General features: G+C 40.4%; 13 protein-coding genes and 1 non-coding gene across 21 annotated transcripts in view; 6 read left to right on the top strand and 8 right to left on the bottom strand.

The window, feature by feature from the left end:
• Window positions 1-4,298: 4,298 nt before the first annotated feature.
• kti12 (KTI12 chromatin associated homolog) lies at window positions 4,299-9,289 on the bottom strand. Of its 2 annotated transcripts, none has more exons than XM_058645836.1 (9): window positions 9,099-9,289; window positions 7,316-7,367; window positions 7,157-7,209; window positions 7,005-7,060; window positions 6,343-6,422; window positions 5,996-6,155; window positions 5,800-5,862; window positions 4,796-4,866; window positions 4,299-4,479 (listed from the first exon to the last, which is right to left on the bottom strand). In XM_058645836.1, the coding sequence occupies exons 1-9, from the start codon at window positions 9,247-9,249 to the stop codon at window positions 4,338-4,340; spliced, it is 828 nt and encodes a 275-aa protein (XP_058501819.1). In that variant the 5' UTR covers window positions 9,250-9,289; the 3' UTR covers window positions 4,299-4,337. The 2 variants fall into 2 exon arrangements, with proteins under 2 accessions (XP_058501819.1, XP_058501818.1); XM_058645835.1 differs by having other exon boundaries at window positions 7,005-7,078.
• A 568-nt stretch (window positions 9,290-9,857) lies between these two features.
• On the bottom strand, window positions 9,858-10,733 carry nmba (neuromedin Ba). Its single transcript, XM_058646586.1, has 2 exons — window positions 10,341-10,733; window positions 9,858-10,260 (listed from the first exon to the last, which is right to left on the bottom strand). Exons 1-2 carry the CDS (start codon window positions 10,435-10,437, stop codon window positions 10,094-10,096), a joined length of 264 nt encoding a protein of 87 aa, XP_058502569.1. The 5' UTR covers window positions 10,438-10,733; the 3' UTR covers window positions 9,858-10,093.
• A 633-nt stretch (window positions 10,734-11,366) lies between these two features.
• On the bottom strand, window positions 11,367-20,594 carry znf592 (zinc finger protein 592). The gene is made up of 9 exons (XM_058646157.1): window positions 20,445-20,594; window positions 17,785-20,009; window positions 17,509-17,687; window positions 16,731-16,904; window positions 16,469-16,628; window positions 15,374-15,640; window positions 14,568-14,680; window positions 14,329-14,470; window positions 11,367-13,822 (listed from the first exon to the last, which is right to left on the bottom strand). Exons 2-9 carry the CDS (start codon window positions 19,987-19,989, stop codon window positions 13,328-13,330), a joined length of 3,735 nt encoding a protein of 1,244 aa, XP_058502140.1. The 5' UTR covers window positions 19,990-20,009; window positions 20,445-20,594; the 3' UTR covers window positions 11,367-13,327.
• Window positions 20,595-26,067: 5,473 nt separating this feature from the next.
• slc28a1 (solute carrier family 28 member 1) lies at window positions 26,068-33,806 on the top strand. Its single transcript, XM_058645217.1, has 18 exons — window positions 26,068-26,179; window positions 26,374-26,453; window positions 26,562-26,638; window positions 26,895-26,986; window positions 28,107-28,296; window positions 28,390-28,531; window positions 28,746-28,859; window positions 29,265-29,339; window positions 29,432-29,512; window positions 29,632-29,712; window positions 29,810-29,935; window positions 31,029-31,159; window positions 31,255-31,423; window positions 31,510-31,707; window positions 31,796-31,877; window positions 31,977-32,075; window positions 32,159-32,267; window positions 33,374-33,806. The coding sequence occupies exons 1-18, from the start codon at window positions 26,176-26,178 to the stop codon at window positions 33,492-33,494; spliced, it is 1,971 nt and encodes a 656-aa protein (XP_058501200.1). The 5' UTR covers window positions 26,068-26,175; the 3' UTR covers window positions 33,495-33,806.
• Window positions 33,807-33,818: 12 nt separating this feature from the next.
• Window positions 33,819-49,394, bottom strand: alpk3a (alpha-kinase 3a). Of its 3 annotated transcripts, XM_058645214.1 has the most exons (15): window positions 49,135-49,394; window positions 48,554-48,809; window positions 48,031-48,063; window positions 47,527-47,648; window positions 47,025-47,142; window positions 45,241-46,558; window positions 39,771-42,183; window positions 38,895-39,042; window positions 37,507-37,634; window positions 37,383-37,418; window positions 37,014-37,288; window positions 36,393-36,481; window positions 36,095-36,312; window positions 35,947-35,995; window positions 33,819-35,849 (listed from the first exon to the last, which is right to left on the bottom strand). In XM_058645214.1, exons 2-15 carry the CDS (start codon window positions 48,658-48,660, stop codon window positions 35,516-35,518), a joined length of 5,388 nt encoding a protein of 1,795 aa, XP_058501197.1. In that variant the 5' UTR covers window positions 48,661-48,809; window positions 49,135-49,394; the 3' UTR covers window positions 33,819-35,515. The 3 variants fall into 3 exon arrangements, with proteins under 3 accessions (XP_058501197.1, XP_058501199.1, XP_058501198.1); XM_058645216.1 differs by lacking the exon at window positions 48,031-48,063 and having other exon boundaries at window positions 49,135-49,392; XM_058645215.1 differs by lacking the exon at window positions 49,135-49,394 and having other exon boundaries at window positions 48,554-48,940.
• A 1,277-nt stretch (window positions 49,395-50,671) lies between these two features.
• Window positions 50,672-61,060, top strand: malt3 (MALT paracaspase 3). The gene is made up of 15 exons (XM_058646526.1): window positions 50,672-50,791; window positions 51,334-51,403; window positions 51,495-51,616; window positions 51,954-52,092; window positions 52,225-52,400; window positions 52,601-52,697; window positions 53,108-53,143; window positions 53,276-53,479; window positions 56,324-56,501; window positions 56,592-56,666; window positions 56,769-56,896; window positions 58,358-58,507; window positions 59,256-59,410; window positions 59,955-60,071; window positions 60,168-61,060. Exons 2-15 carry the CDS (start codon window positions 51,394-51,396, stop codon window positions 60,501-60,503), a joined length of 1,923 nt encoding a protein of 640 aa, XP_058502509.1. The 5' UTR covers window positions 50,672-50,791; window positions 51,334-51,393; the 3' UTR covers window positions 60,504-61,060.
• An 879-nt stretch (window positions 61,061-61,939) lies between these two features.
• trnah-gug (transfer RNA histidin (anticodon GUG)) lies at window positions 61,940-62,011 on the top strand. Its single transcript has one exon. It is a non-coding gene; the product is annotated as a tRNA-His (tRNA).
• A 1,267-nt stretch (window positions 62,012-63,278) lies between these two features.
• Window positions 63,279-131,273, top strand: LOC131469656 (FERM domain-containing protein 5). 3 transcript variants are annotated; one of them, XM_058644874.1, is made up of 14 exons: window positions 63,279-63,669; window positions 109,818-109,922; window positions 110,975-111,017; window positions 111,344-111,422; window positions 113,672-113,769; window positions 114,525-114,648; window positions 115,500-115,587; window positions 115,732-115,820; window positions 116,693-116,756; window positions 117,401-117,492; window positions 119,135-119,209; window positions 120,346-120,414; window positions 120,599-120,705; window positions 126,725-131,273. In XM_058644874.1, exons 1-14 carry the CDS (start codon window positions 63,568-63,570, stop codon window positions 127,303-127,305), a joined length of 1,716 nt encoding a protein of 571 aa, XP_058500857.1. In that variant the 5' UTR covers window positions 63,279-63,567; the 3' UTR covers window positions 127,306-131,273. The 3 variants fall into 3 exon arrangements, with proteins under 3 accessions (XP_058500857.1, XP_058500858.1, XP_058500859.1); XM_058644876.1 differs by lacking the exon at window positions 63,279-63,669 and adding an exon at window positions 100,721-100,807; XM_058644875.1 differs by lacking the exon at window positions 120,346-120,414.
• A 74-nt stretch (window positions 131,274-131,347) lies between these two features.
• Window positions 131,348-140,304, bottom strand: blm (BLM RecQ like helicase). 2 transcript variants are annotated; one of them, XM_058644873.1, is made up of 22 exons: window positions 140,002-140,304; window positions 138,589-138,649; window positions 137,883-138,498; window positions 137,638-137,767; window positions 137,291-137,409; window positions 137,058-137,172; window positions 136,314-136,966; window positions 136,045-136,221; window positions 135,842-135,960; window positions 135,610-135,723; window positions 135,391-135,489; window positions 135,160-135,308; window positions 134,967-135,073; window positions 134,593-134,753; window positions 134,108-134,303; window positions 133,836-134,026; window positions 133,600-133,744; window positions 133,306-133,505; window positions 133,024-133,219; window positions 132,815-132,937; window positions 131,795-131,972; window positions 131,348-131,703 (listed from the first exon to the last, which is right to left on the bottom strand). In XM_058644873.1, exons 1-22 carry the CDS (start codon window positions 140,094-140,096, stop codon window positions 131,487-131,489), a joined length of 4,161 nt encoding a protein of 1,386 aa, XP_058500856.1. In that variant the 5' UTR covers window positions 140,097-140,304; the 3' UTR covers window positions 131,348-131,486. The 2 variants fall into 2 exon arrangements, with proteins under 2 accessions (XP_058500856.1, XP_058500855.1); XM_058644872.1 differs by having other exon boundaries at window positions 137,883-138,649.
• Window positions 140,305-140,867: 563 nt separating this feature from the next.
• On the bottom strand, window positions 140,868-144,645 carry ctsh (cathepsin H). Its single transcript, XM_058645926.1, has 12 exons — window positions 144,463-144,645; window positions 144,279-144,310; window positions 143,396-143,501; window positions 143,233-143,303; window positions 143,050-143,154; window positions 142,675-142,761; window positions 142,506-142,561; window positions 142,309-142,390; window positions 141,711-141,779; window positions 141,528-141,634; window positions 141,243-141,368; window positions 140,868-141,140 (listed from the first exon to the last, which is right to left on the bottom strand). The coding sequence occupies exons 1-12, from the start codon at window positions 144,545-144,547 to the stop codon at window positions 141,071-141,073; spliced, it is 996 nt and encodes a 331-aa protein (XP_058501909.1). The 5' UTR covers window positions 144,548-144,645; the 3' UTR covers window positions 140,868-141,070.
• Window positions 144,646-147,098: 2,453 nt separating this feature from the next.
• rasgrf1 (Ras protein specific guanine nucleotide releasing factor 1) lies at window positions 147,099-185,022 on the bottom strand. The gene is made up of 27 exons (XM_058645735.1): window positions 184,251-185,022; window positions 176,907-177,013; window positions 176,451-176,598; window positions 174,928-175,020; window positions 174,588-174,841; window positions 172,496-172,575; window positions 172,198-172,391; window positions 171,319-171,428; window positions 170,419-170,537; window positions 168,871-169,031; window positions 159,956-160,019; window positions 158,992-159,134; window positions 158,814-158,896; window positions 158,475-158,723; window positions 156,421-156,791; window positions 156,209-156,328; window positions 154,882-155,052; window positions 154,652-154,758; window positions 153,349-153,461; window positions 153,182-153,242; window positions 152,389-152,492; window positions 152,217-152,301; window positions 151,930-152,127; window positions 151,170-151,249; window positions 150,957-151,074; window positions 150,789-150,857; window positions 147,099-150,226 (listed from the first exon to the last, which is right to left on the bottom strand). The coding sequence occupies exons 1-27, from the start codon at window positions 184,524-184,526 to the stop codon at window positions 150,134-150,136; spliced, it is 3,771 nt and encodes a 1,256-aa protein (XP_058501718.1). The 5' UTR covers window positions 184,527-185,022; the 3' UTR covers window positions 147,099-150,133.
• Window positions 185,023-239,211: 54,189 nt separating this feature from the next.
• On the top strand, window positions 239,212-242,600 carry ankrd34c (ankyrin repeat domain 34C). Its single transcript, XM_058645981.1, has 2 exons — window positions 239,212-239,445; window positions 240,324-242,600. Exon 2 carries the CDS (start codon window positions 240,374-240,376, stop codon window positions 241,973-241,975), a length of 1,602 nt encoding a protein of 533 aa, XP_058501964.1. The 5' UTR covers window positions 239,212-239,445; window positions 240,324-240,373; the 3' UTR covers window positions 241,976-242,600.
• A 9,094-nt stretch (window positions 242,601-251,694) lies between these two features.
• Window positions 251,695-263,843, top strand: idh2 (isocitrate dehydrogenase (NADP(+)) 2). Its single transcript, XM_058644856.1, has 11 exons — window positions 251,695-251,885; window positions 257,800-257,891; window positions 258,254-258,419; window positions 258,913-259,073; window positions 259,150-259,293; window positions 259,969-260,105; window positions 260,194-260,345; window positions 260,483-260,595; window positions 260,874-260,971; window positions 261,066-261,158; window positions 263,391-263,843. Exons 1-11 carry the CDS (start codon window positions 251,768-251,770, stop codon window positions 263,473-263,475), a joined length of 1,359 nt encoding a protein of 452 aa, XP_058500839.1. The 5' UTR covers window positions 251,695-251,767; the 3' UTR covers window positions 263,476-263,843.
• A 55-nt stretch (window positions 263,844-263,898) lies between these two features.
• Window positions 263,899-270,995, bottom strand: part of znf710a (zinc finger protein 710a) — an 8,242-nt gene continuing 1,145 nt past the window's right edge. The window contains exons 2-5 of one of the 2 annotated variants that reach the window (XM_058644855.1): window positions 268,400-269,893; window positions 267,507-267,698; window positions 267,226-267,400; window positions 263,899-265,677 (exon numbers count right to left, since the gene is read on the bottom strand). In XM_058644855.1, coding sequence (XP_058500838.1) covers window positions 265,511-265,677; window positions 267,226-267,400; window positions 267,507-267,698; window positions 268,400-269,893 — 2,028 coding nt within the window. In that variant the 3' untranslated portion in view covers window positions 263,899-265,510. Of the gene's footprint in view, window positions 265,681-267,225; window positions 267,401-267,506; window positions 267,699-268,399; window positions 269,894-270,995 lie in introns of both variants that reach the window. The other variant, XM_058644853.1, reaches the window with a different exon arrangement.

Below are 270,995 nucleotides of genomic sequence, written 5' to 3' on the forward strand. Positions count from 1 at the left end.
CGACATAATAAACTATGACTTTTTTGTCACATTTTGAACGACATACTAAACTATGACTTTTTTGTCACATTTTGGAAGACATACTATACTATGACTTTTTTGTCACATTTTGGACGACATACTAAACTATGACTTTTTGTCACATTTTGGATGACATATTAAACTATGACTTTTTGGTCACATTTTGGACGACATACTAAACTATGACTTTTTTGTCTCATTTTGGACGACATACTAACCTATGACTTTTTTGTCACATTTTGGACGACATACAATACTATGACTTTTTTGTCACATTTTGGACGACATACTAAACTATGACTTTTTTGTCACATTTTGGACGACATACTATACTATGACTTTTTTGTCACATTTTGGACGACATACAATACTATGACTTTTTTGTCACATTTTGGACGACATACTAACCTATGACTTTTTTTACTATACTATGACTTTTTTGTCTCATTTTGGACGACATACAATACTATGACTTTTTTGTCACATTTTGGACGACATACTAACCTATGACTTTTTTGTCACATTTTGAACGACATACTATACTACGACATTCTAAACTATGGCTTTTTTGTCACATTTTGAACGACATACTATACTATGACTTTTTTGTCACATTTTGGACGACATACTAAACTATGACTTTTTTGTCACATTTTGGACGACACACTATGCTATGACTTTTTTGTCACATTTTGGACAACATACTATACTATGACTTTTTTGTCACATTTTGGACGACATACTATACTATGACTTTTTTGTCACATTTGGACGACATACTAACCTATGACTTTTTTGTCACATATTGGACGACATACTAAACTATGACTTTTTTGTCACATTTTGGACGACATACAATACTATGACTTTTTGTCTCATTTTGGACGACATACTAACCTATGACTTTTTTGTCACATTTTGGACGACATACAATACTATGACTTTTTTGTCACATTTTGGACGACATACTAAACTATGACTTTTTTGTCACATTTTGGACGACATACTATACTATGACTTTTTTGTCACATTTTGGACGACATACAATACTATGACTTTTTTGTCACATTTTGGACGACATACTAACCTATGACTTTTTTGTCACATTTTGGACGACATACTATACTGTGACTTTTTTGTCACATTTTGGACGACATACTATACTATGACTTTTTTGTCTCATTTTGGACGACATACTGACCTATGACTTTTTTGTCACATTTTGGACAACATACTAAACTATGACTTTTTTGTCACATTTTGGACGACATACTATACTGTGACTTTTTTGTCACATTTTGGACGACATACTATACTATGACTTTTTTGTCTCATTTTGGACGACATACTAACCTATGACTTTTTTGTCACATTTTGGACGACATACTAACCTATGACTTTTTTGTCACATTTTGGACGACATACTAAACTATGACTTTTTTGTCACATTTTGGACGACATACAATACTATGACTGTTTTGTCACATTTTGGACGACATACTAAACTATGACTTTTTTGTCACATTTTGGACGACACACTATACTATGACTTTTTTGTCACATTTTGGACAACATACTATACTATGACTTTTTTGTCACATTTTGGACGACATACTATACTATGACTTTTTTGTCACATTTTGGACGACATACTAACCTATGACTTTTTTGTCACATTTTGGACGACATACTAACCTATGACTTTTTTGTCACATATTGGACGACATACTAAACTATGACTTTTTTGTCACATTTTGGACGACATACTATACTATGACTTTTTTGTCACATTTTGGACGACATACAATACTATGACTTTTTTGTCACATTTTGGACGACATACTAACCTTTGACTTTTTTGTCACATTTTGGACGACATACTATACTGTGACTTTTTTGTCACATTTTGGACGACATACTATACTATGACTTTTTTGTCTCATTTTGGACGACATACTAACCTATGACTTTTTTGTCACATTTTGGACGACATACTAACCTATGACTTTTTTGTCACATTTTGGACGACATACAATACTATGACTTTTTTGTCACATTTTGGACGACATACTAACCTATGACTTTTTTGTCACATTTTGGACGACATACTATACTGTGACTTTTTTGTCACATTTTGGAGGACATACTATACTATGACTTTTTTGTCTCATTTTGGACGACATACTAACCTATGACTTTTTTGTCACATTTTGGACGACATACTAACCTATGACTTTTTTGTCACATTTTGGACGACATACAATACTATGACTTTTTTGTCACATTTTGGACGACATACTATACTATGACTTTTTTGTCACATTTTGGACGACATACTAACCTATGACTTTTTTGTCACATTTTGGAAGACATACTATACTATGACTTTTTTGTCACATTTTGGACGACATACTAAACTATGACTTTTTTGTCACATTTTGGAAGACATACTATACTATGACTTTTTTGTCACATTTTGGACGACATACTAAACTATGACTTTTTGTCACATTTTGGATGACATATTAAACTATGACTTTTTGGTCACATTTTGGACGACATACTATACTATGACTTTTTTGTCACATTTTGGACGACATACTATACTATGACTTTTTTGTCACATTTTGGACAACATATTAAACTATGACTTTTTTGTCACATTTTGGACGACATACTATACGATGACTTTTTTTTCACATTTTGGACGACATACTATACTATGACATTTTTGTGACTTTTTGGACGACATACTAAACTATGAATTTTTTGTCACATTTTGGACGACATACTATACTGTGACTTTTTTTTCACATTTTGGACGACATACTATACTATGACATTTTTGTGACTTTTTGGACGATATACTATACTATGACATTTTTGTGACTTTTTGGCGACATACTAAACTATGACTTTTTTGTCTCATTTTGGACGACATACTAACCTATGACTTTTTTGTCACATTTTGGACGACATACTATACTATGACTTTTTTGTCACATTTTGGACGACATACTAACCTATGACTTTTTTGTCTCATTTTGGACGACATACTATACTATGACTTTTTTGTCTCATTTTGGACGACATACTAAACTATGACTTTTTGTCACATTTTGAACGACATACTAAACTATGACTTTTTTGTCACATTTTGGAAGACATACTATTCTATGACGTTTTTGTCACATTTTGGACGACATACTAAACTATGACTTTTTGTCACATTTTGGATGACATATTAAACTATGACTTTTTGGTCACATTTTGGACGACATACCAAACTATGACTTTTTTGTCTCATTTTGGACGACATACTAACCTATGACTTTTTTGTCACATTTTGGACGACATACAATACTATGACTTTTTTGTCACATTTTGGACGACATACTATACTATGACTTTTTTGTCACATTTTGGACAACATATTAAACTATGACTTTTTTGTCACAATTCGGGCGACTTACTAAACTATGACTTTTTTGTCACATTTTGGACGACATACTATACTGTGACTTTTTTTTCACATTTTGGACGACATACTATACTATGACATTTTTGTGACTTTTTGGACGACATACTAAACTATGACTTTTTTGTCACATTTTGGACGACATACTATACTGTGACTTTTTTTTCACATTTTGGACGACATACTATACTATGACATTTTTGTGACTTTTTGGACGATATACTATACTATGACATTTTTGTGACTTTTTGGCGACATACTAAACCATGACTTTTGACTCATTTTGGACGACATACTAAACTATGACTTTTTTGTCACATTTTGGACGACATACTATACTATGAGTTTTCTGTCACATTTTGAACGACATACTAAACCATGACTTTTTTGACTCATTTTGGACGACATACTATACTATGACTTTTTTGACTAATTTTGGACGACATACTAACCTATGACTTTTTTGACTCTTATGGACGACATACTAAACTAACTTTTTTGTCACAATTCGGGCGACATAATAACCTATGACTTTTTTGATTATTTTTGTCTAATAATCTCTACTTTTTAACTTATAATTTCAACTTTTCCTCATAATTTGCTTTTTCTTATAATTACAACTTTTTATTTCATAGTTTCGATTATTTGTCTCACAATTATGACTATTATCTCATAATTTCGACTTTTTATCTTATATTAACATTTTATCTCATAAAAAACAATTGTCAGAAGCTTTGATTTTGCCCAAAATAAAAAGGTTGATAAATCTCAACTTGGCAAAGACACAATAACAGGAAAGAAATATTCAAATATTTTATTTGTAACAAAAAAATTTAAATTAGTGAAGGCTCTTATTTAAATATTGCACAAACATGTTGAAAATCTGTCCTGTGTTTTCCGTTGGGTGCATCTTTGTGTAGCTGATGAACTGGCGCCGCAGTTTCCGCAGCTCTGCCATGTTGATGCCTCTGGTCAGCTCAATGTTTGATGCAAGGTTAAGGACATTTAATGCCTCAAAAAAGGAGAAAATCAAAGTGTTTGCATTTTTGAGAAACTGCGACAAACCACAGCTGCCAAAGCTGCAAAAAAAAAAAAAGAAACAGCATTTGACGCCTCTGCCTTTCTTTAAAGTCCTTTAACGCAGGCGCATTCATCAACCTTCACCTAACAAGTCATTTGATATTGAGTGTGTCGCCTCCCACCAGTTGACGGAGTGATTCAGACGAGTAAAACGCATCTCCATTAACTGAGGTTCAACAGTGAACACAGATCAACAGAAACTTGTAAAAAAAGGATATCTTTTCTGTCGCTCCTGGGACAGAAATGAGATCCCCAGGAACGCTCGTCTTCTGTGCGTTGAAAATCGCCTAGAAAACAAATGCAACGTCCACTGATGAATCAAAACATTCATTTACAGGCTGCATGACAAGTCTGTTTAGTCTTTAGAGTAAAGAAAAAGATTCTGTTTCAGGTTATTGACGACTAAACACAATAGACAAATCAGGGGAACAGAGCAGGTAATTTCCTATTGGTTGAAAATACTTAGCTGCCATTTGACATCACAGTCACATCGTTTAACAGATAATCACAGCGAGAACAAAATAACAAGGGTTCCCATGCATTGGTTGATGTCAAATTCTATGAAATATTGTAAATATTATTATTTGATATCTTTTTTCTCAAAAAGTATGACTTTTTTTCCACTTATTGACCAAACTAGACACTCAGTGGCCCCCAGGTCGTTTGAGTTTGTGACCCCCGTGCTTTACACAGTTCTCACAGGCAAAGTCAGGATCATGAGGAGCAGTGTGGAGTTGAGTTTAAGTTAATACAGACACACGAGTGTTCATTGCTTTCTACATGTAACCGAAAAAAGGTGGATTACTGCTCTGCACAAATTAAATCAGGTGACTTGCATTTGGTAAAAAATTAACTTCAATCTGCTCTTTCTCATACAAATTAACCCTCGGACCACATTTCATCTATTTTGATAGTTTTCTTCGATAATTAAATCAAGCTTTCAGATATTTCAGCTTCTGTGATCGGACTGGAGCTGAGGACTTTTGCAGAGTGCATAGAAAATGTGAAACAAATATTAACTAGGACTGCTCAACTGAATCAATGTTGTTTGGAATCAATAAGAGCAACAAGTATACGAAGTTTGGTTCAAATCGGACCAACTATGTGCGACTTAGACAGAAAAGAGGAAATCAAAAATTTTGCATTTAACGCAATTTCGACCAATTCCCCAAAAAATCCTCAGTCAAAAGCACCAGAAAAAAAAACTGACACAAACGTACCATCAAGACATCTTGTGTGATCTTGTCCAACTCGTGCAGGAAGTTTGCAGATGACAGTGGTTGCTGTGAAGAAACACAACAATCAACTGACTGAAAGAAGACAACGGAACCAGACGGACTGGAAAAAATTAATAAAAATGTTACATTAATAACCAAATACTGCATGTGTGTGTGTGTGTGTGTGTGTGTCACTTACGCTCTGCGTGGACTGGTTCGGTGGTGGTGCTTTTCTTTTTAAAAGTGCGTCAGAAATGGCTTCAAGCGGGAGCGTGTTGTCTTTCAGGACAGTGAAGAGTGGACTGTCCCATCTGTTCCTGGAGTCTGGAGCTTCAAATCTAAGAACTAACGCGTCAAAGCTGCCAAAGAGGAAGTGGACACATTGTTAACTATGATAAGATTAAATATATACTTTAGAAAATCAAAATAAAATGGTAAGTGAAAGGTGGAGACTTGAAATTAAACAGAAAAATGGTGTTGCACAGATTTTGGTGCAATATCTCAGTTATAATGGGATTATTTTTAATATTTCCAAGTTTTACTCACATGTCTTGGGTGTACTGTTCAGCAGCTTCTCTACTGGTGTTCCACAACGAGCTCTCTTCATGTGAAGTCAAACAGTATACCTTAATTAAAACATAAGAGAGAAACTTACCTGAGTTACAAGTAATTTAAGATATATTCAGATTAGAGGTTGAACGATACGTGTTATTCTATGACTGATGTTTGAAGCTGAGGTTTTTTTGGCCCATATATTAAGCATTTTATTTCCTTCATTTGAGAATACATACATATATATATATATATATATATATATATATATATATATATATATATATATATATATATATATATATATAATACATTTATTTATTTATTTATTTAAAGAGAACTAACAAAAAAAAAATTGCTTTTGCTCTAATCTTCATTGCAGTGCAATTACACTCAACATTTTTCATAAAAAATAACCTATTAACTAAATATTAAATGCGTGAAACCGGTCATTAAAAACATTTTTCAGTCACTTAGCAACATTTATTCAACTTCATTAGAGCATAAATGTGTCATCTATAATTACTGGTGGGTTAATAAATATAATAGAGCAATGCCGATTATTAAAAAATGACAGATTAATCTACTCGTAATTTAGATACTGAATTGTAATAGTAACAGTAACTATAAATAAACCATTTATCTGCTCCACTTACCAGACAGAGTGGTGTCTGTGTATGTTTGATGAGACAGAAGAGTTCGTAACGGTATCCTGGAAGATATTTGAATACTATTATTTTAATGAAGGTAAGAGCAAAATCAGATCACACATGATTTAAATGCCTCACATTAAATGTATAAAATTTACCTTTAATGTAATTTAATGAATCCAGAATAACAATGTCATCCTTGTTGACTTTCCTAAACAAATAAATCAGATGTAGAAGGAGATCAGAGACAGCAGAACATGAGGGATGGGATGTGATGATGATGATGATGATGATGATGATGATGATGATGATCTTACCTCTCAACCTCAGCTTTCAGAGATGCTCTCACATTTTTCTCTTTTTGGGAATCTGCAACATATTGAACAGTGTTAGGTTAAGTTAACATCAAAGTTTACAAGGTGTTGTTTGACCACTGAACAAGTAAGTAGGAAGGAACAATATCACTTTTGTGTACGAAACCTTGAGCATCTACTAATATCAGTCTGACTCAGTCTGTCATTTCAAATATTTCAACAAAGTTAACTAACAGAGATAGAATTCTCCAACTGTGTAACAAATATTCTTGCTCTTATCAACATGACTTAGCTAAAATACTGCCGCTTCATTTTTATGAACATGTTTGCAGTCTGTGCATGCAATATATAGGATGTTTGGATCGTATCGGATTTTGCTTTTCCCCCTAAATTCCCCGATCTCCAAAACAGAGATTTGGTATCTCGTATCATATCACAAACCTCTTCAGCTCAGCCTGTTATAATTTATGTTTCCCAAACTTTATATATATATATATAGATAGATATATAGATAGATAGATAGATAGATATAGATACATAGATAGATAGATAGACATATATATATATATTATATATACATGGATCCACTTTTCAACGATGGCAAACTTTTGTGACAAAAGTCACAATTTAGTCGTGACAACAGCAAATTTGTAGCATAAAGTAGTGAGACTATTTGACAGCCATATCTGTAACACATAATATTATTTTGAAATGGAAATTACCACTTCATTTTAAGCACATTGTTTAAAACATATAAACATAAATCTTTGCTAAAAGTTTGGAAAAATGCTGCTAATTTGTTTGGGAACCCAAAAAGTCGAATGAATGAGGGCTGCATTTCTACTGTGGGAACTTGTTATGTTGTGGGTTATTTGTTTAATCTGTCGATTATTTTTTCAATTAATCAAGTGCTTGTTTGCTCTGTAAAATGTCAGAAAATGTTGATCAGTGTTTTTCAAACCTGGAAATGACGATGTTCTCAAATGTCTTGTTTTGTTCACAAACCAAAATTAGTCAATTTTAGTGACTTATTATATAGAGCAAAGAAAGCTGACGATATTCACTTTTAAGAAGCTCAATATATCAGACAGCTTGTTTTAACCCTTATCGATTACCTAAATAGTAATAGACAATAAATTTAGCAATAATTTCATACTTGAATAACTGCTGCATCCCTAATGTATTTTATTCTTGTTTTTGTTAGTATCATGTCTAATGCATATTTTGGTTTCATTTATATTATCATCATAATTAATCTGTAAGATTACAGATGTGCTTTAATGTTATGGGCAGATGTATGTGGTTAGATGTGAATAAACTGCTGTGACAACTCTAGTTTCCTGTAAAGGATTAATCAAGTATCTTTCTATCAACTGTCTAATAATATTTGTAACCCCAGTTGGAGTACTATGATTTTGAAAAGGCTGGTTATCTTTATGTGGGGGAAATGTGACACAGCAGTTTAAAAGTTGTATTAAAATGGATTTTAAAAGACTGTATCAGACTGATATTTGTATCAGCACGCCAAATTCCATTCAAAATATTAAAAATTCAACGCTGTTTTCTTCCCTGGTAATTATAAGTGCAAACGTTGAACAGAAGTTTAAAGTGTCATATTTTTCTTAAAATTCGGCATTAATTACAAACACGACGGAGTGTTTAAAACTAACTGGTGCCAGTGTTTATAAGCACATTAGCTTCGCTTCACGTAGAGAGGAACGTTTTGTTAGCTTGATAAGAGACACCGACTGAAGTTAGTCACGGTTAGCATGTTAGCTCAACTTACCTCCGTAAACACTGTTTTTATCCACACCCAGAGCTTCATCTCCTACAATGTGAACCTTTAGTTTGGAGCTCTGTTCAAAGTAATCCTTCAGCTCTTTAGCTCGTCGCGTTTTCCCACTGCAGGGAAAACCGCTCATGACAATCAGAGGCATCACAACAGAACTGTCATCAACTCACACGCGACTGAGTAAGTTTGACCTTTCACCCGGATACAAATTACTAAAACATTCTGAAGATGGCCAGTAGAGGGCGTCACTCAACTGACATAATACTGTAATATGACGTTTATTTCTCATAAATTGCTCATGTACTGTGGGAAAATACTTTGAAATAGATAATATAATTTCGTTATATTCACTTATAATTAAGGTTAATGTTATTTCAATTAATCATACTATACTACAATACGAATAAAATGTGTGTCTATGAAAACACACACACACACACACACACGAAGGCCAGAATAGAGCATTAAGAATATAAATACACTACATATAGACATCATAATAATTAGTAAACATAATAATAATATGTATCATTTCAAATGCACAGTTAAAAGTGAAATGGAGAGAAAAATAATTAAATGTTGAAAGAAAGGTGTTACATGATGAGCTCTCTTTCAAAACAGAAGAGCAAAAACAACAAAAACATCTTTGTCTGTGTTTAATTACTAGTTTATTAACAGATTTCAACATTAACATTACTGACCAAAAACAGTGGTCAATAACCTGGAGCTAATTTTCCACTTCATCAGTCGGACGTTACACTGACAGCAGGGGAAATGTTCCTCAGGCAGGATCACTTCCTCCTCTAAACGAAAGAAAACACAAGAATATAATCACTTTTACAGTTGATTAATAATCATTATCTCAGCTTCTCCGTGACTGTAAAACTGTGTATCTTTGAGGAAGGAACAAAAATATCTGGGGAAGTTTAGGAAACAACAATCACTTTCGATCAATCATTAGTTGCAACAGTAATATGGAACTAACATGTCTAATGGTGCATTTCCTCGTATTTGCAGGGCAGCTTGTGAGTGAGTCGTGTCTGCAGGTCTTTGACTCGCAGCAGAACGGCTCTGAATTCAGCAGGAACATTAACGTCTTCAAAGTCAAACTCCATCGAGGAACCCTCCACGACGCTCTTCTCTCCCATGAAATGTCCTTAGTGATCATAAAAAAACACAAGTCAATTTCAAGAATAATAAATAAAATAAAAACATGATGTTACAGGATTCTCTTACCTGTCGCCCACAGTTTTGTCCTCTGATTCATCTTGATCTTTGAAACTTTGCTCCTCAGCCCCCTCAGATTGAGAGTCATTGAAGATGCCTCTGCCATGATGGAGATGGGGAGGAAAGAGCACAGGAGTCCTCAGGACGGGCAGTTATCAAAGGCCATGGTTTTACTACTATCTTCCTCTGGGGGTACTTGGAGGAAATCATCAGAAATACTGTTCTACTGTGAATACCAGTGTGAAGAAAATTAAACATATAACCAACAACATAATAGTAATACATTAACCCTTCTGGGTCCCTGGACACTTTTTGGTGTTTTTGGATTTTCCGGTGTGGACATCTTTGGCTGTGCTGATGCAAATCACTTCACATTCAGCAACGTTGTATGTTTTGGGACAAATTTTGATAATAAATTAGATTAATTTCAAGTTTTTAATACACATGAAAAAATGCTTTTTTTTGATACACTGCCATCACAATTTGATTCCTATTCCTATTACTTGGTGTTGAAATCCCATGCATTATTGATTTCCACTAGGTGAAGTTTTAATGTAAAGAAAAAAATCTGTTATGTATGGTAAGGACTAAAGTTAAGGGACACAGGTGGAAACATTTTTTTAAGGGACCACCAAGACTTAAATAATAATAATTAATCACCTTATCTCTCGCTCCATCTTAATCTTATTTTACTATACCAGTGTGTGAAGTACATGTGCGGTAGAGGATGAGAGAGCAAATCCTCTTAGTGGGAATAAATCTCCTGTGAAAGTAAAAGTCTGTAGCTGATTATTGTCGGTCTATTTACCCCACTGTATTTTAAAGTTGGTGATAATGGTGTTACGTCAAGAGCTCAATTCTTTCTCAGGTGGTATAAAAAAGTCTGAAAACCACTGGACTAGATTTTACCTTTGGGTCCATAAATGGACTCACAATGAGACCCCCTGTTCCTAAGTATGTTCCCCCCGCCCCCACAGCTCAATACTGAGAACCTTCTCCCAACAACAAGACATCAGATCACGTGTAAGACGTATATAATTAAATGCACCGATTTATTGGTAAGTACTTTACGTAAACATAACAGCAAGGCACATGGGCCACTGCATGCCAAACAGATGTAATGGCTTAAGAAATGCTGTGAGTCGAGGGGTCGAGGGGTCGTGGTGGCTACTGTATGTACACGGTTTGCGTCGCTGTACACAGTATCAAAAGTACAAATTTTTTTTTTGACGAGCGTTGAAAAAAACAAAAAAAAACATTCTTCAGCCTTGTGGTGATTTAAAGGATTACAGAGGTACAAGGGGAGGGGAAAAAAGAGCTCACACAGCACTTACATACAAACGTTCACTTGCCAGTTGAGTCAATATGACCGCATAGCCTCACAATCTCTCTCAAAATAATTTATAAAAATCTAATCATGTGGAATAATACACATCTTATAAGGTTTTTTTCTTCTACTTTACATTGCACTGAGATTACCTGCAACTCTTCATCATTTAACAATCACTGCCATTTACCATGGAGGTAGAAGCTGTCGTATACAAAACATCAGAAAATGCTGCTTTACAAATTAAGACCAGGAAGAAAAAGATTTTTTTCCTCCTCTAAAGTCCTGATTTCTAAAACATCCTCTCTAATATGCCACCGCGCTTCACTTTCAAACCTGCTCTGGATAACCAAAAACAATGTACCCTGACGATGTGACGTTACATTGATCGGTCGCTTGCCTGAAAATACTCTTCTGGCAAATTTTGAGGTATTTTCAAATCCTGCTGCATCTCACATCTAATACCTCTCCATATTTACTCTCTGGAAAGAAAAACATCTCATAAAGAGTAAATGTAAAAAAAAAAAAAAAAAAAAAGGCCAGATCTGGGACAAACAAAGACAAAAGCAATGTTTAAAATGTCAAAATGTAGCGTCATTTCAGGAGGATTTGCTTTTTAAAACAATCCCACACCTGTAACTGACCTTACAGGATAGAAAATAAAATAACTGTTTACCATAAATGCACAAATACGGCTTTTTAAACAAATACTGAATAATGAGTTAAATAATAATTGTATGGTAGGGCTGCAAGTAGCGTTATTTTGATAATCGATTAATTTCATCAATTAATCAATCAGCTGTTTGGTCCATAAAACGTCGGAAAATGTATAAAATATGTTAACCGTTGTTTCCAAAATACCTTGAAATGATGAAACAATGTTCTTAAAATACCTTTCTTTTGCTCACAAAGCAAAATTAATGCATTCCAATGATTTCTTTGAAGAAACCAGAAAATATTCACATTTAGGAAGCTGAAAAATCAAAGAACTTGATTAATTATTGAAGAAAAAAACACAATCCAATCAATTATTAATCGATTGTCAAAATAATTGACGATTCATTCAGAAACCAATAATAACTGATTAAATGTTGCAGCCCCTTAATAAATGGCGACTAAAATTCAAGCTTTTGTGCTGCAAAAAAATAATCGCAACAGAGTCCAACGTTCAACCTGAAACCGTTCATAGGTCATAGTGTGTCGCATTAAATACTTCAGAAGAACTTTAAGCCATTTAAATTTACGGCCGGTTACAAAGGCGAAGAGTCCGACCCCCGTCGCGTCAATCAATCAATACACGAGACTGAAAACAACTCACAGACGTTTCCCGAGTCTCCTGTCAGGGCGGACGGAAAACAGAAAGAAAAGATAAAGAAAAGGCTTGAGCTGTAATATGAGTGCACTTACTGTATGTTTGGAAGGCAAGATGAATATATTATCAACATGCAAAGTTAAATAAAATTTTAAAATATGACTACTCCTTTGTCCTCGCAATTTATGAAAAATACTGCTCTGTCTGAATACTGAGACTGAATGTCTCTCGGAATAAAAATGGTCAAAAGGAAAACTCTCCGTATCTCCTGATACTTTTACGTGAAAAGCACATTACACGTGGAGGTGTGGAGTGAAGAAGAGGCGGCTGTTGTTGTTGTTGTTGTTGTTGTTGTTGTTACCGCAGTGACACGGGTTGTGTGTGAGAGTGAGCGCTCACTTTTAAATCACAGTCCGCGATGTTTTCGCGGCGTGGACTCGCCGGCTCTTCCGTCTGCGGCGCCTCCGCTTTGCTTCGCCCCGGTGACAAATGATTGACCTCGTCAGTCTCGGCAGATTTAACCGTGTGATTATCCAGCCCCTTTGCCTCCAGCTTGGCTTCTTCCATCTCCTCTTCCTCGGGCTCTTTGACTTTGTGTACAATGAAAAGGTGTCTGTTGAGGGACAGCACCGACGTGAAGCACAGGCCGCAGTGGAGGCACTGTGGAGTGTTCCCGTCGGTTTTATGCTGAGGTATATGTTGCTGGAACTGCGCGCTGTCGTCGGTGGCGAAGCCGCACTTGGAACAGCGGAACTGGGTTTTCGGACGCTTCGCCGAGGGAGCCTCGACACTCACACTGCGATCCCGCCCTTCCTTCTGCGAGCCACCTGAGGGCTTCTCTGGTACACGTCCCTGCAAATGACAGACATTAAATGAATGACTCATTAACTCTATTACATCTGTGTTTATGCTTTAAAGCTGCAGAGCGTAACTCTGGCCAATTTTTGCTGTTGTTGATGTTTTTATTTTGCTTCTGTCTGGTCTTTGTGAACAGAAATTATCATGAACATTGTTTAAATGCAGCGTCCTTCATCAGAAAACAGGCTCTGTCAAGTAAAACTATCAGACCTGACTGAGGGAGCATTTGCGTGTATACAGCAGCAGTACAGGGGCAGGCGGGGACAAGAAATATTTATCCTATCATCTGAACAACTGTTTCATGGATGCTTCTTTGTTTTCAGTCATACTTCGATCTGTTTCCAGTCTAGTTCTAGCTTGACTAGCAAAATATTGCTCTAAATCTGATTTTTTTTTTTTATTTGAATCTAACAAAGTGTCTAAAAGTTACTCACTACAGCTTTAAAGCTGTTTCTGTTGTTGTTTCAACAAATAATAATAGTTAATAGATAATAACATACCTTCCCCAAAGCCTTTTTTGACTGCTGTGTGGCTGTTTTCGGCATTTGGTCGAGATCAGGATTTTTAATTCCATGCATTAGACTGATGTGGTTCTTCAGCTTCAAACTGGTTGTAAATACTGTCTTTGTGTCCGTGCAATACCTCAAGGAGAAAAAAAAAAAAGGAGAAATGGAAATGAATAATTTGATAGATTAGTTAGTCAACAGTTAAATAAGTTTGCTTTCAAACACAAGCTTACCAACAAGTGTAGGTTTTCTTTTTTCCGTGGTGGTCGTTGCGAAGGTGTCTTCTCAAACTGGTGGTAGAGTTGAAAGATTGCTCACAATGTTGACATGGATACTTCTTCACGGACTGTTGGGATTAAACACAAAAACAATGTCAGCATCTAAACATCTAATTAGAGGTGGGTCAAAATATCAATTTGGTGATATATCGTCGTCCTTATACGATAATCAATACGCCAGGGCAAATATCGATACTGGAAAGCATTTCTCAAAATTCTAAATGAATTACGTTCTATGATGTTTTACATTGTGTTTACATTGTGTTCATAGATTTTGGTTTTCATCTAGGACCAGTGCTCCGGATGAAAAAGTTAGTCTGGAGCCCTGAAGTCAGTGAATGGAGAAACATACTCAGGACAATAAAAACAATAGTTTTATAGTTAGAATTATGAATGAAAGAGTTCAAAACTTTCTTTAAAAGGTCAAATTTGTAACATTTGTGCAGAATTTTAATATACGATTCTACAACAATCGCTTCAAAATAAATAATTTGTTTATCTTAGAATAACCCTTTCATCAACAATGCCTTGCAGCACTATGTTTATACATTATAAACTTGTTGCTTCAATCCATGACAAAGGAAACAGTCAAGAGATTGGGAGACTTGTTTACATTCATGCAAAGGTCACTGTAGTTCTCTGATTGTCTTGGAAAAAGAAGAGGTGAGATGAGTTTTGACATCTTACCATTAGATGTCACTAATCCTCACACACTGGACCTTTACATTTTAAAACAAATGACAAACTGCATGGTCCTTTACCTTCCCGTGTTTGCTCTTCACGTGAGAAACATATGAGTCTCTTTCGGGGAACCACTGGAGACACTTGCCACATGTCCAGCCAGTGGGCTTCACGCGCGGCCTGCCGTCCTGCTCAGCCTTTTTTCTGGGACTATCTGTGTGTTTCACAGGACCGTGACTCGTCTTCTGCTGTGGGACGGGATGAGAGGCCTGATGGCACTCAGCGTTGTCAGATTGCTGTCTGCTGTTCTTCTCCGCCTCTGCCGTCAGGTTTCCTACATGCACAGACTGCAAAACACAAGGTCACAATGTAATAATGCATAATGCAGAACGACACACGTGATTTACAATGTTGCATCTTGTGCAAGGGTTTACACAGCAAACACTGAAACAATGACAAGGCAGGAACTGAGCTTTGCTAAGGAAAAGGGATTGTTTGTTTGTTTCCTCCTACAACATAGGTATCATTTTAGAGCTGCAACTACTAATTGTTTTCATAATCAATTAATATATACATTATTTTCTCCTCTACTCAAGTAGTTGTTTGGTCCATAAAGTGTTGATCAATGTTTCCTAAACCTCGAACGGATTTCTTTGTTAGATGGAGCAAAGAAACTAGAAAATATTCTCATTTAAGAAATTGAAAAATGTAATTGACTATTCATTTAGTAATTGATTAATTATCTAAACCATTTACATGACTATTTCCCAAACTTTATACGTGGGATCCAAATTAAAAGATGATTGATGTTTATTGTGACCCAACTCACAATATAAATCTTGACAGGCCTAAATTTGTGCATAATTTAGTGACTAATTTACAGCCGTATCTGTTAAAACTAATTTTTCAATTGGCATCCAAATCATTTCCAAGAGAGGTTCACTATAACTTGATTGTGTGCATTTTGGGACCCAAAAAATACTGTATCTCCTGTGACCCTTCTGTGTGTCCCTACCCAGTGTCTTAAGGAATCACTGATTTAAATAAAGGTACATGCATGATTAAACTCCTGCAACACAAATTAAAAGAACAGGTAAACTGATTACAAATAGGGAAATTATTCTGAATTGAGAGATGAACACAAGATCTGTAAAGTATAAAAAATACAAACAAACCTTGAAGTGCTGCATTAATAAGTGCTTTTGTGGAAAGACGGAGTTGCACTCTGGACACTTGAATACACAGGTGACGTGCTTATGGGCGTTCTGATGGAAATGCTGAAACAGCAGCTGCTTCTTCTTGAAAATGGTCTCACAGGAACACTTAAAGATTAACCTGCAAAATAAGGAAAGAAACGTTGAAAACGACCTGTGTTGATCTGTAAAAAAAAGAAGAAGAGGAAAGTGCTGTGGTGCTGGTCATGAGGCTTTGACTCACTGAGGGGTTGTTTTGCTTGCACCGTGTTTATTTTTCAAATGCATTTCACAGCTCTCACTGGTCTTTAAGGCCACTGGACACATGGAGCACTTGTAAAAGACCTCACAGTGTTTCTCTTCAATGTGAGCCTTTTGTCCTTGAAGGGTCTTGAAAACCATATCACAGTGAAGACATCTGGGAGGGGGAAACAAAGAAATGTGATGTAATGACTCTGTATTTTATATGGTACACTTATTTGTGCTACTTCATTTGGTACAGGATGTTCACTGTGTTCTCAGTTCCGTTTTCATTATGATTTGAACGTGAACTTCTTTTACTGTTAATCATAATCTATTGAGATCAGAAGAATTAAACCAAACATGCAACAACATACGTTAATAAAAAAATAAAAACAAGTACACACTTAAGGCCTGGCTTTGCTTTTATGGAGGCTGCCATCATACACTGTGTTCCTTCAGAAGCTCAAATGAAATAAATGAGAAACAACATGTAGGCCTGCACGTTATCTTCATAATCGTTTATTCTGTTGATTACTTTCTCAATTAATCGAGTAATTGTTTGGTCCAGAAAATGGCAGAAGACAAATGTTGACCAGTGTTTTACAAACCTGGAAATGATGATGTTATGTCTTGTTTTGTCCACAAATCAAAATTATTAAAAAAAAAAAAATCACTTTTACGAAGCTGTAAAATCAGAGAACTAATTTGAATCATTACAAAAAAAAACATTTATTATAAAAATTGTTTTGTGGCGGTTGGAGCGGGCGGCCAGAACTTACTTGTACCAAGCCTTGCGAGCGTAGTGCAGACAGTTTTCCTTGACGTGCTTCTGTACGTCTGCAGACCGACTCAGGCCGCCACACTCGGGACAAACATAAGGAGACTTGTGTGTGTGAATGCGATGATGAGCTCTGAAGCTGCACTTGTTGGGTAGCAACATTGAGCACATCTTACATATCTGTGTCATAAGAGGAAAATAGAAAAGTGTCAGTTTAGCAAAACACATGAAAACATCTCACTAAAGTCTTCAATATTAGAATTAAACATCTACTTACAAGTCCTTCCACATCCTCTGACGTCCTCTGGTAATGGCCCGCCAGTGCTTTGAAGTCAGGTAACTGTTTGTTACACTCCAAGCACCGGATTTTATGGCGAATGATACTGTCTGGATATAATGGCAGGACGGGTGGGTTTTTAGGTGAGGGTGAGGGTGAGGGCGAGGGCGAAGTGTAAGAGTCCGCGTTCACAGGTTCAACGTTCAGCGGTACAAACATATGCTCTGCAGCGATGGGTTTCATGTGGAGCTGTGTGCACTGCATCACCATGCCGTTGCTCTTGTGCTCACGGGCATGTGCCAACAGGGCACACTTGTTAAAGAACACCATGGTCTTCGCACAGTGTGTACATCCTACTTCAATGTGAACACTCCTCCTATTGTAATGAAATGCAAGGCTCCTCTCAACCCCAAAGGAGTCCCCACACTCGAGGCAGCAGTAGCCGCGTGGTGGAAGGTTGATGTTGCTCAATGGAGGGGGGTTCAGGTTGGGCACATATGTAGGCACAGGGTTAGTGTTGTTCAACAGTCTATTCAAGGTTCCTGCAGCTGTGTTAGGAATGTATGAACGAGGAGAAGGGCTGGCTGTTTTGACCTGATGTACCAATGGGACAGTACTGCACACCGTAGAGGAGAGTGCGTGTTGGCTTTGTTGACTACAGGTGGATCGTGCAGCTACTGAGGCAGCAACACTGTGAGGGACAAGGTTCAAACTTGCTAAGTGCATTGCTTTAGGGAGGAAGTTTGTGTTTGTTGTCGGAGGTCCTGTTGCGGCTGACACTCTCTTTGGTCTCTGCACCTGAACATGTCTTTTGACAGATCCACTGGTGTTATGAACTACTGGTGCAGACTGTGATGTGCCTGACTTCCTGGAGTTAGCTTCTGATTTTTTAAGTAATACTTTGGGTGACAATGCACTAGCTGATGTGACTTTACTCTGTACATCAACATCATCGGCCACACTTTGAGACAGATGTGGAGACATATTACAGTAAGAGTCTTCACTCATCATACTCTGAGATGGAGAGGATTCATAGGTAGAGTGAACTTCATCCGTCTCGGAGTCAGGCAGAACACTGGTGACTGTGCGCTTGATCTGTCCAGATGTGGTTTTGATGGTTTTAATTCTGACCCGGGGTATAACAGGGGGTGACCCGGATGCCACGGCAGGGGACGCTTTACCGCTACTATCACTACAGATGCTTACGGGGCTATCAGAGGGCTTCATTAAACGTTTTACAACTTCAAGTGGACTTCGAGGACTTCTTGGGGATATCGGGACCTTGGAGCTTGCTTTCATGCAATCGTTGTGAAATGCTGATGGCTCAGTGGGATCTTTTCTGGCATTCAGTGCTGCCAAAGCCTCAAGGCAAGATGATAATTTAGATGTCGGGGCTTTGACAAAAGGAAAAGGGATGTGAACCTCCTTTGTAGTTCCTGAATTGCAGTTGGACTCAAAGTTCTGGTTACTGATTGGCGAGTGAACTGCACTGCGTACTTTAGGTGTTAAATCCATTTCGTTACCATCAGAGGGCACGTCAATTTGACTGTTTTCTGTTCTGCTACTTTGAGTGTTCTTGGGAACATCAGAGTCCTCAGGACAGTCATCGAAAAGGCAGAGGTCCACTTTTGGGGGATTCTCTGGTACTGAAGCCTCCACCAAATCTGGGGCTTCTGGGAAACAGGGTTTTTCTTGTGTTGGGTGCGCTTCATCTCTATTACATTGAGTGTCTTCCGACTCAGGACTTGAGATGGGACTAAAATGAGACATCGACTGGGAAAATATTGCTCCATCAGGTTTGTGCTGAATAGGTGCCTTTCCAAACTCCCTTGAACTCTCACCATTCAAAGCAGAGGCAAACGATTTGGAGAAGTCAGGATCAGTTATCTCAGAGTCAATGGAGGACTCTTGTCCCCTGAATCCATTTTGTAACACCAAGTCTGTGTGAAGCCTATCTTCAAAATCCCCCAGTGACTCCTGACGACTTGTGTTTTTCACAATAACACTTACAGCAGGTATATCTGATGCTGTAACTGCTTGGTTGCTCAATAAGCTGTCATCCAGACATATCCCCGAGTGCTTCAGCTGACTCTCAGCCTCCTCATGACCCCCTTGGATAGGCTCTTTAGCATCCAACCCTGTGGCATCAGGGATGTCAAACGCAGCCAGCAGATCATCAAAATCTGGGGTTTTCATGTCACCCATGACTGCACAGACTCATAAACCTACAAAACACATGATACATTAGCTATGGCGGCACAGAGTTGACACGTCAGAGGGAAAAAAAGTTAAATTGAGAATGTTTTCAAAAATATGACGTTTATCAGCTGGGCAGTCCTGTCGCTAGCTCCGGGCTAAACGCTGCGCACATTTGCTTCATTTTCATATATACAGCTAATATCTTTTGACACAAACATATAATCCCACGGTTACAAATACGTTTACATCTAACCAGAACCCCAACTCCTCCATATATTGAACGGCACTGGAGTTGTTATGGTGTTAGCCTAGCTAACACCCTACTAGCGGAGGAACTACAATACTAACTGAACTAGCCAATAAGTTAGCGAGCTAGCTTAGCAACACGATAGCCAGCAAATAATGAGTCCACGCGTATGGGCGAACCAAATTAAACCCTGTCGTTGCACGGCTTCGCTTACCATTTGATCCGGTTATCTTTAACCGTCCCTGTAAATTAGTCAGATGGGTCGTTAGCTATATGCGTAGTATGCGTACTCGATAGCGAGGTTTGGTTGTTACAGGGTTTCATAGCTAGGCTACAAGCTAGCAGCGCTAACTTCGTTTTTCCTTTTCCGCTGAGGTGTGAACCCTCGGCGCTGTCTTACAGGCGGCAGACCCAGTTTTCAAACTACATCACGCAAACCTCTGATTCTTCTGTGAAACTCAATCACATCACAGCAACAGCAGTCAAAATAAAAACACTTGCATTCGACACTAAATTATACAAAAGATAATCAGAGAAAAAGCCTGAAAAAGTGTAATCATTTTTGAGACAACTAGTTCAATAAGCAATGTCCATTCCATGTCGAATCCTCAATTGTATACAAGATACGAGATGAATAGCAATGATTCGGAACACTATGATTCAACACTTGCTATAAAAGGGTGTCAATGTGCCCTTAAACAAGAAGAAAAAGGTGAGGGATAAGGGTTTCATAATATGATCATAAGCAGAGAGATAATGGCTAATGTCAACATCACACTTAGTCCAAAATCAAATGCAAAACATGTGCAGACCAGATGGACCACTGAGCATGAAAGGGCCTTGAATTAATACCACACCACACATTGTACTTCTAATCACTGCTCAATATTGTTCATATTATATACATTTCTTGAATGGATACTTAAGCAATGTGTTTTTAATGTGGCTCTCAAAATACAATGAGGTAGAACCTGCCGAAATTAAAAAAATAAAAATAAAAAACTGGGTCCAAATCAAGGGCCAGATTAGGTCAGAACAAAGCAAGTTTATGGATTAAATAAAGAAATCAGAGATCAGATTTGTACCAAGATATTAGTGAAAACCAATTGATTGACCCATGCTAAATATCAACACTAGATGATTGTTTCAAAGTTGGAGTACTCACAAATGAACATATAAAGAGAGGTAACTCATTTTTAAAATGCATGAATGGTTTTCCACTGAAATCAGCTGTATATAATAATGTCTCACCGGATTTCCTCTGCTGTATTCCAGTAAAACAGCACACGGGCCACATGTATCTTAGCCAATAATTTGCTATACTGAATATGTTTTGCTCGACGTAAAATGCTCAAGGAGAGTGCGCAAAATACTCTGGCCCTGTGTTTTCAAAGTCCAAGTTTATTTCCTTTATTGGCATGGTAACATGATGTGTGGTAGCTACTAATGTGGTACCGGATGTGGCCCACAGGCCTTAACCCTTTGACACCTAAACCTCAAAAGGTCCATCTGGACCTCGAGGACCATTTTCGAGGACCATTTTTCCAGAATAACTTCCAATATCTGTGTTAAATTTGACATTTTTTCAGTCTCTGAATGTTTCTTTGTCTCTCAATGTGGATCAAACAAATGGAAACCATGTACAGGTGTTCCTCCCACTCTCTCCTCTCTGGTGACAAATATGCTGATTCTCTGGCTTCCTGAAACAGCACGAGTGAAATTACTCACCACATGTGTATTTTTACGTACAACTTCTCAGCTTTCAGATATCGTTGGAATTTTGCCTTTAGCACAAACTGTTGCGTAACTACGGCAGTGCAAAGTGCGCTTGCGCAAATGTATCATCAGCGATACACTTGGTGTTAAAGGGTTAAGTATGAGCTAAACTCCAAAAACACAGGGACTTCAGAGGTAGTAGTGTTGTTTCCATTAAGTCTTGAGTCCAAAATACATAAATTGTTAAGATTATCAGTTGCAATAAAACATTTATATCGCCTATAAAAAAATTTCATCAATTATTATTGTGAATTAAATAAATCCCAGTAACATCCAGCAACATTCAAACAACCTGTGTTATTGTTTTGTGCTTTTCAAGCTTTTTATGTCTTTTTATGTGAGAGTAAACAAATACTGTATGTGTGTTAACGTAATTGGCTCATAAAACCAGACTGTAACTGATAATTATAATTACTTGTTGTCCAAACAGGAAGACGTGGTCAGGTTTCCTTGGATCCACCGTGTCCTGTTGTGCATCATATAAAAACAACTGTGGCAGAATTATATCAATATTGCAGTCACAATAAAAACTTGGATAATTATCTTATCAGCCAATAATTGTGATTGTAATTATTGTTTTTTCTTACGCTCTCTGTCCTGTGACTGACACAATGTGTTGTCCATCTACAACCGGGAGGTGAAATAAAGGAAACCTGGAGTCAGCTCTTGACTGTTTGCTCGTCTTTATACTCTGGTTCAGGAAATTACTAATGAGAGATAAGTTATTGTTTTACTATTTGTTCTGCTAATGTACATACCCACGACTTCCTGACAAGCGGTGTTGATATTGTTGTTCTGGTCAAATAATGTGAAACTGAATGTAGATTAAGAATGAAACTGTAATATTGCGAAAATTATAGTTGTGGGGCATTCAAGGGCAATACGAAAACAATATATTTCTGTCTTTTACTTCAAGCAAACTTGGCAAACATAAAGAGAATGCTTATTTGAAGTGGAGGTTTTTGTCTAATTCATTATTTTAGGAGCCTTGGATGTGGGACAGAGTATGTTTCTGTGTGGCCGTCAGGTTTTTTGTATCCTGCAAGACAGAGATGAGGGAGTAAATGCTCATTTCACCTCCCTTCCCGCTTGTCAGGCAGCACAGCAGTGACACTAATTCCTATGAAGTTCAGTGACACACAGGCCTGAAAAGGAAGAAGAAACACTGTTATTATTAACTTCACAAACACAAAGAACAACTTTGTGGCTTATCAGTGGCCATGTGTAGTCTAAATACAGTCTGTGATAAGAGTGATTAAACACGTCAGCCTGCAAAGCAAAGCACTGACAATGAATCATTTTAGTGTCAAACTGTGGTACGTGTACCACCAGTGATACGCGAGATTCCTCTAGTGGTACTCTGGAGGAAAATCAGAAATACTGTTCTACTGTATATACCAGGGTATGTGATTATAATATTACAGTCATCTTATCTCTCGCTCCATCTCAGACAACTGATTCATAGTGAAAAGTTGACTAAAACGAATCAAAACTCTGATTTCAGCTTCTTGATTGTGCATACTTTATGGTTTCTTTGCTCCTTTATTATAGTAAACTGAATATTGGAAAAGAATAAGTGACCTATGAATAAATGGAGAGATGTTTCCAATGTTTTGTTTAATATTGCATGTCTTACATGTGTGTAAACATCCCTTAACAGTTACACTTCTCAAGCTATGAAGCTGTGTAGAGCCATGTCTCAACTGTCAAATGTGTCTGTTTTGTTGTCCAGTAAGTTGTGTGATGGTGTGTAATGTGAGTAATGTCTCACCGTTAGTGATCAGAGGCTTTCAGGGCCTTTAAGGATCTCTGAATACCGAGTAAACAAAGCAAGAATTCATGTTTTGCAGGGGTTTGAGTTTTCTGTCTGTGTGCTTGTATTTGTTACCATTCTTAGGACCTTAAACACTGACCTTGTCAGGACCAGTAGTCCTCATGGAGACCAAAACCTGGACCTAATGAGGTGGAACCTCATTACGGAGGAGCCAGTGAAGTTTAGGGCCAAGATCTGAATCTGTGTGCGTGTGTGTGTGCGACAAGATTGCATTTTAACTGTGAGCAGTGAGTTGAACAAAGAGCTGCAATTGTGTCATTAAAATGAGATTAAACACACTGTTATATATTTAATGGACCAGATAATGACCAGCACTGATTCCAAGGCTTTCTACATAATCAGCATTTAAAAAATATATAGATATAATAGACATTTATTTACTTTGATTTGACTTTGAGTTATGTCAGTTACTTGTTATTTGTGCAATTACAGGACAAGCGGTTCCGTTTTAGAATGGTTTAATTTTATGTTTATACTTTAACCTTTCTGCTTCTTATTTCAGCGTTTGCAGTCTAATGTGACTGGTGTCCTTTAACCTCTCATCTCCATGTAGTGGTTAACATATGCAACTGCAAGGGACAAAGGAAGCTTTGTGTATTGGGGTGTAGATAAGAAAATGTGATACTAAATGTTTAATCTTGAGCAAAGGCGTCAAATAGGTGGCCGGCGGGCCATATACGGCCCTCCAATCGCTTACATGTGGCCCTCGAAAAACATGGCCGAACCACAGCTGCAGGTTAGGTGACAGAATATAATACTAAATATGTTTTAGAATAGTAATAATAGGACACCCGGTTATTTACCTATTTTTTTCATTTATTTCTGTTTATTTAGTATTATAAATATGTTGACATTGTGAGGTAGACGCCATTCCATATCAAAACAAACACTTTTACTTTGAAATTCTGTGAACTATCATCATGAATATCCTGACTGTGATATCCCCAGGTCATTTGAGTTTGACACCTCTGATCTAGAGGATGTGGTTCACATGTGGGAGGTGTGGACGTGTGGGTGAGTGTTTCCCATCTGCTAAATTAACATAATATAGTCTATTAATATCCTATGGGGCTCATCTTTCAATGGAAGAAAAATGACGTGACTAAGATGAATAATAAGCTTTATTTTTCCTTTGCGTGTGTGTTTGTATTTGTCAGCTCTTTAGGACCTTTTCTGCAGAGGTGGAAAGTAATGAATTACATACTCGCATTAATGTCATTAATGATGTTGTTTTGGAAGTTCTGTACTTTGCTGTGTTTTAAATCAAGTCAGTTACTGAGTAAATAAAAATGCCTGAATTTAAAAGAAAATAAAGATAAATGATGAGGACATGATGTGTTTACATATTTTATTTTGTTAGCACTTTAATTTGCAAAGGTTTGCCTTTAATTAAAAACAATGAATGTGAGACTTGTGTTCCCTTGTCCTTATTGCACGACACAAGAAAGAACCCCAACCTCGTTACAAAAGTAACTAAGTAACTTTTACTCTGAGTACATTTTAAACAAGCTGCTTTTTTTTTACTTCAGTGCTCTTTCCACCTCTGCTTCTCAAGTGACCTCGCCAGGACCTGTCGTCCTCATGGAGACCAGAAACTGGTCCTAATGAGGCAGAATTTCATTTCTGAGGAAGATCTGAATTGAATTTAGGTTCAGGTTAAGCTTTAACAAGGTCATATGTTGACCGTAACGATCATGTTTTGCATCTAATCTAAATACGTTCTCGGTGGGGAGACTTTGTTACCTCGTTCCTCCCTCGGCGTCACAGCAGCTTCCACAATACGGATGACATCATGATCCATGATCCATAAAAAATAGCATTTATTCATTTTGTGTCATCAGTGTTTTTGCTTCCATTGCACATGCACACAGGTCAATAAATGACCTTGCCCCAGGTTGTTTCTCCATCAATATTTATCTCTATAATCTATAACTAAACCTTTATATGTATTTTTGGGGCGACAAAACCTTGCTGACCACACAAAATGGATTATGTTAATAATGTTTTTGTTATCACTTATCAGGCTGATGTGTGTATTATCATTTCCAGTGAATCCTGTGGTCATGGGAGTCAACGCCCATATTTATCAACTGCCGCGTCATGGACGTGGCAAAATGTCAGAATCCACATCGTTGCGTCACAAGGCCAATTAAATGATTTCACTTGCATTGTGTCACTTGTGCTGTGCACTTCCTGAAGCAGATCACAGCCGTATATACGCAACACGTCTGTTAATTAATGATAAGATGTTTCATAGAGGGCAGAGTATATTTTTTCCTGCAGTGCAGCTTTTCCAGCCACAGGTGTTTGACAGCCGGGTTTAGGAGGACGCACAATGAGTAAGCCATTAGCTCTGCTTCTCCTTGAATTAATCAGTTTGCTTTGCTCTTTTCCTCACCACGATAAGCCTCCGGGAGAACTGTGTGGACTTATTTGAAGTGCAGAGATATATATATAACGTGTAACCTGTCGCCTGCGTTGGTGCGTTGTTGTACAAGACTTTGCCTAAAACAGTTCTTCTCTTTTTTCCCAGCTGAACGCAACAGTGTCCACCTCAAAAAAGTAGCCCACGGCAACGGAAATGGCGTGGACAACCAGGCTTTTGAAATTGAGGTATGTGTCATCTTTCTTATTTTTTCTTTTTTTTTTGAAGAGAATATTATACAGAATAGTGATTTTCTACAAAATAAATCAATAAATAAAATGCCTTTATTTTCTTAGGAGGACAATATTACTGACACTAACAGCTTCACAGAGAAAACAAAAAAGACAAAAAAGGGATTGGGATCATACATAAGGTCTGTCAGTTCATGTACAAGTACCTGTGTTTACAGTATACAGTATTATTACTGGGTAATATTGATCATTTTGACACCTTTTCGCACTTGTATTGTGATGTTTTGTGTGTGTACCTGTGATGTTACTCTGAGGTTTATTTCCTCCTTCTTTGACATTTTATTTCATGCACAAATATTACACTCTTTTAAGAAGAGCAGGATATTTGAAGTACAACAAAACTGGACCTCACTTCTGATTTGCTCATCTGTGCTTCAGCAAAGTCTCAATGCCGATCAATGCCACAGAGGACTACATCAAGTCTCACTCACGAACCTTCAAATATATCCTGCTGGGAATTCTCGGAGCAGGTAATGTTCAGACAAATCTGACCACTGAGGTTAAAGGAACAGTGTGTACATTTATTTTTATTTTATTTTTGTTTGTTTTAAACAAACATTTATTGGTGAAGTTGCATGTGGAATATTCCTCACTTCAAGCTTCTCTTCCAAGTGTGTTGGAGAAGTTCTGTAGCCTTTAGTTTTAGCATTAATCCTCTTTTTTTCCATTACCACAGCATTAATATGTGAAGTCAGTGTTGTTATGCAATGAAGTACAAATACTTTGTGATTGTACTTAAGTGCAAAATCCGAGGATTTGCAACTTTAACTCCTACTTAACTTCATTATACAGAAGAAGAGTTGGTAAATAACTCTTTTCTAGTCTTGACGACCACTCACACACACACACATTCACTCACTCACTCACACATTCACTCACTCACTCACTCACTCTTTCATAACAACACTCACACTCACACTCCCAGCTATACTAGTTTACATGGGCATGTAAACTAGTATAGCTGGGAATCAAACCCACAACCTTCCAGTCGAAAGACAACTCGCTGTACCACTGATCCACCCTGACTCAAACTCCTCACTTTTTTTTAATACATTTGCTTCTAAAACTCTGGTACATTTTATATCAGAAAATGACTTTTGATACTTAAGTGCAGTAAAGACTTTTACTTAAGTAATATTAAAAGGAACATTGTACATGACTAGTTTGTCCATTGCGGGCTCCTGTAAAAACATGGCTGTACAAATTGGCGGCCTCCGTCCGATCCATTACAGAAAAACCTGATTTGTTCTGATTTGAAACAGTTTACTTCATTTTAATAGGTATACTTATACTATACATATGTGTATGCGTACACGGACTTAGAGTAAGGGTTTCTGCTTTTGTTCTATAAAGGGTGGCAACCTCAACTGTCATAAAAAAAAGCAGAAGGAAATAGTTGCAATTTCATCTATGAGTAAATCAACATGGGTTTACAGTATTAATCGGGTTGTTGGAGAAAGCTGTCATTACCCAACATGGGTTCATTCCAGGGCGATGAAAAACAGTGATTCATACAGTCAGGAGGTGATTGTACACTTTATTTTGTCTTCACTTTCTGCACTGGATCTTTAAAGTCTGTTTGCTCTGCAGGTTATGTGGCGTACTTCATCGCCGCCTGTGTGTTGGACTTCCAGAGGGCAATCGCTCTCATCGTCCTCACCTCTTTGGCTGTCGTTATTCAATCATATGAGCTTTTGAAGAAGCACAAGGGGGAGCGCATCGTCGAGTTTTTCCGGCCTGCGGGCAGATGCTTTAAGTCAAACCTGAGATGGATAAAATGGTGAGTGGATAATCTCGGCTTCTTCTCACAGTGGAACCAGTTGTGTGTTGAGTGTCGGGTGTGTTATTGTGCTGTTATTGTTTTATTGTGCAGGCTCTTCATCTTGGCTGTCATCGCCCTGCTCGTGGTCTGGCTCGTCTTAGACACAAGCAAACGTCCCGAGCAGCTCATATCGTTCGCAGGTGTGTGCGTGTTCATCCTGCTCGTGTTCACCTTCTCGGCGCACAGGACAGCGGTGAGGGTTTTTTTTTTTTTACACTCGAGTGACTCATCATGAGCTGCTGCTTGGAAACGTGTGCAGGGGGCGTTCCCTCTGAGTTATCATAGACTTTGGATATCAGTTGACCTTGTGTCTGTATCATCTTAGGGTTTAGCAGAAGTGCTACCTTGCAAAAACAACACCAGACTGTATCGAGGCTCCATGATTCACCACTTATTAATATTTTTAGGTATCATGGAGGCCTGTGTTCTGGGGTCTCGGGCTGGAGTTCGTCATGGGCCTTTTTATTATCAGGACACAACCTGGATTCCTGGCTTTCGAATGGCTCGGAAATCAAGTGAAGGTATATATGCACATTAATAATCGACATACTATAATCACAAGCATATGCATATGTAAGACAATAAAAAGTAGACAGTGACATGTGTTACCTTGTCCCATCCTGTGTGCTCTCTTCACACACAGCGCTCCTTATCTACCAAACGACAATGTTCTTTATCTCCACATACATTCTCATGCTTATCTTTAGAGCTATTTTAATGGGCTGTTTACCCCTTTTCCCGGTCATACAAAGGCTCAATAATGTGCAGAGTCAGCCATGTGCTCAGCCACTATCTTTACTAAGTTTAGTAAACTATAAATGAACATCACGACGATCATAATTATTGAACCGGCTGCTTGAGTAAATGATTTATTACTATTTGATTGCGAATACAACTTGTGTTTCCTCTTCGTGCTCTAATTACAGATATTCCTTGAATACACCAAAGTGGGGTCTTCGTTTGTTTTTGGAGATCTGATCACAAACATTTTTGCATTTCAAGTAAGAAGATGAGATAGTTATATTATAGTTACCTCACTATTTCATCACCAAGTTATGAGGGAACCAGAAATGATTTGTCATTTCATCCTCAGGCGTTGCCCATCGTGGTGTTCTTCAGCAGCATCATGTCCATCCTTTACTTTTTGGGGATAATGCAGTGGCTCATATTGAAGGTAAAGTGTCAGGTCAAACACAGCGGCGCACACGTTGCTGTACATGTGGGTCTCGTGTGTGTTGATTACTCGTGCAGTGATATGCTGTGACCGAAAGTCATGTGTTTTTGTCCACGCAGATCTCATGGGTAATGCAGATAACATTGGGAACCTCTCCCACAGAGACCTTGAGTGTGGCAGGCAATATATTTGTTGGACAGGTATGCTGAGCAACTCTTCTCTGACTCAACGTTTTTGTTTGTGTGATTACATTAGCAGTTATAAATGTCAATAACTGGAGTGATTTATTTTCTTTAGACAGAAGCGCCACTGCTGATCCGTCCCTATCTGAAGGACATGACCAAATCTGAGATCCACGCTGTTATGGTCGGTGGATTTGCCACAATCGCAGGATCTGTCATGGGGACGTTCATGCTGTTTGGAGTGAGATAAGCACATATATATACATACGTTCATACATACGTACACACACCTACATACATACTAAAATCATTTAAAATAAAATAACTTAATTAAACTATTTCCTCCGGGATAATAAAAGTATTCTGATTCTGGATATACCTACTGTGTAGAGCTGAAACAATGAATCGATGAATCGATTATTAATCGATTACTAAATTAATCGACAACTATTTTGATAATGGATTAATCGGCTTGAGGCCTTTTTTCATGATTAAAACAAGATTTCCGATTGTTTAAACTTCTTAAATGTAAATATTTTCTTAATTTCTTTGCTCTGGATAACAAAGAAATCATTAAAAGTGAATCATTTTGGTTTGTGGACAAAACAAGACATTTGAGAACATCGTCATTTCCTGGTTTGACGAACGCAATCAACATTTTTTAAGATTATCTGACATTTTATGGACCAATCGATGAATCGATGAATCGAGAAAATAATCGACAGATGAATCGATTATGAAAATAATCGTTAGTTTACAAAGTACCTACCTACCTGCCTGCCTAGCTACCTACATACAAACATACATACATACATTATTTAGGAGTTAGTAGTAAGGCAATATTCTTGTCTATATTACATCCTTTTCCATTTCCCATTAGCATTTGTCTTTTTCACTACTGACTACTTTCTGTAATCCTTACTCGACCAGAATTTCTGTGTTATCTTGGACATGAGAAACCATTTTAGATGACCCAGTATGGAACCTTGGGGCACACCCCCAATGAAAACAAAATAGTTGTTTGGTAAACTGCATCAGCCCCTTCAACTGCAGCAAGTAAAGTCTGATCATCTGAAATGTATTTTTTAAAAATAATGAATGTTACTGGCATTAGGAGCATTTTTGCTTAGAACAGCCTGTACCAGTATCAGGTTTGGTACAGCCCGTGTCAAAGCTCAGGTCTTTGGGAAGACGCCAGTCTGTGGGGAGAGGTTAAAATTGTTCAGCTTAGCTGATAAGACCTTCAAGATAAATCAAACACACACGTTTGTGCAAAACATGTACAGCAGACATCAAATACTCCCTGAATTTAAAGACATGACTGTATTTTTCAGATTGACCCAGCCTCCTTGATATCAGCCTCCGTCATGGCCGCCCCTTGTGCCTTGGCCATCTCCAAGCTCTCTTTTCCAGAGACAGAGAAGAGTGCGTTCAAGACAGATCAGAGTATTAAGATCGCCGTTGGGTGTGTACACGTGACCCTGTTATTTCTTTTCAGTCTTTTTTTTTTTTTTTTTACCTGCTTTTCGGAGTTGAACGTCTTTTTCTTATAATCCGTAGAGATGAGCGGAACATCCTGGAAGCTGCTAGCAGTGGTGCGTCCGCTTCTATAAGTCTTGTTGCTAACATTGCGGCAAACCTGATCGCCTTCCTCGCCATCCTGGCATTTATCAACGCGGCTCTGAGTTGGTTTGGGGGCATGGTGGGATACCCTGAAATCACATTCCAGGTATGTCCTGGCCATTAAACGGATCCTTGAAATATCTGTGTTGACTGTAAAATTGTAAAACACTAACTTTTGTCCTGTTTTCCCAGTTAATGTGCTCGTATGTGTTCATGCCTCTGGCCTTCATGATGGGGGTCCCTTACGAGGAGAGTTTCACTGTAGCTGAACTCATCGGCATCAAGCTCTTCATAAATGAGTTTGTGGCTTATGAGAAATTAGCCGAGCTGAAGCAAAACAGACTCAACGGGCTTGATGAAGTTATTGGAGGGGAAAGGCAATATATATCCGTGAGTATATGTTTGTGGTCACAAGTAAGGCACAAAGTATGTTAAGGTAAGGGCTTTTTGCTATTGATTGTTCTCTTTCTTGTCGCAGGTCCGATCGGAAATAATCACCACTTACGCTCTTTGTGGGTTCGCCAACTTTAGCTCACTGGGAATTACGATTGGCGGCCTATGTGGGTATTTTTATCATCCCATGTCAATGTTGTTTGGAGTTACTATGGTTACAGTGTCAGTCTTGATTTTGACTCACTGTGTTTTTATTTTTACAAAAGCCTCCATATGTCCACCAAGAAGAAGTGACATCTCCTCTCTAGTGTTCCGAGCTATGATCACCGGGACAGTTGTGTCTCTTGTCAATGCCTGCATTGCAGGTGAGTTTTATTTTTTTTACATTATTTGAAGTATTTTTCATCTGAGGAGCGTCCTGCAGTAAAATTTGACTTTTGTTTCCCAGGGATCCTCTTTGTTCCTGCAACAACGGACTGTGTGGGGCTGTTCCAAGCGTCCGTGTTCAATGCCACAAATGTGAATAGTCGAAACTGCTGCCAAGATCTCTTTCAAAGGTACGAACTGACACTTTCTACACAAAAATTATTCATTTGGGAGATTTTAAAAACTCAATGCAACATTTATTCCCTTAAAACAACAGTTTCAAGATAATTTTGATGGGTTACTGACTTCACACTAACTAGCATTTAAAAATAATTAGAATACTGTCGAATAATCTGTTGAGTAGTGTACTTACATAAACCAAACTGTTTGTTTTCAACACTATTTAAATCCGTAGAAATCCATATTTCTACTTAAGGCAGAGGTCTCAAACTGCACACCACTTAATATAATTTTAAAATGAGTTGTTTTTGCTCTATAATTATATATACTGTAGTTCCATATTTAAATAACACTTTTAGTTTGAAATTCTGAGAAATATTTTGATACTCGCTTTTAAAACATTCTATAATTCTAAGCTCATATCGCCCACCTCCACTTAACACTTGACCGCCCCCTACTGACCAGACTAGATGCTCAGTGAGTCATTTGAGTTTGAGACCCCTGATTTAAGGTAATAATCTGTTTCATTGGGTTCATTCAATCGGTCACCTTGTCTTAACTTGTCTCTGCTATATCTTCCAGGAAAAACCTGCTAGGAAACAGTAGAGTGAGGAAAGAAATATTCAGTTCTACTAGTTAGCCACTTAGCATTTGCAGCATGTATTGCTGCCGAAGTTATTAAAAATTCTAAAGAAATTAATCTATCTTTTGTTATTGCTTTGATTGGTTTTCCTGTGTGTTTAAATGTTGCAAGATTACATGCAAAATCAATTTAAAGTCAGTGTCTAGTTTGGTCAGTAGTGTGGCGGTCAAGTGAAATATTCTACAATATGGACTTAACTTTATCATGCAAAATGACTATTAATAAAAAAAAAAACATACAGAAATAAGTAATTACAACTTGATATTAAGTGAACTTGAGCAAAAAACGTGTGTGACACGATGTCATTTAAAGATTGGAACAGAAATGATGAGAGATGAGAATAAACCCCTCTTCTCTCTTCTGTAAAAATCTGCTTTCATCATGGTTTCAGCCCTTCCAGCAAAACTTACATAGTGTTGCTTTAACTTGACTGCGCGTGACAACCACTCACGTCCAAACTGTATTGTTTTGCAGCACTGTGAACAACGGGACCATCTCATTTGACGGCTTTTGGAGCACAGTAACAAATGCCACCTTGTACTTCTCTCAGTGCTGTCAGTGTTGTAATGTTTCTAACTTAGAACTTTGTACCTAGAGAAGAACTACGTACGACATACCTGTATGTGTATTTTTCTATTACAGATCGGTGACGCCTGTTTACGCACGTGTTTGTGTCACAGCTAATGTAAAAATGTAAAGACTACACGCAAATCTTAACTGTATTATATTTGAAAATTAATTTAGACTTTTTAGGCTTTTATTTAAAGCAGAGGATTAAAGGGCCGTTCACCTCAGAGTACCTTAGTTGGATGAATGTAAATATTTCAAATTCATCACTTGAAAATTATGGAATGATACTTTTTTGCGTGTAAAATGTTATATATGTATAATAAAAAAGTGAATCCTGCTTTGCCACAAATGTTTTTCACATTTATTTATTTAAAAAAAAAGAAAAAACATTAGCTGACATGGTGCGCCAAACCAACGGCAGCACACATGTATTCATTCACTCACTCACATACTCACACATTTGTTAGTTTTCTTCAAGCCACTCAGTCCTCTGACTTTCTGTACACATTAACACAATACGACAGTATGTTCACACCGTCACATCACCGTGTTTTCCCCATCGCCACCTGCTCTGGGCTTTTCTCCACTAATAAGGCTTCATGCAAATTAGCTGGTTTGAAAGCTTCAGGAATTGATTGCAGAAATCTTACAAATCAAAGACTGGGGACGTCTCTTCCTGTTGTCAGGAACTGGTATCTGTTGGAATTTAACCATGCGCATCCCTGTTGTGAGATAACTTTCTCTCCTATCTTTGATATGATCACGTGACCATGCTGGCATTGCCAGCAATAAGAAAAGTCTGGTAATTGTTAACCAACTGCACCTGAAGAAAGAACTTAAAGCACATAAAGGTTCAGTGTGTACAATTTAGCAACATTTATTGGTAAGGTTTTATATTGAAACTGAATAACCTCACCTTACCCTTCCCTTCCAAGAGTGTTGAAGAGCCTATGTAGCATCCAGTTAGCATTAAAACTCACAAGATGTTTAGATTGTTCATGATGGGCTTCTGTAAAAACATGGTGGTCCAATGTGGTGACCTCCATAGAGGTGGAAAACTAATTGAAAATAATTCATGCAATCAGGTGATTGTACACTTAACTTAACTTAAATGTTACACACTGGACCTTTAAGTGAGTTTTCTGTTTTCCTCATAGTGCTTTTATCACACAGTCCATAGTACAATTCAAACAGAAGAAACAAACATAAGCATGCTGTAGTTAAGGAGTTCACTTGGTAAGCCCCTTCTCCAGCATTGTCACCCACTGCCATGCACATTATAAATGTTTCCTCTGCTCCAACACACCTGAATCAAATGGTCGCTTTAGCCTGATAACGACCCATTAATTTGAATCAGGTGTGTTGGAGCAGGGAAACATCTAAAACACGGACAGGGTCAGTGGGTTACCGAGGATCAGGATTGAGAAACTTCTGTTATAAAGTCCTGGATACAGATGACCTCTACGACAAACGTTCTAAAAATGAATGCCAAATACAAAGTGCACACAAACATCTTTGACCTAAAAAAAATGGTGGTGTTGTTCCTGCAGCATGAGCTCAACTTTGCTGGGCTAAACGCTAATGATAAATAACATCTCCTCCTCTCACATAAACATTCTACCCTGCACATTATGTACATCGTAGACGTGACACGAAGCATCTCATACCTGAATCAACCCTCTGGTTGCAGCTGTTTTTCCTTATTTATAGTCTTTATGATGAAAACACTTAAAAAAAAAACACCGACTGCACATCATTTCAAGCTAGCAACATTTGGAAGGAGATGTGTTTGTCCGTTCATAGACATGATAAGACAAAAACTTTAGAGCTTTAAAGGTCAAAAACCTTGAGCTCATCACTTCAGACACTCATAAACCTTTTTAACTAGAGGTTAACATGGGAAAAGGGTCGTTTCATGGGTCGCAATGTTGACTTTCACAGTAATGACTCAACACTTTTACTCCTCACGTCCGTGCTGGCTTTGGTAAGTGGAAGGACACAGGTAATACTTAACCACGAGAAGCAATTACGCAACCTTCTTCCTAACTAACTTGTTTGCAGAGCATCAACAGTTTCTGAAGGCTGTAGTTTGGCATCTGGTTTATTGTCCTCAGTCTCCAGGACCTTTCGGGCCACTTTTGGGCTAGAATTTGCCTTTCTGGACAACTGAGGGCTTTTATCTTTGCGATGCGTCTGCGGGCTGCTGGAGCCGATCTTGCGGTTGAGGAGGGGGCTCCTCGAGCCCTTTATCTTGCTCGGCTGCGAGTCCATAGACTTCAGAGGGCGCAGGCCAAGAAGTCCACAGTAGTAGTTGCACTGATGCTGAGTCTGGAACTGTTCGAATACTTCCGGAGAACCAGTCTCTGTTAATCCTTGGTATCTGCAATACAGACGACAACTTTATTCTAGCTTGTGTTGCCAAAGACACCAATAAAATGAGCATGTTTTGCTAATCACGTGTAATAAAAATTACAAACCCTTTTGACTTGGTCACAACTCCAATATTAGTAAGCTTGTTTTCAACACCTGCAATTCAAAATCATAGAGATGATTCAAGTTTTATTGACGTTTTCATTCCCACAAACAGATTACTGGTCACTTCTGTTTCCAACTTGTGTGGCTCACCTTCCAGACGAGTGACAAATAAATTGCCATGTGTCCACTGATGGATCCAGTGCTGGAAGGTGCTGCATTTCTGCTCCACTTCAGAAACAGTCTGTGTAATCAATGTGCCTTTAGGGTCCATCATACAATACTGAAGGAAGACACCTTCAAGAGCTGCCTCCACTGTGGCGTACGGCACTGAGTTTGCAGGTCGGTACATCAGGTACCGAGGGATCACTCTGAAGGAACACAAACAAAACACTGTGGAGTGGACTGATCACATCAACAGAATTTGCAGTATCATTCACCTGCTACTTACTCAAGTGAAAAGCCAAAGTTCTCATTGACTCTCGCTTCTGCCGCAAAGATTTTGCAGTATTCCCGAATCGTGTTTTGAACTTTGCATTCCTGGCAACACAAAGAGCTCATTCAATTCAAAAATGTGGCCTGCAAATACACCCACACATGAGTCACTTCGTCAGGTACGACTATTCAACTTCTCCTTAACGCAAATATCTAACCAGCTGATTACGAGGCTGCAAGTCGACCTGGTCAAGACGACTTGCTGACGTTAAAACTAAGCATTATAATGATGAGGAAAAGTGATTTAAGTGATCTGGAACACCATCTCTAGTGTTTACAGGTCAGAATAGAAAGAAATATCCAGTGGGATCCAGAAGAAAATGTCTTGTTGATAATAGAAACCTAACATAAATCATCTGTCATTTTATTAAGTACACATATGACCATATAAAGTTTATAATCAGTGGGAATGAGGGGAAATGATCAAATTCTCTGTGTAATAGATATGAAACAAGATGGAGCACATGACAATGAAAATATTAAACTCTGTATTCTAATGCAAGGTGATGACATAAAGATATGAAGTATTTCCTTTATCAGAGCAAATTGACAAAAGTCTTGTAGGAAATTCACTCACTTGCTTGGTGATTTCTTGGCTTCTCTCTACAAGGCTGCTCTCTGGTTTAGTTCCATAAGCAATTGGGTTTTGAACTTTGATGATGCAGCTGCTTCCAGAGTCAAAGACAGGATCGAGGCCATAAATAACCTTGACTCTGCTGGCCTTGTGAGCACAGCCCTTCCCGACGTGCACCGTCTCGATCATGATGCGGCCAAAGTACTTCTCGCCCCAGGTCCCACTGTCGACCAGGCCTTTGGGGAACAGCATTGGCGTCATCTCGATCTCTTCCCCCACTAAAGAAAAAGTAAAAGAATGTGAAATGCATTGAAACGGAGAGCAGTGATTTATAAAACATGGGAAAAAAACTCTGTATGGTATATCCCCTACCTTCCAAATCCTCTCTTAGTAGTATTTCAGAGAGAACTGTGAAGCAGAAAACACAGTAACGACACATAAATGCATATTTGACATTGTCAGAACCAGATTGCAAGTTCAATTCTCTCCATCTTACTGTCTTCGCTGAGCAGGAAGTCAGTGGTGTCTGTGCCGTATTCGTTATTGATAGTGCAGCCATAAACTCCGCAGTCTTTGCTGGATGCCAGCACGATAGCCAGTGCTATTTGGCTTTCGTCACCTCCACTTGGGAAACAAACAAGGGGGACAAACACGCATTAAATGTGTACGGGAGACCAGGGACAGTTGTAACACTTTTTGCAATTTTCAGCAATACATCAAAAACCATTTACACTGGAATAACCAATTTGTTTTATTATAAACTTCAATCTGTCAACTGTTGAAATAATGTATTCATGTGGTTTTATGAACTATGTACATGTTGCAAAATTGATTTTAATACAGTCTCTCCACTGTTACAGCATGTGTTACATGTTACACTGTTGTAACACATGTCAGGGACGGTTGTAACATGTAAAATATACATGATGAATCAATCATATAGTCAAAATGTATAAATATTATTTATCAGTCATGTTATTGTGACTCTTAATTTAATGTTTTTAAGTAATGTTTACCTTTTTCTCATATACATGACAAAAAAGAAGTGAAGCCGTCAAATTATAATGCAAGAAAATGATTATAATAAATTTTATTTGATGGCACCTTTCATGGCACTCAACAAGTAAAAAACAATCAATAAACAATAATTATTAATAATTATTATTAGTTTTTAAAACAGGGTTACAACCATGTTTTCTATTTCAAGCTTACAAAACAGTGATTCTAATAATACTTGTTTGAATTCCTAGACATTTGAGCGTCCAAAAAAGTACATCAGACAAGAAAGTAATTTTTTTACCTAAAAAACAAGCTTCTGTAGATAACACCATCAGGAAGTTTCAAATGTGGCTCTTAACAGGAATGGAGAAACACTCACTGAGCATGCGCACAGTGAGTGTCATCACTCTAAGTTGTTTCTGATTGGAGGAATTCAAGGTGTTACAAGTGTCCCCTGTTACAACTGTCCCTGGTCTCCCCTACCTAGCTTTGTCAGTTCACGTAAAGCCCACACGGTGTCACTGAGAGACAAAGCCCCGCAAGGGGAGTAGTGTGCTGACACAGCAACCAGTCGCCCATATATAGACTTTTAATGCGTCCTGGAGATGAGAAAAATATTGTGTCAGGTTACAGTTCCTGTGTCTGGCCAGAGATTCACCTCTCTGTGTCACAGCTGTGGTGCTCACAGTCACATGAGCTGGACGTCTCTGCAGTGAGAACACGAGAAAAGACCGAAGGCCACGAGGACATACACTCAAATTAATCCTGCTCATCCATGGGTGGCATTATTGTTTCCTATTTGGAACCCAAACTGCTCAGTTTTACTGGTTATGTTGGCTGCAAGTCCTCGACTGAGTTAGTAATGTAAACACTGTGGTGCTTTACCTTCTCTTAATCTCAAGTATTTCCTCTTCGTCTCTGTACCACTTGATGGTGGAGTCACTGAGGACATTGAAGAACTGGCACCACAGCTTCAGGTGTCCAGAGGCGTCTGGGAACGGCTCTCCCCTGATTTTACGGATGACCTGCGGAGCTGGCGGTGCGAGAGACAGAGACAGGGTTGGAGTGTGGACACTCGAAAGGGCCCCATGTTAAATATACACTGTACTGAAGTGAGAGGGGACACATTCTAATGTTACCGTTTCCTCAAGAGCCGATCAGATGTTTACTTTAAATGAATATGCAAAGAATTTTAAGAAACTTCATCTACCGTGTTACCAGGAGATTATGATTCTGTCTTTTATTAGTTTTTATATTATGTCATCAAATGATTAAATCATCAGTCTTTTCATAATAATAATTGTATAATGTGTGATATTCTGATTGGTATACACATTAAGTAGTCTGAATAACACACTACCATTATCTGGTGGCCTTAACATGAATAAAGTCATTCTTAGAATTAGCTAAATTCAGATTAAGAAGTGGAATATATATAAATGCCAGTGTTAATGTGTTGATCAGATTATGGGATTCTCTTGGGAGTTTTCACAGCAGTGGGTGTACAGATGTGAGTCATAGTCAGACTAAGTAAAATGTAAATGTGACTGCAAACGGAACATCCTATTAAAGGTCCGGTGTGTAGGCAAGCGTGACACCTCACGGTGAGACTGCAGACTGTAACAAACCTATGACTCCTAAGCGTGTGAGGAAACTACGGTGGCCTTGCGTAGTAACGTTCTGCTTCAAAACGTAAAACACCTGCTCGGGCTTGGTTTGGCTCCTGTAGCAACAAAATGTCAGACTCTGTAAAACAATTACCTCTCAGAGGGTCTGGCTTCTTTTCAGCTGGCTTCTCTTCTCTCTTGCCGACGGCTTCTTCTTTGGGAGTGTCATCCACCACTTTTGGCACCTCTAAGGTGGCCTTCCTGCGGTTCATCAGTGGGGAGCGCCTCTCCATAGGTGGGGTGTTCTGTCCTTTGGGGGCTTGCAGCAGTGATGCTCTCCGGGACTGGCTGGGTGACATGTAGGGTGACTCCTTCTTGCCTCCAGCGTCCAGGACGCCGCTCACTACTCCATCTCCATCCTCTTTAGGTTTCGGGATGAAGATTTTGCGGCGAGCTCCGGAGGCCAACTCCTCGGGCGTGGCGGAGCGTATGAGTGTCAGACTGTCTCTGCGTTTCAGCCGAGGACTGTTTTCACAGGAGAGGGACGTGGGCGTTGAACCTCCGCTTAGGTCCTCATCTATCTTGTCAGAGACACTCGTCGCTGTCTCGATGTCTGTGTCTGGAGCAGTTTTAGACATAAACCTGCGAAGACTGGCTGGACTCAGTGATGGATGTGCTGGGGGTTTAGAGCTGAGCCTGTCAACAGGACACCTGTTTCTTTGGAGGTCCTCAATAGACACAAACATCTCTGTTTTGGCCTCTTTAAGAGATTTTGTCTTCATGATTTCAGGAACAATACTGTCTTCTGTTGTCTTACTAAAGGACAGCACATTATCAGTAGCCTTTGGTATTAGAGTTTCGCAGACCAAAGAGGGAGTGATCTCTTTTCTGCTCCTTTCGGCCACTTCTTCAATGTCCTGCTGTCTACTTTTTTCAGTCTTCGTGGTCACATTATTATCAGCGTCATGCTTTGTTCCTGTTTGCGTGGCAGCCGAAGTTTCAGTTTCTGTCCAATGACTTTGAGTGGGCAGCTTCAGTCCAGGATCACTTTCATGGCAAGTGACAGAAATGGGAGGCACCACAAACAAAGGCACCGTCTGGGTTTCTAAAGGCTGCAGTGCATGTGGAACATTGGCATTGACCACTTCGTCATTATCATCTGTGCATGAAACATTTATAACAGGAACTGAAGTATGGTTCGTCTGAGGTAGCCGTTTGCCACTCTTCATTGCCACCTCATTGGTTAATTGTGCAACTTCCTCGTCTTTCTCTGTGGGTGAGAGGTTGCCGTCCTGCTGCTTATCTCGCTCTGTGGGCGGCAAGCCTGGGGAATCAGTCATGTTCTTGTCTTTAATCACCTTCTCTGACATATGTGTTACATCATGGTCTTGCAAAATAGCCAGCTCTGATTCCATATTGTCTGATTCTTTGAACTCAGGCTGCATGATTTCAATCTTTGGGATTACAAAGTGTTCATTGTGCTTTACATTCACTGGCACTGCCAGAACAATATCCGGGCTATCTTCAATAACAGATATGTGAACTTGTGGAATATTCTCGGAGGGTCGTCTCTCGCCACCATCCCCATGTGCAGTTTCGCTCTGTTCTTCCAAAACATTCTTCTCCTCACTTTGTGGAACTGGAAGTGTTTTTGAATCATCCAACATTTCCACTCCACTCTCTACTTCCTCTCTCTTTTCTCTCTCCATTTCAAACTTTAAATGCTCATTTCTTGCCTCACTCTTTTCACCGGCTAATACTATGTGCTCTTGTGCTTTGACACTGTCGCACGTGATGACTTCTAAACTCCTCTCTAAAGCCAAATTCAGGTCATTTCTCGCATCTTCACTCACAAAACCTGAGCTTGAACTCTGCTCAGGACTGAGGTTGTGGCCTTGTGCCCTTTCTCCACTTTCATGCTGCGTTTTTAGGTCAACCGACTCTAAACTTTCTGCAGTAGGCGGAAATCCTACATGTATTTCCTGAATCAGTGAAGTACACTCGGCTTCCTCTTTTGCACCGCTGCTCTCTGCAGCGTGTTCAGCGACGGCCAACGGCGTTGAGAGCACCTGATCTAGTGCTTTATATTCGCAGGGCTCGATTCTCTCTTCCAGGGAAGATGTTGCTAATTCTGTAATCTCAGATCTGTTTACACATAGGAGAGGCTGCTCACTTGATTTCACTTCAGCTTTCTCTTCCTCACGCAGCTCAGTGGAGGAGCAGCCTTTCTCTGGGGCAGGTTTACCTTCTTCATCTGTTTTATTCAGCTGCTCCTCTTGTGGTGTTTCAGTCTGTGCCTGTCCGAGGTGTTGACTGTCTGACACTGAGATAAGACTCTGGGGGGGAATCCAGCTTTCTTCCAGGATAGTGATTGTGGGCGTAGTTGGACGTTCTTCTCCACTAAGATCTTTGATTTGTGATAAGACAGATAAATCTTCCATGGGTGAAGACTCATCTCGTCGGGGTAACCCTAACCCCTGTGGTGAAACTACCAGGGCATCTGGCTCTTGTTGTTTAACAGCATCCTCTTTGGTAACTGACGTCACCTGAGAATCTTTGTCCTTTATCTGAAAATTTAAATATATAAACAAACATTAGTACTGCAAATCTTACAGTTACCGCCATAGCGTCTATGTGTTTTTCACAAACAATGGCTGGTATTGCCTCGCCATGCAAAACTTAATTAAAAGATATAATATGCAACATTTCTATATCAAAATATCCCAAAACGATGAGACTAATGTTATCTATTTTGTTGATTAGTGTAATTACATGAGCTAAACTGTGGGGGGCTGACATAGGTACACCCTGGACAGGTCGCCAGTCCATCACATAGTCCATCGCCAGGCCAACATACAGACACAAATAACCATTCACTCACACAGTCAATTTATAGTGTCCAGTTAACCTGCATGTTTTTGGACTGTGGGAAGATGCTGGCGTACCCGGAGAGAACCCACACATGGGAGAACATGCACCGGGTGAACCGGCCTCAAATAGACAAAAAGTTCAGAGGCCCCATGGCAGAAATTACATATGGTACATTTAATGGGGTACAAAATTTCACTCAATGCCACGTTGAGGATTTAAAAATGACACTTTGCGAGCTTGTTATAGCAGAGTTACTGCCGTGACCTTTGTGACACCGCCAAGCTGAACCATGTTTTTCCTGCCATAAATCAACTGAAGCGTGGGCTGCAACACATTCCCACACGTGACACTCGATAGCAGCGATAAAATCCCCTATAGAAAAGAAGTAAACAGGTTCAACAATGATGTAATCTTTATCTACAATATGACAATTATGTGATGTGTAAACACTGTGGATAAATTAAATGTGTTCTTGTGTTTTATGACCTGTCAGCTGATTTTCAGGACACTAAGATATTTACTGTCACGTGCAACAAGACAGCTGTAAGTGTTTACACATTTAAGGGTCAAATTAAATGTTTGGATTTTTCTCTAACACTCCTTCAATACTAACTTTTATGTCCAAAACAAACTACCACTGAATTTGCTTGTGTATTCAGAGTCTTATTATACGTTGAAACAGTGGGGAATTCCCAGGTTCTACACGTGTGGTAGAACCTGGGACAGACTTAGCTGTAGTCTTTAAGTGAATCTGTTGCACATGCTTAATCTTAAACCACTACGTAAAACATATCACGGCTTTGATCTGAAATAACTAAGTTCTAAATTACTATTCCTCCAAAAAAGGAAAAAGAAATTTGATTTGCAAAGGATTAAAGAGGCAACAGTATTTTCTGTGGGTGTGTTTTTTTTTGTTTTTTTTAAACTAAAATATTGAAGAACATCTCATTACAACTTGTGATGAGCATTAATGAAAATAAAGAAGTTGTGGCTTTTCAGGGGAAGGGAACTGGTGTCACATTTATTCTAAAAACCGAAGCTGCATTCATCTCTACATGTCCCCTAGTAAATAATAGATCTCGTGTCCAACTCATGAGAAAACATTGTCAAGATAAAAGCTTTGACTTCCTCAAATTAGTCACTCATTAAGTCTCACATTAGATTGGCAAAGTCGTAGTTCCACATCGAGGACACACGACTGCATCGCATCTGAATAATGCTCTTAAGTCGCTTCCCTTATTTTTTCACATGCCATTGTCCAGCACACGGCTAAACATATCAGTCACGAAGGGGAGCAAATAAATAAAGACATTGAACAAATAGAGCAATTTGGACCTGGTTTGTTTTAAATATTACTTATTCTAAATAATAAATAAACTGTAGAATAATATATGTTGTATTTCTTCAGTTGCCTTTTTCCTTCTAAGATTAAGAAAACAATATAAATTTACTTAAAAAAAATGGTACATTGCCAAGTATTTCTGTCACCTTTTTTATTACATGGGTGTAAAGTGCGCAGTGCATGAGTGCCATAGCGTGATAATCCAAATCGCCCACATGTGACAGACATGAAACAACTTCGACAAGCTGGACACTGCGGAGGCAGAAGTGCTGCCTTCCTCCCTCTTCTCCACAGGAGGAAGAGGTTTATTTTAAGATATAGCGGACAGGCAGAGGAATGTGTCCAATGTGACTGGGTCCTCCTTTCATGCCGAGACCTGCTGCAGAACTCGCTCTACTACCGCTCATCTAAAAACATCACGCAGCCGTCTGTCATGCAAAGCCCTGCTTGCAACAAGATCTATCACGGACATTCAGGTTTCATCATGATCTCTGAAGCGTCTCACTTAGCGCAGCCAACCACTGAGATGTGCCTATCACACCACCACCACCACCACCTACACAATATATAATTTTAGAACAAGTTGCTCCATTACTTATGGTTATATATGTTTCCTACACTCTCATGTTTGGCCTGTCTCTCTCGAGTGATGTTGATGCTGTAAAAACCACAGTCTCACACATGCAGGCTGACTCACTTGCAGAACCTGTTCAATATATTTTTTACGTTTGAAGCCTGATTTGACAGATTCTGTGATTAACAGACAGATATCACTTGCATTATCTATCTATCTGAACCACGTCAAAGTTGGCTATCCACACACAACCCACGCAACAATGGTTGCATGGGTTTTGTCCAGGTTCTCCGGTTTCCTCCCACAGTCCAGAGACATGCAGATTTGGGGATTAGGTAAATTGGACACTCTAAATCGGCCGTAGGTGTGAGAGTGAGAGTGAATGGTTATTTGGCTCTTTGTGGCCCTGTGATGGACTTGCGACCTATCCAGGGTGTACCTGATCTTTCGCCCTATGTCAACTGCGATTGGCACCAGCCCCTGTGACCAGCATGTGGAGGGTTAAAGTGGCAGAAGATGGATGGATGTTGCCATTTACAGGAAAATGAAGATAAAACACAACACATCTCAGTGGACACCAGTATAACTGACTGTCCAATAGTTGCCTGACTGCAGATGATGTCTGTAAACTCTCATAGCACTGGTCGAGGTTTCACATTGATAGTTTTGGAAATGGAAGACTACATCCAGTTTATGTTGATATACTGAGTTGATCTGTTTGGTGGTGGGTGCCAAATCCTTATCTCTCACACTTCAAGCCTTGGCCCTGAAGTAGCATATTTCCCAAATCAGATGCAGTCTAAATATAACTGTCAGCCCTAAGACCATTGTACATACCTCAGTGAGAACCTGAAGCTTAGACAATGACAAGTCTTCTCCTGGACTGCTGCTCCCTGCCCCCACACACACGTCCATGGCCTGCACAGGATCATCAGCCTCCTTGACCTTCTGCCCTGTGGACTCCTCTGCATGCTCAGGTGGCTTTTTATGAGCTGCTGGCAAGTCTGTGAGTGGAAAACCGTCCTCATGCTTATGATTGTGTGTTTCCAAGGACACTGGCTGTTGCGTTAGCTCCTCACTGTCTAAAGGCACCTTGGGCTCATCTGTTTCCATGGGCACAATGTCCTCAGAGAGAGACCTGTGCACATCTGTGGTATATTGTGATTGCAACTGGAATGAAGGTGGCATTTCCGGTTGAAGAGGCTGAACTGAGTCGTGGTCAAACTCTCGGCCCTTGTTGTCCTTGTGATCATGAAAGTCCTTCTTACTTTTACCAAAGAAGAAGTCTTTAACTGTGTGGAGCACCGACGTGAGGGAAGACTGGATGTTGTGGTGCTCGTGATCCTTGTAAGCCTTGCTGTGGTGTTTGCCTTCTGAACCACGTTTACTGTGAGCTGTCGTATGCAACACCTCCACTGGCTTTTCTCGTTCATTCTCACTTTCTTTTGCAAAATCCTCTTCTCGGCTTTTCTTTCTCTTATGTTCCTCCACTAGAGTTTTTACTTGTTCTTCTGTCTCTGTCTCTTTAGTGTTATTTAAATGTTTCTCCAGTGGCGGCAAGTTCTGTTTCTCCTCAGTAGCCTGAGTTTGGAGAGTCTCTGCAAGAAAATGTGCCAAACCCATTCCTCCATCGTAACCATTTTCACCTCCAATCCCCATCATATTGGTTATGCTACTGCCCTTGCTACTGCTTCCGTTAACTCCATCATCTACTCCATTTGAGATCTTTATTTTCTTTGTAGCCAAAGAGTCCATAGACACAGGTGTCTCCTTCTCCAGGCCACTGTCTATGGATGTGACAGAGGCCACTTCCATGGTAACTCCATTAGGCTCTGCAGCAGCTCCCAGTTGTTCCCTAACATCAGGCTTCTTGACCACCTGCGTATCCTGTGGTGGCGGTATGTGGCGCTTTCTCGGTGGACGTTCGGGACTAGTCTGCGGTTTATCTTTCTGGATGTTCTCCTTATCCTTCGTCTTGGTTTGGCCCTCCAACTCTTTCTTCTTCTTCTCTGCTTTCTGTTTCAGTTTTGAAAAGAATCGCTGGTGTATCTGGAATTCGTTCATGGTGCCAACCTCCAGAACTCCTGAGCAGGAGACGATGCCTTTACTGTTGCTGGCCGAGACCTGATAGATGGCTGCGTCGTCCAATGTGCAGCTGAAAACAGAAACACACTTGTGTTATAGGTGTGTAACAATTACGAGGGTTTATAAGCAGAAATTCAATATACTACCCAACATTGTGGTTTTGTAGGTGAATAATGACTTTTAAATAAAATATTGTTTGGACTGACAATCTGTCCAGGATGTTTGTTTTTATAGTAGTATAAGCCTTTACTATGTACTTTAGGCAATGGGCTTCATAAAAGCCACCATTATGTGCCTCTATGTTTGTAGACATTGCATTGTGAAATAGTGACAATGAAGAGCAGCTGTGTCCACATAAACACAGTGGGAAAGTGTAAAAGAGTGTACATCCTTTCTGGTCTTTGAAGGCCACCATAATTCTCTGTTGCACTTGGGAACGGGCCAGGAGAGCAGTCTCACCAGTAGATGTCACTAATTCTTACACATTGGACCTTAAAAACAAGCAGCATTCTTGCAAATCTGATTATCTTACATACTTGTAAATATGGAGGGTGTGAGTTTTTCCATTTCTGTGAATTTCATATTTTGGAAGTCCACAGTACCGGTCCATCTCAGTATCATCTTTATACCATTTCAGTTCCGGAGCTGGGTAACCTGTGGACATGGATAGACTATAATGAATCTCATGGAAATATGACCTTCTTCATGCTACAATGTTGACTAATAGTTAAGACACATATATCCATGTTGGTAAGCAAGCAGTCGGATGGATTATACAGTAAACAAAATAGAGTAGAGGCTTGGCATGGATGTGTTGCATCATGTCTGGGCTGTGTCACACAGGAGCAGCTGCAATTGGATGTGTCTGCCCATTCAATCTGCCTTGAAAAAACAGCTTGAGTGTTACATTGTCTATTGTGCAGCACGAGATGAATCGTTTGGTTCCGTCAGACCTCACACCAGAAAAAGACTTAAAAAACCCAATTACTCCAACAAATATCCAGCAAATGCAGGAGAAATAAGCCAAACCAGGCCTACCTGACACCACACAGGTGAACTTCACATTACAGGTCTCCGACACTGCTTTTGATTTGAGCGTGGTCTCGAAGGACGGCTGTACATCCTCGGTCAGCTGAGCCATGACGCTGCACAGCGTGCTCCTGGAAGAAAGCACTGAATTAATACGAGGGTCAACTTCTTTCAACCACGGGACACTTTTACACTTTCGTAACATTTAGTGACATCTCCGACTCTGTGCAGCACATTCTCAGGAAGGGATGTTAATGGAAGATTCTGGTAGTGAATAAAGTTTGGAGGGGGGATGTGGGGGAGAAAAAGGTGACACAGAGACATGTGAAATGTCAGGCAAAACAGGGTCGTCAATCCAACAACAAAACCGAAGTTTATCCATAAAATCGAATGCAACATTGGACAATTACATTATAGTTAAGACGTGTAGTGTTTTTTTGTCTCATTCTTGGGGGAAAAACTGTTTTTGCAGTTAAAATGTTAGTTGGGAGGAATGTTTTTAAAAGTGATTACCTCGTTGGCCTGTAGTGAGAATACCTTGAATAGCTATTCAGAGAGGAGGCAAATGATTAATTAAGATCTGCATATATGTATTAATATTCCCCACAGTGTAAATACACTGAATCTGCATCTGTATCCGGATCACCGCCGATGATCACCATAACCTACATCCTCACATACTTTCATTCAAATCAGTCCCACAGTTCTTGAGTAATCCTTCCCAGGAACAGATAAACATGTCCAAACCATAACTTTCTTGGTAAAGAAATAAAAGCAACATCTTATTTTCTTGTTGTTTATAGATTAGAAAAGGAAAAATTATGTGATAAACATGTAATAAATGTGTTTTTCAACCACCATTTTTGATGCACTAAACATTGTAAAAAGTCAATGGTGTCAATCCCCTCATCATCATAGCCTTTATCTGTCTTACCAGGAAGCTTTTTCTGCACCACCATATAATCTCAGAATGATATTTTCAAAAAACAAAGATATATGGCACAAACACATGGATTATATATGTGAGGCTGTCTACCTGTTTTCAGGCCTAACATTTGAGAGGTAACTGTTGCTTCTCTCCGTGCGGCCATTAGAAGAGCTGCCTTCAGAATAAGAGCGAATCATGGGCCTTCTGGAAGTCATTGTCCGCTAAAGCTGGATTCCCCAAGACACAAATAAGATCCAAGAAGACTGTGTCAGCCAGAGTATGGAACAACTGTCCCGTGGTCTGTCCACAGCTCGACAAAAAAACTCAAGGCTCAAACTTAGTGGTGTTATCCATGTAAAAATCCCTGGAGAGGAAAGAAGAAGAAGAAAGGTTTCAGAACGATAACCGAAGCAGTCGGAAGTTAACAGAAGACATTTTCACCCTTGGACTTTTGTTTTCAACAAGACTAAAGCACAGTCCAGACTCAAAGCTTGTCCTTTCTGATCAAGCAAAGCACTTGCCTTGGAGCAGGTTATAAATAGATCAGCTATCATGTTGTGGAAGGGCTGTCAGTGGTCAAACTCAAACCCCAAAACATTCCATTGGCTCGTATGTGTTAAGATTATAATTCAATGTTTCTTTGTCACCTTGTAACATGGGTAAAAAAAAAAAAAAATCAATCAACTTACCATTCAGATGTTGCCAATTTGCTTTGGACGTAGACTCTGTGAAGAAAATCTCTGTAACTGCCTATCATAGACATGCATGTGTTGCCAACAGGCTCCTATTTATAGAGGGCCCACAAATAGGCGCTAGAGCACATCATTTTCCGGAACTAGACCATAGACTTAGTAAAGACGTCTGGAAAGATAAATGTAATTTTTTTAAAAAACCACAAAAAATCCGCCATAACATATGAATTCTTCAGATTGTCATGAAAAATCGCTGCTATGTTTTCATACTTCTCAAAAAAAGTTTAACAAACATTGAAGGGTAGCTCGGTGAGGGTAGACGTTGTACGAAAACACGTGAATAGAATGTATAGAATGTGACTCGTGACTTCACTGATGTCAGCCAGTGGTCTATGCCCTGTGTTTTGCTCAAGAGCAGCTAAAGCACATTTCCCCTTACGTCGTTCGACACATGGTCAAAACATATTGGCCCACACGCTGCTCATGTTACACATCAATTAGACAAGAGCAAGCTGATCAGACATAGTAAAGAACGTGATTTAAAGGTGTCAGGGTATTTTGGAATATCAATGTGTTGTTGGCCATTTCTATTTTCAGGTTGTAGACAGCTTTTGAGTTGTTTCATGGTCTTATTTTGCTTGCAACAATGGTAGATGTGGTAAACAACTACCATTATTAGGAGTGTATAATAGTAAGTGGAGCTTTAAACTACAATTTTTATGAATATTTATCTTTTTTATTACTTTTTTACTGTTAAGTTACCAACATTTTCTGTAACTTCTTCTTATGCTTTCCAGGTCCATAAACGTTATAAAAATTAAATTAACTTACTAACTAACTTACTTGCTAACTAACCTCCACCAAGGTAGCTCAAGTTGGCATTATGTACAGTGTCAGTACACACCCCTATTTTGTTGTTTTTTAATCCTGTATATTTACACATATCTTGACCAAAATCTAATAATTGTGTCCTTTGTTCATAACCTGTGTCACTAAACATTTTTATCAAAGTCTGTCATGGGATTGTTGACTTAAGCAACAAATTAATTCTGGATAATACCTTTGTTTCAACCTGCTGTTTTTGTAAAAACAAATACAAATTTAAAAAAAGCCTCTCTTTTGAGCATTTGGGACAAAGTGGTTCAGCCAAAGAGAAAATACAGAAGATATAATGAATATAAGGTTATAAAATCTTGGCTATATCTTCAGTATTGCATAAGAGTCAGATTTAAAATCACATTACAACCTCATATTTAACCTGTGACAGTAACTGTCTTGAATATAGGCCAGATTGGTCATTACCATAATGTCAGGAAAGGAAGCTCAGCTTGATTCGCCTTTACGATATTTATATCCATCTAAGAGGCTCAGACTCACTAATTCTGCTTGAGTGTGCCTTCAAATATACAAATACTTGAAATTAGAACATTTAAATCAATATTCACTCTTTAATACACGTTTATTAACTATAACGTGCTTCTATATTATAGACTTTACGGTACATCGAGTATGCGAGTGTGTGTGTGCGCTGCCCCTTTCCGGGAAAGGGAAGAGTTTGTCCGATTCGGTTTATTTAAGGGAAAAAGTTACAGAGAAGGACGCCACACACAAAACACACATACTCTGTCCGGCTGAGGTGCGACACTGACGGCAGGTACGCAACTCAACATTTGTCTAAAATACGGATTATTCTACTTTGTTTACAGTGGTATTACTTTGTTACAAACAGCGTCTACACGCAGGACTGGTTTCACCAGAACTGAGAGGTTTGGGTCAGAAACATTAACCTGTATTACGCATAGAGTTTGGTTTCAACTCTTTTCTTTGGTTACTAAACAATACCTAATAATCATCCATATAACAAACTTTTTAACTGTCATATCATATTTTGCTCATGTTTTGCCTGGGACATAATCAATCACCTCCTTTATTGTTGTCTTTTAAATGACTTGACTATGTAATAATAATAATAATAATAATAATAATAATAATAGGTATTATGGCAGCCATTTTTTCCCCAGCTTGACAATTAGTTTGCGCATCATTAGAAGGAGAATTAGGGTTATGCTATTAAATATAAGAGCCTTTATGTATGTATTTTATATTTATATGGATTATATCTATTAAAAAGAAGGGGAAAAACACATTTCTACATACTTAAATTAACTAATAAACCATTGTCTGTACTTCTTCCAGTCTGGTGTAAGAATTGGGGATATAATGCACTGGTGACTAAATCCTGTACTAGGTTGAATAATGATCAGAGGTGAGTGAAGATTCGTCAACACAGCACTGTAGTGGCCACACGACTGTGATTTGTGATGACTGACATCCCCCTCCCTCGATTTGTTTTGCAGACATTGTTATCGTGCGGCAGCCTTTCTCTGTGTGTGTACCTGTGAACCACAAGGTGACTCTGAGCGTCCGAGCCGAGGGCACAGGCAAACTCAACTACCAGTGGTTTACTCATGATGAAAAGGTGGTCTGTGAATTTTCATATTCAAATGTCAGTCCACATTTTAAGGAAATACCCTCAATCGTTTTTGTGAAACTTATTTGTGGTGTTGTGGGTGAACGTGTGCCTGTGTGAGAAGTGCTTTGGTCTATGTGCAGGTGTCTGACAATTGACCTAGATTAAAACCTTAAATATCGACTTAAACTGTCACAATAGACAAGTGAAGTAAAGGGTTAGCATTGGGAAAAACAACATTGCTTTTGTTGCGGTTGTTTCTTAAGCCGAGTCCGGTGCTTTTGATTGTATTTGTACTCTTGTACTTGGTTATCATTATTTTGTGTATATTTCTCTGTCTGTTCAGGTGTGTGGTGGTACTCAGGCAGACCTGGCCATCAGAGCCACAAAAACCCAGCTGTATGTGTGTCGAGTCAATGACCGCTTCTGCAACTGTGTGTTCAGCGAATGGGTGAAAGTGAAGGTGATGGACATTGATAAATCAGGTAAACGCGGACGGAGCCACCCTGATGGTGCTTTACGTCACCGCTGTGTGATTTTTGTCAGGAATTTAAATACATTTTTGCCAGTTTATACGTGTTTTTGACTCTTCTTGATCTTGTCTGTCCAAATATCAGTCCTACCGGAACACTGGCAGGATACACTGCACATTGCTGTCAACCCTAAACCCCAGACAGTTCAACAAGGTGCAGACTTCTCACTGTGCTGCGTTGCTTTTGGCATTCCCACTCCACAGTATCAGTGGTACCGAAATGGACAGGCCCTGCTGGGTATGACTGCTGACACGCTGCAGGTATAGAATGATAACATGGCACTGTTTGCCAAACTCAGTGCTGATAGTGATTTGTTAACACTGTGGTATTTTTACTGTGTATTTTTCATGCGCCCCCTCACCAACGGAATGTAATCCACTTTGGTTAATATTTAAGTTTTGATTTACACTTGAGTGAAACTGGCAGAAAGGAAACCTATGATTTGTTGTGAAACGTGCAGGTTGACTGTGCAGCTGCTGAACACGCAGGGACGTACCTGTGTTCGGTTTCCAACGTGATACAGGAGAGATGGACTGAAGCAGTTGATGTTAAAGTTGGTGAGTTACAGATGAAAATAGTTCTTGTTTTTTAACTGACACTGCAAATCTGTCCTGTTCCCAGTTTTGTTGTTGCATTTCCTCACACATCCTCCACCTGCCACGAAGAAAAACTTTTTCTTTACATTCCTTTCATCCCACTGATTTCACACAGAGACATGTAGTTGTTTCCATTATGCTCTACGTACTTTCCCATTTCTACAGTGTAAAAAGGAAGTTGTCATACTCCAAGCAGCACTTGTCCGAAAGCTAAGACGAACAACAGGAAAGTGATGTAAAGTGAAACTAGCTCTTGCAGCATTTCTTTGTACAGACAAAAAAGAGAGAGAAAAATCACCGCAGTGTTAAAGGGAACTCCCTCTGGTCCCAAATCATCAAAATGTTTGTGATTCTCTTTTAATTTCCTCTAGTGCAAACTGCTCATCTTCCACCGGCAGCACCCACAGGTAAGGTTTCATGGAAAGAGTCACAGTGTCAATCCATGCTAATTTTGGTGCCCTACAAAAGAACAACGTCATTTTTATTTCTTGAGGTTGCCATAAATCACTATAAATCTCTTCTTTGATATTTCTGTTTAGCCACAGACAAAGTTGCCCTGCTCATTGGAAACCTGAATTACTCCCATCACCCCAGCTTAATGGCACCTATTATGGATGTACATGAGCTGGCTAACCTCTTGCGGCAGCTTGGCTTTAGAGTGGTTTCCCTGCTCGATCTGACCAGAGAGGAGATGCTCGCAGCCATCGAAAGGTTTACTCAGCTCCTTGACAGAGGAGTTTACGGTGAGTTCAAACCTGGTGTTAACATCAAATCTCACTCCAACTACAGTGTTTAATTAGACTTTTTTCCTTATCACAGTACACAGTTATGAGTAAAATGAATGAAGTTGGTCCACCTCTGCGATGCTTGTTGGAGATATGCCCCTTTAAACTTGTTAGTGTTAGGCAGTTTGTGATTTAGCTCCGGCTGAAAAGTGTAATTTCAAGTCTTCCTACCATCCATTAACTTGTAAATATTAATTTATTTGTATTGAGTGGTTTCTGACCTGGTGACTAGTTGCATGAAGAGTGTCATTTCATGTTTTACTACCATACGTGAACTTAAAAATATTTAATTCTTTGATTTGAGTGGTTTCTGATTTAGCTGGTGGCTAGTTGTTAGCAAGACAACTATCATTTCATGTTTTCCTAACTTACGTGAACTTAAAAATATTTAATTCTTTGATTTGAGTGGTTTCTGATTTAGCTGGTGGCTAGTTGTTAGCGAGACAAGTGTTATTTCATGTTTTCCTACCATATGTGAACTTAAAAATATTTAATTCTTTTAATTGAGTGGTTTCTGATTTAGCTGGTGGCTAGTTGTTAGCAAGACAGGTATCATTTCATGTTTTCCTACCATACTTGAACTTAAAAATATGAATTTCTTTGAGTTGAGTGGTTTCTGATTTAGCTGGTGGCTAGTTGTTAGCAAGACAGGTATCATTTCATGTTTTCCTACCATACTTGAACTTAAAAATATGAATTTCTTTGAGTTTAGTGGTTTCTGATTTAGCTGGTGGCTAGTTGTTAGCAAGACAAGTATCATTTTATGTTTTCCTACCATACGTGAACTAAAAAATATTTAATTTTTTGATTTGAGTGGTTTCTGATTTAGCTGATGGCTAGTTGTTAGCGAGACAAGTGTCATTCCGAGTCTTCCTACTATACAGGAACTTTAAAATTTGCGACTCTTTGAGCTGATACTCACCCTGTTTTTCTCACTGATGTCTTCTTCTGTGTACTGGCTCCTTCTACTATTTTTTGGTCGAAGCCTGCAGCAGGAACTGTGAACGTGGGCAGAGAGCCCAGGCCAGCTTGGACCTAACGAAACAAAGAGCAGTAATTACATTCTCAATCCCATTATCTGGGTGTTTTAGTCCCAAGTTTGAGATGTTTGATTTTGTACATTTCAGTCAGAATGTTATAGTTGTAAATATTTTTTTTAATAAGCTCACTGGTAGAGCGAGTCATCTTTCAACTCAAAGGTTGTGGGTTAGATTCCCCACAACCTTGCCATAATTTATGAATAGTGTAGTCTATGAGCCAATGTGTCCTTGTACAAGACAATTAAGTCAACATTGCTCCTGATGGTTGTAACGGCAGTGTGTGAATGATTTTGAAAGATTAGGGCTGCACATAGATTCGCTTTATGAAAGTGTGAGTGAAGGGGTGAATGGCAAAACTGAAGTGTAAAGCAGCTTTAAATGATCATCAAGACTAGAAAAGCGCTATAGTATATAAATACAGAGCATTTGTGTGTATGTGCAAGCGACACCTTGACTTTTGAGCTTTACTTGGATGTTAATACCAGGGCTGAACAGGGTCTATGTATATAAAAATAGCCACATTTTTTGTGAATTCAGCTTTTGTCCTCTCAGAAATTGTATTCAGTTATATCTGTTTCTTTCCACTCGTCATGGGTCACAGATCAGATGAGCGGTTTATAGTATCCTAATTTTCACATAGCATACGTAGAGAGTGGGCAGATAAGGAGTCAGAAGATGTGTAGGTGTCTTCTGCCTTCACAGGTTATTTATGACACTTCCTGAATGCCTGTGACACGTTTACATTATATATTTTTTATAAATAGTGTGTAACCGTCACACTGCATCAATATGACATTGAAGATAATGATGATCATGATATTAACGCCTACAAAATTCAACATCCTCTTTTGTCACTTTATTGCCGCAGACAACAACGCGAACAAGCTGAGAAACACCCAGAGACTAAGCACACACAGAGAGCATATAGATATTAGAGAATTCATTGACTAACTGATTAACTATAAAGTATAGAAATATAAAGGTATATAAAAAATACTGCATCATTCAGACATACAGTGTATGGAAAATGAACAAATGAGTTGTCAGCAGAATTATCAGCACCAGCGAGCATATGTAAATACACAACACACATGAGAGATTACACAATCAAGATTTCAGTCAGTGAAGGGTTGGTGTGTGTGTGTGTGTGTTTGTGTGATGTGTTGCACGTTTGTGTGTGGTTAGAAGGGTCAGGCAGTGTTCACCTATTTGGGTAAAAAACTGCTGAAAAGGCTTGTGAAGCACATAGGAAGTGAGGACATGTTGGCTGTTTCAACATATCAGTGTTAAGGGTTAGAATAAGGTTAAGGCATTTAGTTTTGATGGTAAGGGTAAGCAGCTAGGGAAATGAATGTGTGTAATTTTGTTACCTCTTTGGACCTTGCAAGAAGGAAGTTACATTGAAATGGAGGTAAAGGTCTCTCTTGTTACTAGTGGTGTTGTGGACACTGTCCACAGGAGAACAATGAGTGAGTAACATGATGTCTGGGAAATGAAAATTCCAAGATCTCTGAAAACGGACTTTGACCAAGCTTGTTCAGATGCAGAGTGTGCTGCAAATAAATAAAAGTGGACACAATGGGCACATGCGCTCCTTGAATTTGAGGAAATTGGTCCTGGAAAGTCCTCAAAACGTCCTTTTAATTTGATGTCAATCAAGGTGTGGGAACTCTGCTTATAGTATTGTAGGACTGAGCAGTATATTTAGTGTAAGCTGTGATGAATACAGTCCAGTGTTAAATCTGTTTATCACTGTTCACAGGACTTTTCTACTACGCTGGTCATGGGTATGAGTACGCTGGGAGAAATTACTTGGTAGCTGTTGATGCCCCACAACCATACCGGCGTGAAAACTGCGTGTGTGTGCAGAGGGTCATGCTCGGCATGCAGGAAAGACAGACCGCACTGAGTGTGATGCTGCTGGATACCTGCAGAAAATGGTGGGTGCAGTCACTGAATTCCTCACACAAATGTACTTTGTTATGACGTCCAAGTCAGAGGGTTACATTTTGACTTCTGCGCTCCTTTAGGTACAACCAGGATCACATACCTTCAACCATCATGCCACTGAAACCATGTGGGAATACTGTTTACGGTTATGCCACGTACGTATTGAATACTGACACCAACTCAGTGTTTCTAAAAATGCCTGTGATGTCAGATTGTGCAGTGAAATATCTTGTCATCTCTTCGTTAACTAACCCCAGATGTGAAGACGCTGAGGCGTTTGAGGTCCAGGACGGAGGAAAAAGTACTGGAATCTTCACCAAGTACTTGAACAAGCACATCCTTCGGTCCAACAAGGTCACGCATGTCTTAGAGAGAGTTTCTGAGGGTAAGTAGTTCAAAGGAGACTGTTGGTTTGGTTAAATGGTTAAATATAATAACCTTTTGTCACTCTAACAGTAGTAGGTGTGTTGACCCCAAAAGGGTATGCTTGTTTAACACCTTTATGGATGATACTTAAAGATATAGTATGTAACGTTTCTGCATTAGAATACTGTATCTAAAAAGAATAGAAATCTGTATTTCTGATACCGGAGCATTTCATTTTGGTCGTCTTTTAATGACGTCGTCTGCTTTAACCTTTCAGTGGAAAATACCCTAAGAAAACATCAGAATGAGACAAATATTCAGTCATACTATTCAGACAGTGTTTTGTCATTTTCCCTGCTTCGTCATCAAACTAGTTATTATTGTTCATGGCATACCATCTGAGGAAAGAATAAAACAATATGCATTTAAAATCATTCATGTGTGCGATAAAAGAGTGCAAACAAACTTTTTTTCATTTATTCACTCCATATTTTAAAAAAATTGCTTAATTCAGTAGGGCTTGTTATTGGTGCAGATCAGAGGGAGCTAATAGATTGTCCCGTATTGTCCTGGGTGGAACACAGGCACATTTTGTAATTGTTGGCAAGGCACTTTTGTGTTGTTTATGCAGGACTTGTAAGCATAGCTGTGTGTGAGCAGCCGTGGGGAGTTATCAAGTTGTCCCCCCATCTGTTAAATGGGTCTCTGGTGAAATGATTTCTCGAGGTACCGCTTGCATGTGACCTCGTTCTCTGGAAATTCACACTGCTGGAGCAAGAGCGAGAAACCTGAGAGCTGCAGAGCACAGGACAGCTGCTCTACCGTTTGGGCAACCCCTTCAAAACCCCCCCCCCCCCCCCCCCCTTTCTCTCATGGGTTCACTTACAAATGAGCAATATGGACACCCTGTGGTTGGTGTCTGTGTGTATGCATGGATGTAAACATATTTAAATAAGCAAAAGACACCATTCGGTTTAAGGCTTTGTTTACTTTTAGCTCTTTTGTCTTTTTAATTTAAAATTCCAGAGCCACAGTGTAAGTAGTAACTTTAAGAAATCCCCCCAAAGGTCTGGTTTTGGATTTATTTAGAGATGTCGTGAAGACAGCTGAATCAAAAATACTTCTGACAAGCAAATAGAAATAAACACTTAAACGTTTTACATCTGCAAAAAGGGGATTTTCCAAAACTCTGGTAACACAGTACACAACAATGCCAACTTTATTGTGTCTGAAAGTTTCAAGTTCCTCAAATTCCACCGCTTACTTGTTCCTTACTCACTGCTATTGCAAAACTTGGACAGTCCCGTGATCAAAAGAGTTGGAGCGGATGTGAAGGTTAAAACGTAAATATATTTAAAGAAAGTCATCTTTGTGAAAGTGGGTTCAAAGAAAAAGAAATAAAATTTGCATGTGAAGTTGACACACATTTATGTTCACCGGTCATGCATAAACCTGGATTTTCTCCCTCTCTCTATAACAGACCTTGGCGTCGACCCATTAATTACTGGCAGACAGGCAGTGGAGATCAAACACACCCTGAAGGAACCTCGATCTCTCACAGATCCTGTTCGCACCACCGGTCATACGCAAGAACTACGCCTACGAGATATCTGCTGGAGACAGGCAAATGGTTAGCTGGGAGAAATTTCCCCACACCCTTGTGTTTTTCCAGCTTTTTATTAAACTTAATGTCAAATTGGATTGGGGGGGCAGGGCATGTAAATACAACACTTGTACTTTAAACTCTATTGTCTACTTGACTGATGTAGAGAAATTACTTCCCACACCTCTGATACCTCAACATGTGACAAACCCAGTACACACATTGTGGTTTAAAGTGATATTTTAAGCGCCATTCAAAAAAAAAAGGACTGCTTCTCAGGGAACTGATTCATAGTCGTAATTTGGATGTCATAACTTCCTCAAATTCACTTTTTTAAGGTAAATCTTCTCCTTCTCCGCTTACTTGTTTCAAAAATAATTGAGCAGAACATGAATGACAAAAGTGCAGCCAATGAGGTCTGTCAGTGGATTTGCACTCAACTTTGTTTCCAGTGAATGCTTTATTGTCAAACAAGAACAATATCTATCAGGCAGGTGATCCGCTGTGGCAACACCTAAAGGGAGAAGTCGAAAGAAGAAGTAGTAGAAGAAGAATATCTATTATTAAAAGTGTGTAACAGGACACCAAATAAAATGGACACCTGTGCTTGAATTTTGAAACACAAGTCCAGTTTTTAGTTATGTTAATATAGACTGAATATTTAAATACATATATGTTGTGAACATTACTAACATCTTTTCATGTACTGATGCACAGTAAACATTCATTGTTTAGGAGCAATTATTAGGCTTAATTCAATCTTATCTTATTTCAGAGCTGCCACAGAAGAAGCGTCTGAAGTTTCCTTGTGGAGTAGAAGTGGAAGTCAGCTTCTCAGCTTTGTTCTCTAACGTCTTGGTGGCTTTTGCCACTGTGAAGAACGTCAGCCCCAGGACCCAGGACTGTACTGTCGTTCTAAGCAGCACACCTGTAAGTATATTACTTTTTTACTTTGACTTCAAATCATTCAGACATGATCATACGTAAGGCTGTATTATCATACACGTATAAACCACAACATATGTATGCATGCAAACTGTATCTACATCATCAATTCCACGCTGCTCAGCGTAACATTGTGTGTCACTTTCCATGAGCCAGCAAGAATTTGCTCGCCCCCTTGAGTCTCACGTTGGGAGGAAGTTCTTCCCAAATATAGACAGCCTCCTCTGACACCAACAGACAAAGACGTAGGAGGAAGTAGTTCTAAGAAATCTGCTCCACTCCTCTCAGCAACATAGCTTTACTGTAGACCACAGAACCATAGTGACATCTAGTGGCTAATTTGCAAAGACGGCTGTTATGTTGCCAATGGAAGACATTTTTTCATGACAAAATATGAAATGGAAAGAGGAAATACATATGAAATTTGGAAGGAGATAAATACTGTCACCGTCAATTAACCAAAACATGTTTATTTCTAATATATTGTGATAATTATACTAATAAAAATGTGCTTCTTCTCAATCCTCAGACGATGGAAGACATATTTTCTGGTCCTGACCGGTCACAGGGGATGGACTCTCTCTTATTTGAAAAATCTGTTAACCCAGACTGCACTATAAGGCTTTGTGCGCTTCAGAGGCTAAAGGTATGCAACATATTAAATATGTATTTATGTGTAATGTCGTTCCCTGTGGGAGAATCTGTAAAAACATAAATGTTAAACAAATTTCCCTTTCGTTAGGAATCACTGGTCATCAAAGTGGACCTACACTATACTCACACAGACAGTAAACTGCGCCTGACAGAGAGCCAACGCGTGGACACGGGAAAACCTCTGGTGGCGTCCTGTAAATTATACAGGAGTAAGAGTCACGCAGTGACAGACAGAAAGCACGAGGGTGCTTCCGCTCAAAGTATGGGCAACATTTCCAGCGGCAAACCACCGCTGCGTCAGACTGTGGCTGGTCCAGGCCGACCGTTCACCAGAAAGGCAGAGTGTGCTGCTAAAGTTCCAGCTACAAGGAGCAACGAACCTGAAGAGAACGACGAGGATGAACTACGAGACTCTGTTTATTAATCTTGATTTTATTATTGTAAATACTAACTACTTTGACATTTACTTTGCCACCTAATAGAGAAGTTACAGAATATGTATCTTAGCAGCAGGGGCCTTTCAAGAGTTGAGAAGCCCCAGGTAATAAGAACCTTAGGGCCCTTCTTTGAACTGAAATGAGGTGGCATTGGGCAAAGTTTGGGTTTTCCCACTATTGTGTCATCGAAGCCTGTAGCCTACAAAGATCATGAAATTTAAGGGCATCCTCACAAAATTTGTCATTGTTGATGACTAACTTATTCAGCTATACTCGAGGGCTTGCTTGCTTTGAAACTCCTGTTGATACACCCCTTCTTCTGTTGTTGACAGTGATGAATGAATGAGTGAATGAATGAATGAAACTTGGTGTTACTGTGTCTTAAACTTTATTTTTGATCTCAACACTGACGAAAACATTAACACTTTTGCTACCCACTAATTTCATCATAAATTCTTTAATATATTATATGTGTATGACACTTCTTCATCAGTGGCAAGCTGGCTAGCCTAATGTATCAAATAAAGATGATGACTGTTCATGATTCAGCCAAAGATTGTTTTCTTTATTAAAAAACATATCAGTAAAAAATAAGTCTTGGGATCAAATTCAATGAAAATGTTACTGGTTTAGTAAAAAAACGTAATTAGTCATAACTGAGAGATAAATAGGCTAATCCCCGTAATACATGGTTTTGCTAGTATCAAAGCAGGCTAATGTGTGGCAACAGGAGCCTGCAGTTATTATTTGATTAATAAATTGATTGTCAACTATTTCAATATATTAATCATTTGAGTGTTTTTTTCAGTTTTTAGATTTTTCAGCTTCTTAAATGTGAATAATTTCTGGTTTCTTTGCTCCATATAACAAAAAAAAACGGAATAATTTTGTACAATTGAGCACATAATCTTATAGAGGTTTATACAGGAAAAGGTTAGTTGAGTTTAACATGAGTTTTTATCATATTATGTCAGTTTAGATGAAAATATCTCATTTGTTAGAGGTTTTAGTTTTCGTGATAGAACATACATTTGCCTAGCAAACAATGTTGGAGCTAGCTAGTTTTCTGCTGTTTAGACACATAACACACTCGGTGACGAAATACAAACAAATATCATGTACAAATATTAAACATACTGAGTCATAGAATAAACAAAAAGGAACAAAAGGGCAGCAAACAAGTGCAGTGATACGAATTTAAACATAGTTAAAAAACGTTAGCTGAAGTTAGCTCAGTGGCTACCGCTACGCCGTTATGTAAACGTGTTAGCCTTGTGATTAATAACAGTCAGTTTCTGTGTCGTAAAGTGACATTTCTATTTTATATGTTTATATTAATAATACAACCACATCCTATCGCACCATCGGGGTTTAATTTCAAAACAGTAAATGTTGCCCCTGCGCCCCACATCCCCGATAGCTCGCCGTGATCGTATAGTGGTTAGTACTCTGCGTTGTGGCCGCAGCAACCCCGGTTCGAATCCGGGTCACGGCAGTCAACATGGGGACTTGTTTTGGCTCTGTATTTTAAAATCCTGTTATACATTAGCCATTTTATTTAAGACGTGTTAAGCTGTGGTACAAGCTGTAGTATTTGATAATATATCTAACCACCACCTATAATTGTTTCTGTATGAGTTAGTTAAAACAAATAAAGTAGACCCATTTTTCCCGGGGTTCTTTTAATAACAATATTCGATATACAATTGAACGCAACATTATCCAAGGTCCAAAGACTAGTAACGTTTATTCATTAATTCAGTCACTCATTCATTGTTTTTAAAATAGTACACTGAAGGTTGGCTGAGTGCATTTACGATTACTGGCCGACAGGTGGCAGTCAAATACATTCAATATTCACCAAATATGGCAGTAGGAAGTTTGAGGATGAATAATGCATTGTTTTCTCATCAGGGTGGCTTAAATAAATAAATAAATAAATAAAATAAATAGTTTTTTTTTTTTATTAAATTAAACAAATCGCCATACCAATGGCAGTGTGGTGACACCTGAGACAAGAGGTTCTTATTGGTTGGTCTGTGTCAGACACAACCTTAACCCTAACCCACATTTGGTTCATTTGCTGAGGTTTTCAATAACAAGAGGGAACATGTTATTGTTTGATTGCTGTTGACACATACACAGGTTTGTGTAAGATATACTTCTCGGGACACAGCATTGACAACCGCAGCATTATAACCTTAACCATATCCCGTTAATGCCTACCTTAACCTAAATTTAACCAGATCCAATCATGCTCTGCCTCATTTTTCCGAGAAAAGAGTCAGAATTTTGAGAAAAATCAATTTTGAGATTGATTAAAGTCAGAATTCAAGATTCAAGTCAGAATGAAAGTCTCAGAATTGAATTTAGTTTCTTAGAATTCAATCTCGGAATTTAGACTTCAATCTCAGAAATTCAGACTTTAATCTCAAAATTCATGTTGTTTTATTGAATTTTTTATACTATATTTAAAAAAACCAAAAAAAAAACTGTTTTACATATGGCCATAATAGGCTACTCTTCCATAAAAATGCAATCAATTTGGGAGAAATAAAAACAAGCAAATTCCAGTTATTACAATAGGTCCTTACACCACAATGTGAGTGATGGGTCCGGAAAAATAATCTGGTGGATTTTAAATGAGGGAGAAAATGCCCCACACTGCTGTTGGTTCACTTTGACGTCAGTTTCATTGGGACCCGCCCGCCTGCTCTGGTGGCAGCAGCAGCAGCAGTGAGAGATAATCCTCAGCTCGGCCACAGACTCACACACACACTCACTCACACACACTGCTGAGTTGGAGCTGCTGGAGCTGGATCTGGATCTGGATGCGGGCATCCTTGGATTCTGCCGCAAACAACGGGCCCACACACTGCACGCAAACTTAACGGGACGAGGATGGTGCACGGCGCCTCGGCGGTTGGATATGAGGCTGCTGGCCGCGCAGGGCAGCGGGGAATGCGGTCACTGTGACATTCACTTGCGCGCCCGTGTCTTGAGTTTTATTGTTCTGGTCCTGTGGACGCAGAGCAGCGACGCTCCGGGAAGATGTTGAGCCGATTCATGAGCGGCAGCATCAGGAATCTGGAGCGGGAGTACAGCTGCACCGTCAGGCTGCTGGATGATACGGAGTATACGTGCACCATTCAGGTTAGTCACCTGTTTATGCAGCCGCTCACTGCGATTGTGTCTGAGCTGAGGGAGACAGACGGTGGCTGCGTGTCCCACCACCACCACCACCGCCGCTGCTGCTGCTGTGGACCCACAGAACAACTGCTGACCCTGACCACTGACTCACTGACTGACTGATGTCCACAATCATCTGTGAGACATTTAACAATTAAATAATAATAATAAGACGCGTGGTAGAATCACAGGTTTCACCCACATATTTATTAGCAGATCATCTTCATCACTGTGTCCTGAATGTGGTGGTGGAGATTTTAGACGTCACACACAGACATGGCAATTCCCCCACAGCTCAGGAGATGGGATACACCAACACTTGACACATGCATGTCTGACAAATACAGACTTCTTTCTTTCTTTCTTTATCTCACAAAAAGGTCCATCAACAACATTAATGAATCAGTATAGGTTACTAATGAATACCTTACAATTAACTAATCATTAGTTTGGTACTAGTATTGTGATTGGTTAAACACCTTTCTTTCTTTCACAAACACATCACATCACCACATCAACAACATTAACACTAACCAATCAGTAGGTAACTTTAATGATTAACTAACAATTAACCTATCATTAGTTATCATTTGATACATCGTTACTAAACACTGTTCTTTCTTTACTAAATTGGGGAAAATGTAGTATTTTGTTTGTTCATTCTTTCTCTCCTTTCCATTGACAATTATAATATTATTATAGTACATATTTTATCATTTAAGGTAGAACCGCTAACAAAGAACAAAACAATCATAGAATTGCATTGCAACTACATTATCATATACATTTAAAGGACATGAATGTTAGACAGGCAGCACGTATGGAAAGCATGGCTTGGTGAAAAGTTAAAGTTTCAGGGTTTATTTGATTTGCTGTTAAAAGTTAGATTTTTGTCAAAGTAAAGAGAGAGTTCCACATTTCTGTGGATGGTCAGCCACTGGTACAGTAAAGCTCAGTGTCGTGTTGCTCGTCTGTTGCATTAATGGCCTTCATTTAGTGTTGCTGCTCACCCTGTTTACCTTGAATCTCTTTACATCAATAATGCACCCAGGCAGGCAGGCAGACAGGCAGCAGGGTATCCCATTGCTGCTCTGGAGGAAAATGCCGACTAAGTTACACACTGCAGCTCACGTACATCCCATAACATTAATGTTCCAGTCGATGCTCGTGTGGGATTCTATGTTTGCTGGTAACGGTAATAATAAGTGGAGAAAGCACTCAGAGAGTGCAAACCTTTAGGATCAGTTACACCACTGGATTCTTATCAGTAGCTGCATCACCACCAAAAATGTCATATCTGTAGAAAATGTGATCCAAATTTTTCTTTTAGTTTTTGAGTTGTGCTGCTCAAAATCAGACAAACAAGAGAAAAACACATAGCGTCCTCGGGAGAGATAATATCATCTAAGAGTGATAATAACTTTATTTATGAATAGCAAAGTTAAAATCTGTTGATCTTGGCTTCTAGGTTTCCCCCCATGTCTCAGTGGGATTACCTGTTTGAATAAAGGTTAAACAAAAACTAACAAAATAAATAACAATCAATCAGTATCTATCATATCCTAATACATTTTTTTCTTCAAGCAACTGTTGATAGGATCAGCTTTGATAGGTTTAAAAGGAAACCCAGGCCTTGATATCAAGATGTCTTCCTTTCACTTTTGTTTTTTAATCCCACTCTGCTTTGATGATTGTGCAGTTTTATGTTCATGCTCCGCTTGTATTAAAAGGAGTGATTAGAGTATGTGTTACTACTAGTCAGCACCACGTAGACTCACTATAAACCGCTCCGTAATAATAATAATACTAAAGAAACATGTTATATACAACGTGGAACAATGAAAACACTTGTGTTTCCTCCTCCGTACGACAAACGAGCGTGAAATAGATCCCTGCGATGGCTGCAGGACGGTGACTGTGTGTTCAGGGTTGTAAACAGACCCGCGCTCCTGCTCCATCACCGGTGAGCCGAGCTGCAGCTGGAGCCGAGCCAGGCGCTCGCCGAAGCCAGCAGGTGTGGTTGTTTGCAGCAGAGTCGTGCGGTCTGGAGCGGCTGACGTCAGCCGGGCCTAAAGCAGGGGAGTGGAGTGAAAGAGGAGAACACTCTGATGGCTCTGACTCTGCCTGTGACTGTCTGGCATCCTGACTATGTTTCTTGGGAGCAAACTAATCCACCTGACTGTGGCCACACACACACACACACACACACACAGCTGGGGTGTGTTCCTCCTCATTTTGTTCAAACTTTTCCCCCTTCCGTCCTCGCAGCCATCTGGCCTCCCCGAAAAACCAAAATCACCCTGGATACCAGGGCACTTAGACGAGGGAATGCAAAGTAAGCAGCACAACTAGGTCATATATTCTCAGTCTCTCTCTGTTGCTATTGCTCCACTCTTTTTGTTAATCTTGCTCTCTCTCTCTCTCTCTCTCTCTCTCTCTCTGTCTTACCTTTTCACCTTCCCAGCCTGTTTTTTAGCATTCTGGTGTTTTCTTCCCACCTGTTTCCATTACACTTTGGTCCTTTCCAAATTCGGATTTGCCTCAGGCTTCACTCGGCCTCCTTCTCTTTGACACTGAAACGTGCTGTTCCCCTTACACACACACACACATATATATATATCTATCTATATATATATATATCCAAATATATATAGATATTTATATCAAAGCCACCTTCAGAAGACTTTTAAAAACTGTGTAGTGTGTAACTTTTGAATGTCAACAGAGTTCCCACGGGTCCTTGAAATCCTTGAAAGTTATTGGAAATCGCTCTAAAGACATGGCTCATTGAATGTGCTTGAATTTTGTGCAAGAAAGAAGTTGATATTTTAGATAAATGTCTGCCTTGTTTGTTAGGACGCCACCTACTGTTTCATGCACTGCATTGCTTGATGTAGGATGACTATAGGCCTACACAGAACAGACGTTAAATCGTGATTACAAGCAGTGTCGTGGACACTGTCCACTGTCACTCTCTCTCTCTCCGCGCAGAACAATGAGCGAGTAAAGTTCAGCAAGAGAGAGCAAATGACGATGTGATGCCTGGAAAAATGACAATTCCAAGATCTCTGTCTCACCAAAAGGAAATAAACTTAGATTAAGATGCCAAGGACAAGCACTTGTCCAGATGCAGAGCGTGTGCTGCAGATCAATAAAAGTGGACACCATCATGGGTGAAGCGGCTCGTACATCTTGAGATGTGTCTGCACATTCAGTCCTCAAATTTGAGGCAATTGGTAATGGGAAGTCCTTGAAAAGTCCTTGAATTTGATGTCAACCAAGGTGTGGGAACCCTACAAATCTGTGTATTTCACTGTATATATAGTGTTTTGTCACCCAGCAACGTCACTGCGCTGCACACAGGAAGTGATTCGCTTTATGACAAGACAGATGTAGGCAAGACTGAAGCAAGATGGCTGCAAATAGTATATGTGGAAGACACAAATAATTGCCCACAGAAAGTTTGTTTTAGCAGTTTATTGATAGAATAAACTGTCCCCGCCCCCACCGCTGCAGACACTCCCTCGGAGTCCGGTCGTATCGTAACATCACAAAAAAAGTTACACACTGCAGCTTTAAGGACACAAACGTGCACTAAAGGAGAGAAATAACAGCGCTCTCACACAAACGCTTGATGGTGGGTTGTTCTGACACCTGGTGCTGGAGATAGCTGTCGCAGAGCAGTGTTGTGGCGTGATGTGATCGCCGCCATTGTCAGGTTCCTCTTTGGCAACAAACGGGGACAACAACCTCATCTGAGAGCTCTGTTTGGCCAAAAGTCACACGCAACGCAAGCAAAGAGAATGAAATGACCCTCAATTCACAGTGAATGAGATGCCTTTCAGCTGATGCCGCCTCCTCCTCCTCCTCCTCCTCCTCTGTGTACAGTATGTGTGAGTCAGCCGGACACAGAAAGGGCAGAGAGTGTGTGTCTGTGCAAAATCTCTTTAAAGCAACACACAAGTCGTTCTATCTTCATTATCATCACCATCACACAGCCCTGCTGTAGATCTGACACTCAGGTAGTTGCAGGTTGTTGGTGGAAGTGCCTGAAATCCTCGTGTGCCTTCATGCCTCTGGTCTGATTGCACTGCAGCGTTTCAGCAGAGAGCCAGACTGAGTGTGAGCACTGCTTTACGTGTTAGTCACGTCTGAATAACACGTCAAGTCAAATCAAAATACCAAACTGAAACTGCTCTAATTCAGCTGCCAGGTGCATAAGAGCAGGTCTATTTCTTATACATCTCCATTTTGATAATGTCCTCTACGCATGATGTCACGTTAAATGTTTTTGTAAAGATTGAAGCTGCTAAACCATGTTTTGATTCTTCAAATTCAATGTGTGATGTTGTGAGCTACAGTTGTGCCCTAATTCCAGCCCCAAAACCCACTGTTTTTGTTGTTATTCTTCAAATTACCTGTGGGTTCATTGAATGGGCTGGCAGCACAATGATCTGGCCCACTCTGTCTCAGATAATTACAGTTTACACCATGGGCAACCTGTGATTTCCCTTTCATTCTCTCTTAGTTAGAGCTCAGGGTGTAGTTAGTATCTTTTAATTCAGCTCCTAAATGTAATATGTTAAAAAATGGTGGTGTGTGTGTGTGTGTGTGTGTGTGTGTGCTGGAGTTTCCTCTGCTCTGTCTTTACTCCAGTGACAAAAATCAATGCTGTAGTGTACAAGGAGGCTCCTAGCTGATGTGTGTGTGTGTATTGAGGAGTTTCGGCTGTTGCTACGGCGACTCCACATTACCCTAACAAAACTCACTGGTCAGGCTTCCCCCTTTTTTAAAAGTCCCTGACAAAAGGCTTGACCATTAGCAGCCCCAGAGAGAGGTGGTTGATTTCCTGAATGACATCTGTTGCTGACTGATGTCATGACGGTGTCGTGAATATTCTGGACTTGGAACCAGCTGATCCCAGACATGCAATCAGTGCTGTAGCACTTGTTTTAGTGACTTTAATTGACATTACCACCATTGTTTCAGGGCCGGTTGGCATTTTAAATGCTTAGTATCCCTGCAAGGGTTATTTTGTGGTGGTTTTCTGTTCTCACTTCTTTATTAACGGTCACTTCTGGCCCTCGCATATCCCACGATCCTATGTGGAGAAACTTTATCTCCAAAAATAGTTAAGCCTACTGCATATACCCGGGTATGTGCATGAGTCGAGATGAGTCATTTTGAGTAGAGCTGCAACTAACGATTATTTTCATAATCGATCCATTATTTTCACGATTAATCAAGTAATTGTCTGGTTCATAAAATGTCAGAAAACTTTAAAAAAAACCATTGATCAGTGTTTGTCACATGGAAATGATGATGTTCTCAAATGTCTTGTTTTTGTCCCCAAACCTAAATGATTCCGTTTTTAATGATTTCTTTGTTTTATGGAGCAAAGAAATGAAGAATATCTTCACATTTAAGAAGCTAAAACAATAAGGAATCTCGTTTTAATTGTGAAAAAAGCTTCAAACTGATGAACTGATTATCAAAATGGTTGACGATTAATTTAGTAATCGATTAATCGAGTAATTGTTTCCGCTTCATCGAGAAACATAGTTAGTAGTTAGATCCATGGTTCTCAAACTGTGGTACGTGAGCTTCCTCTGGTGGAAATGATGTTCTACTATACAGTATATACCAGGGTATGTGAAAAAACCTTATCTCTCGCTCTATCTTAAACTAACTTCATGATACCAGTGTGTGAAGTTAAGTGTATGTGAGGAAGAGGAGGATGATGGGAGTGTGACTTTGCTCGGCCTATTGACACCACTGTATTTTAATACTGGTGCTAATGTTGTTATTTGGAGAGCTTTAGCCACTTCTTACAGCCTCTTCCCACCTGGAAACTGGAAGGTTGTGTTGTTTTGTGAGTCGCTTACTCCCCTGCACCAAAGTCCATAGAGAAAACTGGCAATTTTACATCACGGCACACAGGAGCTGTTGATCCGCTGTCAGCCTCCATCAGTAAGCTCTACCAAAAAATGCAGCAGTAGAATATCAGCTTCAGATTAGAATATCAGCTCCAGATTAGATTCAACCTTAAAAAAAATGCATATTTTTAAGTAAAGTAAGTAAGCTCTCCAGCTGTTACAGTTGTTTCCAGTTATTTGTTTTCCATGTGGAGCCAAAGACAGTTTTAGTACATTTTAGCCAAGAAACTAGCAGTTTTTAATGCTGTATGCTGTGCAGTGAATACAATGTGAAAGATGATCATTTTGACCCAAGGTCTTTCTTTGTGAATGGAGCTCTAAACTCCGCACAAAACACATCAATTCAGCATCCATATTCCTTGTGACTGTGTGTGTGTGTGTGTGCGTTCACGAGCTAACGGCGGCTGACACACTGTTGCTGATATGAATGATTAAAATGTGTGCTAAGTCTGAATGTTTCATGAGGATTAACCTCATGAGGACGAACCTCGCGAGGAACGTCACTCGCGTTCACCAGGACACGATTGGTTGGACGCGTGGCGTGTGCCTGGTTTGCGATTAAGGATTACATCACTGTAGCGTCCATCACCGGCACACCAGCCTCTCTCTCTCTCTCTCTCTCTCTCTTTAATCTCTTTTCCTATGTGGAAGCAGCCACTTGCCAGTTACACTCTTATCACTCATGTCTCGATGAAAATGAAAGCACTGATGTATAATATCATGGTCGAGAAGCGTTGCTTGTCTGTTGCATGAGGTCCTTAATCCTCGCTCTGGTGTTTCACCACCATCTCATACACAGGTCTTGATGCTCCAGTGGCTTATGACAGGGAAATTAAACTCTGCCTGACCTGCACTGGGCTTCATGACAGAGCTCAGCCGCAGACAAGATGAAAAATGAGTGTTGCTCTCAGTGATATATGAGGCTGCACTTGGGATGCATGATATCTGCCCCACTTAATTGTCCAATTTCGGAAAAAATACGTTATTTCACCAATATAATAGTAGATCTTGCAATTCTTAGCATTCTTTTGTTTGATACAAATTCTTCTACGTTGGTGCATGTGCTGAACGCCAACGCTGAACATCTATCTCCAGTCCAACTAAGGATATCTTGGCTATTCTTCGCTGACGAAGATTAATGGGTTAGTCCACTCTGGCTGCATGCCCTTGCTTGAGCAGTTAGCCAACAGTGTATAGTGTTTGTTTAAGGTGGAGTCCGATGTGCACGGAACCGGCCCCACCCTTTAGGCTCAAGGTTCGTCTACCATGGCCAAGCAAGCTGGGATCTCTGCAGTGAGGTCCCTCGGCTGTAGGTTTTATTACGGACTATCCTTATCCGGGGTGTGGAGCTTGGAGCCAAGACGTGAGAGTTTGGAGGATGGATGAGGGCCAGTGGTGCACGTTTACCCTACTGATGGACAGTTCAGACGCAGCAGACAGCAACTAAAGGACTACCCCCTCTATCCAGAGCCCCCCCACACCCCATGTATACAGACTAAGCGTGTACATGCAGTATAATCAGACTATGAACGGCATTATCCAGGTATGTTAGTCCAACTAAGACTAGCTCGATTTTAGTTGGACCAACTTGTTTACCTGACATTAGGAAAACTGAATTGTTGTCTTAGTCTTCTCAGCCTTTCTTGAACTCAGATGAGCTTAAACTAAAGGTCGTATGAAGAAGACCTCTGTTTTTAAATATACAAATGTGAATTCATCACTTACTGGTGCAGGTTTTTGCTGTGAGAATTAGCCAATTGTGGGTTATCGTGTTAAAAAAAAAGTCAATGGTTGCACATGTAAACACTTGTGTGTCATCAACACATGTCAGGATGTGAAGGCCACTCAGTGTGGGAGCATGGGCTCACCAAGTGACCCTCCCCTGTTCCCAACAGTCTCTTTGTGTGTGTTTGTATTCGGAGGATGGAGAGCAGGCAGGCAGGCAGTCTGTCAGTGTGCCGCTAGCAGTCTGCTGAGCCTCTATTGTGCTGTGTGGGATGTATTGTGTGAAAAGAAAAACGGAGGGGCCTGAGATGACGCTGCACCTGGAAGCATGAATATTAAACGTCCTACCAGAGCAATGTATTCCCATGGTGATTGGCCTGTGGTCACCATCAGCAGCCTTGTTGCTATTATACTTTTTCCTGCAAATCAGGAAGAAATGTTGGAACGTGACATTTTGTTTCATATTTATACTTCTAAACTTCTGTATTGTTAGACATCCATAAGATGTCCACTAAGCATCAGACCGTTGTTGAGAAGGAATTCAAGTCTAGAACGGACTAAAGTCCTAACCTGTTGCTTACTACAGCTTACTCATTGTCCCTAAACCTAACACTCACATGCGTAACAAGAAAATGGCCAACATCACCCTTTCCTCATTTCTAGCAGAAGCACCACACGCAGTCACAACACTGTCACGGTGATACATGCACGTCTGCAGACATGTAAATAAGTAATGTGGTTGTGGTTCAGACACATGAGCACACAGGTATCTGTGGTTTGCAGAAATGAAACAGCAGCAGCAGCAGCAGCAGCAGCAGCAGCAGCATATGATCCTGGTGACTGCTCTGTCACAATTCTGCTTTCTTCGCGACTAATCCAGCAAATCTGTGGACAAAAGCCATTGTGCAGTGCTGTCTCCCTGCTGTTTGAACACAGACTCCTTTAAGAATGTTTTAACTTGTGTTTAGCTTGGACCTTACGCAGGGTCTTGAATGTGCAGAGGACCAAGCGCTTTATCCTCTTGAGGGTTGTGGTGAACCTATCCCAGCTGTCATGGCAAAGGGTGGGGTAGTAAACCCTGGACAGGGCATTACGGGGCCAACACACAGAGACGGACAACCATTAACTCTCACACTCACACCTGGTTTTCCCCTCACACATAGGAAAAATATGCAAACTCTGCACAAAAAAGAAAGAAGCAGAATCCAAAAACTGGTGACCTTCTTGCTGTGGCACCACCATGTGGCCCAGCATGAGCATGTTTGCCCTGTTTAAAAGGATAATCGTTCAATACTGGCCACAATCTGGATTGGATGTCGCCCTTTAAACCCTAAACGTGGTTTAAAGACAGACTGAGAGCAGCAAATGTTTGCCACACATTATGTTTTTGAAATGGCTAAAGCTAGAGTCTAAATCACAGGTGGCAAACTCAAGGCCTGTGGGCCACATACGGCCCACCATGCATTTGTATTGGACCCACGAGACAATACGTTTTGTCTTTGCTGATTTTTTAGTACCACACTTTATCAAGTTATCTCACCAGTAAAATACATAAACAAATTAAATGTGGAATTATTATCTAAGATACATGTGACTACAGGCCGATATGTGCTGTTCTGTTGAAACAGAGCAGAGGAAATCAGGCAAGACAGATGGAAATGAACAATGGAAAATCATTTGTTCTGAACTTTTTAAATAATGTCTTATTTACAGATAAGTTGATTAAAGTTGGTTACTTGGTCTTTGTCACAACAGTTTTTAACATGTTACCATCACTACATTACATACAGTACCTCCATCAGTATGAGCGGGACACTGCCTAATCTCTCTGCTGCTGTCAGCAAACTCTAAGTGAGTCCCCGTGACCTTCCACTGCAGTAATTGGGGCTCTGCTAGATCGCGTAACGCACAAATCAGTCACTGGATTTGTTTATATCAAGTCACAGGTTCAGCGTAAAAGGAGATCGCCCGGAGCAGTAGTAAAGCAAACAGACTGCACAGCTTGTCGGTGATATTTAAACACTCGAGTGGTTTCAAAAACGAGGTAACGCGGCGCAGGGCGACTCTCGCCTCAGATAGCTTTGAAAGAGAGGAAAATAAAATCAGCTTTGATCACTGACAGCTGATTAACAGCGTTTGTAACTGGTGGTCTTGATGAACCACCTCGAGCCAGGAGGTAATCAGATTAGAGCCGTCTTCAAACACTGACCTTCAAAAAGGTTTGTGTGCTCATTACGGTATCAAACTGAATTTTAATTGTAGTGTTACGTCAGGCTCAGCATCCGCTGTAGGACGACAGTCTTTTTAATATTGCGTCCTGGATTATGTTTGATAATAATGGGTCTCCTTTTGTGCAGAGCTGTTGTTGTGTAGCATGTTTTTGTTTGGGATCGCAGCTTCAGAACACAAGAGTCGACTGTTGTGCCATAACTTATTCATTTTATGGGGTTTAAACAAAAATATCTGAGTTTAATGAAATTCTGGAGCTGATGTTAATATTATTTCATGGGTTTTATGCAGCACAGAATAAGTCATCGTGGCTAAAAGTCATCAGCCTTGTGATGAATGTGATGAATGTGAATGAGTCAGACTTTGGCTTTGTTTTAGGGTTGAAATGACTCAAATCCATTTTCAGAATCAGAATCCATGCTGGAGGCCACACGGTTGGTGTGCAGTGGTTAGCACTCTTGCCTTTGCAGCAAGGCCTTTCTGCATAGAGTTGGCATGTTCTCCCCATGTGATCGTGAGAGTGGATGGTTGTTTGTCTCTATGTGGCCCTGTGATGGACTGGTGACCTGTCCACGGTGTTTTACCCCACCGTATGCCCTGTGTCAGTGACCCTCATGTGGAGGATAAAGCAGTAGAAGATGAGTGAGTGCGGCAGCATAGCAACGTCAAACAACAATTGAGAAGAATACTGTGTTCTATAAAGCTAAAATCACCCACCAATTCACTGTCTGTCTCTCAGTTTCCTCTATGTGAGGTTCAATAAAGTTGCATTTTTATCTTATTTTACTCACTGCCTGCTTCAATATTCTATTAAATTCAATTTTATTTGTATACAACCCAACAATTCACACAAAGAGCGAGCACTTGGCATCAGTGGAGAGGGAAAAAAACAACTTCCTTTTAACAGGAAGAAATCTGACAGAACCAGACTCAAAGGTGTACGGCCATCTGCCTAGACAGGTTGGGGTGAAAGGAAAGAAACCAGGTGCAGAAATATAACTTCAATAATGAGTGGTCTCACAAATGTGATGTTTTCTTTTGTTTTTTTATGGAATGCAAAGACGTGCATGTGAGGACAGTTGCATTTACCTAAAAAGGTCAAATTCAAGACACATGGAGTTATGAATCTGAACGAATCAGAACTGAGTCAGTTTTGAACAACGTGGCGTTCAGAGTACTTCCTCTCCTCTTTTGTCGACCTTCTCCTCGACGCTCTGGTCCTGCTTGTTCCTTGTCTGGACCTCGTTGCTCTCTGATGGAGAAGAGAATCCAGCCTTTGTCCTGCTGTACTTCAAGGCCCTGTGCCTCTGCAGACTAATGAGCTAAACACAGGGAGAAAGCAGCTCATGGGAAAAACTGTAAACTGCACTTTGTTTAATTTAAGCTGCAGGTCAAAGACACAGAATGGTCTGCAGTTAATTAATATGCTTTCTGTTTAGTGAGTTAATCACATTTTTTAATAGAGCATATTTCATTGTTATTAAACAATATTCAGTAGGGGGGGGATGGGGTAATTTGTGTGGTGATATTATTACATTATTACATTACATGTCATTTAGCAGACGCTTTTATCCAAAGCGACTTACAATAAGTGCATTTAAACATTTGGGTACAAATATTATCACTTTTGAGACACCATGTATCGATTTTTGTAAATGCAAGGTATTTAAGGCGGAACCTGGCAAGTCTGGTCACTATTTCACCTTTTTCTCTTTTTCTCTAAAGAGCTCCCCCTACAGTTTCGAGGAGTACATGTTTTTATGACACCACCGTAAACATCCATCCATTGTCCACTGCTTTATCTTCCTTTACTCAGTCAGACAGACAGTTCTCTGCTTCTCTGCTCTGCCATGATGCCTTGATTTCATAGCCAGTACCTGGCAAGGGTGTGTGTGTGATCCAAGACTTTGCAAGACCTCCTGATTCTGAGGACTCATGTCAGCAGTCCTGATCTTGGAAGGCTGGATTTCAGCTAACAGACAGTCAGGGGCATGCACGCAGCCGCTTATCTCCCTACAACAAGACATTTGACCATCACAAGGACACAACAGCTTTCCACCATCTTCACCTTTTATGATTGCAGTGAAGAGGTGAAGAGACGGGTTCCCTGGCATATATATGCTGGCAGGTCTATGGATTCCTGCCAAAATGGCGTCGTTTTGATCCCGACTCTGAGATTGTGTCCACTGAAGGATTCATATAATCATCAAAACCCCAAGTCAGTCTTTACTGAGTATTCTCTCAGTTTCATGTTCAGCAAGGAAGCATTCTTTTTCGCCCCCTTTTTTCGTTTTCGTTCCCTTTTTGTCCTTGTGGCATTTCTCTCGTTTCATCCTGCCCTTGTCTTCTCCACGGGTCGCCCCTCTTTCCCTGCGTCTGTATCATTAGGCGTGTGGCTTTGCTGCTCGCAGCCTCACCGCAGGGTTTTTGTGAGCTAATGATTGCCGCTCCTCCCGTCCTCCTTTCTCCTCCGTCCGTGCCTCAGTGTTCTGCCTTTTGTTTGTCTCCTCAACAGATCTAACAACCCTGTGTGAATCTCGTGTCGAGTTATTTCTCGCTGTGCCATTAGGCCACACATGTTTCTGCTGTTTAGTGCATATTTACAGAACTGCTTAAGAGTACTTTTATGAAGAAAATTGAGGATAAAATCGAGGAACTGAATTGTTGGCATGATCTGAATCTAGTTACACCATGAGACCTGTGAAGATGCACAGCTCTAATAATACTACTACAGTAATATCGGAAATCAAGGACTGACAGCTATATTCCATTACTATTTTTTTTTTTTTTTTAACTAGGAGACATTTAAATGTCCAGTGTTTAAAGCTTAGGTGATTTATCGGGGGGCATGGTCTGCTCTAATTAAGCAGACCATTAAGTCCCGCTCACCACGCAGAAAAACCATTTCGACAACAGAAGTAGTCGCCAAGGATAGTAATCCGAGCCCTCGAACCGGCGGACACCCCAGCTCCCCTGCACGACGGACCTTTCAGCTGATGAGCCGCCCAAACCAGACGTGTCTGAGGGAGCTGTAGCATCGTTCTCTTCTTCCTTGGTAGGAATGCGTCATATTCCCTGCGTCCAGACTTGCAACACCACCCGATGGTGAAGTGGGATACTGCAGGAGCCTGACGCGTGAGTATAGCGGGGTCCGTGATATGTGCACGGAAGTATACCAGGGCCTTAAGGGTGGGGTGATGAATATTCAGCTTTCATCATCTTCTCTAAAGCAAATACAGTCACCAAAATGTGTATTTTTACTGATTGGTGCCGTTTACCATGTCCGCGGGCATCATATCGTAAAAAGTGGTAACTAAGGAAAACCATGAGAGTTCTTTCTAATGAACAAAAAGAGAAATGCAGGATCCATGTCATTCTCATGCAGATGTGACTGGGAGCCGGTGAGGAGAAGCTACTTGAGCTGAAGTGAGAGCACATTTCCTCTCCCCGTCGCTGTTCAAAAGAGCATCAGCGTGTGCTTTTTTTCTTCTTCCTCAGGTGTTGCCTCAGAACACAGCCGTATACAAATCACTTAGGGAAACGAGCGAGGCAGAGCGTGAGGGGGCTTGAAGAGAACCGTGTGTAATGATGCAAACAAAACAGTGATACAAGGAGAGCCGGTTGTCTTTGCTATGTTCATGCTTTCAGGTTTCTTTTTAGTTTGCTAAATGATATTTTGCTACCGGCACAGAACCCCCCTGACCACCCTCATGTGGAGGATAAAGCACTAGGAGATGGATGGATTGTTTGCTACCAGTTTTAGATACAGTTGTTTTCCTCCAGAGCGATAGAGCAGCTTTATGGGAGTCATTATTTGCATCTACTGTGTGCATATTGGTATCATTCACCGGTCAGTATTTCTATCAGGAAACCAAATGATTTTATTGTTCCACATGTGCCTGGACCTGCAGATTACACCAACAGCTATTCTCACATGCAGTCAGTCTTCTTTCCTGTCGTCTTTGCCTCCCTTTTCCTTTGTATGTGTGACAGTGCAGCAGTCAGAGCTGGATGAACACATGCTGAAAACAACAAGGCAGAGACACAAAGCCAGCTGTCCACTGCAGGCTCTCTCGGTCAATCCAGCAAATGTCTTTTGAAATTAGAAAAGGCAGATTTATATTCGTTATGATTAGAGATGCACCGAAAATTCAGCCACTAGAACATATCGGCCGAAAATTTTATGCAGATGATGAACTCCCGGAGGTATGGTATACGGAAAGTTCGGTTTCTATGTGGTTGGTTGTGTTTTGTTAAGAGGTGAGACACAATCTTATTTATTTAAAACATAGAGCCAAGTGAAAACCTTCGTCTGCCAGATCACCGAGCCTGGCTTTAAGTTTCAACGTTGGGTGATTTTCAAACTGCAGGTGCCCATGCACTGCAGGAATGATGTGATCTTGCAGGCTTGTATCCGCCGCCACTGCTACTGTGTTTTGGAATAAGTTGGGCAAGATAAGCATCAATATATTTTACCATCCGGTACATTATACTATAAAGGTTACATTTTGATTAAATATACATTCAATTTTAACATTAATATTGTTGTTTTTATAAAAAAAATTAAATTAATTTAGCAAGGAGTGAATGACTTTTCATTGTTGTTATCGCAGTGTTTGGACTTTTTCTGGGTCACTGTCATCAACACCACTGTTTTGTTGTGGTGCTGAAAACTGTTATTGTCAGCTGACGCGATGCTAGTGCTGCTAAGCTTGTTGTTGTTGATTCCACTTGAGGAGGATACATTCACTGCCACCAGATAAGAGCTGTGACCTGGTTAAAATGTCTTCATCTAGATTATGTTAATAGTTTTAACCAGAAATGCCAGTTTGCTATTTAAATGTGGTCCTTTTCTTTCTCCTTTTCCCTATATGTTAAGTCAAATGGTAGATATGAGATACAAAACGAACTCCAGATAACACCAAGCATCATTTATTTCAATTATTCTGATGGAACATGTTTCTGTGTCACCTGATTGGCTTCTGATTTACTGGATGAACTGGAAACTAGTCAGGTTCTAGGTAATACCTGCTCATTTAGCAGGGCTAAATCACAAAAGACTGCAGTTAAACCCATCTATTCTACAAATAAAACAAAGTGTAACTCATACATGGAGACAATATCTTTATATTTTCATCCCTACAACAGCATAGCAGAGTAGTTTATCACATTTTAAATCTATTACTGCGTGAATATTGAATTTAATCTCGATTTAAAGTGATTATGTCACAAATCAAATCGTCTCCGCAGCGGCTGGAAAAACAAATCTGATTATTCCTGATTCATTGCATCGAGAAGCACCAAGAAGCCAAGAGACTTGCTTGAATGTCTGATGCCTCCTCTCCACCAACACCACCGCTCACACATTTTCATTTGACGCAGAAAATGCCAATCCGTTCCATATGTTTTGTAACGTTATTCCCACGTCTACGTCAAAATAATCTGCTCGGGCAGAGCATGAGCACTACGTTGCTTTGCATTGATGTCTTGAGGAAAAATGGGTTTTCAGGCCAAGTTATGATGCAGGTTTAGGATTCTGGCAGGTGTGCATGTGATTATCATGTCTCACTCTCTCTCTGGCAGTGACACTGGGGAAACAGAGGCAGTGTGCAACCTGAGTCAGGTCACCAGGCTTTTCACAGGAACAACACACAGAGATAGACTGTGGGAGGAAGCTGCAGCACTGGGAATATAATCCATCCACAACCACACAGAGACACAGTTAATCCAGGATTCAAACCAAGAGGATTTTGCTGTGAGGTGTCTGACAATCATCGTACCATAAACTGATTTATTAGTGGTTCAATTTGTTAAGAAAATATAAACTTTAATCTGACCATCATGCCACAGCTCACCACGGTTTAGTTCTTTTTTTGTTATATTTTGTCATTTAAAATATTTTTTCTTATTCTCCTCTTTTTAATATTTCATAGCCACACACAGCACCTTACCTCCAGAGGTTTCATTTTAAGTTTAAGTTTAAGTTTACATTTTTAATGTTTGGGCTGACCAGGTTTTAGAGCGACTTAAATTTCATTCCCACCTCATGTCCTAATGTGTGTTGGAATGACAATAAAGAAATCTTGAATCTTGAATACAGGACAAGTATAAAACCCAAATGGAGGTAAAAAACTAAATAAAACAAATACAACAGCAGGGAGTGATAAGACAGACCAAAAACACATGCAACCAAAACAATTAAACCCAGCAAAGAGACTGGGGAGCCAGACAACTAAATACACCAGGGAGTAATTACACACAGGTGGAGCTCATAAGACACAGGTGAATCACAGAGGGGGGCGGGGCAAACAATCACAGTGGAGGGAAAACACACACACACACACACAGTAGAAAGAATTACCAAATTAAAACAACGTGACACTGAAAATATATAAAAAAAAACAGAACAAAAAATACAAGGTGAATGAAAACAAGTACAAGTACAAATTGAACAAATATCTACCAATATCTATATTTATTTACTAAATTACATGTATTTTTGTTTTTCTTCACCTTGTAACATTCTCAAATGACGATGAGACATGTTCTCTCTTTCGCCGTTCCCCCTGCATGCTCCGCGGAACCACCAACTGCCACGTCTCGCCTCCCCCCGGCGCCACCCAGGCCCGCTGCAGCAACCCCTGGCGCAACCTCAACTCCCTACTGCCCTGAACTCCTCCCTCTCTTCCTGCAATCCCTGCTCCCTGCCCTCTGCACGCTCACAAAAATTACACCCCACCTCTGCACAGGGCCGGCGAAAACAAGGCGTCTGTGTTGGCGTGCCGGGTCCCTGGTCGATGCTCGATCTCAAAATCATACGCCTGCAGTTCCTCCAACCACCTGGCGATCTGGCCTTCCGGTTTCCGGAACGACATCAGCCACTGTAGCGCAGCATGGTCGGTCCGGACCACGAAAGACAGCCCACACAGGTAGTACTTAAAATGTCAGTTTCAATGCCTCTTCGATGGAGGAAGGATGAGCCAACTGCACTGCGTAGCTCTGGAGGAGACAGAGCCCCTACAAAACGGTCCCGGGCCATCTGGCTCCGCACTCGTGGGGGCTTGTCAGCATATGCACGCTGCCTCAAAGTCTTGATGTCGCCATACAGTGTATTAAGCGACTCACCGGTGCGTCGGTGCCTCCCTAAGTGTACCCCTTCCATCCACAGCCCCATGTCCACTCCAAAATGCTGGCTCAAAGCGGCCACCAGCGTGCCATAATCTCCTCTCTCCTCCGGGCTCAACATAGTCATAAACTTAGCTACAATTTTTGGATCTTGTAGAATTTTATGTTTTCCTTTTTACGATATTAGATTCTGTGATTTTAAATCCTACCTTTAGCTATATCAGGGGTGCCCAGTACGTCGATCGTGATGGACCAGTCGATCTCAAAGGCAGTTTGAGTAGATCGCGTGGCATTGAAAAGAAAATCAACCTCTTGATCTAGGGTATCTTTATCTGCACCAGTCCATTATCAATTATCAATCCCAGTTAGGTGTTGATTCCAGATTGTGGACCACTGTGGTGGACAGATGATTCATCGTGCTGCTCCTTGAGCCACATTGCTAACATGTACAATAACAGGTTTGTTGTTGTTCCCACTTTCTGTAATTGAAAATAAATGAGAGAAGCTTAAGGGGCCACATGGAAATGTAATGAAGGAATGGCCTCTGCAAGAAAAATATGGCTGCAAACCGTCTACTAATATTTGTCCTCATCTCCTGGGCCGTTAATTTGAGCTGTGGTGGATGTCAGGAAATACTTTGGTGAGTGACTGCTCTTTGTTTTGGCAGAGCACACAGACAGAGGTTTACCATATGGTGGGAGAATAGCATTCTGGAGGGGATTGTTTCAACAGTGCTGGGTCTTTCTCTCCTCCTCCCCTCCATCTCTATCCCCAGGGTGGTGAGACAGGTGCCGGGGAAAGGAATAAAGAGCTGTTTGCACAGCCCGAGCACGTCCGTCTCCCAACTCATTTGAAAGGGACCAGTGATTATTTGCCCAAGGCCTCGTAATCTGCATATACAGTGTCAGTGTGAGTGGGAAAGCGGCACGGTTTTACATGGTGAGAACTGTTTAGCTTTAATTCCTCTTCTTACAGGGGGAATTGCTTTCTATTTCCGTGTCATTACACGAGTAAGGATGGGATGGGAGCCTACATCCAGAACCTTGTGATTTATCGCAATCTTACAATCACTTTGGGCTTGCAGCTATTATTCAATTATTAACAGATTACTATCTAACCAACAAGTTTTCTGATTTTCCAGCTTCTTAAATGTGAACGTTTTCTGGTTTCTTTGCTCCATATTAACAAAGAAATCATTAAAACTGGATCATTTTGGTTTGGTGAACCAAACAAGGCGATCACGAACTTCATCATTTCCAGGTTAGAGAAACACTGATCAACATTTTCTGACATTTTACAGTTAGTTGCAGCTAAAATTATGACAGTAAAATTGTGAATCAGCAGTAATTCTGACACAAACCATGTCTAAACAGGGACTCTAGATCCAGATTGGAGTGCAATTAAACAAGGGTCAGTTCACTCCCTGCAGAGATCAATAGTTATCCTGCAGGGCCATGGAGATACTGATGATAGTGATGATGTTGATGATGTTGATGATGTTGCTGTAGCTATTTTTAGCCTCAGGCAATCTTCAGCACAGGTAGAATGAATAATCGCTCGCTGTCTACGCCCCCCCGTCACCTCAGGCACGATGCAAAGCTTAATGACTCATGAACGCAATCGGGACCGTCATTATCTGATCTGTTGGTACCAAAGCTCTGGGAAGATCTGACAGGAAGAAATATGATGTAAACATTTTATTTTACACATCTCTCTCTCTGTAAGTCACATGTCGGTCGCTTCACAGGAGACTTGCTAAGAGCACCAGTGTGTGCAGTGTTGATTTTGACGTTGTTTGGATAAGAAATGTAAGAGAACAGCTACTGTCCTGCTTTTTCTTATATTCCAGACTGCACGCCTCGCTTGAGCTGTTATTACTTATTACTCGCATATTCCATGAGTTTCATCATCCTCTGGAGAATCCAGCGACTTGTGCAGCGCTTCTCTGTTGTTGCTCAGCAGGTGTGGTGGAGCAGATCAGGCTTCTAACCAGGAGGTTGGCTAGCGGTGTCAAATAATGAATATGGAACGTGACAGTAAATAGCACTGCATAATATACAGTCGATGAGGTGAATGATGTGGTGACGAGCCAATACAATATACAGTATCAGTCCAATACTGGCTTAAATCACTGGATCTATTAGCACCTGAGCCTCAAAATGTCCGTCTAGACTTTTTTTAACCATAAAATAGCCAGAAAATGTGCTTTTGCCCAAAAAACATTGTAGTTGTACATGAACACCAGATTTTGAACAGTAGAAAACATATTTAGGATGACATTTGTTTGAGTTTTTGTCTCAATGTCCAAAAACAGGGCCACTATGTACAGGCTTTTTCCAACTCTCTCCTCTCTGGTGACAAAGTCGCTGATTTGCCGGCTTCCTGCAACAGCGCGAGTGAAATTACCGTAATAACCACATGTTGTGCTTTGACGTGCAACTTCTCAGCTTTCAGAAACTGCTGGATTTTTTCCGATCGCACAAACTGCTGCGTAATTACGGTAATGCAGAATTCGCTTGTGCAAGCCTGTTGTCTGCGATATGTCTAAAGAGAGATGCCATCACCACCGTCATGTGACCAGAAGGTGAGCGAGGGCTGCTTATGTTGGAGAATTATGTTTTTGAAATGTTAGGCGGTAAAAGCATTAGCATAAATGTCTTATTAACAGCAACGATTTTTGAAATAGTAATAAAAACACACTGTATCGAACTGATATCAGTACTAAAGGTTTTAATATCGTTATTATATAGTTCACAAAATTGGTAGTTTTAGGTTAAATTAAATGTTTTCAGAACAAATGACATTACTAATGTCGGCTGAATGTTTCATTGTTTTTTATCACCGATTAATCTGCTGATTATTCTCACGATGAAGCGATTTAGTTGTTGAAACAATGATGTTCTCAAATGTCTCGTTTAATTATTCAGTTTCAGTGAGTTCTCCACTGGGAAAATACTCACATTTAGGAATCTGAAAAATCTTAGAGCGCTTATTGTAAAATGTAGTTGACGATACATTTAGTGATCAAAGTAATTAACCATAAATCGATGCAGGCTTTATTAATGACCTACATTACACTCAGTGTCTCTGCGTGGTTTGACTCTGTGAATGTCCCAACTTGTGTCTTCTCAGTCGATTTTTCCTGCAACATCTCCATTGACCACCACTCTCTCTCTCTCTCTCTCTCTCTCTCTCTCTCTCTCTCTCTCTCTCTCTCACTCTCCCCCCTCGCTCCTCTGGGCTTTTTCCTAAACACCTCTTATACAGCAGGCATTAACTGCTCTCTATAATTAATGAGGGCAGCTGAGTGAGTAGTGGCAGCAGAGCTTTATGGAAAGCCCCCAGGAGTGTTCTCCAGGACAGCCCATTACCCCCCACTCCTCTGGTGGGAACAGCCTCAGCTGCTGCTGATGCTGATGCTGATGCTACAACCGAAGTGAAATTGTCATCTTCTGCATCAACTGTGGAGTTTTCTCATACGGAAGTATCAGTCATGAACACAAGGACGTCATGAAGACCGGAGACTGTTCTCTCAACAAGACCTGACTATGGGTCGTATTGTATGCAGGAAATATGCCCCATACAGTTGGTACATTTTTAAAACTGGCGCCCCCTAAAGGTAGCATAAGTAACATCAATCTAGTACATTGGGTGTGTCGTCAAGTAGCTTCGATGAGGTTTCCACCGCCAGGTTTCTTCGTTGTATGTTGGTGTGATTGACATGGGTTCGACTCTCATGTTAGACTTTTACACACGTTAGACTTTTACCTCGCCCTGTCTTCTTCTTTTTTTTTAGCGCTAACCCTAACCTCACTCTTTCTGTGGACCCTAACCCTAAAGGCCCTGGAATATGTCCATGCACATGCCGCACACACCAAAGTGCATGTCGCATTGCGCGTTGCATATCCAAACCCTGGTATACTTGCTCGTCAGGGTCCTGTAGTATCTCACTTCACCATCGGGTGGCAGTAACAAGTCTGGATGTGGGGGATAGGACGCATTCCTACCAAAGAAGAAGAGAACGATGCTACAGCTCCCGTCGGGCAGCGGAGTCGGGGTGTTGAGGGTCGCCAGGTCGAGGCTCGGATGACTATCCTTTGCGACTACTTACGTTTGGTGAGCGAGGCTTAATACTCCACCTACAGGTGCAGCAGGACTGTCAGAAAACCCATGCTGCAACAGGAAGTAGCTGCACTTTTGTACATGCATAAACCAGGTTTCCAGGCAGTGGCAGCAGGCTATGGTAATGGCTAAAAAACTAAGGTCCGGAAATGTCTTATTACTGAAGTAAAACAGTTGAAAAAGAAGAAATTTGTGTGTTCACTTGTACCAATGGTAGTGCGCATTACAGAGTCATTTAATAAGTATTTAACATACCCATTAGACTGTAATATAACCTATAGTTTGTGACTGTGTTAAAATAAAAAACTGTCATCCTTGGAAGCAGTTTTGGTTTTTGCTCCCGATCTGCACAACACTGATGATTTGGTACAATCTGCTCCTTTTCTGTCATGAGTAGATGCTTAATAGTGAGACAACACTTGAACCCAAACACACTGGTTGTTTTTACACTTGGAATACAGTGTTTCTGTCTTAAAATAAACAAGACATTTAAACGTCAACACGTTTGTTTGGCCCGATTTAAGCAGGCACAAGCATTTTTTGGCAGCTGTATAGGGGCTGCGCATTACTTTTGTCCCCCAAGACAGAGCTTGGTATAGTCCACTGCTCCACTTTTCCTCCTTAGATTGTGCCGGTTTTCTTTTTTCCCTCCGTTTCAATTAATCGTTTGGTCCATAAAGTGTCAGAAAATATTGACCCGTGTTTTTCAGACCTGGACATGATGATGTTCTCAAATGTCTTGTTTTGTCCACAAACCAGAAAATGATTCAGTTTTAATGATTTTGAGTATTAACCCTAACCCCTAAACTTAATCTTTCGAAAATAAAGTGATAATATTATGAGAATAAAGTCGTAATTATTATTCAGGCACAATCTCAGATGATCAACTGCAACCTGTATCATTTTGTGAAGTTATATTTTGATTTGGGCTTCACAAATAAAGAAATACATACAATTACAACTTTATTCTTGTCAAATTAGAACTTTGTTATCGTAAAATTATGACTTTTTACTTTTTTTTTTTAATAGTACGACTTTATGCTAGAAAGATTACATTTTTTTTCTCTTCAGTTTAACCTAAATACTCCGGAGCAAAGAAACCAGAATATATTAACATTTAAGGAGCTGAAAAATCAGCATTCACATTCAAATCAATGATAAAATTAGTTGACAAATAATTTAGTGATCGATTAACAATTGATTAATCGTTGCACATAAATGTATACGGTTGACAGTTTGTTTAACACAACCGTTACTAACATCCATTACATATGTGTAGTTAATAGTGAACCAACCCACAGGTTTCTATCAGAAAAGCGCTGTGAGTTGCACAGAAGGTGATTCACGAGTGCATAAACGCTTGCAGACTGAAGAAAAAAACCAAGGCCAGTTTGAAAGTGCTTTGTAAATCTTGTCATCGTTGCTATGCTGAGTGTGGGTGTTGAAGGTCATTTGTCAAGGTTATTGCCTTAGATGAGTCACCAGGCGGAGTGGGGGGGCGGGGGCTACGACACACTGCCAAACTAAAAACCTAATATCATTTAAGCTCAGTCGCAAATCTTTCAATATGTCAACACCCGAGGAAGAAGACAGGCGGTGGTGCCTCCTTCCCTTTAGAGAGGAAAAAGGTCACACTCAGTCAACAGAAATTTAATATATTTTAGTCTTTAATAAACTCTATATGGCCAATTCAACTTTATATAATATGTCAAATCTGATCATCATTTTACGTCTCACACTAGGATGAATGATATTGTGATTTGCTCCAGTATTTCTTGTAAAATTTGATAAAAACCTTCTTTGAATGTTGTGTTTTATCCATAATCCATGAACAATGATCAGATTACTGTTGATTACTGTTGTCGAGGAGCCAAAAAACTAATATTCTCAATAATTTAGGGAACCAAAATCTGCTAATTGTATTGATTGTCCCTTTACTTGTGTTTTTTACAATGAATAAACTAGTCAAATGTTCTATTTACCAATTTATATTGTCATATTTAAATATTTATTTACTTAATTTGTTCATTAAAATCACCGAATCTATATTTTGACCCACCTCAAATCAATTCAAGTTATAGTGCTATATATATTCTTATTGAATAGCTCTAACTGACAGTAAATTAGGCTCACGTTTAAAATAATCACATGAAACCCAATTGTTTTATTTGTATAGTGCAAAAATCACAACATACATTATCCAACACTTCACTCAATGAACAAGCACACTTCAAAATCTTTTTTTCTTTTTTATTAAAAAAGAAAAGATTAATTGTTCAGCACTTCATCACACACTGAGTCGATTCTCCGCTCACAGCGGGAGCTCAGAAAGAGAGTGGTCAGTTGCAGCTGTTCAGGACTAATCCAGGTTTTTGTCCCGTAGCTGTACTTACTCTCTCTCTCCTTTCTGTTTAAATCACAACCCACTGTGTTGTTGTGTTTTTTCCTTCTGTGACCCTGTAGTGGATTATTTCTCTCAATCAAGATATTTATGTAACCACTCGCCCGGGGAGGATAAAAAGAAAGAAAGAAAGAAAAAAAGATTCTGCTTTTGGAAGTGAGTCCAGTAAACGATGAGGAATCTGAATAATAATCCATCCTTATGTTCGTATAATGGGATTAACTTTGATTTGCCTTCAAATATAACAGAAATTCAGTTCCTTTACATTTACGCGTTAAAGGTGATGGAGGTAAGACAGCTTGTTGTAAAATCTTTTGAGTGTCAACCAAGAAAAAAGATAAAGAAGAAGAGAGAAATCGCCATGGCAACTGCTCACTTTGTCTCTGCTGTCCAGGTGTGTTGTGTAATTTGGCCGAAACTCTTCCTTTCTTTCATTCTTTCTTTCTTTCTTTCCGCTCCAGCTACGTCTCACCTCGCGTTGCACTTGCTTGTTTTTTTTTTTTTTTTTTATGTGCGATTATATCAGTGATTTACATGAAGCTTTTTCATGTACGTGCTGCTACTGAAAAACTGCTTTACAGTATTTAGCATTTAGCATTTGGCATGCAGTTAAGTCTGAGGGGGGAAAAACAAAAAAACAAGGAGCGGTGACACATGGCTGCGAGTAACACGGCCCGCAGATTGTTTCCGGTGCAGTAATTAGTGCCCCGAAGGATGCAGCATCAGCACATTTTCGCTAATCCAGCGTTGGTGCTGTTGGGCTCAGAGCTCAGAGAGAGAGAGTAGGACTCGTTCCCAGTGGAGCAGATGGATGACGTGATGCACGGGAGACTGAAAGAGGCCGTGATCATTAAAAAGGCTGATTACACGGTGGTAATTAGATCAGCAGTTCGGGCTCAAGGTTGGTGGGTTTTAGAGGACGTTTTTGTCTTGAAAAGGACTTTTTCTGGCGACTCAAGGTCGTGGTCCTGTCCTGGGAATCGATGACCTCCACATATTTGTCAGTATGAGATTCAGGGTTTTTTTTTGCTCAAGGACTCGGTTGAGTCCTAGAGTCAAACGTCCTCCAGACCTCGTGATTAATCTCCAATCTGTTGTACCTGCAGAGGTGCAGCTGCTTCTCATGAAGGACTGTGTGTGTATATATAGAAAGCTTAAGGCTGGGGACGCGCGACACAACTTTCACAGTCTTTGCTCACTGTGTTTTTGTCAAACCAAGTGAAGCCAACAAGTTTCGCGCAAACTCTTGCCAGAGAGTCTACGAGAGAGACAAACATTGACCTCAAAGGGTTCACTGTTGCTCTTGTTCTGCTCTGAGAAATCAAAGAACAAAAGACGGGTATGAGTGAAGTCATGGGGGAGTCGACGTTGGCATTCCTTCTACTTCCTGTCGTCTTCTGATGTTATGTCCTGTGTCCCACCTTCTCTTTCTTATTGGGTCAGTAATCAGTACACACTACCTGATTGTAGGCTCAAAACAAATTCACACACTTACAGATCCCTGTGCCAAATCGCCATGTCAACTGTCCCCAACTAGTGCTGACTGGTGAAGACTCTGTCCAACTGTGAATTGCTGGGTAAAATCGGATAAAAAAATCTTGTTGTGTGTCCCGATGTTGATGATAATGGACTATAAATGAGTGATTATCTCATTCTCTTACTTCTATAATCATTTTTGTGGTTATAATTATCTTAGATTCACATAAAGCTACGACAGTTGGCATTTAAATAGACGATGAATAACAAAGACCTCTGAAGCTCACTGCCATCCATCACTGTCCGTGTTAGTGTGTGTGTGGTTCACGCAGTCAACCTTCACAGTATTACCACTGAACCAAAACATGTCCATGTGTCTCTGCTCCTCTCACCTCTGCGTGGTGTGTCTTTTGTGGTTTTCTTTTGGACGATAAGAATCATCACATCAGTGAGAACTTAGTCTCAATCGGAGCCTTCAATATTAGCCTGATTTAGCAATTATAAATGGTTTATGTGTTGTAAAGCAATTTTTTTGTTGTTTTCATAAAAGCCGTATTTTTGGACATCTAAGTAATTACTTGTACACTACATCTTATACTACAACACTTAAGTTTATCTGTCTTTTACCGTGGCACTACTTAGTATGTAACTTAGACGTACAGATGTGCAGACTCAGGCAGATTGATACAGATTTTAAGGCAGTTGTTCGGGGACCGCTCACATTTTCAATTTTGGACAATGTCCAGGTTTATTTTCAACAATAGAATCCAGCAAAAGTGTCTCGCTTTACTCGCGCCATGTGCTTCTTCCACCTTGCCTGCTCAGTTGTGATGTAAAAATAATTTCAGTGCAAATGTATAAACCATAGAAGTATTTAAACAATGTATCTGTACGGATTCAAACATACAGTATTTAGAGGCTATAGCCATTTTTGACAGGTCGCAGGAGGAAGAGAGCAAATCATCAAAATTAAAGTATAGAGTTCCATGAGTTTCAGACTTCATGCTGGCTCACTTCCACACACTGAGTGACAGGAATTGAACAAAGCCACGTTTGATATTCACCATATCACTTGTGCTCTTCCTGCTCCAACATGTCGAAATGTCTGCTGTGAAAGAACCCTATTGTCTCTGTGGGTAGTAAGTGTTTGATGAGGGTGTTGAGCTCTTTGTAGCGAGAAATGAAGTTTCCAGCTTCTGCTAAAATTATGCTGTTTGGATAAAAAATTTTTATCACACATTTTCTGGTTAAGTGTTAGTTGTTTCCCGTCCCAGATATGTCAGTCCTCAGGCAAACGGGGACCAGGTGTCGTGTATATGCACATCCCAATGTCCTGTCCTGTATCCCTGTTGTTTTTAAAAGTATGCTCAGTCTGAATCACCCCTCCAGCCATAAATTAAGGTTTGCTGACCAGTCTTATCATCCTTCTTCCCAGTTGCATTTTTCCAGCTGACTCAGGATCTTATGGGGTGTTAGATTTCCCCTGTACTACAGCTCATCCATCAGCAGCAGCAGCAGCAGCTCTGTGGGCGATACAAATGTGATGATTTTGTGGAGACACACACATTTTTTCTCTGGGACCAGTGCACTGTGTGCACTGTATTCTAAAGTGATGGATGTTCTCTACCAAACCCACCAATGTCAACATCAGTAGTCACTCTGGTCATGTGTCTACACATGTTACAGGTCCAGCGTGTAACATTTACAAGGGTTGTTGTCAGAAATCCAATATACTGCAGATAAATATGTCTATATAAAGTTTTAAATGGTGTTATTGCCTTATAATAATGCCTTTATATGCACTTAAGTCAAGGGCCTTGCTTTACAGAGAATGCCATCTTGAAATTCTCTGTTTCTAAAACAGCCATAATGTGTTTTTCATGTTTTTTTTAAGTGTAAACAAATGGACATAGTCGCCATGTGAAGACCCAGCTTTGCAACCAGGTTGGAACAAAGGGTCTGCATAGAGTTTGCATGTTCTCCCCGTGTGTGCGTGGGTTTTCTCCAGGTTCTCCCACAGTCCAAAAACACGCTTGTTGAGGAATTAGGCAAACTGGACACCATAGAAATTGACCGTAGGTGTGAGAGTTGATGGTTGTTTGTCTCTATGTGTCCCTGTGATGGACTGGCAACCTGTCCAGGGTGTAAATAGAGTTCTCTTTGCAACCTGCAGAACTGTCTCCTGGCGGCTAAATGCTACTCCCATCCTACATCCTGGGCTTTTCAAATTAGAAGATTATGTCCATTTTATATGTGGTGTGTGAGTGCAAGCTTTACACACCATTAACCATTAAGCTACACCATTATGATTTCTAGGCTTAATGGTTTGGTCCATAAAATATCTGGAAATAAGATGTTCTTGAATGTCTTGTTTTGTCCCCAAACCGAAAAAATTTCACTTTGAAATATTTCTTTGTTATATGGAGCAAAGAAACCAGATTTAAGAAGCTGAAAAATCGGAAAACTTATAATGTAAAAGCATTCAAATCGATTATAAAATAAGATGACGATTCATTTAGTGTTCGATTAATAATCGATTCATAGATTAGTCGTTGCAACCCTGCTGAATACAGTTTGATGTATTTGCTGAGCTCTTAATGCCATGTTCTGTTGATTGCACTTGCTAATCAGTTTCCTGACCATCGTCCACTGGGATTTGTGGGAAATGTTCATACATGTGAACCCACACCACTAACCCTGTGCATCACCAGCTGGCTTGAAGATGCTAAAGGAAACGGAAGGCAAACAGGATTATTTGAGCTTGAAATCTCAGTATCTTTAAAGCGAGGCTCACCTGGGAGACTGCCCACTGTGTGCAGCGCTGGATGACATCATTGCTTCCAGACCCAGTTACATTAGACCACATGCCACCCTGTGCAGCCAAGCCATGCCGTTCTAGCCGCCCTCTGGGCAAACAAAGGCCTCTTTCAGTCCAGTCCCTGCTGCGATCATGCAGAGCAGAAGCAATCTGTTCCTCGTGGCTGCTCGCTGTGAAGTGACCCAGCCTTTTCTTTGCTACAGATTTGCTGGTTTGTGCATTGTTTGTTTGTTTCTGTCTTTTTGGAAATTGCTGCTTGGTTGTGTCCATCTTGAGAAGGTGCATCATGAAGGCAAAGATGGAAAGTCCCACTCATCTGTCCAGGCCAATGCATCAGTCCACTAGAGATGGATCGTTTTACTTTTAAGTTTATTGCGTTGTAGGCAGATTTATAACTCTGTAGTACCTTGTGAAGGATCCAGCGCCGGGAAGAACGGGTGTGTTGATGAATTCTGGATGTCTCCTACAAGTACTAGAAGTATAGGTACTTCCTTGTACCCAAGGAATCAGAGGAGCTCTGGATCTGGATCGGCTTCATACCCAGGATTTTCTCTCACTGTCTCTCACTGTCAGGAAAAGGCTTTTATTTGCTATTCCCTTTGCCTGGAATGAAGCGCAGAAAGATTTGAAACTTAAAGGCTTGGTCTCACTGGATGTTTTCAGGAGAATGATGGACGACTTGGCGGCAGACGCATCTGTCTGTGGATGTTCTTGCTGATTACTGGTTTATTTATAATTGTGATCTTGGAAATTGCTTTTTTAATTGTTTGATGTTTCTGTATAACATGTATGGCTGCTGACTAGTTTGTTTGTAACCTTGTTGTGCTGCCTGTCTTGGCCAGGACACAATTGAGAAAGAGATTTTTAATCTCATTGGGATTTTTTCCTGGTTAAATAAAAAAATCAACCAATCAGAGTGCGCTGAGAATGGTTTAGTTCAGGATGCAAATGCTGCAATTTTGGATAATTTTGGAGAGAAATAGAATAAGAGACACCATTTACAGTATTTGCAGAACAGATATTTATAGAGGAGGTACTGTTTGTAATTCAGGTCAGGCTCACATAATTCAGGTAAGGACTAAAAGCTGTGTAAATAGAAGCAGAAACATATCTTTTCAACACAGTCACATACTAACAAGAATAAAAAAAGATACCAAACAACATTCCCACCACAAACACATAGTTGCCCTGTGTTACAAAGGCCCTGATTGTATTTCCACCATATTTCTCACTCATCATGTACCTTGTCGCTGTACCTTGCAGCCTGTAGAGAGACAATGGTGTAGTAGAGTCTCCTTGTAAGAAAGTGGAACAGTATTTTTTATTTTTTTTATTTCTTACTCATATTGACTGACTTTCCTGAACTCACCTTCCTTTTGATTGTTTAATACAAAGCTCCGGGGCCAGAATGCCATTTGTCTGACTGACGAGGTCAGAAACTGTCACGCACCTGCACTCCCATCAGCCCTCTGGGGAAATGTCACATCATCTCTGCTCTGCTCTGTTATTCGTCAGTCTTCCGTTTCCCTCTCACCTGCAGCATCAAGGCGCTGACCTCATTCAGTCACTTTGTGCAGACGAGTGTAGGTCCTCGAGAAAAAGAAAACCTCAAGACACTTTGTGTTCACACTGAAAGCGTTGTTTTTAGAGAGGGAAATTATAGAAATAAATGTCAATTTTTGTGTCCAAGACAGTAGAAGTTTTGTAATTTAAAATTGTGTCAGTAAAACCAAAAAAGGTTTGGAGTAAAAACTAAAAGTTTCAAAAAGTTGTCGAGCGGTTTAAAAGGGATACATGCGCCTTGACCCCACCTGCTCTTGCTCTGCTGCTGTATACATACAAACGCTCCCACAGTCAGGTCTGATGGTATTGCTTGTTGTCAGACAAAGGACGCAGCATGCAAATAATGTTGCATCATTTGTGTCCGCACAGAATAAAGAGAAGCAGAATAACGTTGCTGTTTTAGAATGCTTTATTTCCATCACCACATCAGAGATCAGTTCTGTTGTGTTAATCTCTCACAGTCCCTCTCTCTCTTTATTGCTTGGTAATTTGCTGTTTATCTATTGTGGTTAAAAGAATCAATACCTTAGCGTTATCTATTTGTCGGGGTATTGACATGTTGGTTTTCTCTCAATCAATTCTCCCTCCTTGTTCAAAGAGTCATTGGTTTCTGAGCAGAGAGCAAAAAAAAATGAAGGACTTCCGTAATTCGGTACTGATGTCTTTTGAATTCCCCGAGATAAGATAGGATTAACAATAATCAATAACGAAATAAGAGTTATTTGCAGTTAACACGGACATTTTTGTCATCGTAAACTCTTGACACGAGAAGCAGTTCTTGCACCGGTGTCATAGTTTGAGTTGGGTATTTGACACAAAGGGCTCTCTCTATTTTTGCTCAGCCTACCTTTTCCACTGCAGTGTGACAGAACTCTGAGGGGAAAGAAAAGTCACTTTTACCCAGTGAAGCAAAAAGTCCATTCTCCATTGTGATGATGCAGCAAAACCCTAATTATAAAACACCCAACACTTTCAGGGTTCTCTTCGCGTGGTCATGCACCAACCTTTCACTAACTGGATATAGTTTTATATCCCTTTCATGTGTGAGTGTGTCTGTGTTGTGTATTTAGAGGCTGGTGCTTGTTTTGATAAATGAAGGTACGTCAGGAGATCTAAAGTGACACGATACTGAGTGCGCGGTATGAATTTGAGAGCAGAAATTTGCTCAACTGCAAGACGACGAGCAGGCTCGGCTAAAACTAAAGAGTTTTTACTGTAATGTGTCATGTTATTTTATGTTCAAATGCATTTTAAATTGGCACCAAAAGAATATTATTTAGGAATATGTATCAAAGTCCAGATAATGGTGTTGAAAAAAGGTGTTTCACACACCTTGGAATGATTATATGTTCACCACAAAAATGATTCATCAAAATCACATTTAAGAAGCTGAAAAAGACTCAAACTGACTAAAGAATGATCAAAATAGTTGATTGATTTAGTTATTGATTAATAATCAGTTAATAGAATAGAATAGAATACGTCTTCATTTGCTCACCAATTACAGACCACAAATCATCACTGATTAAGACCTAAAACCACAATAAAAACACATTAAAATAACAGTAAATGAATCATTGCAGCCTTAACTGATACTGTATAAAATGCTTATTACTTTTGATACAGGCCTGACATTCTTGTCTCGATGCATAACTTTATTTTCTTTGTCATCTAAAACATTTTTTTAACAAATTGATGTAGGCAGAGAATGAATGAATGTGTTGCAGAAGTAACACAATATTAACAGTTAACCACAGGGGCTGCCACATTATGATTGTGTGTTCACATCAGGACGGGGGTTTCAAACATGAGCTCTTTTATTTCCCCGGCTGGAAACTTGTCAGTTTGCAATCATCTTACACTGATATTGAAAGCAAACACATCTCCTTTGTCCCGCTTTAAACATTTTCCCTTTGTGGAGCTGTTCAGAGTCGTGGCTTACTCACTTCTTCTTCTTCTTCTGTTCCGAGTCTGGCACAATCAAATCAATACCTTACGTAAGCTGCGTGGGAGACAGCTGAGGATGAATTTGTCACTCCTGTTACTCAAGAAGAACGTGTGCTATCTTTACATTGTGTGTATATTCTCCTGCAAGAGGTCGCCTACTTTCATTCAAAGGGCATTTACGGAAGAGTAAAGCCCTGACTGAGTGAGGAACAGACGCTTGCTGTTGCTATGAGACACAGCTCTGTTTTGAGGAAAGTTTAAATATATTATTGAACGCCTAATGCTCAGGCTGACGTGAGAGGAAATGATGCAAAGACCTCCGTTGTTATAGCACACGAACGTCCAGAATAAGTGACACGACATAGCGCTCTGACTGCAAAATGACCTCCCGTCGTGAAGCCTCGAGATTTGTGAGTTGATTGGTGTCGTGTCAGTTTTTTAAATCGGACTTTCACAGACGTCACGTATCTATTTTACTCTAAATGCAGATATAATTCACTACATTTACGTCCTGTGCTACTGAAGTGTTGCCCCCTGGTGGCTAACTGCTATTTCCATCTTACATCTTAAGACTTTCCAAACTCGAAGGCCCTGCATTTAAACCAGTGGTTCTCAAACTTCTTATACCAAGAACCACCCGAGAAAATATTGAGTTCTTGAAGAACTCCATTATCACCAAAGTGAAAATACAATGGTGTCAACAGGTCGAGCAAAGTCAGCTACAGACTTTTCAGAGGAGGCAGATTTAGTCCTAATAAGATCATTTGCTCTCTCCACTCCCATCACAAACAGTATTTCTGATTTTACCACCAGATGAAGCTCGCGTACCAGTGGTGGTACACATACCACAGTTTGAGAACCATGGCTTTGAAACTTTATCAACCTGTATCTTAATATTTTGCAGTGAAGCTGCGAAAAACCCGAAAAGCAGAAAGTCAAAGATAAAATGATTTAGAATGTTGATATAGGTAGACGAATTTCCAGGTGAATCCTGGAAGTACAGAGGGTTTTACTTCAGTCGGATTCATCTGTCATGTTCAGACAGATGAACATGAGCTGGAGCATACTGTGTAATCTGGCAGGCTCTATAGGCAGCAGGAAGAAGCCTCCTCTGGTGGGTTGATTGGGAAACACCAGGTGTGGGTGTTTCTGATTGATGATTGCAAGCAGGTGTGAGGAGACTCAAGATTGATGCCTTTGCAGCAAGAAGACCTGGGTTTGTGACCCGGATGGAACAAGGTGCTTTCTGCATGGTCTCCCTGTGTGTGAGACTTTTCTCCACGTTCTCCAGTTTCCTCCTACAAAAAATATGCAGATTTGGGGATTCGGCAAATTGGACCATAGGTGTCAGTGTGAGAGTGGATGGTTGTTTGTCTCTATGTGTCCCTGTGATGTGTGTCCAGGGTCCTTTCACCCTATGTCAGCTGGGATTGACACCAGTGCCCCACTCGTGACCCTCATGTGGAGGATTAAGCAGATATGGATGGATGCATATACTCTACAGATACAGGGCAGTTTTGTATGAGAGTATTTAGATTATTTTAGTTACTGTGTGGTGGGCAGCGGCTGTGGGGGGAGACTAAGTGTGCGGGGGGGGGGGGGGGGGGGGGGGATAAGTATAGATGGACAAAAAAAACAGTCAAAGTCAATCAAATGTCACCGGTGGGTCGTTACATGTCTGGAGGCAATTATCGGAAAACACACACATTTTCATCATTGATTTTAAAGGTCACAACTGTGTTATTACATGAAAAGAATTCTTAAAAGCATAGAAATTGCAGGTTGGAAATTTGTTTTCCTCTCTGCTGGGACACATTTAATCTCTTCTTTTGTCTTAAGACACCCGATGATGCTGGATCCTGTAAGTGAGTGCGTGTGAGGTTTTTAACCCTTCGGTCCCTGTGGGGCCATAGAAGACAATCAGCACCGTGTCTCTCCAGAGAAGACTTATGCTAAGCTGCATGAGACTGAAAGTGAAAGGACCATGATCGAGTTCTCCCTGCTGCTTTTAAAAAACCCTCTATTTTTTTGCTCTATTTCTGAAGATTCGCCCTAAGAGGATTGAGTTATATTAGCCGTTTAATCAGATTTTTCTGAAAATACCCGCATTTAATTAAGCACTGAAACCAATTAAGTTTTGTTCCTTTTCATTTTGTGCATCAAGGTTAGCTGCAGAGATGTCACAGGAAACGTAAACACAGTGTTTGTTTGCTTCTCATTCAGACCTGGCATTAACATCCATCCAGATAGACCAAGTCTGAACACAGTCCTTGAATGCGTCCTCAGATCAGATCCCAACAACCACACTTGGAGGTGCTTTGAGGAACTGTTGGATTCAGTGTCCTTGCAAGAACCCCAACTTGAACCCCAGCTTCCTTCTGGCAACTGTGTCGGTAGCGTGTGAATGATGAGGTGACACAGGGAGAAGGGAGGGCACTGCTGAAGGCAGCAATGGACAAGAAGTTTAAGATTCATTTTAAGGCTGAATTCACACCAGTATAGTCTGGAGGACTTGGTTAGATTGGATAGGGAATGCCAAAGGATTTCACACCTTCATTTGGTTGCGTTCACTTTCACACTACACTTTTGTAAGTGGGCCAAACCGCACAGTTAAAACAGCTGCAGCACTGACCATGAAGAAGAAGAAAAAAACCCACAAGGAATAAGAGAAATTGGCCAGGACCGAAAACGGCAATCCATCCCCTTCAGCCGGCGCTTTCACCCCAAAAACAAACAATGGATCAACACCAAATTTATGCAGCCTTCTGTTTTTCCTTTGGTGTTCAAACCTAATTAGTTTTTCACAAGAAGCTGCCCTGTATGAGCAGCAGGCCAGGCAGCGAGCTCTTCCTCACTTCCTCTCTTTGGTTCACTTCCCTTCTTCCCACATTCTCAGGTGCCACAGAGTTTGGATGAACGTTTCACACCTGCCCAAACGAAGCAGACTAAGAAACAAACTATGGTCTGTGTAAAGCATACCAAACAGCTCTGGCGTGAAAGCACCCTAGGATCGATCAAAACAAAACACTTTGTTATTTTTCTATAAAGCCGTGGAGAGTAAATATCTTCAGACTGTTCACTGTAGCTCTTTGGGGAACTGAATTGACATTTTACACATCGATATCTGGAAAAAAAGTTCATGGCAATAACATTAAAAACTATTACTGTGATATTAAACTGTCACAGAGGGCTTTATTGGGCCGTCAACCCTCGATTATGTCCGTTTTTAACTGTCCCTCCCCAGTGATCTGAGACGGTCCTCACTCCAACCAAGTGGGTCAGACTTTATGACCCACCCTTTGCCACATTTACCACAGTCAGCATGTGGAGCAGCATCGCAGGAAAATCTTCTTTCTTTTAGCCATTTATTGAGAAGATTGCATCTCCCTTGGGCCGCCATTAGAGGGTTAACACACAAGGGCAGTGGTGGGCCTTTTCACGCCTGTGTGCACACTGTCTATGGGCCAAACACTTTTCTGCGTTTATATGCCTGGTTTCACCACTGGGGTAGTGATGTGTTCTGAGGCTACGGAAGACAATGAAGTGGGCAAACTGGTACCAGGGGAGAGGAGGAGGGGGAAATCTGACTCTGCTCAGCGTGAAATGCTTAAAACAGCCAAAGGGTACTAATTCTGAGAAGTGGAGCTCAGCGTCTTTCCACCACTCACTCGCTTGATTGACTTGACGTTCTGCCAGTCACACAAATACGGCCTCTCAACAAATGCACAAGCTCATAATACTTAGATACTAATACACATACAATATGTACAGCAACAGATAGACAAGCATTGTGTTAGTTATTGTGTCATTTTGCAGCAGTGTAGTGCTTGACTTCAGAGGGATAAAGAGTCTGTGGTTTGCAAGTATGTACACTATTAAATATGTTGTAATGCTGTTAGTACACCAGGACATAGTGAGTGAAGTTCAGGCCACCAGACTGTAGACACTACAGTAAATACAACACAACATCAAGTGGATCCTTCATGCTCACAATGACATTGATAACACCAAATTTTTCAACTCCAAAGCATAATAGACAATATTTGGTCCAATCTATAATTGTAATAATGAATCTTGACTTATCCTCCACTTTTTTGGATTATGGAAGAATTATCCAACGTGATGTCATGACGACACAGAACATGGAACCTCCACACACAAGGGCAATGAGTGAACCGAGATTTTAATCAAGAACATACTTTCACCTATATTTGCCTCCCCACGTACAATTGAACAGGTTTCATATTATTATTCCCATTATTCTCCTCTGAAATGATTTATTTACAACTTGCCAGACTGGATGATGTGGCTGTTGTCACCTCTCTGGTCAGCAGTACTTGTAAGCTGTTAACAAGTGTGCCGCTTTGGACTATGCAGTCTCACATTGGGCTAAGTCGAAGTGACAGAGGAGGAGGGAAGTTCTCCAGAGATGGAGCCCTGAGGCTCATTCTTTACTGCAGCCCAAATGATTCTGAAGTGTAAAAAAAAAATTCCACACACAACAAAATATAATAATTTAATCTAATACTCAAACGGATGCATGTACAGTAGATGTGATTCTGTTGAGTTGATTCAAATGTACGAGTAGAAAGGGTCCATTCCCAACTGATGTTATCTCCTGTGACTTCATGTTCAATCAGCCCACTTGACAAAAATAGGAGAGGCTTCAGCTGGGAAATATCCCTCTTTGAGTAATAATAGTTAAAAGGCCAAGAATTCAGAAGGGAAATTACAATTGACAGTACAAAGATAACTGTGTCTGACTCAATCCTCCGTCTCTTCTTTCTGCCCTTGTTTTTTTTTCTGTTTCTTGCCGTTCTTTAAAGATCTGACAGTTGCAGTTCACTGAGGGAAAAGCACGATGCTTTGCCTCTGAGCAGTGTCAGCTGATTCTGCAAGCAGCGCCATCAAGGACAGTTTTACAAGCAAACGTTTGACAAAGAGCAGGGGAGGTGACGTCTCATTGACTCCATCAGTGCACAGTCAGAGGTCGTTTGTGACATGAAACCAATGAGCGTGCGCCTCAAAGTGAGGAGTTTCACATCCTCAGCACACAAGGTTGCTGACAATCTTGTCACACCAGTGGTGTCGCCTATAGCTCATAGTATCCATCATGGTACAGTACAGCACGGTTTGGAATAGTATGGTCTGTAATGGTAAAGCCCTCGGTCAGGCTTGCAACAGAACCTTTACTTGGTATGCAGGGTGTGCACTGTGTTGTGTCAGCGAGATATGTAGCATATCATTGTAAAGGTGCGTCGACAATGAACAACAGACGACAAACAACGCAGTATATACAGCAGCTTGTTTTTTTTCCTGCTTGTTTTGTGGTCTATGAGAATAGACTGCAGATGTTGTAGAAACACTGGTGTGCAAGAGAGTGACACTTTTTTCTGTCACCCAATAAGCTGACTGCCATGGGTCTGGATATTCCATACCATACCATTACCCAAGTACCCCAAGGGAAGTGTACCGGTTATTTTAGATGAATAAAGTATCTTTCTATCTATCTTATTTTGGCACTATTCCTATAGAAACACAGAAATATGTACTGAAACGTACCAAATCGTAAACACGCCAAATGTGTTACACAGGTATAGACCATGTGATGCCCTTTCCTGGCACACATGTTCACTTTGGATGTGACACCTTCAGGCTGCCATAGCTAGTTACTGTGAGTGCTGAAGCCACTGGACTGGACGAGCAGTGAAAAGTTGCAGTCATAACTTCGTTCCCACAGAGTTTAGGACATATATGCCTGTAAGTACAAGTGTGCATGTTGCCACGTGTTACTTTATGTTAAGCATGTTAAGGAAAACGGTCGTTTGTTTAGTTTTAATTTACCGCGATCGTAATGCTAATTTCGTTAGCCCGTCAATGGCGTTTTCCATTATGTGTTAGCATCAAGCTAACAGAGTTATCACAAATTGTTTTTCACATGGCTATAGCAGCTTTGTTAGCTATATTTGACAATGTTTAGACCTTATTTCATACTGTAGATGCTGTTGTATCTTACTGTGTGTGATTTTAATGTTATTTTCTTGTGTATATTTTAGTTTTACAGTACCTTCTTTTAAGAGGCAGCAAATAGTCTTTGTCTCTCATTTGGAGAACTGTTTCTCTACCTGCCTAAACTAAACACCAACGTTGAGGGAGGGCATATAGACCATACACCCACTACAAAAGGACTATGCACAAGGATATGTCTCACCATCATTGGACAGAGCTTGTCATTTTCATAGGACAAACAAATTGAATATAGTAAAATTTCATCATGACTGCTCTGTTTTTTCTAGGAAATTGCGCTGGTGGTCTGGCATATTAGGCCATCTGCATATTAGGGACGTATTAACTTGCTAGCACTTTTTAAATTGGGAAACCCAGGCATGGCACAGTACTAATAGTATTTCCCTCCCTGTTATTATTATCTAACCAGAACAATATACCCACTATAGACCACACTACTCCACTGAAGCACATCAAGCAGAAGGTGCAGTGGTAGTTTTTAAATATAACAAGGTTCAATGGTGAACAAGACTACTACTTTCTTTGCCTGAGAGTGGGTCAAATAGCCTCAGCTAAGGGAAGGAGAATGGAGCTCTATGTGAGACACCTCATTATAGAAAAAGCCCAGGGCTGACAGACACACACACACACTCACCATTAGAATTATAGCCCAAGTCCAATTAGTCGACTATGTAGTGCATCATTTAACAGTAAATTCTCACAATGAACCCTTTCGTGAATAGTTCCTGTCAACGTTCTTAAATGCCATTTATGAAATGGATTTTTTTTTTAATGCTAATGCTTTAGAAGCACTAACTGCAGCCTTTTCCTAGAAATCCAATAGTGCAGTTGATGGCGATATGACACTTAACACCAGTGTCATATCGCATAATAAGTCATTGTGGGAATGTATCTTTGCATAGCAACCCCAATGTAAATGTATGGTGCAGTGCTTGCCAGTTATTTTCAGTGATTAATTATTATTTAAAAGTTGGCCAATTATTGCATGTGACACATTTTTTGTTCTCATAAACTCATAAAATGCGGTGTCATCTAGCGTCTCATGCACCACGGTGTGTGTCGTAGCTGCTCTGCTCTACTTATAGATATTTCATGGGACTACACTGTGCCTACATGTCTTAGAAGTTAGCTCTGCAACAGAATGAATGAGACGGTTTTATGGGCTGATACAGTCTAAATCACCAAGACTGATTTATTTCTTGTGTGGGGAGAGAGTGAACTGGCGCATCACTGCTCGAACTGCCAAAAAAAATGAAGCATTGTTTATATGCAAATCCCCAAGCATGACACCAGTCGTGCTGCTTGTTTTGTTCTAGGGTATTTGTCACACATTTTAAGTAAGAAGACTGAATTGTTATGCCAATAGGGAACAAATCCAAGTTCACAGGAGAAGTGGAGAAAATAATAAAAAATACAAAACAAATCATGGCTAACAAATGACCAAAATGCATCTTCCTGTGCGTGGTGGTCCAGACACTAGGATATATTTTGAAACAGTGACACCCACAATGATGAGCCGTTTTGTGCAGCTGAGAGTTGTGACAGGAAAGCTATGAGCTGGCAGTAAAATCCATCACTGGTGGTTTGAGGGAGTAATGACTCAGGCATGTTTATTGAGAGAGACGTGTTCACTTCCATTTCCCAGCAGGGACCCGCAGAATCATCGAAGCACAAGTCACAAACAACTCTAGAGCTGCCGTTCACGTGGCGAGGATACAATCCTGTCTAAAACCCTTCAATCTTCTATAAAGTGTTTTCAATAGGCGGAGTATTCATGTGTATTTATTGTGTTGAATTCTCCAGTGACTGCTGGAATGTTACAAAGATGTCATAAGCCCTTATTTAGCCAGTGTACTTCCTGTACTGATGCCTTGAGATGTATGTGTTTTGTAGGAGCTTAATTGCAATTTGTATAATGTATAGTAATTAGCGTGGATTCATTTTGTTGAATGCTTTTGTGTTGAGTTTATTTGCGAGTAAATTGAGAGTACATTTTTTAATTGTTTGGAAAGCTCCAGTGTGTAACATCTGTCTCTATAGGTCAAAGTAGGTCATGGACTGCGGAAGAAGAAGTTATTTATTATTTGATTTTGGTTGCTATAGTGCAGTGTACTGACACTGTGTTTGTGTTTTCTTTGCTGTTTTCTCTAGTTGTAAATAAAACATAAACTGTTAGGCTTATGAATGGTTTGTGACGGTTGTCATCGTCAAGGTTCCTCTTGTTAGTCAGTGGAGCTATGCAATTTTTTGGAAAAATGCAAACTCTTCAGTTCTTTTTTTAATCATGATTCTTTCCAGTAGAAACAGACATGTGGAATGAATCCAATCTGTTACAACTGCCTTAACAATATGTTTGAATTATGCATGAAAAACACTTGGTTGCTGCTATTAATGTCACACCTTCTGTTGAATGGCTTATGTTTTACAGCTTTTCCATCCCACAGTTTTATAATTACTACTTCTAATTAAACTATATTTCCTCCCATAATTAGCAACCCTTATCCTTGAGGGGTAACAGATGAAACCATCTACCAAACTTCGATAAGGGCTTTGTTATTTCAACCTTTTTTTCCACATATTGAATAGAGTGATAATAAACCTCACTGCCAAATTACAATTTTATTTCTATCTACCATGATGAATTAAATTAGAAGAACTTGGCCTTCAAATTATTTCTTTATATGGCTTTATTTGTGTTTACCATATTAGTCTTAGAAGGACACATTTGTTAAGAAGCCTGCAGGGTTACAGCTCCACAAAAAATGCTGGAATCATTTTGAGAGAGTCATCAGGAGATGCTTAAATTACCCTCGCCTTAATTCCTCTTAATACCAACATCCATTTCATTATTCCAACCGGAGACCATTGAGAAAAGTAATTATCCATATCGTTCTATCCACCGTTCTCTATTATTCTCTATTATTCTCTATTAAATCCTCCCATTTCCTCCCACATTTCGCTCGGTGAAACCATTTCAAGTGAAGTGTATTGACTTTTTATACACTGTCAATACCACAGTAAACAAACCAGGAGGCTGTTGTTTCACTGTCAAGATGCCAGGGCAATGATGTGAACGTATTCTTTAAAATGTTTAGTTCTGACTTTAGTTCTGACTCAAGGCAGACTGGAGTGTTTGTAATTTGGCAGGAAAGCACCAGAAAAAGTCTGTTTGTTTTTGTGCTTTGTAATCCAGCAGAATGCACAGTCCAGCACTTTTTAAATGTGTTCACACAGCCATGTTGGCAGGAGAAGCTTACGCAAAAATGAATGGGGCCAGTGTCGGTTTCATGTTGTCTGAGTTGTCTGCACATTTTAAATTCACAGAGACCAAGTTCTACATCACAGAACCATTCCATATCTGTGAAAGGTTAGATGGTAACAATCAGAGTGGAATTACTCTGATTATTATCCCGACATCATCAAATTGCTGACAAACCTTCTCTCATCCTACTCCAGAGAACAATTATTATTATTGTAAAATGAACAAGATATTAATTAGTGTTGGCTTCTGTACCTGATGTAATTTGATCACAAGCACAAGCAGAATCAGTTCCCCGTGGATTCTCATCGATCTGTCTTCTATGCTCGCGTTGAGCATGTTTTATGACCACCCCTGCCGTCTCATAGGATCTGTGAAGATCCATGTTTGGTTGTTTCCGACGGTTTTGTCTCAACAGCTTACCGAGTGAGGAAAGTGTGTTGTGTTGTTATTTCATTTTATTGTATGTGTGTGTCATGAATGGATCGTGACCACTCATTCTGCCGCCAAAGCTCTTCCAATAAAGCTCAAATGTACAAAGGAGACAATTCCCATGATCCTATGCTGGGAATTCCTGACTTTATCAAACTCTGTCTTTGTTTTATTGTTTCTAATGAGAGACCCATAGTGTCAAAAATTACATAGTGAGTGTTTTATAGGCGGTAAAGACTCAAAGGGTCCATGAAACAATATACTTGAACAAATGTTTTATTTGTATATGGTTTTATCTTGTAGTTTGGTGAAACAGACCTGATTTTACAGTGTAAATTGTAAAATAAACATATAAGAAGAGCTTCATATTAAATGTAGGTGGCAGTATGTTGGCCTTTGTGTGCTCTCTATCCCAGCTGAAGTAGCAGGGTCATAACTTGAGCTCTATTCATGTCGGTCATGAAACAGCATCAGTCTGACTCATTAACCAGCTCGATCTCTCTGCTTATGAATACAAAGAAATCACCTCAGGGCTTTGGGTACCTTTGGCTTTACATCACCATACACACACAGTCACTGATGTCATGTTTCCACTCGTCTCACTGTAAAGTGATATTATCTTTTATTAATGGTCTGTGCTCCTGGGTTGACATGGAGACCATTTCAATGATTAATCTGAAGGGAAAGTGCCCATTGTACGGTGGGGGGCTCAGTAGGAAGCAGGAAAACGAGTGTGACGTTTTGACTCAAAAGCATCGTTTTAATTAGTGTTTGGTTGTTGGCAGCACTCCAGGAAGCCGTGTGTAAAGTCAAATGTTCACATCAAATCTGGACTTGATTATAGGGTGACATAGTATTTCAAATAATTTGTGTTTTCTTCCAAATATCTTCTAAGTACATTTGTTAATGGAGACCAGAAGGGTTCAACATCAGTGTAACATTTAGGAGAATATATTGGCAAAAATTAAATGTATTACCCGTAAGTGTATAATCACAGCCTTAAGATGAGCCCTTTATACATACTTTAGTTGCTCAAAAGGACAAATGTGTGTTTCATGTTCTGAAGCGAAACCTTACTATGCAAACAAAGAAGACTGGCTTCCATTCTGGTTTGTCCCTCACATGCTTGGGAAAGGGAGCTATCAGCAGAGGAGTCCTTTTTTGGTTTCAGTCTCACCATTCCTCTTTAACACAACTTACACACTGGATACTGTGGTTGCTTCACAGAAATATTGTTCGAGTTTTTGAGTTCTTAAACTGGTGCCATCCTGTGTGACCCAGTTTTCCCTGCAAGGGTTTTATTGTGTCTCTGCATCTTGGCCATTGCGCCCTCATGACCCTTACTGAATAAGGAGTACAATTACAGTAATTACCAGAAATTAGGTCGCTTCAATGTCTTCACAGTGATTTTGAACTTCTTTGATTTTTTAAAATGCTATTAAGCGTTAACATGCAGTCCTTTTTCTGTCACATATTTATCGTACACAATCACATGCTGCAGACACGTTCAACAGGAAGCGTCATGCCTAGGGACATACCACTATGTCCTTGCAGTTGAAAGAGCTGAGCCACTGTTGCCCGTTCATATTAGAGAACAAGAACAGATACACATCAAATAAAAAATACACATATAATACACAAAAACAATGCAATAAGCATAATCGCAAAGGCTACAGTGTAGCATATGCTGTATGTTATGCAACACATATGACCAAGGGATTAGTCATTACTGTTAATGGATTTTATGAAGGTAATCCGTATCCTTAAATTATCATCCTTGCATCAGATAAGGCTCTATCATTTATTTGACAGGAATACTGAACTCAAAGATTGACTTGAGAAAAATCACAAATCACGCAAAGTTTTTGCTGTAGGTTATTAGATCCATCCATCCACATTTGAGGCTTGCTGATGCATAGTTGCAAGGAGATTACAGAAGGTTTAATATTAAATAGCATTTATTCAACAGAGCAGAATTTAACACGGTCACCTTTTTTTTTCTTTTAAACTCCTTCCACCCCAGGTCAAAACCAACAAAACCCTTGGTAAACCTGCCATGGCTCCTGTTTGGGCGTGTATTAAGATGCCAATCTAGGCAAAGAAATAGTTCATTATGATTAATTAGAAATTTTCAGGACATCCTTTCACTGCAACAATCACCTCAATCTTTGTAATTAGAAAGACTAGAGTGTGTGTGGGGAGGGGGGTTAATGCAGCTGTTCTCAATGTGAGGCAGAGATGGAGGTGGGGGGGCAATGAGGAGTAAGAGTAGGGTGGAGGGGTGGGGGTAGATGGTGGGAGTGTTGTTGAATACTAACAAACTTGCTCTTTCTATGCAACAAAAGAACAGATGTCCTTTCTGCCTGAGCCTGTCGTCCCCTTACAGAAGCTATTTTTTTTTTATTCAAATATATGTTACGCTTTGTTGCCTCCTGTGGCTGCCCGTAATATCTGTTCTCATAAATCAGAAGGAAAAATCATGCTTTATACATTGTGTATATATATATATATATATATATATATATATATATATATACACTGTATATAAATATATGTATATACCTTTTTATACCTTTTTAACCCACTGAATACATTATGTATAAGAACATTACTACTGTATGCAGCAGTATGCAATTTAAATACAAACTTTTATCCAGTATTATATACAATTAATACAAGAAAACCTATATAACAATATAACAAATATGATGATACTAACATTTAGCATTTATCCTCATGCATATACCTGCAGAAAAGGTGTTGAGGTCTTAATAAAACAAGACTTTGAGTCAGCACTCAGAGCAAATCTCATACTGGGGGTTTGATCACGCCAAAGAATCACGGCAGTAAAGAGACAAGCCCAGAATTGACAGGACTTTGTCGTAATGAAGAGCCTGTTATCTCCAGGCTCGGTGATGACATGGAGGAGAGCTGCTGCCACTGACACTTTTACTGCTGTCATAAGGCAGAGGAGCACAGAGAGGGAGAGACGGAGTGACCTCCTCATAAGTCATTACGAGGACTGAGACCTGAGTGGTTGTCACACTGAACTAACATGTGATTCAGAAATAGTGCTCTGAAATGCTTTGTTCTGGGGCTGGAAAATAATTAAATAGTTAATAAATTACAGTAACAATGTTACTGTAATTTATTCTGCAATGGAATAATGTTTCAATATGGAGATGGTAGGGGAGGGGAAGGGTTAGGGTTGGGTAGATGGTAGGGGCATTGGTCTGTTGGTAGAGGGTCCTATAATATATCCTTTAATTCTGCTAACACCAAATTTTGTTTGACAGAGATAAGGTTTTTTGTTTTTTTTTACAGTTTTGCCCATTAAGCAGGTCGGATTTCCTAAAAATCCAAATACATTTTTTAAATTTTTTTGTGACTGGGTGGGTAGATTCTTTCCAAAAATATAATGGGAACATACTTTGGTGATCGCCTACCCTTCACAAAAAATTCAGATTGATCTGTCAAAAACTGCAGTCAGGAAGTTGCTAACAGGAGGAAAAACTAGAGTTAGGGTTATGGAGATGGTAGGGGACGTTTGGGTGACAACTTGGTCTATGGTAGAATACCTGGTCCTATAGGCAAACCCAAATTCCCCTCAAATCTGATTAGTCTTAAAAGAGTTGTTTTTTTTGGAGTTTTGCCCATTATAAGATAGGGATTTCTTGAAAATGTTACCTACTGTTAAACTAGTGCAACACAACCTTTTTTTATTTTAATACACTGTCAAGACTTACAATCTAAACCATCATATTCTGTCTAAAACCCCCCACAATAAATTATGTTTCAACAAACTGATTTCTTCACTAAGTGGTTTGTTCAACAGACAGTGGGGCTAAAAGCCATCAGACAAACAGAGGAGTGTTAGCAAACAACATGTGTGAATGAGTACTTGAAATCCCTCCACCAGTCAGCAGGGGCACTGCTGAGGAACACTCACACACCTGCAGATCCCCTCTCTGCAAAAATTTAAATAAAAATCATCAGAGTCTGAGACATAATTTTAGCATGATTTAACATGATTTAACATGATTAAAGCATGAAAAATGAAAAATGTCCCCTGTTAGAGTGGAGGTCCCCTGTTAGTGGATGTGTAGCGATGCCGATGTCCACTGTGGTTAGTTTTACTCAGACACTCAGACAAGTTCTGTTTTTTTTTTTGTTTTTTGTTTTTACATCTAACATAAATACAGATATTGAAATAGTGATGTAATATTTGTAATAACTATGACAAATAATGACTTACTGTGTGAGACGGGGTTAGAGCGGCTGTTTTAGTGATATATCTGTCACATATCGACCGACATCTCTTGCATTTCTTATCTAAACAATGTCATTCAGCACTTTACACTTTGGAATTTTGGACAGTTATGTGATTAACACTTATAGCTGGATATGTGGATATATATATATATATATACATATATATATATATATATATATATATATATATATATATATATACATATATATGTAGTAAAAAAATGTACAGGGACACTCACAGCCCAAAGAAAAATGAAATGAAATGACATCTTGAAGTATCTTGTGCGATTCATATTATTTTATTACTTAATTTATTTCGGTACTCCACATGTGACTGGCTGGTGTTTTTGTTTGTATTATGCAGAACACAGTTCAGAGTATGTGTCCCCACCGGTTATATACGGACTCATATTTCTTTTTTGACACAGGAGGGATTGTCCCGGCTTCTCTCTCTCCTATTATATACACACACTTGCTTCTCAAATGGAAGCTTCCTCGTCACTTGTGAGATGCCAGCATATTTAATCCATCCTCTCTCTTTGAGCTCTACTTTTAGCCATGGATGGGATTTAAAGTATATTCCAGACTCTTCAGATTGCTCAGTGGATTAATATTGGATGAATCTGTGACATATCTGCAGCGGGGATTAAGACAAATCTGACACACATTCTGCTTTATTTGTCATGTTGAGCCATAGGAATGTTCTCTTAGCCACAGTCTCACATGTGATTGGTTGCTGTGTTCACGCCTGTTAAATATATACCCTCTCTTCATTTCCAGCGTGATGCAAAGGGACAGTATCTGTTCGACCTCATCTGCCACCACCTCAACCTGCTAGAAAAAGACTATTTTGGCATCAGATATGTGGATCCTGACAAACAGCGGGTAAGTGTCACTACAGTAACTGTGAGTCTTTATTATATCATTTATTTAAAAAAATAAATAAAAGGTGAGTTAACCCTCTTTTGACCGTCATGATACTCAGGCCACCTGGATTTATATCGATTTTATGGCTTATGAGTGAGTGCTTCTGCCCCTTTTTCCAAGATAACCTTTACTATTACAGTGGCCTTTGCTTAACAGAAAGGGTAATAAAACACACAAACAACACACGCTGTAGCTGGTTTGTTAGAAACATGGGGGCCACAAAGTGGCAGCTTTAAGTGCATATAAAAAGGTTTATGTATATTCAACTCTTATTGTACCAATAAAGCCTGCTAAATGTCACACACTGGGTCTTTAACACTCATGAGACATTCATTTTCTCATGCTTTTCTGTATTCCTTAATTTAATCACAACAGGCGCCAATGTATTGCACAATTGAAGTGAAGATAGATAGATAGATAGATAGATAGATAGATAGATTATTCATCAAATTCAGGCAGGTTTAAGTTAAAATACCATATAAAAATCACATGCTTGCCTGTACTACTTTAAAATGGATTGCATTTGATTTATTTGAAGACTGGGAGTGAGGCGACGGACGGCGCAGAGTGAAATTTCGTGTTCCTAAACTTCCTGTTATTCACGCCGCCTTTCTTCGGCGCGTTGGCCGCTCCGTCAGACTACTCCTCCGCTGCACTGCTCGATTCATGAAGTATGCACACGTTTGCAGATCAAGCTGATGTCCTGCAGAAAAGTCATTCTATTTTGGGGGTCGTTGTTGTTGTCAAGACGGTAAAAAAGATGGAGGGAGAATATGCTCCCAGAAGAGAATGGAGATAGTGAGTCTGGAGCTCTCCAGACCTGATGTCTTCCCGGCCGCACTGACATGTTTAACAGTATTGTTGTCGCACCATTGTGTGTCACAAACAGGTTTTACCCACAAAGCTGTGTCAGTAGTAACAGCCAACTGCAGCTGACAATGATGTTAAAAGGCTTGTTGGTTTTTCTCAGTAAAATCTTAATATTTCTCTTTTTCTTTTTTCTCATTTAGCACTGGTTGGAGTTCACCAAATCGATTGCAAAGCAAATGAAGTGTAAGTAGTTTTAAGTTTGTTTATTTGCTTGTATGGATTTAAAACATTCTCAACAAGTTCTGGGAGTTTGAATAGCAGTTCAACAAAAAACCCTAAATATAAAACACGAATAACAAACTTCTTCAGTTACATTTCTTTTTTTTTTAAGAGTCTCAAACACCTGAAGTTGTTATATTTGAGTAACTCAGCACTATGCTACTTTATATAATGAGTAGTTCTTTTTTTATTATTATTATTTCTTTTCATACAATAAGGCACGTCATCATTTAAATGTTCAATCTCCAGCTGAGTGTTTGATAAATGACGTGAATGTTTGTTTCCTGCAGCTCAGCCTCCGTTCACCATGTGTCTGAGAGTCAAGTTCTACCCCCCTGATCCTGCTTCTCTTAAAGAGGAAATCACTCGGTAGGAAAACAGAGGAATCCTCTGTTTTTTTCTTTTCTCTCTCTCTCTCTCTCTTCTCTCTCTCTCTCTCTCACCTCTTGGTCAGTTCACCAGTTATGAAGAAAGACATGATTTGTTTGTTTTTTTTCATAAGGAGAGTTCAATCGTTTGACGAGCGACTGTGCAGGCTCTGAAAGTTTTAAACAATGTGTCTCTGCCTAAAACATTATGCATGAGCCTCCATAATTGAAAAATGCGTAATGAGTACTTCACGATACATCAGCATAATTATTTAATAGAACACAGTTTGCAGGAGGAGGAGGAGGAGGAGGAGGAGGAGGAGTAAAGCAGGGAGGATGAGGTGTAAATCCTCCTCTCCAAAAGACAAAGGGTTGAAGCAACAACATGGTACATTTATCCATTTAAAATACATTTTTATGTGTAATTGTACCTGTCTGTGCTTCAATTTTTCACATTTGTTTCTCTGTTTTTTCTTTAATTGCTTCACCATCTCACAAAAAAATACAATACCTCTATTTTTATATTTATATATATGTATACTTATATATACATATATATATATATATATATATATATATATATATATATATATATATATATATATATATGTATATGATGCATTTAAATGCTACAAACTGAAGAGCAGTGAGTTCACACTGTTTTCACTGAGAGCCACCAGCTGGTTCATGATTGTATGGATAATTTACTGATTTATGCATCACTGACTGACCGGGGGAGCGCACTCTCTCTCTCTCTCTCTCTCTCTCTCTCTCTCTCTCTCTCTCTCTCTCCCCTCTCTCTCTCCCTCTCTCTCTCTCACCCTCTGAGGTGTAATGACATGAAATGTGCTCCACATGTAGAATGTACATAATGAACAGATGAACAGAGCAGACAGATGAGATGGGGGGCAAAGGCCACTGGTTGTGAGTGGAGAGGAGGAGAAAGGGGAATGAAAAGGCTGTGAGTGTGTGTGTGTGTGTGTGTGTTTGTGGGGGGGGGGGGATGAGAGAGTGGTGGACACAGACACAGAGAGAGAGACAGGGTATATAATCATTCACACATATGAGGCTCGTTCTGTGTCCTCTCGTTGTAATTGCTTTGAACGTTTTACCTCGTCTTTGTCGTGTTTGTCAAGTTTAAAAATCACGGATGGATCCTTTTTCACGGCAGCCATTTTGACAGGTTGTTGTAGGAAAAGAACGATGGCTGAGTTCCATTTGGCTTCTTCAGTTTTTCAGGTACATGCTGGTCACATGGGCCTGACTAATACACGATCTGAACACAGCCTTTTGGCACTTTTCCTTTATACAGTTATAGCACTACTCAGCCCCTTCTTGCTTTGGTATCAGGCGCGTCATTTTCTTTCACTTCATAGAACCACGACTGCACGAAAGTGCAGATTTGTTCCCTGAATTGTTCTGTACTTCCTGTATAACTGGAGCACAGACTCTGTCAAACGGGTTGTGATTCGGCTCATGATCGCCTTTGTAAAGCCATAGTAGCTAATATTTCTTAGAATATTAAAGCAGTTATACACTTATACAAACATTAGAATGGGTAGTATATTCAATTTCTGCCCTGAAATTCTACATGTTGGACCTTCAGTGTTTTCTGTAAAACATTCACATTAAATATAATAAGTACTGTATGTTCTCTGGGTGTCTTTATATACGTCCCTTTACGTCATCAGCATTAAATGGCTGTTGAATTATTACCCATTTATTCATCACATCCTCAATAAGGGTTTGTTGAAAGCCCTGCAGTGTGAGTGAAGTCCATGGTTAAGCTCTTTAATGCACATCATCTCCATACATGAGGTGCTTTTAGCTTTGGTGGAAAATGGCCTAGATACTGTACACTGTACTTCCTGTTTGCCAATCCCAAAGTCCTCAAGTCTAATACAAAATAATGAGTATTATTTTGTAGGTTTCATTACCAATCAGAAGCTGTGTCTGTGTTAAGTTTCATCCCTGGGGAGCTGTGAAGGTGCTACCACGTCAGTAGCAGCTTCTCCCTCAGGGCCTCCTTACCCTTATTTCCCCCTTAAAACAAAAACCCCCTCATCTCAGCAAAAATCAAAAAGAAATATTCAAATATCTGTGGTGAACATGAACTCAGCAGCGTTTGAGGGTTTTTAAATCAGGTTGTTTTGTCTTTCACGTCCCTTCTCTGGGGAAACTCAGTTACAGTGAGTTCATGAACGTCATTAGTCTGACGTGGACATTTCTGTCTCTCCGTCTCTTTTGTAGATATCTCGTCTTCCTGCAAATCAAGAGGGACCTGTACCACGGTCGGCTCCTGTGTAAAACCTCGGACGCGGCCATGTTGGCTGCCCACATTCTTCAAGGTAACGCGAGAACGGATTCCAGATGCATTTGTTCTGTTGTGTCCACAGGCTCTGCTGATGTAGGTGAGACACGAGGAGACGCAGTGGTTGTAATTTGTTACGCTGTGAGACATGAAAGCGCTGATGGTTGAGACTGATACGGACTCTCAAACCGGTGCCAAGTGAACTGGACTTTGTGAGATTATCAGTTCAATGGCTTTTCTTTAACAAGCGAGAAATCCTGCGCTCTTTGAGAGTCTTGGAAGTTTGTTATCTGGCATCTTATTGTCAAACACACAAAGATACAGATCTAAACAAAACACACATGAAGGACGATGACACACTAAGGAGGGGGGGGAGGCCTATGGAGGAGGAGAACCGGTGAACTGATGAATTAAAGATGTGCCGCGTGGTCAGCTCTTCCTCGCAGAGGCAAATCTGCATAACGCTCATTTGAGAGAGTGCAGCACAGATAGAGTTTTCACTGTCAGCTTGTTGGTATTACACAGGTGTATAACTGCAGCTATAAGCAGATTATACATATATGTAAAGCATACTTACAGTTACAGTTCTAACACGACTCGACTCGTTGGTGATAGTACCTGGTACTTTTTAAGAACTGTAGATCAGTTAAAAAAGACATAAAAATCCTGAAAACATGTGTCAGTCTCCATTGTCCCTCACAGGAAGCAGTATTACACTATAATACATCACTTTCCACATTCATTATTCATATTTTTCACGTCTGTTGATGTGTTTCCCTTTTTCCCGTCCAGCTGAGATCGGTGATTACGACCCCGGGAAGCATCCAGACGGCTATAGCTCCAAATTCCAGTTTTTCCCAAAACATTCCGAGAGGCTGGAGCGGCGGATCTCCGACATACACAAGACAGAGCTGATGTAAGCGTCACTTTCCTCTTCTCCGTGTCACGTTTGTACACACTGAGCCAGAGCCAGTGTTCCGTTCCTTTTTTCCTTATTTGTGCAGATCGGTAAAAAAAAGAAAACACTCCCTTCTCCAGTGTTGACTCAGATCTCAGTCAGTTTGTCTTGAGTTCATAGTCGGCCCTTTATTTGGACATTTATTAGTGCCGGGTTCATGCGCTGGCTTTAACTGGAGGAGCAGCAGAGCACGATGTTGACAGTGATTTGATAAAGCAGGTCGATGCTCACACACACACACACACACACACACGCACACACACATGCTCTACTGAGCTTATTAAACATTCAACCGCTGATCTGTTCAACTGTGATTTTCCAAATAAAACAAAAATGTTTCATCCTTACAGTGATTGACAGGACAGACAGTCAAATATCAAATCTAATGTTAATGCTGTGCAAGCACAATGACAAACAGCATGAGACTCTGCTGCCCACTAGTGGTGACCATTGTTGAAGCTCATCATAAGAGTCAGTTTGTTGTTGCTGACCGTTTTATTTTGTGATTACAGCTCTCTGTTTTGTAATTCACATATTAGAAAGTGGCAATAACAGATATAATTGGTTAGGATGTTTTTATAAAACACAGGTGATCTTATTGCTCCTTTATTGCAAAATGCACAAATGTGTCATCTGCAGTGTTAAAGGGTTAATTGTATATGTCATTAATGTGATGTGTTGTTCTTAAATTAGCTCGTGAAGACAAGGTTCCACATTTCTGGAAAAGAAATAAATAACATCATTTTTAATTTATGATTGTTGGTATTTGTGTTATTACTAAGAGGCATTGCGTCGTTTCTCTCCCTCAGTGGACAAACACCTGAAACATCGGAGAGGAACTTCCTGCAGAAAGCTCAGATGTTGGAGACGTATGGCGTCGATCCACATCCATGCAAGGTTCTTCAAGCTCTGCACTTTTACATTTAGACATTCCAAACACAATCCATATGTATCTACATATATATATACAGTATATAATGTCCTACATATTCAAACAATTATTCTAAAAGGCATGTTTTGAATGTGTTTTGTGACTCTCAGGACGTTTCTGGGAATCCAGCTTTCCTCGCCTTCACTCCGTTTGGTTTCGTGGTGCTTCAGGGAAACAGGAGAGTTCACTTTCTCAAATGGTGAGCCAAAAAAAAACAAAAACGTTGAACCTTTGTTGTTTTTTCAGTGTTGTAAGTAGACAAAAAGAAAACGATCCATTCTGCCTGAATTTGACGTATGTGCTCTACATGCAGAGCATGTGCACGACAGCTGGTTTCACACTTGCTGACAACAAACATCCAACATCTGCATCGACCTGTGACGAGATCTGAGGTCTAATATGTGCACAGACCTCTCATTAGTCCAGATGCATGCACACATAGATACTTATTACACTGCAACCATAACTCGATGAAGAGGTTATTAATCGATTACTAAATGAATCGTTAAACTTTGAGTGTTTTCTGAATGATGCAGCTTCTCGAATGTGAATATTTTCTGGTTTGTCGACATTTTTTCAGCAATTTTCTGACATTTAATGGACCAAACAACTAATGGATTCAACTGGAAAATGAATCAATGATGGAGATAATCATGAGTTACAGTACTATAATACCATGGTTTGATATAAAAGAGCCTCTGAATTCGACGAGACGCTCCATTGTCGCATTAAAAACACATGCATCACTATTACATTTGCCTGTTTGCTTTGAACTGAGCAGGTTACAGTTACATAATAAGGACAGACATATTATATTTGCCTCCGCATTCATAATGGGTTTGTTTGTTTGCCTTGGGCAGCGCTCATGTTTCCCCTTGTTCTCCGTCGCCCGCCCGCGTCCGCTGGGAACGTTATTCTTTATTTGTTTTGTCAGACAAATATAGACGTCGTCTGTGGCTGTTTATGCAATTTTAAAGCGGCTGTCATGAATATTTAAAGAGCCCCCCCCCCCCCCGTGCACGCGTTGGCTGTGTGTGACTGATAACTGTTGCCGCTCTCTGTCCTGCACAGGAACGAGGTGACCAAGCTGAAGTTTGAGGGGAAGACGTTCCACGTATATGCAAATCAGCGGGAGGTGAGAGCATGAAGTGTTGGATACTGATACAATATTACATTTACCAACCGTCCATAACCAGCCATTTAAAAAAAGATTATGCTCCAACTGTGTAACAGATATTCTGATCACATATAAAAGATAAAAAGCACAAAACAGTGACTCCTATGTTGTTACATGTTTGTATCAAGTGGCAAACCAGTGGTCACCTCTTCTCACTTCTATGTGCCACGTTTTATTACGTCTTTTTCCTCCCAACGGGAACATAATCTACAACATTGACATCGTGTTCTCTTGAAGAAGATCTGAAAGTAGTGATTGAGAGCTTTAACTACACAGGAAAGAGAATTAGACTCATTTACCCACCATGTCATTTTTGACATGGTTGCTCCCCTAGTGGTCATTTTTTTTTTCCTGTTTGGCTTCAGCGAAGAATCTGGCAGGCTACCGCCATACAACCCGACCTGATTATTAGCTGTACATGCTTGTCTATAAATGTGACAGACTCAATGATATGATATTTATTTTCCACGTAAATTTGATCTTCTTTATAAAAATGTTCGCCACAGAGCTGAGCATATACAGTATACCCAAATATAAATCCAAAAATGTGGAAATATAAAATATAATAAAATAGTCACAGTGTGTTATATTGTCCTGTGCAGGACAAAAAGATCATCCTGACGTACTTCCCGCCCACTCCTGAGGCATGCAAGCACCTGTGGAAATGCGGCGTGGAGAACCAAGCTTTCTACAAGTGAGTACACAGATGACATTTCTTCTCCGGCGCAAAGTTTAGGATCTGCTAAAGGTTTAATTTTTTTTTTTTTATACACACAGAACCAGTGTTTTGGGGAAATTGGGTCCCACAGAAAACGCCACCCTTGTGTTTTCCTGTGTACGATGATGTCATAGCCCCACCTCTTTCTTGCTGTTAACATTTACTGTCATCATCGTGTTCTTCTCCTTGTGTTTGGGGTTTGTACACTGTGCTCTCACCACGTCTTCCTCTCTGTTTTTGCAGCGGCGTTACAGCCAATTTCTAGTCTATGAAGACATTTTTAAGAACCAAAAGGAAAAATATCATGTCGGGAAAGTTCTGTTTCCATGTGGATAAGGCCGTATTTGGCTGTGAGCGGCGTCGTCGTGGTGCAGGTTACTGTCCCTGCACCCCGGCGTCCTTAAAAGCCCTTCCCTCTGGGTCGTTCATCAGCGGGAGAACAAGGTGCACGCTGCTGCTGACCTTTATGGAGCATGAGTGTGCACTAGCACGAGACTGCAGGCACTTCACTGCTTCCCTCTGAGATATGGCACCGCCGTCTCCGCTGTGAGTAATAGTAGCACTTCGCCTCTGATCTCGACGAGTCACGAGAAAAGGTGATAAAAAGGAAAAAAAAAGTGCAGCAGCAGCGTGAGTTCAGAGCGGTGAGGTAATCACACCCAGACGAGGAGAGAGGGCACGTTCATATCGTGTGACCTTTCAATGACTCTGGAGTGGCAGACTGATAATGATTATTTTTTTTATTATCTTCCTTTCCCCCTTATTAAGATCTGAGTGTAATAATAATAATAATGATAAAGCGCCTGGACCATAAAGAGAGGAGCTGTGCTGGAAATATTTCTGGGAAAGCACACACATACGTTCCCTTGAAAGCAAAAATGAAGCATTAAACATTAATGTCTCGCTTACTGTTCCAGTATCAACATATTGAATACTGTACGCAGCTGCGCCTATAGGAAGGATATGCATAATTTAACAGGAGGGGATTTGATCCTGGTTCTATTGTTGGTATTCGGGAAGCTGGCAGAAGGATTACATATACAGTATGTATATATATATATATATATATATATATATATATATATATATATGTATATATATTATATATTGACATCCTTGACATCCTTTTTTTTTTAGAAGATAATTTTCTCCAAGAATAAATTCAGTTTTTTCTTTAATGAATGAAATATTTTTTCCTAATCTATACAAAAACAAATAAAAGATAAAAAATAAATGTTTTCTTTAGATTGTGCTTTTAGTTCTCTCTAGTTTTCAGGTCCTTTTCCTTGTGTGCACCTTATTTAGTTTGACTTTCCTGAAGTCAAAATAAGGTTGTAGCCTCTTGTTTATTTTGTTATTAAATATAAAGTGAGTTCAAACTTGTGAGTCTTTGTTTGTGAAAGGTTGAATCTTTCAACATCCTTTCACCTAAAGTCAGTAGGTGAAGTCAGGCTCAAGGGAATGAAAACGTATCTTGTTTTAAAGTATCGTGTTAATTGAGAAAAACAGAGCTTTTTCCAGGTGAATGCAGTACACTTCTGTAGATTTGCTTCCTGTTTGTTTTTGTTTGAATACTATTTTTATATAAAATTCTCTCTTTTCTGTTTTTTTTTCCCAGGCTTGAAAAGTCAAGCCAGGTTCGCACGGTGTCCAGCAGCAACCTGTTCTTCAAGGGCAGCCGCTTCCGTTTCAGGTAGAGTTCACAACATGGGTGTTTTTTTGACTGATGACAGGGAGGAGGAAGAGAGAGGACTGAGGTGTTTTTTCCCAGAGGACGTGACCTCCTCCTTCTCCTCCTCCTCCTCCTCCTCCTCCTCTTCCTGACCTCCTACGCTGTAACATCTGTCTACTTCTGCCCAGAGGATAGAACTGACACTTCACAAGAGAGAGGACACAATGAAGGAGACTGATGACATTATCACCTTTGTTTACACTACAAACTACATCACATCATATTTTCATGACTAACCTTTATAATATCTAACCTTTATTTTTATCTGCAGCTCAATTTCTGTTGTCACATTAAAGCGTTAATAAGATTATTATAACACTTTACAGTACAATAACAATGTGGTAATAGGGAAGTCATTTTATATTGCTAATAAGATCCATTTATATCCTGGATATTCATTTGGAAATGACATAGTATTCCTTATTACCACACCATTGCATTGTTATTACTAAGCTGGGCATTGTATTAGGAATAAGATGAGTAGATTATTAGTAGAAAATAAGATTACCATTCTTTTATCATACTATTACCATGGTGTTACTGTACTAATGGAGTAGTCATAGTACTAGCACTCACTTTATTGCCTATTTCTACTTATACCAGAGAAATAAAAGTGGCATTAATTATATATCAACATCTCAGAAGAGATATTTATTTATATGTAAGTCATTGTCTTTTTAAAGTTGTATTCACAATATATGTGCAGTATAGCAGCCGATAAAAGCCAAAAGCTAAAATTCCTGTGTGTCATGTAGGCCAGCCACAGATCTGCAGAGCTAGATACTGACTCCAGCAAAGTAGTGGGAAGTTATTTGGAATAAACTGCCCCTTTAAGAAGGACATGTTGACATGTTTACATCACCAAACATCTGCTAGATTTCATTCATAATCGAGTGTTGAGTTTACTGTCGAAGGTCGAGCCGTCTTCTGTGCGCGTTTGTCTCTCTGGTGCTGAATTCACTGGTTAACTGGACCATGATGCTCGTCCACTGCAGTGACCGGGTGGTGATGATGATGACTCCAGGCTGCCTGGATATGTGTGCATGTGTGCGTATGTGAAAACTCATCCTGAGCATCGTCTCTGTGCTTTATGACAGTGGACGAGTGGCAAAAGAGGTGATGGAGCAGAGTGCCAAAATCAAACGTGAACCTCCAGAAATACACAGGTAGAGTTGTAAACTCCCAGTCCAGAGCCCAGAATACTCTCAACCAGATTTCTTTCTTTCTTTCATGTTCCTCCATTCTCTCAGGCACCACTGTGTCTTTACAGTATGACTGACCTTCACTCTGAAAGCCCGTCTCGTGGTGCAGTGATCTCTGTGCATTGTTTGTATGTGTTTGTCTCTGCAGAGCTGGCCTCGTGCCCAGCAGAAGTTGCCCATCCATCACCCACGGCCCTCGCCTCAGCAGTGTGCCGCGCACGAGGCGGAGAGCTGTGCACATATCTATCATGGAGGGTAAGAACAAGTCTCATATTATTGCCCTTTCACACCAAAACCGTGTTGAAACTGGAGACCTGAAAAGGTGGTTTCTTAGCTGGAACCATGAAAGTGGTTCTTCCATGTGACATCATCAGTGGGCATGTCATATTCTGGGTTGTGAAGACGAGCGGAAAGTAGAGGAAGTATGGAGATCCATCCGACACAAGAATCAAACCAGACGATGCCTAACTGTAGATCAGTTAAAAAGACTTAAAACATGCGTTAATCTCCAACATTTACCAAAGGAAATGTCTAAAATCTGAAATACAAAGGTTTGTTGTATTTAGCGACAGCACTGCTGAAAGCGGCCATCTCAAGCGGATCACCGAATCACAACCCCTTATGCTGTATTTACATAAGTGAACTGATTCTAATGATTCAGTACATTGAAAACAACTACTAGTCACTAGTTTGTGTGTCATGTGTAAAACAAAGTCACAACAGTTTCATGTGTGTACTTGTCTTTATTAACTCTTCAGAACCTTTAACACTGACCTTGTCAGGACCGGTAGTCCTCATGGAGACCAGAACCCTTATTGGTTAAGTTGTGATATAAAATTTGAATTTGAATGCTTTGTTGAGGCTGTTCAAATGAATGGAAGTCAGTCAGTACAGTGTCCTAAGAAGAATAGCTGCACAAACCTCTGCGTTTGTGTGTGTGTGTGTACCTGTGTGTCACGAAGCGTCAGATCCGTTAGTGTTTTGTCCTGTTTAGTTCAGTTCTTGTGTTAGTTTAGGTTTAAAGTCATGTTAAGTTCATGTCACTTTTGGTGTTGGGTTTGATTTTCACTTCCCCTTTTATTTTGGTAAACGTTCATGTCTTCCTGTCGCGTTGTTTCTCCATCAGCCTTGACACATCTCCCCTAATTCCCTCATGCACTTCACCTGGTGATCCTTAAGTAATCGCTCGCACCTGCCCTTGATTCCCTCTTCCCTATATAGTGTCCCCAGTCCCTTTGTCATGTGCCAGTGTGTCGTTTATGCTTCTAGAGAACACGTCAGAGTCCATGTCTGTTTTGCCTTTTGTTTAGTAGCTCTATTGCCAAGTATAGTAGTTTATTTTCTCATTCTATGAAGAAGTGATTTTAATTTTGCCTTCAAGAGAAAACAATAAATACTCTTGAATCTTTCATCGTGCCTCCTGTTTCGTGCACTTGGATCCAAGCAGTGTATTCACCCTCCCTAACACTGTGCACCTGAAATACTCAGCAACAACAGCATCATGTTCAAAATACCTACAATTACTTAGAATGCATATGGTTGTTTCCGTTAGTGAGAATTAGTGACTTCTTTGAAAAAACTCAACTGTTTCCTCTTCCTTTTCCCCTGATTTATGAATTTGGGCAACTCTGTTCACTATTGTTCCCATAGTCAGCTCATGTTTCAAAATGCTAAAGGAAAATCTCTTCCAAGCTGTTGTAAAAAAAAAAAAAAAGTGAGCTCAGGACAGTGACCTCTGCACAGCAAGCTTTAATTTTAAAGTGATTATACACTTGCACAAACATACTTATGGGTAGTATCTTAAATTTCTGCTAACAAATCCTGTTCCATGTTGAACAGATGTGCCTAATAAAGTGGACAGTGAGTGGATGTGTGTGTACAGCCAACCTGCAGGCTGAGAACAGGTGCTCTCAGTGCCTCTGTGAGTGACACAGTTATAACTCTTTGTGGAGGGAGATAAACAGATGCCAAAGGCAGCCATGTTGTGTGTGTGTGTTGAGGGTATTTTGCTTTGAGGTTCAGAGAAGCACAAGATCTCAGTGTGTGCTGACTGGGTGCCTTACAGTGGTATTAATACTCCAGCTGAAAATAGCCTGGATCTTCTATTCCATGTATGTCTTTGGCCTGGGAGGGGCAAAACCAGGCCAGGCCAGTGCGGGTGTCTGTAGCACTGCTTCAGAAACTCACCGTTTCACCTCACACACACTCACGCAACACAGCAAGACTGTGGCCTGGACTCTGGGACAGGGGACCATAACAGCAGGGTATAAACACACGTGAATGCCACAGCTATGGTGAAGTGTCTGATCCGCATCACCACCCGGGTGAACGTCCACCTGCGTATGATCAACCACTGCTACCGGGATGTAAAAGTTCGCGTGCTGAGCCTGGGGCCTCGTATGCTGGGCAAGGCCCTGGGCGTCCTGCCCCTGTACCCTGCTCTGATGGGGCAGCAGGACTCAGCCAGTGTGTCCCCTGTGTGTGGCTCTCCTCTGCCGTACGTTCAGCCCAGCAAAGCTCCAGGTAAACTCCGCCTGATTCACGTGACAGTTTATTTTCTCTTTGTCGGTGTTGACTGGACACATTTGGTTGTTTTTTCTTAGTGCTGTTGTTGTCACTGCACACCAGTATGTCGTATATCATTCGTTGGGGTGTGTTCATGTGATATATGGATTTATTTTTAGTCAAACTTTCATTGCTTAAAGCTGCAGTACGTAACAGGCTCTGTCAAACACTATTATCAGACCTGGCTGAGGGAGCGTTTGTGTGAATACAGCTGCAGCACAGAAGTGGGCAGGGACAAGAGGTGTTCATCCCATCAAACTGCTGAACGTTGGGGTTTTTGGAGCAGGAAAACTGTTCATGGCTGCGTCTTTGTGTTGTGTCTTGATGTAAGACAAATCCCTTTGTGTGTGCGGGGCGGGAATGTCATCAGACGACATGTGATATAAACACTGACTACACTGTGAAACACAGAGGCGGTCGTATAGAGCTGACGATCTTAATTACAACAGACTGCCTGCCAAATAATGAGCTATTATCTAAATCTACCAACAGACTGACTGCCAAATAATGAGCTATTATCTATATCCACCAACAGATTGACTGCCAAATAATGAGCTATTATCTATATCTACCAACAGACTGACTGCCAAATAATGAGCTATTATCTATATCCACCAACAGATTGACTGCCAAATAATGAGCTATTATCTATATCTACCAACAGACTGCTTGCCAAATATTATTAAAAAATATTTGTTATCTCATGGGCTTTGTGTGACATTGCAAATGCAGCTGTTGTAGCAGAGACCCCATTTGTCCAACAATAAAACTATTCATCCCACTGTATATCCCAAAAATTAACTCACCATTTTAAAAATAAAAGGACAAAATTTGCAATAAAAGTTAAAACTGTGAATTACGTGCTTGCTTATTGTACTTCACGGTGGCAGAGTTAAAATGGCTGCTGACACTCCTTTCACATTCAAGCCTTCTTCTTCTTTCAAAGGATTAGGCATTCGGACATAATCCATCCCCCTTCCCAGCAGTTTATTTATTTTTTTGAAATCCCATGATTCACGACTCGCTTCTTCATCAGAGGCAGAACTTTAATCCCTTCTCTTTATAGTGAGGGTGTAATGTTGCTGCTTTGAAGCTCGGGAGGAGAATGTGATGTCGTCAGCAAACCTCGGTTCAGCCTCACTGTCATGTACTGTACACTGTGGAGTGGTTCTTGTGTACAGTTCTGTTACTAATCCTGCATTATGAAGAGTACAGTTGTGCAGAGACAGTGATTTGTTGGTAGAAAATATGACGTCATATTCCCTTACTTTCCTTTGCTCACAATATCACAATAAGATATCTAGATAAATAAGACCATTGTAGGTTCTGATTTTGAACAGATGGGACATCGTGATACTGTTTTTATTCATTAAATAAAACGTTACACCTACATTATACCCTACATTTATTTGACTTTGCCAATGAGAATTTATTTGTGTTTGCTGCATTTCTCTGTTTGTGAGCAGCTAAACACAAAAAATAAAAGGACACATTTGGATGAAATTTGGTTGAAATTTGTAGCAGATGTTAGTGCTAATGCCCAAAGAAGAAATGAATATATTTTGTTAGCCATCTGGATACGGATTTCTTTAAAACGTCCACCTTGCAAGATAATGCAGTATTGAAACTGTGGAAAACTGTACTTTAGATTTGTTTTTAGGATAAGATAAGATATTATAAATTGGTCCAAGGCCAGGGAAAGAGGTCAAGAAGTGACTAAAACTGTCTTGATGGCAGTGGGAATGAAGGATTATTGTCAGTGTTAGAGTGGATTTAAAGAACATAAAGTATGTGCATTATACTGCTGCCTTAAGATAGATGTGAAAATGCATAAACCTATCCTTAAATCTAAGAATAAGTGTTGTGGTATGTGTTTATTGAAGAAACAGAGATCCATTTACACTATTAAGCATCATCATAGGGAGTAATAATCTAATGGTGACTCTGGACACCAAATGATTATTTGAATACCAACAAACCGCCCTAAATGTCACACACTACTAGACCTTTAAATGAACTCGTACACATGGAAAACTCTAATTCACATTCACTGGTGTAACATCGTTATGACAGATCTGTGGGAGGAGGAGGAGGAGGAGGAGGAGGAAGGACGTGGGCTTAAAGGGTTTGTTAAGTCCACAGTGTTCTTCCACTGTTATTGGCTACTTAATGATTTCCTTCACTAGAGAAGATGATAAGGCGTCAGGTTAGTGCCTGAACACCCCCCCCCCACAGTCTGCTTAACTGTGGGAACAGCACGATCAGGTTTCAGCTGTAGAGCTGGAGACGACATGTCTGTGCTCAGCTGGACAAGCAGCAGAAAAGACCTGTCAATGTTAAGGCTCAGTCACATTTATTCACCCTCTGTCCGTAACCCTCGCTCTACCACTTAATTCATTGGTTAGCATGTTGTGTTGCTATGCTAACCACAATAAAGACAAACGAGACTATTGAAAACATGGCAAAAACATGTTGTATCTACATTTTTACAAACAAGCTCTCGAGGCCCACTCCCAAACAACTAATCTTCATAAAGCTAACAGTGATTAGCATGTTGTGTTGCTATGCTAACCACAATAAAGACAAGAGACTATTGAAAACATTGCAAAAACATGTTGTATCTACATTTCACACACAAGCTATCGAGGCTCACTCCCAAACAACTAATCTTCATAAAGCTAACACTGATTAGCATGTTGTGTTGCTATGCTAACCACAATAAAGACAAGAGACTATTGAAAACATGGCAAAAACATGTTGTATCTACATTTCACACACAAGCTCTCGAGGCTCACTCCCAAACAACTAATCTTCATAAAGCTAACATTGATTAGCATGTTGTGTTGCTATGCTAACCACAAAAAAGGCAAGAGACTATTGAAAACATGCCAAAAACATGTTGTATCTACATTTCACACACAAGCTCTCGAGGCTCACTCCCAAACAACTAATCTTCATAAAGCTAACAGTGATTAGCATGTTGTGTTGCTATTCTAACCACAATAAAGACAAGAGACTATTGAAAACATGGCAAAAACATGTTGTATCTACATTTTCACTCCCAAACAACTAATCTTCATAAAGCTAACAGTGATTAGCATGTTGTGTAGCTACACTAACCACAACCAAAACTTGTTTTCAGTCTGTTGCTTGAACCATAAACTGGTCAAAGTTTTGAAAATGTTTTCTGACATTTGTAGAAGAATGTCTGTATCTAAGACAAAACCATGTTGGGTCATGTGTTTACAGAGACTAATTAAAGGGATTGTGCCAGTTTTTGTTGCATAGATTTTAATCACGTCCTCTAGTAACTCGGGTGCATACAGAGGCTTATGAGACATTTCCTGGTATAACCAAATCCAAAGAAACTAATATTACCATCACAAAGCTAACACTGGTTAGCATGTTTTTGTAGATAAAACAGATAATCATAACCCACAGAAGTGATAGAACAACCATTTTTAATGTTGTTATTGTTGTTGTAAACAATTTGATTCAATGTGTTCTGACAAAAACATGTTTTTACTAACTTAAAAGCCATATCATAGACCTTGTTGGGGTAGATTTCAATCACTACTCACTTCCGAGGGGCAATGGGTAGGGGTAAAAATGTGACTGGGGCTTAAAACTCCAGCTGTAGTGTGTTGTGGTTTTCAGGGTCAGTAGAATGGACATTTATTTGTCTTTCTTCTTCTGTTTCTCCTCCAAGGTTTGGAGTCCTTGCGTGACAGTGCCCACTCCACGCCGGTGCGTTCAGTGTCCCACAGCGAATCCTTTATGCCTCGCTCCCGGAGCCAGGCCACAGACTCCAATGACGGCTTGGCCGTGATCTCGGACCAGGCCTACAGCCCCTCTGACAGCGTCCTGCCCACCCCGGTGGCCGAGCACAGCATGGAGCTGGCCGCCTCACGCCAGGTCAACGGGGCGCCCTGCAGCATCGAGGAGGAGAAGGAGTCCGAGGCGGGCACACCGACACAGGGGGTTGGGGCTGATTTTGGTGCGGACGGTAAATCCGCACAGGAGGCGGGGGACTCGGCCCTCAGCGAGGTGGAACAGGTGAATAAGTTTGTCCTGAGCGTCCTCCGTTTGCTCCTCGTCACCATTGGACTCCTCTTTGTCCTGCTCCTGCTCCTCATCATCCTCACCGAGTCAGACCTTGACATAGCGTTTTTACGTGACATCCGACAGACCCCCGAGTTTGAGCAGTTCCATTACGAGTACTTTTGTCCCCTGAGGCGGTGGTTTGCGTGCAAGCTCCGCTGGGTGGGCGAGCTGCTCATTAGCAAGTGAGAGCATGGCGGTAAGAGTCTCAGAAGACGAGTCTCAGAAGACGAGTAAGACACCGGAGTGACGGAGAGAGCAGCCTTGTCCCAACCATCGTCCTCCTGCAGACGCACAGCTTGGACCACGCCTGGTAAAACCAGGTCAGGATCTCTCGTCCTCGTCCCCCCCCTCCTTCATTTTTGGTTCACCAACCACCAACGTGTTTTGTTTGTTTATTTTATTCTATCTTTTTTTTTTCTACAAAGCCAGATTACTCTCTCTCTCTTTTTCCAAGTCATTTCAGGTATTTTATTTTTTCAAATAACACAAAGGAAAAAAAAGTCAAACTGAGATCGAAGATAAGAAAAATAAGAAAACTGAAAAAAATTCCCTGTACAGGAACAGGAGATGTTCTTTTAACGTCAGTTGTTATTTATTGCTTTTAAAAAAAATTAAATAAAGTATATTTGTATTAGAAAAGGAGCAGAGGTGATGGAAAAGGTAACGAAGGAAGTTGGCATTCAAGGATACAAGTGAGTGAGGTTTGGCTGTGTCAGCTGGACACACACAGAATAGATGGAGTAAAAACACTCTGTTAAATATAACAGTGAAGGTCTGTGAAATGACGGGGAAATTACCAAATGCCTTTTCTGAGAGGACGTCAAAATCTGTCAGCTGTTTTTTGAATTTTCTGGATTGTTGTAGGAAACAATTACACTTTAGTAAAAAAACAAACAAAAAAAAGAGTGAACAAACTGGTGAAAATCAAAGTGTTTTTTTTTCCTAACCTTTTTATAAGGACACACTTTAAAATAAAACCAGTATGAATAGTGTTAATATGTGACCCAATAGATAATATTCATCAAGTGCAAAGAACTACTGGCACCAGTAGATTAATAGACTAGATAGACGTGCAATGATTTTAATAACAGAGCACTTTATTTTCATGTGCTCATTTATCGTCAGTTACTTCTCCAATTAATTTAATTTCCCTTCAGTTGAAATTCAATGAATTTCAATAACTTATTTGTATTGTATGAAGAGTCTATGATTTATTTTGGTTTGATATCAACTTTGCTCTTACAGTAGGTCCTGTATATCATCATCATCGTCATCATCATCATCGTCTTATTATTATTATTATTATTATGATTACTGCTAGAATAAGAAATAAACGGTGTACTTTTTGTACAAATTAGTTTCCTAATAGGATTGACAGGTTTTCCATGTATATTTTAACAGAATTGAAATGTTATTTTGTTATTGAAAGATTAAATTATACCTTTTTTTAGGTCTGTGTTTGAAGTAAGGTCGGAGGAATTGCAAAAATATGGAAATGTGTGAAGGACTGAATCATCTCTCTTGTCACTCCACCAGCAGTCAATCACACTTCAGAAAACCTGCGGTTTAAAAATGTGTATTTTTACAGGGGGGGGGATATTATGGAGAGACTGCAAAAACCAAAATAATCCAAAAACTCATGTTCACTGTTCATAACTTGTTGTACTTGAAGAGTCTGAGGAGGCGACTGTGAGCCTGGCCACTGAAACTGAGTTTACGCCACATCATCAAGTGACTTTATTAAGTTAAAATGTCTGAATTAGAGCTGAAATTATTGACGGATTATTGATTATTTTGTCAATCGAAAAAAAAAATCCACGGTTCACCTTCTTTTAATGTGATACTTATTGTTTTTGTTGTGTCTGTTTTAATGTAATCTTCATTTTAGACTGTTTAAAAACTGTTTTCTTGGATACACGTTGAGTTCTTGGAGATAATACTTTGCATATTTCAGTATCGTAAACACATAATTTCACAGTTTGACCATACTGGATATTTTACAATAAGCCAGTTTTGAAAAACAATACTTTGGTTGGTCAGGCTCTGAACTCTTCTGGCTCGTAGTTTACTGTAATGGCTGCTGGATTCTGGGTAAAAAAAAAAAAATCTATTGTTTTGTTGTTTTTGTATTGTGTGTTAAACCTCCTGTGTCAAGTGTTTGTGTCCGTGCTTAGGAAAGGAAATGGCATTAAAAGGGACGTTTAGGGGCGTACAGGACAAGATATTTCATATTTTGTTGAGAGATTAAAGTGCAAAGGAGTGAAATGAAAGGTAGAGATAATGAGGACTGAGGTAAAAAATGACTTTTGACGACTTTTGTGTCCTGGGAAGATGGGATTTGTTGACTCATGTCTTTTCAGCTGTACAGGGTTAATTTTTTTTGTTTGTTTTGGGCCCTTTTTTTGACATTCACACCAGCACCTGCAGCTGCTCCCGCTGACGTCTCCGTTTTGCTCCCGTGTAAATCTGAGCCTGGTGGTCCTCGGCACTTTGGGTGTTGTGGCTGGATCCACTCCTCCTCCTCCTCCTCCTCCTTTTCACAAACCCGTTATCTGTGGCAGAGGGAGAAGCACTGACGTTTCCCTCAGCACGTTACAAGCAGAAACACTCAGAAAACATCCTGTCACATACAACCTGGGAGTTTATTTCTATCTCAATTTATAGTTTTTGACTTCATGAACAGCAGGTGCGAGGATGAGGCACGTTTCAGGACAGGTTTTGTGTGTGTTTATACATTCGTACTTAACGTTTCTTAAGTTCTAAGAGGTCAACGTGAGTGGCGGGACGCGTGTTCTTCATACATGTATCAGCATTATGTAGCTTCAGTGGTCCTTCTCTGAACATGCAACAATTAAAAAAGGGGCAGCATCATTCATGGAGCAATAATCCACTGTAACAGCAAAAAGATGTGAGCTGCTGTTTTTCCGACCACTCCAGTAATAATGTTTATATTAAGGATACATTTGTCTGTGTGAAGGCGTTTGTTGTGCTGCCGTCTTCTCGGCTGTTTACGCTCAGCGGCAGATTGATCAGCGGAGAGTGAAAGACACGATGTCCATCTCCATCAACTGCCCCCTCCCCCCACCCCCCTCCTCACTGCACCATCCTTGGATCACCCAGGGCGAGAGGAGGGAAAACTGAGTTTATTTCTTGTTACACAACTTGTCATGTTGCCTGTGACGAATCCAATTTTACATTTATATTTCAGTTGTCGTGTCATGTTTACATATTTGACTATTCTTTATCTTCATGGGAGGTGGCTACAGTTTTAGGTAAAGATTGTTGTTTTAACAGCTGATGCGTACATCCCCGCCCTCCCCCAAACGCAACGGTGAAAGTGCAGCCGTGCACATGAACAGACAGACGAGCTACAAATCCTGTATTTAAATGTGTGATGAATCCTTAATAAAATATGTTTTACAGGTGTATAAGGGTTATTTTTAAGGTTTTATTTTGATGACAGGACTGCTGCTGCACTGAAATCTGAAGTGTTGTTATTTTTATTTTTTTTTATCTTTTACACATTTTCAGCAGATATATTTTTATTATTATCCATGATTGGCTATCCCTGAATCTTAATTTATAAGGGGTTTTTTGTTCATATTTTTCAAGTGCTGAGCATTAGCATAGACAAAAATCACAGAGATGAGACGATATAGAAAAATAATTCAAATAAGAAGGGTTAGGGTTAAAATTAGTTTACAATGTTTTTTTGAAGGTATGTAACAGAAAAGGTTTTTGTAATGAAAATTAATTACATTAACTGCTGGGTTTTGTTTGTTTTTTTAGCCAAAAATACATTAAAGTGGATGATGAATGTACAAGTGAGGGGGTTTATGATGATGACCTGCTGTCTGTGCACTACCCATCATTACATTTGTTCAGTTGTTGACATTGTTCTATCGTGGAACTAGGAACTGCTGTTTGATAACATTTTATTTATATATACATACTCAAGTATAAATATATATAAATCCATGTGCCAAAATTCAGCTCTTGTTCAGTCTGATCCATTCCGAATCCATTTGTACTGTAGGTAACCGTCCTGTACGAGTCGGTATAAAATATTGTTTCTCTCCGATAGTCCCCTTGTAACTGGTGCCATGAAATAAAAAAACTACTGAAGCGTGAAATAAACATTGAATTAAAAATGTGATGCGACTCCTCTTGTGCCTTTGTGGAATGACACAAACACACAAAGAATTTTAAAAACTACTTGAAGCAAGGAAACTTTTACTTGGCTTTAATATAGAAAATGTAGACAGACAGTAAAAAAATAACAAAAACATTTTTTAAATAAACAGAAAATCTGAAGAGACAAAACATGAATATAAAGTTTTAGATCAGGTTGTTGTGCTGAGACGTTTCTAGCCCATGTGTGAAAAAGTTGGCTTTAAGAAAGGCCGCTGTTTGCCTTGAGGTGTTGGTGCAGCTAAGAAGCCCGGTCTCCTGCCTCCTGCTGCTCCTGCTGCTCCTGCTGCTGCTGATGAGTCTCCAGCTGAGCTCCTGGAGCCGCGTCCCGCTGCTTTGTATCCACCTCTGGAGCTCGATGACGACCACGACTTGTTGCTATTGTAGCCCTGACTGGAGCCGCGGTGAACAGAAACAAGACCGTTTACAGCAATGAAGTGAAACTTGTTGCTAAATGTGACGAGTGAGACAAAATGCTACTGACCCTTTTCTCTTCTTGGAATACTTGAAGAATGGAGCTTTCTTCCTCTTCTGGCCCTGTGCCGCTTGTTTGTTGAAGTAGGTGGAGGACTCGGTGTCGTCGTCATCGTCGTAATCGATGTTTGCGCGGCCTCGCGTCGTGTCTATCCACCCGTCATCGCCTCCGTTGTTCTGTTCCTCCTCTGCACAGATGATGTAGGATTTATGTATTAGACAAGACGTGCTTGGATGTGGATCATTACTTTTCTAAAGTGTAAATTGTGAGAGAATCTTGACCTAAAACACCATTCTCAAGGCTTACGAACTATTAAGTATCAGACCTGGCACGCTGCTCACCAGAATCTCAGATGTCTGGCATTGTCTCGGTTTTCCTCTGATCTGAGCTGTCTTCAATAAAACCTTTAAACCTAACTCATCATTGACTCCTGAGATTCCATCACTGGTCATTTCAACCTGATAATTGAACATTTCTCCAACATAAAGTAGTAGCTTATCATAATTTTTGCCCCAAAACCCTCAAAAACAGCCGCCATACACTCACACAATCTCACCCTCAACATATTCTAAATAGACTCCAAGCTTTCTTTGTCGGTTGCAGTTACACGTGTTAACCAGTAGATGGTGCACTACATGGTTTCACAGTTTAAACGAGTATAAATAAAGTGAAGTAATCAATTGTGTTCATCTTGTGTGTTAGTAAAAGCAATTAAAATACATTGGTGACATTTCTGTCCCTGCACGGTTAAAGTTTTGATTGACAGACTCAAAACAAACAAACATTTGAGCAATTTTTAAAGGATTTGTAAGAAGTGAATGCAAAAAAGTGGTTTCTTGTTCCTTGTTCTTTAACATTAGACCATTAACCTCTAATCTGGGAGTCCGAATTAACCCTTGTACGACAGCTGTAAGACACTTTGTCAAGGTGTTTTTGACAATTATGTTGGAGAATGGACACAAAGACACCACCAAAAAAACCATAAAAAAAAGAAAGAGTAAAATAGTCAAGAAATAGAAGTTCTCTTACGAGGATGCTGCCACTGGGAGTATTTCTTTAAGAGCTTAACGACTTCAGCTCCATACTTCTCCAGTTTGTCCTCTGTCACACCATCAATCTGAAGAAGGATGTCAGGGTCAGAGGAGAGCTTCTCTGTCAGGTGGAGAGTCAAACACAGGTGTTAGAAAAGGTTCAAATTTAGAGGGTGGTTTTAATTCACTCCACAACATCCACATTACCAGCTATCTTTTTCAACGTGGAAGTGGAGAAGATGTTGTAGTAGTGGATGCCGAACGCCTTGCCGAGCTCCTTGCACAGATCGGTCAGCTCCTTCAGACACTCCTGAACCTTCTCTTCTCTCTGAGAGACGTTCTTGGCCACGGCGGCTTTGTTTTTCCTGATGCTTGACGCGCTCTCCGTCTCGTAGAACTCCACCTGGAAACAGTCGTAGAATTTCAGTGAAAGACACGACCATATACCAGCTCTTCACGCTGCCTTAAAGCAGAAGGATGAGCCGTTACCTGCATGTTTCCAGACAGCACGTTCATGGCCTTAGGTCCGGCTGAGATATAAGACACAGCTTGACCGTTGACGGTGATGTACAGGTCCTCGACCAGGATGTTATCCAGAACCAGCTTCTTAAAGAGACGGTCGGCATTGTGTCGGGAGTAGGCTCCTCCCATCCCAAACATTCCTGACTGTACCTTTGCAGATTTTGACCCTGGCAAAATAATTTTTTTTTTTTAAATTAATTAATCAAAAAGGAAAAATAACATAAAATTGATTTTCAATGCAGGCACAAGAATTTGCTTTACCGAGGAAGATATCCACCAGCATGTTCAGCGTCAGTCGGTTCTTTTGAGAAGACTTCGCAAACCTCGCTCCAACTTTCTCACAGTTCTCCTGGACGAACCTCGCGATCTTCTTCACGTCTTCCGTGACATTTCTCATCTTGTATTGCTGCGTAAAGAAATATTCAAACTGTTGCTAAGCTGCACAGCAATCACGCAGCTTCAGAATGGGTTACACCACAAAATGAAATAGTTCCTACATTGGGCTTGGAACAGTTGTCGCAGCTCACGTCAGGATGGTCTTTGCAGAAGTTCTTGTTGAACTTGAGTTCCCCAAAGTACGCGAGCAGCTGAATTCTTCTGCACTCCATCATGTTCTCACAGAAGTGCACCATGCTGTGGAGGTTGTTGAAGTGAGTCGCCTTGGCGTGTTGGTCTCCTTCTCTGTCCACTGTGGGAGGGAAAAAAACCCAAACATCATGTACTAACATGTACAGTTAGTTAACCATTTGGGTTTTTTTTGGCCACATACTGCTGATAATCCTCTTGATGCGGTGCACGTCCGTGTAGGAGTAGAATAGAATACAGTGAGAGACCTCTCCATCTCGGCCGGCTCTTCCTGACTCCTGGTAGTAACCCTCCACTGATTTCGGCAGACTGGCGTGGATCACGTAGCGCACGTCGGGCTTGTCAATGCCCATGCCAAAGGCTATGGTGGCACAAATGACCTGAAACCAGAATGATGCACAGTTTGTCTCTGCTTATATTATAAATCCCACAACAAATAAACAACAAAAAAATAGTGTTGTTTTTGTTGTCACTGCTTTAAATTTAGCAAAATCCATGACTAATGTAGTCAGTGATTAAAAGATAGTGCTTTATCTGGGTCATCAATTCATAAAATATACATGCCTATATATCTGGGTATTTTATTCCTTTTATCACACTGCTTGGTTGTTACCTCCTTCACAATGAAAACAATGGGGGAAAAGGACACAAAAAAACCATTGACCTCACCTGGCAGCCATCTTGATTAATCCACTTGGTCTGCACATATTCTCTGTCTTTGTCCTTAAGTCCCGCATGGTACGACAGAGCCAATATTCCCGCTCTCTGAAGACTCTCAGCCATGGCGTCACAGTCGTTACGGGACAGACAGTAAACAATACCAGAGTCGCCTGCAATGTGCAGAGAAACAGCTTATTAATGAACAAGGGGAGTTTCTAACTGCTGGCAAATGTACCCTCCAATGACACGTCATCAAATATGAAATGCTACTCATGCTTTCATGAATCTAAACCCAGTCATCTGTAGTAATATATAAAGTTATATTTTAAGTCATTAGATAGTTACATAAACTGAGCAATAAAAACAAAAGTTGGATTATTTACGTGGGTAGTGCTTCTTGATCCAGCTGATGCAGTCCTCGTCCACCTTTTTGGGTTTCTTGGGCAGCACGGCATACTTCAGGTTTGTCCGGTTGAAACTCATGGTGAACCTGGACAAAACATTAGTCAAATAATGTACCGTTAAGAGGACAGAGCAGCTGAAGATCTGACACAGAGACCGACATCAAACACTTACACCTGCGGCTTCGACATATTCAGCTGGTTGAGGATATCTTTCTGGACACGTGGGGTGGCAGTGGCCGTCAGAGCCATCATCGGCACGTTGGGGAATTTGTGGCGCAGCTCGTGTAACTTCTTGTAGTCGGGACGGAAATCGTGGCCCCACTGAAAAACGTATCGGACATTTCAACAACGGTTGTTGCAAAAATAGAAACACTGTGTACAGCAAAAGCAGAAACTAACACACCTGACTGACGCAGTGAGCCTCGTCTATGACAAACCGGGCCAGTAGTGCTCGCTCGTACAGGTTTTGCAGGGCAGAGATCAGCCTGTTGCTTGCACTCACCTTGGGAAGAAGAGAAGATGGATCACAGATGTGAGAAAAAGTTGTGACTATTAACTTAAATTATTTGTTATAAGAGCTAAGAAACTAGAAAATATTAACATTTTACAAAGAACTTGTTACCTTTTCAGGAGTGACATACAGTAGTTTAAGAACAGGCTCCTTCCTGGAGAGCTGCATGTAAATCCTCCCCGCTTCACTGTCACTTTTCTCACCAGACAAACTCGTTGCTGGAATCTTAAAAAAAAAAGTGAGATTAAAAATAAACAAACAGTGTAGCCTTTCTGATGTACTATAACAGCGTTCTGTATTGTGTGCATGTGCTGTGCCCTAGTAGGAGTGAAAACACACTTACATCGAGCGTAGTGAGTTTCTGGATCTGGTCTATGATGAGTGATTTCAGGGGAGAGATGACCACAGTGACTCCTGTTGATATGCAGGCTGGCAACTGGTAACACAAACTCTTGCCACCACCTACAAAATGCATCACAGAGGCATTTGTGAATCCTTGCTCCATGAATAAGTTCTGTTTGTGTCATACAGTACATGTGCACCAACCTGTGGGCATCAAAACAAATGAATCTTCCCCCTCGAGCGTTGCATTAATCGCCTCGAGTTGATTAAACCTGAACTGATGGAGTCCAAATCGCTTGTGGAAGATCTTCATCATTTCCTGCGAGTAGGAGAAGTTAAAGCCTCTGAACCGATCGTGGGCTGGGTTCCTGAAGGTCGGCTCTGCGACGACAAAGCCATAAATAAAAACAAAACAAGTACAAGGGGCAAGAATTTTAAAAGCAAGCAGACAGTTTCGTGCCACGCTGATTTACCTGGGGAGCAGATCTTTGGAGGCTTAGGAGCAGACACGGGTGTTGTTTGTTTGTTCTGCCACACAGACGTGCTTGGCCCGCCCTCTTTCACTGCAGTAGACACGACGCTGGAGTTTCGTGCCGACACTGATGGAGGTTGAGGCTCGTCAAAGTAACCGGGGATATCCGAGTCATTAAAGTCATCAATGTCGAAGTCGTCAAGGTAGAAATCATCTGTTTCCATGTCTGCAGCTGGGACGGTTGTTGGGGAATTCGATTTGTTCTTGGGAGAGTAGAAAAGACCTGAGCCCTCCATGTCTTTACTCGTCTTCTTTGAGGAATGAAACGACGGCTTTGTGAGGCTGTAATCTGACGGAGAATCGCAGATAGTCGTATTTTCTTCATACGGTTTCCCGCTATTTTTACTGTACATGGGCTCCACGTTTATAATACTGTCAGAGTGATCAGAGTCATAGTCCACAGAGATTACTGAAGACCTCATGAGGGGAGGTGGTTTTTTGTAGTCTGTGGGGACAAAGCTGCTGGAAGACGCGACACTCGACGTATCACAGCTTAAAGACAATTTTTCTTTAAAGCTGGGTTCAGAGATCACAGTGCTGTCAGGCTGCTGCTTCCTAAACCTGACATCACCCCCAGTTGCTAGAATCCTCTTCCTAAATGAGAAAGGGCAGATGACGTGGTTGTGGTGATACAAGGACATCATTCAAATACTGTGAATAATCTACTTAAAACAAACAAACAAACCTTAAAGCCCTCTTCAGTAAAAGCTCCTCACCACAAGACAGGCCTATTAGTTCATGTTCAGGAATGGAATCAACCAGAGAACAAATGCACTCCATTATACTGTAAAGCTGCTCATCTAAGATGACCAGAAGAGACAAAAGGACAATGTTAACAAATGAGGATCAAGAACAAACTCATCTGTTTATGAATTACCTGTGTACTAGTGGAGAAATCAGAAAAAGTGCAACACCCACTTGTTTTGTCCACTGTGTGATGATCAGAGGATTCACGGACACTGGTGTTGGGTCCCTTGGCACAAACTTGATTCCTCCCACTTTCCACCTCAACTGTTTTGGAACAGATCTTTTTTGACCTGAATATTTAACAGATTTGATGTTTAGAGAACATTAAAAAGGGTTTTTACAAGCCATAATCATCTCTCTCCTTGTTTAACTCTGAAATATCACATCTGATTTGTGGTCGGACCGTCTGTCTTATCATTTATTCCTTGAACTGTCAGGGAAACATCAGGAGATCGAGATGACTACATGAGCTCATTTGGATGCAGTGAAAGTCAAGGGTGGTGTTGAAAAAAACTGACCTTGTCTCCACCACAGAAATATTAGAAGAGATCACATCAGGGACTGGTGACGGGGGAATGATGTCATCTTCAGGCTCCGAGTGGTCGCCAAGGTCTATTACTGTGCAGTCAGTCTTTTTTTCCTTACAGTCTAAAATAAAGCACAAAAAAAAAATTAATTTTTTTTATATAATTTGTTACAATTATACCATTACATTCATGTTAAGGCAAAAGAAATACAAGCGATGCAACAAACAGCAGGTTACCTGTTGTTTCTTCAGAAGGTTTAGAGACAGCTTTGATGTCCTCATCACTATCACTCATGACAGACTTCTTATAAGTAACAGGGCGTCGTCGTCTCTTGGGTATATCTGGGGAATCTCCCAGTAAAAAGTCTGGGTCCTGGTCAAAAGCAGGTACTGTTGAAATAGCAGCTTTCTCGACATTTTTTTCCAGTTCACTTGTTTCTAGAAGGGATTTTTCACTTGTGCAGCGGCTGTTCTTTTTTGAAAAGACTGGTGTCTCAGCAGAGGAATAAAGGCTTAGTTTTCCCGTTCTTTGTGTTTGTTCCTCTTTGGGAGTTATAACTGGTGTGCTCTTCCCTGATTTTTCTGAACACAGCGAGTCATTTTTTGTTCTGACAGGGGTCTCAAAGTCGTCAAAATCATCCCAGTCGTCCATCGGAAATCCAAGAGAAGCATCCAGACTCGCGGAGGTGCTGTCTCCACAAGTAAAATGGCTTTCATTTCTAGCTGGAGCTGTAGTCCCCTTAATAGCAGACACTGGTGAATGAGTTTGGGCTGCAGGGCTGATGGAATCTGACTTGCCTTTAGAACTTACAGGGAAGAAGTTGCTGATTTTGGACTTTTGAGGTCCCTCAAGCTTGTTTGAAAATGTCAAAAGAGGTTTAGTCACCAAACGGTTCTTAGGGACATTGACATTCCTGTTTGCCAAAACATTTGAGCTGATTACCTTGGCCGGCACGTCCACTTTTGTTGAACCCGATGAGGACTTCTTTCTAAAAGAAAAAGCCCTGAGAAATACACAGGAAGGAAGTTAGGACAATGTGGCTGAACACACATGTGAAAATGGTACCAATTTAGCTTGATTGAAACAACGGCTGATGGTAACACTTGGCAACAAGCGCCTGAACATAATCATTGACATAAAACAATTGTGTCACAAAGCCCTTTATATATATATATATATATATATATATATATATATATATATATATATAAATAAATATATTTATATTATAACTATATACAGACATGAAACCAAAACAAATTATTCAGTGAATGTATTCATTAATTTACAGTTTTTATTATTCATCTATTTGTAGTATTTTACTTTTCAATTGAAATCTACCTATGGCACTTTTATTTGATTGACAATATTTTATACCCGATATCTTCAATCATTAAAAAATAACAACATACTGATTAGGCTTGATTAGGACACAATTAGAGCTGCAACTAACAATTATTTATATAAACGATGGATCTTTCGATTATATTCTCGATTAATCAAGTAATCGTTTGGTCCATAAAATGTCAGAAAACATTAAAAAAATTATAATGTGTTTGTCAAACCTGAATATAACGATGTTCTCAAATGTCTTGTTTTGTCTACAAACCAAAACGATTCACTTTTAATGATTTCTTTGTAATACGGAGCAAAGAAACGAAGAATATACTCACGTTTAAGATGCTGAACCAATCAGAAATCTTGATTTAATCGTAAAAAAAGCTTCAATCCGATTAATCGACTATCAATATAGTTGACAATTAATTTAGTAATCGATCAATTTGACTAATTGTTTCAGCTCTAGACACAATAAACATCTAATTACAGTTCCAGCAGAGCAATCTGACTGAATTACCTAGTAGTAGCTGGTGCAAAGTTGAGAAACAAAAAACTGATTGTTAAACATCAGGGAGAGAAGAAAGTGAATTTTATAAATACAAAACAAGAAGATGTTCTGGGAAATACAGTCTCAGATCACTCATTAAATACCAATAGTGATAATAATAATAATAATGCAGAGAGAAATGTGTTCCTTAACTACAGAGGAAGATATAATCAGAATAATTGACTAAGGTGCATTCGTTACTTAAATAAATGTAATAACTTATTATTAACAACCATATTATACACGTAGATAATGAGATTGGAAGTGACTTTGATGTGTTGTGTGACACTGACTCTGGATGATTGAGTAAAACGTACTTTGACACAGTAAATAATTCCTTACACAATCAGGGTTGACATTATATCTCTTCTGTGTCAACAGAACGATAGGTTAGCCTAGCTGACAGCTCGATGCTAACTCTTTAGCCGTGATGCTGCGGTGGCGTGAGTTCACCGTGTGAACGTACTTACCCAGTTTTGGGTTTAGACAGAGACAGTTTGCCCTGAGCAACACTGCTGTGTCGTGCCAGCTGCTCCTGTAGGTTGTTCTGTGGGAGACCGGACATTGTTGTTGTTGTGTAGCCGTGCTAGTAAGTGATAGCCGCCGTCACTTTCCTCAGCATTGCTCGTGACGCGGTACGAGACGAGTAAGTAACCGGGGACTCGTGTTTTATTTTCCCGGTTAACGAAGTTAAAGACCTCAAACGTAGAACGTTGTGCGCATTTATTTACTCTCGCTCTCTCTCTCTGCCTGCCTCTCCTTCTCTGTTCCAGTAGTAAGAGACGCCGTGATAACAGCTTGATTTAGCGCCCATTCAATAAACTGACTCCTGATTGGCTGATCGAGCATGGATGAGGATCCTGGGAAATGTAGTTTTTAACCGTGGAGCTACTTGGAGGGAAAATAAGCACACACTTTATTGCAGCATGGTAATTCCCTTTCCCTTTCATTTCCTTTATTTAGTCTTCTTGCTTTCCTTTGTCTTGTGTAGCATGTATATATGTACTATTTAATAACAACAATGCACATTAGTTATTTTTTTACTTTTGACTACTATTTTGGCCGTAACAGAGGAGCCCCATGCCCTGTTTACATGTAAATATACTGTCATAAAATGTGAATCCAACAAAATAAATCTATCTATTCATATATCTCAATTTAGACGTTTTAATGAATGTCATAACTCTCATAACTAGCAATATGTTTAATGTTTAAAAAAGTGCTCTTGCCCACCTGAAAAACCTATCCTTATGTAGACACTACATAAAGGAAAGACCCCTGCACAGTCCTGTCTAAATTTGCTCAATAAACATTTCAGAGAGTGGCAGCAACTGTATGTTGCAATGAAACAAATTTATTACAGAATGTGCTTACACTGATTGATTGATTAATTGATTGATTGATTGATCTCGTGTTACAGAATGCCGAGACTTGCTTCTTCATACTAAAAAGGGTATATATTGTAAACATTTTCATATAGAGAGTGAAAAAACAACAAAACCCCTTTCAGCCATTTTGTAGTTTGTTACGATGCAGGAATCAAACCACTGGGTAGGATGAACAGGCAGCAAGTCCACACATGTTCTTTCCAAGTTCAATGTGAAAATACCTGTAAGAGGAGAACAATGTGATGTTCATGTCTCTCTCTGGTTGACGCTCATTTCAAATAATTGTCTTAAGGGTACTGTATGTAGTAAAAGTAATAACTTGCCCCTCAATCCCCCAGCTGGATGTCCATGAGTTCTTTACGATCCAGTAAGGAATGGCGTTGTCCATCACATATCCAACTGCCAGCACTGCATGGTTCACCTTGTCTGTGGTGTTGTGGCATTCAGTGCTAAAAGCAAATAAAGAAGAGATCTACCTTATCGTGAATGAGGTAAAAAAAACAATTTGAAGTCAACCAGGTTTACAGTCCAAATGTTTTTATTAATAAAATAGTGACATTAGACATGTTTACATAATTACAAAATTACAAATGTCTCATATATCTCACCTGGTGTACACACCCTGTCTGTAATGCATGAAGTCCGAGGTCACCTCAAAGGCAAAGCTGACTGGATTGTGCGTGGCGACGGAGTCCACCATGTCCATCTCCTGGTACTAACAGGTGACAGGAAAAACGGGTCGGAATTCAGTAAAACCTTCATCTCGAAGAGAAACACCGATGTTAACTCACCTTTGTTATGTTCATCACATCTTTTACGATAGCAGCTGCTTGTTGCGGGTTATACTGGCAACTGCCTTCCTGGAGACCAAGAGAAAAATACATTAGACAATTTAATTGTGCGGGCCATTGCAGCCGCCTGGACGGGTCTCTTGTCTCATGTATGAAGTTTCGAGCAGATCAGTCAATGTACAGCAGAGTTACAGACAACTTCCTGCCTGTTTTGTGGAAAATGGCATCTAAATTCAAAACGGCTGACTTCCTGTGGGGCCAAGTTCATGTTCGTAGACTTTTCGACTTTGATGTGTTTCGTACAAATTGACACATTTTTTATGTTGGTACAACTACATTCTCAGACGAGTTTACAAAACATACATCGCCAAGATGGATGCCAATTTCAAAATGGCTGACTTCCTGTTGAGTTGATGCCATGGTCTCAATAGACTTTTTTGTTTGTCTTGGGCTGTGACATGTTTCCACTGAGTTTCGTGGAATTTGGTGCAACTTAGTTTTGGCTTTGTCCTACTGGATTTTACCTTTGGGCACAATTGTGTCCATTTTCAGCAATGATTTGTTTGGTTGATACTGTAGAGGACGATTACTGACTTACCACGGCTCTGTATGGGTAGTCCGTCTCTGTCATCAGTCCCTTGCTGTACCAGATATATTCAAATGCTTGACTGGGAAGACCGCTACAAGACAAATTCAAGCTCATTGTAGAAATAAAACTGTAGTGGTGCACACAGGTGTAGTTAAAGGGATATTACAGCATAAAATGACAAACGAATCCCATGTTTTGACACTCACCCATTACATCCATGGTTGCTGAAGTCCTGCGCACAGTCCACAAGCTGTTGCTCCGACTAGATAATTTGGAAATTTGGGTCATAGAGGTGCTCAAGTCACTGTTCAAGAAGACAGTACATGACGTTTGTCCCACTGTGACAAAGGTAAAGCTACGTTCTGAATACAATACCAATGGTACGAGCTTCTGCGTGCTGATGGCCACAGCAGACTCCAGACAGCCGGTTGTAGAAAAAGCCCAGCAACTGCCACAGCTTTTCTTTGGTGTGAAAAGAAGCGCGTAAAAGACAACAAAAATAAGTTCATGGAATCTTTATCAACCCAATATATAGCCATATACAGAGCTCTATATGAGTATACTGTATATCCTATATGAGTAATTCTGCACCCTATTGTTTTGAACAACAAATCCGTCTAATTTCAAAAAAGAGAATCGAGAAAATCTGAAAAAGGGAAGGCACATATATGTTTTACTTCGACCTTTGTGTTCCTATTCTTGTTTTTCTTCTTTTTTTAATTGTTGGCTGTTCACACAGTCGCATCTCACCTGATTTTTCACGTCGGTCACATAATTTCCTTTCTTTCTCCAGTCGATGGAATCTGGCAACGGCTTATTGCTGCGCACGTAGTTTCCTTTGGTGGCAGAGCAATTCTGTCAAAAAGCAGAATGTGAAATTTCTTGTCTTTACTTGCCTTAATTATTGAAACATCCATAACAATTAAACGTTACCTGTGGTTCCGTCCAGAGGAAACTGTTCCGAAATTCAGCAAAGGTCATGTCAGAAAAGTGGTTCAGAGCCACTGCAGGAAGAGAAGAAACGGAACTTTTTAAAATGGATTGTATAATAAAATAAAAATGACGAACTGTAAATAGTTTTACAAACTCCTCCTACTTGTAAAAGAGTGATTCCCTTCATTGTGTTTGTCAATCTTCCTCTTGTTGTCAGTGAATATCTGGAGTCTCTTATGGTACTCATCAGTGCTGTACACTTTGCTGTGCTGCACATGGGGAAATTGTTCTAGATAGTTATTTCATTCCTTCATCCATTCATCCATTCATCCATTCATCCATTCAGCCATTGAGCCTTTATTTCAGACTTGTAGCAAATCAATCAGCCGCTTGCTACAAACACATGCAAATAAAACAAAAAGAAACAGAGCTGAGGAAACACCAGAAATGAAAAATACTATTAACAAAGAGAAATGTAAAATGTGAAGTTATCTCAAATGTACAGTAGTCGTCTGAATTTAACATGCTCAACCTATTAATTCAGACTTAGAAAAAAAGGATATTTAAAAAAATAAATACACTCAGTTCAAAGTGATAGGTTAACAAGATTATTTAAGGTCCAATTTGCTATTTTAATTAAGCGGAAATTACCCTTGAATAAGTGTATAATAACCTGATTGTTGTTTCAACCTTTGAATGTTACTACATTTTACAATACAATTACAATACAATACAAAACAATTTAACACCTTTAAGTTTCCATATAAATCCTCTGCTGGGTTCCAGTAAGAGCTAGGGAGTATACAAATAGAGATAAATACAATACATAAAACACCCTTTTTAAAAAACAAACAAAAAAGTAATCATATATTATTATGTTATGTTATAATAATAAACACTATTATTAATTCTGATCATGATCATATTTTGCTAAACACACTCTACTGCCAATGTTGTGATTTGTTTTTTTCATTGTAGTCACTTCCTGAAAATCCACACCATGTCTCACAATCATGAGTTTAAGAAGAGATTAAAAAAAAAGTTACCTTTGTCATCCATGACCTGAAATGCAGCTCGTCTGAAAACAAAGAATACTGTATGAAGTTAATTTAAAAAAACAAACGTTTAAGCGTTTATTAATACAGTATCTAGACGCTGCTGAAGTTAAAAGTGAAAGCACTGGATTTAAACTGTCAATAAAAAGACGGTGGCTGCAGTTTTTAGACTCACCCTGCACAGAGTCATCGTCGGACAAGTGAAGAGCTGAACAAGCGCAAACGAACGCGAGCAGCAGCAGCCAAGTGCGGATCATCATGATCAGTGGTGGTGGTGAAGGTTTTCACACCGAGAGTCAATGTGAAGTGAAACATGAAGAGTGAAAGTCAAAGGGAAACAAATCTACCGACGAAAAAACGGAAACGGCGACTTAAGCAGCCAATCACCAAGTCCATTTGACCTGCATTTATTTTAACGCTTAACGCGGACGGGGAATAAAGGGGAATGCCAGTATTTTTCGACCTGGGCCCTATGTTTATAAATGTCCTCACACAAATGTCAAAATTGGTCCAGTCTGCCCCCTACAGCTATTATTCTTTTGGACGCTTATTAATTTTGCACAATAAAGATATTTTATTTCCACATCAGCTGCTGCATGTGTATGAACAATATTATGTTAATTTCACTTCAGGAAAGACTCAATGACTTATTTGTTATATTGAGCAAAGAAACCAGAAAAAAACCCTGAAAACTTGTTTTAATAATGAAATTAATTAATTGGTTATCAAAATAGTTGACGATTCATTAGGAACCGATTGATCGAGTTATCATTTCAACCCTAAATAATACTAAATATATTTGCAAGCAATATTTGTATAATAGTAATAATAATTTATTGTAATTATTATTGTCATTATTAATAATAATGACAATAATAATAATACTTATTATTATTATTATGTATTCAACATTAATATATATATATGTATGTAAGCTATTTTTTTATATATCCTTTCTAATGTCGATAGATTCATTTTGCACCATAACTATGTTTTTATGTTTTTTTATGTTTAATCCTTTGTGTTGTTTTTACTGATCTTCAACAACTTTAATGGCTTCAAATGATTATAAATTAAGTCAAAGAGCCACTGATGAAGGTAGACAAGATACATTTATAAAATGTCTCCCAGTAGTTTGATAGTTGTCAAATTAATCATGTCTTCAATCCATGCAGTGATAACATGTCCCACGACTCAATCGATCATCAATCAATACCAATCAGTCATTAACTCTACTTTCTCAACATGTTATCAGAGAATAGATAATCAAATGCAGAAAGGACAGGAGTTCAAATTGCAACAGGCATTTTATCGATGGTTAGGTTATCGCTACCCAGATATAAGTATTTTTTAATCTTTTTTTATTTAGAATAACTTTTGTTTATGTTCCTTTCATTTATTTTTGGAAGTCAAATGGGAATCCTTGGACATTTGTGTCACAATGAAAGCTCCTTCCACTTAAATGGGGGAGTGTCACCTGCTTACGCTCCCTACAGCAATCAAGGCTTAGTGAATCCACCTGTGGGTGATTAGCTGAGCTCAGAGTGAGGCTGATAAAAGGTGTGTGTGTGATTTACTTCACAGAGACATTAAAGTCATGGTTTTCCTTAACGGTTCATGTGTATTTTCCAAGTGTAATTTAACATTTGCTTTAGTATATTTTACATGTTTTTGTTCTGGGATTAAGGTTATTGATTTGCTTTGTCTGTGGTATTTTACCTAGTTTTACCTTCATGATGGTTCAGTCCATTTAGGGCGGAGCTAGGAGGGGTATAAGAAGCCATCTGACCATGAGGACGAGTTTGTTTGTCATTAATAATGTTATTTGCCTGGGACTTTGGGTTTTCCTTCTGTTGTGTTTTTAGTGGTGATGTAAAATATCAGATGCTGATATTTTGGGAGGGCTTGCTTAACCGATACCAATTTATTATTTCCCTGCACCCAACTGCTGAGCTCATTTTGTGTCTTCTGTCGTGAAATTAACATAATATTTTGCCTGCTCGTAAACCTGCAGCAGATGTAGATATGCATTTTCTTCCTTGAGCAAAATAAATAAACATAGGGGTGCCAGCATAGAAGTCAAGGAGGTAGCGGCCTATTTAGCCTATACTGTTGTAGTCATTAGTCATATCAGCAGATCTTATCTGATAAACCCTTTTAAAGCCAATATCTACCAATACCAATATTGTACCAATAATATTGTGCATCCCTAATTTTTGGTTAATAAAACCACAGCTTTCTTGAAGCATGGACCTCTGTTTCCTTAGACCTTCTTCAAGTAAAACACCTGTTTAACAAGGCAATCAGAGATGGCAGACTTCACCCCATTCAAGCAACAAGCCTCTGGTGGCCTCTGTTGGTCATATTGGCAAGTGCAAGTGTGGAAACACAAGCACACAGACACACAGAGCCACTAAAAACTCTGGGAATTAAGTAAATAACTCCAGTGCTGCCAACCACACTCAAAGATAAGAAATCACTAATTTACGTCATGTTACAGGAAGCCAATGCTCAGCAATTGTTTATGATCAAGCTACAAAAGCAAAAACAATTTAAGAACTTAAGGTGAAATTAAAACTGGAAGCACCAGCTTCACAAAGTCATTTGTGTAACACAACCACAATATCATAGAAAAATAAATGTAATAAATGTCCAATTTATTTATTTGGAGACATTCTTTAGCCTGTAGGTTTATATAGTTTTTTGATTTTATACTGATCTCCATTACAATAGGTGTTTTTATGGCTTGACTCTGACAAAGAGTATATGATGTTGGCTGACTGATGATCTACAAAAACACTTGAGACAAAATGCCCCTGAGATAAAATGGATTTATTAGCAAGAGGTAAATGGGAAACATATGTTTTTTATTATTAGTTATTTGTCATTATCAAACCTTTTTTTTTCTGTTTTATATATTATTATTTTTTCCCTTACAAAACTGAATATATGTGTGTGGGGACATGAGGGTTGAAAGATAATTTTCATACCACTGGGTATTGCTAACAGCAAAAATGTTTATTCACCTTTATAAGAGTATGTGCATGTATAAGTGTATACAGCATAAGTATATATAGTATTTTTCGGGTCTGTGAGGGTGTTGCATGCCTGCCACAAGAGCTTTAAAAGTGAACTGTACATACATAGTAAAAATACAAATATTCACAGAATAAGCACTACGTTACTATATTCCTGCTAACAGAAATGGTTATAGACAGGATTACAGTATAAATGCAAAACACTCCAAAGTTGCCTCCTACCTCTAAACCATGGTTTCAAGACCACACACTGTTGTAGCATTTTCCTGTTCGAGCTTGAGACACAACTTGTTTTTTTTTTTCTTGAAAGAAAGGATTACACTGTTCCACACTGAGGAATATGCAGGGCAGTGCATACAAAAAATGTATAGCACATCTCCGTGAGGTGAGTTAACAACAAAGTACAAAATACTTTCCCATGTACATATAAAGAGCAGGTTTCTCTCTCTCTCTCTCTCTTTCTTATACTACTACAAAAATAGTGTTTAAATGCTGCAGGCAGAGGCCTTTCACATAGGTTTTATCATAGTTTTTAAACAGCAATGCATATAACAGAGTGATATACAGTCACGTTCCACAATCACTGGAACAGCATAAAGAACAGATTGTCTTTTAATTACAGAAGAGCAACCAACAACCTTTTTTTTTTTACTCTACAGAAGAAGTATCGCCGAGCCTGAAAGGTACAACATTTACCGTTGTGTGTGAGAAATGAAATAGAAACCTGGGAAACAAAGGGGAGAAGTCACCATATCGTACCGTTGAACTTTAAACCATCTGCTGTCACGCAGCGTGAACCGAGTTGAATCTTGGCACCTCATTTGAAAACAGGCTACACAGCAAGAGTATTAAATTTTGCTTTTGTTGATGGAAACGTGTGTCAGAGAGAGCAGAGGTTCCCAACCCCAGGACTGTGGACCATCATTGGCACTCAAGACATTTTACACTGGGCAGCAGTTTGATATGAACTGATTATTTCAACAATCTTTATTATCCTATTATGTACCCAACTTTTTTTTTCTCTCCCTAACATATTACTACAGAAGTGTCTTGTTTTTATTGTTATGCATAGACATGCCATGGTTTAATATACTTATTCCATTTATTTTATGTTATTTCCCACTTGTTTTTATTTATGAAGCTTTGTAACTTCACATTTTAACAAGATGTTTCCATGACCAGATATTTTCACGTTATTATGACATACAACGTTATCCCATTTTGACATTAAAATATGATAAAAAATCTCAATTTAACATTCTCATGCTATAACATGATCATTAACTTACTAAAACGTGAAGTGTATGGTGTTGGTATGCTCAATAATTTTGTCCCCCCCCGGATATATATACTTTACCAGCTGGCCAAAAATATGGATATCCCTGAATTAAGTATAACTTAACTATATCATGAAAATTACCTAAATATATCTGTTCTCAGTACACATTTGCTCACATAAGTTATCACATAAAACGTGTTAAAACAGTATGTTATGTAAACATTTAGCATTTTAACAAGCATGTTAAAATTATATCATTTAGTTTTTGTTATGTGTTATATGTGTATATCACAATCAGGTGGAATCTATCTTGCTAAAATATCTTATTTTCATCTTATGTGAACGTAATTATTTTCTTTCTTCCTGACTTTTCCTTCAAAAAGTTGAAAGTTACTTAAATAATTCCCCAATTTTTGCTTCAAAAAGTTGAAAGCTGACTTTTGCTTCAAATTCCCCGACTTTTCACCAACTCAACACTTTCTCCCATCATTTAAAGATACATGCTAATCTAATGACAATTGTACCAGCCTCCACCATGTACTCGTGTATATTTATACTGTATTTATTGCTAAATAGCAAATGCTAGCATGTAAAGTGAGTTGCTAAGCTAACATACCTGGTAAACATGATGCATGTTAGCACGGTCAGTGCGACCTTGTCGCTACACTGACAGTTAGCATTTAGCTCAAACTATTGCTGTGGCTACGTAAAGTACAGCCTCAAAGAGCAGCTGGCGCAGTTTTCTAGACTTTCAGTCTTTTTTTGTTTTGCAGTATGTGAGGTAACCAGGCTAGCGTCAGCACCTTGAGCTTTGTTATCCGTTTAATTGTATCCCTGATATGGGTCTCACTGAGCTGGTACACTTTGGCACTATCCATAAAACAATAACTTCTCCTCAAATGTGGTTGGGAACCCCTGTCTCCAAAAGAAAAAAAGGAAACAAAGGAAACAAAAAATCCCTCTCATTTTGGTTTGGGAAGCACAGAGACCGATGCTTTAGATACCTCACTGTCATCGCCAATCGTCATTGCTCCACAGTTTTAAATACAATTATATTCTCTGTGCTCTTTTTACCTGATTTGATGCGATTACATTTTTACATTGCTACATTGGTTGCAGAGAATAGTCAATAAAACTTAGAATAAAACAAAATGATGGCCCGGCAACACGAGTGCTCAGAAGAAGTGCAAAAACCGACACAGAATGAAACGATGCAAAATAATGTCATTGGTCACAAGGACGTTGCAGCCCCGTGCAAACAAAGTGACCTCTGTTATTATGCTTTTAAAAATGACCCCCAAATAATAGTGTGCTCGTGAAATCTTAAAGCAGGTGGTGACAAACAAACAAAACAAAATATACACTGAAAGTGTTTTGAGTCTTTAAACGCCTTAAACATCAACTGTACAGAAGAGCAAATATCATAAACATGTACAACTATATAAAAGTGGATGTGTGTGTGTGTGTGTGTTAACTGATGTGTAATATCAACAGAGGAAATAATAACATGAACGACCACCGTCCCCCCGTCAGTTGGGCACTTTAGGCTCAATTCTGAGCGAGGCCTCGTACATGCTTTCTTCATCCAGAGCAGAGCTCCTATCCAGTAGATACTGGGCTACCTGAAACATGGAAGAAATAAGGTTTTTAACTCATTTGAAATTGTTTTTTTTCCATTATTTGACAGTTTTCCCCTAACCCTTTTGGCTTGTGAACTTTTAGAGGAAAATAAAGTATATTTGTTAGTTAGTTTATTAAGTTATTTTATCCCCCTTGGTTTTGTAACCCATCTCCAGATTTCCACATAAATATTGTACTTTTCATCATCCACATGGAGAATCTGAAGAAATAAACCTGCTGATCCCAATTTTCAGTGGATTTTGTCTGGTTTATTTAACCAAGTAACATTTAATTGTTCCTGGTGAACAGGAAAAATGAATTGATAATAAATGGTAATAAAATAAACCATGTATATGTATATATATATAAAACTATACATTTCCTGATTACCTTCCTGTTGTCTGTAAAACAAGACGTCACTTTTACCAGATGGTTTTTGTCACATAAAAAGTAGAATTATATTAATACTGACTAAATAAATTCTTTCTTTAAGACTGCTGCTTTTATTTTAGACATCAACATTTTCATCTTAAGGCGATATAAGCCATCAAGGAACAAATGTACCTTTGGTTGCAGGTCAATCTTGTACGCCGTTTGCTGAAACTGTCTGATTTCTCTTATGATGTGAGAAATCTGAAACGCACGAGAAGCAGTGTGTGTGTGTGTTAGATTTCTGACTTCTGACTGGAATGACATACTTTTTGTTTTTTCTCCACACAAAGTGGTTCTCACCATCCTCATCTTCGAGAAGTTGACCAAGTTGTCTTCGGTGTAGTTTGGCGTCCCCTCCTCGATGAAAGCCAGGTCGGTGAGGTACATCCCCAGATAGGGCACACAGGGCGGATCACAGCTGGTGGGGGGGGGGAGACACACACATCGTTATCTTTTAGTGCATTTTTTGGGTTTATTGCTTTGATCCATACAACAACCTTGAAGTGAACTCACTTCTTCAAAGCCTCTCTCAGGTTTTTGAACCTCCCCTCTGATGAGACCAGCTTCTGGAGCTTGTCAGTCAGTGCTTTTGTCTGGAGGTTTTAAAAAGGGACACAATTATTTAGAAACACTATTAGGAAGACAAGTAAAGGGAGCATAGACTTAATATAAAAAATGGATGTATACCATTTTGAATCCTCCAACGTCACGTGCAACCAGGCTACTACTTAACCATATAACTGTCAATCAAACTCTTCTATTTTCCTCTAAATGGGAACCTTCTATTGAAGATGATATCAACCCTTTAACACATGAGCCCCAAAATGTCTGTCTGGACTTATTTTAACCATAAAAGGGCCAGAAAATGTCCCGTGAGTAAGTGCTTTTTACTAATTTTTCCAGAATAACTTTCAATATCTGGCAGTACAATTTACTGCATGTTAAAATGGTGTATTAACAATTTAAAACGTTTTATTTAGAAACAACTCTGTATAGTTGTGCACAAACACCAGACCTTGCGTGTTAAATTTGAAATTTGCACAGTAAAAAACATATTTGTTTGAGTCTTTGTCTCAATGTCCAAAAACAGGCCCAAAAAATGGAAACTATGTACAGTGCGATTTTCCAACTCTCGTAGGATTAAAATCAAGTAAAAAGTAAGATTATTTTCCCTTTCCCACTTTTATTCAAATCGAGTTGTTTTTTGCAACCAGTGGAGTCGCCCCCTGGTGGCTGGTAGTCTATGATAGGGAGGACACACACACACACACACCTGCTTGGAAACCTTGAGCCAGGTCTTCTTGAGGCGAAACACAGAGCTGCGGTTGAGGGAAGACGTGATCTCCAGCACAGCGTTGTAGTTATGGAGACAGCGGCAGATGTCAGCCACTGCCACCCATTTCTCTATGACCGCCACTCTCGACACCACGTCCTCACAGTGCAGGATCTCTGTGGCAATAAGGTTACTTATCTGGCAAGTGGACAAAAACAGAAACAAGGGGTTAATATTTTGAAGATCATGTCTGAGAACGTAGACCTGCTTCCTCGGAACGTACGTACATCGTTGAAATGCTTAGTCGTTCTCATGATGAACGGCGTCTTCTCGTTTTTGTCGTTTTTCATCCACCCTTGTCCGAAGAATTCCCTGTAACGTGGTGAACAGATTACACGTTTTTTAAAAGGCAAACGCGCACAATCTGTAAATGCACAGCTGTGCTGCGATGGCACTCACTCGTACGGGATGACCTTAAACACCAGGTGGTCGAGCAGAGTCAGCTGCTCTGCGATCTCTAACGCAGAGTGACTCTCAAAGGGCTCCGCCGTCCCTCCATCCACCTACGAGACAAAAGAAAAGCCCCAGAATTGGTTTAAGTTTTTTTAAAGATGTAAGTTCTTAGCTTTAATTAGCTGTTATCTAATGTTTTTCATTACATTTTTGATATAAATTTAGTTTGATGAAGAAAATGCACCAAAAAGTGAAGGCGGATAAGAGTCAAGACAAAAAGTAATGAGTTAATTAGTAACTTTATAAGCTGTAAACCTGATATCTTTGATTTATTATGTTGTAATGTAAAGTAGTTTCTATTTGGATGCACAATATTATCGACACAATATTGGTATTGGCAGATAAAAATACAACAGTAGGCTAAATAGTCTGGTCTCTCATTTTATCTGTCAGTGTGTCAGCATTGTATTTGTCCAAAATGAAAGCAGCCGTGTCAGTTTCAGTGACATAAGCGATTAGTTTTATGCGATAAACCCTAATATCTTGTAATAACCACAGTTTTACCTTCTGATAAGCCCCAAAAATGAGCAGGAGACGTCACAACAGTTGACTCACACTGTCTATAAAGTGAAGTGTGTGTGTGTGTGTGTGTAGTCAGTAATTAACAAAATATTATGTGAGCATCTATGGAGGCCTACACAGATACAACCCATCTATTATCCTAAATGTGGAAGATACTATTTATGATGAAACCACTGCTTTAATTTTATTAAATTCATGTTACAAACTTCACACTTACCAGCTGTGTCACGTCTTCAAGGGTGATCTGACTGTCGCCGTGATCTTCCTGAGTTAGAGTCCTGATGGGAGACAGAAGAAGAAGAAGAAGAAGAAGAAGAGTCAAAACCTTGAAGCAGTTACTCAGTGTTCTGCACGCGTGTTTCAAACCTGTCAGTCCTCCATTACCTGATGATGTTGGCCGCTGCTTTCCTCTCCTGGGTCAACAGCTCGGGGTCATGCATCACTTCCTCCAGGAATACGATGACCTTTGTCTTCAGCTCGTTGTTGCTCTCAAAGTCCTGAACACACACATACACACATAGATTTAATGTATGTGTTTTTGACTTTGGTAGGCCATGAGTTCATTGAGAATTATAGATCGTTCAAGATAGTTTTTAAATGAGGTGATAGTTGATATTAAGAACAAACTGGCCAATCATATCAGACAATCACATGGCAACAACTCAGCAATTCCTTTAGACGTGGTTAACATGACCTGCTCAAGTTCAAACTGAGCATCAGAAGGGAGGAGAAGGGCAATTGAAGTGGTTTTGAACAGCTGATCTACTGGGATTTTCTCACACTCAACCATCTCCTGGGTTTAAAGAGAATTGTCCAGCAACGAGAAAAAACATCCAGTGAGCAGCAGTTCTCTGGGCAAAAATGCCTTGATGATGATGAGAAGTCAAAGGTCAGGCTGTTTTGAGATGATAGAGAGGCAACAGAAGAGTATAAAGTATAGTAAAGTATAATAAGATCTTTGATTGCACCACATGTCAAACCTTAACACCTTTTGACACTATACTTACACTAAATGATGTGTCCTGTGTACCTAATAAAGTGGCCATTGAGTGTATACTGCCATTATATTTGAACCAGAGAACTGTTTTATTGATTTGGCTGATCTTTCAAAGTATGGAGTCAGTACTGCATATCATATATAGGATTCACATATGAATCAAGTTCTTGGGGTCGACCCAAAATCATCCTTTGCACCTGTGGGAAATCACTACACAAGTAAAAAATAGATGAGTTTATCAGTAATTCACAAGTAAATCTCATATGTAATATGATATTCAGGCATGAAATTGTGTTTTGTACTCTCTCTGCCAGTGTGTGTATTTCTGCATTGTTGCTGTGTGTTCCTGGTTTTGTCTCTTCCTTCTTCTACTTCCTGCACCTGTTGCCAACACTGGTGCACACCTGAAATCATTCAGTCATTTACCAAATCCGTGGCTCTTTAAGGACCGGTTCAGCCACCAGAGACCTTTGCTGGTCTCTAAACTGGTCTTTCTTGTCTTTTGTTTATAGTCTGTCACGCAAAACTACCTTTAATTGTTTCTGTCTGTCAGCCACACTGTTTGGGTTCAAAAGCCCTAGCAGAAATATAGCTTTTTAGACATTTCTTGAACACATTTTGGTGAAGATGCATCGTTTTCAAGTGTATTTTACAGAAATGAGTGCTTAATTCATGTGTTGGACACTTTACCGGAGAGTGTTTGGACACCCAGTGTCTCAGGACGTTCAGAACTCTGTTGGTCGCTGCTCTTCTGATCACAAACTCTTTGTCTCCATTTCTCTGATCGGTGGGAAAACCTGCAGAAAGTCAGTTTTCACTCTGAGTTCTCGTCAAGTGTGACACACACAGCTGTGTAGTCGTGCAACAATCACTACAGAGTGGGACTTTGATCTGTGTCAGTAGTGGACAAGTGTGCGTACCAGTGCTGGCGAGGGACATCCGCCGATACTTCTCCTTGGTTGGCGTTCCCTCGTTGGCTCCAGCTGTAGCGATGGCGAAGGCGGAGGCGGCGGACAGGGCACTGCGGTTGTTGTCCAGCTCTCGACACGTGGACATCACCATGCCGTTATTGTAGGAAAAGAGAGAGAACTCTATAGAGACAAAACAATACTTGTTAGATTAATCTTTTGGCGTCCTGTAAATAACAACAAATCTGCTGTTTTTTTGCCAATGTCAGATTTATACATGTGTGTGTTGTATTTCTATTATAAGTTTCATTTTATTTATATTATACTATACATTTTGGTTCTATTCTATTGTTTGTGTTGCTGTATCAATATGAAATTCCCCCTATCACAAGTCACTAAAAGTACATCTTTTACAGGCAAAGATATAAAGGATATATAAAGATATATAAGCAGGACATATGTGCAAACATGTTTCAATCATTTAGGGCACAGAAAAAATGCAATTTCCACAGCATTTTTCTATAAACTCATGTTACAAACAGGCAAAAACAGACATGCACAAATACACAGGATTTAAGTGAAGGCCTTTGTGGATGTAGATAAGGTCTTAATTGATTATTAAATGTGTTAATGTATCAAAACAACTACTATCTACAGTGACTGAATTTATATCTACTCTGCAACCTGCCTTCTGCTCGCCTTCCTCAATCCTCCACTAGTGGGCACTGCAGGCCAACACAAGCCGTGCCCCCGACTTCTCTTTACAGGAGGCTTTGATAATCAAGATGGTTGCAGCTAAATATAGCTGCCAAATATCAGCATAGCAGAGGAATCAACAGCTTCTCTGCAGTCTGCTGTGTATGAATCTCAGGCACATCCATGGATCGCGAGGAGCCAAGAACCCACGACACCACGTAAAGACCCAGACGGCACTGACATGTTCCAGAGCAGGCTTTACTTTTCTTTCTCTTTTTTTTTTTAAATCTATTGCATGTTTTTTTTTCACATCCTCGTTCCATTTAGAAAGGAAAAGATGCAGTGAAACTGCCTCGTTACTGGGGGCGACAGGGAAAACACAGTCTTGATGTAGTTGCTATGACACAAGCACCCCCTAACACCTACTGAATCCAAGTACTGGCTTTCCCTGCATGTTCACAACCATGCACCAAACAAATTGATGCTCTAAATGACTGACGTTCCTCTGCTACATGTTTGTTAGCACTAGAAATACAAGATTTTTTGATTGGCTTTGTTATTCAGCTCCTGAGAGTTAAACATAATGTTGTAGAAAACGACGTGTGGTTTAGAAGCTTGGTCTATCGTCTCGAACACAAAGTACCTGAGGAGTTTTTGCATTTGACGTTCTTTGGGGTGGTTGGCGACTTGATGGGCGAGGCCTCTGCTTCCCCATCGTCACTCTGGTTTGGATCGTTGTCACTTTCCTCTCGCACTGAGAGATCTGTGTCACAGCAGGTGGGGAAATCACTCAAGACACGGCTATGACAAATAAAACGTGGAAGAATGACGTGCTCTGGATTCTCAAGGCCTTACCTTGTTTGGCCACTGAGGTATCTTCCACCTTGTCTTTCTTGTCCTCCCCCTCATCTGGGATTTTGCTTGCGACAGGGCTGGACACGTACAGTTTATTGATGTCCAGCGTGGTCTTGCTGAACGGCGACATGGTCGTGTACATGCTTGCATAGCCATTTGAGGAGCAGCTGAGGGCCGCCAGGTCAAGAGCTTTGCCCCCGGTGATGATGGGGATGTTGAGGGAGAGCTTGCGCCGGCGGTTTGGGGACGAGTTCTTGGTCATGGCGAGAGGGGGAGGGGAGGAGAACTTCCTGCTGGCCCTGGGGGAGCTGGGAGGCTCCCCATACAAGAGTTTACTGTTCTGACTGCTGGCAAAGAACAACTCAAGGGACCTAGAACAAGAGAGGATACAGTAGGAATGATTCTTTGATATTTTTTGTTCAGTACATTCTAAGTTTTAAGAGCTTATCTAAATAAGCAACACCTCCTGAATGATTTATGCACTCCTAGTCAGCAGAGCAATCAGAAGTGCCCCTGTGGTCGCAGCTCATCGTTTTAAGAGCAGAATACATGCTGCAGTGCTCCAGCAAAAACCTCCTCTCCTACTCCCTGCCACCCTCCTGGCGACCTCACGGGTTCCCATAAATAGCATCGCTAGTGAGAGTGCGCATGGCCACTGCTGACACAAGCAGCCAAGTGTAGGTGCCTCACAGTGACATGACAAGCGCCACGGGAGAGCCTGGCGCAGGGTGTGGACACAGGGAGCTTCCCCCTGATCTGAACCCCCACAGTGGGGCCTCCAGATGCCCGTCGAGCCACGGGGCCGTTCCACCGGGACGCTCTTTAACATTAACATTTCACACTGTGGATCTTTGGCAGAGGAGGGGAGAGGGAGACAGGGAAGGGTGCGGTCCTGCAGCACCGAGGCTGGTTACCATAGAGCGACAGAGTTGGTTGAGACTCTCCGAGGCAGACGGGAGAGACTGGACCCAATTACTGCCTTTGACCAGTGAACACACACTCACGCACACAGCTAGCTATTCTTCTAAGGACACTGCTTTGACATTCATTCATTTGGACAGACCATTATCACGAACCTTAACCATCACCACTTAATGCCAAACCCTAACCTTAACATAACCACAATTTTAAATCCTCAGAAATGAGGTTCTGCCTCATCAGGACCAGGTTTTGGTCTCCATGTGGACTACTGATCCTGACAAGGTCAGTGTTTATGCAAGAAAGTACACACACACACACACACTTTGTCTTCCTATCTGCTCCATCTGCTGCTTCTGTTTCCCTTAAAGGTCCAATGTTTAACACTTAACATTCAACTAAAAGAAAAAGAAAATTAAAATCGCGTTTATATTACGGTTTAAAACTAAATATAAACTTCTCAATCATCAACAATTGATGATCAAACCACTGTTGAATGGGTTCACGCGATGCTGAAACTTTAAGATAAAATCTATTAGTTATTAGAATATGTCTTATATGGGGTTTGCTTTTATGGAGGCCAGCGTATACGACACAGCCCACATAAATCTGATGCGTAAAAAAATGAAAAAAGAAGGATAATGTCAGAAACACAGTATAATGCAGGGTATAAGTGTGTCTCCTTATTGCCACGTTGAGCAAACCTTGGCAACCATGCCCTACAGTGTTTAGAATTGGCATCGCGACAACGTTTTCTTTAAAAGCTAAAGGTTGCTGCTGTAAATATTTCACATTAATCACCTTCAAATTTCCTTCAGCCAACCTTGGCTTTCGTCCCATGCCCCCTACTGCTCAGGAGGAATATACACTAGAATACACAAAATGAATCCTTTGGGGATTTATAAGGATGTTGTTGTTGTTCTTTACTCTTGTGCAGACACCTGGCTGCTTAAAAAATACTTTTCTTCATATTTGAAGCTTATTTTGGTGAAACTACTCAATACAGTGAACAAAAAGGAAAGGACATATATGACCTAAAGGTTCAGAGTGCAACCTTGCTGAGCCCCCGTGCACAAATTCAGCCAAACACACTGATGTCAACATCCTCATGTCTGACTAAATGCAATGTGACTCACCGAGCAGGGATGGCGCTGATAGGCTTCTTGTAGATGGTGATGAGTTTGTCTAGCACCACGTCAGCCGTGGTGAACACGCGGTATGAGTGCAGGAAGGTGTTGAGGAAGTCGATGGAGAGGAAGCGGAGGTCGGTCAGCCTCTCCAGCAGCCGCTCCACGCTGGCGTAGCGGATCTGCAGCACCTTGCAGGAGTTCATCATCTTGCTGAAGCGGATGTCGACATCGTCGCAGTACAGACTGGAATCTGACCTGCACGGGCAAACAAAAAAAAAAAGAGAAGAAGCATGAGCAAAAGTGGAAATAAAGAAGAAAAAGAAACGTGAAATGAAAAATGCTCACTTGATCATCTGTGGGACTGTGACTTTGGAGTTGTCCTCAAAGGCGTTCATCATCAACCCATTGCATCGGATGTTGTCTATACACTGTGGGACAGATGTAGGACACACAGAGGAAATGTCAGTGACTTCTGTAACATGACACTTTCTCCACCTGGAGACGGTGATGCATGTTGACGTGCCTGGCTGATGTCACTGGTCCATGCAGACTTCTCCTGCCTGGAGGAGGCCACCAGGATGACGGTGAAGGACTGGCTGTCCTTCGGCTCCACAACAATCTTGAAGTCCAGGTGCTCCATGTCCTGGCCGCTCTTGTCTGATTTGGCTTTGAGAAAATGTGAACACAAAAACGTCACGGGTGCTGTCACCAGTCTTTATAGATTTAAAGCAGCCGTGCGTAACTTTTGGTTTGGTCTTAAACAGAAAAAAAGTTTTTTTAAGGGGCGTGACCTGTAATAACTGGGCCTGAAATTAGCTTCCCCTGTTTGAAAGACCAGCAACAGCCACTGGTGTGAACTAATTTGCATTACCGTAATTAAGAGAAGGTTTGTGGTATCGTACAAATTCCACCGATTTCTGAAAGCTGAGAAGTTGCACGTCAAAGCCGACATTTGGTTATTACGGTAATTTCACTTGTGCCATTGCAAGAAGCTGGAGAGTCAGTGTCTTTGTCACCAGAGAGGAGAGAGTTGGGAAAACACCTGTACATTGTTCAAATTTTTTGGCCTGTTTTTGGACATTGAGACAAAGACTCAAACAATGTTATTTTAAATAGGTTTTACACTGTTCAAATTTCAAATTTAACATGCAACAACGTTGTTTGAAAATTATTCTAGAAAAAAGCAATTAGTTACGGGATATTTTCTGGGCCTTTTATGGTTAAAAAGTCCAAACGGACATTTTGAAGTTGTTAAAGAGTTAATTATATCTAAAAGTTACGCACTACAGCTTTAAACAAATATAACTCAAGACAAACAACAAATGAATTCGGAGTCGCTCTATTTTTCTACTGTATTGTATCAAATCCAATCAAATATTAACGAAGTCTGCCACACTCTATAATCATACACTATATACGTTATAATGGCACATATGGAACATGCAGTGCATAATTTCTGTGAGCTGCAACATGAATAAAACACTCACACTCATCATCCGTCCCCTCGGGATCCTCCATCAGAGTGCAGTCTATGAGCGAGACCACTCCATTCTGCAAACATGTCCAACACACACTCAGTTTCTTTACACCAGCAAAATGTGACTCTACACACAAATGTGAAGAATTTCCACTGTTAGTCGTTCTGTTTTTGGGGGCGAAACATTTTCATCTTTTTTTGAAATATGCGCATTCTCCAGTGTCTCCAGCGATTACATAATCACACTCCCTTTGGAGCAGATATGAGAATAATGACATCAGTTTATTCCTATTTTTAAAACCGGGACCAGCGACTGAAACCACAATGTGAGATGATGTAATCGACTTCGACTTCAACGTTTGTGGCAAACAAAGCCTCGACAGTCACATGCACACATTTCTCACATTTCTTTTCAAGACAGAGTTACAAAGTGCTTTAAAATACCGAGGACATAAAAATAAACGTACAAAAGAATGGAATTTAACAATACATATCATGATACAGCAAAACTATCAATATTACAACAGTGGTGGCATGAATAAAAGTAAAAGATGCCTTTGATTCAGCAGTCTTCGGCTCCTTCATATGACATTGACTTTTTTGCATCGACTGATTTATTCATTTTTGCAACAATCACAGTAAAGATCCAGTGACATCAGAAAGGATCCAGTGACAAACATTAAGTTGATTATTGGCAGAAACTGACAACCAGTGTGTTTTTGTCATTATTTTTTTTTTTAATCCGCTGGTTTTTTGTAGCATTAGATTAATCTTTTAACGAATACATTGGTTGACGATAAAAACAATAGAATTTTGGGATTTATTGCACATGTTCAACCACATGATTGGATGAATTTCTCTTAGTAATTATCCGAGAACCGTGTTTGTTAGTCCTGGTCCTTGGGACTCCACTGTCCTGCATGTTTTAGACCAGGGGTGTCAAACGTAGGGCCCGCGGACCAGAACTGGCCCACCAGAAGGTCCAATCCAACCCACAGGATAAACGATTGATTAGAATTAGAATCTAATCATGATGTGAAATACTATATTTTGCAGTTTTAGATAAAATTGCAAAGGGAAACATTTGTAGTCCTTGTTGTTTATAGATTATTGTGCTAATATTCTAGTGGTACGGCCCCATTTGAAATCAAATTGCACCATATGTGGCCCCTGAACTAAAAAATTAAGTTTTACTGCACTGTTTTAGACGTTTCCCTGCTCCAACACCTGATTCAAAGAGTCAGCTCATCAACAAGCTTTGCAAAAAGCCTGGTAATGACCCATTTATTTGAACCAGGTGTGTTGGAGCAGGGAAACATACAGGGCAGTGGGTCCCGAGGACCAGGATTGAGAAACACTGTCCTAGAATGAGCATTTTATATTTATAACAGGAGCTGAGTCAGCTCTACTGAGGCCACCATTTTGGAACACTATTGCCGTGTTTCCAGGACATTTTCCCAGCTTGGCTTGGCTCGCCTCTACACGGTTTGGTTCATTTTCCATTCAAATATAGTTCCTCCTCAACGTGGGCGGAGTCATCACTGCTGCATGAAACGGCCGTGACTTTGTTTTACAAGCAACACAACACACAAACTAGTGACTCGTAAAGCAGTTGTTTTCAGTGTAACTGAATCATTAGAATTAGTTAATTCAAAATATTCTACTTCCTCGATGACTGGACCACAGCGGGTTTCTGACGATCACAGGCTTTCTGTAGTGCTGTCGCTAAATACACCAGACTCCTCTGTTAAATATTGAGATTTTAGATATTTTCCTTGCTAAATGTTAGAGATTTACCCTCGTTTTTAGGATTGTTAACTCTTTTTAACCGATCTACATTTCGGCATTGTTCGGCTTTGATTCTTGTGTCGGACGTCGCGCTCATGACTCTTCCTGTGACGGCCCTCTCTGACTGTGATGGTAGCCGAGGGTGCGCTATCGAGTGGGTGTGGGTTTGGCCCGGAAAAATCAGAGGCAGAGTGAAAATATGGACAAAAGGGTTTATTCAGGCTTGAGGGATAAAAAAAATCAAGCATTAAGTGTCCATGTGCAAAATTCAAATAAATCAATAAAATTAAAAAGGAACAAAAATAAATCAAAAGTCAGCAAAATTATAGCGAAACTCCAAATCCGCTCATTGACTAAATACTCCGCGAGTCACAGTGCTATCACACAACATCCTCCAGAACCATCGACATAGACTGGACGCACAAACATATAGCAGGTGGCCAGCACCATTTACACTTAAGGGGGAACATATAACAAGTAATTAACACATAAATAACAAGACAGACTCTAAACCAAAGTACATGTTCTTAGATATCAAAAAGAGACAGATTTACAAAATAAATACAAAACAGTCCACTCTCTTGCCCATGAAAAAGGACACATAACAGAGGGGGTTTGATCAGGACCCACCTCTGTCATCCCCATGGTCATAACGACTGTGGACTAAGCCAATTAGGCCCGGAACCAAATAAATGTTCACGTTTCTGGACGGCTCCTTTTCCCTGCCGGACAGACGCGGCCAGACTGCGGACCACAACAACCCCTCCGGCGCAACCGGTAATCCATGTTTACCGGTTTACTGGTGAGCACCGTGACTGTCCACCATAACTTTAATAATCCTGTGCGTCTCCTCTTCTGCAGATGCGCACCGCAGCTGCTCCGCACTCGCCTGCGGCAACCGCTGCATGCAAGAGCGCGGCTGCTAACGTCCTGGTATAAGAGTGTGTGTGTGTGTGTGTGTGTGTGTGTGTGTGTGTGTGTGTGTGTGTGTGTGTGTGTGTGTGTGTTTTCAATCAGCCTGGAGGGCTTCTCTGTGCGGTCGCTCCGTGACCGTCACACCCCCCCCCACCTCTGGTCTCACGCCGGCAGGCGGGAGAGGTAGTCAGCAGTGGCATTGCTCCGCCCAGGGATGTGCCGGATTGTGAACCGATACGGCTGCATTGACAGGTACCAGCGGGTAATGCGGGCGTTTGAGTCCCGCATGCGGTTCATCCATTGCAGAGGCCGATGATCTGTCTCCAGGAGGAACTCCCGGCCCAGGAGGTAGTATCGGAAGGCATCAAGTGCCCATTTCACTGCCAGACACTCCTTCTCGACCGTAGAGTATCGCGTCTCCCTCGGAAACAGTTTGCGGCTGATGTACGCCACTGGATGCCTCTGGTCTGATTCACCCTGGAGAAGCACTGCACCTACACCTGTGTCAGAGGCGTCCGTCTGTAGCACAAATGGCTCTCCAAAATTAGGACAGTAGAGTAGAGGCTCATTACACAGTGCATTCTGAATGTCTTCAAAAGCCTTCCTGGCCTCTTCGGACCACTGCACCTGGACCGGAGAGTTCTTACGTGTCAGATCGGTAAGTGCAACGGCCCTCACAGAAAAGTTGGGCACAAATCGTCTGTACCATCCAGCCATGCCCAGGAACGACCGTACCTGAGTCTTAGTCTGAGGCAAGGGGCATCTCTGGATAGCCTCGAGTTTCTGCACCTGTGGCTTGATGACACCCCCGCCAATCACATAGCCCAAATACTCGGCCTCCCTCTTGGCAATGGCACACTTAGTAGGGTTTATAGTGAGACCTGCAGACTCAATCCTCCCCAGAACATCCTTCAGGTGCTTGACATGGTCTTCCCATGACGCGCTGTACACCACAACGTCATCAAGGTAAGCTGCCGCGTAGCCATTGGTGCCGGCCAACACCTGATCCATTAACCTCTGAAATGTTGCGGGGGCTCCATGCAGCCCAAACGGCATCTTGCAGAAATGGAAGAGACCCCAGGGAGTCCGAAACGCAGTGAGCTCCCTGGCAGCATCACTAAGGGGAACCTGCCAATAACCTTTTGCAAGGTCCAAGGTGGTTACCCACTTTGCAGGTCCCAGAGAGTCAATGAGGTCATCGATTCGGGGGGTTGGATAAGAGTCAAATTTAGAGACAGAATTGAGATATCGGAAGTCAACGCAGAACCGCAGGGTCCCATCTTTCTTGGGCACCAACACGACAGGGCTGCACCATTCACTCTTAGACCGTTCAACAATGTCCATGGCCAGCATCTGGTTGACCTCCTTCCTCAACCCGTCAAGAAGCCGCTCGGGGATGCGGTAGCTCATGCGTCGGGGTGCTGCACCTTCACCCAGGGTGATGTGATGGTTTACCAGCTTGGTGTGCCCTGGCTGCGCCTGGAACAAGGCTGGATCACAGAGATGTTTAATGTCCATTTGCTGAGCAGGGGAAAGATGGCTGAGGTCAAGGGTGCCCTCTGTTGGTAAAGGTAGGTACTGCTCCTCCACCTCATCCTCCTCTGGCACACGTCGGATCATGAGCACCTCAGCACCTGTACGTTCCCGCCACTCCTTCAGGAGGTTGATGTGCAAGACCCTTCTTGAGTGCCTCTGCCCCAGTTTTGCGACCTCATAAGTTGTAGATCCCAGCTTACGAGTAACCTCAAAAGGGCCTTGCCATTTTGCCAACAATTTACTGGACTCACTTGGCAGCATCACCAGCACCTTGTCACCTTCAGCAAAACTCCGAGAACGGGCTCTCTGGTCGTAATAGGACTTTTGACGCTGCTGTGCTTGTTCGAGGTTCTGTTGCGCCAGTTCCGACATACTCTTCAGCCTCTCTCTCATCTGCAGAACATATGAGAGGATATTCTGTGGCTGCGGTAAATCCTCATCGGGCATCCAGGTCTCTTTTAATAGTGCCAGGGGTCCGCGCACTTCACGGCTGTACAGCAGTTCGAAGGGTGAAAATCCAGTAGAAGCTTGCGGTACCTCCCGGTACGCAAAGAGAAGATAGGGGAGCCAGTTGTCCCAGTCTGCACCAGTTTCACTCACAAACTTGCGTAACATGTGCTTGAGAGTCTGGTTGAACCGCTCAGTCAGTCCATCGGTCTGTGGATGATAGGGTGTAGTCCGTATGCCCTTTATCCCTAACAGCTTGTAGGCCTGCTTAAGGAGCTTGGACATAAAGTTGGACCCCTGATCAGTGATTATAGCTCTAGGAAACCCCACCCTTGAAAACAGCTGAACAAGACATGTGGCTACAGTTCTAGCCTTCACTGCTTTCAGAGCAAAGACCTCAGGGTACCTAGTGGCATAATCTGTGATGACCAACATAAACCGGTTCCCAGCTTTACTGCGCTCAAGAGGCCCTACCACATCCATCCCTAACTGCTCAAAAGGGGTTCCTACTACAGGAAGTGGCTCTAAGGGGACCTTTGGGGGACATCTGCTAGCTGTTTTCTGGCATTCGGGACACGTTTGGCAAAACTCTGCAATGTCTTTGGCCATATTTGGCCAGTAAAAATAGCGGTTGATTCGGGAGATGGTCTTCTGTCTGCCTAAATGGCCTGCCCATGGGATAGAATGGCCTAGGTCAAGGACTACCCCTCTAACCTTCTGGGGAACTACGATCCTTGCCTCTGCCCCTCCGCCTTTATACAGCACACCATTCTTAATGGCAAACCCCTGTCTTGAAGTTTCTTCCCCAACACCGCTGAGCTGCGCTGCCTGGGTCTGCAGGTATAAGGGGCCAGTGTCTGGGTCTTGCTGCTGCATTAAGCTCATATTTTGGGGGATCTCTAAAGGAACCTCCAACCGCTCTAGACAAACGTCCTCCTGACCCTGAGCCACCCCAAACTGAAACTGCTCCCGTCTTTTCTGTCCTTTGGTTTTTCTGGTCTTCCCAGGCTGGGCTTCAATGTCTGCATTGTGGAAGGGCAGTACAAAAAGTGGTGATTCTACCTCACTCTTCTTAGCCATGGCCCGTGTCACTGTCATATTACACTCCCCTCCCACAGACACTAAATCCAGCAAAAGGGGAAAATCTTGGCCCAAAATTAACTGATATGGCAAATTATCTACCACCCCAACCTCCAGTAAGTAAGTCTGTCCCAAAACCTGTACATACACACTTGCAGTTGGATACACCCTTTTCTCCCCATGAACACACTTCAATTGGGTCATCACAGAGTAGTTCCTGAGCTGTATTGGGACCAAGGCAGACGACACTAAGGACTGCATGCTGCCTGTATCTACCAGCGCCCTAACCTCCCGCCCATTCACGACTACAGCATGACAAGGGAGAGCTACAGGTTTCTTAGGGGAACTAGACCTAGGTACTGTGCATATGTTAGATTGGTTGGCTGGATTATTGGGGCATTTCGGTTTTATATGACCTTCCTGTCCACACTGGTAACACACTGGTACTTTGGGGCCACCCATTTTCAGTGCAGGGTTCTGTTTAAACGGAGCACCCCTATCAACCACTGATGTTCCCTCACTGCTGGTTTTCCTCACAGGTTGAGTCTGTCGGTAGGCTCTATTTGAGTCTCTCCCCCCTCTCCACTGAGCATATGTCCAGCCCTGGGATTTCCGTCGGGCTGCCACAAAGACATCTGCCAGAGCAGCAGCATCCGCAGCAGTTGCCGGGTTGCGTTCCCTAATCCACACCTGGAGATCGGGAGAAACCAAACGCAGGAACTGTTCCAAAATAATCATCTCCCCAATGTCCTCTTTGGTGCGGTGTTGTGGTTGAACCCATCTGTGGTACAGATCGCGCAGACGGACGTACAGCTCCTTCGGGGTCTCCTCCTCGCCCACCTCAGCTCCTCGAAACTGCAGACGGCAAGTCTCCTGGTTGATGTTATATTTCTCCAATATGGCCTCCTTCAGCATTGCATAAACGAGGGAGTCATCCTGGTCCATATTAACATAAGCAGCCCTAGCCTTGCCCGTCAGGAGGGGCGCTAATCTAACTGCCCAGTCAGTTGTCGGCCACTGACACGCCACTGCAATCCTCTCAAACATCACTAAATAGTGTTCAACATCATCAGTGTTACTCAAACATTGCAGTCTTGGTTCTCTCTCTATCGGAGCTCTACCTTGGCTACTTGGCCGGTGGCTGCAGGCTGATGGTGATGGACGGCCCCCTATGGCCGAAGTCCGCTCTGGTACCTCGGAGACCCCAGCGCCATAAGCAGCAGCCTCGGCAGGTCCCCCCGGGTCTGGTGTGGTTCTGATATACACCTCCCGCTGCAGGAGGCCAAACTGATGTTGGATCGACTTCCACCGGTTCTCCTGACGTGCTGCTTCTATCTCCAGATGAGCATCTCGTGTTTGCTGCCGTGCCATAAGGGAACGAAACATATCCCTTAGCTCCTGCAGGGACGCATCTTCGGTGACCTGAGTTAATTCTGGTTCCGGACCATCTTCCATTTCGCCTCCAACGGCCCCGCTCTCCAGGGGAACAGGTCTCCTCTCGGTGGGGGCACATTTCTTTGGCGCCATACCATCCACAGCAGAGGGCAATGCCGAAAAATCCACCAGCTCAAAAAAGAAAAAATTACTCACTACTGTCCTCTACTGGCCATCCCACCACTGCCACCAGTTGTGATGGTAGCCGAGGGTGCGCTATCGAGTGGGTGTGGGTTTGGCCCGGAAAAATCAGAGGCAGAGTGAAAATATGGACAAAAGGGTTTATTCAGGCTTGAGGGATAAAAAAAATCAAGCATTAAGTGTCCATGTGCAAAATTCAAATAAATCAATAAAATTAAAAAGGAACAAAAATAAATCAAAAGTCAGCAAAATTATAGCGAAACTCCAAATCCGCTCATTGACTAAATACTCCGCGAGTCACAGTGCTATCACACAACATCCTCCAGAACCATCGACATAGACTGGACGCACAAACATATAGCAGGTGGCCAGCACCATTTACACTTAAGGGGGAACATATAACAAGTAATTAACACATAAATAACAAGACAGACTCTAAACCAAAGTACATGTTCTTAGATATCAAAAAGAGACAGATTTACAAAATAAATACAAAACAGTCCACTCTCTTGCCCATGAAAAAGGACACATAACAGAGGGGGTTTGATCAGGACCCACCTCTGTCATCCCCATGGTCATAACGACTGTGGACTAAGCCAATTAGGCCCGGAACCAAATAAATGTTCACGTTTCTGGACGGCTCCTTTTCCCTGCCGGACAGACGCGGCCAGACTGCGGACCACAACAACCCCTCCGGCGCAACCGGTAATCCATGTTTACCGGTTTACTGGTGAGCACCGTGACTGTCCACCATAACTTTAATAATCCTGTGCGTCTCCTCTTCTGCAGATGCGCACCGCAGCTGCTCCGCACTCGCCTGCGGCAACCGCTGCATGCAAGAGCGCGGCTGCTAACGTCCTGGTATAAGAGTGTGTGTGTGTGTGTGTGTGTGTGTGTGTGTGTGTGTGTGTGTGTGTTTTCAATCAGCCTGGAGGGCTTCTCTGTGCGGTCGCTCCGTGACCGTCACACTGACCAATTAGTGCACGTCAGTCTGACGATGTCACATTTTAGTATCGGCTCAGCTCGCTTTGGAACCTCGCCAGAGCAGGCACTGAAAAAAGTACCAGGTACCAGGTACTGGTAGTGGAAAAGTGGCTTATGTTGTTACATCTTTTGAGATTTGACGCTAAATGAAGCCTACATAGATTTTTAAAGGGGGAATTATTTAGGTGAGGGACATTCAGCTGCAACAACTTCACTAAATGAAATGACTAAATTTGAACACACTGTTTCTTTAAAACCCCCTCCCCAAACATCAACTGCACTCTACTGTTGAGTAATAATACAACAGCGCACCATTATACAAATCAAAGTGACATCAAGCAGCTGCTTTCAAACATGCACACTGAGCCTCTGTGTGTGTGTGTGTGTGTGTGTGTGGAGCCTCAGTGGTCATTGCCACTGATAAAAGCCACAGCACTGCTGCTGCTAACCCTGTCGCTTTCATCTCCCGTCAGTTGATTCTACTTCCATTTAGCTCAGAGATCCAGGGCTTGTGCCGCCGCTGCCGCTGAAAACGCTGTGATGTTTTGAAATAAATAGCAGCGCCATACTATACGAGCAGGCGCAGCAATGCAGGCCTACCTTGGTGAGATGAAGCTTTCCCCCAGAACCCCTGGTGCAGATGATTAAATGCTTGGAGAAGAGAAAGCACTGCCTCTCCCCCTCCTTCTTCAGAGACAGAGAGCCCAGTCGCCCACGGGTGATCTTGCCCTTCTCGCTCATCGGCACCTGGATAAGAGACCCTGTGTGCGGGGATAAAAGAGCGCGTTCAAATAATAACAGGGAGCGAGGAGAAAGAGAGATTTAGACACATGTATGAATGGATTAGAGTCAAGAGCAGGGGGTAAGAAAAGGGAAGAAGAGGACGCAGCAGTGGAGAAACTAAGATAGTGACACTTTATATAATGGCAAAGTAATAACATGGTCAAAATGTGGTTAACATTTTGTAAAAGGGAAGTAATTATTTTTATTTAAAGGTATTACGCTGATGGTGGTCTACAATACTTCATCTTGAACAACCATTAAAATAACATGTTACTACACTTATATATTGGAAACTGTTATTAATAACCAAGCTGCAAGATGGTATTTCCATAATAACAATAATAATAATAATAATATAATAATACCTCCCTATTGCAAAAAGTTATTACTATACAATAACCATGTTGTAACTGCACTGTAATGCAAAGTGTTACTGATTATAGAGGACGATCAAATTGCATTACAATAAATAAATTAATAACTGGATGAATTAACAAATTAATACAGAAATTAATAAATGAAAGTCGGCCGTCAAAGAAAAACATTGCTATATACATATACACTACGTATTTATTTTTAATTCATTATTTTATTTATTTATACATTAATGTCATTTATTTATAATTTTTCTATATTAATGAATGAATGAATGAATTAATGTATTCTTCTATTTATTCATTTATTATGTCATTAATTGTCCTCCATAAGTGACAACTGAAGCTAAACTAAGACAAACTAAGATAATCTAAGAGAATTAAACTACACTAAACTGAGCTAAAATAAGCTAAGCTAAGATAAGATGGTTAAGAAAAGTTACAATAACAGATGTAGTTAAAAAGTCAAGGTAATAAATTACAAACGTGCATTTTACACACAAAGAAATGTGATAGAAAGAAGGATCATTTATATAATGTAAACAGAGGTTAATCCAAATATGTACAACATATGTGGTATTACACTGTCCACATGTGGCACTAATATTATATGTATTTCACAAGATCCTCAAACCCTAACCCTAAAGTTTTTAACCCCAAACCTGACCCTAATGAGGAAGAATAACCATCAAATTGCTCGGCTCTTCAACAGTTGAATATGTGTAGAGTCACATGAGACACTATAAGAATGATTCTGTTTTTCCGTTTCCATCGTGCATCAGGGCCTGGTGGGGACTTGTGACATTTAATGTCCCAGATTCATCATCAGTTTCCCTCAGGACAGTATAATTACACTTGGAAAGACTCTCATGGGAAGTTTTCTCCAGAGTGGAAGAGACACACAAACTCTAACACACACGGGTCTATGTTTCCTTTTATACAGGACGAAGGAGAAGGAGAAGGAGAAGGAACATCCCCCTGCAGGAGTTACCTTGTCTTACAAACGTCTGGCTGGTGTCGAGGAGAATCTCACAGCCTTCCACGATCATGCGCTCTATCGCCAGGTTCTTTCTGATGTTCTCGGTCTCGCTCACCTCGTCGTGCATGATTCTTGTGAAAAAATTATTTATTATTAAACTCATTTCATCCATGACACAAAACGACAAAAGTGTATAAATGTTTCAAACTGGTCACGAAAGTCACACTCTAGTATCACTCGTGTTACTACTATTAAGTCATGTTACTTGTGCTGTACTAAGTTGTTTTTTCATATTTGTCATGTTATTTTTACTTTGCCTGATGAAATGAATATTAATCAATTCATAAAATGTGTTGCCAGCAATGTTTTTTAAATCAAGTTCTTCAGGTTTTTTATAGCTTCGTATATATGAATATTTTCCGAAAAACACACACATCCAATACCAAAACGTGCAGTTTGATCGCGAATGGTGTGCTGTGACTTTTCTAAGCATTTTGAGAAGCCATGGCGATAAAAATCGCAAAAAACTGCGCAGAATTCCATATGCATATGAATGGTCGAAAAAATGGTTGCAGCCTAGCCCAATTTGGAACCTCCAATTGGTCGCCATACTTTAACGTAGAGACGTGGTTGAAACTTTAAAAGGGTCACAACACTTGGGACTTTTTTCACCTAAATAAAAGTTTTGATACGTATTACAGTTTTTAAACAATCGCAGTTTAGGTTTTGCACTTTTTTTGGACGTGTATTGCGTTGCTCGAGTGCCACACTCAGCTGTGGTTTTATCTTAAAATGATCAAAAAGCTCAGAAAGTTCTGGTCAAACCTAACATTGACTCCCATGTTAAAACTCAGCTCCTCATCCAGTCTGACTGTAGATCAATCAGAAGCCTGTGAATGTTCACAAAAGTACCTGGAAAGCTCCTCCAGCTTTGATTTTGCGTAGTCCAGACTGTTTCGCTCGACATGTTCGTGGGGCGTGTGGGCCAGAAGTTCGTGGAGTGTCAGAATGTAGCGAGGAATCTGTGGACAGAGAACAGGAGGCAGCAGCAGGGGAGTCACACTCTCCAATATAAACAAAACAACAACAACATCACAAACACACAGCGCAGGAATGTACATACACTAACGAGGAGTAAATCAGTAGAGAGCAACAATCTACACTAATCAGCAAAATTTGTTATCAACACAGCACAGGCTGCAGTATGGGCCCCAGCAGGGGGGGAGGATTGTTGGGAAACTGCACACCTTGCACAGAAATGAGCCTTTTATTAAAGCCAGAGCTCCAAAAACATCCACTTTTTGGAGACATGAAATCATCAAAAGGGATGAAAACAACAAGTCAGTACAATCGGGTGACTGTTCAACCAAAAAAACACAAGGAAATCATTTCATTTAAAACAAAAAAAAAGACTGGAAATTAATATACACATTATATTTAAGTGCATACACCATTATCTAAGAATATTCAAGGGTTAGGGTGAACTGTCTGTTATTGTGAAAATGGGAGCAGGTTGTTTGATGGACCAGATTTGGTTTTTATTTAGATCACAGGCAGATACTCAGCTAAAAACAAAGTGGCCAACTGCTTTATAGACAGCTACAATGAGGCACCATTGGCATAGCAATAGCCACCCAGTGTTAAGCTGATGAAATATAGATGGCCCAAGGGTAGTGTTTATATACGGAGAGAAGAACTTGGCTCGGCAAACGGCAAAGTCTGGCACCGGGGCTGCGGCTCTGCAGCAAATGCATCTCCCTTTTATTTCCTGTGTATATCAGTGAGACAAACCTGGAACATGGGGTAGGTGAGGAAGGTCTCCAGAGTCCTCTCCTCACAGTCGGGCTTGGCCTCGTACTGTTTGAGCAGCTTGTCAAAGTCTCGGTTCTGCTTGCAGTGAGCCAGGATCTGCAGGCTGTACTGGTGGTTCCTCACAAACTCCTGGTAGATGTTCAGCATCGGCAGCAGGATGTCGAACAAGTCGGCTGGAGAGAAGACGGAAAAGAGAAAATGACCGCAGCGAGCTCGTGAATGGACTTCAACGTGGTCGACACAATGAGAAAGTTCAAATAGAGCAGGTGTTTCTTACCAAGCACTAAGGTCGGCCAGCTCGCTATTCTGGCTTTTAGACCTTGGTAAAATATCTGATGTAGAAACATGATGGTTTCACTGGGGACAAAAAAGAGAGAGAGGAAAAAAACATTTTTATTTATTAATTACTGAGTTTGAGAGTTGACCACTCTGCCAAAATCCAGCGTGGATGTGACGGCTGAAAGCCCAGACTGTGCACAAGAGCAGGTTTAGAACGAGAATGTGCTCGGATGAGTGTGCGTGGGTAGATTATTTTTCTGCATGCAGATTACTGTTTTCACCGCACTGTCTGTGTGTCCAGCCAAGAATCCCCTGATCGGCCGGGAAGACTCAACATGTCTACACGTGATACAGCTTATAAAAAAAAGGGTGTCATTTTAGTTCACTTAGTTAAAAATGATGTTTATTCAAATTATGGGCGCAAATATGTTAAAAATTTAGGTTGGAAAATTCCACAGCCATTTATAAACATACCTTGTTAAGTGATACCAATGCCAATATCAACAATGTGTGTCAATTAAATTAAATTGGAGGGGAAAAAAATGTTAAAAAACATATAAAAATAGTCTAATCAACCAAAAATGTCTTAGCCCCCTGCAGTACCTCCTGTTGAAGACCACTGCTTTAGGTTCTGGACAAGATATTGCCCATAAACATCCAAATTTACTACTCAACTATTACACTACTACTATTATAACTCCAGCAATTTTTTTTATAACAGCAACTGTATAAAGATCATCAGACTATACAATTCAGACTGTTCTTCTTTTATGAGAGTATAAACTATAAAAGTTGTGAAGTGCCTCATGAATTTGCCTCCTCACAAGAAAACTGCATTTCAGCTATTACTGAGTACAAAGCTGTGACGCCTAATTATGCTTAAAACTGTACATGGGTCCCATATGATGATGGAATTGTACATTTATTGTTATTGTACCTTGAATGTTGCTCATTTGCACTCATTTGCAATCAAATCGTCCTGGAGTTGCACCCTAAATGCAACAAGAATTGCGCCACCTTAGAGTTATCGTGAAAGGTTTGGGTGTTTTTGGCCATTTCCTCTTCCCCTTCAAACTCCACAGAGACAAAAAAGTCTCTTAAGAGAATTTATAAAGGTCCACTGTGTAAGAATTAGTGACATCCAGTGGTGAGACTGCAGATGTAACAGAGGGGAACTACGGTGGCCTTTGTATACCACAAAGGATGTCTTCTGTGTTTGCATATATTGCAGATAACTATAAAGGTTGTATGAAGGTTGTGACAAAATAACGTTCTGGGAACCTTCGGAGAATGTTCTCCAAAGGTTGTATGATGGTTGTGACTTAGTAACGAGCTGGGAACCGAATGTGCAACCAAAAACTAATGTTAGGGGAATGCTAGGAGAACGTAGGGGGGAACCTTCAAGGAACGTTCCCGCAACCAAAAGATAACGTTCCCAGAACGTTCTGGGAACCTTTAGAGAATGTTTTATGAAGGTTGTATTAAGTTGTGGCAAAGTAACGTTCTGGGAACATTCTGGGACCCAAATGTGCAACCAAAAACTAACGTTAGGGGAACGCTAGGAGAACCTAGGGGGGGAAGCTTCAGGGAACATTTCCACAACTAAAAGATACCGTTCCCTGAACGTTCTGGGAACCAAAAGAGAGCATTCTCTAAAGGTCGTATGAAGTTGCAACAAAGTAACATTCTGGGAACCAAATGTGCAACCAAAATGTTAGGAAAGGTTTCCATAGCAACCACAGCAGACCCTAGGGGGAACCTTCTGGGAAGGTTGCCGCAACCAAACGGTAACGTTCTGGGAGCCAAAGATTTTATAGTATAATACAGTAAAGTAATAATAGTAAGCTTACATTTTATCCACACAGGCTGCTGTAGAAACACGGCCTCCGTGAAGCAAGAGCCTTTTCTTAACTACATATTACATGTTATTCTAAAGCTACAAAAAACAAAAACAATCCTAATGTTAAAGTTTTACTAATTTCTGCCAATAAATGTTACTTAATGTCACACAGTGGATCTTTAATAATGCAATAACAACTTTAAGTAAGAATACATTGTATCTGTAGAATTGTAAGACCTGAATGTCCAACCTGTTGAGGAAAATGCTGCTGACGTCATCATGGGTGATGGGTGGTTTCTTGGAGCTGGCCGCCATTCGGAGCGGCCTGAGGAAGTTGTTGACCAGGATGTGAAGCTGCTGGACGTACTCAGCCTCCGAGTCCAACATGCTGAACACCACCTGGTTCCTCTTCCTCATGCTCTCCGCGTGTGGCGAGCGGATGTAGTCCTGGATGATGGTCTTCCACTTCCTCCTGCAGATCCAGCCTCGCAGGAAGCTCTGGACCTGAAGAAGACCCGGAGTTTATGGAGTTGTGGGTAAAGTTATGTCAAGAAAAATAGTTCTTATAGAATTCTTGAAGGCGACTTTACTTTTTTGATCTTCTTGATTTCTGAATCATCGTCGGTGGGGGCGGCCGTCGGGCTGGCGTGGATCTTTTCGTTGTCTTTGAGCAGCCCGGCGATCTGTAGAAGAAACCACAGACAGACCACTGATTCCCACTCACACAGTTTCTCTTCTCAGTTATAACGGCACACGTTTCCAGGACCGGACCTGTCAGCACTGAATATATATATGTATATATATATATATATATATATATATATATATATATACATATACATATACTGTACGTACTCAGACTGGAGGAGGTTCCTCGAACTGTTTGAAGCTAAGTGTCTCCATTTACTTTGTAGACTGCAGGAGAGTTAATTGTGATCGCAGTTCACAGGAGAGCTGCGCTGTAAAGCTGCGTTCATGCATATTCAGCACACAATTTGATTTCAAGCATCACATTTGCACATTAAAGTAAAATGACCGTTTGTTCAGATGAATGCACTTCTATTGGACGTATTGTGGTCGACCCGAACGCAGCTCCCCGCACGTGACGTCCCTTCACACTGGACGACACGTACGGGGCAAAACTGGATAATAATCAGCATAATCTACTGTTTTTTCCTCCTGATTCAACTTGTGAGTGAAATGCAAGAAGCAGCAAAATATATAGAGAACATTAGTTTTCAGACAGAAAATCTGGTCAGTCGGAGAGAAAGAGAACAACATGGTGGATATTTTAATATTTTCATTCCTGTGTGTTTGTGCATTGGCCTTAATTTGATGGTTAGTGTTCCCTCTTTCTCTTGTTTTCTCCCTTGTTGTATTGTTTGAGTTTTCCTCTTCTCTGTCCCCTATTTTCCTTTCACCCCAACAGGCCATGGCAGATGGCTGCACATCTTTGAGTCAGAGATTTCTTCCTTTTTAAATAGTTTTTTCCCCTCTCTCCACTGATGCCTAATCTTTGCTCATTGTGTGATCTGGGCTTCTTTCTTTTCTTGCCAATACCGGGCAAAACGTCGCCTTGAAGTATTCGAGTAGGCTTGATCGGACTGTTAAGAACGTTGTAACATCTATTAAGGAAAGTGCCACAGAAGCTGCAGAAAGAGCGTCCAAGTCCCAGTGCATCCATAAATGTATCTACGCACTACAAACAACATTTATGGCAACAACTCGGTGCATTTAGGCTTGTAGATCTGCTGTTCAAATCCGAATGGGGAAAAGGTCTATGGGATTTTTATACACAAACATATGGTCTACAGCTAAATAAATAAAATATAGAGTTGCAGAAGTAAAATAGCAACTGTGTGAAGTCTCTGTCTGACAAATATCTGCTTTAATTTTGGTTAAAAACCATCTGAAGATGAAGTTGAATGTCTGAATATCAAACTTGTTTTTAAGAAAATTAAATCCTTGAAGGGTTATTTTCTAAAAAAAAAAAAAAAAAGAATGGAAAGAAGTCCCAATCTCATGAATTTTGGTTAAATTACACTGGTGGGTGCGAGTATTCATATCTAAAACAAGAGTCCTGCGTGTGAAGGAATCACGGTGAAAATATTACCTCCGACTTGAGCCTCTCAATCTCGATCTCCCCGTCCTCTATCTGTTGTCGAAGTTGCTTAGCAACTGTTTTCTCTGTCTCCACAATCTGAAGCAGATGAAGATACTTCTGCATGAGAGTTTCATGCTCGGTGGCCAAGTTCCTGTAACTGTAACACACACACAGACACACACACACACACACACACACGGTGTTGTTTTGCAGCATCTTGAATTATGATTTTTTTTTTTTTTTACATTAGTGCATCACATCACATGGAAACAAACCCATGTTACTTTCTTTCTTCTTCAAGTATGTTATTCCTCGTATTGTAACCCCACTCATGAAACCATGGTAACGTTCCTCCACAGACTGTGCACATCGCTCAAAGATTACTTACCCTTTACTGACTCATTCGACTTCTAATTGCCGTGTCTGCACGTTTAAAAGTGACGTGTGTGACGTGTGTGACATTACCTGGCGTGTGATATTGCAGCCACCCATTCATCGCAGTCCTTCACGTCCTCTGTGCGTAACTCAAGCGCCTTCTGGTTCTCGTGGGTGAAGTTTACTGTGAAATAGTACTGAAAACAAGACAAGAGAGTGAGAGAGAGTGAGATATCTCCATCATTCTCATGGAATTAAGCTCCTAATGAGGCTCATTATACATGTTTTTCGTAAATGTATATTAGTCTAATGCCATGGTTCTCAAACCTTCGGCTCAGCTCGCTTTGGAACCTCGGCAGAGCAGGCACTAAAAAAAAGCATCAGGTACTATCACAGGTAGAGTAAGGTATTTTTTGACAAACTTCTCTAAGGGTATATTTAAGGTATTACACAGCATTTTTAACCCTTTGTGCTCATGCGGCATCGATCTGTGCCTCAGGTGCACCCATGGTAATTTGCCGTGGGTATAATACACAGCTCCTTATATGGACATCCTGGGGGGGGGGGGGGGTGTTTATAGGTCACATATTCAGGCTTTAAAGAATGTGTTTCTTGCGTCTTCTTACGTGTTTGTTGAGTCAAAGTTATATACAATTTTTAGTAGTGATATAAAGTAGCGACAATTGTGCAGAAGTCACAAAAATAGATCTTTTTGTTCCTAAAAACTTGACGTATTTCCAAATTTCACACATTTCGAGTACTTTTTGCTCAGGTGTGTTTATATAGTTGGTGAAAAGGATTGTTTTTTTCATCAGATTGTGCTGAAAAAAAGGATATAACACAATATATTGCACATTTTCTTATAGCCTCTGTTTATAACTGTACGTTTAAACACAGTAATGGAAAAAAGCAGCTCTCTGTACGAAAGGTTAACAATGCAATGTAGTGGAGAGAAGCTGACGGACAACAGGGTTTCTCATGGTTAGACCTTGTTCTGCTGCACAGCAGTTTGACTGAAGCTTCTCCATCGCTTATGTCTTCATGTGTTTGCACCACTGCCTCACTCCTGCTGCTGCTGCTGCTGCTGCTGCTGCTGCTGCTACAGACATCAAGTGGGTGATTTAAAACCACACAGGGCCTGGGGAAGCCACATCGTCCTCGCCCACTATAAGTGCAATTGATGGAGCATGCTGAGGGAAGCCTCCCCCAGCTCGGTTCCTGGGATGTCTCTGGTTCCCAGGAGGAAATGCCATAAGACATGGAGGCTGGAGCCACGGCTAATTACATAACTGCGAGATACCTGTTTCCTAGCAACTCCAGTTCAGTGTGAACAGTTAGGCTGTGTTTTTTTTTTTTTTTGTGTGTGTGTGCGTTTTCTTGTGTCACTCGTGGAAAGATGAATGTGATTCCTTTGGTGCTGGACTCACAGCCTCAGCTAATTGTGGAGTTGTGGAGATAAAAAAAAAACCCAAACGCCTGTGTCCTGTCTTCCACTCGCGTAGGAGTAAATCTGTTTTTAATCTGATCTGTGAACTTAACGTGCCTTTAACGTTGGATTTTAAGATAGCATCATGTGCCGTGTTAACTGACTCATGGTTAACTAGAAAAATAAAAAATGGAGCATTGTTGCACTTTTAATTGTGTCTTTCGCAGGCACAGGTGTGAGGAAGGAACAGATTTGAATGATAAGCTGTAGTTTTCACCTCCACCTGCTGCTAAACTGAAATACTCTTTTAATATTTGATTCTGTAGCTACGTTATAACTGTTATCAGCATTTTGCTGATTAAAGTTTCACAATACATAATATAAAGTCACGCTTTATGACATAAATCTGACAATTTATTATGTTATATTTTGATGATATAATCATTATTTAATGATAATTGGAGCAATATTTGGCCATCATAGATGAGGCGTGCAACCAAGATTTTAAATTGTTGGTTTTTGGTATTTAGCACAAATAACATTTTACACAGCGATGGACAATTTTACAGACCGGAAAATGGTACAGTCATTTAGACAATTTAGCTATTTAGTTTCCTTCTTATTCGAATCATTTAACCTTTAAATATCTTTCAATGTATAACATCATTTGATTTATTGAAAACAAATAGCTTATTGCACATGTTTTGTGTAATGCAGAATGCTCTGTCTTCTTTGTCTTTCTCCCCCTTATTTTATTGCACTATATTACTTATATATATATTGATCATCCTTACTAATTTAAGGTTGCAACTTGTGTTATTTTGGATATTCTCTAATAAGGTGTTTTGTGTCTTCTTTTTTTAAGTCTTTTTCTTTCTTTTTCTTCTTTGTTCTGTTATCACCATTAAGTTTTTGTATCATATATTGTCGTCCAACAATAATAACACTAATACAATCATTGATTACTGTGATGTTACAGGTATTTTTCCTCAATCATTTTTCAATATATCTCAATCATTTCCTCATATCAAGGTGACAGTGATATGTGTCCTGCATTCATAAGTTCCAAAGCCAAACTTCTTTTTAAGGTCAGACATGTTGCCTTGTATCACCTTTTATCATTAACTGAAGCCCATTTTCTTTTCTTATTAAAACATATCAAAGCTGCCAAAAAAAAGTGGAGCACGGTGAAAAAGAAAATGAAATTCAGACGTTGATACGAGCGAGACCAGACTCTAATCTTTGTCCCACAGATGCTCAACAGGCGCCTATCAACCTGCAGCGGATCATTATTTACAGCTGACTGCTCCTCCATCTTCACTTTCATTAGGCATTCATCCTACCGTCAAAGGGAATCTATTTCTGGCAGCGAGGCATGCATGTCGTTGTAGTTTTCCCTCCATGATCTCTGTGATGGGGGAGAAGCGAGTGTCTGGTGTGAGGTGATGTTAAACACACTCACTGCTGCTGCTGCTGCTGCTGCTGCTGCTTTAAGGTTTATGGCTGAGTCATGTCGTGCACCTTTAAAAGTCCTTACTGGTCTTAAAGTCCCTGAGCAGCAACATGCAGAAGATTCTCCTCTTCACACGTTGTTATTATTATATGTTTGAAAATAGTAACGGGAAACGAGAAAAAGGCTGAAAACAGTTTCCCTCCAGTCGTCTAATAGGTGTATCTAATTCCATTCCATTCCATGACGCTCTGGAGCCATTTTTAGCCAAAATATAAAACATCCTGAGCGTGCTTTATCAGCTGTTTACTCATTAATATTCATATTTTGTTCAAATGCTGTGTGTTTGTGTCTCCTCCAGTGGACACAACCAACTTTTTTTCAATCATCCAAATGCAGCAAAGTGGTCAGTAACACATTCCTGTGAACTTGCAGGTTCAAAATGAGATGATGGTGAATTATGGAGCTGATTAATCAGTTTCAGTGTTTTTTGTCAATAATTAAAACCCGTTTATCTGATGTTTCGGCTTCTTAGATGTGAATCTTTTCTGGTTTCTTTGCTCCATATCACAAATATATCATTTAAAAGTGAATCATTTTGGTTTGTGGACACAACAAGACATTTGAGAACATCATCCCCTCCAGGTTTTTTTCAACATTTTATGGAGCAAACGATTAAGAAAATCATTGTTATTAGCACATGAGACACCATCCAAAAATTAAACACTCTACATACTGTACTGTAATCACAGTCTGTTAGCATTAAAATGGTCGGTAGTCTTCTGATTTGAAAAGAATCAAAAGAAGCTCAGGAGGTACGATGACTGTAGCAGTGAACCACCAGGGGGCAGCACAGCTGGTTGATTCAGTTTAAATGGAAGTTAAAGTAAAAAACTTCAAAGGTGATATAAATCCTGGAAATGATACGGTGGTGCATAAAGTGCATTGTATATACTTAATATTTGGCTAATTGTTTATTTAAACTGGAAACAAGTTGGAGATGGGAGGATTTAAATGTTTATTTCAATATCTTCTATGTTCAACATATATAAATGTATGAACTCTTTCCCTAAATCACTAAAATAAGCTTGTTTTGTTTTGCTTTGGAGCCAAAACTTATACCAGTGCTGTTCTATACTGTTGATATGACTTGGGTGCAAATACTTAATTAGACATCATTTGATTCTTTATATCTTCATATCAAATCTTTCTCCGGCCTTGTTTTTAGTTGCTGTTTCCTCGCAGCACTGCTGTAAAGAGACGTTTCCTGAGCCACATAATGAGCTTTATACAGGAATATATTCCCTGGAGAAACCAAGTGTTTGTAGTCACTCAGCTTGAATTCACTTTTATTTTAATAAGCAGCTTTAGTTGTTAGGATGTTTTTCTTCAAAACACCACATGCAAAAGACTCCCTTTTTCCTCCTCAAATGTTACCAGTATTGATCAGATCTTTTCATTTACGACACGGTCTCATCAAACCGGCGGCGAGTCACCTGCTCCTGCAGAGTGTTGCGGTTTATTTTGCTGGAAAAAAAAACGCTGCTCTTTCCAAATTTAGCCCCGCGTATAGCAAAAGATGCAGGCGCACTACTTCTGTCGCCTCTGTTATCCCGCTTTCTTTCAACTGCATCATTATTTAGGATGCAAATAAGGGTTGTCATGGAAACCCCCAGGCTCAAGCACATTATCATTTTCACACACTAACTGCATTTGTGGATAAATATAATGTGGGGATTATCGTGGCTTTGCTTAAACACACGGCTGCGGCCCCGCCGCCGTAAATCCAGTGGGGAATAGGAAACGGAGGGCGGTGTTTTTTTCTATACTCTTAAGAGTGTTTGTCCTCTTAAGGATGTTTGCTGGGTTGTTTACGTTGAGAGGAAGCACTTCATCATAACAGTCGCTGGCTGGTTATGCACCTCGCTGCGAAGAGGATTCACAGAACAAAGACAATCAATATTTTTATTCTGTTGATCAGTCTTTCTTCTGCACGGCTGACAAATAGAATTCTTCCACACTGGTTTTTTTTATATTTTTTGGGGGGCGGGCGGGGGTTGGTGTCTATGATGAGAGCACAGCATTAGCCAGTGTGTTGATGCATTCTGCTTTGTCAGCAGAGAGGCAGCTGTTCACAGGAAGAGCACTTTGGATTTCAGCCTCATACCTACAGAGCGCAGGCACAGACGAGCGCTGGGCTGCTGGCAGCAGCGAAGCCACAGTGACATTGTGAACAAATGTGGTGAAGCTACTCAACTTTGTCTGATTTTAGAAGAGACTCTGTCCACTGTGTGAGAACCAGTGACATCTAATGGCGAAACTGCAGACTGCACCCTTCACCGGTGACGGATGCCTGTCTTTGAAACAGGGGAAGAACAAGGAAACGCGATAATTATGTAAAACTGAAATGCTATAATAGTGTTTTTATCAACAGAAAAGGCCCTGCTGTCGTGTATGTTTCTGCAACGCTGTCAATCAAAAACTGGCTCCGCCTTTTCAGGAGAGTTCAGGAGAGTCCCACTGCTCCGTTGACTCCCAGAGAAGTTGAGCTTCTGTGGAAGCGACGTTTTTTGCCACATTTACATTGTCACATAGAGAACAGTTGAAGATGAGCTTCAAGTGGTTTTAATGTGGAGGCTACTACGGGAATACGAAAATGATGTAAGTCGTCCGTGATAAACAGCTGATTCAGAACCTGAACTAGTGACACGTGCAGATTACGTTCTAGCGCACGTTAACGAACATATGTGAAGACATTAGAGGAAGCTGAGCTTCCCTTGTTGTCTTAGAGCAATCGCTCTAAGCTTGCCCTTCACCAAGCGTGTCATGGAACTACGCTAATGCGATACAGAAATAATGTAAACTCATTTTCACAACAACTGTCATAAGCATTTCCTATTTCTTCTTCCTTTGTTGGTTTATTTGTGGAGCTGCGTTCAGAGACATTGGAAACACATAAAGTTCTCGGTTTGGGTATCAGGCACGGTGTTTTCCGTCATAGCACTGCTACGTGAAACTGCCATGATGTCATTTTCCACGCGACACAAACACACAGGCGATGGTTTATTTGCTGCTCGAACAGCGGATGGACCACGGTGTATTTTTTATGAACAGCAGCCACGTTTGCTCGCTGTAACGCTCTCGCTGGTTTGATTCTAGTGTTGGGCGTCGCGCTCATGACTAGTGACGACACTCGTTGGCCAATCAGTGGCCGACATTTTAGCATCGGCTCAGCTCACTTAGAACCTCGTCAGTGCTTCAGGTACTAAAAAAAAGAGCCACTTACCAGGTTCTAATGTTAAGGTAAAAAATTAGTCGAGCTGAGCCGAGTCGTGCTAAGACTATATAATAGAAAAGTAAACATAGATGACGTAACCTGTTCGCTGTGTCCCTATCAGACCTGACTGAGGCAATGTTTTTGTGTATACAGCAGTAGGGCAGGGGTAGCGGGGGGGGGGGGGCAAGAAGCATTTAGTTTTCCAGCCGTCTCTCGCTTTACTAGCGCCACGTTTCTGTTGCCTCCATCTGTTTTGACACGAGACAAAGCACTTCCTGTGTGCAGTGTGGGACCGTTGCTGGGCGACACGAGATCTAAACACCACCACCATACCGAGAAACAGCGAGAGAGAGAGCCGTGCAATGGAGCCGAAAGTGTGAACTCATTTGATAATCATTTGAATGTGACAGATATTTGTTTATATTTGAATGTTTTGCACTTCAGTTTTCCTAAAGGTTATAGAAATGATGTTATAATTAACTCTATAGATCAGTTTATGCCATTAAACCTATTCATTGTTAAATACTGGACCTTTAAGACACGAGCATAAACAGGCTATTGAACTGAAATCCTTTTATTGTGATCAACCATACACTGGCACCCTGCTGTAACTGTTATTTCCTAATTTCACCACCAGAGGGAAACCCCGAGGTCACAACTTTTTTTCTCTCTCCTCTTTCTTTTTTCTTTTTCCCTCATGTTTCACTGAAAGGAAGGAACAAAAGACTGTTTCACTCCATAAAATGATGATGGCTGCAAGTCAAAATGCAAATATATGCTGTATAAACAAACCCCGGATGCAAATGCATCGCGCTGATAAGGAATCATTTGGGCGACATTGATGCGCCACTGAAAAGTCTAAAAAAAAAACCCAAAACAAAATAATGGAAAAACAGCAGAAAAAAGGGATTAAGTTTGTTTTTTTTAAATGCAGAACACAATGCACACACACACGGTTGCCAGCCGCGCTGTAAGATCATTAGGTGTTCATATTGTTACCTCATCATTAATGCCATGCATGCATTACATAACGCGCAATACAGCAATTCTGGAACCTCGTGTTATTCTGCTGCGCTGGTTATGAGGTCATCATGCGCTGGAATATTATGCGAAGAGCAAAACGCGCTTCTTTTTGTGTGTGTGGATTAAAACAGAGTTTGAATGAGGAAAAATGTCACCTTCACTTTGTTATTTTTATTAAATCCAAACAATAAAGCAGTGTGTTTGTGTGTGTGTGTGTGTGTGTGTGTGCGTGCGCGCGCGCGTGCGCTCTCTCCGTACCTGCTTCTCCAAACACTCCTTTGCTGACAGTGAAGGTTTGGGAGAAGGCGCTCTGTCGCATATGCATCCCTCCAACAGGTATAATCCCGAGGGTCGAGAGCTGGACTCGTTCTCGAAGTAAAAGAGCATATTCTGTAACAGAGCGAACCACTTTGTGTGCCATTTCGTGTTGTCTGAGCTCTTCTTGCTCAGGCAGCCGCGTCTTGTACCATCCTTTTTCGCCAAAAGCCCCAGGTAGGTGACATGACCATCATTGAGCCGTATTCCCTTCTGCATTTTGATGGTGTGGGAGGGGGGGGAGGGGGGGACTTCAGCTGCACAAGGTGGCTCGGTGGTTACATCTTTGTGAAGTCGCTCCAGAGGTTTGGGAGTAAGAAGAAGAAGAGGACAAAAGGGGGGAAAAAAAGGAATCAAATGAAGAAGATGCTGACTTTTTGGATGCGGACCTCCAGCTGCAGCCTCCTCCACTCTGTCCGACGCATTCACCGTGTTGGCATTTAAGTCAAAAGAGAGGAACCAAACGAGCAGCACAAGTCCTGCATCCTAAAAAAAAATCTTTTGTCACACTCACAGCCCCCGTGGAAGCTCCACTTCTCTCCAATCGTTAAAAAAATCTCTCTCTCTCCATGTAGAGAGGAAACAAATTAAAAGAAATAATGAAAGACATCAAAGCAACAGAGGATGAGCGGTAGATGAGGCTCGAGGTTTGTTTTTTTTCTCCCCTCCTCACATGAAATCTCTTCAGAAAGCAGCAGGCTCGCTGCTGAGCTCGGCACTGCTGCGTGGAGTCACATGACGCATGCTTGGGAAAGCAGATTTCAGGACCTTGGACAGGGACGCTTTCGACAAGATGCCGCATAAGTTGATTTTTCTTCCCAGAGTGAAAACAGAAAGAAATCCTGCAGGAAGAAAAGATAACAGATAACACTTGAGTATAAATGTGTGTTACATTAAGACGGATTTATTGCCAGAAAATGATTATACTATACCCACAAATTAGCTTTAAAATAAATAAATCAGTTCACAAGTTTATTTTCATATTTACTGTAATATACAATTCTTTTTGTTTTCCATACAACTATCAACAAACATATTACATATTATATCATAGCATTTTTTTTAATTTTATGTTTTTGAAGTGGAAACTTGACAATTGACAAGGATTGACATTCTTTTTAGGTACCACGGCCACCGTAGTTGATAAAGGAAGGGTTACAATCTGCAGTCTCACCATTAGGTGTCGCCAATTCTTACACAGTGTTACCTTCAAATAAAAAATCACCGGAATAAATATACTGTATTTTCATTTTGCTCTGTTTTCTTAAAAAAATATAGTGTGTGATTTTGCAGACTCCTCTCTTTGGTTACTCCTCCTTTCCCACACGCGTGCCAGTAAACTACGGTGGCCTTCATACACCATAAAAGGATGGTTGTTCTATGTAAGAATGGATGAATTTATTATCACACATTTTATTTGCAGTGCCACATCATGAAACCATGATCTCTTTAAAGTTTGGACTCGTGTAAGATTTAGTGACATCTAAAGGTGAGATCTGCAAACTACAAGGGGGGGCGGGACTCTAAGCAAAGGGGGTGGAGCTCCAAGTTATCCAGGTTTCACAGAACCACTTGAAAAGTCAGTTATATCTCCCCAAATTAAAAAAACATTTGTTGACATTGGCAGCAATTTTTTGTTTTTACACTGACTCTGAAAACGTCTGCGTTTTTCACTTTTTAGGTCAATTACTTTTACAAACAAAAGGGCACAGTTGAAAAAAAACCCCTAAATAATCAAAACCGAGGTGGAAATTGCAACGTGAGCTTGTTTGAGCGCCGGGATGTCACGTGGGAACCGACAGACCCGTGTGTGTGTGTGTCTCAGTGGTTTCAGACTCGGCCATAAAACATGCTTGAGCACACAGCCAATATGCCTCTTTGAGCACCCAATTTGTTTAAAAGGCACAGGCTCTAATCTGCCGCTGTCAGTCCTCCGGCTACTTCTCAGGGAGGAGATTTATTTATTACTCCATCTAAACTGTTATCTGTGCTCTCTCCCTCTGATCTGTTCTGCCACCAATCCCCCCAGCTCTGCAGCCTTTTCTTTCTTTCCTTTTTTTTTTTTTTTTTTTTACTCAATTAGTCACTCGCTACTTAAATGTTAGTTAAAAATGTCCGTTTTGTTTTGCAGTAACGTCTGCATGTTTTGCATCTGAGCGTGTTAGTGCCGCCACGTTTTGAATAGATTTGCATGGACACACCTGTGAGAGACAGGTGTGCAACACAACAGAGGCTGTTTTGCCGATATCATGGGGATTTTTTCGGTGCTACCATGTGACTCTTGTAGGTGTGAGTGTTTTGAAGTGATGTGAATCAACAGACGCACAGTCTCGTCTGGAGAAAACATCTCTCTTTCTGAGTATCTGCAGTGAGAAGTGTGAAATTCTGTGTGATTTTTGCATCTCTGGTTGTTGGTTTTTGCCACATATCTAACTGATAACTGCATAATAAGTGTGTATAATAAAGAGCTGCAACTTACACGTGTAAACCCTTAGTGTTCACGCACCCATGGTAGCTTGCCGTGGGTGCCTTATATCTGAGGTGTCAAACTCAAATGTACTGGGGGCCAATGAGTGTCTAGTCTGGCTGAGAGGGGGCCAGTCTGGAGGAAAAAGAACTGTTGGGCAATATAATCTTAAAGTTATACCACAATATTCCATCATTATATCGCAATAGATATACAGTACGTGATGATATTTCACAAATTTCACAGTAAAAGTCAGTTTTGACATGGAATGACGCATACTTCCTGATTAAAACATGTATATGATGCATTATAACATGATATTAAGTGATGGGCCGCATGTAATAGATTGGGGGGCCACATGTGGCCCACGGACCGCCAGTTTGACATCACTGCCTTATATGGACATCCTGGGGTGTGTGTTTATAGGTCACATATTCAGGCTTTGAAAAAATGAGATCTTTTTCGTCTTGTGTTGTGGATTCAAAGTTATGATTCATTTTATATCGGATTTTTATTAGTGCTATAAAGTAGTAATAGTTGTGCAGGAGTCACAAAATTAGAAAAAAAATAGTTTTTCTTTTCTTTCTGTTCAAAAAAACTTTAAAACTGTGACATATTTCCAAATTTCACAAATTCAATCCGATTTTAAACATTTTGAGTACTTTTTTGCTCAAGTCTGTTTATATAGTAGTTGTTTTTTTGTTTTTTTTCATCAGATTGTTTAGGTTGTGCACTCTATATTTCTTATCCTCTGTATATCCTGTATGTTTAAGCGTAGTAATGGAAAAAAGCAGCCGAAATGCTCTGTGTTCTAAGGGTTAAAATCATAAAGAGAGTCAATCATTTTGGTTTTTTTTGGTAAACAGTTGGGAAAATCAAGTGTCAAATGGAAAATGTATTTATATAAAAAGGCTTTCCCTCGTCTCCACGACTACTCAAAGCACTTTACACCACAATGTTTCCGTTCACACCCGTTCACACAGTGCATTTTAATGCACCCCCTCCCCTTTTTATCACACTTGTGTTGCACCCTTTCACACAGCTGCCAAGAGCAATTACAGATTAAGTGTCTCTGCCGCGTAGACGAGCAGACGAGCCCGGGATCAAACCCCCGACCCTCCAGTTGGAGGACGACCCACTTGAACACTCATCTATAGTCAATTTGCACGGATTTAAGAGCACAAACATTGGAATTCCAATCAAAAATATTTACACACAACATTAAATCAAAGCATTTATGGAGATGGGAATCTTCATGGACATGTGACATCCATGACATGTGGTCAGATATGTGCAAGAAGAAGGGAGGAGAAAAAAAAAATACAGCAGTCATGCATCAGTGTCAGCCTTGTTCGACATTGTCAGCTGTCACTGTGTGTGTGTTGTTGTCAGTGTGTAAGTGTGTGTCCTTCTCTGTGTGTGTGTGTGTGACATCTCGTGGTGCTGTCAGTGCTCAGCAGAGGATGCTGCAGCGCGCCGGCGATGTCCCCATCCTTTTTCCCTCTATGAAAAAAGGCTCCGGTCCTTAATCACATGATCCACCAGGCTTTTAATTCGCCTTACTCCTTCTCAGATGACATTTACTAATTACTCCTTCTCTTTCTTTTTTTTTTAGGAACAAGCTTTCTGGATTTTATCCTCCTCCTCTTCTCCTCGTTGTCATGTAGGAACAAACACGTTAGGCTGCATGATGTGGCAGTCTCAGCCTATAGCTGCAAAAACAAACACATAAATCACTTTCTAAGTGTGCTAAACAAACTGCTTTGGCTGCACTGCAATGCAGCAGTGATGCTGGAGCAGGAAAAAAGAAAAAAAAGAAAAAGGAACATTCCCTTAGTCCTGCAGATTTAACCGCACCACTGTACAGTAGTCACCGAGTCACCGAGTCATGTGTCCCCGCGTGCTCTTCTTGTTCACTAGGACAGGAATGATTGGATCCAGGTGAGTGATACTTGCAGGAGAGGTGATATTTCTTTCTCTCAGGCCAACATGACTCTGTGATGGATTTGAGAAAGTGTCCGGGGACGCTTCAATAACTTCTGTCCAGTGCATGCTTAGATGTCGCCTTCAGAGCCAGAGGCTGCACAGATGATCTGAGTGGCAGGGGAGGGAAAATAAGAAGAGGCTTTTTATCTATCTCATGTCGTCATATATGTGTGTGTGTAGTTCTTTATTATTTAAATAAATAAATACAAGTTTATTATCATTAATGTTATTGATATGTATACACTGTAGGATGGTTGTTTGTCTCTATGTGACCCTGTGTCAGCTGGGATTGGCACCAGCGCCCTCCGTGACCCTCATGTAGAGGATGAAGTGGTAGAAGATGAGTGAATGAATGAATGAATAAATGTATTCAAGTTTTCCTGATTTCATTTTTTATTTGATGTGTCATTATAAGTTTTATTTTAAAGTGTTTTTGAGATTGCACATGGATGATGTTTAAGTAAAAAGTTGAAAAAAAGTCATGTCAGGAATCTATCTATCTATCTATCTATCTATCTATCTATCTATCTATCTATCTATCTATCTATCTATCTATCTATCTATCTATCTATCTATCTATCTATCTATCTATCTATCTACCTATCTATCTATCTATCTATCTATTATTCCTCGCCTTGTCGCAGTGAATCGTCCGTCACTTTCTTTTTTTTGCAGTCGTACATGTGTGGATCCTTTCACTGAAATGGAGGTTGACTTGTCTCGCTGATGTTTTCTAATGTGGCAGGAAGCCATTGCTCCCACGGCTGCTCCCTCTCAACTCGGGCTGATTCTCCGGTGTCAGGAGCAGTTAGTCGTCCTGCCACTCACGCCGCTCACGAGTCGGGGGAGAAAGCAGCAGCAGCAGCAGCAGCAGCAGCAGCAGCAGCAGCAGCAGCAGCAGCAGACACTGGCCACATCGTGTCTGGACAGTGTAGAAACACTATTGGCTTTGGCAACAATATCATATTTGTTCAGTGAGTTGTTTTTTTCCCTGACAGACGCTTTAGTTTTCACATGGTCTTGGTTATGTGTGGCATTCACTGACACTCCAACGAACATTGCTCACAACCCGCGTTGTGTAACAGCACAGAGACACTCACCAGGATCCAGGAGTCTCGAGGAGAAAATCTGCTCATGTGCACATGAAGAGTTCACATCTGCCTCAATAAACCTTCACGATAATTCTATTATTATCATTATTAGTATTATTTTTATGTAGCACAACTATCAGACCTGACCGAGGGAGTGTTTGTGTGTATACAGCAGCAGAGCAGGGGCTTGCGGGAAAAAGAAGTGTTTATTCCATCAAATGAACCCTGAACGACCGGGTTTTCTGAGCAGTAGAATTTGTTTTGTTTTTAGTTTTCTGTCAAACTCCAAACTGTTTGCAGCTGTCTTGCTTTACTCGCTCAATGTTGATGCTGCCTCCGTCTGTCTTAACGTACCAACAGTGCTGGGTAACATGAGATCCAAGCAAATGCTCAGGAACATGTGGAGCTGATATGCTTAAGCAACATTGTATGAAATCACATCACAATACTTACAGATAGTATCTGATACCTGTTTCTTTTTTTTTTTAGTAACTGTTTCCAAGCGAGCTGAGCCAATACTATAAAATTTGAAGTCAACAGACTGCCGGCCACTGATTGGTCAGAGAGTGTCATCAATGGAAGACTTAAAAAAAAAAAAAAGACTTAAAAATCCTGAAAAAGTGTGTTAATCTCCAACATTTAGTAAAGGAAATGTCTAAAATCTCAATATTTAACAGAGGAGTCTGGTGTAGCCAAATCACAAGTGACTGTGTCAGACAGATTCTAATGATTCAGTTACACTGAAAACAACAAGTCTGTAGTTTGTGTGTTTGTGTCGCGTCTAAAATGACGTCACGACAGCTGTGGTACGACTCGAATAGAGCCGAGTAGTGCTAGAACTGTCTAATGGAAAAGCACCATAGGTCTCTTGGTGCACATTTTGGGACATTTTAAACCCAAACGCAGGAAAAGATTGGAGATTTTTCGTCTACCAGTGATTTGATTTCACTCTGCAGACACTCTAAAAACTACCAAATCTCCAAAAAAAACCAGGGAACCGATAACAAACCTCAGTTGACAGAGAAGCGACGTTTAGCAGCTATTGTGCACATCAAACATGGAGGCCACCGAAAAGCAGCTGTCTTTCAATTCAGATTTAAGCGACTCGGTCCACGAAGCAAAGTCCGTATGATGTCACTACTAGAAAACTACAACAAGCGCGTTTGTGGACACAAACACGATTGATTGGAGGATCTGTCCAATCCAGAGGCATTTTGATTGGTCACGCCTCCTGCGAGTGGGAGGTGACTTACACCCTTTCCAGATACAGTCTACGCAGTACCCAGGCTAGCTGTGACATAAAATGACGTTAAAATCAATTCCAACCGGGACAGATAATTGACAATTTCCCCGTTTGTTAAGTAAAGAGTAAACAGTCACTGTTTACGTCGCAATAAACCACCGTTATTTCCATCCTCTTCCTCCTTCGTCTGCAGCTTTTTTACTCCTCACATGAATGCCTCTATTTTTGCAGCCACAGATGAAACAGTATGTACTGTTCGAGCACTCTATTTTAGGAGCAGGACATGAATTATAGAGCGAAGTGGCCAACATTGTGTATTGCAATCCCCCTTCTTCTACTGACCTGAGAGCACTCAAAGAGATTCGCAGAGAAAGAGAGAGCGTGCATGCGTGTGTGTGTGTGTGTGTGTGTGAGGAGTGACCATGAGCTGCTCTGCAGAGTGTTGGTCGGTGTAGATATGTGATGGCAGAACTCCTGCTCCTGGCACCAGCCCAGGCCATTGTGATTTGTGCTCACTGCTGCCTACAGGGTCGCCACCTGGCTGCCGCTTCCTCCAATCTCCCCGGGTTACACACAGAGTGCATCCGCAGCAGGTCTGTAATTGAATTTCACACACATGTCACAGTCGGCTTTAAGTGTGTTTTCTGCAAGGTGAGCGTGCCTTGAGACACTTTTGTCTTGATACGCGTGAGAATTGCTGTGATAATGTGCTCCGGCTGCCTTTTGCAGACTGTTGCTAATATAAACGCGCCACGAATAAATGGCATGTAAACACACAGGAATTTGGAGGAGTTCACCTTGACCGTTATTTGAATGTGTTGTCAATCTTTTATACATTTTATAGCAAGAGGAACCTTCCTCGTTGTCTTTTTATAGTCACTGAAAGAGTTAACTAACACGATTAAACACTTGTTATCAAACTGTACAGGCGACATTTTGACCTTTACAGAGCCGTGCAGGTTTCACCTTCTCTCAGTCTGTGTGCTATACTGTAAACAGCCCATAATAATCAATACAGAGGATTGAAGATATATATACAGTATAGCGCAGAACGGGGGTGATTACAGATACACACACACACAAAACCATATCTTTTACTGTTTTCTATTTATTATGTTGACACTTTATTACTTCACTTTAATCAATACAGAGTATTGATTCAAAACATTCAACATGGTATTGATCTCGATATCTGGACGTTGACACTGATTCCTGGACAATGGGTTTGTCATTGATACCAATTTTATTTTTAATTCAGATATTCTTGACAAGCCATCGTTCACAAACAGACTCACGTGTTGTAAGCTCCGCCTTCCTCTTCTCCATCTTTGGTCGTTACGTACTTCCCTGAACGCCTCGAGGCAGCCAATCAGAAGCACTGTTAGATCTCAACGCCCCTGTGACTCTTGGACATGAGGCAAAAGGCAAATAAAGTATTGAATATTGAATCAGTTAAGGTCCTTTTCAAAAATGAAACTTAAGCTCCTTCATTATGTCCCAGCATTGGCAATAAAACAATAATTCCACCACGAGGGTCACCAGTCCATAACATTGCAAACACACAGTGACCATTCACTCACTCACTCGCACCTCCAGTCAATTTAGAGTATAGGGTGTCAAACGTAGGGCCCGCGGGATGAATTTGAGATTTCATTAAATGTGAAATATTATAAAATATAAAATAAATATAAATGTGAAAGGCATAATATTGTTGAAATTGCTCTTTTTCTCAAGAAATTTCAGGTTGTTTATAATATGTTTTGTAAAAATATACTTTTAGGGAAACATTTTGTTGTTCATAGGTTATTATGCTATTATTTTATATTTAGAGTGTCCAATAAACCTTTGCATGTTTTTGGAATGTGGGCGGAAACCGAAGAACCCATACAGAAAGAACCTCAGCTGAACTGGTATTCGAATCACCAATCTCCTTGCTGTGAGGCAACAGTGCTAGCCACAATTCCCCCGTGTCCCTTTTATATTTTCAACTACACTTAAAAGGCATACGCTGTACACAGCAGACACTATACTGTATGTTACTGTATTTCAAAACAAATATTTCTGGGAGAAACAAAAACATAACAGTACTAAATTGATCCTCAGGAGATCAGGACATATTCGTATTTCTGCGTCTCATTTTTTGGCAACTTGACATAAAAGGTCTTAGGTCCTTTTTTTTGGTCTGCAGTAAAGTCTGAGTATTTAGCTGCTAAAAGCTTCAATATATCTTCTTGCTGCTAACGCTGCTGCTGCTGCACCTCCAGTCAGAGCTGAGTAAGCATTATACGGAGGATTTATCAGCTGCCTGGAGAAAGATGCTGATTGGAGTGGAGCTGGGGCTGGAAAAGTAAAACAATGATCCAGAGACTCTGTCTGTACAACTGAGGAGGGACAATGATGATGATGATGATGATGATGCAGAGGGTTCAAATGGAAAATAAAATGAAAATAGATTATTAACATTCAGCCTGGAGGTAAAAGGTTCCACAATTCACCAAGGTTAGACTGAAAAATGCGTTTATACACCTGTCAATCTTGATATGGAACATTGAGGAGCGTGGAACACCATCTTCTGTTCGTCTCGTAATGTGTGTGCTTGTGTCTGTGGCTCAAATGTAATGTTTAATGCCTGCTGCTGTGACACAAGACAACATTTCCAGGCACGTTCTGACAATAAAGTCTCATATGGTATCGTATCGTATATAAAAGGCAACACGCTTGCCTCAAAGTAGGTCAGTCACTCACTGTAAACAAAGACATTAATGCAATGTGGCAAAGCCCGAGAAGAGCAGCAGAGGCAGGGTGTCTTCCTTCAGCGAACATGAACTCACAAGGGACGCGTAAACAAGTCCCTCCATTACATAATCAGTCCCTTTCCATCCTTGGAGCATCTCGTATTTTACACGGCCATTCCTCATCGTGGCCCCCCCCCCCCCTCTCTCTCTGCTCACTAAAGCAGAGACTGTGGATCGCTGATGTTTTCTAAATCCATATGTCCTCTGGCGTTAGCAGGGTATGGCTGTCTCATTACTTCATCTGTTGCCCATCCGCTGCTCGTGGCGAGCAAAGCTGTTCAAGACAAGCTGCTCTTAACCACAGTAAGGACTTGTTCTGACTGCCAGGGTAAAAAAAAAACTCTTTTGAAAGTCTGGGCAGCAAAAATCACATGGAATCAAAATCCGATTCAAACCACCTTTTGAGGTTGAGCACATGTCGGACACAGTTGTGTCATAAAAGAGTCTATGAAACAATGTTTTTGGAAGTCATTATAGACCCCAATCTTTGTTTGAAACCACACATAGAACACATTAAATGTAAATTTATTGCTATTCTTTATGAAACTAAGGATTTATTGAATTAAAACTGTCTTAGGCCCCTGGTATACCCAACGTGCACTGCACGCATGATGCAAATTGTGTCATCAACGCACAACACGCAGCACAGATTTAGGAACCGTGTGCAAAGAGTGCGTTGGGTTGGCATGGACAGCGCATGCAATGTGGAAATTGTGTAAAACTCTTTTTACTCTAATTAATAACTCTAAAACTTTCAGCTTACAAGTGTTCAGTGTTTTCAGTGTTTTATGTATTTCCTCTACATTTCCGATTTTCTTGGTTTTATTCCTTTTATGGTTATTGGCACATTTGCCTCAAATTATCTCGCTTTATGTTTACTTTCTATATGAATGTAAACAAAATAAAGATATTCATACATTCATTCATTCATTCAAAAAACATCAGGCACCGATTCCTTCTAGAAAACCATGGAACAATATAGAGAAGGCCCAGCCCGGGTAATTGCCAACACGGTGTCTGTGGTGCTCAGCCACTGAGAAATTAATTTGAGTGAGGATGACAGATGCTGCCAATCAGTGACAGGTTAGTGAGGTCAAATTAAGATCCATAGAATGACCTTTTCCTCGGCTGCTTCCTATCATCGGGGCCATCAATAGGGACTAATGAGGCTTAGTGGTCAGATGCTGGCAGAGCTCCATCACTGATGTCCTCTCACCAGGTCCCGCTGAGGTTATACCACTGTTGAGTGCTCTCAATAAAAAAAAAAAACGCTATTATACGATCTCAGCTGCCGCTGCAGCCCCTTCACTGTCATCCAGCCTGAGCCATCTTCAGGCCTTCCTCAAGTGTATTGGTCTTCTTGACACTCTGCAGATTTTTCCCCCTATATTATCAGGTCAACAAAACCTGGGAAAGTAGTGAAACCAATGATGAATTCTTCAAAAGATGAAGATAATTTTCTCTGTGCACCATACACAAAGCTCCAAGTGTGTATCACTCCACATCTTGAAAATAGTTCCAGAGAATTGCACTAGATTAGATTAGATAGATAGATAGATAGATAGATAGATAGATAGATAGATAGTTGTACTTTTGTATTTCCATGTTTGTATTGTCGTTGCTGCCTTCCTGTTTTTTATTTATTTTATTGAGATCTTGATCTCAATGGGTCTTTTATCTGGTTAAATAAAGGAGAAAGAAAAGATAGATAGATAGATAGATAGATAGATAGATAGATAGATAGATAGATAGATAGATAGATGGATAGATAGATAGATAACTTTAGCCTAAATTTAAGCAACACAAACAGCTATCTAGCTAGCTAGAAATTTAGCTAACTTTAACCTATCTTTTAGTTTTTGCTATAGATAGATAGATAGATATGTAACCCGGGTGAAAAACCAGGTTAACTAACATGTCCATTGATGAAGAAACTTAATAATTATTAATAATTATTTCATTCGTTTCATTTTTTATTTTATTCACTAAAAATTCCCAGGTGCACATGAAGGCAGCATCTCTCGTATTGCAGAAGCTAACCAAACAGGTAGCAAAACGTCATTTCACGGCCAATTAGATGCCGAGTCGCGGGAAATCTTACTTCCGCTTTTGTCTCTTCCGTCGCAGCAAGTGAGCACGCGAGGAGTACGCGAGGAGTGAAACAACGTATTTAATAAAATTAAATTAAATACAATTTAATTTAGCGACACTATCTGTGTTTATAGTCTTAGTCTGTGTTTGGTCCGACCCAGGAAGGGTAAGAGTTCTGGCGTTAACGTGGAAGCTTCTCCACTTTGTTGAGAGTGCAGCTCGAGACCCGGGCCCTGACATCGCTCGGTAGTGGAGCATATGAGACTTGGTGAGATATTTTTTGTTATTAATCACAGATGTTGAGTGTTTATTTAAATCGTTTAAACACCTTGTTTGTGCATTAGCACATTAAACAGCACATTTATTAGCTGACTGTCATTTTATTTAAAGTTAATGCCTGTGTCTGCAGGTAGCCATTTTAGACTGCAACAAGCACAAGGCTTATTTTTGGCATAAGCCACGTAGCTATTTCTTTTGTCAGTGATATGTAATTAAAGGTATATGTTTTATATGTTAAGAGAGCATTTTATTACAAAATAATTTGTTAAGCAGTATTTTGATACCATTTTGATAAAAGTTTACTGTTGCTGCTAAATTTATTTGTTAAAAGTCATGGTGCTTCCACGATAAGTGAAACACAGAATAAACTCAATGTTGTTTTCACTAAATGTGAGGTTTATTGGTTTAGTGTGTAATATGTGAAATGTTTATGTAATAAGCTGAAACAGTTTAATACTGATTGTTGGTGTATTTGTATTGCATTAGAATGTGCTAGGAATGTATTCCGTTAGAATCAAATAGTTCTACAGTAATTTAATTTGAGGAATTTGAAGTTGAACTACTAGAGAGTAATTTGCATAGTAACTGCATTTAGCAGTACTGTAATTGATGTTATAATCTGGTAAAATGTTGTACAACAAAAGAGAAACTTGAGATGATTACAGAAGAGAGATAGTCGTATGATAAATGAAAACAAAGACTAAAATCCTGTTTTTAAATACAGGTCAGTTTTTTAGTTGGAGTGAAAAGATTCCTGCGGACGATTCCAACGACTTCCAGCAGATTCCAGTAGATGGCGATCTACCCAGTTTGAATTCAGGAAACCGGATCTACACTTTCTCGGAAATAGCAGACAAACAGTCTGCTTGTGGTAGGATTGTGCCAGTCACCTGTGGCGGCACCAACTCAAACACACTTTAGAAAGAGTGCACTCCAACGATCCTTAAGACGTGTGGATTCTCGACCTTTGAACTCTGATCGGAAATAACTTGACTTAGACTGACTTTAAAGTTGCTTGAACTGAGAGACTAAGTAAATAAGACATTTTAATTTCTTTAAAGAGGCCGTTTTTATTTTCTATGCAAATGTTTATTTCTTTGTATGTTGCATAATGTTCTGTTGCAAACTAAAATGCAAAGAGCAGTTAATTGAAACCTGTGGTGTTGCTGTGGTCATTGCACTCTAATCCTTGCTCCTTACGAACCTAGAGAAGTGTGTACTTTCCAGGAGTGGGTCATTAATAGGTAGATCTATCTGTTGGTAGATAGAAAATGATAAACGTGTGTCTTAACTGCACTGAGAGCCTTCTATGAATGACATTAAATTGCAACCTGTTTATGAAGATTGAAGCTTGGAAATCACAATTTCAATGTAATTAATTTATTCAAACTTAAGTGAGCAAGTTATATGAAATTGTCTTCCAATAACTAAGACTTAAAAGTCATTGGTATAGTACAAAATAAAAGAAAACATTTGAAATAAAGAATCTGTGTAGATACAGCGTGCATACGCATATGTGGTTCACTTGTGGGTGCTTTACTGTTTTACGGCAGTAGGTGTTGGTTTACTGCCCAGCGATGCCTTTTCAGACTTTATACTTTATTTGCACCTGCACTAAAAAGGAATCAGCTCCATCCATCAGGTCTTATTGTACAGTCCCACATATAAAAGAGAACATGACTGAAAGTGAATGAAACATGCTAACTTTGGTTTGAATCATTTGAATTTGATTCATTTTATTGAAAGTGAGTAAGTTCAGAGCCCTAAATTGGAATTATTGATCAGCACCACCACCTACAAGTCAAACGCTGTGGCTAATACACAAACACACAGAATAACAAGTGTTTAAATCAATTTTAAATGACTTCAATTCTTCCTGTATTGGTTAAAATCAATTGAAATTGAACACGACGTCTTTCTCCAACGACTTCCTGCGACTGAAATCTGCTCAGGAGAAATTTTTATTTGCCACAATCACTGGGCCACTTGTCATCTCTGATTTATATTTGCTCATCAAAGTGCTGCCTCTTACCGTGTGAGGCTAATGAGATACAGAACACTGGGTGTGCGCTTTGTCTTTCATTTGTCAGGGATTTTTTTTTTTATGAGCCACGTACAAAACAGGATTTTATCATGATGATGGTGATGATTAATTTCTCTTCTGCCTCTGCTTTGTCCTCTGTTTAAAAGGTCCAATGTATAACATTCTGTTGGGTTTTTGGCAGAAATAGATTAACTATTCATATTTATTTTTGTGTATGTGTGTGTCCTTAATTTAAAATACATAAAAAAAAAACCTTGAGTACCTTGAGAATCAGCCGTTTATGCCATTATTATTATTATTATTATTATTATTATTATTATAGTATATTTTATTTTATTTTTTAACAGATACTTATTTTCCACACAATTTGTGGCATATTAGGATGGCGTATTCAGTCCATACTGAAGAAAATAAACACAATATAAGCCTTTAGGGGTACTAATGTCTTCAAGAATGTGGAGCATCTCGTGAAGCTATACTTTGGATCTTCACAAATAAAGAAAACTGTTATGTTTTGGCACTTAAGTGTCAGTATCTGGGGTTTGAAAAGAAACGGAGTCTCTTCCTAAGAAAGAATCACACAAACATGGAGGAAACCTTCAATTTTTTGGAGGAGCAAAGGGCGCAATTTGATCTCAAGTGGGCCGGACCAGTAACATATCAGCATAATAACCTACAAACAAGAACAAGTTTACTATTTACACATGTATATTACAATTTACTGATCACAGTGGGTCTTTAAAGGCACAGAATATTTAGTCAGGTATCTGGAACTGAAAAATATAGGAATTTTCACAAATTCATCCTGCGGGACGGATTTGGGCCCTCTGGTGGCCCGGTTCTGGCCTGCGGGCCATATGTTTGACCCCCCTGTTTTTTATGGATCTGGTACGGTACGGTTTTGGTAGGCGCGGTGTACGCTGTGCCCAATGGCCGCATCAGCAAGATACGTACGTGGCGTTATACCAGTCGGCCGACAACAAACAATGTTATCGAATACGACACAGTGGACAACAATGGTGCACCACGTTTTTTTCTGCTTGGTTTGTAGCTGTTTCAACAATACATCAAACTTTCTGCGTGTGGGAGTGTTTCCTGTCTCCCAATCAGCTGACTGTCATCGGTGTAGCTCCACCCATACCGCACCGTACACGACTCTGGTACCCCAAGAGAAGGATACTGAAAAATGAAGCAGTTGGGACCACTTATTTTGGCATTATTCCTAATGGAAACGCAAAAAACTACATACTGTCCTCTACAGTCTGCATTCTCAGCAGTAGATGTCACTAATTCTTACACACCTTACGAACCTTTAATGTCTTTATTTTGTGGGAACGTCCCCGCGTCCTTTCACCGCAGTCATGAACAAACCCGGACACTTGGTGGAGCGAGCGTTCACGCGTCGTAACACAAATGCAGAGCCTCAGCGAGGGCCTACAGTACGCGGAGAGACACCGAGCTGTGAGCGGAGGAAACGTCATCCCCGGTTAACGACAACAACGCCAGATCAAACACGGTGAACCTTACAACGTCTGCACTTCATACTGTACATTCGGATCATCGCCGTTAGGATTCTATTTGTGTTTCACAGGGAGTGCATTTTTTTTTTTTTTTTTTTTCCCCTGCACTGATTGTGTCCTTTAGAGTGAAGCTGCAGCCCTGGGATTAATAAGCCTCCCTCAGTCTGACTCTGTTAGTCTCAAAGCCACAAGGAAGCTGAGCAGCAGCCGCCTGCAGTGCATAACAACAGCTCCAAATCTGATAGAGTTGGACAAGTCAGTGTGAGGGTGTAATCGTTGGGGGGGTGAAAAAAAAATGCAGTCACCATTAACGTTTTAATGCACCAAATTACTCACCTCTTGAACTTTTGGCTAAAATCAAGTGCAGTGAAAATGACTCAAAAGACACAGTTTGACTTGATGAAACTAGTGGTTATATATAACCATATATATATATATATATATATATATATATATATATATATATATATATATATATATATATATATTTTTTTTTTTTTTTTTACAAATCTGGTCAAAAAAATCACTACATTTATGTAAAAATCCTGTACAACCCACATTGTACATATTATCTATTTATTATATATATTATACTATAATTTTATCACAATAATATTCAGTATTTTAAGTATTTTCTTCTGTATTTCGAGAAGAAAATTTCAGATTTTTATCATGTCCACTGCTGTAAGATTGCAATTTAAATATCTTCTCTTATCCAGATGTGTTATTTTGTTGTGATATTGTAAAAGTTCCATACTTCTTTTTGGTATTGCCTATTCTTTATTTAATTGTTTTTAAAACATTTTCTTTTAATCTTTTCATTTCTATTATTGAGTATTCAAAGATTAAATTCTTTAATCTTAAATCTGCACGAATGAGAGGATGAAAATGAACAAATATGATGAATCAAATGTCTGGGACGTCCTCACACATCAGCACCAAATGTGAATATTCTTAAATACAGGTTAACAAAATGTTTTTATTCTCATATGCTTATGATTGAGCGCTTTTAAATTACTTTGCTTCATCTTTCGCTGCACTGTACATTTAGTAGTATATTGTTTGTTTTAAGCTGCACTATCGTGTTTTGTGTTCTGTTTTAGTCTAACTCTTTGTTTTCTTTCTATCTTACTAGGTTTCTGTACTCTTGGGTTTTTTTATGCGTTGACATTTTCCCTTTTTTTTGCAGTTTTTTTGTTTTTATGTAAAGCGCAGTGACATGCTGACATGTATGAGACGTGCCACACAAATCAAGCGACCTATGATAAAGACTGTGCAGGTAAACAAAGGAAAACAGAACTATACATTGTTTGTTAATTGTATTGATAAAATTATATATTTTCAATGTAAGTGTCAGGTGTCACGTTGGAAAAGTTTTTTTTCTAAAAAATGCAGAGGCATGTCAAGAGAAAGACACCCAGTACATACTTGAAAAGAGACAAATCTCAGGTCAGAGAGCTTTGGCTTTTCAGACCTGATTTCTTGCAACAGCACTGACGCAAGGCAAGCAGTGTGTGTGTGTGTGGACACGTGCATCCATTCATTGCGTCATCGTCCATTGTTGCCTTGTGAGAGACACAATGGCAGACACGTGAAAAATATGCTGAGACCTATGAAGCCGTTAATTAACATCATTAAGAAAAACACAGAGATCACAGGTTTTGTTTTTGTTTTTTTTCAAAAGTGCGTGTGTCAGCAGAGAATTCTCACAGGATCTTTAACGTTAGCGTTCATTAACGTGTTCCAGGATGAAAAACACACTCGCATGTGGAGTGAAAACCATGTAAGACAGCGACAAACAGAAAGAGAGACGCAGAGAGGGAAGCACAGTTGACTTCCTCTGCCGTTACACTCACCTGCAGTAGGATGCAATCTCCATAGCAACAAGACTTGGCAACACTGTGCAGAGTTGATATTTGAGGTTGTGATCTTTAATACCCCCTTTTCTCTCCCTTTTTCCACTGCAGCATTTTGTGGAAATGCATTTCAGTGTTGTTGTTTTTTTTCCTCTCTCCTCCACTTTCACCCCAAATGTGTTAAAACGAGACGTTATTATCTCTATCTCTCCGCTGCCGTCACATGTCATCAAGGTCTCATCTGAAAAAGTGGAAACAATCATCCCAACTCAAACACAAACGCAGGGACACACTGGTGAAATAATGAAAACAATTACATTTGTGAAATCCTGGCTCAATTCAGAACCAGAACTTACTCATCGGGTTCTTTATAATAATGTTTTATCTGAGTCTTGTTCTGTTAGGCACGGTGTTCCACAGGGCTCCATTCTAGGTCCTCTATCAAGTAAATGTAGTACTTTATTATCGGGAGATTAATCCTTAGCTGTGTGCAATATAATACGTAGACTTTATAATCATTCACTTGGCAAAAGTCAGTCAGTTTTGTGCTCATATAGGATGTTTTTCTTCTTTGAGGACCCTTGTTTTAAAGATGACAAAGCCATTGTCCCATAAATAACTTGCAAATTTGTGCATAATAAAACATGCCAGAATTAGTTTCCTGCAACTACTGTAACACCTAAAATCAGATTAGAGATTAGATCAGAATTTGAATAAATTAAATCAGCTTAAAAGAATATACAAAATACAAATTTTAAATAAATACAAGGATGAAGAACAGCACTTTAATCCAGGACGGCGATGGAAATGGTCGTGTTCTTGTGTTGTGCTGAGGACAACACTGCTACACAGAGAAACACAGACAGATCGGCTGAATCGTCATTGTGTGAACTTTAAAGTTACACACTACAGCTTTAAGTCAGTCAGTTAAGATTGTAAGACTTCTGCATGTTTATTTAGTGATAAGTAGGACAAACATATTTATCTTAACCTTAACTTAAATCTGTCCTAACTGTTGAGCACATGTACATTTCTATAAAACCACAAACTGAAAAAAGAACATCTCAGAACATTTATTTAATTATGTTTTAATGATTTATTGAATAAGCTTCAACTTGTCTTTGCCCTGTAGATTTCTTTCTTCAAAAGAGGCTTTAATTTCATGAAATAAATGAATAAGTCAAGTAAATAGCTGGGATGGCGTCATATATTCTTTTAAAAATGCAAATGCACTGATATTATCTTATCCAGCTGGCTTTTATTGTTTATGTCTTTTGATGCAAAACCTGACGCCAACAAAAAAAACAAATAAACCAGAAACGAGGTCATGACCAAGTGAATGTGTGACGGGAAGCTGTTGCAACAATCTGCCCTTATCCATGATGTGTTGATGCTGAACACAAGTGTGTGTGTGTGCGTGTGTGTGAGATTGTGTGTGTTTTATTTCACAATAACCACACACGTCCACCTGTGCTGAATTTCTTTTCTTTTCCTCTTTAATCCATGTTCAACATTCATCACCCTTGCCTCTCAGGAAGAAGTGCAGCCTCATCATGTGCTAATAATGAGGCTGAAGTGGCTGCACAACACTTTCACGCTGCTGCTGATGGTTGACTTTGCAGCGCCATCTAGTGGTTGTTCACAAGAAACAATGTGCTCCACTCATTAACCTGCTGCAGTGAAGTCTGTCTTAGAGCCACCCATGTATTTATACTATGAACAGCATCTGAATAATAACTATTAGTAGATTTACACTCACAGGTCACTTTATTAGGTACCCTGGTTTAATAAGGCAAATATATGTGTGTATGTATGTATATTTATATATATATATATGTGTGTGTGTGTATATATATATATATATATATATATATATATACTGTATATGTGTGTATATATTAGTATCTTATATTTTTGAGTCATGTTTATGAGAAAATATCTTATAATTTTAAGTAAGTCATATTTATGAGAAAGTGTCTCATCATGAGAAATTAAGTTGCATGTATGAGAAAGTATGTCATTATTCTCATTATTAGAAAGTAAGTCATATTCATAGAAAATGTATCAGTATGAGAAAGTGTCTCAGTATGAGAAAATAAATCACATTTATCAGAAAATATCACATGAGAAAGTATGTCAAATTTATCAGAAAATATCACATTTTTAGGAGAAAGTAAGTCATATTAGAAAGTATCTCATAATTATGTGATAGTAAGTCCTATTTATTAGAAAGTATCTCATAATTTGTAAAAGTATCTCATGTGAAAGTATGTCATAATGAGAAAATAAATCACATCAGAAAATATCACATTATGAGAAAGTATGTCATATTTATCAGAAAGTATCACATTTTTAGGAGAAAGTAAATCATATTTATTCGAAAGTATCTCATACTTATGTGATAGTAATATTTTTGTTACATTTCATAGTCCTATTTCAAAAATAACCACTTGTTATAAACAAGTGATGCAGGACGCATAGTATGTCAAACTTTATAGCAGATCCTGACACTTTGAATAATGTTTCCTCTGTACCTAATAAAGTGGCAGGTGAGTGAACAACACACTGCTCTATGGTTATACGCATTTATGATCATCTCTAGTAATAATCAGTGGGTTCTAATGAATTCATAAATGCTATACCGTTGTTGCTCACTCACATGTGAATAAGCACACTTACTGTAAATGTGTGCTTAGTTGTTGCTCACTTGCTTCAAAATACTTGTGTTTTTTGCCCCAAAACAAAACAAAATAAAACAAAACAAAGCAGCAGCAGCAGCAGACTGTTATCAGGAACATCCCACCATCCCCCTCACTACTTTTATTTGCCCTTAGGCTCCTACTGACGTCCACTCACTCAGCGTACACATGCGGTATGTGCAAAAACACCAAATTATTTCATATATCTGTACATCTTTACATATTTGTTTGCATTACCTTTATCTGTGTTGTATCACTTTGTTTACTTAGAGTATTTTTAATATAATGATATATTTTGATTAGTTAATCACTTCTTTTAGCTCTTTTAACACTATTATTCTTCTTAAACTATTGTGACAGTTTTGTGTGTTTTTAAATATGTCTTTGCAGCGCCTTGAATCCGTCTTCATATGTGAAAATTGCTTTATAAATAAACCTACTTTGCCGACAACCTCAATCTTCTTAAAGAAGCTCGTACTGGAGCCTTTTTTTTTAATGCGAAACAATAACAGTAAATAACGTCATATTTTAACAAATCTGTTATGTAACGTCGCCTAAAAAAACCAACCTGTTATCTATATGCTTGTGCATTAACTCACCGTTACTAATGAAGCCACAACCCGTGCTTCTCTTCTTTTGCAAGCTCTATAATGCATATCATTTCCCGTAAGAGCCATTTTGTTGTCATGGACACAGATATGGGGGGGTGGGGGGGTGGATGGTGGATGGTGTTGGGGGGAGAAAAAGAAAAAGAAAACATCCTCTGTGTCCATAGCAACTGAGTCAAGTTTAGTGCTGCCAAAAATGGTTTGGGCTAAAGTCTCTTGTCTCAGAAAATGCCAGCACTTTGTGCAGGACACGTAAACAACGACGTTTACTGGAGAATAAACATAAACATGAACATAAACATAAATAAAATACAGCTTCTGCTTGAAGTGTGTTCTCGTTGTGGCTCTCTAAGAACGGACGAAGAAGATGCGTCGTGTTTGAAATGTTTGCAATAATTGAATAATGGGACGGTGATAACACTTCAAATGTGGTGCAGTCAGAATTTATTTATTTTTTTACTGAGAACAGAGCAAGTCAACCTCAGGAAGCCTCTAATCCCCTTTAGGAATCTTTGTCAACTTCTATAAATAGAAATAGCGTCTGTGGCGCCCTCTGCTGGAGATTTAGTGTGATTTGATTTGCAGTGGAATTTTATTTTTTTGAAGCAGTGCTGCAGGACTGGATTCCATGTCACAAACACGATACTGTATATATAAGACTGAAAAACACGTCTGATCGGCTGTTTCTGCCGCTCTGTGATGGAGGAAGCACCAGTTTCCCACAAGCAGGCGTGGATCACGCTGCCCTCAACCAATCGTCAAGCTCCCCCTGCTCCCCCTGCACTCCCTCTCTCAGGGCGTCATTAGTGGGAATTACCTGGTCTCCCCGGGAAAAGCCTAATCAAGCCTCCGCTAAAATTGAGTGCTTCGTCTGTTTGCTGACAAAAACCCTGCAATGGAAATCCCCACCTCCTCCCCTCTGTCTCAGCCTAATCATATACTGCATCATTATTTAACAACTGGAAATCATGACTGAGGAGGACACAGCAGCAGCGGTGGTGGTGGTGGTGGAGGAAGAAGGCCACTCCAGAGGAACAGGCCCTCAACTGGGATCCAACCTCTCTGAAAGCTGCTCGTTTTCTGACCCTTAAAGGAATAAAACCAGGAATAGAAACACACGTAAACGTCAGGAGAGACTAAAACGTGACGTTTCTCCCTCTCTCTCTGTCAATCACCCACACAATCTCATTCTACAATCTGTTGTCCTCGGGGCGAGTGAGACAAAGGGACAGAGGGTGTTTGTCCAACAGAGACAGACACAACCTTTGCAAAGGTTTGTGTGTGTGTGTGTGTCTGTGTGTACACAACCTCAGTCCAGTGTTTTTACTGGGATTTGATGACGCATTTTTTTGGGTCTCAAAAAACACCGCTTTGAGGACATTTTAAACCTGTGAGAACTTTTTAGTAAGTCCTCACAAGGTCAAAGGTCCTTTTTGAGGTTCAAGACTTTTAATTCTAGCATTCAGGTTGTGCATTATGTCTTGGAATGTCCCCTACGAGTACAGAAAGACAAGTGTGTGTACTTGTTTTTACATCTTTGTGAGTTCTTTGAGAAAATTTTGTCTTGGTTGAACAACTTTTAAAGGGTTTTTATTATAAGTAGGTGAGTGTTTGTGTGTGTGTCTGTGAGTGTGAGAGAGATAATATTGGTATTTTAATTTCAAAATAAAGTGCTTAAATCTCATTTGCCAGTTTGAGTGATGACAACAAAACAACGTAACCTGACCCTTTGATTTATTTTCACTTTCAACGTCCTGATTTAGTTCAAGTTTTGCTTTTCTCTTGCATTTATTGCTGTCGTGTTTTTCTCATTTTTCTCCCCCGTTTTATTTTGTGGAATCAACTCCCTGTTTTATTTTGTATCCACGCGTCTGTGTCTTGTTACTGCAGTTGCTCGTTTTGTCTTGTTTCCTCAGTGAAATAGTCACTTTTAGGGAATCTTAAATAGAATAATGTTATATTTGAAATGAATACGCATTAGTTGTAAAACAGCCGTAACGTTTCCATTAAGTCCCCAACTTCACCAAATGTGTAACATTAGTTGTGTCGATTATTGTAATGCAGAAGTGGCTGGCATTGTTGCCTCACAGCAAATAGGTCACCAGTTTGAATCCCATTTGGATCTTTCTGTGTGGAGTTTGCATGTTCTCCTGGACGCTCTAAAGTGACTTGAGGTGTGTGAGAGAATTATTGTACGTCTCTGTGTGATGGACGGCTGACCTGTCCCAGGTGTCCCCCATCCCCTTTGACAGTCCATCACGTGGAGGATAAAGCGGTAGAAAATGAATGAATGAATGCGTACGTGTTACATATTATATCTTTAATCTAAGTGTGATCATTAGCAAATATCAACACCTTTTCACTGCGACAGAATCTGTTAAATGGCTGCAGAGACAGAAATGTGCCGTGTTTTGACTGCACTCGTCCGTCCGTCTGTTATAGTCTCTCGTGTCCATGTCTGCGTGCTGACAGAGGAAGGACAGCACTTTGTCTGTGTGTGTGTTTTTAGTCCTGCTTTATCTCCGTCCAGTTCCTCTCTCTCACCCCCCCCCCCACCCCCCCTCCACCCTCTTGTTGTGAAAAGTCCCACGTGCAAATCAAACACGGCTGGCTCGCTCTCTGATCCACTTCCGGATTTCTTCTCCACACCAGCCGCCAGCAGCGGTCACACGGATGAGGGGAGATCTGCCGAGCGTCTCTGCTGCAGCATCTCTGCACTCCTGTGGGATTAGAGCTGCGCTGCATTCCCACCGTCAGCAGCCATCACACACACACACACACACACACAATGGTTTCCATGACATCAGAGGACATTGCAGTGACTTACATTTATTTCCCGGAGACTTAATCTCACCTTAACCATAATTATTGTTAGCCTAATCTTAACCCTGACCTCAGCCTAACTTTAAAACATGTCTTCATCTTGATTTGTGTCCTCATAAGGAAGACAAGTCCCCATAATGTGACTGTGTAAACAGATGTAGGTCCCCACAACATAAGGAATACCAAGTACACACACACACACAGGTTTGTGTAGCTAGGATTCTGGATTGACTTTCATTTATTTGGACAGCTTCAACAGAACTCATCCCTTAACCTTAATTCGTTAAAGTGACAATTCAGGGCTTTTTTAAAGGGTGCACAATAGAGCCTTTTTTAGGCCACGCCCACACAGAAACACCACAAAACCTACCAACGATCTTTTTCTTTGCTGTTTTCAAACAAAGTTCCCCCGTAAAGACATTGTACATTTTATTTATATCTGTAAATATTACAGATATAAAAAAGAAAGTTTAACTTTTGTGCAACAACTTTACAGACCCAAATCCAATTTATAAACATATCCAGATTGTATTTAGCTTGATTCTTTTTGGACAGTCTGAACAGCTAAAAAAAAACCCACGAGATTTGATTTTTCCAAAGCCGATTCAAACCACATATGGAGGTGGTTTCAAATGTGATTCTGATCGGATTTTTTACAGATCCGTTTCAATCTGAACGCCTCGGTTATAGTTTAAATAGTTTAAAAATCAGAATAAAGTTTGCACAGAGGCTCCACATAACAGATTTCTGTCGCCCATTATGTTAAATTTGGTTTGGACGACTTGTTTTTCCAGAGACTGGAGACTAGACTATGTCAAAATGGACACACACACAAATGGGATCTGATCACTTATATATAATGTGAACAGCTGGTCAGGAAGATCAGATAATCCAACGATTATATTGTGAGAGAATATGATGATCTTAAAAAGCCAAGTAAGTTTAATTACGCACATATTCTTATAACCAGACCCCGTGTTCAATATAAACAGCCATAACTTAGAGATAAGACACAAACTAGGCACCTTTTTAAAGGTTCCCTCACTAGACAATGATGCCTTTTACTCTTCAGATGTCGGGCATTGTCTTAGTTCTCCTCCTCTCTGCAATAAAACCTTCCAACTTAACTCCAAACAAAGGCTTTAGTTTCAGGAATCAGAATAAGAACTGGAAACAGTTTTATTGCCAAGTTAGTTGTAAACATACAAGGAATTTGCTTTGAACATAAAAGACAACATATAAAAAAACTTCTGTCATGTAAAAGTGGATTTTGGAAGTTTGAAAAGAGTCTAATTCCACAACAGTGAGCAGTGAGCGAGAGAGTGAACTGACCGTTCAGGAGAACGAGTGAGAGACAGAACTCTGGGATGAGGTGGAGCCTGAAGAGGACATAAAACTGCTCGTGGGACATGTCCAAAAACTTTTCTTTGCCTGTTTGGCAGCAGAGCTGGACACGCGACTGCAGCTGGACGGTGTTTGGAGCCTGATGTGGATGTGACGTGAAGCAAAGAGGAGGACGTTCTAAACCCTTTATAGACACTTTGGATGACCACGCTTTATTTCTCTATTCCAGATTCAAATCTGGACGCACTCTCTTTACGTTGATGTTTTTACTGCTGTGTTGTTACAAACGCTTGTTCAGGTCATTTTATTGTTGAGCACATCTCCTTATCACTTTTCCAGCCCAGCTATCTATGACATGTCTGTTGGACGGAGAACTGATAAGGGTATGTGTCTGACACTTTACGTCGCTGATAACTGGACAATATGCTGCCACTGAGATCTTTGAAAAGTCCTATAATGTACGTTCACTCAAAGTGACAATTTGTGTCTTTTAATTTCTGTTCAGGTCTAATATTTCACATTTGTAACTGGTTTTCTTTTTTTTTAATCATACGACGATTGAATGTGGCGTTTGAATCTCAAAATATTGGCACATGACGACCAGTGTCATCTTTTCTAATGCATTTTATAATTTCTAGATTTAATTTTCATCTTCTACAAAATGAAATTTACCTTTATTTCAGCATGAAGAACAGTGTGTGGTGGCATATTGTCAAACCACCCAGTTTATCAGGCTTCACGCATCCCGGATTCATAATTTTGTTCACTTATTTTATCTATTATAGTTTATAATAGTCTATTATAGTCAGAGTTTGCAAACATGAGGAATAAATATAATTAAAAATTTCCAGATTTACAGACATTCGTGTCTGCTTTGCAAGAAAAAAAGCAGTTAGAGACCTGGTTATTATTCCCTGTAACTGAAATCTAACATTATTCCTTATTTACAAGCATGCAGACGTCATATATTGTTATTTTAAAACATGTTATTTGTATTATTTGCTTTGTGTTTAACATGCGTTCACTAAAATATCAAGCTGACCCTGGTTTTTTTTTTATTATTATCATTATTTTATTGTCCCGGCGTTTCTCTAAATGATATTTTAAAGCTTCTCCGTTTGCTCTTGAGTGGAGCAATAAAACACTTTAGTCATGTAATGATATACTTTACTGCATATATGATGTGTCTCATATAACATTGCCAGTGTCCACCAGACCTGGCAGATGGTCGGGGTGGGCCTGTGTGGGCCTGAAGAGAAAGAAATTACAATTTTGGTGTGAATTGTGTATTTTTCCAACATTTTCTTACGGAATAAGATGTTTAATATTAAAAAAAACATCTGACAAAATGCTGAAAAACTAAAATAATCATAGCTCAATTTTTTTTTTATTTTGGGATCAAAAATGTGTCTGACTCCGGCATATAATTCCAGAGACTGCAGCTACAGCAGTCAACACTAGGGGGTGCCATTTCACGACTTTTGCCGAGCAGCTGACTGTAACTTGTTGTACACTCTCACATACAAAAAAAACAACCCAATACACCCAAAGCTCATTTAATGACATCCTCAATAATGAGCACATGCAATCAACTTGGATAATCCAGGCGATGATGGAGCGCACGCGTGGAGAACACAAGGTCAGACAATGTCGCGTGAAGCTGATCCTCGCGGGAGCAGAGGAGACAAGGAATTATTAACCTGTACTTTAAGAAAGCACTCACCTGTCAGGTGAAGGGCCCTCCAGCTTCATCCAGACTGATTTGTTTGACAAATCTTTATTTATTTATTTATTTATCTATTTAAAAGAACACGCTGTTATACCTTGAAAAAGAAAAGAAAAGAAAGAATACTTCTTCAATCAGTGGGGTCCCAAAATGCAACACAGAGAACAAGAATGGAGAATGATGATGACGATAACACACCAATATGAAAGTGTGATGAGTCTTGATTTAACGGACACAGCGCTGCTGCTTTGAAGTCTTTTTTTTTACCTTTGGCGCCGCTGCTGCCATTATGAAGCCATTATTTATTGTAGTTTGCACACATTATTGTGTTTACAAGTCTGTTTGTGTGCAGAATTTGCATGACAATGAGCACATTTACTCTCATCTTTGGCCGCAGTAGCTGGACTCTTTTGTTCCCCCCCAAATTACGCAAAATAAACGGTGGAATAACTTGTAATAACTTGTATGAATGTCCCTTAATTTTTGTGAGAATCGTGTGGATGAAGTAGAAGAAGAAGCTCATGGCTCATGCTTTCCTGTTCTCCTGGTAACTATGGAAACTATGTTTTTTTTTCTCTTTTTTTTAATGAAGAACTTGATTTTTGATCGCATCACGCCCTCTTTGATTAATTTGTTGTGGTTCCCCCCCCGAAAAAAAACAAAAGTTGCCGAGAAAAGGTCACGCAGAGTTTATTTGTGGAAGAGTTCACCACAGGAGGAAGCCATCATCTCCTCAAAGCACCAGCTAATCAACAACAACAATAATAATAATAATTATAATTAATAATAACAATGTGTGACATTGTGTTCCACGTGTTTCCTGTACATCGTTGTTGTATTTGGGCGGGAGGGGATGGCTTGCACGTGCACGTGTTCTAATTAAAGACGAAGAAGAAGAAGAAGAAGAAGGTATTGGAGAGAAAGTCTGTGATGTGAGATAGTCAATACATCTACAGCTCCCCTCTTTAATTAGACACAAAGACAAAAAAAAAAGGAAACCATCTCCATGACGACACAATAAAAAGATAGCGGCACAGGAGGACGGCCGCTTTGCCGTGTGCATGTCTGAGGAAGCAGGAAAAGGGCACCGTGCACTTGACGACTTTCATTTTTGCGATCTATTAATAATCTGCCCGCTAATTTATTTTGACACGGGTCTCAGATCAGCTGTGGCAAATTTAGATGCGGCTAATGATGATGAAAAAAAAAAGAAAAAAGAGGCCTGCTTGTACATTTTTCTTTTAAAGAGAGTCCTAAAATCGAGTGGGTAATACTCATCATCATCGTCTACAACTAACACACACACCACCCACCACTGATGCTGTGGAGCTCCCCCACCATCATCTGTTGCCATGTGCAGAGTGTTTACACAAGGAGGCATCCACCGCCACCGAAGCCAAGGCTTGTTCAGATCCTTCTACGTCAGACGACCACAGGGGGAAACACTGAAACACTGAAATAATGCCAGGGTGCAAACCTGAGACACCGACAGGCCCCCTGCAATTAATTTTTTGGAGGGGGCTACGCTGCGTCTGCTGGGACTGCTCTGTATCCATGTGGAGCTCAGCAGTTACTATGGCTTGTCACGGCAGCAGAGCAGAGGGCTCGCACTAATTGCTACGAGCTTCTTACGTCAGAGTTTCGCTCGCCGGTGACATTTATGACACTGGAGATAAAGCTCGCAGGCCTGGAACTTGACAACAACTATTTAAAGCACAGGGGGAAATAAAGGCTGGGTGGGTGGGTGTTTGTGGTGGTGGTGGGTGGGGTCGAGGTGTGTTTGCGTTTCACTTGTGTGTGCATCTTATGCCAAATAATGAGGTGGATACACACACACACGGGATGCAAAATAACCTGTGAATTCATTCAAGTCGAGACGACACTGCATGGGAAGTGGCCGCGTGTAAGATTCTGTGCCTCATTAAAAATTTGTTTCTTTTAACAAACTGGGTTTTTTGGGAGTCCCGAGTGGTTCTGCAGCTGCTCTGTGACACTGGGTTTTTGCACTTTCCCTCTCCTTCACCACCTCCTCCTTTTCCTCCAGCTCCTGCTAAAGGATGCTGACTGACAAAACCTGGTGAGGGTGACTTGTGAGCAGCAGCCTGTCAGTGACATTTACATATTTTCATGCCTCTCTGTTTCTCGCTCTCTCTCTACGTCAACTTTGTCAGAAAATCTGGAAGCGTGTTAATAAGAGCCTAAAATGGGCATTAATGTTTTTCCGCAATAAGCCAACACACACACACACACACACACACACACACACACACACACCCACACACACACTTTGAGACTTGCTGGTGTTTTAAGACTTGCTGGTGTTTTAGGACTTACCGGTGTTTTAGGACTTGCTGGCGTTTTGGGACTTACCGGTGTTTTAAGACTTGCTGGTGTTTTAGGACTTGCTGGGATTTTGGGACTTGCTGGCGTTTTGGGACTTGCTGGCGTTTTAAGACTTGCTGGTGTTTTAGGACTTACTGGTGTTTTAGGACTTGCTGGGATTTTGGGACTTGCTGGCGTTTTGGGACTTGCTGGCGTTTTAAGACTTGCTGGTGTTTTAGGACTTACCGGTGTTTTAGGACTTGCTGGCGTTTTGGGACTTACCAGTGTTTTAAGACTTGCTGGTGTTTTAGGGCTTACTGGCCTTTTGGGACTTACCAGTGTTTTAAGACTTGCTGGTGTTTTAGGACTTGCTGGGATTTTGGGACTTGCTGGCGTTTTGGGACTTGCTGGCGTTTTGGGACTTGCTGGCGTTTTGGGACTTACCGGCATTTTAGGACTTGCTGGTGTTTTAGGGCTTGCTGGCGTTTTGGGACTTACCAGTGTTTTAAGACTTGCTAGTGTTTTAGGACTTGCTGGGATTTTGGGACTTGCTGGCATTTACCTGTGTTTCAGGACTTGCTGGTGTTTTAGGACTTACCGGTGTTTTAGGGCTTGCTGGCGTTTTGGGACTTACCGGTGTTTTAAGACTTGTTGGTGTTTTAGGACTTGCTGAAAATTTGGGACTTGCTGGCATTTTGGGACTTGCTGGCGTTTTGGGACTTGCCGGTGTTTTTGGAATCCACAGGATTTGTGAATATGCAGCTAGTTTATCCTCCTGCATGTATTTTGGGTCGTTGGAGTGTGTTTGCCCCGGAGATTCATTTTGCCCAAACCAAAATGATTAACTTTTAATGATTTCTTTGTTAAGAAGAAAATTAAAGAAATTAAGAAAATATTCACATTTAAGAAGCTTAAACAATCGGAAATCTTGTTTTAATCATGAAAAAAGCTTCAAACCGATTAATGGATGATCAAAATAGTTGTCAATTAATTTAGTAATCGATTATTAATCGATTAATTGTTTCAGCTCTAGTTCATAGGTCACATATTCCGGCTTTATGTATTTGTTGAGTCAAAGTTATCATTCATTTCATAACACATTTGTCAGTAGTGATATAAAGCGATAATTGTGCAGAAGTCACAAAATTAGCCTTTTTTTCTTTTCTTTTTGTTCCTAAAAATGAGACGAGTGAACTTTGAACTGTGATGTATTTTCATTATTTCACAAATTAAATTAAATTTTAAACATTTTGAGTACTTTTTTGCTCAGGTGTGTTTATGTAGTTGGTGAAAATGAAAGACATTTTTTTTATCAGATCACCTATAGGTCAGGGATGTCAAACAAACGGTCTGAGGGCCATAATCGGCCCACTGGAGGGTCCAATCCGGAAGTATTATATTTATATATACTATATATATATATATATATAATATTATATTTTTCAGGGTTTTTTTTCCACCATGATGTGTAAATCAAAATGTGTAAAACTTGCATAATATTATTGAGATTACACAAGAAATATTTTTGAGTTCTTGTTGTTTATAGGTTATTATGCTATACCGGTCTGGCCCACCTGAGATCAAATTGCGCTGTACGTGGCCCCTGAACTAAAATGTGTTTGACACCCCTGCTGTAGGTTGTACTGAAAAAAAAGGATATAAGACACTCTTATATTGCACATTCTTATAGCCTCTGTACATACTGTATGTTTGAACATAGTTAAGGGGAAAAAAAACAGCTTAAATGCTCTGTGTTCAAGGAACACTGAGATGAGATGTGTTTAATTTCTTTTGGGATAATTGGAATTCTAAGTCTCTGGCTCTAATATTTTGGGCAGTTTTAAACGTTAGTTAGTGCAAAACTGTAAATTGAGTGTTAATAAGAGACTTTTAAGGACTTCCATTGACTTCATTGACCATTTGGACAGCCATGACCAGTCCATGCCAAACCCTCTATTCAAATCTTAGCCCTTAACCTCTCCTGTTTCTCTCAGAATGTCCTCACAAAGATAGGTTTGAATTGTCCTCACACACACACACACACACGTGCATGGCCTTTGCCATTCACTTCACTGGCCTCCGCAAATCGTGAATCAATCGACCTTTTCAGCTGAAAGTGACATCAGAACGCACAGGACGGAGACCAAAAATAGGTACAATTTCCTTAAAAGCCCCTTTTTCAACATACGGCACACGGACACACAAGTGACAACACGTCACCCGTTTGTTCAATAAGCAAAGCGTAAACTACTTATTGTCTCAAAACCATGTTATTTTTGTTATTACTGTTATTACTGTTATTACCAGGTGGTGCCAACCACCTCACCAACCAAAATCACCGTTGGGAGGAGACTGGATGTCCCCAAACGTGTTTGAAATAAATGAAATGAAATGGCATACTGATACATATAAAGTACAACACTTTACATAAATAATGTGTCAGAATTTGCCCCCATGTTAAGTGTAAGATAGTCTAGAAAAGTACTCTAAAAACACGACATAAACCATTTAAAATACATCTTTTTTCCTGTGTTTCACTTCAGTAACTCCATCAACACCAGTGTCATGATTCGTCGTCACACTTGGCTGTGAAGAAGTGTGTCAGCACTGGATCGCCTCCGCCCCTCACTTCAAACATTCATCATCAGCCTGTAAATATAAACAGCGCGGATCCCGGCGTCGACTGCAGTGTCTCGGATACATGAACACCGATGCACTGCAGCTTATCCAGACATTTGCACACTTTCCAGTACTTTATATTCCCACTTGACCTCGTCACCTCCTCTCTAACAGCAGTGCAGTCATGTTAAAGACTCAGTAGTGTGGAAGAGTTGTAGAAAGTAGGTTCTTGGGTCCTCGGTAACTGATATCTGCATTTTCCTTGTTCTCAGCGTGTGAAGACACCTGGAAAATGCAGCCATGTACAGAAAAAGACAGAAAAATGGCAGATTTGAAGCCCAGTCCACGGTCAATAACCTGGATTCCACTCAAATGTATCTCAAAAAATGTCCAACCTCTGATTTTAAAGGTAGAGTGATGATGAAGTTGCATGTTACATCAGATTTCCCTTCCAAGAACTTGTTGGAGAACCTTTGTAGCCTTCAGTCAGACCTTCATACCTCAAAAATAAGTGTATTTTCTCTTCTATTGTGGGGTATATTGTAAAAACATGGTGACATAAAATGGCCGCCCAGCTCAGAAAAACACCTTTATGACATACCCAAAGTAAATGAAGAATTGCTCCACAATATGAATGTTCTAGGGACCTCAGTGATAGAAATATTGTGTCTGAGTAAATTGATCTCCTTCAGCAACTCCTTGACGACAAATATACCAAATGTGATGATAATTCTGTAGCTTCTCCCCTTAATACAAAAATGGCTGGATGGATTTACAATGATATTATAAATGACTGTTTTCAAATGTAAAAAATTTAAATTTAAAACGTTTTAAAAGAGCTCAATGATAAGCATAAGAGAAAACATTAAAAGTATTCACATTAAACCAATGAAACAGCCTTCCTAACAGGAAGTTTCTGCACTTTCTCACGTGTGTAGAACAAATTTGGTTTTTGCCACAATCCTCTCACTACCGTGGCCTCCACATGCCTAAAAAAAGGATGTTGCTCTCTCTTATTTGTCCATTCAGGCTGCCGTAGAAACACGTAAAGCAAGGCCCTTGACAAAAGTACACAAAAAGGCAACAATTCTACATTTATACAAACAAACTTACAGGTAGTTTATTCAATTTATACAAATAAAAAGTGTCCTTCCAATCTCACACACTGTACCTTTAAGCTAATAAACTATTGACTGTATATGTTCAGCTTTATTGTTCCTTTAATTCCAATCATCCTCATTAAAACTATTGTCTTTCAACAATGGCAACAACAACGAGACACTGCCATTGGCATGAGCACTGTGATTGTCATGGCGACATGCCTGCACTCGGATCAATGGCTGTTAATGGTAACGAACAAAGGAAACAATAACGTCCGAGTGTCACGTCTGAGACGTTAAAGAATATCCTTACGTGAAAAGGGGTGAAGAGCACAACGACAGGAAACACATCAATATCTGACAAAAGACGCTAAATAAGACCAACGATCGCCCTGACCGTGGACTGTAACGGTGTAAATGTTGACCACACGTTGTTCAGAGCTGCTGTTTGCAGGGACAGTGTTTGTGTGTGTTTGTGTTGGTGGGAGTCTGTGTTTCTTGTGTGTGTGTGTTTTTTCTCGGTGGTCTCGGTTGGACGTGTGGTGGTGCAGCAGCAGCAGCAGCAGCGTGGTGGTCAACTCCCCTCGGAGACATGATCAGAGCGCCGCTTCCCTCTAATGATGCTACTCCCAGGGATGACTCATCTCCCAGCTGACAGACAGTGCTTTATTAGTTTCTGCAAGATAAACGTCTGCCTTTCCATCCCTTCCCAAAGTCACATCTCGAGGGTCAGTGGAGGCACGGTCCTTCATTTGGTTTATTTATAAACCCGTCCCCCTATCCCTTTGCTGCTTCTCCAAGCTTCTCCACACACCTGGCTGTGCATAGCTGATCACATCGATCGAGCCAAACCTCCACTAACTATGAGCACTCAGCGACAGCAGCAGCAGCAGCAGCAGCAGCTTTCAACTGCCTCAAATCCAACGTCTTATCTCGTCCATTTAAATGTCCTCGCACCAAAATGTCAATCAGATCTCTGCTGTCAAATGTCACTCACACACACACACACACACAGTGGAGACGTCGAGATAATACCTGAAATCTTTCTCTCTTCTTTTCTTTTTTTTTGTGCGGTGCATGTGATGTTGTCAAAAAAAAAAAAAAACACTGTCTCCACACTGCATAATGTATTTAGAGATGAGAAAACAAATCAGGCAATGGCAGTTATTTTAAACTCAGGGAGCGTATGAAAATATTTCTTATTTTTCTTTTTGGACCCCCAAAAAGGATCCACTAACACTTTATATTACAGTACAGTAAGAACATGGTGAACTAATATCATTTTATCTTATTGTAATTCACAGTTTGGTAAGCGTGTGCTACTAAGGATATTTTGTCAGAGTAATGTTATGTAATTTCCAAAATAATATCTAGGAAACATCACGGTAATGAGGAATCACAATTAGTACTTACAATATTATAATGTTGAAATAATTTCTCCCATTCTTATTACCAAACTATCACTCAGTGATTGCCAGAATAACGTGGTATCACCATAATATCAATTAGTAATAATAGTAAATCAATGTATAAAGACATGGTTATTGTTGTTGTTGGTGCTGGTCGTAGTGTAAGTTGTATTATCAGCTTGTGTAGTGTTTTAATTACAATGGTCTAACATGATATTTTGATTTAATGTTTTGATTTTATTAGATTTCTGTCTGTTTTTATATATTATAGAATAATTGTGCATGTTAAATATGTTTTTTAAGGTGAACCATATCCAAACAAACACTTTTACTTCAAGATGGTGTGTACTATTATCCATAATATTATTTAATTTCAACCTCATAACAGATTATCATGATACGGTTTTAATTTCTGTTAATTTTTTAATGTTTTTATTTATTAATTATTAATTTTATTAATTTAATTTATGAATTCCAAATCCTAGCAATTTTGAAACAGTCCCTAATCTGAAGCTATTTAAAGCTGCAGTGTTATAACGCTGCATCCATATACAATGTGAAAACTACTCTCTTTTTAAAGACAAACTAAGTCACACTTGTGCCTCACTGTTAAGCTGTATGTCTTTATGTTTACAGATTTTTTTTTTGCTTCAATCTCACCACTCACCTCACACCAGGAAGCTGTTTTCAGCTCAGTCAGCACCAAAACTGCAGAAAGACACAGAACATTTAGTCTTTAGATAATCTGCTCTGATAATAAATGGACTAAATGTGACCAGATGTGTTTAAACTTTTAAAAAATAAAAGAATATTGTATATTCTGTTTATTTGGAAGCAAACCCTCAAATCAAAACTATAATAGCAGGAAGACATGATAACTATACCATAAAAGACATGACTCCCATTCTTTAAAACAGAAAGTGCATGTAGGGATAAAAAACCCACTCATTTTTCGACATATTCCCCACTTGTGTTCTTCTGCTGATGACCCCATTCAGCTCCATCCGCAGTCCTCTGGGGATTGGGCTCTCTTCGCGCTCCTGGATTAGGAATCACATTAATCATCTCTAAAAATACAGACAAATGCTTCTTGTTGGTGTAAGCAGTTCAGTTATTATTATTATTATGATGAAAAGTTCATTATTTGCTCTTCTGTCTTCAGTAAAACAAACCTGTGTGTGTGGAAAACGAGGGAATATACTTGGCTCAATTTGGCATTTTTAGGACATTTTAGGACTCTGTAAGGAGTTTATAGAACTAGAGAAAGCACTCAGGGAGCGTATCCATATCTGGATTAACAGAAAATATCATCAAAATCCATCATTTTCTTTTTGAATTTAACAGCTTCATCTCATTGGCCAGAGCATTAATCCCATAGATTTGACATTAAATCGGACGTAGTCTCCTTGTCTGGAGGTTGATAACCATACGGAAGTCTCTACCACCTGTATTCTACTGAGTGACCATCAGGGGGCGACTTAATTGGTTGTAAAAGTACTTCTATTTTGATGTGTAATGTCAGTTTTCCTGATGAATTAATCGTCTCAGTTGCTATTTTAAAGTTTTAAAGTTATAAATGATGGTCCCAATATTAGAGGACAATCAAAAAATGAGCATTTCATGTATTCGGGGATTGGACACCATGTGATTGACAGCTTGTTCCTATTTTTATACAGCACGTCCCCTCCATCTGTGCCTGCATCAACAGTGACACTAACACAGCAGCTATACTATCGTCTCATGTTTGCAGACGTCCAACACTCACACATGGAGGGGAAACCTACAACCAGTGACACGGTAAAAACATGCTGTATGTGAGAGAGACTGCGTCGCAATTTAACAGCTTCCGAGTCATTGTGGTGGTCTCTACTGCCCCCTACTGTCTGTTAGAGGAAAACCGGATGCTCATGTAGCCCTGTATAAAATCAATTAGGATACAGTGTATGACATTTATCTAAAAACAAAATACAATAAAACATATTTAAAATATCATGATAAAAAGAGAGGTTTATTATTACATAAAAGGGTTAAAATATGTGTTAAAGAAGTATATAATATGCGCAGTTGAATAAATTTGACTATTTATTGTGAATATATATATATATATATATATATATATATATATATATAAATGCAGAGTTTAATAAATCAGACTATTTACAGTTAAAAGATAAATATATATGGGTTTTTAAGTTCATTACGTTTTGTAAAATATCAGCGTTCTGAGAGAGAAAAAGTGATAAATAAGCAGTGTTCGTGTGTGAACCTAACCTGTTACCTGTCTTTCTGTCAATCATTTCATTTCTGTGTTGTCATTGGTTGTTAGCAAACTCACGAGCCAATCAGGGTTAATGTATTGTTCAAGCGGCGGGACTAGCGCCGCAGAGTCGTGTGGCGCAGAGGTCATTGCGACTGGGACGCAGACGTTTTCAACCGTAGAGCTAAGGCAGAAGCATCGTGGTGTGGGGAGCATTTTTGGTTTATTCGTGGAGATTGACAGAAGAGTTTCTGTCTAAAATAAACTTTCTGTGTGGCCTGCGAGAGTTAAATATGATACCTATGTGAGTATTTTTGTGCTATATCTAACTGTTATAGTGTTAAGAGACTGTAACATGTAACATGGTTGACTCCATGCCTTGTGATGTCGGACAGATTTACTCCGCCCAGGGTGAGTCTGTGATACTCAGACCTGTGGTATTTTTTATTATTTATTTGTTTTATGATTATGTGGTGTTGGCAGCCGGACCGGACAGGGAGTGGACAGACAAGGGGAGGGGGAGTGAGTGGGAGGGAGGGAGAGAGTTGGACAACAAGATCAATGGTAGTGTATGGGTTTGTAACATTGAACAATTGAAATTATATAAAATAGACGGAACATTCTCGACAAAACATAGACAACATTAGACTGACATTCAGGTACAGTTTCTATAGTAATCGTTAATAACCACATTAAGAGAATGTGGTTATATAATTTCAAAATAAACGCACTCATGTTTCATTCATCTATCTTTATCTTCCACATCAGGGTCACTGGTGCCAATCCCAGCTGACGTAGCGTGAAAGGCGGGGTCACAACCTGGACACGTCACCAGTCCATCACAGGGACACATAGAGACATGTTTGGTGTCCAATTTGCCTAATCCCCCAAATCTGCATGTTTTTTGGACTGTAGAAGGAAACTGGAGAACCCGAAGAAAACGCACGCACGGGGAGAACATGCAAACTCTAGTGTTTCATTCAACTCGATTCATTTTCAACAAAGCTTTATTGGAACACATTGGTATGACAAACACACGCACACTTCCAAACAGAAAAGAACAGCCAGATTAATTTTTTACTATGATTTGAAAAAGCAAAACCCTTTGTTAAACCCATAGCAGCAGCTCTGCAGCTGACACACTCTCTGCGTGAGACACAGCAGCAGCAGCAGCATATCAGTGACACACACACACACACAGCACGTTCATCCAGTGTGTCCCTGTGTCCTAAAAGTCACAATCAGCGCATAAAAACTAGCTGTGCAGCAGCACTGACGCAGAGCAATTAGCATTTGGTAAATTGCAGGTTTGGAGCGGTGTTGTTGCAGTGCAACTGCAGAGCATGTAAGTGATGACCCACTCTCTTCCTCCCTGATATCTACTTGCCAATTTGTGTGCAGTGATAAGCACCACTGGCTGGGGGCACAGATGAACGCAGATTTTCGAGGCCCTTTCTCTTTTGTGGAGAGCTGGAGATCAGCTGAATCCGTGCCAGTCTCTGAACCCAGCGGTTATCATCTGATGACAAATTAGCCTCTGTGGGCAGCAGCCAGTATGCTGCGACTTCTGGTGTGGATTTAGAATATTCCTGCCAACACTCTGTCTTTCATTGGCCTTAGGCTGCTGCCACAATGGCTGTGGCGGCGTGTGACGACCGCACCGCTGATCTACTGCACCTGTGCTGCTCACGCGGGGAGCATGAATGGAACTGTGCATCTGTGTGTTCTGCAAATATTTCACATTTCACTTGTCTGATAAATGAGTGGACCCTGGAAGAGTTTGAAACAAGTATGATGTGTTATGATTGTAGGTCAGTGGTAGAGCGAGTTGTCTTCCAACTGGGAGGCTTTAGGTTCAATTCCTGGCTCCTGATTCAATACCGATGTGTCCTCACGCAAGACACTTAACCCCACGCTCCTCCTGGTGGCTGTGCTGGCTCATATGTGTTGTATGAAAGTGTGAAACTGTAGTGTAAAGTCATCAAGTCTAGAAAACCGATATAAATACCATTTAAAACATTCATTCATTCATTTTCTACGGCTTTATCCTCCACATGAGGGTTACATAGGGCAAAAGACGGTACACCCTGGACAACTTGCCAGTCAGAGGTCGCAGAGCCAACAAAGAAACAAACAACCATTCACTCTCAAACTACAAGACTTAAAGGCGACATAGAATGCTTGTATCACACATATATTTTAGTTATGGAGGTCTACTTACATATATTAACTTGTTTTCACGGTTAAAATCCTCCTAATCGCTGCAAACGAGCCGATCAAATATCTCCTCACTGACGCTCTCGTTAGCCGCACTGTTTCAGACCAAAACCACACCCCCAGAATGTGGACTGTGTTGTGATTGGCCAGCCAACGAGAGCTTTCTCACTGTCCTGTGATTGGCCAGGTACCTGGAAGTGACGTAATAGATAGGCCAGCTCTCAGATACACAGCTCCCCCTCTGGCACGGTGGATGCTCTGCATCTCAGCAGCTACAACGAGAGTAGTTCTTCTTCTTCTGCGTTTGAATGTACGCAACCGGATGTGCCCGGACTAGTGCCCGCACCAGGAGGCGCTACGGTGGTGAGAGGAGTGGTGAGGATTTCTGATGACGACATCAAACTACGGAAGTGCCGATCCGCTTCGCAGAGCCCAGGAAAACAATACAACACTATTTTCTCAGCAGTGGCTGAACTGTTTGTTCTAAAACTTTACGGTTTCATAAACGAGGTAATGACGCAGATACACACACAAACGCAGCTGAATTGGAGCTTCCGGTCTATGTGGACTTTAAATATTCAGCGTATTGCATAAGGGTTGGGCTGCAAGGTTGGTGTAGTGGTTAGCACTCTTGGCCTTTTCAGCAAGAAGACCTAGGGTTTGCGACCCGGTTGGAACAATGGCCTTTCCGCATAGAGTTTGCATGTTCTCCCCTTGTATGCATGGGTTTTCTCCGGGCTCTCCGGCTTCCTCCTACAGTCCAAAAACATGCAATATATGGATTAGGTAAATTGGACACTCTAAATTGACCGTAGGTGTAAATGGTTGTATGTCTCTATATGTGGCCCTGTGATGGACTGGCGAACTGTCCAGAGTGTTACCCCGCTTATCGCCCTGTCAGCTGAGATAAAGCGGTAGAAGATGGATGAATGTGTAAAGGTTTTGAAACATGATGGAGCGTTTCTGCATGACACAATCAAAATATTAACCACTCTATATTTTAAATGCAAGGTGACACCTTGGATCGTTCCCTGTATCACATTGTTTTTGAAATTTGCATTGCACAAGGAACAATGATAAAACAGAATACGATAATTGCACCCTTTACTGCATTGCTTCAAATTGCGGTTCTGATTAGTAAACAACTAATTACTCAGTCGTCAGGGATGGATGTTAGACTCTACTATTTGTAGCATTTTCATTGTCCAGTTTGCCGTGAACTGTGTGAGACTCTCTGTTCTCGTCTCATCTGACATTGTTCACGGCCTGACAACCAACGTGTGGAGCGAGAAATTGGTGATGACGTCTACAATCCATGCAAGCAACCGAAGCCTGCTCAAATGTGATTGGCCAAACTATAGAAATGGAAACCAGAGAGCTTCCGTACACATATGGAGATTATATTCACAGTTCTTGGACGAGCAGGACGAGGCTGTACGAAACAAAACAAATGTAATATGTAATACCCAAATACAGCCGGGTGAATCAAATGTGTTGCTCTGCTTTGTGACCATTGTGTCACGGCGCACCTTGGTAATGACATGCACAGTGAACCTTTTGATCAGCGTTAATGACACCGCGCTCCGTGTCCGCTCAGCATTCACCGTACGCCCGCTGAATAGAGAGCAGCATCTCAGGTTCAGTCTGAGGACAACACGCCGCCACAAGAGAAATTATATAACAGTAAACAGACACATCACGACTTGTCTTAAGTTGAATATGTTGCTATGGCATTGCTGTATTACCGTAAATACATTTTTTATGTATTTAAAGATGTGGATATTTTGATGTTAATGAATGAGCACCTCTACAAATATATATACGGCAGATAACACAGACGAGCGCCGATGATTCTTCTTCTTCTTCTTCTAACCTCACATTAGGAGGAGGTGCGGGAGCAGACGAGTCATGCGTTGGAAAACATCCCAGAAGCTTGCTGTGTGTCTTCATCTCCACAGGAAGTGTGCAAAATAAACAGACCACAATAGACGACACGATCAACAGCAAGGGAATAAAGGAAGTTACAACCTAGTTATGATACGGATGATCGAGAATTACTGAAAACATGAGCTTTTTCATTGTACATAAACAATGACAAAGTAAATCAAAGAGATTACGGAAATCACAGTGGATAAAATAATTTGAGGCACCAGATGGAGCTGGATTAAGTCTAATAAACATGTGTTGGAACTTTTTCATCGTTTCTATATTTAGTCTCCGGTTGGAACCAAGTGGCAATTCACCCATCGTTTTTTAACTGGCATTTTGAAGCCTCATAATCTTGCTCTGATGATAATCAATCCGTCAATAGTCACGCACAAAAGAATGTCTGTCTGTCTGTGTTCATTGCACAACTGTCCAACGGGTCGCTTCAAAACCTAGTAGGTGACTTACAAAGAGGCAGTGGCGGAGCTAGACTTTTATCTTTGGGGTTAGGGTCATTAGGCAGCCACCGTAAAACTTACTTTAAAACGAAGGTTTCACTGTCCATCAAGGCTGCTCATTCTTCTTCTTCTGTGGTAATCCTTCTTCTCCTAGTAAGGTGGATTACTGGCTCCTTTCAACAAGATGAGCAGTGCCGTGACATGTCAATCAACTCAGGTGGCACCTGGGGTGGCCAATCAGATTTCAGGAGGGTCCATTGCCACCCCTGCCTCCCCTCTTGCTCCGCCACTGCGAATAGGACCTACTTTGTCGTTTGGATAAGAAACATAAGAGCTAGCTAAAGAAATGTATAGCGATAAAAGAACCATTTCTGCCCTCTTTACCCCCAGATATAAAGTTAATCTGTCCTTAAAAATCACATATCTGGAAAAATGTTTGCTTGACAGGCTTCAAACTTGGTAGGTGACTTTCTAAGGGAGCCAGTGTCTGCTGAGCCAACATTGTTTGGATAAGAAATGAACGAGATATTGGTACTGCAAAGTCAGTTCCTCATAAACTGTCACTACCCGAAATCCTCAGCATGCACGAAAGCGCGGCTACTTCCTGTTACTGTAGTCGTATTTCTACGACAGTTGCTCCTCATGAAAGAACTACGTCAAAAAAATACAATATTATTTCATTTTAAACCTCCAAAGCTGCTGTGAATTGTTTCTGGAAGTAGCCACGTGTGAACAAATCAGGTTACCAGTTCACTGCACTACCAAACAGACTATTAGCAACCAACACAGTCACCCTCTGATAGCCAATCAAGAATAGGTTCCCAGGTTCCATGGCCAAAGTCTAAATCACTATATTCTAATACTCTTCAGTCGCAACCATAAACAGCAAAAGTCGAAAAGTAAAAAATCAAATATGAGGGTGTGCAGTTGGTGAGAATAAGTGAGCTCATCAGACCTCTGTAGCCCACTCCAAATCTCTGCTTAAGGCTCAGCACAAAAATCACCCACTGAAGTGTTGGAGGTCAAGTCGTACTGTGGGCAATAAAGTACCACATGATAATATGCACTCACCGACCGCTTAATTAGGCACACAGGACAGCAGAGGTGTGGCACCTGGTGTGGTCTTCTGCTTCTCTTTCATAGGTGGACTTCTTCAGACCCGGGTTGTAACAACTGGTTGTTTGAGATAAGAGAACTCTCTCTCACTCGATATGATTTGAATATCTCAGTAGATCTGCACTTTTTTGAACTATGTCACATTCAAAGTCACTAAACTCACCTTTTCTTCTTCATCCTGATGCTGTATTTGAACTTCAACACGCTGCGTTGATAATGTTTAACAAATGACATCCACAGACCTCAGCACAGACCTCTACCATGGCTGTGTTTTACGTAGCAGCACTCATTTGATTCACTAGATCTATAGAAATGTACGTGCTCATAGCTATTTCCATCTCTCATAAACATGACAAAATTGATCCTGATCTGTGAAGATGTCGCTGAGATATATCCAAACTTGTTAAATGGGACTTCCCGTTTTAAATCTGTAATCTGGATCAGATCCAGATGGAATTTAGTCTCTGCAGGATCAGACACTCTAATGTGTCTGATATCTTGTAATATGTGTTCATGTGTACGCTTGCTGTTCAACATTTTTACCTGACAGACTTCAGTTGTATGTTTCCCTATTGTCTATTTTTGTGAGTTCTATCCCTTATGTTTTATGCTGTATCTCTCTTATGTATATACTGTATTATTTCATTTGTTCATGGGCTCCACGTGTGTCTGACTGGTGTTTTTTCTGTTTGTTTTATTCACTTTGTATCAGATATTAAACTGACACTGTACCTAAAACAGTTAGTGTTCAGGCCAAAATCCATCTAGTTGATACTATTCAGTCGGCCGATTTAATTTTTTTTTTAATTAAACAGGTGTACCTAATGAAACGCCTGAGTGTCTGAATCTGAATTGTACGGAGCCCTAGACATGACATGGTAAAAAAAATAAAATAAATTGTGCCCACGAAATAGCTATAACGTGCGCACAAAAATACTAATTAATAATATCATTCCTGGACACCTGGGTAAGCAAATCGAGCGGTGTTGTGTTGTTATTGTCGTACCTGCGCCGGTAAAGAAACCTGCCGTTTAAATGCCTCTCGGTAATAATGGTTCCTTGCAATGACAGGCTTTTCAGAATATCTTTGTCCCAGCCTAAAATAAAACTCTATCACGCTATCTCTGTCCATTGTGTAGCTTTAGCCACTCTACTGCCTCTACCTTTGACCTTAGAGGAGGTGCGCTCGATTTGCTTACCCAACTGTCCAGGAACGATGACGGTATCAATTAGTATTTCGTGCGCACATTATACCTACTTCGTGGCCACGAAATAGTATTTTGTGCGCAAGTTATACTTATTTCGTGTGCACGTTAAACTTATTTCGTGGTCACGTTATACTTATTTCGCGGTCATGTTATACTTATTTCGTGCGCACGTTATACTTACTTCGTGGTCACGAAATAGTATTTTGTGCGCACGTTACAGCTATTTTTCGTGGGCATGAAGTAGTATTTATTTATTTTTTTGTGTCCGGGGCTCTGTGGAATTGAACAATTTGAAAGTTAACAAGACAATTTTGTGTCCTGATACACCCATCGGGCGGCGATCTAACAGACCTGAAGAGACGTCGCCAACATCAAACAGAGACCTGCGGGCCGTGCGGTACAACACGTCTTGTGTGCATTATTTAAATGGCGCGGCTCTCAAAGCCTTCTCCCGTGATTACTAACAATTAGTGACATTCCAGGGCTTGTGTGCTTTGGAAAGACAGACATTAGTCCGGAGTGAGGAGTAAAGAAGGTGTTTCTTCTTCTGGTTCGGCTGAATCTCAAGCTGCTGCTGCTGCTGCTTCTTCTACTTCAAACAGTGATCTCCCTCCAAGATGTGGCGAGCTGTGAGGCAAAGATAACTGGTTCTTATCTGGATCTGCTCAGTCAGGTATGAAAGCTGCTGGCCCAGGGGAGCATGAGCGAGGATGTCAGTGTGTTGTTCTCACCGGTGCACTGGGAGCCACTATGCACCACGGATTGGAATTTCGCCGTCCCTTTTAACAACGCGTTTGTGTACTCTGATAATGCCGTCCTTGCATCCACCCACTGTGGCAGGCTCATGTCACGCCTGTTTTTGAATTAAAATCAAACAGAAAAGGGGGGATTTTGTGTTTCAAGTGGAGAGAGAGAGAGAGCGAGAGTGTCCTCGCTGGCTCTGACTCCGCCGTGAGTCCCTGTCTGGGTTGTGTGTGCAAACAGCAGGACACAAACGCAGGCTGCTCAGCCAACTGTGTCAGATAAACCTCTCAGATTTAGAGAGTAAGCAAGTACGTGAGGACGAGCAGGTGGTACTGCGCCTTCAGCACAGAGGACGGTGACTTATTGTTTGTTTTTTTTTTGTTATATTCTGGTTGCCAGATCATTTTATTACTTGACATGGAGCAGTGGTTCTCAAGTAGCACCTGAGCAACATGTTGAGCTCTTGAAGAGACACCATTATTGCCAATGTTAAAATACAGTGGTGTGAATAGGCTGAGCAGATTAAGATGGAGCGAAAGATTACTATTATTTAACTTCATTTAAGTTTAATTTTCTATACTTGTGGTCGAAATTCCTCAGCTCCACCCCAGTCAGATACCGTAGAACGGTATTTCTGATTTTCCTCCAAGTACCACCAGGGGAAGCTGACGTACCGCTAGTAATACACATCCCACAGCTTGAGAACCATAGAGAAAGTAGTAACTTCATTGTAGGTTTATTCCTGAATGAATAATGATCAATTTGAACACTTCTATGGGGACAACAATGTTTGTCAATCAGTCAGTCATCAGTAATTTATGAACATTTAACATTTTGGGCTCCAGTGGATGAATCTCGCACTGAACTTTCTGCTCTTGTGAAAGTGTCTAACCCATGTTTTACTACAATAAAGTGGGAAAAGCCAATCACCATTCTTTCCTGCGTAACATGCAAAACACAAGTCCATTCTTACTTACTCAGTACTTACGCGACAGTTTGTGCTATCGGGAAAATTCCAACGGTTTCTGAAAGCTGAGAAGTTGCACATTATAGCCAACGTTTGGTTATTATGGTAATTTCACTCGCGCTGTTGCGGGAAGCCGGAGAATCAGCGTCTGTCTTAGTCGCCAGAGGAGAGAGTTGGAAAAACACCTGTGAGACTCAAAAATGTTATTGTAGATATATTTTATACTGTTCAAAATTCTAATTTAACATGCACACATACGTCTGTTGTTTGTGTACAACTTTTCAAAATAAAACTTTATGTTTTTCTTCATTTTAAATTGTTACTACACTATTTTAACATGCCGTAAATTGTAAATAACTGCCAGATATTGGAAGTTACTCCATTTCTCTGTCCCTTTTTCAGTTAAAATTAGCAAATAAAAGTCCAGACAGACATTTTGAGGGTTCGGCGTTAAAGGGTTAAATTATCATTATACACTCCTATATATGCTACATAATGAGCCTTTTTTTAGTGACCACATCCAATCACGTTCAAGCACCATTGTGCTCATTGCTATAGTGATCAGTTCTTGTTAACTCGCCAATCTGAAACCCACGTGAAAACAGAAGAGCCAAACATCAACGTGATGATGATTTAATATAGTAAGATTTACACCCATCCACGTCTGTGGCAGCAGCAGCAGCAGCAGACTCGGCCGTCTGCGTGTTCACAGCGGACCAGGCGAGTTGGAATTCATTCAGTGTGACAGCTTTCATTGTCTCACCATGTCTTTCTTACAGCACACCGCAATAATTACAGACTCGTGTGTGTGTGTGTGTGTGTGTGTGTGTCCTCTCTGGTACCCACCAAGCTCATATTGCCACATCCCAACACAGTGGACCAGACTGAGCTTCAACAGACGCACGCTGTCATCCACCGTCCTATCAGGAACCACAGAGAACAATCATCTCTCTGAACAAAATCCCCCACTCATCGGCCTTTTGTTGTCAGAGCAGGATCACGGCTAAATGGATTTATTAGAGGAGATGTATGAAGGTGTGATTCAGCTGATTCAGTGGCTCGGTTATTAATTATTGCCCAGCAGAGCATGATTCAGCCTTAAATTAATAGGTGATGGGTGCACACGGCGCCCTTGCAGCCGTGTTTATGGAGCCTCAGATCTATTGTTAGTTCTAGCACCTAGAGAGGACTCATTCTGCAGAGCCCCGGCTGATCCTGTTTGATCCTGTCATGTCTGATTCTGCAGATGAGGCCCGACATCCTTAAGGACATGCAGGAAAGATTTTTGACGTCACCGACAACAACAGCCACGGAAAAAGCTCCCTCTCACTCTCTCTCCACCTTGTGCTGCAGAGGAGGTGTATTTTGGTCAGAGTGTCTCATGGTGTCAAAGACGTCACAGCCTCACGGGTGTGAACCACGAGCGGAGTGAAGCTCACTAACTCACTGTCAGAACTCGCGCTCGTCCACATTCTCTGACAGATCCAAACTTCTGACACACGCCGCACTGAAACGGCATCAAAAGCCACATCTGCAGTTCCTGTCAATTAACTACACTGTAAACAATGCACACCATATATGTATGTTCGTACACACACACATATATATATATATATATATATATATATATATATATATGTGTGTGACCTGTCCAGGATGTGACCCTGCCTTTCGCCCTATGTCAGCTGGGATTGGCACCAGCGACCCCTGCGACCCTCATGTGGAGGATAAAGCAGTGGAAGATTAAATTCAAATATTTTTTATTTGTATAGCACTGAATCACAACATACATTATTTCAAGGCAGTGTACATAGACAATAGACCCAACAATTCACACAATGAGACTCCCTTTTAACAGAAAGAAATCTCTGACAGAACTCGACTCAAAGATGTGCGGCCATCTGCCTAGACAGGTTGGGGTGGAAGGAAAAATGGGGGACAAAAGAGAGGAAGGGAGTGAAAGGACAAGAGGGAGGTGAGGTAGAGACAGAAGAAAGAGACCAGGAGCAACAATATGTATCAAGTTATAAATTTAGACAGGACAGTTCTGAATCAGTGACGACGTGATGGTAAAATAAAAAAAAAAATCATTAAATCAAATGATGTGAAAAGCCCTGAAATTCTGATTTACAGTTCCCTGGATGCATATTGACGTTTGTGTCTTTCCGTTCCAGAGGTTTATCGGATATGTGATAGCACGGAGAGCTTCTGCTCTCTCTGTCCAATAGTGGGGGCCGGGGTCAGGACATGTTTTGATTTGGTGATGTGAACAGAGGTGTGACAGACCCTAGCGAAACATCAATTTACCTCTAATTACTTTTGTAGTTGGAGCTCCAGCTGGACGGAATCTAAAGCCCGCCTGAAGCTACACACGATAAACTGTCGGGAACACTTGTTGATGACACGGAGAGAGAGTGTGGTCCCGCACGGCGAAATTCCTAATGACGCTAACAATACTGTCACCTGTGGATATAACTTGACCACTTGATTAGTGACAAACCATTAAGGTACCTCCTATTCCCGATATCCAATTAAAGGCTTCACAACAACTCCTAATAAGTGGGGCGTCGAGCTGATAAGCAACCAATTCTGCGGCTTCAAGCCCTCGGCTTCATTAGGACGACGTGGAGCTTAAAACAGAAAATCCAGCGCCGAGGACATCAAAGTGCTCACTCGACAAAATGGGTAACAAACTCCTTATTAGACATGCACCAATCTCCTAGGATACGGCCAACATATACACAATGGTCACAATTGTGGGCCTGTATAATGCTCTTGAATAATGTTGTTGAATAATGAGTGTCAGGTGTTGGTTTGCACAGTGAAGACGTGAGAGAACAGTGAAGACGTGAGCGATGAAGGAGACGGAGGCAGGAGAGGAGTGAAGCCATTTTAAGAATTCAAAGTAACACTTTCCCCAATATGAAAAAAAGTTCAAAGTGTGTGTGTGTGTGTGTGTGTGTGAAATTGTGTTATAGGCCCTAATCATGAGTGGTAAAAAAAAAGAAAAAAGGCAGGTTTTAAAGCTGCACTGGAGGCTTTATCCTAAATCTGCAGAGGTAGGAGGGCGGCATTGGTGCAGCTCTGTGTGCGAGGAAGCAGCGGGGTTCGTGCCAGTTCATCGCTGTCGCAGCCCACACATTCGCTTGATACAATCGCAGAGACACCAAATGCCATGAGAATGTCAAACTTGGTCTTTAAAGAGACAACTATGCAGCACAGAGGAGGGAACACAAAAAAGGCACCACAGCAACAGAGGATGTGTGTGTGTGTGTGCTCTGAAGGAGAAGAAGAAGAAGAAGAAGAAATCAAACCCTCTCTGTTGAAAAATACTAATGCAGTCGCTGAGATGGGAAAGATGGGCAGAAAACAAACAGATCTCCCTCGTGAGTTAATTGTCGAAAACGTTGCTTGGGTGGATTTTTACAAAGCATCAAACGTCCTCCGTTGTGATAGTGGCAGATTTCTTAAAAAAAGAAGATTTAAATCAGCTGTGGAGTCTTGTTTATACTCGCAGTCAAAGAGGGGAAGTGAATGAAATTTGACACAGTATTTATAATTATACACAGTATGTTTGCATTATCACTTGATTTTAACCCTTTAACACCGAACGTATCGCAGACATCAAGTTTTCGCAAGCGCACTCTGCGTTACCGTAATTACGCAACGGTTTGTGCTATCGGAAAAATTCCGGCGGCTTCTGGAAGCGGAGAAATTGCACGTCAAAGTCAACATGTGGTTATTACGGTAATCCAACTCACGCTGTTGCAGGAAACCAGAGAATCAGTGTCTTTGTCACCAGAGAGGAGAGAGGTGGAAAAAATGCCTGTACATACAGTAGTTTCCATTTTTCTGCCCTGTATTTGGACATTGAGACAAAAACTCAAACATATGTTGTTTTTACATATGTACTGTTCAAATTGTAGATTTAAAAAGAATCAATATCTGGTGTTCGTGTATAACTACAGTGTTGGCACTGTAAATTGTAAAAATGGTCAAAAGCACTTAGTTACAGGACATTTTCTGGTCCTTTTATGGTTAAAATAAGCAAAAAAGTCCAGACTGACATTTTGAGTCCAACACTTTATACCACTATGTTTGTACAGCAGCTCAAAATGGACAAATCAAACACTTGGGAAGTGGGATTTTCATGTTTTCATATTCCCTGTATCTCATTATACAGTTGTCGCTAAATCCTACACATTGGTTCTTCAAAACCAGAAGTTTGATCTTTTCTTTTTGTGAAAACAAAAACACATACATTTAGGTTTTACCAGAATATTATGGTATGTCTTGTCTCCAAATATAAATCCGGTTGTAAGCTGTTGAGCCTAGTAATTGCTTCAAAAGTGTTATGATTGAACACAAAGTTTTTTGGGATGTCCTGATCCGATATTGATATCGGATATCGGTCTGATATCAGCCAAAAAACAAGTATCGGATTATATCGGAGTATGCGATAGCCCGTTAGCACCACACTAGCTCATCCTGAGGCGAGCCGCTAAAACAACGTTATTTCATAAACCAGCGCCACCTGTTGACAGTACGTCTGCAGGGCCGGTCTCCGGGCTCCGGGTTTACCTGCGGGCCGAGTCACTAGCCCTGTGTGGGTTGGGCTAATCCAAAATAGTGTAAACAAAAGGGGTGTTCTCTGAAGACACGCTGTTACCTGTTAAACACGGGTGCTCTGAAAACACCCCCATTAGTGCTTGCAACTTTCCTCCTGATGAAATTAACCATAGACTGTATGAAATTAACATGGCAAAAAATCAAATATTCTTATGTTGAAGGTTAAAATTGACGTAACCCATTGGTTAATAATAAATGGGTCAGTTTGTCCTCATACCTACTGTTCTCTGTTTAAGTAATATCACTTGATCAATCCTATTCTAACATTCCACACTACAAAATAAGTAATTAAAGTATGTATGATTCGTGCCAATCCTCAAGGCTGCAATATCGGTATCGTATCGTAAGTGACATCCCTGAAGTTTTTGCATCAAAGTTGTGCCACATTTTCATAAATAGCCATAGTTTTACTTAATGAATTCATGTATTTTCATTATGTTATGCTGCCTAAACTTTCTGTTTTTTATTCACTCAAAATATCAAACACAAACATAAGTCATAAATCTCGTCTTCCTGACAGACGTCTTTGCCCCACATCCAGTTAAAGCTGTGATAAAGGGCTTTGAAAAAGCAACACAAAGGAAAGTGTCGTGGGACTGTGAGGGTTAAAGTCTAAAAATACTATGAGTCTGACACATCAGTACCTTCTTTTTTCACTTGGCTGTCATCATTGTTGAATTTCCCACCATCCTCAGATATAATATGTGAGTGAAAGCAGACATTTATTCAGATAAGACATCAAGATGAAAGACACGGTGGCCAGATCAGAGTCATCCATTCCATATGTCACATATTCATAAGCTCTAAGTCATTTTTCTTTTTTTTTTTAAACTTTCTTATTTTTAAAGGCTACCGACATCACATAAAATCCTCCTATACTGACTACTGTGGGAAGCAGACTCTGAATTTAATAGGTGCTGATAACTTTTGCGTGTACTTCGTCAGGGTTTATTAATAGTCTCAGGCGCTCGTCTGTTGAGTAAAAATCTCATAATGCAAAAGGAAGAAGTGGTTATATTTAGATGGCAAGGGGGAGGAAGAGCATCAGCTGCGATGTAAGATATCTGAAAATGGAAACTGTTCCCTGGGGTGGCGGCGCTTATTCGCTCCACTTTAATTATTTATTTCCCCCCTTTAATGCACCACCGGCAGCAGCAGCATCAGCAGCAGCAGCGTCACAGGGGCAAAGATCACGTCGAATGAAGACTGCTGACATCCCAGTGGCGCCCCGTGTTAATGACTATGTCGAAAAGCAGCGAGCTTTGTTCCTCGGTCCGGCTCGACGTCCAGGTCTGTCCGTGATACAGGTTACTTTAAGTCGAGTGCACAAAAAGTTGGGCTTTAAATGTGCAAAAGTATTCAGTAAAAAATAATTCCATGACATTTTCTCACAGCTTTTTTTAGCTCTTGAAATCATAATTGTGTTTTCGTAACAAACATAGACTAAATTATTAAATTGGACCTGTTGCAAAACCTATTTGAAGCCAGCTGTTAATCACTCTGACATCCATTTATTGTTGACTTTCTACCAAACGGTAACGTAATATATCAAAATATCAAATAAAAGTGCATGTTCTATTGAAGAAGGTCTGAAAATGGCAATCGAGATATATTAAATCAATTGAGAAGTAGAGTCATTCCCATAGACCCTCATTCAAAGAGAGCTTGTTTTCCTTCAATTAACCACCTCCTAATGTTAATTGCTACTTCACTCCTGGGCTTCACTTATCAAACTGAAAGACCACATCTATCATCAAATATCAAACAGTTTATGATATCAAAACAAATAGATTTTAAAGCTTAAAGCTCCAGTGTGTAACTTATGTTGCTCTCTCTCATCTCTCACTCATGTTTCAGAGACCACTGGGCACAGTTCCATCACCTAAAGTTAGCTGCCTTCTCACTTGACTTGCATAGTTGTTGCATGTCTGCCTTCCCTCCCTCCGTCAGTCAGGATGTACAACACATGACTGTGTGTGTCTCCACAGACACAAAAACAAAACACAGCTATACTGACAAACACAGAGAGGGAGTTCTGTGTTTATGTTCATGTTTAAAGTCTGATCTTTGTCGGCCTTAGACAAAAATTAGATTTTCGAATAGTCCGATTAAAAATCAAGCTAGTCTTAGTCGGACTAACATACCTGGATCCATAGTCTGATTACTCCTGCATATATAGGCTTAGTCGGACTGGAGTCAGACTTGGCGTTCTGCTCTGTGTTTGACCAGGAAGTACAAGGAGACGACATATAGACAACGGCGGTGGCGTAACAGATGCAAGTTGTCTTGTCTTAGTCGGACTACAGCCTTAGCTTGATTAAACTGTGCATGTAAACATACTGACTGTCGTCTCATTTGACAGTGGATTGGCTGTAACTTTGTAGTGAAAATTACACACTACAGCTTTAAACAGAACCACACTTAGACATGTTGCGGGCGTCTGCCTCAGCCGGTTGGGTTTAAAAGGAGGGAAAACAAAGGTTCTGATATAAAATCCGCCTTTTATTTGTCTGTCCATTCACTCTGACCATATAAAGATAATTGACCCAATCAAGGCTATTTGCGGAATACTCAAAAATGACCGACACACTGTCTTGACTCCAGCGAGACGCACACGAATGAGTGACACGTTGCCTTGACTTGGCGATACAGTATATGTACGTGTGCTATTTTAGACCCCCACCTTTTCCATGTGCCTTTGCGTAAACAACATGTCTCCGGGGACCGGGCAGGCAATCACAGGTGAGAAATCACTGGCAGCATTGACGACTGGAGTCCTGAGACGTCAAGTGTTTGGACGAATGATAAAGTGATTACTCCCAGGCTCAGAGGAAAAGAGCAGGGGTCAGAGGACTAATGATTGAACACGGTGGCGGTGGCGATGGTGGTGGTGGAAGAGGAGAGGCTTATACTTACATAAAACGTTCAAAAAAGAAAAAAAAAACACACACACACATATACACACCAGTATCAAAATGTATTTGAATAAATGCCATAAAAGGCTTGTGGTCCTTGGTGGAATGTTATGTGTCTGATTTACCTGTTCCTTGCAGGGCTGAGAACATCACTGTTCTCATTAGAAACTGCTTCAGTGCTGTCTCATAGCAACCTAAAAATAGAAATGTCCCTATTAGACTGTATAGCTGTGATGGCTGCTACCAGTGTTGGTCTCCTTAATCGTGCAGTATATATGTATATATATATATATATATATATACACACACATATATATGTGTGTGTATATATATATATATATATAAATACACATATATGTGTGTGTATATATATATATATATGAATACATATATATGTATATATGTATATATATATATATATATATGTATAGGTATAGGTGTGATTCTTGATTCGCCGAGCGGTGAAACATGCCAGTCAGAGACCCAGGTGGTGGGGAGATGTGCATAAATGATGTGAAATTGATAATAATGAGGTTACAAGGTAATCACAGCTTGTTTTTGGACATTTCCTGGTGATTTTTTTTTGAATGTGCAGAAGACGAAGGAGGTTCGAATGCCCCGATGCCTCCGTGTGGCATTTCCTGGGCGAGGAGGAGCAGTCCTAAACCAGGACAATTCATTTTTGTTTATTTATTTATTTATTTTCTCACACACACACACACATGCTCGAAGACGAATTGTCTCAGCTGTGGCCTTGTGGGGCATTTGCAGAGGAAACCTGCGTTTAGTCTAACGACAGCAGTGTGACGCTCCTCGCCAGTGAGAGATTCAACACTTAGAGTGATGTAACAATGTGGTGATAGAATACATGCATGTACCCCGATACGGAGGGCCAGCGATATGTTGATATATATACTGGGATATTTCAAGAAAAACAAGGTGTTTATAAAAAAAAAAACCAGATAAGTGCAATTGTGTAAAGTAAAAGACAAGATCAGACTGGTATTTTCAGTAGGCTACGATATCATATCTTATCAGAAAACGTGGTATCGCTGTCTCTGATATTGATGCAGTGTTTTTTTGTTACCATTTTACTGTTCTTTTATGTCACTATTTTAGTTTTACTTCTATTTTTTAATTGATTTTATGTTGTATACATTGTATGTTGCTGTGCCTTTAATTGGTCCAAGGTTGTTTTTTTTTGTTTTAAATAAATGTGCTCTAGAAATGAAGTAGACTTGACTTTCTACAATTCTCAATTTTAATTCTTTTAATTGTTCTTTATTGCACATTACTTACCGCTCTTATATAAATATGACTGTGATTGTTTGTGTGTCTACTCTTTGTTTATTGTGTTTTTTTCTTTATTTACACAGCAGATAAATCGATTTACTCCTCCGCATACTCGTATACTATAAGTTGTCCGATTGCCTTTCTTAGTCGGACTATGACCTTAGCTTGATTAAACTGAGTGTCAACTCATTTGACGGTGACTGTAACATTGTAGTGAAAGGTTACACACTACAGCTTTAAAAAGTCTTTGTTTTTGTTCAGCAAACTGCAAAATACTTCCTTTTTAGGGGAAAATAAAGTCCTGAAATGAATTTAGAAATGGCTCCATATCACTTTTCCATGTCTGATGCCGATAACTGAGAACATTGTATGTACTGATACCTCACTCAGTGCGACACAATCGTTGTACACCTTTTTATGCTGTTAACAGCACATTTGTGCTGAGGCATTCATCACTTTCAAAAACCATATTTTTTCAGCTGTGTCACAAATATTCTGCTCCCATACAGAGGGGGAATAAACAGCCGTCGACATGACTCAGCTAAAATACTGCTGCTGATTCTTTATTTACATTTTTTTCTTACACTTTCTAACATATAAGTGTTTTGGATTGTATCGAATTTGACATGTTTTATGTGATTCTGACACAAAGTATCATGTCAGTATCACATTTACTATTTCTAAAGCAAATTGACTCACAAATTGGAGCATGAACGAGTGTTAATCCCTCATTTCCATCAGGTCTGAAGCCCATTCGATGTTTTCATTTAGAAATTATCCCGTGGAATAATTACAACACACACACACACACACACACACAGAACATGTTCATGTCTTTGAGAGGTGGTCAACACTGGTTGTGTCCTGCTGTACATTCTGTGTCGATCCGGATTGAGTTTTTTTCTTCTTTTTTTTTCCATCAGACGCGTTTATTTTTGGCCGACTCTGACGTCAAGAGAATACACGTTTCATTCAACAGGCAAGAAAGTAAGTTATTTATAACCCGCAGCTTCTCCAGGTTGTGATCCTTGAGTGCGCAGTGAAAGAAATACTCCCCATTGGACTGATGGTAGCGTGTGTGTGTGTGTGTGTGTGTGTGCGCCATCCTAAGCAAAAGCCGCTCACACCCACAGCTCGTGCGTTACGGTGCCACAGAGTTACGCGTCTCCCTGGAATGAAACCTTGAACCAGGACGCGTTGATGGAGACAGAAGTCGCGGCTGAAGAAAAACAGGGATTTTTATTTTTTTTATTTTATTTTTTTCAAGTGCAACAAACTTTCCATTTCCATTTGTCTTCTATTTGATTCCCACATTTTCTCCTCGATTTCTTCCCACCTGAAGCCAGAGGACGTACTTTGAGCATGGAAACGCACTCCTGCGACCAGGTGAGAGGATCAGCGCACGTTTAAGTGTGTATCTAAAAAAATGATGTGGCAAGAAAAAGATAAATAATTTGGAAATGTGTGTCGTATCCTTGCGTCACCGCGTGTTTTCTCCACCTTAAATGGGGAGGATTATCAACATACATGTTATATGTTATATGCATATATACATGAATGTATACATTCCAGCTATTTATAAATACGCTTTGAAAGAGAAGCGCGTTCCATTTGTGATGGAGCGCGTCTCTGCCGCCAAGTTCTCCAAAGACAGGATCAGTGACAGCGACTCTTTCTTTATCCCTGTGATGTTATTTCATGTCGTCTTGTTTTTGCGACACATGTTCAGGGTTTTTCTAATTTAGACTTCACGAAATTCACGACGGCGCGAGACGAGTGCAGCTGTTTTTCCCCGTTTTTTTTTCTCTCTCTCAGTAAATATGACAGAAATGGACACAGGCAAAGCTTCCGTTGTGAGTCTGCTTCATTAATTCACTTTTATTTTCATATTCCTGTTTTTTGACTCCTGATCATCATCAATAGAGAGTGTGTGTGAGAGAATCTACAGGTGCTGTCACCATGTCTGTCCCCCGCATGCACGTGGCCATATGATCAGCATCCTAAATTTGGAAAAGAAAATACATTTATTCCGCCTGTAACGCCTACATCGGACCTATTATATAATAATGATTACATTTCCTTTATCATAAGTCTGTAATAGTGACTTACATTTGTATGTGTTGATGCTGTGACAGACTGCCACCTGGTGGCGGTGATGATTTTTGGGAAATAAAACAAAAGGAGAAAGAGGAGATGTGGTTGTTAAATGATAAAGATGTTGTTGATACTGAACTGAACTGTTCTGATGATTCTTTTTCCGAAAGGGCTGCGAGCTGTAAGTTCACCACTGACGAGACCTGCGAGCGGCTGCGAGATGGCCGACATACTGGAGCTGCGGACGGACGGGAACTCACTCCTGAAGGCGGTGTGGCTCCGACGCTTGAGACTCACCCGGCTCCTGCTGGAAGGCGGCGCCTACATCAACGAGAGCAACGAGCGCGGCGAGACGCCGCTCATGGTGGCCTGCATGTCCAGACACACGGACCAGCAGAGCGTCAGCAAGTCCAAGCTGGTGAAATACCTGCTGGACAACCAGGCCGACCCCAACATACAGGACAAAACGGGTAAGACAGCGCTGATGCACGCCTGCATCCACAAGGTCGGACACGAGGTCGTGGATCACCTGCTGAGCAACGGAGCCGACCCCAGCCTGGAGGACAAGAGCGGGGCCTCGGCTCTCGTCTACGCCATCAATGCGGACGAGAAGGAAACGCTGAAGCTGCTCTTGGACGCGTGCAAAGCGAAAGGAAAGGAGGTTATCATAATCACCACAGACAAGTCGCCATCTGGCGCCAAAACGACCAAACAATATCTAAACGTGCTCCCGTCGCCGGGGCTGGACGAGAGGTCCTCCCCGACCTACTGCACCTCTCCGTCTGATATCGATGTCACCGCATCGCCCACTCCAGAGCAAGAGCAACAAAACACCGTCTTCAGTTTTCAGTCGAAGATGAAAACGTCCGCTTCAGCATCGAAGCTCTCCAGCGGGCCCACGTCGCCAACGCGGCGAACTGCCAACCCCAAACGTGCACGTTTGCCTCAGCTGAAGAGGCTGCAGTCGGAGCCTTGGGGGCTGATCGCTCCGTCTGTCCTGGCCGCAGCCGCCGCAGCCGCCGCCGCCCATGAGGAGGCTAAGAAATCCAGCTCTGATGACGATGTCGTCACGGGGATGAACGGACTCTCGCTGAGTAAGAGGTCAGTTTTATCCCGACAGAACAGCGTGGACGGGAAGGAGAGCTTCCTCCCGCTCGTAGGCGAGCAGGCCTGCAAGGTCACGACCTCACTGTCGGGCCCTCCGACGTCTAAAGCATCGTACGAGAGATCTCTGGGCCAGCACCAGCCGCTGGCACGGCGCAGCACTGTGCCCACGGAGCAGGAGAACAGCAGCTGCAGCAGTGGAGCAGCCAGTCTGAGGGACACGGTGCAAAGGAGGCGCCTGGGGAACGACCATTATGACTCAGACTCGCAGCTCTACTCAGACTCTGCCATGCTAGACTCTCCGAAGGTCCCAGTGGAGCGAAGAAAGCTCAACACTTCTCCTCTGGCAATGCTGACCAGCTCCAAAGAATCTCTCGACAGCAACGCCAGCACGTCGTCTCCCAGCACGGCGCGCAGGCGGGCGCCGGGCCTCCTGGAGAGGAGAGGCTCGGGCACGCTGCTGCTGGACCACATCTCCCACACCAGGCCCGGCCACCTGCCCCCGCTCAACGTCAACCCCAACCCTCCCATCCCAGATATCGGGGTCAGTTGCAAGGCCTCGTCGCCTCTGGCCACAGGTATTAGGTCCATCGCTCCGGTAGCACCAAACACACCAAAGAGAGGCAGCCTCAAGTGCAAGAAGAAGCTTGTTCGACGGCACTCTATGCAAGTGGAGCAGATGAAGCAGCTTTCGGATTTTGAGGAGCTGGCTCATTAGATTGTGACGGTGATTATGCAGCATATTCCACGGGAGTAGAAGTGGCCACATCATAAATTGTCAGGAAGTTTGTCGACATATAGGTTACATATAAGTTCACTCTCTCACAGCCATCTAGATGTTGACAAATGTATCATTTAGATTATATATAATCTAAATTACGTGTGTGTGTGTGTGTGTGTGTGTGTGTGTACAGTACGTGTGTCTTGAAACTGAGCAATATAGATAGATTTCCTCCGTGTTTCAACCAACCTTATGGGTTATTATCTTTTAAAGGTCCACTTTGTAAGATTTAGGAGTATTTATCGGCACAGATTGAACATACAGTACTACCCTTAAGTATGTTTATTTTTGTTACCTTTATTTAACCACGAAAGCCTCGCTGAGATTCAAAAGCTCTTTTAAACAGGGATATACAGGTTAGACAGAATATAATAAAACAGAAAAAGCAGTCAAACTTACACAGACATAGTATTCATAGTATTCATGAAATATTCACCAAAAGAAGAATAAAATACAGAGTCGTAAAATATTAAAATGTACACCCATAACAATTGATGTGTGATTCAGTTATAGTCAGAGTCACGTGACTCTGAGTTCAAAGTAAATCTGAAAACATTCTTTTGACACCAGGATTCATATATATATATATATATATATATATATATATACATATATATATGTATTTATATATATGTTTTATATATATATATATATATATATACATATATATGTTCATTCATTCATTCTCTATCGCTTTTATCCTCCACAATTGCAGCTGACATAGGGTGAAAGGCAGAACAGGTGGTCAGTCCATCACAGGGACTCAAATTATATAGATTTTCAAATTATTCCAAGCTGATGGAGCTGCAGAGTCGAACATTTAATAAAAGAAATAAGAGAAAGTGGTGATTTTTGGAGCCTTAGAATAAGCCTTTTAGAGGCCGGGTCATACTTCCTGCGTTCTGTGTCTGTGGTAGAGCTGCTCTGTGCCTTCATGTGGTTCTTCAATACTGGACTCATTCCACTCCAGTATTTCTCACCAGGAGTTCAACGCTTTTTCCACGACACAGTTCCAGCACGGCTCTACTGGGCACGTTTTTTTGTGTGTTTTTTTTGCTTTTCCATTAGCGATACGACCTGGCACCTGGTACTTTTTTCTGAGTACCTGCTCTGATTGAGTTCCAAGCGACATGAGGCGATACGAAATGTGACGTCGACATACTGTTGGCACGGCGTCCGACACAAGAATCAAACCGAACAACGCCGTTAACTGTAGATCAGTTAAAAAAGACTAATCTCCGACATTTAGCAAGGAATTCTCTGTGTAGTCTGGTGTATTTAGTGGCAGCACTGCCGAAAAGCCGCCAATCGCGACCGGCGAGCCGCATCACGACCCCCGTAGGAAGTACGGAACAATTCTGTGAACAAATCTTTTTAATGAACTGATTCTAATGATTCAAGAACCGCTTAAAAGTCGGCAGTTACCAGTTGATCTAGTAACTGCAGTTTCATGCAGCCGTGCTATGATGACTCCGCCCACGTCGAGCCGTGCCGTGCCGGGACTGTACAGTGGAAAATCACAATTAGTTGCTCAAATGTGGGTACCACCACTTCCTCATATAACTTCAAGCAAGCATCTTTTTGACCAAAACAAGACCGCACCACCATCTGTTCGTCCACGTAGGGTATGTCACGTATATCACACTGACCCCGTCTGACCTCTGTGCGACAAGTACGACCTGGCCTTTAGGCTAAAGATCGTGCTTTACTTAAGGCCGCCGTGTTTCCATGAATTCCGTGAATCCTCCATTTTCAGTTACAGTCTGTCGTCTCACCACTAGATGTCACTAATTCTTACACACTGGACCTTTCGCATCAAGCCGTATACGCGTCACAGTTTTGAATGTAACCGCCAAGACACCTCTGAACTATCGCTCTCTTTACATGACAATGTAATGTGTAGGGAACACAGGGTCCATTTTTTCTGTAGCCAGCCGGCGGCCACTTGGGTGCACTTTGTCCATATGTAATTAACACTATTAATGGACTCGTATTGAAGAAAAAAAAAACAAAGAAAAAAAACATGTGATGCACTTGTCTAAGATGTAGCTTTGAGTAATAGAAAATTTGACTGTTTGTAGCAAATGTGTACAAAGTGCCTTCAAGACAAAGAGGAGAAAAAAAGTGTGGACGGATACATTTGACGTATGGAGGTCGTCGTTAACTAATGATGATGTAACCAAAATGTGTTTTCATGTCGGTGTTGTTGGTTTCAATGAAGACGTTGAACATGTGTGTGTGATGTGAGTGAATGAGTGAATGAACTTCTTGCCTTAAGAAACAGGTAAACCACTATGGGCTATGTGTCACAGCACTTTAATGCTAAAAAAAATAAGAAGTAGAAGTTGCTATTAACAGTGTTAAAATGTATATATATATATATATATACATTTGTATATATATATATACTTTAAAAGCACATTAAAATTCTTGACGAGGAATTTTAGAAGAAACGCCGAATGACATTTGACCCCTCCCCCCCTCAGTCACATTGGTGAAACAATTAAAAAAATGTCATTTCACGCTAACGGCAATCAAACACTTAAAGATCATACAGCTTCCATGTACCTTACCTGTGAAGCCTTGCTTCTGTTTAGGAGTCGAAAACATAATTTAATCGATAGTATTTTTGCTAGTAGTTTTGTTGTATATTCCGAATAAATGTCTCTAACTTGTGAATTTCTCGTTTGTTTGTTTTCACACACACACACACACACACACACGCAGACACAGCTCATTAGAAGGATCACCAGTTATTTCCTCAGGCCCGCGCTCTCTGAGATGATGGCACACATCAGCACTGTCACTGTGATTATGTCACAGAGACACACACACACACACAGAGGATCCCGCGACGACGTCTCGGCAGCTCCATCATCCTGACCCTGCAGGGCCGCTTGTTTCGAGGTGCACACGCGTGTGTTGTAATCAGCGAGTAATTAGTGCCTGCAGCTGCAAGGCATTCTAGTGAGAACCCTAGGGTTCTCACTAGAATGCCTTGCGCTGCAAGCATCTCTTGTTATCCTGCGCGTTTATTCTGCTTGATATTATTCTCGCGCCCCCAAAAGTTTGGCACGCTACTCCTCCTGCATCTTTGAGAAACCCCCAACACAAGTTATATCAAAATGTGCGCCTTGACCGGGAATGGTGTGCTATGACTTTTCTAAGATTTTCATATAACCATTGGGATAATATTTACAAAAAACTGAACAAAAATTAACATTGAAGTGGATGGGAGACCGAAAAAAACCAAGCCCGCTTTGGAGCATCACAGTGTCGTCATACTTTAACGTAGAAACGTGGTTGGAAGTTTAAACGGGTCACAAGACTTGGGACTTTTCTGACCTAAGTCGACATTTTGATACATGTTACGGTTTTTGAACTATCGCAGTTTAAGTTTTGTACTTTTTTTCAAAGCTTTCTGATTTTATAATGGGTGTGTGTGTGGTCGTTAGGTGTGAGCTAGAGTGACACACTCTAGCAAGATCCAGCAAAATAATCAGAAAAACTTCTAAACAAACTCTTCTCCTGCCCACAATTTCCAACCTACAGAGACAATTTTTACATCAAAATGTTGCCATGGTTGTCGTCTAACCCTGTGTGTGTTTGTCATCTTCATATGTCTTGTAGTTTTTCTTAAAATCACCTCAAAGCACAGAGAACTCTGGTCACAGTCTCAATTCACTCCCATGTTAAAATGTCTGCTTTGGAGTTGTGGAAAATCAAGATGAGGGTGATTTTAAAACTGTGATTTCTCTGTCAATTCACGCCCGTTTGTCACAAATTTTGAGATGGGAGCTGCTGAAAGCCTCCTGGCGCTCACAAACCAAAAATTTTATCTCTATCATCAACCGTTCTTGAGATATGACAACTTTAAAACATGCTGTTTTCTCTGTGAGAATGGGAAACAGAGGGGATTGTGAATCTCTCTCTCTCCCTCTCTCCTGTCACTCCAGCAGTTTGCCCCGCCCCCTCCTCTGCCGGCCCTGATTACACACACCTGCTGACAATTAAGCCATGTGGACTATAAAAACTCCCTGTTCCCCTGTTTCAGTGCCAGTGTGTTTTCGTCCATGCCTGATCACCATAGCGCCTCGTCACAGCCCCAGAATCCTCAAGTTTTTGATCCTCTTGGTGAGCGATGCTTTATTTTGTAAGTTTTCTTATCATAGCCTGTTAGCTGATACCTTAGTTAAGATTTATAGCTTTTGTTTTCCTCCTTGGGAGAGATTTTTTGTTTGTTAATTTTCACAGCCTTTTAGGAACTCCCATCTCTAGGCTTGTGACTTACCTTTTATTAGTTAGATCCAATCATTTAGATTGCGTTTTGTTTTTTATCTCATTCTTAGTTGGTTAAGGATCGCCAATCATTAGGATTGTGCTTTTGAGTTAGCTTTTGTTTTGAAGTGTTTAGAGCCGTGTTTTCCTCCGTTTGGAGAGTTTTCTGTTTAAGTTTTACATGATAACCTTAGTCCGAGTATGTTTCCTCTTCGGAGTGATTTTTTTTTTGTTCCGCGTTTATAGTTCCACAACGTTTCTCTTGTAGAGCGTTGCGCTCGCAATTTGTTATAGGTTTTCATAGCCACGCTTTTGTTTTTCCTCAGTAAAGAGGACCTGCCTTGAGAATTGTTTACGAGTGCCAATAAAGACAATTAAAAGGCCTCTGCGTCTGAGTCCTCTCTGATCCGTCTTGTTATCTCCTCTAAAACTTGGTGTTTTTAAAGGGTGAGTCCACCAAAATACCCCTCTGTCTAAATGCTTTTAAAGGTTCAATCCACATTTTTAGATTTTATAACGCAGGTGTTCGGAAGGGGGAGTGGGAGGGGTTTATGAGTTATTCTCTTTCAAAGGGTGATTCCACCAAAATACCACTCAATCCTTTACCAGCACAAGTCCTGCACGCGAAGACACATGCCGCAAGAACTGCAGGCACACTCGAAATTTCGGCACGGAATTGCGGAAATCTAGTTTAGTGTTACTGTGCCGATTCAGTCACAGGGACACGTTATCGTGATGGAAGACTGCAGCTGTGTTATTCAGATGATATAACGTTCAGAAGTTGCCACTGGCTTTGTTATTGTTGGCCTTCCTGATGCAAAATGATGATTCGTATGTTTGTTCAACTCTGTTGAATGGGGTTCCGCACCACGTCACACTAAATATTCGACACTTGTAGCCTGTAGAAGCAGTTGTTCTGTAGATTCTCTGAATGTTTCTGGTTGTATTCTAACACAACGATTGAGGAATAATCATATATGAGTATTATAACATTGTAAAACAAAAGTTTTTCACTATACTATATATATGTATCTCTTTTTAAAGGTTAAGTTAGTACATCTCAGGAAGCAAACATATTTACTAGCCATTCTTCATTATTTATGAACTCAGTTTCTTTGATTTTACTAAACTGTGCACACTTAAATATTAGTCTTTCACATGCAGTTACACCGCCTTATGCAAAGTCAGTAGCAAAAGGAGCAACAGCGGCAAAATATCCTCAGTGTCTTAAAATGTGTGTGTTTTTTTAAGGTCCTGATGTCAATGTACTGAACTGAAGAAGTGCTTTCAATGCTGCTCTAGTTGATATTTTCTTTACAATATTAATAGTTCAATCGTATGTATAAGGTAAGAAGAGGGATATAAACATTCCATTATGTACTACATTATATTGCTATTGCTATTTTATTTACATATGGGTCTCCTTGTGTATGTGTCCTGATCATTTAGGACGAAAATTCAGAAAAACTGTCAGAAAAGGATAATGATCTGTGGAACATCTGCACAGAGGACTTAAAATGATGTACTTTACTTTTCAAACTTAAAAAAAAAAACAACTTTAAAATTCTGATTATTAATACATATATGAGGATGAAGTAATATTTAGAAGTTCTGCAGAGTTTTTGAAGCTCTGGTTTCTTTTGTTTTGGCTCATTTTAATACCAACACTGGTGATTTGGGTCATTTTAGAATATGTGGAGGCCACGGGCCTAACATGACCCCACATGCATTGTAGTGTCGCTCTGTATCTGTTGGCTATAAAATGATTTCCATCACAACTGGAATATTGTGTTCTCAGTTTGCTTTGCTGACCCCAAGTGGCCACACTAGATGCTACATTGAGGATTTGCTGCACATGGAAAACTGTATCATGTGCTGAAATAATGGCTTCACACATAGCTTCACCAAAGTTTAAACTTTCCACACTTAAAGTTCCATTGCTGCATTTTCAAGAGCACTTCTGTTAAATCATGTGTCTTTGAAGGAGCAGCAAAATTAACTATTATTGATTCTATTTATTAATCAACTTTTAAACGACCTTCATCTCCTGATCTAAGCATCTAGCAAAATATTCAAAAACAAATGTGCAGCTATTTTGAAACTAATGTTTTGTTTGTTCCTCATAAAGTAAGATGCACTTTTTTTTTACTTATTATTCATATTTTATCAGTTTTACTTATTTACAGGTTGCTTTTGCCTCATAAATACATTTTTTAATGTAAACTATTTTTCGTTCCATATCAAAACAATTTTGAAATTCAATTCTATCCATTATTGCTTTATATTATGTTGTTTTTTTACCCACTTTATAAGCCCCTCCTGACCAGACTAGACACTCAGTGGCCCCCAGGTCATTTCCTAAAGGAAACTAAAGTAATAGTCAATAGAAATTGTACTTCCTGTACTATTTTTTTGAGTTTATAACGCCTGAAATAATCATCAAATTCAATATATTGGGACCAGAATTAAAAGACATCTTTTGTTAATGTACAATTCTAGGTATATATAGTATATCTAGGATAAAACATTTTAAAATGTGTCTTAAACTGCAATAAGGAATAAGGAATAAGAAGAAGACGTTTACAACCAACCCTCCAGCAGATGTCACCAAAGGCTCACCAACACAATCCAAGAGCAAAAATCCTTTTTTAAAAAACAGTTTAGACACAAGACTGTGTTTCTTCTTTTTTCTCCTTCTTTTTTACATCTGCAGTTACCAATCAAGTCAAAGAACAGAGAGGACTTTATATAGCATCAAATTACATCCTTAACTCCTACCAGCAATTTGCTGTTGCAGACAAAAGAAGAAACCCATCAGCAGCAGCAGCAGCAGCAGCAGCGCTGAGATGACAGTAATTATTAGAATCACACCCACAGATATAAATGAAAGTCTGATCAGACTTGCACTGAAGCATCTGACTCCTGAGATACAACGCTTTGTCGTCGAGAGCAACGATTTAAAGCGTAGGGGCCTAAATATAGAGGCTTGAGTTTTCAGGGTGACACCTAAGTGTGTGTGTGTGTGTGTGTGTGTGTGTGACATATTTATGTTTACATCACATGTCCAAAGGTCAGTGCACAAAGTCAGACAGTTATGTCATCGCCATTGTCTTCTGTCTATACAGTCATTTGCTGCACGTGCAGGGGCCAAACTTCAGCGACAGGAACACCTGACCCTCACTCAAACTTCTCTCCATGCTGAAAACACTGTCCTTTTTTATCATTTTTATTAATACACTCTAAAAAGGGTTCTGCCAGACTCCAGTCTCACATGTTCCAGTGCTTTAGAGGTGACCGGGCTGTCTTTCTTGTTGGCGCAACACCAAGCCCTGGTCATGTGACTGTGCTACACACACCCACTTCCCCCGTCTCTCTCTCCCAGTATGGTAACTGCTAAAATTAGAGAGACGTTTCGGAACACCCAGTACTATTCCGACAAATGCTTTGAGATCTCATTGTCTCTCACTGTCTAAAGCAAATTTCCATGTATTTACCTTCATCATGCATTAGTCGATACTGCACATGTTCACACTGCTCTGTTTGTACGACTGCCACACTGTGTGTACATTGCACTATGTTGCCTAATATTCTGCACTTATATTATATATATATTATATATAATATTTTCAGCTTCCTTTGCTCCATAGAACAAATAAATAATTCTGTGGACAAAACAAGACATGGGTGAACATTTTATGACATTGAAGAGACCAAACAATTTTTAATCAAGAAAATAACTGACAGATGAATCGATAATGAAAATAAAAATTGTTAGTTGCAGGCGTACATAACAAAAACTCAGAAACAGAGAAAAAAGAAGAAAACAGAACATTATAAAAACAGTTTGCAGTAATTAATATTGATCATATTCATGCAATTTTATTTCAGGGTTTGCATCACCTTGACGTCTACTGAATCCATACTTTCTTTCTCATATATAGTCACCCTCTAAAAAGGACATTTTAACATTTATTGTAGTCTTTTCCAGCATAGAGGAGACACACATCTTTCATAGGATGCAGATATTCACAACAATTAGCTCATGGTCTCCGCTGACTGTTTTCCAAGCTTACTCCGTTGGTGTCGAGCCTCATGCACAGCGTTGTGGTAATTATTATTATAATGATTCAAAATATAAATTTGATCTTTTAAAGAGTTTCAAACAGTCTTTTGAAAGATTAACTCATAAACTTTGCAACAATGTCCTCAGAGCCTCTGAAGGATGTTTAACAGTAGCTGATTAAAAAGTAACACCAGGTTATTGGAGAGTGGACATGGACGTTATAAATGTGTTACATTCACCACAGTCAAAGCAAATAATAAGAACGATTTGTATGACTGGAAATCAAACCTGTCAATATATCTGACGATTATAGTGTTTGTTGCTACTATCATTGGTCTTTAGAGGGGAAATAAATGACAGACGCCAGATGGACGCCGGCTACATAATCTGACTATAACGTGTAAACAGCACACAAATAAGATCATACTTGGAGTGAGCAATAATCATGTCATCTTATCTCACTTGCATTGTGTATAGACATTTAATAATTTAAATTTGGATGTAATGCGGATGTTTATGATGTTTCATAATCAGACTACGCTCTGTACCAATTCCATTCAGCTCAATTTAATGGATTTATTTTTTTACTTTTACCTTTATTTTTTTTTACCAGGAAATGTCTTTTATAAGAGAGACTTGGCCGTACAAAATCACAAAAAGTGACATTCCTACATTCAAACACTTGACTGACTGCAATTTGCATAGCTGTCAATGTTTTCAATGGTGTTTTAATATTGCCTGTATAAACATTTGCTCTCTTTTTTTTGCACAATATTCATCTTTAGCTCGTCTCTGTGTTGTTATGTACAGTATAACTGCCCTTTGTGCCTTTGATTGATGCCTTTTGGGACAAATAGAGTTTTTTGACTATATACATTCATAACATAACAGAGTCATATGGTAAAAAAAGAAAAGAAAAAAATATATAATTTAGAAAATACATAGATAAAACAGCATGGGAATCCTCCAAAGACACAAACAAGTCATAATTGATTAAGTGTATCCATGGTACATGGTATACATTGATTAAGTGTATACACAAACTGGAAACTCGACAAAAAAGTAACACAAATGTCAACATGAATGAAAAAAAAAAGAGAAATGATCATAATCGGATTCAGGTCTTACGCAGAATAAGAGCCATAACCTGATTAATGTGACCTCATGTGACTCTCGGCTGTAAACTGACTCCATGTGGGAAGCTGCAGACCTGGCAAAGAGCGAGTGCGACTGTGACGTAAGCTCGGCGCGTCCCGCCGGGGAGGAGGGAGAAGGGCGGCGCTGAAACTTGACTATATTGCGGGCTGCTTCAGTACAGCGAGCCCTCTCTTAGCTCCGAGCTTCGTCGAGTGTGTGTACACAGCAGTTGTAATTTGCGCCGCGGAGACATGGCTGGATACCTGAAAGTCATCAGCTCCCTGTCGAGGTCTGCCGCCGCTTTTTCCCGGAGCCCCGCGGTGCTCGCGCCGGCTGCTGCCCACTGCCAGACTTTACAACAAAGAAACTGTGAGTAGAGATGATGTGGGGAACACCGGTGTCCGCCGCGGCGTCATTAAACTGCTACACATGTGCTTAAAATGCCGGTTTGTGTGTGAATAAAATAAAAATGTGTGTTTTATTTGCACAACAAATGTAATATCGCGCCACTGAAACGCTCCAAAGCAGCAGCAGCGGCAGCGGTAGCGTCAAGTCAAGCTAACGCGGCTATGCTAGCATGCTGGGATGCGCTGAGTAGCGTAATGGCCGCAGAGGTTAAACGATGCTGTTCCCCGGTGTCTTTCGAGTAACGGCGAAGAGCAGATAGTAGAGAATGCGATGATGGATGAAGATAAGAACGAGGCGACCGTTATTAACACGCAGAGGAGGAATAACAACAAGAGCGGAGTCAGCAAAAACAAGACTAGCCGAGCCTGAGGAGGCTGAAGACGTGTCTTTTGTCTCGCCTTAGCAAATTAAGGGTGTTTTTTGTCACATAAATGAATGAAACGTCCGCTGTCTGAACACAAACGAGGACATTAATGCGACAGAACGGGTTTATATTCCGTTTCCCGTCGATATAAATAAAGGATTAGTGGATAAAAAAAACATGCAGTAGCGATTTTTTTTTTTTTTTTTAAACGGCTGCATATGAGTCAAAAAAATGAATCATTTGTGTTGGACTTTACTGTCGTTATATTCCACGTCAGCGCGGCTGTGTGAACATAAATCTGTTATCGTCCCAGTCTGCAGACATTAAGTCATTGAGTCGACACTAACTGGGCTGAAAACTTCTGCCAAGGTTAGGCATACGAGACTCCGCTATACAGAGTAATGGCTGCCGCCGTACTGTCCTACATAAAATATGTTCCATCTGGGTTTCATCGCCTCTGCAGCCAAGAACTCAACCGCCATACTCGCGTCTGACGGTTAACTGTAGGACATACTTGTCTTTTGAACCCCTTTTCTTGCCTTTTCTTTTTAATATTATGTTATTAGAGTGGGCACTAGGTTTTTTTATGATTTAAAGTAGGAATGAGATGGATCACGTGTTGAATGCAGTCACTTCTTGACATGTCCTTCATGTTATTAGCTATAAGTTCTAGCAATGCTGGGCAACAATCCAAAAAGTACCTACTGTATATCATGAGTGAGTGAGTTTCTAGCAGATTTGTATGAAGTATCTTAAAGGGATTCTTGAGTAAAAGTACAAGTATTTTATCAGGAAATAACTTTGGTAGAAGTTGAAGTCTATGTGTACTTTATAATAGATGTATACTCAGAATTTGGAGTCAGGATTGAGCCATGGTAGCTCAGTGTTAGGGCGAGTTGTCTTTCAACTGGAAGGCGGTGGGTTGGATTCCTGGCTAGTCGTGTCCTATATGTGTCCTTGAGCAAGACACTTGACCCCAATGTATCAGCGTGTCAATGGGCGAATGCCAAACTGGAGTGTAAAGCAGCTCAGCACTAGAAACTTGCTATGTAAATACAGACCATTACCTACCCTTCTTCTGGTTGTATTTGGTAGTAACAAAGATGGTTGGGGGAAATGTGGTGAAGTAAAAGTTGCTAGAAATACAGATATGTGAAGTGTGTAAAGTACTGTAACATTGAGTATTTGTACTTAAATGTCAAGTTTATATAGTTTTCAGTCCATAAAACAGGTCTAGAACAACAGAAAACTGGTTTCGACCATAATAATTGTGTACTTCTCGGGTCAGTTGAAGGGCAACCCTGACTGATTAAACCAACATGTCATTTCACCAACAGGTATGTGTCAGACTGTTAAAACAAGTGCCTGTATGCAGTAAAACATTAATTACTGCATGGCATTAGTTTAGAATAATCTATAATGTGTATCCTGCTATTAAACTTTCTATGAAAAAACAGGTTCACGGCAAGCCATGAGTGAATCGCCTATAACCTGATATTTAATATCCCACATTTTAGAAACCAGAAAATCAAATATACAGTAGAAGGAAATGCACATCTATGCATTTCCATCCACTGCTGTTAAAGGTCCTGTGTGTGTGAGAATAAGAGACATCTAATGGTGAGATGGCAGATTGTAACAAAAGATGACTCCTCTCCACTCTATCTTTCCCAAGTGTGTACCAGACATGCGCTGTCTTGTTTGTCCATTCAGGCCGTTTCCATAGAAACATGGCAAGATGCCAGACTCCGTTAAGTGAGGTCTCATTCCAAAAGTACAATTAAAAGGCTTATCGTAAGGCTATGATAGAATTTTTGAATCCTTGATAAAAATCACACACTGGATCTCTACACTAACAAATACTGGGAGTTTGTTGTGTGTACCAAACTTTAAAGTCACAGCAGAAGAGGAATAACAAGCGGCATCTTCATGGAGTAAATAAACACCTTTTTATTGTCGTTTCTCATCTATTATTGTGCTAATGTTGGCACCAGCACTTGTGTTTAAAAGGTTAAATGAGGTCTAAAGTGCATGTTCTACAGATGTTTGCAGTTAAACACTAACCCGTGGCATCGATTCCAAGTAATATTGGATGTGTATACTGCTCCAGACATCTAGACAAAATGCTTTAATGTTAGACCAACAGCAAGTTATCAGTGTTTGTTTGTTTGTTTTATTGCAGTCTTAAGCGACTTAATCGTTGTCGGCACCTCTGTGACACAGTTACATGCCCATAAAATTGCATACTGCTTGTAAAATTGGCCAAAATGCTGTTTCTTGGCTGGGGATTTTTAGTGGAGAGAACAAACCCTAACCGTCCCATTGGTCTGCAACCACAGTGCATAAACTCCAAAGCCCCTCATTGGGATCTTTTTATGTCTGAGGTTGAACAGTTCACGAGCAGCTTGGATGTATTTGTTTTGTTTACCTGGAGAAAATCGTCGGTTTAAGACGGCTTTTGACCACCTGTGCTGAAAGTAACCACAGAGGACACGGATCAAAAGGCTGTTCTCATCAACAATGTATTTTTGTGGTGTTAAATTTCCTTTGATCTGACATCCACTGGCGAATTGGCTATATCTTGGTACTTAACCAATAATCTCGCACTCTTATGCTAGTCATGAACACCCTGTACCGCACTTAGGCTGTTTAAAAGTACTGCTGTAATTTGGCAGCAGATGCTTGGTCTTATTGTTAGTTTGCTTCAACTTGCTCTTTAATTATCAAATCATTTCTAAAAATCTTATTGGTTTTAGATTAATTCTTGTAGAACTGGTTGAGTTACAAGTTCAAGAGAGGGGAATTGAACTTGTGCCCCTCTCTTGTGTTCATACTCAAAGCAGGGAATTAAAAAGTGTGATTGTGTATAAAGAGGTATCACATTGTACCTGTTCACAGATATTTTGAACACCTGGTTATAATTGAGGTCAAATCTGTGCAATTTTCCACTCTTGTGTTTAGTACTTTATAAGTACTTTGTCTCTAACAATGCAATAAAGGGACAAATGAAATCCTGCAGACCTGTCCCCATGCACGTACGAATGATGTGGCGAACCGGCCCACGTGACTGTGTTTCACATCATTCCTCAGCTTCCAGTGTGTAAACACTGACGTTATATAACGTTCTCAGTTCCCCCGCCTGCGATAGCAGGGCCCACATTTCGGCAGATTTAGGTTAGACTATTCAGGACAGGAGGTTAATGACTTATCGCTGTTGCACTGTGACTGCAGCAAATCCTCAACTGTCCCAGTAGTAGATATGGACATAATCTTTTACTCAAAACAAATATTCATTTAATTTCCGCTCATTAAGATGACTTTTCTTATCTTGCCTTTGTTTATACAGCTGTGCCAGCTGCAGATGTTAACACCACAAACCACAGGGTCGGTGTCAACATTTCATGTTGTGATCACACACATTTGTTTGCAGTTTCATTCATACTAATTTGGGGGCCTGCCATTGGTTTCACATTCCAGTCATGTACACGTGTTTCAATATGCTTCGCCATTTCAATATAATGTCTATGATAATGGACAGTTTTTGTTCAGATGTCCTTTATGACTTTGTTGGTAAAGTTCAAACTCAAACCTTGAAAAACCCAATTCAATTTGAAATATTTGGCCTTACAGGTGCTTCAAACTGTGTGAAGTAATTTCCAAGTTTGCTTGCTTCCATGCCTCTTTGCTCATCAAGACTGCAGTCATGTGACAGTGAATAACAAAAGAGTGGACAATCACTGTATTTCTGTATTTCCTACGTTTATAGATGACAAAGTTATGTGGAAAAGTCAGCGTGTGGACAAATATCCAAATGTCTTTGATTGTGTAGTGCATGTTTTTTTTGAAAAAGTGACCGCAATAGTTGGAGAATTGGGCAACAGCAGCTAACAATTTGCATTAGTAATTGAACGTTTGGTTGTTCTCAATCGTCTACTTAATAAAAACAGCGCGTTGTTTAAATTGGTCACTATTTGGACATGACAAAATTACGAATTCTCGTAAAGCTTGGTCGATTTTACGCATTCTGTGTTTTACATGCACGTACATGACCGTGATTCTATTTGTACGAATAGGAGGGTCTGCGTCTAGCTGTCTAACTGTCCTTTAGTCTCTCCTACAGTGAAATGACACTTGTGTCGCAGCAGATGTTGATGCAGTTTTTCTTCCTTAAGCGATATAAATCAACATATCGGGGGATCTTGGCCTGGTTTGCCGATATTCAGTAAATCACTTCTCTGGTGATAATGTTTGGGTCTGGCAATTGGGCTGACGGTGTACCGCACCCCTCCTCGCCGTCTTATTGTGTCATTTTATTGTTACAAAGGTCACAACTTTGCAGCAATGTTATTTTCAGCCCTTCATGTGATCACGCGTGAGCTGCTGCAGGGAGCTTGTGTGTCATGTTTGAAGAACAGCGCCGGCTGTTGAGACAGGTGCTAGCTATGTTTAAGAAAACCCCGCTTAGACGACGTGCCCTTACTAACATTCAGAGTTTTGATATTTATTATGTTCACGAAAAAGCCCCGAAACATGAACCCCCCCCCCCCACAGACACACACACACACACACACTGTAGGTTTAGTTTGTGTTAATGGGAAGGCACCGGGGGAGGGCTTTAACTTGGCCGGGATTACTGAGAGTCACTTGATCCTTGGCACCTCCCCCTGTACTTTTCTATTCACTGCAAAGATCTTGCTGAAGAACAAGCACACTATGCTGAGAGAGAGAGTATTTACTAATGATTAGAGACACCAATCTATGTTGATGCATTTTGGAAGCAAAGACAGGAAAGCATTTTCATAGCCTAAGGGAACGTTTGCTGTGTTTATAAAAATACCAACTTGGATGCATAGTAATGCGTTTAAAAATAAACGCGAATGCCCGTTGCTAATGGATATGTTTCAGACTAAAACTTTTCCTGCTCATTAACAGTAGTTTATTAATCATCAAACGTGTGTCCATAAACTTTGTTAATTGCAGATTTGCCCAAAGTAACTTGGAGTTAGTGATAATTAGTGTGAGAGAGGGGGATAATTAGAGTTGCAGCTACCGAATAAAGGTGTTTTGTTCAGACTTCTTGGCAACAGGTTGTAAAGCAGTGTTGGCAGCAGGTGCTCTTTTTGTTTGTATCACATGCATGGACACAATTTCTCAGAAGGGCTGTATTTCCTGACTGCCCAGCTGCAAAAACATAAATATAAATGTGTTAAATATTGGTAGCTGTGAGAAAACCCAAAGCTGAAGACCAAGTGCGAAGCTAAGTACAATGGTTTAAATCAGTAGTCCGAATATAATAGAAGTGAATTCATGCTGCAGACTTGTATTGTGCCCAGATAAAAGGAAACACTTCCCGTCTTCTGTTATCAGGCAATCTGCACCTTGCGTCTCAGAGTCTGTAGTCCTTTCAGTTTTAATGTTAATATATGACTGTTCCTAATACAGATCAACATTTCTATGTGGATTAAAATGTCTCTCTGTGCATTAACCCTTGTGCTCGTGTGTGACTGACAGATGCCGACAAACGCATCAAAGTGTCCCAGCCGGTGGTGGAGATGGACGGAGACGAGATGACCAGGATCATCTGGGAGTTCATCAAAGAGAAGGTGACAAAGACTCTGACGGAGGAACTTTTTTTATTGGAATTAGTTGTATTTGTATTCAGCACTTATCTGCAACTGCCTCTGAGCAAGTCACAGATAAAATATGTCACAAACACCTTAATGTTGAAGATAATGAATGAACGGTTTGGGGGAGGGGCCTCTCTGATATTACAGTCAGTCACTCGCTGATATCCCCCAGGCCAGAACAGATGGTGTGTTTGCTTGTGTGGAAAAATGAGATAAAATTCCAGTTCTGCTCATGTCATTTGAGGTGCATTAGCTTGTTAACATCCCAGGAATGCATCGCTTTAGGTTTTTAGACTGAAATGAGTTTTACAAATTCTTGATTTGTCTGTGTTCCTCAGCTCATCCTTTCCAACGTGGACGTCGAGCTGAAGTACTACGACCTGGGCCTGCCGTACCGCGACCAGACCGACGACCAGGTCACCATCGATTCCGCGCTGGCCACCAAGAAGTACCACGTGGCGGTAAAGTGTGCCACCATCACGCCCGACGAAGAGCGAGTGGAAGGTCAGCAAATGCGTGTTTTATTTCACACCGCTGCCAGTCAGCGTTTTGTACATACGGGCGAGTTTAGTTGAACTTTGATAAAGCCATAATTCAGAGTCCAATCACAAGATTAGATAATCATTTATCAGTCTCTGAATGTCCCAATTACTCCGTGTGGATTGTGGAGCTCTTTTCTCTCTCGACACCACCTCAAATGGACGATTTAGAGAGACCGAGCTGACTTTTTCTAATCAGATGCCGCTCACAACAGCAGACCACTCCAAAGAAAATGGCTGATGGCAGCACGGAGTTGTAAAAGCTCTTTCCTGCACTCAAAAACAATAACTCAGTCTCGGGTAGAAGATACCGTTCGCCTTGGTCCTTTTTCAGAAGTGCAGAAGTAATCAGTCATCTCCAGTTTATTATAAAGATTTGTCTTCATGGTGAAAACTGCACCGCTTAAAAAGCAGAATTTAAAGTGATCATAATTACTTATGCTTTTTTTCATACTCAGAGTTTAGCCTGAAGAAGATGTGGAAAAGCCCAAATGGAACCATCAGGAACATCCTGGGCGGCACCGTCTTCCGCGAGCCAATCATCTGCAAGAACATTCCCAGGCTTGTACCCGGCTGGACGCAGCCCATCACCATTGGCAGACATGCCTTTGGCGACCAAGTGAGACTCCTATAACGTTAAGGTTGCAGTTTTCATGTGTCGACTTTAAATGACATTGCGTGTTTCTTTTCTACAGTACAGAGCCACAGACTTTGTTGTGGACCAGCCCGGCAAATTCAAGATGATCTTCTCACCTGCTGATGGCAGCGCAGGCAAGGAGTGGGAGGTGTATGACTTCCCCGCTGGTGGCTGTGGAATGGGCATGTACAACACAGATGAGGTGAGTGTGTGAACAACCGTGTCGTTGGCTCCTACCTATAGTGCAGTAGTTGTTAAAAACCAAACCAAAATGATTCAGTTTTAATGACTCCCTTTGTCATATAGAGCAAAGAAACTGGAAAATATTCTCATTTAAGAAGCTAAAAAAATCAGAAAACTTGTTTTAATTATCGGGGGAAAAAACACTCAAACCTATGAATTGATTATCAAAATAACTGAATTAATGGTGCAGCCCTAATTTTAATCAAATGTGACCATAAGAAATTATTTGTATCACATAAAGACAAATTATTAGTACCATTTAGCGCTTTAAAAGTCATCCAAAGTCAAAAAAAACTACAAAAGCTCTGTTTGCTAATACATTTCTTCATGGTTAGGCTTCAGAAAGACTTTCAGGCCTTTTCTTTTTATGTGTTGCTTTAAGGATTTCTATAAATATGTCAGCTGTTCCTAATTTCACTGAGTTTAAACTCATTTTGTAAAAATACAAACGACGGTGGCTGCAGTAGAATTCTCTCTGTTCCTGCTGTGCTACTGGTTTGTTTGCCTCCGACAGTCACGGCAGCCCAGAGGTCGCAGTAGATGACATAGAACTTGTCAAAGAGGGAAGGTTGTTGACCTCTATACTGCTGATAAAACTCATGAATTGTTTGTGTTGTGTTTTTTTTTCCGGCAGTCTATTTCAGGCTTTGCACACAGCTGCTTCCAGTATGCCATCGGTAAGAAGTGGCCGCTGTACTTGAGCACAAAGAACACCATTCTTAAAGCCTACGACGGCAGATTTAAGGACATTTTCCAGGACATCTATGAGAAGTGAGTAACATTTGCCTTGTTTGCGATTTGTTTTTGTTTTAGTTTTTTGTGTGTTACTCAAGTTTTTTCCCCCCCATGTTTTCTACAGGAACTACAAGCCTCAATTTGACAAACTGAAGATCTGGTACGAGCACAGGCTCATCGATGACATGGTCGCCCAGGTGCTCAAGTCCTCTGGAGCCTTTGTGTGGGCTTGCAAGAACTACGACGGAGACGTTCAGTCTGATATCCTCGCACAGGGTGAGATGCTGTGTTTTCTAAAGAAATGCTAGTTTTTTTTTTAAGGAAATTGAAACCTGTAAGACCCTTGGCAGTTGTTGTTGTTTTTGATCTCTTGTGGGTTGATGTTGAGCAAGCATTTGTATTTCCTCTTTTAGGATTTGGCTCTCTGGGGCTGATGACATCAGTTCTCGTGTGCCCCGACGGCAAGACCATCGAGGCCGAGGCCGCCCACGGCACAGTGACCAGGCACTTCCGCGAGCACCAGAAGGTCAGTGACTTTGTTGTGTTTGTACTTGTAGTTCAGCTGCTTGAGTAAGTCTGAGTTTTCAGTAGTTGCTTGAGCCCAGTCGCCTACAGCTCACTGCTGTAGATGACCTGGATGACTGAGAACCTCCACAGACTATTTTTGAAGTGATACTGCCATCATGTGGTGAAAATGAAGAATAACACGTGTGCCCACATGGCTATGACTAGTATAGAGTGTAGGATTCATTATAATCGGAAAGGAAATAAAAAAGGCTAACACTATCTATATTTTTTTATTAGGGAAGGCCGACTAGCACCAACCCCATCGCCAGCATTTTCGCCTGGACCCGAGGCCTGGAGCATCGCGGCAAACTCGACGGCAATCCTGACCTCATCAAGTAAGACGAGTCTAATGTCATAAAATGACAAACTCTGTGACGCTTTGAAACATGCATTTACTTAATGTGTGTGTGTGTGTGTGTTGTCCCGCAGGTTTTCCCAGACGCTGGAGAGAGTGTGTGTAGAGACGGTCGAGAGCGGCACAATGACCAAGGATCTGGCCGGCTGCATCCACGGCCTGCCCAAGTAAGTTCAGTCCTCAGTTAATACTAGTGATTCTCTCACTGACACAGCACCTAAGTGTAGAATCAGCAGCTATTTCATTAGATCAGAGGTGTTAAACTCATCTGATCTGGTCAAAAGAGGGCCAGAGTCAATAAAGTGTGAAAACACAACGGTTCAGTCGCATGTGAGCTACAAACTTCTCCCACAATAATCCATCATGATGTTACAATAAAGATATTCATGATGATATTTCACAGAATTTCAATGTGAAAGTGCTTGTTCTGATATGGAACGATGTGTACTTTTAAATGTGACACATTTATGATGCAAAATAAATCTATGAATATCAGAAACTGAAAAAATAAATCTATAGTTAAGTCAATAACATGGACAACTGTAATTGTAGCTGTAGGCTTTTATATTCATGTTATTAATAATGTAATTTAAGGTTGACGACAATAGATTAAATTATGTGATAATAACAACCAGATGTGTTATTATTATTACTATTGTTATTGTTATTACTATTAGGAAAAATAGTGCTAGCAAACATTCAGTATTAAATTGTGTTTAAACACGTGATATTAAGTGGTGGTTTGACACTACTGAATTAGATAGACCCAGGTTTTCACCACTGTTTCTTTATCTCGGGGTGGTTAATTTTTGGTTTGCACAAAGTCATAACTCATTTTTTGATGTCTAATGTTTGAAAATCACCGCTGAGATATGTTTACTTGTAAGAAACGACATGTTCATCAGCCACAACATGCATGTAAATATTTATTCAGTAATTTAATTTCAAACAAAAAAAATTTAAAAATGCAAATGTGAACACACCTATAGTTTCATCTTAGATTAAGAATCTTTTAAGAGATTTTAATAAGCTTCTTCTTGTCATTTGTAATTTACAATGTGTTCTGAAGGTCAGGAAAACTATTTTTGGGGGGATATTTAAAAAAAAAAAAAAAAAAAGTTTTGAGTGGATCTTTAAATGTGTCAATAACACAAACATTAGTTGCAGGCTCTAATTTAAAGAACGTGTTTATTAAGCCCATGGTGCGTGTTTATGTTTTGAAACGCCAGAAATGTATTGTTTGCATTTACCTGCAAATCCTTTCATTGAACATCACGAGAAACACTTGAATCAGACAAACTCTGATGTAAGACGTGGACTCAGTATCATTCTCGAAACAAAACCGTTGTTTTCTTTGACGTCTGAGCAGATTTTCTTAATTAACCAACGTCATAGATGTTTGGTCCGAGAGGAGAGTTTGTTTATCCGAATCTCAGAGATTTAATTTCTTTCATTATAACGGAATATTACACCTGCATTTTTGTGGTGATTTCTTATTAAAACCAACAAATGCACAAAAATGAAGAACAAACTGCAGCAGTGTTGCCTGACCGTACGTCTAGATCCAGGTACTGAATTCAAATTGTTATTTAAAACATTCACTGGATGGTGGGATGGCCCCAAGTGTAATGTAATATTCACTGGATCAAATTTTAGTTGCACTTGCACGTTTAATTTTATCCATTAAGATGTTTTTTGTTGAACTCTCTGTTCTTCGGACACTAGATTCAGTTAATGTTCAGGATCTGTCTTATTTTAACTTTGTTAAATACAAATTTGAAAAAAAATGTGGCAAATTTTAAAAGCTGTATAATATCCTTGTTTTAGAATATGGTGTAGTTGATACTAGAGCTGCAACTAACGATTATTTTCATAATCATTTGGTCCATAAAATGTCAGAAAACGTTGAAAAATGATGTTCTCAAATGTCTTGTTTTTGTCCGCAAACCAAAATGATTCAGTTTTTATTGATTTCTTTGTCATAATGGAGCAAAGAAACCAGAGAATATTCACATTTAAGAAGCCAAAACAATCAGAAATCTTGTTTTAAGCCTCAAGCCGATTAATCGATCAAAATAGTTGATGATTCATTCAGTAATCGATTAATCGAGTCATTGTTGCAGCTCTAGTTGATACTCTATGGTGTTGTGGGTTAATGCTTTTTTTGTTTTTAAATCGGATCACACAATAAATATTGAATTGAAGAAAAATCGAATTGCAATGTCACAAGATATTTTCCCAAAACTGTTCATTAATTTATATTTATATGATAATAATTATTTTTTAAACTTTAACCAGCAAAATGGACGAATGCTCTAAAGATATGGATGTTTTTATTTTGATGTGTTCTAACGTGTCGTATTGAATCGCCTCCCGTCTTTCTCTCTTGCCTTTCTCAGTGTCAAGCTGAACGAGCATTACGTCAATACGACAGACTTCCTCGACGCCATCAAGACAAACCTGGACAAAGCCCTCGGCAAGTGAAGGACTTAAAAAGAACAGAGTTAACCTGGAGACGGCGTGTGTGTGTCTCTCCTGTGTTTTTGTACCTCATTTTTAACTTAAAAAAAAAACAAAAAACAAAAGGTCAATGAATCCACTCGCCTTTCATCTGAAGGAAAAAAGAAAAGAAATAGTACTATTTATAGGAGGATGTAGAGTTGTGTTTAGGTTAGTGTAAAATGGTCGAGATGTCGTGTCAGCTGATGCCTCCCTCACAATCTGTCTCCTTATGTGCAAGGTTTTATTTTTGTAATGTGAAATACTGTATTCAGTTACTGTGTAAATGCCTTGGGCAGGACTGAAGCCTGTGTCAAACACACTCACCAATAAATCCCTTGTTTGACCCATTATTTCTGGGTTGTTTTTTTTTTTTGTCCTTTTCAAACAAACAAAAAACTCAGGCACTTTGTTAACGGTAAATAAATGTATTATTTTACAGTATTGTCTGGTACACAACATTGTACGTACAATTCTATCCACAGTATCTCCACACTAATGTCTAAATACAGAAAGTCATACAAGCCGGAACTCTTTTTTCCCCCCTTAACAAAAATTAGCATTTCTTCTTTCTTTTTTTTTATTTAAATGTGTTTTATATCAACACCGTAAATGATGGATACCTTGTTTGCACTTTTACAAGTTTTGGAAAAAGCTAAGCGCTGGGGAAGCTGAATAGATTTGGGCATTTCCCCCCCAAAATCATTTTCCGCGAGGTCCGTGGCCCTGTCACATGTTGGGAGGTTGTCGTCCATCACTTGAGACCAGTGTACAGCGTGATGGATGGCACGTTCTCGCAGACACATCGGGCACTTAATATTTCTGTTTTTTGGGACAATTCTCGCTGAGAGTCGTCCGTTGAGAAGAAGAAGGGGGGGAAAAAAAGAAGCTACAATGTGAATGCTGCAGTCTTGTCTCGTAAAGGCCTGGATGCAGGGGTTGGGGTTGGGGGGGGGGGGGGGATGGCAAGGGGGCGTCGATTGAGAGAGCTGTACCATATAGTTCCTCTCTTGGTTGTAATCTTTTAAAGAGATCTACAGATGAGTGGGAGGGGGAAAACCTGAATGTAATTTCACGAGTTCTTCAACCGGGCGCCAAGAAATCCAATGTCCCAGCTCTACACAGCATCGAGGAGGAGACTGACGTTTCCTGGAGCTGCTACATTTGATCCAATTCTTTGGTGAATAAGGGATTTGACCATTAATAACCCAAAATAAAAATGGGGCAAAGTGTTTCAATTTTCTTTTCTTTAGTATCTTAAAACATTCCACAGAAACAAATACATTCATTAGACTAGAGATCGATACAGGGTGATGCTTTGCGTTCAAAGCAGAAACCTAGAAAGGTAGACACAGTGGTCCTGAATCGCAGTACCAGCCGACGCACAAGAGGACTGATACATTCTTTACATTAATATACAGTAAAGGACACGGATTGACAAATCCAATGGAGTCCAGGTCGTTTCTCAGACCCGCTACAGTATATAAATCAAAGTAAGCCCGTCAGCCTCGGCTGAGGACTTGAAAAGCTTTGGCAGGCGAAAACGGGAGTGACTCGCTGAAATCGTCACATTTTAGATCACACCCGCAGTCTGAATGAGTTAAGTGCACTATAATAACATTCTATAGCTAAAAAAAAAAAAAAATGTGCTTGTCCAATTTAGGCTCAGATGACGTTCTGGTATATAAGCAACTAACAACATATATGTATTTATATAGATTTTCCTTTTCTATTTTAAGTCCCACATTTGCTCAAATATAATCTTTGTAGTCAGTAGATTTGCAGAGTCTTTTTCGAGATGAAAAAAATGTGCAGGTAAAAAGTATACATTTTTCAAATTTTGGTAGCGTTACAAGCTATTCCAGTGCATATGGATGTGCGGTTTGCTGGGCTCCTTTCGTGCCCATGAAGAACAACAAAAGCACAATGCCTTTTAACAGCAAAATTACAAAAACAGAAAAAAATGAAGAAAATGTTCATTAGTTCACACGTCTGTTCAGTTTGTGTTCACTTTAATAATTCATGCCGTGCTGAAACGCCCTGCACCCTTCCCATAGGTGCTGTAATATTCCATTTGAGTTAGTTTAGCAATGTCTGGCGTGTTGTTGTTGTTGGCGCGGTTCTCTCGCTCGCTGAATTCAAAGCTCTCCTCTTCGTAGTCCTCTTGTCCCTCTGTGTCTTGGGGGGCTTCTGAAGAAGAATGAGGAAAAACAAAGGCACAAATATGATCCCGCGCTGTCCTCAAACACACACACACACACGGAAAGACACAAGGCCTCGCTAAGGGCAACCAGTTGATCGCGCCTCCTCCTCCTCATCCTCCTCCTCCTCCTCAATATCATTCCTCACTGATAGACAAGCATGTCTAATCCAGGCACTTCTAAATTTACTAAACACACAGGGAGGCAGGAGACATCAAAACACTTGGCCACTAGCTTACACTCGCACGCTGAGTCAAAGTACATTAGCGACAATGACGTGACACGAAACCTCCCTGGGAAATTTGCCACGCACAACCCGACTTGTCATCGAGGATTTGCGTCCATCGCGGTGGTCCACTGTGTCACATTCAGGAGAGTTTATTGGCACAAATGGAATGGTTGTTTGTATAAGCATAGAAGTGTTTCAAAGGGGGCAGCCGCCATGTTTCTACAGCAGCCTGAATTGACAAAATAACCTGTTGGCTGCCACTCACGTCAAATGTAAATACAGCCAGAGATTTTCACTGATAATTGCACTTGGTTTAGCATTAAGTCAGTCATACACATAGTACTGTTTTGGTTTTTATCCATGGACATGTTGCTGAGCTGCTTGTGTAGAGCTAAATGCTATGTAGAGCTAATGTTGTGATGCTAACAGTCAGTAAGTTTGCGCGCAAAGTTTCATGAGCTACGGTCGTAGTCCGACTAAGACAACTTGCAGAGTCCGAGTACACATGTGGAGGAGAACATTGATTTATTGGCTGATCTAAATCTTATACTTTATTAATTCCCTTAGGGAAATTATTTCTCTGAATTTGACCCATCCTAGAATTAGGAGCAGTGGGCTGCCACACTGAGTAGTGCCCCGGGGAGCAATGGGGGTTGGGTACCTTGCTACCAGCTACCTTTTGACCTGGTCGGGACCCTGTGACCCTCCGGTTACAAGCCAAGTTCCCTGTCCACTTGTCCACGGGCTGTGTACACTAGTACACACTACTGCACACTAAATCAATTTCCAGTTGACCTTTACGTCACAAAAAAACAAACCGCGAGATGGACGGTGAGATGGGTTGTGAGATGGATTGTGCTGTGGTTCTGTGTGTTTCATACCTGCCGTACATGATAATTGTGACACAAATTTGACCGGGAAAGGCTCTTGTGGTTGCCGTGTTGTCACCGTTTGATTTCCGGCGAACAGTACTGCAGTTTATACTTAATCTCCTTCTACTGCCGGGGAGGGAATTTTGGTGCATGTGCAGAAGTTTGATTCCAGTCCGACTAAGCGTATACATGCAGGAGTCATCAGAATATGAATCACATTATCCAGGTATATTAGTCCAAATATGACTAGCTTGATTTTAGTCAGACTAACGTGTTTCCATGAAATTAAGAAAACTGAATTATTGTAAAAACTAAAATTGGACTTCTAACATGCTCGTAAACACAGTGAATGATAAGGTTCTTCTCTGACTTCTGATGTAAACAGAAATGCACCATTACGACAAAAAAGGAAAAAGAACAACAAGCTATTCACCTTGCCCGTCTATGGAGGTGTCCATTATTCCGTGTTTGACCTTCATGTGTCGACTGAGGTTGCCCTTCAGGTTGAACTTGCTGGTGCAGTAAGGGCACTTGAAGGGCTTGCTGCCGGCGTGGAGATGCATGTGTCCGAGGAGGTTGTACATTCTGTTGAACGACTTTCCGCACACCTGTGGAACAAGAGCGCAGTTGTTACAGTTACGTTACAATGGCGGGCGGGTCTTGTTTTGACTTGATGTAAAAAAAAATAATAATAAATCCACTTGTTCCACTCACCTTGCATTTGAAAGGCTTGACCGGCAGATGGACAATCATATGCGTTTTAAGGGTTTGCTTCTGGACAAAGGTCTTGAAGCAGACATGGCACTGGAAGGGCCTCACACTGGCGTGGATTAACATGTGTCTCTTCAGGTTGGCAGACAGCGTGAACTCCCTGGCACAGACGTCACACTTGAATTCCTTCATACCCTGTGGAGAGATTAAGATATGTTTAATGGCCTTACTTAATTTTAATTTGAGTAAACATATGGTTTAGAGGGAAATTAAGGAGGAGGAGGAACCGCAGAAGGGGCTGGCGTGTGCGCATATGGACAGTCTAGCTTTTGATCTACCTCATGTAGATTACATGAGCCTCCCTCTAAGTGTTGAAAGCTGGAGAGGAAAAAGTCTAGTAAAAGAAAGTTTCATTCATGTTCCATTATTTATTTACCTTTTATATGACTTTAATATTCCACAGAAACAAATGCCTTAAATACATTTTTGTTCCTGTGGAATAAAGCAAACTATAAAATGAAATGAAGAGAGAGAGACCACAGCGATTCAACAAAGGAACTAGCTCTGCAGATGACACGACACAAAAAAAACAAAAGTGTGGGTTGAGTCACACATACAAAAAGAACTCCGGGCCTTTGATGGCCTTGTTTACAAAAGCAAAAAGCCAAAAGAAGGCCGTGATCCACGGGCCCAATATTACCCTTTTTATTTTCTGTGAGAATTCAAACTGAACTACCCCTACTTTCCTAAATCACTTGTATCTTTTATTTTCTATTTTTAAATTAAAGTTGTGTGATGTTCTATGGCTACATGAGACCTGTCCACTCTTGATCGGTAGACAAAGGCACATATTTGGGTTTTACTACCTTTAGTGCGAGGGCGTGCGCTGCCTGTACCTTGTGAGTTAGAGCATGTTGTCGGAGATGGTGGACCTGGACGAATTCCATGCCACACTCGGGGCAAACGTATGGCCGCACGTTTTGGTGCTTCATCAGGTGGTTCTGCAGCTGGCTGCGGTAGGCGAAGGACTTATGGCACTCTGTGCACTGGTACGTGGTGGGGCCCTGGTGGCTGGTAAGGTGCCGTTTCAGGTGTGCGTAGGTTGGGAACTCCAGACCACACTGTGTGCAGACATGGCACTGACCGTTCTCGTGTTTGTTCTCATGCGTCCGCAGCTCACTGGGGTAGGCAAAGCCTCGGCCGCAGAAACGACAGCTGTAGGGCTTCACGTCTGAATGCTGCAGCATGTGCCTCTTCAGGTGACTGGTCTGCGTAAAGGCTTTCTCACAAACAGTGCACTTGTGCGGCCTGGTTCCCTGGTGGGTGAGCAGGTGGGTCTGGAGATGGCTCGGCTGCTTGAATAGCTTTCCACAGTGTAGACATTCATGAGGCTTTATTCCATTATGGCCCAGGATATGAGTCACAAGGTTGTATTTGGATGTGTACGACTTCTCACACATGCGGCACTTCCAGCGTTTCAAACCCTCGCCCACATCCACGCAGTAGGACTCGTCGATCTGTACGTTGATGTCCAGCCGGTCGATCTGCATCCGCCTGGCGAGACCCTCCGGGTCAGACCACAACATGGCCTGGCCGTTCTCCTCATACTCTCCTGGCAGTGACATGTCAGCAGCCTCATACCCTGCCTCATTAGGTTCATAATAGCGATTCTCTAGAGGACTCCCATTCTCTCCAGTGGTCTTGAGGTTTAGTGCTTCCTCCTCTTCTTCCTCTGCCACTGGCCCCTCCTCTTCTTTCCTCTCTCTGTCTCGACCAGTGTTGTCTTCTCCTTCCTGTTCTGGTTGTCCGTCTGTTTTTGGCCCGGGTGTATCTCTCACACATGAGACACAGTTTCCACAGGCCTGCTCCTCTTTCAGAGACCTTTTTTGGGTAACTGGATCGTCTGATTTTCCAGGACTATGCCTGCTGTTAATGTGAGTGCAGGAAGGAGGGGAGTCAGACTCAAGCCTTTCACCTTTAACTTGAGCCTGTAGACTTGTTGCTTTCTGATGGGGAGTCTGTAACTCGTCATCGTTCCTGGGCCTTTTGTTCCTTCCACGGGGCCCCGGTCGTCGTCTTTCGCTGCAGTGGGGCTGGGGCTCCGGCTCCTCAGCCGGCTCAGGCAGGTAGTCTCCATTGGCTCCTATCAGCTGGTCAGCATACTCGTACTCCATTGCCTCGGGGGGCGGAGGGGGACACTCCCTGGTCTCCCCAGTGTAAAAGCCGTTCGGGGCAATTGTGGCCCCAAATATTTCATTCTGGGAGATGAGACCAAGCACAGCTGCCTGAGCCAGAGATAGCACCACCACAGGCTCGGTCTGTGTGCCCACATCCACTTGGCTCTCAGTCATCTTAGGGTAGGTTCGCACCAAGCGGCTGCTCTCCTCCTCCTGGAAGAAAACATGCGACATTAAGTTAGAAAAAAAAAAAGGAACTAGGATCAATAATAATTCTTTTTCTTTAATTATTGTTCTGATGTTACAAAAACTCTGTTGTGCGACCCCATTTTCCTATGGTAGATTCATAATATTGGTGTCATTCATAACTACCATCATTATAGCAAATAAAAGGTTTTGTGCGGCCACAACATTGAAGTAACCGTGTTATTTAGTTAGGGTAAATTCAGTGTCCCTGCCTGACACCAGCGTCTACACAATCGTCTTTCCTAGGCCTTCAAGCATAGTGTTTTTCCCTCTCTGTGAGAGCCGCTGCACTCGGACTACGCCTTGTTTCTTCGCTCTGGATCCACACAACATTAGATTGAGATGATAAGGCAGATCTGTGCTAGCACCCTGCTCCCTTCCTTCCTTGACAGGCTTTGGAATAATAAAGGACACAACAAGGGGATGCAGGTTCCAGCCAGGAAGTAGACTTCCGTGGACTGTCCTCTGCACTTCCTGCGGGGTCCCGGGTGCAGCGTGGCTGACCAAAGTCGGCTCATCACTGAAGCTATCTGTCCCATTCATGAAGGGAAAAGCTAAGTGCCTCGGCTCTCTGCGCTCAAGAAACTCTTGACTTCATAACGCCTGCCACACTGGGCTTCCTTAAAAAGATGATATATGCCGGCAGCCAGTCTCATATCCATAACAGCTCATTCTGTATTCTAGACAGATGCATATGACTCGCTAATGCAATTGTACGGTTCAGAAGTGTTTGGGTCCCACATGCACATGTTTACGCTCCTGCCTGTAAGAAAAAAGGGGTGTGTGTGTGTGGGGGGGGGGGGGGACAGTGAAAAAAACGGAACAGTGAAACTTTGAGGAAGAATATCGTAGTGTGGCCAAACTGGCTCTGTGTGTGGTAAAGCAGAAGTGAGTATTGCAGGCCACTGGGTTTCAGGTTTGTTTTCTCAGCGTGAATCTTGACAAGAAGAAAAATGTATAGAAAGAAGCTCTGACCCGTGGTTTCCTTTCAGACCAGTCTTCAGTCTGTGCCATACAAGCAAGAACTGCTTCTCTTTTCTGACAGAGTACAAAGGCAAAAAGAAAGAGT

This window comes from Solea solea, chromosome 12 (genome assembly GCF_958295425.1).
Source record: "Solea solea chromosome 12, fSolSol10.1, whole genome shotgun sequence".
Lineage (NCBI taxonomy): Eukaryota > Metazoa > Chordata > Actinopteri > Pleuronectiformes > Soleidae > Solea > Solea solea.

What these genes read in the sequence shown, in the direction of transcription:
- idh2 (XM_058644856.1), top strand. Translation starts at nt 251,768, where the DNA reads ATGGCTGGATACCTGAAAGTCATCAGCTCCCTGTCGAGGTCTGCCGCC. An exon ending in CGACGAAGAGCGAGTGGAAG is followed by an intron (nt 258,420 to 258,912) that starts GTCAGCAAATGC and finishes TTTCATACTCAG; the next exon opens with AGTTTAGCCTGAAGAAGATG. An exon ending in TGCATCCACGGCCTGCCCAA is followed by an intron (nt 261,159 to 263,390) that starts GTAAGTTCAGTC and finishes TGCCTTTCTCAG; the next exon opens with TGTCAAGCTGAACGAGCATT.
- alpk3a (XM_058645214.1), bottom strand. Translation starts at nt 48,660, where the DNA reads ATGACTTCCAGAAGGCCCATGATTCGCTCTTATTCTGAAGGCAGCTCT. An exon ending in AATGTTAGGCCTGAAAACAG is followed by an intron (nt 48,064 to 48,553) that starts GTAGACAGCCTC and finishes CTCTCTGAATAG; the next exon opens with CTATTCAAGGTATTCTCACT. An exon ending in GTTCACCTGTGTGGTGTCAG is followed by an intron (nt 47,143 to 47,526) that starts GTAGGCCTGGTT and finishes CCATGTCCACAG; the next exon opens with GTTACCCAGCTCCGGAACTG.
- ctsh (XM_058645926.1), bottom strand. Translation starts at nt 144,547, where the DNA reads ATGATGATCCGCACTTGGCTGCTGCTGCTCGCGTTCGTTTGCGCTTGT. An exon ending in TCCTCTGGACGGAACCACAG is followed by an intron (nt 143,155 to 143,232) that starts GTAACGTTTAAT and finishes GCTTTTTGACAG; the next exon opens with AATTGCTCTGCCACCAAAGG. An exon ending in AGACAGGGTGTGTACACCAG is followed by an intron (nt 141,369 to 141,527) that starts GTGAGATATATG and finishes ATTTGCTTTTAG; the next exon opens with CACTGAATGCCACAACACCA.
- rasgrf1 (XM_058645735.1), bottom strand. Translation starts at nt 184,526, where the DNA reads ATGCAGAAGGGAATACGGCTCAATGATGGTCATGTCACCTACCTGGGG. An exon ending in TTTAAGGTCATCCCGTACGA is followed by an intron (nt 152,302 to 152,388) that starts GTGAGTGCCATC and finishes ACCACGTTACAG; the next exon opens with GGAATTCTTCGGACAAGGGT. An exon ending in AGATTGACCTGCAACCAAAG is followed by an intron (nt 150,227 to 150,788) that starts GTACATTTGTTC and finishes TCCATGTTTCAG; the next exon opens with GTAGCCCAGTATCTACTGGA.
- malt3 (XM_058646526.1), top strand. An exon ending in ACTGTTTACGGTTATGCCAC is followed by an intron (nt 56,667 to 56,768) that starts GTACGTATTGAA and finishes AACTAACCCCAG; the next exon opens with ATGTGAAGACGCTGAGGCGT. An exon ending in GTGCGCTTCAGAGGCTAAAG is followed by an intron (nt 60,072 to 60,167) that starts GTATGCAACATA and finishes CCCTTTCGTTAG; the next exon opens with GAATCACTGGTCATCAAAGT.
- znf592 (XM_058646157.1), bottom strand. Translation starts at nt 19,989, where the DNA reads ATGGGTGACATGAAAACCCCAGATTTTGATGATCTGCTGGCTGCGTTT. An exon ending in CAGAGGATGTGGAAGGACTT is followed by an intron (nt 17,688 to 17,784) that starts GTAAGTAGATGT and finishes CTTATGACACAG; the next exon opens with ATATGTAAGATGTGCTCAAT. An exon ending in GCAAGCAAAACAACCCCTCA is followed by an intron (nt 16,629 to 16,730) that starts GTGAGTCAAAGC and finishes CTTATTTTGCAG; the next exon opens with GTTAATCTTTAAGTGTTCCT.
- slc28a1 (XM_058645217.1), top strand. An exon ending in GCAATATATTTGTTGGACAG is followed by an intron (nt 29,713 to 29,809) that starts GTATGCTGAGCA and finishes TATTTTCTTTAG; the next exon opens with ACAGAAGCGCCACTGCTGAT. An exon ending in TGCCAAGATCTCTTTCAAAG is followed by an intron (nt 32,268 to 33,373) that starts GTACGAACTGAC and finishes ATTGTTTTGCAG; the next exon opens with CACTGTGAACAACGGGACCA.
- LOC131469656 (XM_058644874.1), top strand. Translation starts at nt 63,568, where the DNA reads ATGTTGAGCCGATTCATGAGCGGCAGCATCAGGAATCTGGAGCGGGAG. An exon ending in ATACACAAGACAGAGCTGAT is followed by an intron (nt 114,649 to 115,499) that starts GTAAGCGTCACT and finishes TCTCTCCCTCAG; the next exon opens with TGGACAAACACCTGAAACAT. An exon ending in TATATGCAAATCAGCGGGAG is followed by an intron (nt 116,757 to 117,400) that starts GTGAGAGCATGA and finishes TGTCCTGTGCAG; the next exon opens with GACAAAAAGATCATCCTGAC.
- kti12 (XM_058645835.1), bottom strand. Translation starts at nt 9,249, where the DNA reads ATGCCTCTGATTGTCATGAGCGGTTTTCCCTGCAGTGGGAAAACGCGA. An exon ending in TTCATTAAATTACATTAAAG is followed by an intron (nt 7,079 to 7,156) that starts GTAAATTTTATA and finishes TTAAAATAATAG; the next exon opens with TATTCAAATATCTTCCAGGA. An exon ending in CACAGACACCACTCTGTCTG is followed by an intron (nt 6,423 to 7,004) that starts GTAAGTGGAGCA and finishes GTTTTAATTAAG; the next exon opens with GTATACTGTTTGACTTCACA.
- ankrd34c (XM_058645981.1), top strand. Translation starts at nt 240,374, where the DNA reads ATGGCCGACATACTGGAGCTGCGGACGGACGGGAACTCACTCCTGAAG.
- blm (XM_058644872.1), bottom strand. Translation starts at nt 140,096, where the DNA reads ATGTCCGGTCTCCCACAGAACAACCTACAGGAGCAGCTGGCACGACAC. An exon ending in CTGTCTAAACCCAAAACTGG is followed by an intron (nt 138,650 to 140,001) that starts GTAAGTACGTTC and finishes TGTATTTCTCAG; the next exon opens with GGCTTTTTCTTTTAGAAAGA. An exon ending in ACCTTCTGAAGAAACAACAG is followed by an intron (nt 137,768 to 137,882) that starts GTAACCTGCTGT and finishes GCTTTATTTTAG; the next exon opens with ACTGTAAGGAAAAAAAGACT.
- nmba (XM_058646586.1), bottom strand. Translation starts at nt 10,437, where the DNA reads ATGGCAGAGGCATCTTCAATGACTCTCAATCTGAGGGGGCTGAGGAGC. An exon ending in GACAAAACTGTGGGCGACAG is followed by an intron (nt 10,261 to 10,340) that starts GTAAGAGAATCC and finishes ATGATCACTAAG; the next exon opens with GACATTTCATGGGAGAGAAG.